The sequence below is a fragment of the Oreochromis aureus genome, linkage group 3 (assembly GCF_013358895.1).
Source record: "Oreochromis aureus strain Israel breed Guangdong linkage group 3, ZZ_aureus, whole genome shotgun sequence".
In the NCBI taxonomy this organism is placed as follows: Eukaryota; Metazoa; Chordata; class Actinopteri; order Cichliformes; family Cichlidae; genus Oreochromis; species Oreochromis aureus.
The window spans coordinates 34,808,181-35,096,538 of NC_052944.1; the positions used below are offsets into that span (position 1 = coordinate 34,808,181).

The 288,358-nt window shown below is 40.7% G+C and overlaps 1 protein-coding gene, 2 long non-coding RNA genes and 7 other non-coding genes across 10 annotated transcripts; 4 read left to right on the forward strand and 6 right to left on the reverse strand.

Annotated features, from left to right (window-relative positions):
* Positions 1 to 6,918: 6,918 nt before the first annotated feature.
* On the reverse strand, positions 6,919 to 205,534 carry htr2cl1 (5-hydroxytryptamine (serotonin) receptor 2C, G protein-coupled-like 1). The gene is made up of 11 exons (XM_031726936.2): positions 205,071 to 205,534; positions 172,680 to 172,720; positions 146,222 to 146,318; positions 103,669 to 103,791; positions 53,440 to 53,615; positions 42,864 to 43,902; positions 28,331 to 28,531; positions 17,906 to 18,069; positions 17,649 to 17,802; positions 14,947 to 15,179; positions 6,919 to 13,519 (listed from the first exon to the last, which is right to left on the reverse strand). The coding sequence occupies exons 6-11, from the start codon at positions 43,285 to 43,287 to the stop codon at positions 12,947 to 12,949; spliced, it is 1,749 nt and encodes a 582-aa protein (XP_031582796.1). The 5' UTR covers positions 43,288 to 43,902; positions 53,440 to 53,615; positions 103,669 to 103,791; positions 146,222 to 146,318; positions 172,680 to 172,720; positions 205,071 to 205,534; the 3' UTR covers positions 6,919 to 12,946.
* Positions 22,520 to 22,592, reverse strand: trnak-cuu. Its single transcript has one exon. It is a non-coding gene; the product is annotated as a tRNA-Lys (tRNA).
* trnak-cuu lies at positions 30,430 to 30,502 on the reverse strand. Its single transcript has one exon. It is a non-coding gene; the product is annotated as a tRNA-Lys (tRNA).
* On the forward strand, positions 36,136 to 36,208 carry trnak-cuu. The gene has a single exon. It is a non-coding gene; the product is annotated as a tRNA-Lys (tRNA).
* On the forward strand, positions 113,273 to 116,655 carry LOC120435394. Its single transcript, XR_005609698.1, has 3 exons — positions 113,273 to 113,342; positions 114,079 to 114,157; positions 116,317 to 116,655. It is a non-coding gene; the product is annotated as an uncharacterized LOC120435394 (long non-coding RNA).
* Positions 189,500 to 189,572, forward strand: trnak-cuu. Its single transcript has one exon. It is a non-coding gene; the product is annotated as a tRNA-Lys (tRNA).
* trnak-cuu lies at positions 201,835 to 201,907 on the reverse strand. Its single transcript has one exon. It is a non-coding gene; the product is annotated as a tRNA-Lys (tRNA).
* A 4,240-nt stretch (positions 205,535 to 209,774) lies between the features above and the next one.
* Positions 209,775 to 209,847, forward strand: trnak-cuu. The gene has a single exon. It is a non-coding gene; the product is annotated as a tRNA-Lys (tRNA).
* An 18,659-nt stretch (positions 209,848 to 228,506) lies between these two features.
* On the reverse strand, positions 228,507 to 228,579 carry trnak-cuu. The gene has a single exon. It is a non-coding gene; the product is annotated as a tRNA-Lys (tRNA).
* A 54,796-nt stretch (positions 228,580 to 283,375) lies between these two features.
* Positions 283,376 to 286,243, reverse strand: LOC120436210. The gene is made up of 3 exons (XR_005610242.1): positions 286,201 to 286,243; positions 285,976 to 286,105; positions 283,376 to 283,406 (listed from the first exon to the last, which is right to left on the reverse strand). It is a non-coding gene; the product is annotated as an uncharacterized LOC120436210 (long non-coding RNA).
* Between the last annotated feature and the right edge of the window lie 2,115 nt (positions 286,244 to 288,358).

Sequence of the window (288,358 nt, forward strand, 5' to 3'; positions counted from 1 at the left end):
GTCAAAAATGACTCCAAGGTTCCTCACAGTGTTACTGGAGGCCAATGTAATGCCATCCAGAGTAAGAATCTGGTTACATACCATATTTCTAAGATTTTCAGGGCCGAGTACAATAACCTCAGTTTTATCTGAATTAAGAAGCAGAAAGTTAGCAGCCATCCAGGTCTTTATGTCTTTAAGACATTCCTGCAGTTTAACTAATTGGTGTGTGTTACCTGGCTTCATGGATAGATAGAGCTGCGTGTCATCTGCATAGCAGTGAAAATTTATGCTATGTCTTCTAATGATGCTGCCTAAGGGAAGCATGTATAATGTAAACAGAATTGGTCCTAGCACTGAACCCTGTGGAACACCATAATTGACCTTAGTGTGTGAAGAGGACTCTCCATTTACTTGAACAAATTGGAGTCTATTAGATAGATATGATACAAACCACTGTAGTGCAGTACCTGTAATACCTACAGCATGTTCTAATCGCTCTAATAGGATATTATGATCAACAGTATCAAACGCAGCACTAAGGTCTAGCAGGACAAGCACAGAGATGAGTCCACTGTCAGAGGCCATAAGAAGATCATTTGTAACCTTCACTAAAGCTGTTTCTGTGCTGTGATGAGCTCTGAAACCTGACTGAAACTCTTCAAATAAGCCATTCTTCTGCAGATGATCTGTTAGCTGTTTGACAACTACTCTTTCAAGGATTTTTGATATAAAAGGAAGGTTGGAGATTGGCCTGTAATTAGCTAAGACAGCTGGGTCTAGAGATGGCTTTTTGAGTAAAGGTTTAACTACAGCCAGCTTGAAGGCCTGTGGTACATAGCCGATTATTAGAGATAGGTTGATCATACTTAAGATCGAAGAATTAATTAATGGCAGGACTTCTTTGAGCAGTTTTGTAGGAATGGGGTCTAAAAGACACATTGATGGTTTGGAGGAATTAATTATTGAAGTTAACTCAGAAAGATCAATTGGAGAAAAAGAGTCTAACTTAACATCGATGGTACTAAAAGTAGCTGTAGACGATATTACATCTGTGGGATGATTATTGGTAATTTTAAACTGAATTGTTTTAAATAGTGCTGTCAGCGTATCGCCCTGTGCGTGGGGCTGGACGGTGCTAACGCATTAATGAGCTAACCGCGCTAACGCATTGACACCGTGCAGCCCCATGCACGGGGCGAACCGCGTTAACTCGCTAACGGAGATTTGCCGCATTAATGCGGTTATGGCGTTAACGTCATTTTAACGAGTTTAACGCTGACAGCACTACTTTTAAATTAATTGTTATGGGGGAAACAGAAACACATACCTCAAACATGCAATATGAAAATTCTCTGAACTGTTTTGTGTTGACTGTCACGTCTATTTTATTTATAGCCTATAGCATATTTAGACCAAAGAAGTGGACCCAAAGTCCTTAGGAGACAGGCACATTCACATTCCAGGTTCCCAAAACAACCCAGTTTTATAATAAATGAAAAGTTGAAAGATATGATTTTGTTGTGTTAGCTAATTTTAGTGCAAAGCCAAAATCACAGTGATTTAGTGTTCATCTCATAAATAATGACACCCTGCTCACCCCTACATAAGCTTTTATAGGTTAAAAATATTGGTTTGGTTTTGCCAATACTGGCTCTGTATTTACTTGGAATTGGATCGATATCAAAATTTGCTGTATCAACACACCACTAACCCATAAATTAGAAAACGAAATTCAGAAATTACAACGTGAAGGCAATCTGTCTGCATTTAAAAATTACACAGCAGCTATTAGAAAACCTTTGACAATCTGTCTGAGACTGATTGCAGTCAGGACTGCAATAGTTTGGAGACAGGTTGCCTCCTGACAAGCAATCTATGCAGTTGCCTTAGTGGCCCGCTACAGTCAGACAAGACATAAAATAATGTATTTGGCCACAATGATAAGAGGTATGTGTGGAGGAGTAAAGGTGAGGCTCTCAAACTGGAGAACACTGTACCAAATGTCAAGCATGGTGGTGGTAGCATCACAAGCTGGGCTGTTTTGCTGCCAGTGATACTGGTACATTGTGCAAAGTGGATGGAACAATGAAGACGGACTCTGTCCAAATTCTTCAGTTTCACCTCCAATCAAAAGCTGAATGATTGGAACTTGGACACAGTTGGGTGTTCCATGAGGAAAATGTTCCCAAACACACATCATAATTAGCTTTGAAATATATAAGACAGCCTAACATTAAGCTTCTGGAAAAATTTTTCCAAAGCCCGATGAAAATTTGTGAAAACTATAAAACTGTTTAGACCTAAATAAATAGGTCTATTTAAATGAACTCTACCAATTTTACCAAAAAAACTGGTCACATATCCAGTCAGAATTATGTCCAAGACTTGTTGATGGAGACCAAAAACAACCCAGTCAGGGTGCAACGTGCTAAGGGACATTTAACCAAATATTAGTGAGGACTGAGGGTGTATGTATATATTTGAGCCTGTGTTGATTAGAGAAAACCCCAAATAAATTCAAACTTGTGCACCTTAGTCTCATTAAAAAAAAAATAAATAAAAATCATTAAAGATGTATGCTGTACAGCAGGGGTCGGCAACCCTAGGCACGCGTGCCAAGGGTTAACTGATGGCACGCACGACCATAGCTGGACTGGCCATCGGGCATTTGCTCGGTGGCCCGATGATTTTTTTTTTTTTTTTTTTTTGGTGGTGGATTGGCCAGACGCTGGTCGGTGTGTAAAAATAACTCAGTTGTTTGGTGTTGGCCATGGCGGAGCTTCCACAGATTCAGTAAAATTAACAAGTGGAGGAGGCCAGCAGGTGGATGAGGGAAGGGGAGGCAGGAGGAGGAGAGACCCGAGGAAGCCGCCGGTCGGAGCGTCAGGTGAACTAAACTTAAGGTAAGAAGTTATGACTGCAGTCTATCTGGGTCAGATATAAACCAAGTTTAGGTGGAGTTTATTTTCGTTGTGCTGACTTTGTACAGTCAGTTACAATAACTCGTACTGCGTGCTAGCTAGCATGACGGAGTTTATATAGTGCTGGGCGGGTGTTATGATTTTATTGATAGTGAACTTTATTTTATTCATAAGGTTAGGTAGTAGAGTTGCCAACCGTCCCGTACAAACGGAATCGTCCGGCATTCAGAGAAATTATTACGCGTTTCGTGTTGAGCTGAGAAGGAACACAGTTTGTCCCGGACTTCAGCCAGGATGGAAAAAGACACAAAGCTGGAGTTATTGTGTCTTTGCTGCACAGCTGCATCTTCTTCTCCTCTCATTCTCCCCCCTCTCTCTCCTGTTGCTACTTCAATCATGAAACTGATCAATGATCAGCTGATCAGCTTTTCTCTCTTGTTTGTTTATCGCTCACTTTGCGCCACAAAGAGGAAACCGCCGGATGTCGCGTTAAACAACAGCAGCACGTTTAAGCTTGGTCAGCTGCTGTTTAATTTATTTCATATTAATTTCTAGTATCAGCTGAGGTTTTCTGGAGCCACAGCTGTAAAGCTGCTGGTCATGATGGTTTGTATATCTGGTGAGAGGGAAACATGCAGATGAAACCAGGAGATGTCCTTACCGAGTCATCAGAGCTGAACAGGTGATGGAGAAACAGGTTTACCTTTTAGGTGACATGAATGAGTTGAAGGGAAGTTATGAACTGTTTCTGAGAGACAAATAACACCAGGATCCTTTTCTACGTAGCTGACAGCTGGTAACTGTGCAGGGGCGGATCTAGCAAAGTTTTGCCAGGGGGCCAGGTAGGGCATTAACAGGGAAAGGGGGGCACAAAGAAATACTTTCTTATTCTCATTTAAACTGTCTTGCTGTTATTAAATAATTATCTGAAGCTTACAACCAAAGTTTTTATCTGACGTAAAATGAATAGAAATCATACATTTACCAACAAGACAGCGTACATCACTGTCACAACAGCGTTTGTTTTCATTCAAAGGCTTTATGACTTTAATATCTGGGGGGGCCGGTCTTTAGTCAAAATGCATCCAGAGACTCGAGACACAATGCATTTTTGGGACTTTCAGGTGTATGGACCAATGTTTTCTTTTCTGATCAAACCAGAAATCTTTAATGAGCAGCTGGATTTGTCTCGCATTAACTGGCTGAGTTAATGCCAGTTAATGCGACATCGAAGCAGCTGGAATCCACAGCTGTGCGTGTTCATGGAGCTTGCATTTTCACAGGCCGGACATCACTACCTGACAAGTTTAATTGTCTTCAGAACATTGCAGAGGCCTTATTGACAGTACTTGGCTCTACATATCTGCGTGAGCAGATTTTCTCTCACATGAGTGTTCTCAGGTAGCCGTCTGAATGCTGGACACTCGGAGACCTGTGTCTCTGAGCGGGAGACCAGAGATCACATTAACATGTGTGTCTCTGTATTAACAAACATGCCATATTGGCCCAGTTTATTTTTCTTATCATTCTTGTGAGGAGACCATAAATAGCATTTGTATTTTCTGTTGTACAGTTCATTTGCTGTTATGGAGTTCTTGTTATGAATAAAAAGTGTCTTTTTTTTGTTTCAAAATAGCTGATAACTATTCGCTGATAGCTGCCAACATTTGCAAACAAATATAATTCTATAAAGTGGTTCTATATAATGTGTAACTGTTCATATAGAGCGTTATTAAATTTATTGCTAATGCAATCATATGGCACACTGACTTCTGAGGAAATTTTAAATGGCACTCGCCATCAGAAAGGTTGCCTACCCCTGCTGTACAGTCATCCCACCCGGAAAAAAGAACAGTTAATAGAACATTAAAAGCTCAAAATTAGCATGATATTCATGCTGAGGATGAGTAGGAATGGGTACCGGGCACTGGTTCTGACATAAACGGTAGTAACCAGACCGAAAAGCAGCGCACATTTTGGTGCTTTATTTCAGTGCTTTTTTTCCCCTGAGATGTCATACACTTTGGATTCTAGCCAATCATTTTACCTTTCCAAGGATAGTAGGCGGGCCCAGGTACGTACGTTCTTTTAGAGCTACAGATTAAAAATGCCCAAGGCGAAGCGGTCAAAAGTCTGGCTGTACTTCACAGCAAAAGATGCAAACTCAGCAGCCTGCAACAAGTGCTTTAAGCTGATACTGTGTAAAGGAGGTAACTCCTCGAATCTGATGAAACACCTGGCGACGCATAGTGTTTTTTTAAAAGCCAAGAAATGCACCATATTTGATAGCTTGCTGCAAGACCTCACACCGAGCACATCCACTACGGGTGTGGTGCCTGTTATCGGACCCGGAGTTAGCAACATCCCCCAAAAACCCGAAGAGTAGAGTCCTGGCCCCTAGCCCTGTCAGTGTAGCAGAAATGATGACGGATGATGATGGCAGCAGCAGCAGCCGTTCTCCTCTGCGTGAGTAGCTTCATGTTGTTCGTGTGTAATTTACGTTGAGTAGGCTAACCACGTTATTACATTAATGCATGTAAGGTGAACTAGCAAACACCGTCGTAGTTACATGCGGCTGTCTTCTTGTTTGATAGAGTGATACCATATATGCCCTATAGCTGCAGAAAAGGCTAACATTGTTATCTTTTTACAAAAAACAAAACAAAACAGCCAAACATGAGAGGTTTTAGGACAAAGTTTGTGTTTTCCATTGTTTAAGCACCGGTTCCAACCAAAGGAGGTATGTTGTATCAACAGAAAAGGGTAACTTGGTTATCATTTTGCAGAAAAAAAGAGACTGCTAAAAATAAAAACATGAGAGGTTTTTGGACAAAGTTTGTGTTCTCCATTCTTTAAGCACCGGTTTGAGCACCGTTTAAGCACCGGCACCATTTCAAAAGTACCGGTTTGGTACTGGTATCGGATAAAACCTAAACGCTACCCATCCCTAATGATGAGTGTACTGTATGCTGGCATGGTAACAGTGTGGACCCTTGTGTAAGTAACACTGGACCTTTATGCACCAACTATCAAAAGAATGGGAAAATTTTCAGTGGACTGTTGATTAATAGGGTCATTTTTTCACTATAGAGTCGAGCACGAGAGGCTTGAAGTCGCACTCACAGCACTGTCATCCATCACCAAACAGCTTGAAGCCTCTTTAAAATTGAATGAAGTGTGTTTTGTAAGAAATCTCAGTTGAAGTTCAGGTAATTACTGAGTATTTGATTAGCAGCATTAATACCAACCCTGCACGGACCAGGAAACTTGCCCACAATCATATTTTACCGTAGATGCACGAGATCAAGCGGTAATGCTATACTCAGGCCAGCACGAGTATAATACACATATCATGTTGGGTTTTACTACGTGGCTCGCTGCATGGAGCACAAAACTAAAATGCAGCCAAGAGTTTAATTATCTCCAGGTTCAGCTCTGTTCATGAAGCACTTTGGATAAAAGCCTCCACTGATTGGCAGAGGTTTGCAGTAGAACGAGCATAATAGTAGAGCAGAGTGAGGTGTCAGAACAGGGGGTTGGGCCCTGTACTGTTATTATCAAATTCCCCACATTACACTGCTAGGTGTTAATCATCAGAGAGGAGGGATGATTGTGGTTTGATGACAGAAAAAGAAAGAAATTCAATCGAAATTCATCTCAGCCACCACTTTCAAAGTAGTGTTATTGTCTGTTTTTTAGGCTTTTCTTGTCACTGTTGTTCCACAGTGTGTTTGTCTTGTCAATTCAACTTTATTTAAATAGCACCAAGTCACAAGAACAGATGCCTCAAGGCGCTTTATATTGTTAGATAAAGAGCCTACAATAATAGAGAAACTCCAACAATCAAACAATCAGAAGTTAAAAAGAGAACTTTCAGCTAGTTATTGACCATCAGTAAAGCACCAAAAACAGCCTGCTTTCCATTAAGTGGATGGATTCAAATGTGGCTAAATGTACAAATAACACAACTGTCCACACATTAGAATAATATTTTAATAAATAAATAGCAGCATCACACAGAAAAAAAACATCATGTGGATGGTGACATAAATTGTAAAAACTCATAAAAATGTGTCATAGACAAACATTCACAATTAAAATGGTATAAAAAAAACAACAAAAAAAATAAAATAAAACAAAAAAACATCTACTACATAACACAAAAAAGTTCAACGCATAAAAAGTTCAAACCCACAAGCGCCGGATCATACAAGAACGAGACAAACCAGATTTCTGTGTCGATGCAAACCAGCATCAAAGGGGTGTTTAAATTCAGGGCTCCAGAACGAATGTTGTCTGCAATGAAGTTGGATTTAGAGTTGCTGGGTTTGTCAGACTCTTGAACATCTCGGCTACTTTCTGAGCCGTTTAGTGACAGAGTTGCACGTTTGGGAAGATAAACCAGAGTACCTTTCAAAGAGCTCTGCTGAAAAGTCTGATCAGCATGTTTTCAAATGCATTTTTATCTGAAAACTGTAACATTTTGTGAGCTCCTGGGATTCTCTTACAGTCTTTGACATCCTTCCAAATGATCCGGAAATGGCAGGAAATATTTTGTGTTTAATTGCAGCAATTTATTGCTATTTCTGTGAGATAGAAAAGTAAAGATGATGACATTCTGGGAAATATGTCCATTTGACTTTGTTTGTTTTTTATGATTTTATATACACAATACGATGTGCTCATATGAGTTGGCGTTTCAAAAGCCTCGTCCAGCGCTATGTTTGGACTGAAATATTGAGAAGTGACGTAGAAGCGCAGAGGGTCTTTTTGCTACATGCTTACATCACACCAGAAAACTGTCAGGATGATATTTTCTGGGCCAAAGGGAATCCGAACAGAATCAGGATAATATTAAATAATCAAGGCTTGCTAAGGTTGGCTTTGGTGCGTTTTCTTCTCCTTCATGATGAACAGGGTACACTGCCAAACAGAAAAGATCTTCTGTTCTGTATTAGTTGTTGGAAAACAGAAAAAGGTTATTTTCTAACCTTTTAACAGCCACTAAATCTGGTGATGCTAGAGAGTAGGGTTAGAGATATGTTAAAGTCAATGTTTTTCTATAGATTTTTGTGTATTTGGAAGAAATGCAAACACTAATACCTGTAATGCCAAAATGAATGTATTAATTGTGTGTATATTGCAACCATAATCCCACCCTGGGGGGATACCAGGAGGATGTTAAAAGGTTAAGCTCTTGAGTATACTCCACTGTGGACACCTGATGACTGAGTAGTCTTTCCTGTTATACCTCTTTAGAGTCTGATTGAAGTCTGCCACCTGAGGCGCTTACATAGTTGGCATGCAATTTCTCCTCAGATAAGTCAAAAAGCAGGCAAGCACAGGGACATCCACGTGGACCCTTGCACTCACTGTTTGATGATGAAATTACTTGCAGACTTGCAAAGTATAATCCCGGCTTATGTGCCAGGTGTTGTTCAAATATACTATTTAATAATAATGTGTTATAAAATATGCACCTAGTGCAAAATGTAGTCTGGCATAGTGCATCATTTCATAACAAAAGGAGGAGATGCTGATGTAATCATCATAAAAATGACCCCCATTAGCACTAGCATGTCAGACCTGTCTTCAAGTACTAGCATGGAATAACTAATATTTGCTAGCTAGTTAGCTTAACCAAGGTGCTACTGAAATTTCAACACTAGAATTCACAATTTGTGGCCACAAAAGAAGTTCTTATAATACTTCTACTTGTTGGGTTTTTTAAATAAATCATAAATGACAGATTATGTATTATTCAGATGTGTTGCTGAGGCTAGCAGGCTCAGTCTGCTTCCAGTGTTTATGCTAGTCTAGCCTAACAGTGTCCTGGCTTTGCTAATGATCTAATTTAAGCAAATAAGCACATTTCTCATAATGTCAGAACATTCCTTGAGTCTCTGTATAGACACATAATTCCTTGAAAATCTAAAATGATTCATACGAGGTAAGAAAATGTGTCAGCTAACACAAGATACAGCGCATTGTCATCCCTTTTTGAGTTTCTATATATTGCTGTAGCATTTCTGGGATTTTTCCTTTAATCTTTAACATAAACCCAAAAAACTCCCGGAGAGGAAAGAATCTTTCTCTCTTTCTATGTACTGAAAGGAAAGTCTGTCAGAAAACGGCTCCTGCTATGTCTATACACACCAGGCCTGGATCGAATTATTCACTGAAATCTTTTCAGAATGATTGCTTTCAGCTGTCCGGACAGGACTGGCACCTGCAGGGACGTTCCCGGTTCAGTCCACTGTGCTGGACACAATCAATAAAACCCAGAAAAGCTTCTGAATCAATCTCAGACTGCAATTTGAGCCAAGCTCGGTACACACACAGGTACACGAGAAACATAGAGCTATTACATTGTGACATAGTGAGTTGGCTGGCCTGGCTGCGGCTCTTTCCGTGCCGGAACACGATCCTTTCAACCACGTTCAGAGAGTCCTCTCTTCTCCTTTTATTTTTTCCCTGTCTTTCCCCTTGTTTACATGTTATTGTGATAATTGGGAAGTCAATGAGGATAAAATGCCCGAATGCTGTTTGGATGGTGCGTTTTGTTGATTGCCCTGTGTTTGTTCGTTATTTCTTTCCTGTACTTCACAAGAAAACAAAAACCTAAGTGAGGCAGAGAGGACCTTTTGAACAACACTTCAAACATGCATGATATTCGTGGGTCAAACCTCATTGTTGGTTTGCCAACATTAGCTCATGTAGATCTCTCCTTGTGGAAAGAAAAGTGGTGCCAATGCCCACTGGGTAAGTCTGTAGCATACAAATAGAGGATAAATTATACAGAGGCGCATAGAATTAGAACAAAGGGAACTATTATGGTTCATTCTAATTGTATGGAGAGGTGGCTGCAGACCTCAGGCTCTAGGTTCGATTGATCACATTGCAGGCTTTGACCTTTTACTCTTTGATTTTGAAGGGCGTAGGGGAGATTATGGGTAATAAACATTCAAGTGTTTGTAAGTGTCTTAGTGTTTTTATATGCTTGAGGCGATTATTAAGAACATCAAATATTGATTTCTAGAGAAACTGCCGTCTACTATACAAAAGTAGTCATTAAATGTGAGCCAGTATGTTTTAGAAAGTATTAGTTGAGAAAAAAGAGGCAGACTGAACAAAGGCTGGTCAATAAAGTGGAAACAGTGGATGGAAAGAGATTTTCCAATAATGCAAAGTATGCATCTTTCATTTTAAGGGCCTTTTTTCTACTAAATAGCCATCTTTCTAGTATCGTTTTCTTTTATGGAGAAAGGCTGTGGTTTTGTTTTACTTTGAAAAACTCAAGTAAATTTAGCCCCGCTTTTAATTTAAGGATTTAATCTTCTTTATACATTCATATCTTATCTTCTAAGAGGCGAATTTCTTGATGAAAAACATGAACTTGACCTTCAAACTCCACATAGTATTATATCATTTGTAAGGCAGACTGTTGCAGATAGTTCGTCTTTGCTGTTTTAAAACAAGTTTTCCATCCAGCATTTTGGGTATTTAACTTTGAAAATCTCCTCTAAATCAACAGGAGACAATGGATCAATAAAAAGAAGCAGGTTTGTAAAGCTAGCAGAGTGCTATATTACCTCTCTGTATTTTTGACTGCGTCTTTGACTTTAGATTATATATCCTACATTAGGGGTGTTGTCCAGAATTGTCCCAGCAAATGGATCCCATTCTGGTTGGCCGAGTGTTTTTGCACAATGTTCAGGGTGCAGAGAAGGAATTTTTGTCTTTAACACAAAGTTTTGCAAGCTGTCATGAGAGCGACTGGACGAACTGCTGATTATTTCTTCCTGACAAAGACGTTATTAATGGTCTGTCACACCAAACCAAGTTTGTAAAACCAATGAACTGTGTTTTTTGTTTGATTTATGACCCTGGGATTTCTTTGCAGTGACGACCAGAACTAAGACATATTTTTGAAGTTCTACTTCCTGTTTCAGGCCATCTCAGGCTGTTCTTCATCGATTTTGTAAATGGATGGTTCGTTAAATGTGAATGCCTTGACAGTAAAAACTAAAAGCTGAGGTATTTCTAGCAGGAATTAGAATCGGGCCGATTAGAACTCCCTCATGATGTCCTCTGTTATCTCGGATGAGGTGAATTTGTTCATGAGAAAATGAAACTGCAGGTATTTCATCCAGAGTGGATGAAGCATGCCGTCTTGTCAGATGTCAATAAAAATGTGGGAGGAGGGAAAGTGGGAGTGAGAGAGGTGGAGTCAGAGTGACAGGGCTCTGAGGGTTGGGGACTTTGTCTCTTAGGGTATCGACTTTCTGTCCGTCTCACGGATGAAATCTAAAGCTACTGGGTCTTAACTGTGAGTTACTGTGAAGCTGTCGCAGATCAGAGAGTCCGACTCAGTGCAGGGTTGAAACACTGCCGAGCAAACCATCATCGGAGCTTCGCTTTAAGTGTAATTCTTCAATTATTATTAAAACTTATTGATTTACATATAAACAAAGCCATTAGTATTCTTTAATTTCTTCCTTTTTTGGCTTTCACTCTACCCTTCAAGCAGGTTTTCTTCTGCAGAATGACCGAAACGGGACTAAATTAATAACTGTCCTTGAATACAAATCCTAATTTTTTTCTGTTTTAAAGTAGATGACACAGAGGTTCTTTTCAATTCAAGGATGCGTCCTTCATAGATGCCCAGAATATCAAATTGTGAAGATTTGTGCTTGTAGATGATGTGAAAATCCTGATGCGTAACCTGATAATATGATATGCATGCTCATTAGTTCGGGACATATTCAAGATTAAAGTCACATATAAGTTGTGGCAAATCAATCAAAAATCAAACCTGCTTTGAATCAAAATTCTCATTTATTTGCATGAGGCTACGTTACACTGTAGTCCTATTTTAATGGGTGAATGCAAAAGATTTCCCCATTTGGCTTGTATAAAGAAAAGAGTGGGAATGAGTAATGAGTGCAAACATGAAAAGAGTTCAACTTAACATAAAGAAATTACATATAATGCTTTCCTTTTAGACTGTTTTACTTTTATTTAAGATTTCATTGGTTGCTTTGAGTTAAAAACGTGTGGAAGTAGTGAATTTAGCATTTTGCAAAGTGTTTCTGTTGGTCAACAGAAGCCAGAGCCTGAAAGCTGTGTTAAGCCAAAGGCCTGCACCTTGTTTCTTAGCTCTTGTATCCCCCTTGTTCACTCCAATAAAGGAGAAGGGGGGAGGGTAAGAGGCGACCTCTCTGAGTGATGTGACCACTAGATGGCACTGTGAGTCCACCAGAGACCAGCGGTAGTACATTCCTTCATGTTGGTCCCCTCAGACACGCTTCGACTGCAGTTTCCTTCAGAGAAACATCCCCCTCCTGTCGGCTGAATAGTTCCATTAAACATGCTGGAGAGGTTCATTCAGATGGCTCTCAGGACTGCTGTTGTTGTCAAGCTCGACCGGCACAAAAATATATTTGGTTTAGTTTGCTTGGTGTGGAGGGAATCCACGTGGACCCGAGCTCGGACTGCATTTCGACTCTGTGTGAAGGCTTGAAGGCGTAGTTTGACCCCAGTGGCCTCCCGGTTGGTGCTTAACTCTGTAACCTGTGTCTGTGGGACTCCATGAAGGGCCACTTGACTTAATGCTAGGTTGACGAGAGTTGGCTCTCCACCGACCTCTTCACTTCATCCCTTTCAGTGGATCTCAGCTGGTATTTTCAACGCCATGAGGAGCCCCACATCTTGCCACTGATGAGTGCTTAGATGTATAGGTAAAGGCCCGGTGGATGCCTTTGTTTTCTATTAATGGTATGAAAACCAACATTTAGAAAACGAGCACACTGGAAATATTGGTTTTCATTCCACCTTTCCAACCCAAAATATTAACTCTTCTGGTTTCTTTCCACATTGATGGACGTAGTGCGGAGAAAAAGGCTCGTCAGCAGAGACTAGTCCTTTTCCCAGTAAGAGTCCTCACTACAGTTGAAACCAGTAGAAAAGCTGTCGTGTCCAAGCACCAGCCCTGCTTGGAACAGCATCTGCAGGCTCAAAAAGAAGACTGAAGACACGCACAGTCACACGCTGCTTGTGTGTTCTCTCGGGGCAGGGCTGTAGCTGATGAGTGACAGCTCCGGCTCCAGCTCCGTTTCCGGCTCTGTTTCTGAAAGCATGCAAATGTTCTGGCACTCCGAAATGCTCTGCGAGGTTATTCCGATTTGCGTCCCATCGTCCGTCGTGTCCTCCGGGTCCACTGCAAGCCTCCCGTTATCCCCCCTACCGCCATTGCGACAGTTACTGTTGCGGTCCACACCTGCCTTCCCGTGACCGCCCATAAGAAGAGGAGTCACGGCATGTGAAGGGCATGGCGGCGGGACAAGGAGGGTTTTGCAACCCTGCCCGGCTGCGTTGGCCCCGACTTTGTACTGGCACCTGATGTAGCTGGAGAACGCTCTCCTGTAGGTCTTATTGAAGAGGGTGTAGACCAGAGGGTTGACTCCGGAGGAGATGTAACCCACCCAGACGAAGACGTTGAGGAGGTCGTGGAGCAGTGACTCGTTGCAGGAGTTGCTGCACAAGACGAAGGTGACGTTGGTGATAAAGAAGGGACACCACATGACGAGGAAGAGGAAGAAGACGATTCCCAGAACCTAGAAGAAGAGAGAGGTGGAAAAGGAAGAGGAGAAGGAAAGAAAGGAATAAGAAGAAGACAGTGGATAGAAAGTTTGCCAGTTTGAATTCCTTCCAACCGAAACGTTCTTTTTCTTTCAATATCCCAGCAGTTGCACCACTTCTAGTAGGATTTAAATTTATTGTACAGATATAAGAGGGCTTTGGTTTTCATCCAGAGTTAACCTGAATTTTCAGAGGCCAGTGCCAAGCCCGAGTCAAACATTCAGCGACTCCAAGTCGTTTTAGTCAAAGTGTCTGGCACAGAAACACGCCATTCATAGGAGAAATGATGATGATGCATTAAACGAGACAGACTTTGGATGCAAGTCAGAAAAAGCAAGGAAAAAAAAAATTAATGAAAACTTTTACTGAGCACTGCAACAATCAATAAACACTGGAGTCACACATACTGACAAATCGTTAGTGTCTCTAAAGATACAGTTACCACTGACTCTGCAGTTTCCTTCATCTTTAAGGGGCCTTTAAGGGGTCAGAAATTTACAGTTTTAATTCTTCTCACTGACGTCATCAGCTCAGATAATGACTTACAATTTTATAATCCTAAAAGGTTGACAAAATGACCAACAAGCTGGTAAACAGAACACATTTATTAGCTAAAGAGCTGAGGATATTTTGCTTACGTGTTGACCAAAATAAAGGGAGGTTGAAAGTCACGGGTGAACTGATTTCATTGGGTGGCAATGACTGAGTGCTGAATGTTTAAATAGGCTACAGTATGCTATAACAACTGTATACGGCAACCTTATGGCAAACACATCCAAGTTGCTGTATACACTGACCCCTGGTGGTCAAACAGTGGCACACTTTTAAGTATTTACGACTAGTCTAAGTAGTACTGAGCACTGTTTGAACGTTTTTGACTACACCGCTGATGGTGTATGCCTGAGGATTATTACTCAGGAATCACTTTTTTTTTTTTTTTTTACCAAAGGTAACTTTATTTAATTTTAACACAAGACAACAAAAGTAAGTCCAAGTGAAAAAGCCTTTTGTTTGAAAGCTTTAGAGGTTTTTCCGCCACAGCATTCCGAAATTAAAATTGTTGAGGTGTGGATTTTGCTGTCCTTGGGATCATTGTCCTGTTGCATGACCCAATTTGCATGATCTGTCCTGGGAAGATTATAGCATTAAGTTATCGCACACCTGAATGGTCTAGACCAGAAAACTGTCAAAACATCTGCTTTTACAGAGGTTGATCTCAGACTCGCAGACTCTACAGACTTCAGTTGTTGTTCATCTCAGGTTGTGTTTAAGACCAAATATATTTTTTTAATGTCCTGATTTGTAAACCATTACAACTTTAAGAGGGTGTACTTACTTTTGATCATGACTGCACATTTATCATTTACCCCCTGATTAAACCTACTAATCTTTTTATTCTCACCTTTGAGGCCCGTCTCTCATTTTTTATGGCCTGCATCATCCCCCGGCGACCGTGACTTGACGCATCGCTCCGGCCCGGTCCAGCTGCTGGCGAGCTGAGCTGGGACGCCACCTCAGAGCTGGGAATGATGCTGATGCTATCTGAGGTGGAGGCGCTGAGCAGAATGCTGGGCTCTGTGCCCTTCAGGCAGCTCAAGGTGTTTCGTCTGCTTTGAGGAGGTGGGACCTTCAACTCTGAGCAAGGGGCAAAAAAACAACCATTTAAATGTCAAACTTTTGCCTTTAAAGTTTTTTAGTGGAAAGCTGAATGGCTGGACTTGCACATGTTATCACCACGTGTCAACCAGAAAACTGCTGCCTGTACAGCCAGCCAATGAAAGAATGTCAAGTTTTCTATTAACACTGCAGCTGATATTTTGTAGGGTAGAGGCGAGATGAAAAGTTAAGGCACAAGTTGAATGTTTCATTTTCAATTTTCTGCGTCTGGGATTGGAGAGAGGATAAGATGGAAAATGGGCAGAGACTGCAGTATCATGCAATTTTATCTGAACTGGAGAAGCCAAGGCTTGGCCTGGAATGGGAAACGTCCGTGTGGCGCCCAAACTGATCAGATCAGATAGTTGCTGTTTTCTCAGCAGCACAACAGCATCTCAGGAAACAGCTGACGAAGTGTGCTTTTTTTCTGTTTCGCCTTACCCACTGTAAGTGCTCGGAGCTGGAGAAACTTTTTTGCAAAGCTTTGTCCTTCTTACTTCTCTTATACCTGTTGAGCAATGTGGCCTACACGTGGTTTACGATGACAAAAACTCTTAGGTATCGATGAATCCCTCTGGGAATCCTGTAATTATGCGTTTCAAGAACATACAGTAATTATAGAAGCATTTGTCTTGTACAGAGGTATAGACCAAGCTCATTATTTATCATAAACCTGAAAAACATCTGTTATGGGTTTTCTCAAGCATAACTAAACTTAGAGAGCAGATACATTTAATAAGGGAATACCTGATATCAAAAGTTGAAAGATAAGCAGACTTGTTACATCAGGTACACCCTGTAGGTTTAGGTCTACCCTTCCTTCGGGATAGGTTGATCTTTTGCCTTCAGCCTGGATGGCCTGCAGGCTTCTAAAGACGTGAAATGGATTGAAGATGCCAGAATTGTGATCTGAAGCTATTATAAAAGAGCTGCTTCATCACATAAGAGAGAAGGAGCTCTTTGTATCCACTCTTGTGACCAGACCAAAGTCAGGGAGACCTGCTCTAAATTCAACCCGTTTGATTGCTTAGCTGCTTAGCTTACAGCTGCACAATTAATTGAATGTCAATCATGTTTTTGACTTTCCATAATTAAATGAGCAACAATGAAATTGCTTAAAATCAAAAGCAAATTGTGCGCTCCCTAAACATTCATGTGCTAATCATTGCTGTTCCCTACACTTTGCAATGTGAGGCATCCCGAGTGGAGTCAGCTGATGCCGCCACACAACGTCTGTCTATCTCCCGCTCCGCGTCACTTGTGAACAAGTCCACGGCAAAACTCGTCAGCAGCAACTCATCCCTGACCCAGAGTGGACCCCTCCCACTTTTCCCGCTGAGGACCCTGGCCTCAAACTTGGAGCTGCAAATTTTCATTCCCATTGCTTCACACTCGGCTAAAAAACACTCCAGTGTGAGCTGGAGGCCACCACTAAGCCAACAGAACCACATCATCCACAAAAAGCAGAGATGAGATCCTGAGTTCACAGAAGGGGGAGGCTTCTGCTACTTGGTACCGCCTTGAAATTCTGTCCATAATAAATCAATTAGCGGTGTAACAATCAGAAGTAACAGGCGGATCTATAGATTTTTGTAAAGTAGGGTGATAGACCCATTGCCTTTACTGTACACCGATGAGTCATGTCACCCACCTGAGCTGGAAAATGTCCTGACAACTCTCTGATAGAGCGACGTCCAGGACAGAGTACCACAAAATAGGGAAACAATGGCTATCCTAATTTTGAAAAATTAAAAATATCCCAAACACGATTCTAGTTTCTAGGCCATGATTTGACAAACAGGGTAAGAACTTGTTGCACAGTCAGAGTTTTTTCTTTTAGCTGCTGCTTTACTTGTGATGGATCAAAATGCTTGATTTAATGGTACATTAGCTTGTGAGAGAGCACAGACACACATCACTTACAGAGGAACCTCCAGTATCATCATTTTACCTTATGCTAATTAGAAATTGATTATCTGCATTTGTACAGTCTTGTCATACCAATAACCAAAGTGTTGAAGACCCTGAAGCTAAAGACCAAGTCAAATAAGCAACCTAGGGTGTGTGTAATGAAGCGTACTGTTGGTGCTGAGCTGCTATGGAGGCCTTCTTCATTATTAAAACACAAATTGAAATATGCCATGCTTAGGCGGTATGACTCAAACATCTCAAGAGTGGCAAAATAAAAATCCATCAATTTGTTTTGTGCTTCTTCTTGGTTTAATTGCTGGAGGGTTTAATACTTATAGAGTGATTAAAATCCTTCAGAAAGTAAAACAAGCTGGGATACCAGCATAAAATACATGAAAAAAAATCAAATCACTAACAATAATTATGTGTGTGTGGTTGTGTATTATTTGCTAATACTTTCAAGAATAAATTCATGTATTTACCATAAAATAATTGGTTAGGTGAGTGGGAGATTTTCCAGTCCTGGTAGGTGTTTACCTTGTGAGTCTGGAGGAGCAAGTGTATTGATCTGAGGAAGATGGAAGGTGCTGGGTGGAGGCTGCAATGTATTTCCCATTGCTGGTGTGTGCAAAGGCTGCTGGGAAGAAGTCTTTGCCTCATACAGGAAGACTGTGGCCTGCCTCTGAAGCACCTGAAGGGGAGGGGACATAGATGAAGGCAGTAAAGTAAAGACATTACAAAAGATGCATGTTGCAAACAAGAGCAACGGCATATACACGAAAAAAAAGCCCTACCTGTATGGTGAGGCAGTATGTCACCACCATGATTACGAGCGGGATGAAAAAGGCCACAAAGGAGCCAATCAGCACGAAGCGCTCCTCGTTGAGGACACAGCTGCCGTTGACGAAGACCTTGTCCTTGTTGTGGAGGCCAATCACTGGAATGGGCATTGACACGCCTACAGAAAGAAAGAACGAGGGTAGCAGGAGAAAAGTCTGAACATCTTTCATTTGTCAAAATTTGTGGGAACATTTTGGTGTATGCCCCTCCCTTATTTCCTAGGCTATTAAAAGGAAAGGCTGCATGGCATATATTTTTAACTTATATTCTGAAAACATCCTCAGAGCAAAATCCAGATCTATCTTTGTGTCTATGTGAACTGTAGCCTCTGTTCTTAGCTGACAGAAGTGGCATCCCGTGTGGTCTTCTGCAGCTGTAGCTCATCTGCTTCAAAGCTCAAGATGCTCTTCTGCAGACCTTGGTTGTAACAAATTGTTATTAAACTTGCTGTTGCCTTTCTGTCATCTCAAAGCAGTCTTGCCATTCTCCTTTGGTATCAACAATGCATCTTCACTATTGTTGCTCATTGGATGTTTTCTCCACAAACCCTTAAGATGATTGTGGTTCTGTCTTGGGTTCAGACAGTTTTCCTTCTCTACTCTAGGTTCTGTGTGGTCTACTCAGGTCTTCTGTGAGCACAGAAGCGCCACCTATTTCGCCAGATATTTTGACTGTGAGGCACTGCCCATCAGAAGATAGATGGCTTGAAGGAAGAGGAGCTAAAACAACTTGTTTTGGACAAAGGATGTCCACAAAAAGCTACTCTGCTGCAGTCCAGTAATATAAATGTGGAGCTGGATGACCATTAAAATGTTATTAAGGTCATTTAGAGTGTTAGAAGAGTGAATGGGAACAAAATATGAACAATAACGGCAATTTTTAGGATTTGTTTTTGTAGTGTTGTTATATTACACAGGCACGGCACAAGCAAAAGATGAATACCAATGAGTTAGAATGTAAATTGAAACAGTTGTATGCTGGGAAACATTCAAGCAAATGTTAGTTTGACATGAACCTAATATACACTCCAAAAGCACCAGGCAGGAATGGCATCGCCCAGCAGGATAATATGCAGTGTTACGTTGCAAAAAACCGCCGAGGAAGAGCTCAAGGAAGACAACAAAGAGCCACATTTTTTCACTCCCAACTCCCCAGATGCCAATCCGACCAAACATACTTGGAATGCAATGAAATGAGCCTGGTTAACAGAAGCTCCGCCCTGCAACAGAACCCAGAGTATTCACTGCAAACCCCATGATGCCAGACACCACAGAAAATCCCCAGAGGTCCCACATCCACGCCCCAGCAGGTGTCAGAGACAAAGCTGAATCTACTGGTTGGAATCTCATGCAGGCGGTATTAATGTTCTGGTTCTGTATACAGCATTTTTCACTCAATGCATCGAGTAACTAAAGCTGTATCTAATGATTCCCATTGCAGTTTTTAAGGTAATGATTAATTAAACCTGAAACAACACCACTTTCCACTCAATTTTAGCATTCAGTTACTTTAAATGCTCGGAGCTGGAGTCATTACCTGGAAACACAGAGGGTCATTTTCAGAGTAATAATCATAAATCATGGCTAGAAAATGCAACATTATCTCCTCACGAGTAACTGAAAACTCATTTGGTGGTTTGTACCCCGGTCCGTGAACACGCTCCTTTTCTGATAATGAAAGTAAATAACTATAAGGTGCTGTAGAATAACACATTAAATATATTTAATGAGAGCTGGATCTGTAGAAATCTATCAGTGTGTAATGGATGTTTATAGTGGTGCTTTGGTGCTGTTAGAGGATACTGCTGATAAAAGCCTGAGGTGAGAGGCATCCTTTGAGACAATGCTGATTTTCTGACCTATGATAATAACACTGACTAATGTGCCGTTTCTGATTTCAAAGAGCGGTGGTGTTAAAAGTGTCTGCTGCCCTGGGCTCCGTTTCAGAACGGAGATACCGAGGGGAGAAGCAGCTCCATGTTTTAAAGCTCTACAGGCAACAGTACTGTTTTACAGACTGGTCGCACATCTCGGTCCCCTTTTAGCCGTGTAATGCCAGAAGTGTGGGCAGGCGTAAGTGCAAGATCTATCTTTTTCTCTCGGACTGCTGGCGACCGGGCCAACATCAAAATGCAATTTGGAGCGGTAGCGGCTCCCCTAATGCAATCGTTGCAATCGACTGCGCACACGCTGCCCAGATGGATGAATTTGTCCGCATTAAAAGTACATTTTACTTTTGTGAATGTCCACATAACTTATGAATGTAAATAGAGGTGAGTAAAGAGGCTGTCCAGCAGTTTGGGTCGAGTCACGATACACTTCCACCATCGCACCCAGTTTGTAGACCAACGGCTCCCAGCCTTTTGCTTCTGATGTCCTTCAGGTCGACTCAATGATGAACTTTATTAACACCACCTGTCAAAATCAAATATCTTCATTTGAACTTATTTTAAACTCGATCTGCACTACTTTCAGTTATGGTTAGAAAAATGTTTCCAGTATTTCCCCCTAACTATGGGCTTATTATTTTAGAAATATATCCACAAATTGATTCTACGACTCTGTTTAAGAGCTGTTGGTTATGTTTAGCTGTCCCAGTTTATCGTTTACAGTTAGCTAACAGCTGTATTTGTTATTCATGCTGTTAGATAATAATTTAAATTGAATATCTAACCTTTTAATTATTAATTATTTCAACTTTAAACCAACACATCTCAATGCTAGCTATAGTGTTAGCTACTAATATTTGACATTTTTATCATAATTTCAGCTAGCTTTAATTCAATTCAATCTTATTTATATAGCGCCAAATCACAACAAAAGTCGCCTCAAGGCGCTTTATATATTTTTATATAAATATATTAATATATTATATGTTTACCAACGTTTGATCCAGTATAGTTAGCTAGTCTACAATCAAAGCTTGCAGACCCCGGTTGGCAGTTTAGGTCAGTTGGATGAGCAGGTGACCATATGCTGCATGGTTGAGAGCGGCTGGCTCAGGTTTGAGTCCGACCCATGGCCCCAAGTCTCCCGTTCTGCTTTCTTGTTAGTCTTCACTGTATCTGTCTAATTAAGCCACTAAAAGGCTGAAAAAAATATATATAAACAATTGCAGGCCCTCTCTCCTTCATATCTCCATACCTATAGCATTTAAACAAGTGTTCTTGCACTTTTCCTTCTTTTTCTGATTCACTTCTTTCTCTCATCACTTCATTCATGAGCTTCTCAAATTACTCCTTCCACTTTTTAGATAGACTCTCTTTACTCATTAGTCGAGTTTCACCTCGGGCCTTAGGCAACCCTAACCTGCAGTACATATTTTCAAGCTTGATCTCTCTGCCAGGCCAGTTCTTCTTCCACAAAATTCAGTCTCACGTAGATCTCAGTAAAAAAAAGGACAATTCCCATATCAGGAGTTGAACCCAGGACACCTGGGTGAAAACCAGGAATCCTAACCGCTAGACCATATGGGACATGACAATAGAAAATAACATTTCAAAACAAATGGAAGAAAATGAACAGCTGGCTACATCTGCAGAGCCCTGTTCTATTGGAGGTTTCCTTGAGATCAAAGGAACAACTTCACTAAGAGTTTATTAAAGGGGACACTGAGTTGGTATAGATGCTAAAACCATCCAGAAAGTTCTCTGTAAGAGACGAACCCTGGAAATCTGGGATTAGACTTTTTGCACCACGACCGTGCAGTGACTGTTTTAAACTAGCAATCATAAATAAAATACTCACTACGTTGGAGAGCCGAAATATAACCTTTAGTATTTAGTTTTCAGTTTGCTAACAGATGCTCTCAGTCTTATAGAGATGTCTGCAGAGCATGGCGATAAACTTCAGACCAAGCGAGTAAATGTAAGTTTTAAAAAGCATCACGCAAGGAAAATAAACAATTGCCTCCATCTGGTGTTTTTTTCATTTAGAGTGAGCAATCAGGTGAATCTAAATAAAAGCTGTGATTCACTTCATTAATTTATTTCACCTTAAAACCATGTGGATCCCGAGGTAGAGCTATATAAAAACGTATGTGGGTTTTTTTCTTATTATCCTTCAATAAACTTGCTTTTATTTCAACCTTTCTCTGTGCTTGCTCTGCCAGCTGTCACTACAAGTTCATTTTTGTCATGTCAATCATGACAGCAAGAGCCAACCTCAGCCTGTGAAATCTGACCTTGCCCAGATTTTACTTCATAAAGCACTGACTGGAGACCTGACCAAAAAGCTTCTGAAGAATCATATTAGCAAAATGTCCACGTGAGGACAGATCGGCATCCGAAGGTCATAAAGATATGATTTGCATTTGCACCAATATTTATTGCCCATTGAGGAAAGACCATCTGACTCAGTTACAGATGAGTCTTTGCAGTCCTATAGAAAATCAAGCACACCTTTACACCTTCCAGATGATCACGTGCGTCTGATTGTAAGCATGTGTGAGAACGTCTATGAAGCAGAGGTTTTGGCAGCTTACATGTCTGGAATAACAAGGTCGTAAGAAAATCACCTGAATCCAGGACTTGTGAGAGTTTCTTGGTAACTTCTGTCTTAAATTAGCTCCGCCCAACGTGGGGCTCGAACCCACGACCCTGAGATTAAGAGTCTCATGCTCTACCGACTGAGCTAGCCGGGCTTGCACACCCAGCAAAACTGTACTGGACATCTGAGCCCAGTTTGAAGCTGTTTGGCCATAATGCACAGCAGCACATTTTGAGAAAACCACACCCAGCACATCACCACAAACACCTCATACCAATCTGCAGCAGTCTGACTGCAATCAATCAATGTAGCCATCGACTATTTGGGCCGAGACTCAGAGTCCCATTTAGTGGTCACTAAGCTGTCACCAGAATATGACTGCATTTCAGTAAATGTATTCCATTTTTTGGTCGCCACTCAGACTGCATGTAGCTGCTTTAACATGATGGGTCAGCACATTTAAGACTACAAAAAGAGAGCATAGAGCTCCCAGTACCACTGAACCGCTCCAGATGATATCAGTTTATAGAAATTAGCCTGAAACTTTTAAGCAGTACAAGTGCATCTAAATATGTAACAGCTGTCAGTTCGGACCAAAACAGACTGAGGTCATTTCTGCATTTTTAGTTTGTCACCATTGAGAAAACTGTTGTGTTCACACAGACACTTGAGAGGACACACATTAGCTCTAATGGACAGCAGAAAAAAAAGCCGGAAGATACACAAAAGCTCCAAAGTAAAAAGTCAACAAGAGGCAGAAAACATCTTCGGTTTGGGTGTTTCTTTGTTAATCCTTTAGCATTGATCTCTGTAAGCCCTCTCAGACCTCAATCACAGCTGAACATTGTGGTGCAGAACCTCTTGAGGGGTCAAGGAAATGCCAGCAGGAAAAGAGCAATTTCTTCTGATTTAAAGCCGGATGCGAATGAGTGCAGAGCAAGAAAGGACAGAAAAGTAAAACCCTACCTGCTATCTGGAGGCATCAATCAACTCAGTCTGTCAATGTAGCTCTCAGGAAGTAATCCCTGTCAGCAAAACAACTTTTTAACTGATGGAAAAATGTATTTCGCGGGAAACTATTAAAGGACTCATAAATACTATTTTTCCTTTTAAGATGGATCACTCAATCATCTTTGGTTAGGAGTAGATTGTTTTGCACATAAAAGGGCATAAAAGAATAAAGAACATGAAGAGAGGCACTATATAAAACTTTAATGATGTTTGATCTGCTCTTTTCTTCAACTCGGGCAAAGAAATACATCTTTTTTTTGTATCAGTGTGTGATAAGAAGAAAAAACAGCAGATAACTAAGTTGAGTTCTGGAATCGATACAGCTTGTGTTTTACCTTTCGGGGCTTTTTGACCGAGCCACTGCGAGCACATAGCTCGGCACACTTTTCTGCCTTAAGCACTTACAAACCAAGTTATTTGTCAACATGAGGTTAGCTGTTGATAGTATCAAATACCAGCTTTAATCTTTAATAAAATGTTTCATTATTAGGACACGACCGAACATTTAATCGCATCCAACCAAAAGATAACAAACCTTTGCCCTTCATTACACACGCTTTTTGATTCACTTGTTTCTTGATGAAACACGTATTAAATCCCCACACGGGAAACCGTGATAGCCTGTGGATTTTGTTCTGTGACACCGTGACTTTAAATGCAGCAACAATCGATCCCCAGGTGGAGTTTATGCATGCATGCAGTGACTTTGCATAGCTGCTTTCGCTCGGAGGTCAGAGGACGTACAGTAGCGGTACGCACTTTCACACTTGTACGTGTGTGTCAAGACTTGAAGCCCTCGTGGGTGTTAAAGGGCACAGACAACATCAACAGGAGCCGGAGGTCAGACAGAGCGAGGGAGGGCTGAGGGAAAAGTTTTAAAAGTCATTTAATCCCTCATCGCTTTCCTCACGGGGAGGTCATACTTTCCCCTGTGCAACACACACACATATATAAACACACACACAAATATGCATGCTTGATAAACTAAATTCTTCAAGGTATTACGTGCCTGAAATTGATGCTCTAACTGTTAGGATGCCTGGGTCGTTGACCCAGGGTTTTGGGGTTTATTATATTATTTATAATTTCTAGTCTTTGGTTTCTTTGAGTTCTGTCTTATGGTTTATGTCTCTGTCATCTCTAGTTGCTCTGTCTCCCCTGTCAGCTGTATCCCCTTGTCTAGTTCGCGTCTCTGTGTATCCTTAGTTGCTATATTCCCGTGTCCAGTCAGTCTGTGTCTGTAAGTTCAGTCTGTGTTGTGTTTCCTGTTTTACTTTGAAGGTCTCTGTCTTTTCTCAGTGTGTTCAGTTTATGCTTCTTTGTCTCGTTAGTCCTGATTTGCCCCAGCTGTGTTTCCCTCCTGTTGCCCGTTCCCTGATTACTCCCTCTGCGTATTTAAGCCCTGTGTTTTCCTGTGCTCTCTGTCGCGTTCTACCGTTTACCTAGCTGTGTGTTCTGTCAGTTCTCTGGTTTAAGTTTATTTTGATTTTCCCAGGTATGTTTTGTTACCCTTTTTGAGTTCAGCATTAAAGCTGTTTTGAGTTCACCTTTTTGTCTCCGGAGTCTGCACTTTGGGTCCTCTTCCTGTCTGCACACAGCCGTAACATAACACTAACAAACACTGCAGACAGGTCCATAAGTTCTTGCATCTCTGCAGCACCAATCAAAACAGTCAATGTGTGATTGAAGTGCAGACTTTCAGCTTTAATTCAAAGTGTTAAACAGAAGTACTGCATCAAGACATGGAAGCAGTTCCATGGCCAGATGAGGCACAATTCCTTAGCCAAAAAAAGATGTTGAACATTTTGGTATCTGTTCCATAAACTCTCAATATGAGGTCCAAGGAGATGAGAAAGACAAGACGATGAAAACCTCAAAAAATAAAATCAGTGAGGCAGTGGAAACTATACAAGAGGCCAAATCAAAAGTCTTTTTCATTCTTACAAAGAAGGAACTCGCGGACCAGCTCAGCCACACGAAAAGGCCTAAAAGACCACAGAAGCCAACTAATCTGCCACACTGGTTGCTTTGCATGCAAGACAGTGACATCCCGACAGCTTCGTGCCATTCATACCACTGCTGAGAGCGCAGGCACCAGAGACTAGTCTGCAACCTCCTGGCAAAGGACGATCTCTAAAGAGAAGTGAGACTGATAGTGAGCAATTCCTGGAGGAAATCGATTGCTAAAGTTTCAGTCACGCAGGCTGAAAGACTGGACAGTAATCCTCCTTTTCCCCCATCTTAAGCTGCTTTTAGAAGCAGCTCTTGTTTACTTTGAAGGCAAACAATTTCCATTTCTATCCAAACCACGGGCAACCGCAGCAAGCTGACAGTAACCAAAGCAATCTAGCTTGAGACATATTTTCCTTGCTGATAGGGACTCACTGACTGGTTTCTACACCTGTGCAATTGACCCCTTATACCTGAATTATGCTTCAGCTGGAAATCTACTCCTTAACCTACAATGTAACTGCAGAATATAAATCAGGCCTTAGCTAGTGCGTTTAAAGTTGAGAGTTGGGAGCGAGGCATGTCTTTTATATTGCCTAAACCTGTTTTGTCATGACGCAGATGGCAAAGGATGTTTTGTGCATCATTTCGAGATGCCAGTGATTTTTACAAACTGGCAGTATTTGACTCCCAGTAGGGAGACAGTGGGTTGAGAAGAAAGTGCGGTGGGAGGCTCTTGCTTGTGACAGCATGAGAAGATTTAAACACCCTTGGCTGAGCTGTAATGTTAGCCAGCTGCAGGTGCAGTTCAGCAGAGAGGAAACAGCTTCTAAATGAAAACGGGTCATGATTTCTTAAAGAGAAATTGCTGCTGTGATGATCCAAAATTTGGCAAGTGAATCATATCTACACCTATTTATGAACATTATAAAAGCAAGAGGAAACAATATGTCAAACTAGTTTTTGGTGGTGTACTGTCCCTTAAAAATAACAATGAAAAATAAAATAAAAATCATAAGATTATATGAGATGACTGCTTTTACTCCAGCGAAGCCGCAATTCCCTCTAAAATCCTTGTGGTAAAACATTAAAAATCATCTTTTAGGCATCCGCATATATATATATATATGAAGTGTCAATAACTCCACAGCATATCTTCTGGCTACCTTTAACAATTACATTTTAAGATGACAAAATTAATTTATTTGCATATTTTTGTCCTAGCTTCTAACAAAAACGAATAAGAAAAGTGCTGCGATCACCTTTGGGGAGTAAAAAGTCTGTGATGCAAATCACTTCCAACTGTAACAACACACAGCCAGACGCTTTGAGCGTCAACAAACTGAGAGGGTTCCCACTGCTTCATAAAGTCAGGAGGGGCACTGATAGGACCTTTGGAGACACTGCGAGGGGGATTCTGAAAAGTCATTAAATTTAACAACAGTCATCAGTCTGGAAACTCTCCGTGTGTACCTGTAGGGGACGGCTAAATTAACAGGGGTGTAATACAAAAATCCAGCCTTGCAGTTGACCACAAAACGACACAAAGGTAGAATGTATTTTCTTCATTGTGCTCATTTATAGATGTGTGAAGATGAAAGGCCAGTTCACTGAATTAAAGAAAAAAAGAGAAACACACCCAGCGCAAAAGCAGAACGCGTTCAGAGACTAATTAACTGACAAATAATATCCAGGAAGGTTTAGATCATGGAATCTAAACCAGGAGCTGTAACTGATGACTTGTCTGTGTTCTCAGTGCGTCAACAAAGATTTTTAGACTTTTCAGCCATTATCACCGTGCACACTTACAGATTTCTTCACACATTTACAAATCTGATTGCACAGACAAATTGTTTTGCTACGGTAACAGCCTCATATACTTTATGTTTTTCTTGATTGACAACACCAATCAACATGGTGGGATGAGTCAAAGATGTTGGTCTGTAAGAGCTTTGTCACGAGTTGTCAACAAAGTCGTAAAGTCATGAAACTCTGGCCGTCCCTTATGGCGGCACATTTAACAGTTCATTCAAATAAAAGATTTGCTCTGTCCTGTTTATATAGTTTAGCCTGAAAAAAAGGTGGAAGACTTGGTATATAGATGTCCAGTCCTTCAGAAGTCGTTGGCAAAACCACTTGCTGTCCTAGCCTCTGTAAACAGTTTGCTGCTCAGTTTATGTGCTGAGCCACAAACTTTCGGTCATAGGAAGTAAAAAATCTAAGTGTATTTTGTGAATCTGAGTTGGAGACTATGTTTCAAAAAGGAAGTGGTGCGCTCGCTGAACAGTGACTTGTGGTTTACACGACATTAACCAATGAGCAAGCTGTTTCACTCTTGTCTTCATCACTTCCATTCTTTTGAAAACCAAGATGGTGACGGTGAAAAAAACAACAGTGTTGAGGCTTCAAAACATGGCTTCACAAACTGTACGGTTACGTTGTAACCTTGGTTCTCTGAGTGAGAACTTTGTACATATGGAGTATGTAACGGAGTGGAGAGATAGTCTCGATATGACAGAGAACAATGCATGATGTCATGGTAGTTACATGTATCTTTTACACTAATTTGCTAAACCAGCTGTCTGTTAGCCAGCTATTCATTAAATCTGACCACTTCTGTGATGTTGGTGCCTTTTGGAGCAGTTGTAATGTGATAATTTGGCAAATAATATGGTTTTCTGCACGGGTAATTTAACAGTCCATCCTAAAGTCTGTACAGCAGTTTTGTTGGCTGAAATTGGAGTATTTGTGATATTCATGTTGTCAAGTGGCCTCCACCTCTTGACACCATGAATATAAACTGCACAATTATGTATAATTACGCCATCACTGACACTTCTAACTAACTGAAATATTTTTAATTAGTAATCTAACAGTGCCTGTGGAAAAAGAGCCAAATCTACCTTTATGTATTAACATGCAAATGCTGACCTATAGATATGGTCCACACTGCAGCGATCTTCATCATGGCTTTGGTTCTAGAGTTGAAGCGGCTATGCTCTATAGGGTTGCGGATGGCGACGTATCGGTCGAGGGAGATGGCGCAGAGGTGCATGATGGAGGCAGTGGAGAACAGCACATCCAGGTAGATCCAGATCGGACACAGAGCGCTGGGGAGGGGCCAGGCGTAGTCTGGAAGAATTGAGAGAGAACATGAGAGATTACCACGCTGCCAGGTGATGTAAATAATAATAAGCTGCCTGTTGATTTTTCATGGGCTGCAGTTGCTGCTCTTGACTTTAAAAGCAGTGATTCATTTTGTTCAATCGATTCTAGGAGTCTGGCTGAGTGAATGCCATCAGGGTTAGCAGACTTTGAGGGCTTAAGATGCAGCATGGAGAGGCTGACTAAATGTTAATTAATTAGAGTACATCAAAGGGAGAATGCAAATTACATGCAGCTCCAAGTTTCTGTGAAAAATCAGATAAATGTGATAGTTTGATTACAGCATTTCTCTGGTTTATTGTAACAATTATGATTAGGCTTAGGCGGAGTTATTTAGATGTCTAATTTAATGGCTGGGAATTGGATTTTAAGAGTAGATGATCAGTTTGCATATCAATGAAACCACTATGAATATAAGGTTTAGTTTAGATAGTGTTTTATGTCCCATAGCTATCATCTGTACAGGGCGATTACACCAAAATTATGTGTGAAAATCAGTATTTTTACAAGTATGTGCTTTTGTGATGCAGGTGTAGTTGTTGTTGTAGCCTGAGGTTTTTTGCATCCTTAAAAAATGAATCTAACAAAGAGGAATAAGGGATTAGCCCCGATTCTAAAGAGAATAACTGATTTAATAAAAAGTTGAACTTGTCAATAACAAATTATAATGACAATGTTTTAAACAAACAAGGATGAAAAACCAAAGATTAAAAAAAGACAATACTGGATAGAACATGTGATTATGTAAATAGCAATGAGATTCAATCATTTTAGCTTTAAATAGTCGATGAACCACCTTAAAATCTGATGCAAGGGTGCCCAAAGACTTAATCCTAAACTGACCAAATTCTTACAAACTTCAAAATTCCCCAGTTACACTTTGGGTTGTGCATGTTTGAAAAAAAAATCACTACAATCTTGTAAATCATGCCCACTGACCTTAACCTAAGTACTGATTGGCTTACAGAGCTGCTAGCATGCCTGCTACTAAACTGTTTTTCTTAATGGCTCCTTGTATCATCCACATCATACTTGTATTTTGCCACTACTTAGCAAAATGTATTGCCAGAGACTGAAAACAACAAGGCTTTGCACAAGCTAAGCACTGGCTGCAGCCTTTGAGTTTTGTATTCCCACTCTAAGCATTCGTGCTAAAGGCCACTCGAATACAAAGGCATTTTGTATAAACCATTATGATGAGGCACCTCGAAACATTTGAATGGAAAACTTTGCTAAAAATCTTCCGCACACATGACTACATAATGCCGCAAATTATTCAGAGACATGAAAGATTTATTTCATGTGTTTATTAACTCAGGTAAAATCTAAGTTGGTAAAGAAATTGCCAGACTATCAAGAATGTTCAATTTTTCCTCATGGTCAAAGTTAACTACAGGGATTAGAAAAAGAGCAGGCTCATACTTACTGGGTTAGTATGAGTCAGGGCTGCTAACAAGGTGCAATTGATTAACTGATCATTAGTAACTCCCATATGGAAAAGATATATATAAATCTTATAAAGTTTGTATCTGTCTCGTGTGAAACTTGTATGAAAAGCATACAAGAGTGAAAACAGATATAAGATCCCTTGAAAAATTATATAAATGAAACTTGTATGTTTTGGATACTTACTAAAACAATATATGAAAGTAATGAGAAAGTGGCCACTTTCATGAGTAAATCATATAAGCCTTATATGATTCACTATATGAAGCAAGCTAAAGCTGATGCAAGTCTTTTATAAGTTTTTTCTATTTCTTTTCCATATGGGATGTGAGCCCTCAGGCAGTTTTCTCAGCATATTTGTCAGATGTATGTAGTATGACAATCTTAATAGAACTTAACAAAGTCAGAAGAAACAGCTACACCTGACGTGGGGCTTGAACCCACGACCCTGAGATTAAGAGTCTCACGCTCTACCAACTGAGCTAGCCAGGACTATGTCAGTGCGTCTGCCAGTGTCATTTGGTATGCTAAATGTTAAAGTTCATGCTAGAACAATTAGAAAAAGACTGAACAACCTGGGTTACAACTGTACAAAAAAGTATTCTAGAGTCAAATGGTAGGCCATCTGTCTGACAGCTAAAGCTTGGCTGAAGCTGGGTCGTCCAAAGCAAAGCAGCAAAAAGAAAAGAATCAAGATGTTGCAATGGTCCAGTCCAGATATCATCCTGATTGAAATGCTGTGGCGGGACCTTAAGAGAGCTGTGCACAAACGAATGCCCACAAATCTCAATGAACTCAAGCAAAGCTGTAAAAAAGAGCGGGCAAGAATTCCTGACTGATAACACAGTCAATTCACAAAGAAACTAATTCAATTTATTGCTTCTAAAAGTGGCTCTACTGAATTATGGGGTGCACTTCATTTTTCACATGAGCACATAGAGGACTGTATAAGAACAAACGACATCGATTTGCTCGTCTCGCGCCAACCTCACTGGGGTGTCGACCAACAGCCCCATAGAGTGACTCTCCTGGGTGTGAAACAAGACATTAAAAGTCAAACAAAGATAAAAGAAAAGCATTCCTGACCAAAGCGGGCTCAATTTACCTCTCAGCAGGAAACAGAAGCTAGCATCCGATGCACAGTTTGTGAAACTAAAATCAGATCAGCCTTCTTTTCTTTTTCAGTGATGCTGTACGATCCCAGAGGGTGAATTCCTCTTTTATCTCTCCCTACGCGTGGAGATCAAAGGTCAAATCTAGTGCCAGTGTAATACCCTGTAGAGCTGCTAGCTAGTCAGTCTTGCCCCGCTGATTTGTCGGGTGAGCAGTTTGGGGTCGTTGGGAATAAAATCTCTCTCTGCCATCTCAGCGTTGGGCCCATGTACACCCCCTGGGATAACAATACAGCAGCTACAAACACACATGAGGGAGTCAGCAGAGACCAGCAGACACATAATTACAATCAGCAGGTCCCACACTGCTTAAACTGGGCTTAAATAATTAGCTTGACTGGCAGGCTGGCTGCTGAGTGGGCTAAAATGATATTCTGGCACTCTTTAACTCACTTGCAAGAAAGATACTATTTATTTAAAGAAATGAAACGAGTAAAACCAAACATCAACTACAATTATGCTAACTGCTCGAGGCACGAATGCTCCATTACCGTATTCAGTGTCACAGCTTGCATCCGTCTTGTCTCCTTTGTCTTTTTCAATTGCTCTGGCTCATATGTATTTCCCGTCACTTCCCTCCAAATAGCCTTCTAACTGAAATCCGTGCCATTGCTTCCAAATTTCGGGGGACTATATTGCATCACAAATCATCCAGTAAAGGCAATCTTTGATTCTGAGCGATATGTTTCACTTGAAAAGCTGTTCTGCGCAGGATAAATACAAAGTGAGCAACGCTGATGCTGTGTCATCCTCCTAAAAAGGGCATACACCGCAAAACCTGCCTCTCTGTGCCCGCGGCTATTTATATGAACTGAGGACAAGACCTGGGGCCAAACCCGCGAGCGTGTAATCTGGCTGCTTAATTTCATCTCTGATTTGTAGGACGAGCAGCACGTATGTGATGCATGTGGAATGAATCACACGCTTGTTTGTGTGCATGCTGAGTGGGAGGCAGCTTGCATAATGTTTCAGAGGTCAAACGCTTTTTTGGGGGCAGCGCATGACACACACAAACACACAAGGTGTTACTCAGCTGGCTACTGGGTGAGTTAGACTTTCTTCTAAATAGATCGAGTGAAAATAACTGAGTGCTGCAGTCAACTGTACAAAATAGCTGATAATTAAACAGCACTTTTGAATCATCGCACATTTTATCAGGCTTTGCATAATACGGAAAGGTTATGACGTATGAACAGGTCAGATGGTAGTCAAGAAGGGCGCTTGTGGTGGGAATTTGTGTTGTATTTCTGCTCACTTTAGTTTGATGTAACACTGATTTCCAAAAATTAAAAAAGAAAGAAAGCATCAGCTAGTTTGATCATGGGACGTGTGATGTCCATGAACACATTCGACCAAGTGCTGAACTGAAAAAAGAAGCCAATAACTGCAGTCCCTCCAGTGGCCACTTGAGGCTGACTGAACAAGTACATTTCTACAGACTACAATTTTAAAATGTCCATTTTTGCACCAGAAAAAAAAAGGGCATGTTTACAGTTTGTTACATGAATTAATTTGTTTTTCTAAAAGAAAATCTCCTGGTTTTCAAACTCATGGCCTTCAGCTTACATTTTATAATCTTCTGAGACACTTCTACCTGCAGACAGGGGGAGCTAAGGATTGCTCTGTCTGAGCAACAGCTTCCACAGCAAGTCAGATTTTACAGCAATTACATGCTTTTTTAGCATCTTAACTAAATTCTCCATGTTTACCTGACTGTATCCCTTGATAAGCATGGAGCTTTGCAAGTTTGATTTGGCCAATTTTAATGCCAGATGCCTTTTCTGGCGTTAGACACAAACCCAAGGGGGATTTGTGTCTCTGGCTGGAACTGAATCAGCAAACTATCACTTACCTAACAAATGTGTTAACCACTATATGTCTGAATTTGTCCTAAAACCAATGAGCTGTGAGCACAGGGCTAGAGAACTAGCCCAGAGGATGTCAGGCCCTCAGCCTACCCTCATGAACTCTGATTCTGATTGTTTGGTCACACCAACCATCGTGTTCGCCCTTGCGCAAAGCAGCAGATACTGTTCTACCTGTCCAACCTCTGTAGGGTCCAGGTATCGTGTGGCTAACCTGAGCCAAATGCAAAACTACTGAAAAAAACTGAGAAAAGATGAGGATGGAAAGATTTCAGTGGCCTCCACCTGTAAAACCATTCCTGTTTTGGGGGCCGTCTCATTGTTGTCCCTCTAGTTAATGTCATTAACATGAAAACCTCCTGTGTTACTTAACTGACCAGATCAATATCTCAGAAGTGTAACTGACTTGGTGGTATACTTGGAATAAAAATGCTCTCTATATTTTTTTGAGCACTGTACATTCATACAGTATGACACACATCTTTATAAATGCATAAGGCTCCTGGTCCCTTGCTCAAGACTTTATTCCAGCATATTGTGATTTAAAACAGCTATGCCAAACATGTGGCTGTAACCCACAGCCCTGAGATTAAGAGTCTCACGCTCTACCGAAAGGTTTGAGCGTGAGGTTGAAAGCTTTTTGTGACATCACCTGAACCACTTTATCAGATTTCATGCACTAGAACTCTTGGAAACTCACTGACATTTACCTTTCACTTCACACATGTGCACACAGTGTATGTGTACGCACTCAGCTCACCTCAGTACGTGCTTCACATAACATTTACACACCACGTTGGATAAATGGGCTTGCCGCCATCAGCTTAAGGCTGGCTCAAAAACCAGAAAAAAAGCATGTTAACAGTTGGGTACAATGGACAGTTTTGGTCTCTATAGCTACTTTTTTCTTCAAGACAAATTTAAGGGTTTATCGGACCCATTAATTTGTATTGTGTTATGGCTTAAGGTTGCGGGTTATAAAGTGTATATCCACTTAATGTCTGGGAGTGTTGTCTACTGATGGTAACTGGATCCTTGCTCCATCCAAACATCCCCAATCCCTAGTGGAGTTACTGGGCCGGACATTACATCGCCAGCACCACAACAAAGAGAGGGAAGGGGTGGTGGGCTCTGAGCTTATGTGCTTCGGGACCGGTCCCAGATCAGTAGAATAATAGACTTACAGGGCATGTCCATTCAGTGCAGGCCCACTTTATCTACTTCACGAGCTAACGGTAGCCAGCTCATGAAGGGGGCTCTCAACAGCAGAGAGAGCACCCTGGGGGCGCCCATATTGTTGCTGGGGACTTTAACAAGGCATGTTTGAAATTTGTACTCCGCAAATTCCACTACCATGTTATTCCTACCAGGGCAGATAGGACACTGGACCATGTGGACAGTAACATCACTCACCTTCATTGCCTACATCCCCCTCCAAGCACCCGGGTCAATAAAACATGGCCAGATGATGCTCTCCTCCAGCTACAGGACTGTTTTGATCTGATAGACTGGTCCATCTTTGAACAGCAGGACCTGGAGACCTTCACTCAGTCTATGTAGTGCTGTGTAAAGAATGTGACTGTGACCATCTGGATTTTTCCTAACTGAAAACCTTGTATGATGAGTGAAGTACAGACTTTGATCAGAACTTGTAACTCAGCCTTCAGGTTGAGGGACAGTTCCTTGTACAGCACTGCCAGAGCCAACCTGAGGAGGGGCATCAAACAGGCCAAAGAGGCCTACAGGAGGAGGATAGAGGGCTTCCTCACAGACAACAACCTCCACCAGGTGTGGAGAGGCATCCAAGCCCTCACCGACTAAAAAAGGCCTGAGCCTGTATGTCTGTATATGACATATGATAGATGATAATAGGCCTTCTCCGTCTGTGTACACTGGCCCTCTTTCCAGTTTCTTAAAGCACAGACTTTGATGTATTGAGTTAATTCACTGTTGGGGAAAAATCGTTTTTTTTTTAAACATGTCTTCTTCATGAATCTGTGTTTCCACTTTGGACTGTGAGCAGAGAAATAGCCTTCAATGAACACTTTGATTGAGTTGACCTTGCATGTCATGCACGTTTTTGGCTGTGTTTTCCTGTCTGTGTAATCTCCTCCTGCCTTAATTTAGTCCATGAGATATCATTTCCTTTCTGTTCCCTTTGTTCCATCTCATTTTCACCCTTACTTAACCATTCTGCCCTCCCTACATCAATAATTCATAGTTTTGTGTATTCATTTTATATTTGGCCATAAGACTTGAAGTGAGATACCTTCAAAAATGAGCCGTTTCCTCACTTCATGTATTATCAGTGTTTTATTATCACGTCTAATGTATGTTTTATCACTGAGCAAACAGAGACCCGAGGAAGGGAAGAAGCCAAATGAATCTGAATCACATACAGTTGAGATGGCACCATATCTCCCTCCCATCATAAGGTCTCAGTGTGGATGAAGGGAAAACATGGACAAATTGCTGAAAAGCAGAATGGAAATTAGATTGGGTCTGCAAAACAGAACAAATTATCCTGAAAAACAGAACCATAAGTCTTAACCCAGAAGAAGACCTCAGTGTTAATGCTGTTGTTTTTTTAAACTGTCCTACCAAGAAGAAAAGCATCACGTTTCAGTGCTCTGACCCTAAAATAAGTTAAAAGATTTTCACGTTCCTCCCCTCTAGTCACTTAATCAATTGCTGGTGCAGCTGTGAAAGTTAACTACACAGCAACAAAATTTGCATACAGGAGAGACTTCTACTGTGTATGAAAGATGGATGCTCCCACCATGATGAGCAAAGTCCTGATGTGAAGTGTTGAGCTGTGCTTTTTTGTTGCCGCTGCCTTTGTGTTTTGACAGAAACAGAAGGTAACGAGACAGGTTTGGAACCGGCGTGCAGTATCTCTCAGTGTCTCACACTGAAACTAGCAACTGACACCAAAAGAATGACCAAGAAAGGATTCATTAAGGGAAACCAAGCAAGCTGAAGGGCTGGGACTGTGTTTCGGTTTGGAGGAATGAATGTTCTCAATAACAGCTTCCACAAGTCAGACTGAGCTTTTCTTGCAAGTAAAGGCTACGCGAAAACTACCCAAGCCCGGCTAGCTCAGTCGGTAGAGCATGAGACTCTTAATCTCAGGGTCGTGGGTTCGAGCCCCACGTTGGGCGTTAGTGTTTTAGGACTTTACAGTCTAGTCCAAATAATTGATATAAAGCCTGCCTTATTGTGGAAGCTGTTACTCAGGAGGTAGAATAATCCACAGTTCCTCCAGTGTACAGATTACAAGCTGGTGGTTTAGTGGTAAATGACTGGTACTTAATAGGAGCTCTTGCAACGACTTCTTACCACTAGCCTCATTCACACACAGTAGCTTTATTAAACAAACATTCACATTCAGAGGATTCATTGACTCCCAAGAATTTATCAACATGCAGACTACAGAATCTGAGGATTCAACCAAAAACCTTCACAATTAGGAGACAATCCACACCAAGATTCAGTATGTTGCCCAAGGAAGCTTGTTTTTCAGTAGCTTACATGACTGTAAACTCACGTAAGTTCTTTCTTAAAACAACATGGAGCACAAACCCATGACCCTGAGATTAAGAGTCTCATGCTCTACAGACTGAGCTAACCGGGCTTTCTACTTGATGTCTTGAAGAATCTGTGCGCAAGGTACTCATTAGCTACAGTATTATTATTGATAATTTGCTATTATTAATCTCTGGTTGTCTTCCTCATTGTGTCTTTGTCCTGTCTTCCTCCTGTCAACCCAGCCGATCATGGCAGATGTCCCCGCCTCTCTGAGCCTGGTTTTTCTGGAGGTTTCTTCCTGTTAAAAGGAAGTTTTTCCTTCCCACTGTCGCCAAAGTGCTTGCTCACAGGGAGTCATATGATTATTGAGGTTTTCTCTGTTTTCTCTGTATTATTGTAGGGTCTTTAACTCACAATACTGATACCGATATTGAACACTGTGTTCTCCCCCCCAATGCACCTGTGTATGAATGTTAGCTTGTGTAAGTGCTTAGGCACAGAAAAGAGGCGATGTGTGAACCGGTGGTTGAGGCTTGTAGTAAGAAAGCAGTGTAGAGTGTGGAGTAGAAAAGATCTATGTAAGCTCTAGTACACTCTGCTAACGGCAATACATGTTTCATGAAGACCTTTATCCACCATTTACGCCCAACAGAAGACACAACAAGTTTGTGTCTTTGTCTAACTGGAGCCCACATGCCAACAGTTGGCATTAGCTGGGTTTCTAGAGATTTATCAGAGATGCACGATTTGATTATGATAATTAAACTCATAATTCCTGTCCAAGAACATTTATCTAATCATTTTATATTACATGACAAATTGCCTGCCGGTGTTTGTGTGTGTGTGTGTGTGTGTGTATCCTTGTTATTTTAAAAAGCGTATGCTCCATCAATTTCATTTAATTATTGGGCAATTCCAATTAAAGAAATGCAAACGCATATTCTCTAAAAGCTGTGTGTGTGTGTAAATGCCATGTAGGCCTATGCATTAGAAAGAGAGAGGGTAAAAAAACGTTGTTAAATTACCATTCCCATCATCTTTTATCATGATTGTCATCATCATTCTCATTAGCATCATCATTATTATGATAGCTGGAATAATTTATTGTCAGTCGAAAAGGTGTGAGAACATTCAGTGACGCGCGAGTGTGTGTGTGTGTGTGTGTGTGTGTGTGTGTGTGTGCGTGTGTGTGTGTGTGTGTCTGGTCGATCACTCAGCCAGCCGTGGGGATCAATCAATGCAGTCAACTACCAGTCTGATGGATAACACTGCATGTAAAGATCCAGGCTCCACTCAAGTGTGCGCGCGAGCACTGGGTGTGTTTGCAGGGACTCGTGTTCTTCTGTGTATATAACTGACAGAGAGACAAACAGCCAATCTGTCTCAGTGTGTTTGTGCATCTGAAAGAGCAAAAGGAAAGGACAGACTTGTCAGTGTTTTGTTTCAGTGTGTGTCTGTGTGAAACATTGATTACCACAGTGAGCAATCAGCGGTGGCTCGAACTAACAGACAGGCACAGAGCGGGCCAGCGAGTGTGTCCGTTGACCACGCGTGGCCCATTAAGCAGCAATCAACCTTCCCCGTCCTGCTTAGCATTCCAGCAGGATGCCTGCCTGCCACAAAGCCAACGCATGACTGTAGTGAATGTGGTCAGGTTTGGCAGGGGAAACAAAAGGGCTGCAGGGCAAAATAAAAGAGTTAGACCGAAGCATGAACATCCACACACTATGTGCAGAATCACATCTGCATTTTATAGGCTGGGAAGCAAGAATTGATACATTTAAGGTGATTTAAAGTTGGCCTCCAGCATTATCAGTATTTTATTGAACTGCCGTAAATGTAGCGGACATAAAAGAAAGATTTAGAAAGAGGCGGGTTAGAGGCTGATATATCTTTATCTGCAGTGTGAGCATGACTTCAGAAACAAAGAACCAGGAAAACAGTGGCAAAGCTTAAAACCACTTCATCTGTTCTGCTGACATCCGTCCACTTATACCAGCTCTTCTGCCGGTATAACCCTTCTTCTTCTACTTACATTATGGGTCAACAGAGTGGATTATATGCCTCCATCTCACACTATCCCTAGCATCCTCCTCTGTCACACCAACAATCTGCATGTCTTCACTGCATCCATGAATCTTCCCTGAGCTATTCCTCTTTTCCTTCCTCTTCCTCTTTGAGTGTCTCTACATACAACCAGATAACTGTGTAATACTTCTTATGTCTTCCTGGAGAAAACTGGTTTCGCCTTCTTCTTCTTCTATAGCAGCGCTGATGTAGAGATTTTGTTGTTTAGGAGAACACTGAATTGAGTATGGCGCATAAACGACGGGGGTATAAATGATTTTGACGCCAGGATATAACCAGGGTGGTGATCGTAAAGAAGGAAAAAAGCTTTTGGACAGTCCTACTGTGTTATTAGTTAACGCAAGATACATGGAGGGGTTAATGTATAAAAGTCTTTATTGTATTTGTTTATATATGGGGGATGGAAGAAATATGGCAACACGTTCTTCTCTAAATAATGTTTAGACAATACATCCTTGATTATTTTTGGTTTATATTTGAGATAGACACAAAGAATACGTCTTTCTCATTCTCCTCTATGCCTTTTGCCTGATTATAACTCATGCAGATGAATCCCACCACATGACGATGACCTCAATAAACTGTCTTTCACTGATCTCCTGTTTTCTCCTTTGCCTTCTCTTTCCTCTGGTTTGTGCTTTTTTCACCCTGTCTGCTGGTATCTCTGCCTCCAGAGCTGCGTGTTTTTAATCTGAAGCCACCGGCCTCACTAACCTGCTGAGTGTCTATCGCTGTATTGTTTGTTGCCTCTCTTCCTCGCTCTTCTTTTCGCTCTCCAATCTCACCCTTACCACAACCGTTTGAGAGAGATGGCCATCATCCTTGAGCCTGCTTCTGTTGAAGTTTTCTCTTTGTTAAAGGAGAAGAGGTTCCAGACAACCTCACTAACCCACACACCTACACAGCCCCTTCTATTCTTTTCTTTTTTCCCACCTTTTATTTTTTAAAACAGGTCTTAAAGTCTTTCACGACTCGTGTTGGAACTCCTGGTTCATGTTCAGGGTCCTTGATTCACTATTGATTAAATCCGTGCATCTGCAGCTGTGGGACGTGAGAACGTAACAAAAGCTGAGATTTTGACATTGTGTCGAGGTATGATTAACTTTCCAAGAAAAATAAAGAAAGCTATTCATCATCATGTTTTCTGAGGTAATCTGATTATTAAATCAGCTGAACTAAGGCGTATAAAATTCTTAAACTTAAAATGTAATCAAACTCAATTACTATGGTGTAATTAAATTCATGTGACTTATCCTTTGGCTTTTGACTTGTTAGTTCTACTGCTTGAAGCACTGCTCACGCAAGATGATGAAACTGAAGTTGACTGCTTAAGTTTACTTTTTCCTTTTATCCAATTAGTTTGCATACTTTGTTTGCATGCTTCATCAAATTTCATAGTGAAAACCTCAAGTTCTGACCTGTTACAAGTCCTAATCAATAATAAATTATTAATTTCATGGTAAGCCTATGCAGAAAGGGCTGCGCTGCTGTCATCACTGTTAAAAACATTGTATATTCTTCTATTCTACTAAGCTCTTAAAGCCTGAGTTACACATGCCTGGAGAATGGTTGTATTTCCTCCTAGCGTGTTGTGGAAGCACTAACCAACTACTGGTGGCGAAACTTGTGTGACACAAACCAGAAATGGAGAGCATTTGCCTTCAAGGCAAGTTGTGCCTTACTGTTGCAACCAACACCTTTCAAAAAGTGCAACTTTTACTTTGAACGCCAATGTTCTCCGTTTACATTTTGCCTCAAATCTTGACAAATCCACTTTCACTTAGCAACCAGTTTGCAAGTATTTGCAAACTGGTTGGCATCTTCCATGCAAACTACTGGAGACCAGAGCATTCTGCTATTGACCAAAGCAGTTTCCAGTGCAGCACTGCATACCTCTTTGAGACCAATTTAGTATTACCCAGCAAACTCCAGCAACCACTTGCCAATTTGTCGTGGAATACAAATCTTTCAATGGCGACTGGATGGCTGCAACCACATGCAACCAGTCTGGGAATATAAATTTTTCCATGAGGTTGCAGCCCAGTCTCTAGGCTTTTGTGACTGAGGAATAACATCCACCAGAATCCCCACTGAATGAGGGTTAGGGTTAGTTTGCGTTTTGCTAAAGAAGCCTAGTTTTGGAAACTAGAATATCTTATCAAATTTCTATAATTCCATACAAAGGGCAAATCCTACCTTAATCGTTGCCAGCAACATGGTAGCTGTAAAGAGGTTAAAGTAGCCACACTATTGGTTTCCTTAATTTCTGTCATATATTCTGTCACAGTGGGATTTTCAAAACATGGCCACAGTTTCAAATAATGAGGTCAGAGTATATATTCAAGCAATCTCCATGAGCCAAAAGCTCAAAGTCCTCTATGCACTTGGTTTCACTACAACTATTGTCTCTACTTAATTGCAGGCACGTAGCACAGAAGCCCCACCCACATGCTTTAAAAATATTTAAATTGTGAGGGGCAGCCAATCAGAACAAAGTTGTCTTAAAAGGAGATGGAAGGGAGCTCAAACACACTGCTTTAGAGTGAATGAACTGCAGAAAAGCTAAATTTTAAAACGTTTTAAAACGTAAATCACACAAAGACACTCCAGTGCAGTCGAATAATAAAAACATGGGTCTAGAAATAATGAACATTATAGCTACCCCTTAAAAAGGTATATCGTGTACAGCATCCCTGAAAATATCCCTTCATAAAACGTCCTCAGGTTTCTCAGATTACTGAACAGATTAATCAAAAAATCTTTAAAATATCGCTTCATACGATTGGAAGTATGATATTAGCCAAAAAACATAGATACATTTATCACAAAGCGCTGAGAGTTCTTGGAAGTCGGTGATGTGAGCACTGAGAAAGAATGCTGTCACTGAAACCTGTAAAGGTCACCATCTGTTTATCTACATCTCTGAAACAAATTTTCTCACTGACTATCAGCTCTGTGATCGTCTCTGTGATGGTGACATTTACAGGTATGAAGTAGGAAATGTACCTCCCTCCTGAGGCGTTCACGTCGAGAGCTGGCTGAAACGTTAGAAGAAGACAGTCTATCTTTAATCGAATGTTTTCACATGCACTTGGGGAAGAAACGCTGCGCACATCCTATTACGCTAATGTGGGCGTTCATGCAGAATCCTGGCACGGACACTGGAAGCAAGAACAGCAGTAAAAAGCTGGTATGAAATTGCAATTATTAAGCTGGCATCCTCCGGCTGCAAAATAACAGTGTGCGCCGTCTCAGAGAAGTAATAATCATTTCAATAACTGCACGGAAAAATGTTTTTTAATGATGGCAGGCACATGTCAGTGTGCTGACAACAGCTGGCAAGTGGGTGGATATTTGAGATCAGGTGCAGATTGTCTAAAGATTGAGATTTATAGGGATGAATCTGGCTTTTTATTATTAAAGGAGGGGCTGTAGTGAATACATAATTACAAGCACTTAAGGAAAGTGGATCATCTGTTTTGCTATTCTTTCAAAGTCGGTACGAGTAATTTACAAGTTCCTTTTGACTGTACTGAGCATACTGAGAATGTAGGAGGAATGTAGTTTCTCAGTTTGCAGCAATTTCTCCACCTTCTCTTTGATTTTTCAGCCTGAAGCTACAAAACTAGAAAACTGTCAATAAACGTTTAAGTGGTCAGTTTATCCTCACTACAAACACTAATTTACTCAGTTATCTTAAATGATATCAGCTAGTCTGATCACAGTTTGCATTATGTCCATGAACACATCCAATCAACTGCTGAGATCACGGCACACAAAGATGATGACTGACTCTTGAATCATTCTTAGAAAATGGCTAAAACAGAAAAAGAAAAGAAAAAGGGAACAAAAATCAAAGTTACAGAAAGTAAAATGAAAGACTTGACTTGTTTTGGGTGCTAACTGCACTAACGCATTGACGCTGTGCAGCCCTCGCACGGGGTGATACATGATAACTCGCTAACGGACATTTGCGGTTATGGCGTTAACGTCATTTTAACGAGATTAACGCTGACAGCACTAATATATATACTTACATATGAACCAAACCAACTCATCCAATTGTTCACTGATGTTTTAAAGTTGCTTAAGACTATAAATATGCTACTGACACATAAGCATTCAGCAGAGAAGAGTTGTGAATTTTACTTGTACGCAGGTGTTTCATGCTGATGTCATTTATGGGTATTGTTGACTTACCATAGAGGATGTTGATAAGAGAGATCGGCATAACCAGAATCCCTACGAGCATGTCCGCTACAGCCAGTGACCTCAGAAAGAAGTTGGTGGCATTCTGGAGCTTCTTTTCCAGCGACACCGCGAGGATGACCAGAATGTTTCCGCCGATCGTCAACGCAATGATGACGAGTATGAGCAGCGCTGGCCAGTTCTTCTCTTTGATCACCGCCCTGCTCACAGACTCCTGGGTTGTTAAATTATCCAGACCTAAACTCATGCCGGAAGCACCACCACCTCCACTGCTGCTTCCAAGTCCTATCCCCCACGGGAGGGTTTGATTGAGATCTAAGGGATTGTTGCTCGGCCAAGCCATTCGACCCCCGACCTCCAAGGAGGATGTGGTTGTCCCAAACCCGCCAAGAAGAGCCCTTGCTGGGCCGCCCATTTCAACAGGAGATTACTGGAGATTGGACAATCCGTTTCAGAAGCATACAGAAAAAGAAGCTGCACTTACAATTAAGGGACACTTCTCTGAAGGATATCACCTAAGAGTTGATCAGATGTCATCCATGGGATGGGAAGAAAGCAGGAAAGGGAGAAATCTGGGGGATTGTGAATGACAGGGAAGCTGGGGCAGGGGGATAGGGAGGAAGCAGCTGCAAGTGCTCTTGGTTTTATTATTGTGTTGTAATAAATCTTGCTAGGTCCAAACAGCCTCAAATTGTTCTGTTAGGCTTGTATCGCCCATTACTGGCCAACAAATCATTGCCAGGGAGTTCTCAAGGTATATGCTGAGCAAAACTTTCCCGAGTTGCTTTTTGGTGTTCAGCCACATCTACATCCAAGTGGAAGTGAGACTTTAAGAGTTTTTAATTTAGAGCTGCAAATTGGATGACTCATATCCATGGCTGCGGGCCACCATCGTCCTCTGTCCAGCCAATCGCTGTAGTCAGTTTGCCACAGGGTATCAGTCGGTTTCAGTATCTGCATTCAGCTTTGAACCCTGCTGTTGTGAACGGACATATCTGAGGTGTTTATCCGAGATGATGGTGAGGGCGAACTGCGGAAAGAAGCAATGGAAGAAAAAAAAAGAATCAGATCATCTAATTTGAACTTCCTGCACGCACAAGTTGTTTTCACCCAGTCATTCATGATTTGACAATAAATCAAACCTCTCTCTCTTACATTCCTTCTGGTCTGTCTTGATATATTCTTGATATATTCCCCCTTTCCGATTACTTTCCTTCCATCCATCTACTCCATTTACCCACTCCTCTCCCTCAATCTTACTCAATAAATTTCCATTTTTTCCTTCTCTAAATCTTTCGATCTTTCATCCATTTCTTCCTCCCTCTTCAGCCATCCATCAACCCGCCCACTCAAATCTTCTTCTGTCCTGCATTTTCTCCGCTTCCTTCGCCCTCCAAGTGACTAGTTTTCCAGACTAATTTAAGACTTTTTCCGCACTCCTCAAAAAAAGTTTTGAAAAGAGCATTAAACACTGTACTCATTCAAAAATATACTAAAGATAAAAATCCAACAGATGCTTTGATATTTACTCCTTCACATCACAGCGTGTGTGTGTGTGTGTGTGTGTGTGTGTGTGTGTGTGTGTGTGCTGAAGTGATGGCTATCCTCTCTATTTACCCTTACCAGTCAGGCAGCTTAGTGATTTAGCACCTCATAAATGTCTTCAAGGAGAGGTGGGGGAGTCAAAGTTTATGTGTGTGTGATAGTCAGCGCGCGCATACAGTAAGTCTTTGCCTGCGAAGAGCACAAACGACCAAAAACCATTGAGACGTGTTCTTGTTTGCGTGGGATGTTTAAGAATGAAATGCGAATAAGTGTGTGTGTGTGTGTTTACTTTTGTGCTTTCTTTCTTTCTGCGTTCCCATGTGTCCACTTGTGAGTGTGTATTTTGAGATAAAAAGCAAGCACATCTCCAGACGCAACCAAGCCTCCAGCTGAGATATTTTAGTGGGCGGCGAGTCTATGATAATATCAGGAAGGATAGAGTATGTCTGTCCATATTTTACTGAATGCTATATACACAATAATAAAAACTGTGCTTCTTTTTTTCCCCCACAGTGTGGGTATGTTAACATTTGTATTGTTTAATGTGTGTAAATGTATTCATTTGTCTCTGCTTTGCACTTATTTGTGTAAATTGCTCCGCATGCAGATGAACCGTCTAGGTGCGGTTGTGTGCAAACACAATAATTCATTCAGATTACTGTTGTGTGTGTGTGTCTGGGTGTGTGTGTTCCAACTTGTGTAGTTTATAAAAACAACCCATCTTCGTACTTAAATGACAAAATAAAACATGCTATTTGCAGGAGCTTGGAAAGAAAAGCGACTGGACTTCTTTTAGTTTCTTGAAGACAAAGTTTTTGAGATCCCTTCCCAGACACCTTAATGCCCACTCACATCTTGGGTCATTTGTTCTCACTAAGTCACATGATAGGGTGGGGCAAGGTCTCACAAAGGATTCACCTGGAAGCTTGGCTGATAGTGACCCACACCTGTTTTCACACCTTGGCTCATGTGATTAGGCAGATGATCAATATAGGGTCAGCAACCCTCTTATGGACACTCCCAAAAGGGCTTAAATAGGGCTCTCCACCTCTTAGAACTCAAGAAGCTTCTTGGATGAGAGGTGAAATGTCTTCAAGACACTTAAAGAATTCCAGAAATCCGATTTTCTTTCCAAGCTTCTTAGACTATGATGACCTGGATGACTGAGAACCTTCAAAAACCCCTGAACCAAGTCTAAAGTAGATACCTACCAGTTTACCTTGAACCACACCCTCCCCAACTGGTCTTTCATCATACTGAATTCAGTAATTGGACCTTAGTGACTTTGTTTGTTGTTTTGCTTTTGCTTATTATACTTAAACACTTCTTTTCTCATTTTCCACTAAACTGACAGGATAGCACATTCTTATTCCCAGGGTGGCTGCAATGCTGTCGATTACACCATTTGGGGTCATCCTTTAACAACCTGTCTAACCAGACCTGCTGGTATCATTTTTCAGCTTGCTGGGTTAGTGTTGGGCCGATGGGCCGATCAGGGGGCAAGTAATGTACTAACCAAAATAAGGCTTTGTGAGGGATGCACTGTTGTCTGTAAAAAACATGTATTTACTACCAGGCCACATGCCAATCAGAAGTATCCTGTGCTCACTTAGTCGCTACAGTTGCCCGCCTAAAAGTTGAGAAATGGTTACCTCAGGTCCCGCCCATTTTACATTTTACATTGTCAGGGGTTATTTGCAAGTAGTGCAGTCGCTTGAGGTTGATTTTCTGTGGTGTGTGGTTGCCAGGTCGCTGCCAATTGATTTCACTGTGGACGCAGCTTTAGGCATTAAAATCTGCTGGGTTAGGTTTAAAAAATAAACGCAACAGTTGCCATGGCTTATAAAACACTTATTTCTGGTTGCCATGGTGACACTTGCTTTTTCTACAGAACATAGGTGCTTTTGGGACAAAACATATTTCCCATTGAATTGCATTACTTACAAATTTGTGCTCACTGACGAAAGCGTAGTTCTTTCATTTGTTTTGTGACTATTTCACAAACTCCTGAGACTGAGCTGGACTGAAGTCACCTCTTTGAAAGTGACACAAATAATTTTTTGTAATTTCGTATTCCTCTATGGGAAACATGCACTTGCTCTTTCACAGGTGTTTGGATGCTGCAAAGAGCTAAAACAGGAGCCCGCGTGTCTATCAGAGCATGACTGCCTGTGAGGTTCAGTTAGGTTTTGCTGTGCTTCATCCAAACACCAGTATCACTGAGGACTCTCTAAACATTTGGAGTGAGCTATAGAGCCCAAAGCGTTGGCACAGTGCTCACTACAGTCCAGCTGCACCAGTTAGTGCTCTTTTTGTTTGAATACCTTCCTCCCTCCAGTTTGTGCTCTATAAGGAAACTTTCTGCATGCAAGTGCAATAAGGACAGCTGCAAAAATCTACATACCTTTAAGTCTCTAAATTGACATTCCACCTCTTTAATACGGGATTGCTGTTTTAGCCCTAAATGAGGGCTTAGTGCTGGGACATAAGGTTAGGTCTCAGTCAGAAAGACCCAGAGACCCACCGGTTTGCAGTTCCCTGTTTGGTAAGTGGCAGTCAGTAGATGAAATTGATAGCAAAGAGGTATTTAGTCTTGCACCAAAAACCTCCTTGGCTTGTCTGCAAACTCTTGCCAACTGCTGAGCGGTAGTGAAACTGTGAAGAGTGAAACCAGAAACAGCCAGCAACCTTCAGCAATTATTTGTCAACTAGTTGGGGAAAACAATTTTTTGGTAGCAACTGGAGGTTGCCATGGTGTTGCTGACTGGTCTCTAGGTCTATGTGACTGAAGTCTGAGAAAATCTGCCCCAAAGCGTTGGCTTTGTTGTGGTTCCAAAGAGAAACTTTATCACAAATTTTAATACTGGTGGGACAGTGAGGCATCGATGCCCAAGAACACCCTGTAACACCCATAATGGCAGTATTTGATGTCCTGGGGTTATAACACATTAGAAAGGAGCACTCTACTCTTTCCTCTCTCTCTCACAGACACACACTTTTTTATAATGGGGCTGAAAAAAAAGAAAAAAGAAAGAAAAGCACATAAAACATCAGAGTTCATGAGTCCATTTTCTTTGTGGTGTATTTGGGGTCATTTTGGAACATACTCTACTTTCACATGCCTTTGAGCAATTTAAATTATTTAACATGGTTATTTTCAGAGCTTGGGCACAGGTAGCTTTCACACCAGGTAACATATCCACTCTTTCAAGATGGCTAGGGCTCAGTATGCTGATATGCGGGAACCACACAGCTCAGGCAACTTAGACTTTTGACGGTCAAACATGCTCTAACACAGTGCACATTATGTCATTTATCCCTGTCATGTAAATGAGTTTATTAATTTTTGGTGAACTGAATGAGTTTCCAGTATAACAAAACTCTGACACATAACGTCTCACAAAACCACAAAGTGGAATCTTTGCATTTCTGCTACAGCAGATGTTTGTGTTGGCTCTCAGTCATCCGGGCCACGGTCGACTGGACCTCTTAGAACTGAAGAAGCCTCTTGGATGGGAAGTGAAACATCTTCAAGAAATTGAAAGAAGTCCAGTCGCTTTCTTGGAGATACTCCAAACTGTTATTTCAGTATTTTGCTTGGTTTTGAGACGTACTACATGCCACACTTATGTAGCTAACATATTATATGATATGCTAGCTATCAAATGGCAAAGTGTGATTAAGTGTATAAACATTCCATTAAATTGCATTTCCTTTTTTAGGCGGTTGGTGAAATGTAACAACATCATAATATGACATAATTCAGCTTTTGTGGATATGAATTAGAAAGTGCTGTTGTGATATTAAAATGATGCAAGGCTTTTATAGGGAGCATAAGTTAGCCATTTTAGCCCATTGGTAGGTGGGTGCTAGGCAACATAATGACCAGTTTCTTTGCCCAACTCCTGATTAACTTCCATGGTTCTGTGATCATAGCTAAGCTAATGAAACAACCAAACTTAGGTTTGGGATTTTGAGTTTAGAAAATGAAAAACGGTTGTTGGAAGCATAAAAAAGAAAGATGTTATTGGTTTACTGGTGAGGACAGATTTGGTATATGATACCAATATTAATGACTGCCTCTCCCCTTCAGCTCCTGGTAGGGCTTTAGCCTGGACTATGGGGCCAAATTTTATAGATTTGAAGAGCAAGACCAGGAAGACCACATTATAGAGGAATCTACTGCGATTTATTGATTATTTTTCAGGACAACATAAAGCCAGTGAAACTGTAGAGCTTGGTTTTTCTGTGTCGCCTTTTTCGTTTTCCAAGCGCACGTTATTACAATGCTGTTTACCTTCATTTGTTTATTTGGTTTAGTCAAGAAAAGACAACACAAAGAACTTTAAATCGAGTCGAGGGAAGAATTATACATGTGATTACGGATTGTGTGTGAGCGCGTTTATCACCAGCGCGCTGCTTTGTGTGTAACGGACAGGCTGCTTCCTATCGCCTCCTCTCAGGGAGAGTATCAGCATAGTTCACAGGAAACTAAACAGCACTGCAGGCAAGCCATTTAACTGGCCTGACAAAGCAGCAATATGTCACAGAGAGAGGGAGTGAGAGAGGGAGAAGACGATGAAGAGAGGGGAGGAGGAAGAGGAGAGGAGGAGGGAAGTTGGACAAAGCAGTGATTGGGGAGATAAAGGAAAAGTGATTGAAAGGAAGGGAAAGAGATAAAGGAGATGAGAAAGCGAGGGAGGAGAGACGCGCACGAAACCATGAGTCACGCCGAATGAAGCCAATTTCTCGACTCCACACGACAGTAACTTGTTATTCTACCAGTGATTATCTTTTTATCTGGAAACTCGAGTGAAAGCACAGTTCATTAGCTTCAAACCAAAGATGAGATGCGGGTCTCAGCTAACCAATCACATCACGTGTAGATTAGGCTTATAATTGGTGTTGTGACTGTAGAACGCATTCCGGCCCACATCCTGGAGAGAGTTACGCAGACACGGCTGGGGACTCGCAGAGTCGTGGCACGGACGCTGCCGCGGTCGCTGACGCCTTCCACCGTGGGGAAAATAAAACTGCCGCTGCACTTCTGTTTGTTTAAGCCATTTCTGCTCTGAGAGATAAAACAGCAGAGGGGGGAAAGCAAAATGGGATGGGGGGATTTTCTTCTTATTAGTGTGCCCTACAAAGCAAACACTAACTGCCTTTTTTGTTTGGTTTGAGGCTTAACATTTAAGGGTTTATGTTTTCCTAACAATAAACAGTGTCAGCTATGTATTTACCAGCTATATGCTGGTGAATGCCAACTTCTGTGGCACTGCTGGGCCAGCAGCAGGTGGTTCGTCTTCCCTCTTTTCTCAGCTCACAGGTCTACTTTTATTTGCTTTGCAGGATAAAAGTAAGAGCAGAGAATAGTTCCTGCTGCCTTTAAAGTACATCGGATTATTTTGGTGCTGTTGTGAAGTAACTGTAACCAAAGTTATTGTTCCTCCTACTTCCTGGCCACCTTAATCCTTTGAGGGTTAAGTTGCCATCACCGATGAGAAGTACCCTAACCTTCTTTTTAATAACTGGAAGATTCAAAATGGTCTCAAAATATGCTGACACACACAGTCTTATGTATGGTGGACTTTTACTGTAATGGGTGCTTGAATGTGGAAAGAAAACCTCAGGAACAAGCGTCATTTCTCCAGACTAATAAATGTAATAAATGAGAGACAGCACTGAGATAAAATAACTGTTTGCGGAGCTTTTTGGAGAAACTCCAGGATAAAACTGTGTTAATGTTAAAAAATGATCTCAGTTTAGCGTTGTGTGAGCTGTAGCCTTGGCAGCATAAAACTGTAATCCAGAAAAATGGAGTCTAAGATTGGAGGGATGTTTGAATGCACTTTGCAGTAGACTCTAATTAGATTGTTTTACATTTTCTTTTTTCTTTTTAAATTACGGATTTACTTTGCTGAAATTAGAAGTTAAAAAACAGATGAAAAATAGCAGATGGCAGATTAAGTGACCCCCCCCCCCCTACATCTGCTGTCTGGATGTTTGTGAGGAACCTTGAAGACATTTTTAAGTAGCGCTTTTCCTTTAACCTGCACGTTATACATATAACTGAGACTGCCTGTTTTAATGAGCGCAGTGGCTGGACTATCTGAAATTATTATAACCTGTAAGTACTTATTACTGTTTTAAAAATTCCCTGAAAAGCTTTTGGATGATCCAAAATGTGACAGGAAGAACACTGAAAACTGCCACCTTGTTAAATCCAGAATTGAAATTGAAAATTGTTTTCTTCACATTCAATGTCCTGCATGATCAGCTTACTTGAGTTTGCTTGAGTTTCTAAAAGCTGGATGGGAGGCAAAGCCTTCAGCTTTCAGGCCCCTCTACTGTTGACTCAGCTCCCAGTCTGGATTTGTGAGACAGACCTGTCTTTTAAGATTAGGTTTAAACTTTTGTTTAAGCTTATAATTCAGGCTTTAGTTATGCTGCTATAATCTCAGGATGCTGAGAGCTTCCCGCGATTAACTGAGCATTTCTTTCTCACCTCTTTTCTCTCGCCATGGATTTATAAGTTTCAAGTTTATTCATTTATACAGCACTTTTAAAAACAACAGTTGTTGACCAAAGTACTGTACAATAACACAGTCAAAGCAGAAGACATACCAAATTAAATAGAATATAGATTAAGAAAAAATTAGAATCATGGAAAGACCAATAGAAACAGACTCATCTTGATTTAAAAGCCAGAGAGTAAAAGTGGGTCTTTAGACGGGTTTTGAAAGTCTCCAGTGTTGGAGAGGTCCTGATATGCAAGGGCAAAGAGTTCCATAATTTAGGAGCAGTCACGGCAAATGCCCGGACTCCTCTGTGTTTTAACCTCGACCTTGGGTCAACCAAAAGCATTTGGTCGACAGGCCTCAAGGATCTTGGGGGAGAATACTGGGTTAGGAGATGAGCAAGATATACAGGGGCTTGGCCATGTAACGTCTTAAAAACAAGTGTTAAAATTTTAAAATCAATTCGAAAGCTGACTGGTAGCCAATGTAATGATGCAAGTATGGGAGATATGTGATCCCGCTTGCGTGTCCCAGTTAGAGCCGTGCTGCAGTGTTTTGGACTATCTGCAGTCAGCCAATTAATGTAGCCGTAACACCAGAATAGAGGCTGTTACAGAAGTCGAGACGAGATGAGATGAAGGCATGGATCGCTTTTTCAAAATCTCTGAAGCCACTACTGTATGACTTGATGCGTCAAGCTAAAGCAGAGATGAGTCACCTCAGTTCTTCAGACTGAAGAAGTCGCTTGGATAAGTGAGGAAACATTTCTCCCACTAAAACATTACATCCAGATAAACAACATCAACTTTTGGGGACTGCTGTTTGGCATTCGATTTTATCCCTACTGTTCCATAGCTTGTGTTTCACCCTTAGTCTTTGTAGTGGAATTACATTGTTGCCCCTCCCTGAGCCTTCCTATCAATAAAAGGGAGTTCTTCCTTCCCACCATTGCCAAGTGTGGCTCACAGGAAACTGATTGTGTGATTGTTGTGGTTCAATGTGTCGTGATCTGCAGGGAATGCAGATCATGTGTTGTAAACTGGAGCCAAAAGCAAAAGGCTGATGATAAAGTACAAAATAAAGATAAGAAAAGAATACAAGAGGAAACTGAAAAGCCAGTTGCTAAACTGAAACCTAAACTGGAAAAAAAACTGGGGAAAATGAACACCTGTGGACACGAGGGAAAGGTGACTAAGACACAAATGGAGACGTAGGAGAAAACCTCACAGCAGAACTGCATTAAACCAAGGAAGCAAAACAAACCACAATGCACATGAGATGAGAGATCACCAAAATAAAACAGGAAGCATGACCGCTGAGACGGAGCTAAACAAACACGAATGCACGATGGACCACACACAGGGGACGCTAGGAAGAACATACAGAGACAAGACTAAGATGAACACGGGAGGGGACTAACTAAGAGCTAGAAACATGAATAACTAAACAATTAAACACTGAAAATACTAAACTACAAGAGATGTAACAGGAGTTCTCGAATAATACATGAAAAGTAAACTTAACAACCCAAAGATATTTAAACAGAACCTGAAAAATCAAACACCACAAAGCTCGTTGCCTGAAGTTGTAGAGTCTTGTCTTCTGCTGTAAAGTGCAAGCGAAACAACTGATGGTGTGTCCTGACACTGCATAAATAAAAGTGAACAGTTAAAGAATTGCTTTTGCACGAGTGTCCCAGGACAACAGGAAGCAGCACTCATCTGCCATGTTGTTTTTAGAACCAGAGGAAACCTGTGAATGGGTCCACAGCCTTCCACAGGTGGTTCTGTGAATGCAGACTCTACACAGGGATTTACTGAAGCTTGAACCCAGGAACATCTTGCTTTAAATGGTACTAATCACTGAGCCACCGTGCGTGAAATTACAGTGCAAACAACTATGCCTTAGTTGCTACTGAGAAAACCTTCCAATGCTTTAGCACAGTTGAGCTTCATCTGGCAGACGTTACTGTTTTTAGAGTGGATCATAAACCATCACAGTTTGAGACCTGCACAACCATTAGATCAGATTCTGTGGTTTTTAATGGCTTTTTGTGTTTCGCCTACATTCCTGCTCCAAACAAATTGCCGTTCCGCCTTCATTAAACATTTTATGTGCACTTCAAGTGCAGACGGTTTTTTTTTGTTTCCCAGAAAGAGCACGGACATAGTGAGAATTTAAAACAGAAGAAGTTAAATGAGTTGACTCTTGTGCTGTAGGAACACATCTTCTTCATCCACGAATTTAAAGTCAAATCAACAAAACTGGGAGAGTTTTCGCCACAAAAGCAAGAAAGCGCCGCGCCGCAACTACAACTTTAAGGGGGTTTTATTGAGAAATATTGAGCAGTCTGAGCTGTGCAGGTGGAGGTGTGTGTGTTCAGTGTGGTAAGGGTACAGAAGAAGAAAAAAGAAGAAAGAAATGAAGCTGCAGAAACAATGGGGAGAAAAGAGAGAATGTAAAGACAGAGAGCAAGAGCAGCATCGGTAAATCCGGCCACTTACTTCTACCTCACCTCCCAATCAATGTGCTTGACCTTTTCTGTTCTCTCGGTTATCAGCAGTGGCGAGTCTCTCCGTCGTCGCCTCTCTCTTTGGCTCTCCCTCCTGCTGTACCAAAACCTCTGTCATCTGTCACTCCACACCTCCGGAGCGAGGGATCAGCAGCATCATCCATCTGCCTGCAGTGAAAGAGGGAGGAAAAGGGCAAAAAAAAGGAAGAGAAAAACGAGGTATTGACTTTTTGATGCTCATTTGTGAAACATTTCAGTTCAAAACAGAGGTAAAAGTGAGTGAAAACACAAAAGCACACTAACTCCTACACACACCCACACTCCAGCAGCAACACCACAACTGAATGTACCATTAATCTTCGGTTCTTTCATCCAGCACAAGCACAGTGGCACTGAATAAAGATTTCTATTATTTTTTTAAGTATTTTTAGGAGCTAGAAACACTTGAAAAGCAGGAAAAAGGCACTTACTAAATATGTGGTGTAGTATGTTATGTGGAATAAATTACAAACATGGTACAGAGCATTCATTTTAACTGTGTGAAATAAGGCAAATCCTATTTAGGGCTCTCTGTTTGCCTGTGTTACTAATGTTACCGTTCAGTATGTGAGGATATTAAACTCATTTTATGTCGTTAGCCTCATACGACTCCCATTGATCTCTGACTGGTGGGCTGGACCAGGGGAACTCCCCTTTCTGTCAGTAAAAGAAGTTTGTCTACACATTTAACCCCTGAGATATCTTAGTATAAGAAAAATAAGCGCAGGTTTAACAGTATATTTTAGTTTTTTCACATATTAAAGAAATACTGCTGTAGTAAATGAAGAAACTGCTGATTGCTCATTGGCCAAATGGTCCTGTAATTATAAAACTGAAAATCTCTGTTCTGTTATTTGTTTTTGTTGACCCACTGTAAAAAAAATAACAGAAATTTTGATAGTCAGAGGTAAAACTAAAGCTTCTGCTATCTGCAAATCTTCTTAAAATATATTTAAAAGTTTGGATTCTCTGTCGGGACAGTTATGGCCCTCAGGCCTTATGTTTGACACCAAAAATGCAATCGATACAGTTCAGTTTTATTTACATGGTGCCAAATCAAAACAGTGTTTATTGGAAATTATATTCCTTCAGTGGTATTTTCTGATTCATGTCATTCGTCACATATCTTTAAAAAATATGTTTGTTGTTATGAATATTTTCAGGAAAAAAAATGTTTAATGTGAAACACACGGGGCCCACAAGTTGAAGTTGAAAAAGTATGTGTTCAAGAACTTTTTATCATAGATTTCTTTTATTTTATTGATTCCTTTTCTTACTACCTTTTCTAGATGGCAAAAAATTTTATATTTATGAGTCTTTAGAGTTGGAAGAAGTTTTCTTCTTAGGGTTTCTGAGCTCAACCTTGGAGATAAGTCAAGGCTCTCAGTCAGTCAGGAGGGGTCCTCTGCACAATCAGGCACGACTGGGACACCAAGTCGGTGCCTCCTAGGTTAGGTATTTCCAGCATTTTGTACTGGGAGGAGGCCCCAAGGTAGACCCAGGGCACACTGGAGAGGTTAGATGTCTCGACAGGCTCGGGAATGCCCTGGTTCTTCCCCCAGAAGAGCTGGAGGAGGAGGGTGGTAGGTCTGGGTGTCTCTGCTTAAACTGCTGCCCCCATGATCCGAACCCAGATTAGTAACACAAATTGAATGGATGGATCAATAAAGCTGCAATTTTTAACCAACCACCCACAATATAAAGCACACTGAGGAGACTGTGGTTGTGATTCGGCGCCATATAAATAAACTGAATTAAACTGAATTAAATTGAGCACATTAAGAAGACAATGACTCACTTTGAGCAAAGTTTTTTCAAAGCTGGACAGGAAAAAGTGGCAAAAATCCAACGTCTCAAATTAAGGTAGGAAAAATTCAGATATGATACTTTCTTCTTTTTTGATGAAATTTTTGGTTGATCATTGATGACTCTGACTGATTCTTAAAACTGCCACCTAAGCCTCACTGAAACACACTGAAATAAGTGATGACTTCAAGGTGTTCAAATCACATTACTACCAATCAGCAGCCAGACCTGTGTACAGGCAGTTCCCACGTGTGTAACGGTGACACTATTTGATGCAGCTCTGGCATAAAAATCAAACGTCGTGCTCCATGTGGCATGCGCTGGATGGATATGGATTGTGTTTAAATGTCACACGGGTCATTTCCATCAGCGGGGTCACTAAGCCATGAGGCCACATAATGGACTGGACAGATGGAGCAACGTTACAACAACAAGACAGACTGGCTGGAGTCAGTCTGTCAAGTGGGTAAATAACAGAAAGAGACTCTGAAAGAGTTAGAAGCCAAAGAAACCCACTGTTAAAAGCTAACATTGAAAAGCTAGCCTGAAAGAAGGTGACTGTGTGTGGTGTTGCAGTTTAAGGAATATAAAGCCAATACATTATCTTGAAACAGGAGGTTCTGCACTGCTCGATTTCTCTTGACGAAGCACCTGGATTAGTACGTTTTCTGTCAGTAAAGAAGAGCGGCGAGGATAAGCTAAATATCGTATTTGGCAGACAAATTAATGGCACATTCAACACTCCAAACAGAAATCCTGACACTCTGCAATAATTAAACATTTAAAGAGGATCCAAAAGGCAGTTATCTCACAGCGAGCCAAGCTTATATAAAAGCCTATCCGTCACAGCTCAAAGTGTTACAGAAGGGAGGGACAAGAATGGGGAAAAAGTCATAATTAAGTCTGTAATATAATCCTGAAACACCTAAATCCCACAGAAAATTATTTTTCTTAAAGGTCTCTTTCCTTTGACTCTATTATACCATATGTACATGTACTTATAGCCTTGGGAGTCTTATTTTAAAGCAAATACATTCAAATGTATGCGGGAACAGGAAACCAACACGCTCGAGGTATGAGAACCGAAGTGGCACGAGTGACATTTGGGATGAATTCACAGAGCGCCTGCTAACCACAGCAACAGCTGGTAAAAGTGACACACAGACATCAACAGATGCCATTTTGGCAGAGCTGAACAAAATAGATTGGAAATGTGAAGGATCCAAAGCCAGCTTTATGATGGAGCTCCTCTGATGTTTGGGAAAAGGGAAGCATAGCGACCTCCAAGCAAGGAAAGTACTGACAAAACTGCTCATCCTCTCTATAATGCCTGATTTATGCTTCTATGCCGTAACTTTCAACGCCTTTCAGTCGCTGACTTGAGGCATAGCTCTGCTTCTCGGGAGGTGCACCTCAGGTTACTTGGAAGGTTATGGCGTAGGGTTAAAAGGGGTTTCCAGTTACATCATAAGTCATGACGTAGATTTCCTGCTGAAGCATAATTCACCCATAAGACTGCTTCACCACAACAGACCAGTACAGCGTCTGCGTCACAGCTTGCATGGAGAAACTAATTTTCCACTCTGAGAAAAACCTTTTGGTTCAGTTTAGGTCTCATAGAGAGAATGCACAAGTGAGTGGAAGGACGGCGCACTTAGGAGACTCTCCTATAGGTGTCTGTTTGACTTTAATGCCTTGCTTTCATTCAGTAATTACTATGGACAGCATAGTAAAAGTGCAGGATTGTATCTTCACCACCAGTCTTGAGCTGCTCGTAGATTTACCTGGTAGAAATTCAAAGAAGCTTGTGTAACGGTGTTAGGGTAATACCGGGGGTAGTTCGAGAGATAGATCGATAAAACTCAGAAACGACATGAAATTCTCAGGTGGAGTTAGCAACGAAGTGCAATGATGTTGTGAAACCTGGCACGCCCTCCTGAATGTATTCACATTACGGTGGTAAAAGTGCAATGATTCATATTTCATGTAACTGTAATTTCAGATATTCCCACAGTATGTTGTGCAGCAGCTGAGTTTAATGAAAAAAACTGGAGAGAGGTCAGAAGGGAGCGAGCAGTAAAGGGGAAGTGCTGAACCCACTTTGGCTCTTCAAATCAGATCCTCTCATTGATGGGACTTTGTAGGTGGTAATCACTCCCATTGAGATCACCAGCGGGAGACCTGCTGTACCTACTAGCAGGCAATTAATTACCCAATTCTAATCAGTGATAAACAGACTATAACCCAGATTACGTGGAAGGCCTCCAACATTTGTGTGCATGCAAAACCTCTGAATTACTTTCAGCATAGTTAGGTGCAGTTCAGACAGTTTAACGGTGTTTTCAGTGCAAACCTTCTTAGAAGCTAATGTTCGAGTTGCTATGTTGGCGGTCTTCTTTGTGCAGATTTTTGCTGCTTTTTCAACATGAAGCAACATGCAGTGTTATTTATATAGTGCTAAATCACAACAGGAAATGCCTCAAGGTGTATTATATTATAAGGTAAAGACCCTACAATAACAATCATAATATAATCTGCTCCGGAGTAACATATCTCTTACTTTAAGCTTTTCAGAAATTATTTTTTGAGCTAACCTTCATCCCCTCTTACTGGCGTTCTCTTGGCAGCATTCCTTTTCTTGTGCAGTTGTATAAGTAATATACTACTATTTTTAGCTCAAAGCTAAGCATGCTGGAAAACATTTGGTTGGTTTATATGCAGAGCTGATGATTACTGCTTCTGATTCTGGAGTAAGATCTGTATTATGTCTCTAGTGGATTGAAAGAGTGCTGTAAATCTCTTTCTTTATCCATGAACTCAAGCTGAATGCATGATGTGTAGTGTAAGGGTACACCCCCGCATAACGTTTTATTTCATTATAATACTGTATGCTGCGAGAATGTTCTGACTGTTCAAATATGTTACTTGCTTTAGTTGTTTATAATGTGTGCCCAAATCTCTGTGGCAGGAATGAAGCGTGACGCGACCACAGGTCTGCATTCTCCAGCATACTTTGCTGTTCTAACACGCTTCCATGGCCAGCAACACATACCCACAACTACAACATGACAGTCTTAACCCGGCGGGGCGTGATTGCAGATGCCCTGCAGGTGTGTTCGCCTACCCTGCAGTGGCACCGTCGACCACGCCCCGCCACAATCTCCAATGATACAAAATACTGGAAGAGTAATTATTCCGTTTTTACAAAACAAGAGCGACTATCTCCTAAAATGAGCAGCTCTGATGTACTGTGCACCGAGCAAACAGGTGTACAAAACAAGTAATGATTAGTGCTGTCAGCGTTAATCTTGTTAAAACGATGTTAACGCCATAACCACATTAACGTGGCAAACCTCCGTTAGCGAGTTAACACGGCTCGCCCCCTGCGAGGGCTGCACAGCGTCAACGCGTCAGCGCGGTTAGCTCGTTAAAGCGTTAGCATTAATGCGGTTATGGTGTTAACTTCATTACAACGAGATTAACGCTGACAGCACTAGTAACGATGTCTTTATATTTGCAGGTAAGCAAATACAAAATAGTAAATAGGTTGACCTTGATCCACAGGGCTGAAGAGAAAGTAGGAAAGTTGGCCAATAATCTCCATTATGTGTGTTTAGTCTGTAGCAGTGTAGCTTAGCCGTGAAGCTAATTATTAGCAGCTAAAGCTAATTCACTAGTCCATTTCGAGGCCTTGTGGCACTGTGGTGATTTTATACACAAACCTATCTGTAATCACAGTGAATTAAAATTTGGACTCACAGTATCTTTGGTTGATGTTGATTTCATTTATGCTACTGTAAGAAGTATGTGTTGTTTAGCATTAGACATCTAACCTCTCTAGCATTTGAAACCTAGCATGCCTAGCTAGTCTCAAGACAAAAGTGTACAAAATGATGTACTATGTCTCTATATTTACAGATCATATTGTAAAAGCGGACTCATAAAGCCACGCTGGTTAGAAATTTACTTTAATCTAAGTGTGCAACAGTCGGTCAAAATTGCCCCACCCGGTGTGTCAATGGATCGACATACTGCGCATAATGGTGAGAAGGTGAAGACAGTATCTTGTATAACCGTGACCCCAGGGGTCATCATTATATATAAAATGTCGATCTCTTGGGCAGTTTTGACCTACACACGATGCATTCAGATTGTGAAGCGGTGGGAGTCGCATAACTGAAAGCTGTCAGTTATGCGATAGAACAGTTCACATCCCACCGGGATCTTCGTTTGACCCCTGGGGATTATAATCTTTGGGTATTCCCACTGCTGAACTATCTGCTCCAAAATAAAGCGTAACATTATGCATTGCTGCATAAGCCTGTTAGTCGGCACAGGATTACTACTGACAACAACAGCTGTTCAATGAGTTAATAACAGAGGCCGGAGGCTGAAAGAGTCAAAAACAGAAAAATGTATTCTCTGCTGCTAATGACTGAAAGGCCATTAACAAAGAGTTGCACTGCTAATGTAAAACCACATAATCCTTCCATCTGTGTGTCTGTGTCAGAGATAGAAGGGATGGGGGGAGAGGGGATTTCTGAATGGGTGTGGGCATGCTGATGCGTCAAAGACATTGCGGTGCAGTGTGTAAAACCAGGCAGACAGATAACACACTGCAGCGCAGCTCACCCCGACAAACAACAGAGAGCAGAACAGAGCGCTCCTTAAATCGGTCGAGACTCTCCGATTATATGCGGCAAACAGACTCAGCTGTGTGAAAAAAGCCAGAGAGGAAAAGAAAGCTACAGAGTGCAAAAATCCAGATTCAAAGGGTAGGGAAGATAGATAATAGAAAGAAAAAAAACGATGGGACGGTACCAGCGGCTCACTATGACAAAGATTTAACTACCAACTTATTTTAAAAGAGAAGGAGATAAAGGAGAGGAAGGAGGAAATAAGTGAGGAATGAAACAGAGAGGAAAGAGGAGCTTCCTCACACTTTGGTTCTTTTAATACACTCATGAAATGCACCTGAAACAGTTTTATGGCATAATCTTTATTAGCAAATGGAGTTTTCATTACACTTGCCATAAAACTCGTAAATTCCTCTGCCCTGCGTGCTTCTTTTTCTCTTTTTTTCGGTCCAACCTTTCGACCCGGCAGCTAAGTTGAGTCGAGAGTGTTTTCCCTTGCAGTGTTTCCAAGGTTGAGACCGACCTTCGACCCTTTTAGCTTTTTAGATGAAGACTCCTCGAGGTGCTCAGTAAAAATGGATGTCTGAACAGCAGCACTCGCCTGCTGAAGAACAGCCTGTAATATGATCAAACTCTTGAGGACAGCTAGCACATTTATACCTTACTTCTTTGCTTTCGGGGCAGCTGATGTGTTCATAACAAACTGAAAATGTCCATATTACCAAATGAGCCAGTTTTTACCCTACACTGTGGGCGGATTTCCATCTGCCATCCCCGTTCAGTTATGAGAACAGCAAGCGGGAGCCTTTGTGTTATTTTTTATTACATATAAAACACAAATCCTAGAGGAGATCAGTGAAGAGAAGAAGTTAGCCTAAACATGGATTTGACTGTTAACTCCCAGTTAAAATACAACCAATGCACACGGTCAATACCCCGTACAGCGTCAACAAGCTCTTCCAAGTTTGTGTGCTTCATCCTTCTGACCAGATGGAGCTGCTGCACCATCTCGTCAACGTCCTTCTGCTTATCTGCTACACTAAAACCGATTCTGAAGTATGACTTCACTAACTTACCTACATAAGGCATTTTAGAGAGGGCTTTAATTTAAGGGCTTAATAAATAATATATTTCTTTTCTTAATGTGCATCTAATACAAATAAAAGTACAACTTGAGGCTCAATATCTGGTCCCAGAACACTTTGGCATCCAGACTGGAGGAGCCGGGATCCAAAACCACTGATTAATGGACAGCCCACAAAAGCTCCCAGGCCTCAGCTGCCCCCTGAAATAGCTCTAAAAGTTATACGCTCATTGTAGAATTTATTTTGTGCTTTCAGGGGGAACAAAAAGACAAATGTGGCACAGATGAAAGAAAATGAGGATGTGAATGAAGAAAAGGTGGGAAAAAACTGGAAAAGGGAATCCGGGGTGGGGAAAACAAGAGCTGATAAGCTGGTTAAAGAAAATATCACCATAATATTTACTTCCCCATATTGGGCAGTGTCAGCACGAACTTGTGCACTGTATTTTATGAGTGCATACTTCAACTGAAGGAGGAGAGAGTGAGGGAAAGTACAGAATACAGAGCGAACGAATCAACGGCCCACTGAAAGAGATGAATTCAGATTAAAACAGGAGGCAGAAGACTGATTACAACTGAACTTTAGAAATGTCAAGAAAGAAAATGCCATATTCATATCCACAAAAAGGTCAATAAATCAATGAAAAGACTTTCTAAATACTAGACACTTTCAATAATCTCTTCCTATAAGGATTTAAGATCATGTGATGTATTACCTGCAAAAGAGATTCTCTTTAAAACGCGGTAATCTAAGCGGTAACTGCAACAACATATATATGTAAGAAGCCAGGAGAGAAAATGCTGTAGCAGGACTTTCAGGCATCCACTTGCTTTGATCCATAGTTTAGTTGCACTTTAATTTTGATTGAATGTGTGATTTACACATATATGTCTTCTTATTGGCAAAAACCAGCTCTGCCTGAAGTGAATATAAATGCTGCTTTTACCATTTGGAGGAAATTGGACCTCATGTTGCCTCACTGCTTTTCTAAAGTGAGACGTTATGACTAATAGTGGGAATCCAGGTTAAAGACAGTTTCAAGCCTGCGTTGGTGGCAGATTTATATTCCCAAAGCATCTGATTAATAATAGAAATACTATATGTCATGTGAACACGAGCCAAATGCTTTTTGATAGTAAAAAAAGAAAAAGACGTTCATGTTTTTCCTCGCCGCCCACTTCTTGCAGTTGTGCAACAGATAATTTGCCTCCCCAGGAAAACCTGCTAACGCGGGTTAATGATCAAAATGATGGGAGTGTCCTCCTGTAAAAAAGGAGGCGGTGAACGATGCTGGCAGCAAAGTATCTGTTTCTTTAAAGAGACTTTTTTAGTGTCTGTCTTCATCTCTCTCATCATGAGGAACTGCGTTCTGTAGACAGTCACTCACCACTTTGTTAGGTACACATTCAACTGCTTGTTAACACAAACATCACATGACAGCATTTAGGTGTGTAGTTGTGTTCAAGAAGACCTGCTGAAGTTCAAACTGAGCATCAGAATGAGTAAGAAATCTGATTTAAGTGACACTGAATGTGGCATGGTTGTTGGTACCAGTGGACTGGTTTGAATATTTCACACACTGCTGGGATTTTCCCAACACAACCAACACAAACCTCGAAGCAGATTGGCCACAGCAGGAGAAGACCACACTAGAGTGGTACCTGAAACTGAGGCTATAATTAACCCAAACTGCACAACAGAGAAAATCATTTCTTGGTTGGATGATTTACTACATTCAGTTTAAAGGGTCAGAATTTGACGTAAATAACATGAAACGTGGAGCCACCCTGTCTCATATCAGTGGTTCAGGTTGTTGTTTGTGTAGGGGATATTTTATTAGCACACCTCTCAGTACCAACTAATCGCCATGTGAACCCCACGGCCTACCGGAGCATTGTTGTTGACCATCTCCATCCCTTTAAGACCACAGTGTGACATCTTCTGATGACTGCTTCCATAAGGATAACACACCATGTCTCAAAGCTCAAATAATCTCAAACTGGTTTCCTGAACATTACAGTAAGTTCACTGTACTCAAACAGCCTCCACAGTCAGCGGATCTCAGTCCAATCGAGCACCTTTGGGATGTAATTGAACAGGAGATTATCATCATGGTTGTATAGCCGACAAATCTACAGCAACTGTGTGATGCTGCCATGTCAGTGTGGAGCAAAATCGCTGAGGAATGTTTCCAGCAACCTAATGAATCTGTGTCTCAAATAATTAAAGCAGCTCTGAAGTCAAAATGGGGTCCAACCTATTACTAGTAAGGTGTAACTAATACAGTGGTTGGTGTGCTGCAAATTAGAAAACAAGCATAAAACTTATCATGAACTATTGGAAATAGTTTGAGATCATTTATGTACATAAAAGAAAAAATATATTCCCATTAACATGCACTCGCTGGTTTGTGGACTGCTCCATTTAAAATAATATTACTGGATAATGATCAGAGGTCCATCAATGCCAGTTTATGATTATTTTATATGCTGTTGGGTAGCTATGAAGATGTACTGGAGATTTATCTGTGGTTGTACATCGTATGCTATTTGCCATATTTTTTGGATGGATAAAGACCATTTCATATAAAGCTAGCAAATAAATGTACTGCAGTCAAAATTGGCTTTTTATACTTGAAGGAAGTACTAAGTAGCAGAAACTGTAAAAGAGGAATAGTAACACAAGACTGTAGTTAAGATAACTAAGTAAATGTAATTTGTCATCTTGTCAAATGTGTTGTATGATAGAAAAGTGTAGTGATTGCACAGGTGCTGAGAACTGCAGTTCATCTAAAGGCCTCTAGAGGGTGGCACCAAATTCTGCTTCCACTCTCAAGTTAGCAAGTCCAATATTACAGCATTACAAAGCATATTTGCAGCCGGGTACAGAAATGGTTTTGCTCTCCATGGAGAAGTTCCCCTTCAACTGTATAGATTAGTTTTTTATAACCCATCCATCTGGATACTGAACTCGAGGTCATGGCCAGTCTGACTGACAGGTGGTCCGACAGAGGGAGCTGAGTGGTGTCTGCTTGGCGTCACTTCTGCTATAAATGGAGCGAGTGAACTCGATCTCAGCACCCAGTGAACCGCTGGAGCACCAAGACCGAAATGATAACTGACATATATTTATCTGACAAAAAAATAGGGGCTACATATCTGGCAAAGATAAATTCTAGTATTTCTTTATTCTGTTGCTTATTAATAATTAGCAGATACTGTTCCTGTGTCTGTGTGTTGCACAGATAAATTTTATGAATGGAGATTTGCCAGTTTAGCTTGTTAGCGTTACCTGATCATTTTGCACCCAAAGCTATTATTCAAATACAGCGACTGAAGGATGCCAGAAACAAAAACGGTAGTTTAAAACAAGTTTAAAACCAGTCACGGACACTACAGAGCCTGTGCTGTGTGCACTCTCACCTTCACTGTAGCTGCCTGTGACTTTCTCTTTTCTTTTAGAATAAAGTTTCTTTTCACAACAAAACAGCTGATGTAGCCCTTTAGTATAACTCTGATTAAAAGTTATGACATTCCAGCAAAACAAAAGCCAGGTGGTTGTTTGAGCGCGTGCACGAAACTGCTTCAGCTCTAAGTCGACTCTTTAGTAAGTTTTTTGTTTGTCTTAGACTTGTGTGTGTGTGTGTGTGTGTGTGTGTGTGTGTGTGTGTGTGTGTGATGCTGTCAAAAATTCCATTAAAGTGCAGTTGATGTGTCAACAGCAACGCCATAAAGCACGACAACAATTGGTGCTCTGGGTGAGCCTTGAAATAGAAGCAATCAAAAAAGAAATTTTACCCACTCAAATAGGTTTTAGAAATGGGCTTCCTCCTTGATTTATGTCCTGCTCAGCCAATGTTCCTCTTAACTACAGAGTCTTCAAGTAAAAAGAGACCTCAAGGTTGTCCTTAAGAGCATATTGGTCTTTCTGCTGACCCGAACGTTGGCTGGCTTGCTATATTTTTCTGGTAACTGGCTGCTTGAGGCATCAGATCTTCTGTAAGTTAAAATCTGTGGCTGGCTTTCAGCGTATTCATATTACACGCAGAAATTTTCTCAAACTTATTGGACTTGTGTAATTGAAGTCTAGAATCCGTCAAAAGATTACAGAATTAAACATTTATATATATATCGGTAAAGACTCAACTGACATGCATTCCTGCCTGTTGGTGCATAGCTGTTGTAAAATGACCTTGTTGTTCAGTGACTAATAATTTATCTGATAACTTAAATGAACAGTTTTACATTTTTTGTGCGATGTGAAAAGCTGGCAAAGAATTATCCAACTCTGCAGTAACGTTAAAATGGTCAATACTGTTTCTGCTGCCTGTTACAATACAGCTCATCTTTTCCACAACGATATATGTCATCACTGAGTAACATATTTACAAAATTTGCACGAGTGGCTCCAGTGTTGCATACAAGTGACAAACTATGTAGACAGTGACTGCTTCTCTAGAAATAAAGGGGGTAAGTATGGTTGTGGCACATGGCTATACCTCCCCTTCCGCCTAAGCCTCGTTCTGCTGGAGGTTTCTTCTTGTTAAATGGGAGTTTTTCCTTCCCCCTGTTCCCAAATCATTACTCATTGGGGTCGTCTGATTTTTGGAGTTTTCCCTGTAATATTGTAGGGTCTTTACCTTACAATATATAAATCTATATAAATCAAATTTAATTCAGTTAAATGGTGCTGATAATCAAATGCAATTGATTAACTGATCATCAGCAAGTGTCACCACCTCTGTAAAAGCAGAAGTTCTGACAATGTGTTTGGTTGAAGCATTCAGATGTGTTAATAAAATGTCAAATTCAACCCGAGGTCAGACTGTGCAATGTTCAGACAAACTGCAAAAAACCCCTAAGAGCCACATCTCAGACTCTACAGGCCTTGGCATATTAAATGTTAAAGTTCATGTCAGTACAATTAAAAAGACTGAACAAGCCTCTTCTAAACAGACAGAACAGTGTCTCTGGAACAATGTCCTTTGGACAGATTAGACCAGGCACAGCAAATCACCCCTCCACCACCTTATATCAACTTGAAGCGTGGTGGTGGAGAGGTGATGATTTGGGCTTTCTTTGCAGCGACAGGACCTGGGCACCTTGGAGTCATTGAGTTGACCATGAATGCCTCTGTATACCAAAGTATTCTAGAGTCAAATGTGAGGCATCTGTCTGACAGCTAAAGCTTGGCTGAAACTGGGTCATGCAACAGGACAATGATTCCAAGCATTAAAACAGAATGGCTGAAAAAGAAAAGAATCAAAGTCCAGACCTCAACCTGACTTAAATGCTGTCGTGGGATCTTAAGAGAGCTGTGTATAAACGAATCCCTGCACATATCAATGAACTGAAGCAACACTGTAAAGAAAAGTCAGCCAAAATTCCTCCACAGCGATGTGACAGACTCATCAGGTCATACAGAAAACGATTACTTAAAGCAATTGCTGCTAAAGGTGGTTCTGCTCACTCATAGGGTGTACCTGCTTTTAACAGGAGTGTGTAAAGTCTTATATACACTTTCTTTTTCACATGGCTGCATTGTAAATGAATTCTTATTTCTGAGTGGCATTCAAAGACATCAAATAATTTGCATTAGGGCTTTGCACAACTGCAATTTGAACCCGTTTTAAGTGGGAATCAAGATATAGTGTCTTTAAAAAACCTGTGTGGCATCTTCAAGCTTCCTACTTACATTAGTTTCAAACAAAGATTTAATATTTTACTCATTCATTATTCATACATTCATGTTTTGTTGTCATTTGTTTTATTTGCAGCTATTTATCAAACTCTGTGTTCAAAATGAAATACACTGACAGATCTATCAGTACATATCCTGCTCTGGGAAAGTAATAAAGGAAGTGTTCCCTGAGGGAACTATATAGTGAGAAACAGAAAATAAAAGATGCTGTTGGACAAGTTGATTTCACACCAGAAAGATCACGAGAAATGAGAGACTGAAAGAAACAATGAAGGTGTGAGACTGAAGGTGAAATACGATGTGTGCTTTGTGTGTCTGTGTGCTCGATATCTCCAGTCAGTAAGTCTGTTATATTTGTACTGGGTCAATTGTGAACACTTTAAGGTATCTGATAGTTGACAAACAGAACCAGTAATGCTGGGGAAAAATACAAAAATCATGTTATATTTTTCGGACCATAAGGCGCACCAGATTATAAGGCGCATTAAGTGAAACTTTACTCAACTCATTCTTCTTGCCTCTTCCACTTCCGTACCATTGATTCATTAATGCTGAATTCTCTGGCAGCTGCTCTATTCCCATGTTGTTGCAGTATATTAATGACTAACCTCGTATTGTGGACGGATTATCTCAGTTGTTCTCCTGACTGAAGTTTGGTCCATTTAAACCATCGGGAACCCTCACGTTAACTTTTATCGAGTGGAAAAAAGTTAGCGTTCATCCTTCAGCTTCACTGTGTTTATGTTATGCTAACATAGCTGCTTCGCCAGTGATCACATAGCTCAACATTATATACCAGCTAGCCCAACTTCAATAACCCTACAAAAGTCACTGCTGTTTTCTGTCTTCATTTATGTTGGAAGTGAGAGCAGAGCTGTATGTTTTCATTTTTTCAGAAACCTCTCAGTCAGAACATGCTATATCATGCTTAGGTGGAAACTAGCGAGCTAACTTCCTGCTAACTTGTAACTCGGTTAAATTGATAAATTCTGTTTTCATGGATGCCTGGATGTCAAACTTAATTGTTACACCTGGAAAAGCAGCAACACTTTTTAACCAACCACAGGTTGTCAGGGAAAAATGAGTATTCTCTGACTGGCTGTGACTGGTTTGCTGCTAGTCAAAATTGATTGTTAAACCGTAATCATACAAACCTATATACGGGTCAGTGGCCACCTGGCACCCTGTGGTCACTTTGGAAAAATGCGTAGTCTCTGACTGGCTGACAAGTAGCTGTTAAAGGCTGCTGGCTGTCGCAGAGCAAAATTGATTGGAAAGAAGGCGCAGTACAGAAAATCTTCTCGTCATGGTGTCGTCACTAGCAGATTGGTACAGTGTTTTGTCATTTGCACGAATGATCCTAACCTGTCTGCTAACACTTGCCAGTGAAATAGGAGTGAAACTGAAGAGTGCAATGCGCACAGGAAATGGAGACCATTCACCTTCAAAATAAAAGTTTCATCTCAACTTTTAACATCTGCAACCAAGCTTTACTCCAGTTTCTACCTTTTATGGTGCTTTTGACTCATTTTTCACATTTCTTATGCTTAATGTTTGTTCTGTTCTCTCCTTCTTTTTTTTTAAACTTTCCATACATGCAAGGAAAGGAAAGTCCTGAAGTAGCACTTTCTACAAATTGCTGTGCAAAATCAAACAAAGATAATATGTGTGAGCAATGTAATAGTCAAACATTTGTTCCAGTGGTGCTCTCAAGTCTTATGGAGCATAGCTTTCCATCCTGGAATGTACTGAAAGTGCATCACTTTCCCGACAGGACTATGTATAGCACACCAGATGGTGACCACTTGCGTGAACACAGTGTAAACTGTATGACTGTATTTTCATCAGAGCAACTGGACTGCTCAAACAGATGTCCCAGATGGGCTTCTAATGCCCGCACTGCACAGCTAGTTGCTTCTTAATGGCTCCTCTGTCAGCTCTTCTAACAAGGGAGCTAGTTACCGACCTTTATAGTGTTTCTATTTTAAAACCATCTTTGAAGCTTGTGTTTTCTTTGTCCTCTGTATGCAATGTCATCCAGTTTGTTAAAATACACTTTTGTAATATTCTTGTTTCCTTCTTCCTCTGACTGTAGTTGTTATTGCCGATCAAAGTGTGTGTGCGACCCTCTCCAACCTCTAAATCATCCGCTTACACTTTCCAGCTAACAGTGTCAGAGGTGGTTTTGTCACAATGAGCCTTCCATTTACTGCAGAAATCCTCTTGGCCTTTACCGCCCTTCCCTCTTTTTCTTTGTGATGTTTTTTAGTTATTTTCATGAAATCGCTGAGCTTTACTGTTTTGTACTCTGTAAAATATTGGCTGTTTCGGGAGTATCATTAGTTGAACACAGCCACCGGGTGTAAAAACGGGAGAAAGGCTGCCGTTTTCTCTTCTTTAGTTGTTTCCTGCAGTAGATTATGAGTGCTCGACTTTGTAAATGATGGCTCTGCTGCTGCTGATTTAATATCTATTGAGTGGTAGCTAAGAAAGGGGAATTTTAATGACTCTGAAAATAAAGTTTGGAATTTTTGTCTGGATCAAATGACTTTTTCACAGCCTTATTGTACGCATTTGATCGCGCATGTTAATTGTCAAGACCTTAGCTCTGCAGAACCAATACCGATCCAATCATATGAGCAATTCAGCTGTGATTAAAACTTGCAGGCGTCTGAAGCTGTCACAGAACGATGTGGAGAGACTCAAATTAAATATTGAACATTTTTGTCTGAAAGCAATCCAAACTGAATTAAATTACACAGCGGCTGAGTTTTGACAACAGAGTATAAAATGAAGGGGGCGAAGTAATTATGCGACACCAAAACACAACACAGCCTTGGTTTTAATCCATACGTTACCTCATCTATTTATCAGTTTATTTGTAACGCTGTATAATTCTATTGTTAACAAACGGTGAATTATTATTTAATTAAACGTACGTTTAGACTAATCGTTACTAATGGGTTATGAAGCTTGACAAATACCATTTAGTGCATCTATGAGCACATTTTTCATGGCCAGCATAATGTTGAATGCGTAGCTTATGATATTTGCTCCAAAAAACATGAAAGAAGGCAAAACTGATAATGCAATTATTATTTTTACAGTTGCAATACAATACATAATATATCATTCATAAAGCAATTGTTTCACATTACACAAAGTAATTAGAATATAATATAAATTATAGTGTACACTCACCAGCCAATTTGCATTAGGACAGGTGGGAATTAGGTACGCCTGTTCAACTAATCATGAACACAAATATCTAATCAGCCAGTCACACATGGCTGCAACTCAATGCAATCAGGTCTACAGACGTGGCCCAGACAACCTGCTTAAGTTCAATATGAGCATGAGAATGAGGAAGAAATGTGATTGGTTGTTAGTCCCAGATGGGCTGTATTAAGTACTGTATGAATATGTAGTGTATGAGTATTTCAGCCCAGCCCGTCCTGCAGATCTGCTGGGATTTCCCCAAACAGCCTTCTCTAAGGTTTACAGAGAAGGAGAATGGTCTAACAACAACATACCCAGTGAGTTCACTGAGTAAAGATGCACTGTTGATGGGCATGGGCAGACTGCTTCGAGTTTAAAGGCAACAGTAACTCAAATAATCACTCATTACAAAAATGCAGAACAGCATCTCTGAATGCACAACACATTGAACCTAGAAGCAGACTACAGCAGCAGAAGAGCACACCTGTAAGCTAAGAAAAAGAAATGCAAGTATTTGCTAAGCTTTCATTAACTATTGGTTTACTGTTTGTTATCAAGAAGTAATAAATAATGAGATACTTGTGAAGCTGATAAATCTTCAGGCTTTATGGGATGATCGAGTCCATGTTAAGCACAAGAGTTGCTGTTAAACATAATAGAAAGAGACACACTTGAATGGTATACACATTAAAATATAGTTACGCATTTCGTGCAGCTGAACACATAAAAATTGTTTTCACCTGCATTGTTATCATCATAAGTAGGACTCAACAGAACACTCAGCCGACTGCTTGTGATTCTTGCTCTGTGTGTTGGGTTAATGGCAAAAACAAAAAAATTACAACACAAAAACTCGTGGACGGGTAAGTCGATCCAAAATGAACATCTATTGCCGATGACGCACACATTGCGGCTTTCACCACATCGACTTCGGCACAAGACTAGAGTAGAGGTCATGCATCTCATTCAGGGTTAATGTCATCAAGTCATCAGCGAGCGAATGAGAGAGAACATGTGTGTGTGTGTTTCAGTGTTTGAGCTTTTTGCCTTAAAGACTTTTATACGGTTGTGATGATGACTGTGTGTGTGTGTGTGTGTGTGTGTGTGTGTCATCTGCACTATAATAAAAAGGTGCAGAGAAAGCTTATCTGCTCAAAGCAAAGCTGCAAGGTTAACAGCTCTTTCATGATAATTCTACTGTAAAGACCTGCCAAGCACAAAATGGATTTGATGTGTGTGTGTGTGTGTGTGTGTGTGTGTTTAAATACTTGATTTATGTTTTTATTTGTAATGCCAACATTCATTACCTTTACGGTGCTTACACACACAGGAAGCTGTCATAGTGCAGCGATAAACAAAGCAGAAAAATCAGGAAAATTACAACACACACACACACACGCAGCCTTTGGGTCACACAGTAAGAGCATCAGCCACAGTAGCTGTTATTATATGTCGGCCTATAAGACGATCAGTTATCCTCGTCTATCCCACTAATCACTCCCTGAGGTATTAAGATGGATTACAGCTGTTTGTGCGTTCGAGTGTGTGTCAGAGAGAGGACGAAAAGCAGTAACATACACTGACCAGTGCATCTTTAAAACCAGTCCCAGTCGAATGAGATAGATCATCTCATTATAGTGGCACAAGCCAAAGAGTGCTACATGTTAGTGCACGAGTGTACAGCGAAAGTTGTCACGATGATTTGGGCGTTAGGTTGTGTACGAGGGCGTTAGGTTGTGTACGAGGGCGTTAGGTTGTGTACGAGGTTGGAGCGTACCGGTTGTTCATAGATTCAGGGATCATGGTGCACTCCACATACATCGGGACTCGGATATCAGAAGTCGGGAGTGATGTCAGTCCCGAGTTAGCAGAAAAATCAAGGAAAAATACGATGTGTTTTGGTTCTTAGCAACTTAGCCATTCATGTGTCACTAGCAATACAGACTAACATTGAGCTTAGAAACACAGCTGCGGGACATTAATGCACAGACCCCGGTCCCTACTCTGTGTATGGCTTATTTAGTGAGGCACAAATACACAACAGTGGCAGTACTGATGGAAATTTTAAAGTTTTACTGCTGTTTGTGGTCACCGCCATCTTGGATCATCAACTCGGATTTGCTAGGGCTGCTCAGACTTTCCAAGTTGGAAATTGAGAGTGTTCCAGATTTAATTTCCGAAAACGCGATAATTTCAACTTCGGACTTCTTTAGGAATGCATTGTTAGTACTGTTGACTTACAGCAAACCTGATTTGGAGAAGTGGAACGTTTGCTTATAAATTCGGGTTAGGTTGACACCTGTGAAACTTTCACATAGTTCGTCATGTATCATGAAGGTTGGCTGATGTGCGATACAAACCTCAGTCAACATGTCCCTGTGCAGGTGTTCCAGTGTAAGTGATGCTTTTTTTGTAGGACATCTATGTGCACAGATGGCTATTCTTCACATCTTGTTGAAGGATTATTAAGACTTGGGTTTTACAAAAAAGTGTGGGTTTTTTTTAGCATTTTGGGAGGAAAACGATAATTTCTTGGCATATTGGAAAACACGTTCACTCCTGCCAAGTGTTGATTTCCAGTACAAGGCAAATTCTGGGACTTTTATTTACACACATAACCGCACAAAAAATGAAAAAGTAAACAAAAAAACAGGAGAAGAGACCAAGCAGAAATAAGAAAATGTTGCTTTTATCGAAATGAGTGAAAACAATAATTAAATAACAGGACACATGTTTTAACTGAACACAAATGCATAAATGCTTGATGCGTTTGCGGTCGCCTCCTCAGTAGGAGTGTCAGGCTGAGCTGCTCTCAACTTCCTTTTTAAATAAAGGTTTCTGAACAAACAGTTGCGCATATTGCTCAGGTTTCCTATATGAAAGGGAAGTGAAAGCCAGCAAAGGAGAAATAAGAAATAAATTGACAGGAAAAGAAATTGTATATGAGACAGAATAACACAGAGAGAGAAGGAGAGGCTGACATGACTAGTCTTTCCTCAAGAAAGGCTGTCAAGGTGCTCTTTGCCCTTGAGTAGGCAGCGACACACTCCTCCATCTCTCGCGCTGCCTCTTCCTCTCAATCTATCCATCTCTCCCCATGCCTCCCAGTAAATTTTAAGTGGAGGAGAAAAACTGAAAAGCAGACATTTGAAGGAGGGAGGAAAGGGAGGGACGCGTCCTCCTCTCTCTGTTGCTCTAGATATTTATAACTCCACACCCCCACTCCTCTTCTTTGTTATCCTTTGATCCTTTGCCACTCCACTTTTACCTTATACAGAGCAGCTGAAGGAGAACAAAAGCGCTCCTCGGGTCTTTAAAGCTTAAACCCAGATCACATTTTGAAGCACGTTTGTTTACTTCCTGTTGACGTACTCTTACACATTGACTACATGAGTGTAGCCATAAAAGGGGCGTGCTTTGCCAATTTTCATGCCACATTTTGTCCTTCAGGAAGTGAATTTTCTCACGCAAACATTTGTAAGCTTTACAGAGAATAGCTTGAAAGTGAAAATACCCACCCAGTAGCAGTTATAGCAGAGGAGACTGGGCAGACTGCTCCGAGCGGAGAGGAAAGCAAAAGTTAGCTTAAATGACCAATTGTTACAATCAAAATATTTAAGAAGAAGAACCTACAACACATCGTCCTCGTTTGGTCTTCTGATGCTGTAGCAGCAGAACACCGGGTGGCACTGCTGTTCCTGATAAAAACAGGAAACTGAGGCAACTATTTCCATGGAGTCACCAAACTTGGAAAATGTTGACTACTCTGATGGGAACACGAGTTGAACCGGGGATCTTTTGCTTATTAAAGAAAGTGTAAACCACTACACTATCACAGAAAAAGATGGTAATTTAATCTTGGAGTTTTCCTGATATATGAAATCCATGAAAAAAGTAATGGAATAACAGATCACAGGTTTGGAACCACGAGGTTTGACGATTCCCTAAATTTAACCGAACAGCAATCATCGCTGTTATAACTCTTAATATCTGTGCCTTGTTACTGCTGCTGCTGCAGTAACAAGGGTGATACTAAGATTGATTTTTGACAAAACAAACACGGCCATCCGATTAGCTTCACATATCAGAGTCTGTGCTGACCACCCGAGTTTTAATGCTGCGGAGATCTAACACAATAACATGAAAGGAATATGCAATACAAAAACGCAAATCAATTTTAAGACACAAGACATTTCTTTCACTCTTTAAACAAAATATAAAGGTGGCGGTATGGGGCATCTTACTATGGTGATGATAGCCTATGTATGTAGGACATTCAGAACAATGACCTTTGTGTTCATTCGCTGTGTGCAGATCTTATGTACTCAGTAATCCAGTCCAACAAATCACCAATTTGTACTATGTTTGTATTCTTATTGAGGATGATCGGCTCCAGCCAGTGTTGCACTGGATCACGTACGGTACATCACTGAGGCTTTTATCTGCAAGTGCGGAAGGACACGCTATTTTGTACAAGGACTTTCTGTTCTGGAGGAGGATTTGAAAGATTTACGATGGCTCAAACACATCGAACTGCACACAAAGACACACAGGTACAGTATATCCAACCACATTGGTGTGGAGGTCAGGTCTCTGCTGATGGATGCTGACATTAATAGGTGAGGGGAATGGCAATACCTGAAAATGCTCACATTTAACCTCCATTCAGCCATAACACCATCACATACTTCTTTTGTCTCATTTTTTCCTGCTGAATTTTACCCATTTAGCTTCCTCCCAAGTGCTTATAATGTTTTTCTCTGTCAATTCAATATTCTACTGCTATCATTAATTATTAATGTGGCATTTGTTACAATTATTCTTCTCAGTACCTGTATCTGTTTGCCTTTTTTACACTAGCTTCCCCAACACACATCGTCTCCTTTCCCTTCTTTCTTTTTCTGCATTTCTGCCTTTTTCCAATTTCGTTGTATTATTGTACTAAGTATGACTATGCAATGACAATAAAGAGTTATCTTATCTTATCTTTATGCCTCATTTCAGTTGCCACCTTTCTTTTGACCCTTTAAGCATGGCATTAAGACAACACAATTCCTGTGCCTGCAAACATTTCTAGTTTTGTAAAGAGTCAGGGTCAGCTTAACGTTTTGTTTTCAGCTGTAACATCATGAACCAGTTCTTACCTTTTCTGCACCACTGATGGTAAAAATGTGTCTAAGTAAACTAAACACTTGAAGAAGTTTAATAATTAAGTAATAAATGCAGCAAACTAGAAGCAATTATTGCTGTTAGCGTTAATCTCGTTAAATTGAATTGAACTGAATTGAAAATGACGTTAACGCCATAACCGCATTAACGCGGCAAACCTCGTCAACGCGTTAGCACCGTGCAGCCCCTCACACCGGCGATCCACGTTAATGCGGTTATGGCGCTAACGCCGTTTTAACGAGAGTGACGCTAACAGCACTAGAAGCAACACTCAAATTACTTGAGATAAATTGGCCTCTTGGACCTGCTCCTCTTTCACCTTTTTCTGGCTCCTCCGTGTTTTGCCTGCTGTGCATGGAGGGGAAAGTGGATGCTTTAACGACAGATGATTCTAGATGTGAATCCTCAAGTTAACCTAAATGTTTGAACCAAAAAAAAAAGAATCATTCACTGTTTCCTCAGTTAAAAATCTCAGTGCGATTGTATCCAAACCCATGCAATTTTTAAAGCCATTAGGAATAGCCAACGAAAGTTGCTTCTTTCTATGTAATGACTCCTTGTGACTAGGAAAAATCGGGAGTTCGAGACTGACTGCAAGTACTTATAATGACCAACTGATCGCCCATAGCTTGAGTGTGCAACAACCTGAACATGCAGCAGACCCCTTTTGATCACAAGGTGACTGCACAGCCATGAAACGAGGGTCGTTTGATTGCTTGATTGTAGGGTCTTTACCTTACAATATAAAGTGCCTTGAGGAGTCTGTTGTTGTGATTTGGTGCTATATAAATAAAACTGAATTCAATTGAATATTTCATAAACATGCTGCTTGATGTGAGTACGTTTACGCCAAAGGATGCAGGGGACTCAACACAACTGGATTCCAGTTGCTTGTAATGTGGTTAAATACCAATGTAAAAGCAAGGTTGCTGAGTGCTTAGGCCATTTTGCAATTAACTTACAATACTTGCAATACTATGTCACTATTTGTGGAGGAATCTCTGGATTTAGGAGGTTTTGGATTGGACTCTGAATATAAGTAGCTAATCTGAATTTCTGTACTTGTAGACAGCAACAAATTTATTTTTGAATTTCACCAGTTTATCACAGTTCATCGGCGCATTGTGCAAACAAATTGGCTGGAATTTGTTTTTGACTCCCATCAATAACAAACTGTTAGCAGACTGGCTCTCATCTTGTTTAATCACCAAAGCATTTGACAGACCTGATCCACCATCCACAGAAGCACAACTCTGGTTGTTCCACAACCCTCAACTATTGTTTTACTTAGTTTGTTATATAGAGTTTCTGACCATATACTTACATTTAAGGCCATATTCTTAGAGAAAATAATTAAGGATATTTAGGCTATCGTGGACATAAATCTAACTTTGCCCTACACCAGAATTCCGATACAGTGCCAGAGGACTTTAAGCTCGGAAGCTCCTGAAATGGCAAATGTGAACTGCCTGTCAGTCTTCAATTTTGTCCAGACTAAAATCTAAAATATAATATAATAATTAAGCCAAGCGATGGATGACAGTGAATCCTAATGACTCAGGTGATTCCCTGAATTGTTCTCTTTTGGTTTGTAATGAACTATTACCTTAGCTGCCACCAGAGGTCAATGAAAACCATGTTCCCCTCAGGATGACTTGTAATGGTACTGGAGGTCCCTTAAAAGGGAACACCACTCACTTTACATATCAAAGTCTTGATGAGCATTACTGCTTAATGTGAACAAGGTTGTATAAATCCTTTTGTGGGTTCAGAGCTCCATGAAGTCTAATCCAGTGTCAGTAGGGATAAAGACTGGGAAAAAAGAAAATTAGGAAGAAAAAGTTACCAGAAATCTGCAGCCTGATTCTCATCTATCCTTTAGGCTCGGAGCTTTATTAGCTGACACTTGCTTAATGCAACCACACAGATGGCTATGATTTCGAAATGGGAATGAAAGGTTAGTGATTCTGGCTCCTTTAGTCCAAAGGCTCAAATGTTCTTGGGCAAATACTGGACTTCAAATTGCCTCTAACTGATGTGTGTGGTAGATAATGCATGCTGAGTTCAACAGCTTTTTCTTTTGTGGTCCTAAATTGATGCACCATGTTCAGTTCAGCGGCATGCATCAAGAGTCAGAATGATTATAAATGCTTGATTCACTTCTCCACTTTATACTCCACTCCTTTCAGTGTTCAATACTTTCAATACTAATTAGCAAATGTTAGAAGTACTAAACTCAGAGAGTGTACATGGTAAATAGTTCCTGCTAAACATCAATCTTTTAGAATTTTTATTAGCTATGTTAGCATCTGGGCATTAGCATTTACCTCAAAGCACCACTTTGCCTAATTACAGCCTCGCAGATGGCCGCCTCTTTTCTTGTGTTCCCGCTTTCTGTCATCTCATCCTTTTTCCCGCAGTTTCTTCCTGTTGCATTCATGTGTCTCTCCTATTCTATCCATCTGACGCTATACTGGACTCTTTCCTCCATCTGGCTATACCACTTCTTCCTTGCTCCCTACAATTCATCAGCCCATCCCTCCCAGCACTCTTCTTCTTCTGTCTATCCATCACTCCTCCCTCCATCCCCTTATCTAATTGGTCTCCTGGAGGTCTTTAAGCAGTAAGACCCTCCAGTCTTCTCTCATTGCCCTTGACTGTAGACCTAAAGTCCTCTTGCAGCTTCACCCCGCACTAATAAGGAAAGATGACTAACACTGCCGATGGGCCTTTATATTTGAATGTTATTAAAGCTGATTAAATTGCTAATAGACAATTAATTCTGCCCATCAAAGTTACATATTTAACAATTTTAAATGAAAATAATCACTTCATGCATTTAAAGAGCCTGGCTGTAACTCTGCACTTTTACATTCTTTATTATGCCGAAACTAAGATTATTCAAATCTGTCTTCACTGAGACCTCCACTATTCGCCTGCAGCGGACTCTGTTCAAACACTGTAAAATACACCACACTACACAATAGACAACTGTAAATTGAAGTAATTCGGCCATACCCAATTGAATCAGGAACCAGTTCTGAAGGAAAAAGACCAAATTGTCCAGGGTTGCATTGGGCTGATGTATGAGTCGGCATGTATTGCCTTCTACAGGGAAGAAATGTGATGGTAAGGATTACATTATAAATTAAAAAAAAAACAAAAAACATGAGGTACAACTTGACGTATAAGTGATGATGCGTTGGTAATGTTTGATACGCCTTGTCCACCAGCTCTGGCAAATTAGCTCCAGCCTGCAAGTTGAGGGGATTAGTTCTTGAGAGGTTGTTATGTATAAGCTGAGCTTTCCACAAGTTGGAAATGATCAGCCATGGTTTGTACTGCTTATCTTCATCATGCCAAGACCTATGAGACTGCTAGTGGGCTTAAAAACCCAAATTTCATCAAGATGTAGGGCTTAAAACCTGTCCAATATGCGTGTAAACACAGCCTGATTCATTCTATTTAGTCAAGACAACGTGAAATAGACAATATAAGAAAGACAAGGGTTTACACACACAATGAAGAAAACTACACAGATACAGACAAACATAATTAAAGCAGTGGACACACATGCACACACAGGTGGGTGGAAATCAGGTCGCAGGCTGCAATCAGCGGTGATGGAAAGTCAGGGAGTAGAAAGGAGATGGCACAAAGAGGCAGAAATGAAAGACGGAGATGACTCAGATGGGGGAAAAAAGGGAGGAGAGCAGTAAACAATGTTATTTGGAGCCACCTGAAAGAGGCAAAGGAGCAGCCGGAAAATGTTTCCTTTTCAAAGATATTTGGTCTGCCTGTCGGTTTCTGCAATGCCAACATAAGCTATGTTTAATACAGTTACACACGGTATAGAAGCAATTTTATGTCAACAATTTTGATCCAAAAGTCCGGCTTCCTTTTTTTAAGTTAAATTTTTTTTTTTTTTTGAAGGAACAGCAATTTACTCTCTAGTATATTAGTTTAGGCAATACACAAGACCATCAGCGAAGTACTGACCACTCTGAAACTCTGAGTTTTGTACTATAAACTGACATCTTCTCTGTTTTCACCAAAATAATGTGAACATGCCTTAATGTTCTGATGGCTGAATCGGAGAAATAAATCATTGCTTGTTATAGCCTTTTCAAGAGAGAGGGAGTTGATAAAGTTGATGCGCTTTAGTTAATGCTTTGGCCTTCAGTGCTGTGTGCAAACAGGGTATTGCTGGCCAAAGACAAGAGGAAAGGGGGAAGGCATGTTAGGAGGCAGTGAGAGAGTAGGAAAGGCAGGAGGGTGGAGGTGAGGCCAAGGACTTTAAAAATCCTAAAAAGGCCGATATGACAGAGAGAAGGAAGGTCTACATGGGATTATTGTTGGGTGTGACCAGTGATTAGAAATGATTACATCAGAGGAAGAGCTCAGATTGAGCAGTTTGGAGACAAAGTTGGAGAGGGAAGGCTTAGGCCAGGGGTGTCCTGCAGGTTTTAGATCTCACCCTGGGTCAACACACCTGAATCAAATGATTAGTTCATTACCAGGCCTCTGGAGAACTTCAGGACATGTTGAGGAGGTAATTTAGCCATTTAAATCAGCTGTGTTGGATCAAGGATACATCTCAAACCTGCAGGAGGCCTGGAGTTCGACACCTGCGGCTTAGGGGGAATACCCTCCTCTGCACATGTCCAAAACCATCTAAGCCTTGGACAAATATGGAGCTGCCAGGCAGGAGGAAAAGAGGATGACAACATAGAAGGTTCATGGATGTAGTGAAGGAGGATGTGCAGAGGGACAGGGTGAGATGGAGGCAGTAAAGCAAGAAGACATCAGCTACAGCATCCTGGCATTTATAAGCTACTTATGGTAAATGCACTACTAAGATTAGACAACATTTTCCAAATGACCCAATAATGCAAACATACCAATTAAATTGGTATGATCATTGATCACCTTTGCTGTATTTTCACATTTTCACGCCTTTCATTGTCTCGCTCGCACTGACTGCTTTGTCTCTCAGGCTTGCGGCGTCTCATCACTGTCTGCCTGCATCTTGTCCGATTCAATTTAATTGACCTTTATCGTCATGCAACACACAAGAAGATGCAACCAACAAAGCGTGGCGTGGGCAACACAAATACTAATAGCAAATCCAAATTGGGACCGATCCGCCGATGCTTCTGCGTGTCTCTTAATTTACGGATAGAAGATGCAGACTGTGCAAACAGGAAAACATAAGGATGAAGGCTTAGATTTAGATTCACACGCCAGGGAGTACAACAACACACAAGCGCACAGACAAGGGAAGGGGGGTAATGCACCATGAAATGAAATACCCAGCAGGGTTTTGGTGAAGACCTTTTAATCACCTGAGGAAGTGTGTATATGTGTGTATTTACTGCTGGAACATCAGTGCGAGACAACATGCTTTCTCTGCTTTAGATAGGTGTGGCGTGGGTTTGACTGCTTACACTGCTCCCCTCTTTGTTTGTGAGATCCATTTAAGCTCTGCCAAGACCGCAGTTGAGAAAATAGGAATTCCAGTTTTACAACTGCTTTTTCTCCTTTTTCAAGTTTCTTTTATTTAGGATATTCAGAAGGCTTAGTCCCTTATTCCCTATACAGGGAATAATTTGGGATTAAGAGAGAGGCAAAGTCAGCTCTGACTATTTATTATACTATAATGCAGGACAAGATGCAATGAGGCAAATAACAGGAAAACAGGGCAAAAAAGTCTTCCCTTATTACAGTTTTAATTCTAGTCAAAAGCCTCTGAAAAGATTAGTCCTGACATGTCATTTTTAAAGTACGCTGACTGTTTAAATGGTGAAAATGAGAATTAGATTGCTATTGAAAGAGGGGGACAGCTCCTCAAATACACATGATCAATGTTGTCATCTTCACAAAAGATGGCAAGTGGGGACAAAAAACAAGGGGGAGAAAGAAGAAGGAAAGGAGAGAGAGGGCGACAGTGATTAAAGGATGGAGGTAAATCAATTATGGCAGGTTTTTTTTATGCCCAGAGGTTCATCAACAGCAGGATGGCTGTGATGGATCACTGTGGCTTCTCTCTACATTATTCACCCTCAGTATGACACAAAAACACACCAATAGTATTATTTGACTGGAAACTGGGATCAAGATAATTGTCACAATGTTGTCATCCCTAATAACTGTTTATCTATTTTATTATTTACTTGCTATTTTGAGCTTTTTTTAAACTGTAGCTTTTTATTGGTAACAAATGTTCACCTTTCAATCAAATTTTTAAACTTATCAGGTTTTACATGTAAAAGATACCATGTTCCATGTAAAGATCGTAGGTTGGTGGTCCACACGTGCTACACAGAACTTTGCAGACCACCGTCTACATGTTGTAGCAGCATACTGTTGTTTGTATCGGCTTAATTCCTTTAATACAGCCATGGATGGGTCTGTGAGTCGTTCGGTAGCAGGAGTTGAGGCTTGGGTGTGAAATTGATGGTTTTTAGCGTTATTTTTATAACATTTTTATCATTAACTCGGTTTCCCCATTTTTTTCCTGTGTATTATGAATAAATCTTCTTTTTTTGGTACCGGTACTGGTTTTATTTTGTTGTATTTATCTGCGACACCTTAAAGGCCGGTCCGTGAAAATATTGTCAGACATAAACCGGTCCGTGGCGCAAAAAAGTTTGGGGACCGTTGCTTTAATAGACATGATGGAAGCATCAGAAGGCGATAGCTGTGACTGCAAAACAACTTCCAGTCCTACAGAAGTGTAGGGCAAAAACAGCTTTCTGATTTGAACTCTGTAAATGCTTTCCTGATGAGTTTGTGAGCTCAGTCGTTCACTTCGTCCATTTCGTAACGCATCTTGGTCATTCTGTGTTTTTAAAAGGAGAACTATCACTGCTGTGCTTGTTGGCATGTTAGCAGCCAATGAGAAAACCCTTTTGCAGTCACATTTTTTGAAACGAACACAGCAAAGCTGAAAACACTTTGCAACGCAGCCTATGTCCATATAAACACTCCGAAATTGTTCAAGACCACTTGAAAATGATCAGAAAGCCTGACTCCTTGGAAGCAAAATATTAAGAAACTCTTTGAGAAAGCATCGCTATATATCCCAGTACCCCACCTGAGGCCATCTAATAAATTGGTCTGTAAAGACCCTTAATTTGGATGTGTAGTGCACTTAGTATGATTAATCGTAGAGTTTGATCATAATGAAATCAGCCTCTGCTGGGTAGCTTGTATTCACATAGAAATGCAAACTCTAAATGCTAAACAGTGTTCTATATCTGGCTTTCCCTGTAGGGAAGTACTGCTGTTGTATTTCAGGTTCTTTCATTCCACCTTAAACAGCCACTTTTGCTGTTTATTAAAGGCTGAAAACAAAGGAAGCACATTTGAACACAGGACATAAGCAAGCTGATCACATCTAACAGAATATGAATCAGTGACTCTCCCTCTCTCTCTCTCTCTCACACACACACACACACACACACACACACACACACACACACACACACACACACACAGATAATTTGCAAGAGAGCTTGCACAGATAAAGTCCAGCAAACATTATTATAGAACGCAAACGATTCGGCCGGCAAATATAAACAGCACAAACTGCTCTCTCAAACCCTCATGTGCACACACACACACACACACACACACACACACACACACACACACACACACACAAGAAGACAGAGCGACTCAGACACAGAGGAGATGGATGGGGTGATGGCCAGCATACTGTTCATATCACACGGAGCGCTCACACAGGGACAACTAAGTAATATAAATGTTCATTACAGAGCAGTTTTCTGCAGCATCCATTAGCGCTGATGAGGGTCTTCCTCTCTGTCAAACAACTGATGCATTCTCTCCCCTTTATCTGCCCTCATCTTTCTTTCTGTCCATCAACACTTTCACTTCTTCTCAGGCTCATAACTTGTGTGATTTAGCTGTTTGCTCAGACTGAATGAGCAAATAAGAAATACACCTAAATGTCCACAAAAAGGAAGAGATGAATGAATCAAAGACCTAAATCGTTTTTTGCAAAAGTGAAGGCAAAATTGTTCAATTTATGTGAGACAGTTTAGTAAGATATGGCTCCTGTGGAGACATCTGAAGGGTCTCAGTTATACAGGGGGGCACTGAACAATGGCGGGACAATTTCTGTCCCATCCATCAATTTTTCAAATAATCCAACAACTAAAACATACATTTCCTGTGTTTAAGTTACGCCTCTGTCCCGAGACAAAATGTAAATACACACACAAATATGAATTAGCTCTTGAGAAACTTCCAGAAATATATATTTTTAATTTTCCCAACGTCTTGATAATCAAATTGCTTGTCAAATAAAGGAATAAAAATAAGCTATAAATGAAACTTGTTTTAATTTTGCTGATGCGTGTCTCTTACAATTGATAAAATCGTTTATTTTTAAAGAACAGTATTAATATACTGTATTTTTGGGATTATAAGGTGCATTTAGTGAAACAAAACAGTCAGATAAGTCAAACTTTACTCAACTCATCCTTCTTGCTTCCTCCACTTCCGTACCATTGATTCATTAATGCTGAATTCTCTCGCAGCTGCTCTATTCCCATGTTGTTGCAGTATATTATTGACTAACCTCGTATTGTAGATGGATTATCTCAGTTGTTCTTCTGACTGAAGTTTGGTCCGTTTACAGCATCCTGCCATGCAATTGCATTTGTCCCTAAACCATCGGGAACCCTCACGTTAACTTTTATCGAGTGGAAAAAAGTTAGCATTCATCCTCCAGCTTCACTGGGTTTATGTTATGCTAACATAGCTGTGTTGCTAGTGATCACATAGCTCATCATTATATACCAGCTAGTCCAACTTCAGTAACCCTACAAAAGTCATTGCTGTTTAGTTTTCTGTCTTCATTTATGTTGGAAGTGATAGCAGAGATGTATGTTTTCATTTTTTCAGAAATCTCTCAGTCAGAACATGATATATCATGTTTAGGTGGAAACTAGCGAGCTAACTTCCTGCTAACAACTCCGATAAATTTAAAGCAGCAACGCTGATCGTTTTATTAAAGATGAAAGAATTTAGACAGTTTTTAACACTCAGTGTGCCACAGTGTTCGTTTGACTTTGGGACCTAAAGCGGAGTTTGGACCCAGATTACTCCACAAGGCTCCAGACTACGGTAGCCGTAATGCTCTGACAATCCATCAAGCGGTGCAGCTTTGTAGCTTGCCAAAGTCGTACTAAAATATTTTTTGACAGGTTTCTGAGCGCCGTGTACGGTGTACCACATAAAATCGGTTCGAGGTCACTATGCACAACCAAAATTCATACATAAGGCAGGATTATAAGGTGCACTGTCGATTTTTAAGAAAATTAAAGGATTCTGAGTGCGCCTTATAGTCCACAAAATACCGTACTGAAAATTGTGTCCCTCAGCATACATGCACCCTTGTTACTGAAACCTGTTTATCCTGATAAAGGAAGAGCCAAAAAAGCACTAATACCATGGGCATGAGCCAGATTGGAAGTTGATTCAGGAAATTTAAATTTCTCACCTCTTTCACTTTTGTGTCTGTGATATTGTATGTGCTCAAAACATTACCCGATCTTTCATAAAATCTACTATTAACTTGGATTAGCTGCTGTTTCATGAAAACGAAGTGAAATATTTACTAGGATTCAATTTTACAATCCCAGGAACTTATCCAGACTCTCGTGTTTTTCTCAGAAGGAATGAACAATGCCTCAAGGATCTGTGAAAAATTAATGATTCTGTTTTGGTTTCATTGCTCACTAACGTCTTGAACGTAGGCCTTTTATTTTGTAATAAGTGTAAAGAACATGCCATATGATTCATATATTTCTCTTCACATGTTACACACAGTCAAATCACACATAGTATTTATTCAAGATGATGTAATTAGCACAGAGACTTCCACCTGACAGCTCTGCTTTTGTCAGATATTAAATTGGGTGTACTATATAAGTTGCGTTACAATGGCTGCACATCTGCAAGCCTCTTTGCAACCCACCTAAACCAATGGCAGTGTTGGCATTAATTCCTGCTCTGTTCTGTGCTCGGGTGATAGATACATATAATAGATTATGTTACTGCAGATGGAAACAATCTCTTGTGTCTATGGCGGTCATGTTGAGATAAATTTGTTTGGTTGTTAAAAACAAACTGTCCTCCTGTGACATGTTGGAGTTTCAACTGGCTTCTGCCAAATGAAGAGTGTAGCTGTCCATATTATTCCCAGCACACAAATGTCCACAGTGCATTAATTTCTTGCTGCCAGATTGTAGCAAATGCCCACCGGACACATGAGTGTCTCAGCTGTGACTTAAGGCTGGGACATGCTTCAACCAAATGCAAATTGGCAAACACCTACGAGGGTCACCTAGAGACAGTCACACGGCTGTTTCTTTTGTGTAATTTGTTGTGTAATGCTCTACTTGCATAACTTTGACTGCTTTGTTCATCGTCATTTCAAACCTGCCACTCAAATGTGATTCACACATTTCCATGCAGAATTTGGGGTTTAACCAATAAAACAAGACTCACTGTGAAATGGTTTTTGTCTTCTTGTTGCCTTTCCAGGAGCATAATTCCACCCTTATGACCAGTTACTTGCAAAATCCAGATTGCACCAACTTTACAGCCTGGTATTAGGAAGTGCTGAAACAACATGTTTAGCTTTTGACATGTCATTTCACACCATGGTGGGTGGCCTAACCCTCACCTATACCCAAACCATAGCATTTCCCTGTGTCATTCAATGAACAATATCTGCTGCACTGATGTTCAGTTTTTGGATTGTTGGATCTACTTCTAACCCACGCATACGGACACGTGACTGACCAGCTGCAGAAGTGACAAGCTAATAGCAAACATGTATCGACAGAATTACATGAATCGTGATTAAAACACACGCTACCTTCCATCTTTTTCTCCCTCACCATGAACCCTCAGCTTCTTTTAAGCGCCTCTCAGTGCAATCCTCGGCACGTTTTGGTTTCTGTTCATTTCTGCAGCTGTTGCCTCACAAACACTTCTGTTGTGAGTGAGGTTTTCTTTTTTTGTCCTACATTGTGTTTTATTCAGCTTCTGTTGTGTTTTGTGTGCTTTTGCAGCCAGTTTTCTTAAGTTAAAGTGCAACTTTGAGCTCTCAGGGCCATGAAATCCATTAAAGGTTGACATATTTTGAAAATGTTGCACAGTTAATAGACATTTCATTGTACAACACAAATACAGATTTTTAGACATCTTTAGATCTCTCACCTTCTCCCATTTGCTAGTGTCCTATTTGTCTTTGTCCTGGCATTTGTTTAAATTAATGTTATCTGCATGCCACAGTTTGATGAACAAGGATGGTAGCGTCTTTGCTTGAACCCTACACTCTGCCTTTTCCCTCTCTCGTTTCATCTAAAGAACACCAGGTGAGAAAAAGAGAGAAAGGCACGCGTGTAGTGGTGAGCACGACAATACTGGAGCCTTCACCTTCAATCCACGTCCTTAATACTGGTACACAGCACATGCCGCGTAGGTGGCATTTGATGAATCCACTGACGTCTGTAGTTTCATTGTGCTGAATCCTGTCACTGGTCACGTTAACAAGGAGGGAGACTGGGAGCATAATGAGAAAAGGGATAGATGAAGACAGAGAAGGAGCAGAAAGCAAAGGCAAAATAACGTTGTGGCCAGACAACAGTGGCTGGCGATTACAGCATGAGCAGAATTACTGCCACTGGGCAATGAACTGGTTGCTTTGAAGACAGGGACCAAGTCCCACTCGCAGTCAGTTGCCATCTTCAAAACGACTCTGATGTGTTAGGAAGTCAATAAAATGGCCATAAGACAAAATCAGTCTGGTATCAGTTTGTGACTGATTGGGGTCAAGTTGGCAATTAGATGCAATCTGTTGCTGCGGGACAGCAATTTAACTGCATATATAGGAATACGACCAGAATACAGCCAGTTGAGATGAGCCCTGTGTTTGTGTTTGTGAGTATCACGTTTCTGTGTTTGTAAATTAGGCAGCAATTATAAGCAAACCTATCCCAGTCTGTGTGAGGGCGTTTTTACACCTATAGCTCACTCTCTCTAAGTTTTTAAGCTTGCAGCTTTTCACGTGATTTGGTTTCTTTTCTCCCAGAGAAAACTCCAACTGAACCAAAATGCTTCACTACAAACCATGTGAGAATATTCAGTCTGCTTGTTGGCCAGGCTACTTGCTAGCCCGTACAGACCTTTGCACATCTGTAGTACCCTGTTCCATGCCAGAATACAAAGCATATGTGGCTAGGGGATGTTTTTAACATCAATATTTCAAAGTACACCTAGTAATTGGATCAAGGTCGGATTACGTTTACAACATAATTGAATTGTTCTGGAGTTAATTTGAAACGGCACAAATAGAGACCACCTCCACTGAAGTGTCTCGATCCACACCTGAGTGCGATTACTGTGTTCACATCTGCACAAACGCATCAAGAGGGAAAACAAACCAGAGTTCAATTTAAACAGACTAAACACTGCAGGTGTGAAAACACCCCAAGGATGACTGCAGTCTGTCCTTAGTGTTTGGAGACAGGCTGCCTCCCAAAGGGCAACCTTTTGATCAAAAGTAGTTGCCCGGAGGTTGAGTGTTGACTGGTCAACTTCTGGGCATCCAGTATGTTGGCACACTACTGGCAATTAGTGTATGATGGCAAAATCACCGGCTTTTTACGTAGTCACGAGGAGGTGTGATTGAGCCATCAGAGAGACTTTCTTTAGCATAGTAGTGCTCCAAAAGGAAAATGCAAATACCCTAAATCATTCGTTCACATGTTTTGTGTAATTTATTGCTTTTCCAGGATTTGTAATTTAGGTCTATCACTTCTTACTTAGTTAGGGTTGACCTTCCTGTTGCTTTTGCTGATTTCCAATTTCTTTTCTGGTAAATAGATGCCTGGAAAATATCTACAGATTTTGCCTGAAGGAAAACTTGAAGGAACAAAAGCAATCGTGGAATTTTAATGTGCATAAACTACTTAACCCTTTAAACCCTAACCTAATTTACCCTTTAAACCAGGGGTAGGCAACTCCAGGCCTTGAGGGCCGGCGTCCTGCAGGTTTTAGATGTATCCGTGATCCAACACAGCTGATTTAAATGGCTAAATTACCTCCTGAACATGTCTTGAAGTTTTCCAGAGGCCTGGTAATGAACTAATCATTTGATTCAGGTGTGTTGACCCAGGGTGAGATCTAAAACCTGCAGGACACCGGCCCTCGAGGCCTGGAGTTGCCCACCCTTGCTAAAAATGCTGACGGGTTAGGGTTTAAAGGGTTAATGCTGCATATTTGAAAAAATGCGGGAGAAACATGTACTGCCAAGAGCTGCGTGACCACCTTGGATGCTGTGAGGGAAAAAGCAAAAAAGAGAGGACAACTTTCCCAACTTAATAAGAGAAAAATATCAAGCCTGGAACTCATGTTTTCTCTGCCCATACGGTCTGTGAGCCGATTTAACTCCCCAGTTGTCTCGCTAACAGTGCAAGCCTGACACTAACAATGTCATCATAACATGTGTGGAGATTTTTCCAGTCCGAGTACAGAGAAAGACCTCGTAGTTCCAATATAAACAGTCGCAGACTTTCTCTTTCTGAGCATGGGTGCAGCTTCTGTTTCTGCTCATGGTCCGGTTTGGGTGGATTTGAGAGGGAATATTATGTGATACAGGATTATGTAAAACTGCCCTACGTTAGTAAGGGTGTGTGTAAAGCTCCTGACCCTAATCTGTAGGTTTACGACAGACTGTGTTATTACCTCTTCTTTCATTACTCTTTTGGCAATCTGTTGACAGGAACCTGCTGCACCACACTTACAGAGTCCCATAAAATTACTGGACTGCCCCGATCTGCATGAATTATTCTGAACGTGAGTTATTCCAAAGGAATAATCCATTAGGCAGGGATGATTAGGTGGCATGGAAATGACTGGATGCACTCCAGTTTTTTTTCTTTTCTTTTCTTTTTTAACAAGAACAATACACCGTCGCCTCACAATTAAAAGATGGTTTGTTTAAATCCATCAGCCAACGGGGACCCTTCTGTGTGGAAGGTGTCTGCATGTGTTCTCCGGCTTTTTCCCACAGTCCAGAAACTTTGACCACATGTGTGACTGTGTCTGTCTCTCTGTGTTAGCCCTGCAGCAGACTGACGGCCTGAGAACGTACACCACCTCTCCCCCTATAAAAGCTGGTGCAAAAAATAAATACATCTTTGCGTCTCTGGCTGTAAGACAATTTTCCTGCTGTGAGGAATGAAATGAAGATTTTTCAGGTCTATTTTTTGTTTTCAAAGTTGGTTTTTAAATATCAAATTCACTTTGTGTTTTTCTAGATTTATGCTCTGAGTGTAGCGCGTTGATCCACACCTTACTCAACATCCTCGGACTGCCTGACGTTAGCTTTGAACGTGTCCTTAAAGATTGTTTTGGCCCAAAGCATGGCGCTTCGTTTGTGAGCTGAAAGAGCAGAGTTCTTTTGAAATCTGAACTTATGTATTTGCACACAATGCCTTTGATTCTCTTTTGTTCCCAGAATAATAATAAAAAAGTAGTGTAATAATTACGGGTTACTAAATATTACCTCCTTATCCTCTTTAATGTTAGAAGAGCATACAGGGTGACACAGGGAACTGAGGCTACAGTTCACACATGCTCACTAAAGTTTGACTCTATCATCTGAATGTTGCAGCAGAAATCAAGACAGAGTTTGGTGTAAACAACACCAAAGCAAGAATCAATCCAGGCTTGAATCAACAAGGGCTGCTGGTGGTGGGGTAATGGTGTTCTTGCTTCTTGACTTGTGGCCTCTTAAAACCAACGTGTATCATTGTGCTCATTTAAACACCACAGCCAAACCTCTTATTGCTGCATCCAGCAGGAAAGCTCACCATGTCACAAAGTTCAAATCAGCTCAAACTGGTTTCTTGAACATGAAAATGATTTTACTGTCATGCAGCCAGAGATGCAAAGATGTCCTCCACCGTCACAGCTCTCAGTCCAATAGATCCAATAGTGCATCTTTGGGATGTGGTAGAACTGGAGATTTGGGAGATGTGTAACACTGCAGCCAAATGTTTGACCAGAATCTCTGAGGATTGTTTCCAGCAGCTTATTGAATCTGTGCCATGAAGAATAGAAAGACAGTGCAAATCTATCTATTACAAAAGCAAAGATTATATTTTAAAGGTTGCTGTAAACCTTACATCCCCGTATAAAGGTGACATCATAAGAAATAATTCAGTGCCAAGAGTTTTTCCTGATCATGGATTTGTAGAAACTTCATACAAACACAACCTTTATTATTTAAAGTTTTGAAAGTGTAGAACTCTCATGAATGCACGGCTCCTTTTCATGCTGCCGCCGCCCTCGCTGCTTTGTCTGCGCAGCAGATTAAGAGCTGAGCGTTTGTGTGGCTGTGCATTTCGGGCTTGTATTCCTTAGATGACTGATTTATAGACAGGCTCAACAAGCAAATTCTGTACAATCTGAGCACTTAGCAGATAGTAAAGTTAACACAGCTGCCACTAAAAACTGCACTGTGCTGTGCTCGGAGGTTGCTGCGATGACTCTACAAGGCACTGTTTCCTCTTGCCTGCGTGCATGTGTTTGCTAGACAGCAACACATCCATGGGGAGAAAAGACATGTTGCCTTATACAGACGTACAGGCAGTAATGTCAGAAACAAAGTTTTCACAGGACTCTCTGCAGTCCTTTGAAATACTAAGAACATCCTTACTGCTTCCTTGGGAATTAAGAATAGAAGTAGCAGCCAGCCAATTTATCATCAAGAAGGGTGAGCACCTCTATAAAATCAGAAGTTTTGGCAGTTTTGTGCTGTGGAGCAGTCAGGTGTGAGTTGACACAATGCTACAGTTTTCACAGGAGTGAACTCGAAGGTCAGACTGAGCAATGCTCAGAGAAACTACACAAAACCCAAGAGCTACATCTCAGCATGTACAAGCCTCAGTTAGCACGTTAAATGTCAAAGTTCATGACATTAAAAGCTTCGGTCAGCTGCTCGCACATGGGGTCGCCACGGTGGATGGATCCACACAGAGTACTGTTAGATGGTATTTGCTCTTTTTCTTATTATTTGCATATTTATCACAGGGGCATGTTCTAGATCATCAATCAAATTTCAATATTAGACAAAGACAACAGGAGATGAAACAAAATGAAGTTCTCAATAAGGATTTTGTTTATTTAGGGAAAAAAGATATCCAAACCTAGCTGACCCAATGGGAAAAATAATTCCACAGAGAAGAGGTCAAAGCTTCTCCACAGGGATGTGAAAGACGGACTGACTGCAGTTCTTTCTGCCGAGGGTGAATTTACTTTTACACAAAGTGTCTGGTAGGTTTGGATAGATAAAATGTGGTTGCAAGTACCTTAAATAACCACAGTAGCTGGCTAACAGGCAGTAAACGTTATTTAATGATCTGATCTTCCGTTTTTGTAATATGTTTATTAGACATGGATGAGCGATTATGGTGTGGAAGAACTTGGCTGGCCTGCACAGAGTCCTGACCTCAACCCGACAGAATTCGGGATGAATTAGAGCAAAAACTGTGAGCCAGGCCTTCTCGTCCAATGTGCTTCTGGAAGAATGGTCAAAAATTCCCATAAACACAATCCTAACATTCATATGTGTGTGAAGGTAGACGAGTGAAGCCTTTACCTTTATAAAAACACACATGCAGTAATAAAAGGACTACACATGAAATCCAGATGTTTAAAAGTTTCTGATGCCTACATTGCTAATTCAAAGGAAAAGCCTACCAAGTAAAAATAGAGAAAAGCAGATTGGACAAGATGGAGTCAGTTCATTTACGCCACATGTGAATCATCAAAACATCGGACTGAAGCTCTTTGATCAGCAGCCGTGCCGACTTTGTGCGTCCACGTTACATCCAAAGTACTGTGCTGTGACTTTTTCATGCTATTCAGTACAGATGAGTCTGGTGTTAGTGTTGCCGAGGAGACTAATAAGAGACATGCCAGCAATACAAACTACACAATACTCAGAGATGAACGGCATCCAATTTTCCTTCACCAAGAAAAAAAAAAAGCACACGCTCCTGAAAATTGGCTCCCTTGTTGCCTGAATTTGGTTGCAACAAGCAATGAAAGCATCACAGAGGATACAGCATATGCTGAAAGTTCATTTTTTGGCCACTTTTCACCTACATTCCCTTAACGCACACCGCGAGGGCTTCACGTTCATATTTAATGAGGGGCAGAGGGTGGATGGGCGGCAGCTTGACGGTCAACAGGGGAGATGCGTTCGATAATTTATGCTAACGACGCGGACACGGGGTGACCCTTCATCCCCCTCGTGACGGGGACCATCTCTTTTCCTTTTTCTCCCTCTTCTTTACCGCTCCCGCTCCCGTCTGAATTTTTCAGAGACCTTGTCCTTTCGCATTATTGCGAAGACTCTGAGGTGAAGAAGAAAGCAGAGTGAGTGGGAGGACCAGAGTGCACAGCTTTGTGTGTAAATGCACAAAAACTGCGAGTGGGTGTCTGTGCGCCCACACCGTGTGTGTGTGTGTGTGTGTGTGTGTAGGCAACCCTCCAGAGAGTTTTACTCAGCATTCTGACACAGCCCTTCACTCTCATACAGGAACATTATTGGAAACGAAACAAAAAGGACACACTTAACACACTCTCTCTCCTCTCATGTGCACTCGCATCCTTCCTGACGCTTTCTTGATGTGGCAGCCTCCATTATAAAAGCTACTTAAACCAAGTAGGGCTGACAAAACGCCCGGCAACCCCCCGCCTGGGGAGGAGCGGAAGAGAAGAAGGACTGAAGAGGAGGAGGAAAAAATTTTTCGGCCATTTTAATTGCAAAGCTTGTTAGGCTTTTTTTCCCTCTGTCGTTAGTGCCTTATTAGCATGTCATTAAAAAGCCAGGCGCTGTTTGATAGACAGCCTGGAGGACAGCAATTAGTTTGTGGGTATACGTGTGACTATGTGGTACTCAGACAGCCAGTACTTCATGTTTACTACGTTTTAAGATTAAGGCAAAAGCGCAGTTGAAGGCTGTTTCTAACCTGATCTTCCAGCATCAACTGCAGTGCATTGACTTATATGGATGTGCAGTTCTCAGTATTTGCCCACCGGTGAGGAATTTCACCCAAATGCAGGACGCTCACTCATATTTCTACAATTTGACACCGCTGTGGAGAATTCAGATAATGAATAATGGACTTTTTGTCACCGATAATATTCGCAGAATCTTGGCCGGCAGTCTTGGGGACATGCGTCTGCTATCGACATAAAAATTCAAGAGGGTGTGACGAGAGCTAATTTGGATTTGTGCACCCAGAGGGGGTGCGGTGATGGGCTGTCAACTGTGTTTCCCAAAGTTGAAAGGCCCATATACTCTGATTATCTTTCTTTTGGCAGCCTGTCAGGAGAGCTCGCTGTGGCTTGGGAGTCGCTAATTAATAAGTGATTGCCCACTTAAAGAAAAACACTTGATTAGAGGGAGGAACGCTTCCTAAACCAGACGCAGCAGCTGTTTTTGGTCTGCAGCCCTGTCAGGGCTGAGCTGACTAATGCTGCGTTTCCCTCACTGAAATGATTCGTAATAAGAGCACTTCCTCTGCAGTTACATTTTGGATACTTTTTCTTGGTATAGCAGCAAATAATTGCTGTTAAACTTTCTTTACAAGGAATTCAGCCAAGGGGAAAAGGAACATATATTCAGACACTTAGAAGCTGCTTTAAGCATGCATATTAGTAACACATTGGCTCTTTACACTCACCAGTGGTTTTATTAGTTACAATTTGCTGACTTAGCCTGTGGGCAAGGGGTGTAGCAGATAGCTGATATCTGAGTATAGATCAGCAGCAGACCAACTGTCTGTCACCAACAACCACAGCACGTTCAAACCACCTAAATCGCCCTTCTTCCTCATCCTGATGTCTAATTTAATCCTCAGCAAGTTGTCTTGAATTGCTGCCGTGTGATTGGTTGATTAGAGATTTGTAATAACAAGTAGGTGAAAATTTAATGACATGTATGAATAATGTAGTGGCTCTTTTAGAGCCATTATTGTGCATGACCAATCGTTTCCTGTTAATAGGCTTATATTTACTGCTCAATAAGTGGAAACTGACTGAGAAATTAGTTAAAGGGAAAACCTGACTGTTGAATATGACGTATTTTCACAAGAATAGGACAAAATAGCACAAGAAAAGTAAAATGCTGTATGCTGACTCAGAGCAAAAAAACAAAGAAAAAATCCCAATCAACCTGTCAAAACCTGATGAACACGCATGTGAAATGACGTCAAGTCCTGAAGGTATTTGCATTACATTCGCTGGCCAGAGAGTTGCAGAGCCACATGCTTGTCATCTTCTCTTCTGTACATATGCATTAAACACATCGATTATTGGCTATGAGCCCGAACATGAAGCAAACCATAAGGAACTATCATTAGCGATAAGAACAAGATTGTCACGATCTGCTGAGGCAGACCATGTGGAGTGCATGAGGAGAACCCAGGAGCAGACACAGGTGAAGAGACAGACTGAGTTCCAACAAAAGGCGAGCCTTTATTTCGGGCTGATATACGTGGAACATAAATGAAAGTGAAAATAAACCAGAGCCCAAAAAGACTGAAGAACTCTTCACAAGGAAAACTATGAATCAACTATGGTACTAAGATGACTATAAACCAACTAGGAAACTATGACGACTGTGACTACTATGACTATGAACTATGACATAGGATCTTTGAACTATGACTTGACATGGGGAAAATAGCACAGACGATCCGACGAAGACTGAACGGAAACACACAGACACACAAGGGGTGATCATGGGAAGTGGAAACATGAGGAAACAGCTGACACAAAAAATCATAATGAGACCACAGGGGAAGTGTAAACTAAGCACATAGAACATGGAAACAAGACTTTCAAAATAAACACCAAACATGACGGGATGCAGACAAGACACATACTTGACAACATGAACCACGCAGACATGAAACATGACAGCTTAAGACATGAACCAACAAGAAAGACGTAACCACAGGGGGCGAAGACACAAATGGCTCTAACAAGCAAAGAACTAAAACTAAAACAATCTCGGAACTAATATCTAAATGAACTTAACATAAACAATGATAAGGAACAGCATAAAGAATAAGGAATAAGGAAACTCAGATCCTAATAAATAATAGCAACAACCAGAACTTAACATATCTTCAATAACATAAGTCAACAATACAAACTGAACCCAAAATGCTGGATCACAGACCCAGCCCATGACAAAGATGTCCTGGGGATCCATGTCCCCAGTGCGGGTACGGGGTAATCCAAAGGCCATAAACCTGTTGTAGCACTACAATGACTGCATTATCATCATGAATAGCTTACGGTGATAATTAAGGAGATTAGCTTGTCCTGGTGGGTGCGTTAGCACCACAGATAGTGTTGGACAGCCTGATTGCACAAGGCATAAATTTAGGAACTTGGGTTACTCAGAGTTTATTCCCAAATGCCCTCAGACAGGACTGCTCATGCTCATGGTCTCAGCTGGTACTTAAACACAGTGGCAGCTGCTACAAATACGTGTCGGGGTTTGAGACAGTCCCACTCCCACTGCAGCGTCAGCTTTCTGGATGGAAAAAAAAGCTTAATAATCACTATTAATGGAAGGGTAGCGTCAAAGTACTTCGTGATGCACTTTGTACCTCGGTTGGCCGAAAAGCCACCGCAAACATAAAGGAAGATGCAGCAATTGCGATGTCAGAACTACCCTCAGCCAGAGTGTTGTGACCCGGTCATTAAAAATCAGTGCATCAGATGCAGCTCTTGAAGAAAGTAGGTACAATTTACAGAAAATGACTGTCTCAAGTGTATTAAGCCATAATTGAGCTGAGTGAGTGAGAAGTGAAGTGGCTCTGCGCTAAGCGAGTGAATTGGCTTCTTGATGATGAGCGTGATGCTGTCAAAGTGGCAGCATACGGGCAATGCAGGCGAGCACAGAGATCCAGCGTGGTGCAGGAAGGATTAGCAGAGCTTAAAAGGTCTTGCTCGTGTAAAAATAAAAGTTCCCAGTTATTCTTCTGTTCTTATTGTTTTGACAGTCACCATATGTGAAGCTAGTTAGGATATAAAGCCGCCATGTTGCATGCAGATATATCTGGAAGAGACTGTCTTGAGTAAATTAATGCACATCTGCATACACTCATTGTGATACAGCTCCGTGTTTCAGATCAATCTTTTTCCTGTGCACGTTCTTCCTTCCACCAGCGACTTTCCCCACACAGGTATACCTCATCGTCCTGCAGTATATTAAGTCCAGCTCTTCCACCCACTCTCTGTCAAATTTTTCCATTAAGTGTAGCAGTAATAACAACTACTTTTTTCTCTGTGGTTTCCAAACTCTCTGCACTCCACATTCCCGCGTGTGCCAGCCAGTCAGCTTTCTGGAAAGTCCTGCCAATCAGCTCCTCGCCTTTTTGAACCTGCCGGTCCACTCTGCACCTGCTCCTTCAGCGTCTGCCACACATCTCCTCGAACACACCACTCACACTTTATGGGTTCTTTTCATCACTCACTTCTACATGTTGCTGTTTGAAGCATGAGAATGTGATTAATTTAATGTAGAAAAACAACTAAAAGATTTAGTAAAAAAGCATTAAAACACAAAGTGAGTTAAACTTCTGAGATGATCTGCCTGCTTAGGAAACATAACCTGCGGCATATTCAGGTTGCAAAGTAGCATCCAGTGTCAAGAGTGTGGAGGAGACACCATCCTAAGGCTCAGGATCTGCTGCTTTGTGTGAGGAGGAATAGGAGGCGCGCCCCGAGAGACGTGCAAAACGAGCACCGGGGGGTTACTCACGTGCACGCTTCTGATCGACCCGTCAGGCGCAGACTCCATGAGGTCCTGACGTCCTTTAGTGGGACCTCTGCTCACATACCCAGCACCGTGTGGCTTGATTGGCATTCACCAACACAAAGGAGGACATGGCTCCCCACACCGTCACTGACCCACTGCCAAACCCGTCATGCTGGATGATGTTGCAGGCGGCTTAACAATCGCCACGGTCTCTCCAGACTCTTTCATGTCTGTCACACGTGCTCAGCGTGAACCTGCTCTCATCTGTGAAGAGAACCGAGCTCTGATGGCGGGCCTGCCACGTCTGGTGTTCTGTGGTGAAGGCATTTTGCAGAGCACAGCAGCCGTGGCAGGAATTTGGCTTGAAAGGATGACTTTAAACAGTATTTCTACTTTTTTACTCTCTAAATAGTGAGTCTAGTGCAGGGGTAGGCAACCTTTCTGATGGCGAGTGCCATTTAAAATTTCCTCAGAAGTCAGTGTGCCATATGATTGCATTAGCAATAAATTTAATAACGCTCTATATGAACAGTTACACATTATATAGAACCACTTTATAGAATTATATTTGTTTGCAAATGTTGGCAGCTATCAGCGAATAGTTATCAGCTATTTTGAAACAAAAAAAAGACACTTTTTATTCATAACAAGAACTCCATAACAGCAAATGAACTGTACAACAGAAAATACAAATGCTATTTATGGTCTCCTCACAACAATGATAAGAAAAATAAACTGGTCAATATGGCATGTCTGTTAATACAGAGACACACATGTTAATGTGATCTCTGGTCTCCCGCTCAGAGACACAGGTCTCCGAGTGTCCAGCATTCAGACGGCTACCTGAGAACACTCATGTGAGAGAAAATCTGCTCACACAGATATGTAGAGCCAAATACTGTCAATAAGGCCTCTGCAATGTTCTGAAGACAATTAAACTTGTCAGGTAGTGATGTCCGGCCTGTGAAAATGCAAGCTCCATGAACACGCACAGCTGTGGATTCCAGCTGCTTCGATGTCGCATTAACTGGCATTAACTCAGCCAGTTAATGCGAGACAAATCCAGCTGCTCATTAAAGATTTCTGGTTTAATCAGAAAATAAAACATTGGTCCATACACCTGAAAGTCCCAAAAATGCATTGTGTCTCGAGTCTCTGGATGCATTTTGACTAAAGACCGCCCCCAGATATTAAAGTCATAAAGCCTTTGAATGAAAACAACGCTGTTGTGACAGTGATGTACACTGTCTTGTTGGTAAATGTATGATTTCTATTCATTTTACGTCAGATAAAAACTTTGGTTGTAAGCCTCAGATAATTATTTAATAACAGCAAGACAGTTTAAATGAGAATAAGAAAGTATTTCTTTGTGCCCCCCTTTCCCTGTTAATGCCCTACCTGGCCCCCTGGCAAAACTTTGCTAGACCTGCCCCTGCACAGTTACCACCTGTCAGCTACATAAAAAAAGGATCCTGGTGTTATTTGTCTCTCAGAAACAGTTCATAACTTCCCTTCAACTCATTCATGTCACCTAAAAGGTAAACCTGTTTCTCCATCACCTGTTCAGCTCTGATGACTCGGTAAGGACATCTCCTGGTTTCATCTGCATGTTTCCCTCTCACCAGATATACAAACCATCATGACCAGCAGCTTTACAGCTGTGGCTCCAGAAAACCTCAGCTGATACTAGAAATTAATATGAAATAAATTAAACAGCAGCTGACCAAGCTTAAACGTGCTGCTGTTGTTTAGTGCGACATCCGCTGGATTCCTCTTTGTGGCGCAAAGTGAGCGATAAACAAACAAGAGAGAAAAGCTGATCAGCTGATCATTGATCAGTTTCATGATTGAAGTAGCAACAGAGAGAGAGGGGAGAATGAGAGGAGAAGAAGATGCAGCTGTGCAGCAAAGACACAATAACTCCAGCTTTGTGTCTTTTTCCATCCTGGCTGAAGTCCGGGACAAACTGTGTTCCTTCTCAGCTCAACACAAAACGCGTAATAATTTCTCTGAATGCCGGACGATTCCGTTTGTACGGGACGGTTGGCAACTCTACTACCTAACCTTATGAATAAAATAAAGTTCACTATCAATAAAATCATAACACCCGCCCAGCACTATATAAACTCCGTCATGCTAGCTAGCACGCAGTACGAGTTATTGTAACTGACTGTAAAAAGTCAGCACAACGAAAATAAACTCCACCTAAACTTGGTTTATATCTGACCCAGATAGACTGCAGGTCATAACTTCTTACCTGAAGTTTAGTTCACCTGACGCTCCGACCGGCGGCTTCCTCGGGTCTCTCCTCCTCCTGCCTCCCCTTCCCTCATCCACCTGCTGGCCTCCTCCACTTGTTAATTTTACTGAATCTGTGGAAGCTCCGCCATGGCCAACACCAAACAACTGAGTTATTTTTACACACCGACCAGCGTCTGGCCAATCCACCACCAAAAAAAAAAAAAAAAATCATCGGGCCACCGAGCAAATGTCCGGTATGCCCGATGGCCAGTCCAGCTATGGTCGTGCGTGCCATCAGTTAACCCTTCGCGTGCCAACGGTGGCACGCGTGCCTAGGGTTGCCGACCCCTGGTCTAGTGTAATTTCAAAATGAACAATAATATATGTTTTTTCTTAATGTGACCCTAATTCTCCTCCGTAGCGTTAAGAATAGGTGAATCCGAAATATTTTTGACACACGAAATATTTCCACAAATTTTATACGTTTGGTGTGCCTTAAGGTTGAATTTCTAACAATCAAAAAGCTGCACGTCAAACTGAAAGGAAATTAACATTAAATGAAGGGAAAGTAGCTTAACTAGACAGAGGCGCACTCTTCCAGAGGTAATCTGTGTCAAAGCAGTCTGTAAGTCCCTTGGGGAAGTTCACCGACTCACACACTTTTTTTTTATCAGATGGATTCACACTTCATTGTGGTTGATCCCTGCAGCCACACACATACACACACATGTTGCCCCTGCAGCTACAGTGAAGAGGTCATTACGCTCGGTAGCTCTGCTGCATCAACAAAACAAATCGATTCTGGCTTTAGGATCAAAGACATTGTGAAAGCACATGCGTCTTTATGCGTGTAAATACATCAGAAAGGAGAAAAACGGGAGAAAGTGGGACATGAACACATGCGGAGATCCATCATGAGAGGTAATCTGACCTTCGTGCTCTTTTGGAGAAGGTGGAGCGAAGGAAGAGAAAGAGGGGAGCGGAGTGCCAGAGAGACTAATTAACTTGAGAGACACGACCTTTTTCTCCTCCTCCTCAACAGAGAACATGCATGTGTTTAGTATATATGTGTATTTTGTACTGATATCAGGGCATAGTCATCACTGACAGATGGGCACATGACACAATGTCTCATCATCACATGAGAGCTGCAGCACGAGAGGCAGTGAGGAAGGAAAAGAGACACTCAGACTCTCTGACTTGTTCAAACACCAACTGAAAAATACTGTAAAATGTCAGGGTATGCATCTCTGACTTCTGTCTCTGTAAAAAAACAATTTTATGTGTCAGAAGAAGGTATGTTCTTTTGAGGAGGCTGGTCTCTCTAAGGTAGAAGGTGCTTTTTGGTTGGAATTTTTTTAAAGCCCAAAATTTAAATATTACAGGAAAACCAAAAGTCCTCAAGTCAGGAGAATCAGGCATAATTTAATACAGTTTACCAAGAAATGCAAAGCTTGTTTAGTCAGCAGTGGCTTTATGGATCTGTGGCACTTGCACCTGATGCATAATTAAGGCAAAATAATGTGGTGGTTAATATGTAGTCTCATTAACCCTTCAAAGCTACAAACATACATGCAAAATTACTGAAAGTTATTGAAGTTACACTCATAAAGCCAGTTATTCTTTGCACGGAAATTCAATTCAGTTTTCATTTTCAGTTATATGGCACCAAATCACAACAACAGTCACCTCAAGGCACTTTGTATTATAAGGTAAAGGCCCTGCAATAATAGAGAGAAAACCCTACAATCAGACAACCCTCTATGATCAGGATAAGAGACAAACTGTGGAAGAGAGCCAAAGATCAACATCATGACAGTCAGTAGAATCCTAAGACTCCTATTAAAGTGTACTGATTTATTGAAAAGTGCAAATATTCATCTAAAAACGTTATAAAAGGGAGAAACAGAGTTTTTACAATATAAGAAGCTTGAAAGTCAATATTTGGTGTGACCACCTTTATTCTTCAACACAGTCTGAACTCTCTTAGGCAGCTTTCTTGTCATTTCTTTAAGTAGGAATAGTTCTCCAGGCTTCTTAAAGGACATTCAAAGCTCTTCTTTGGATGTTTCTGCCTTTAGATGATCCCACACTGCTTCAATAATGTTGAGGTCCAAGATCTGGGGAGGCCGATCCATGACTGATGGTGTTCCACTCTGTGATTATCTGTCCATGTCTTTACTACACTGACAGTATGCTTGGGATCATTGTCATGCCGTAAAAACGAAACGATTAAATTTTTTTAGGATGTTATTGCATTGTGAATCAAAATCTGACTGTACTTTTCTGTTTTCATAATTCCATTCATTTTAACACGAAACTAAGCCTCAAACCATGACAGTGCCTACACCGTGTTTTACAGATGGCTGTGGACACTCACCGTTGCCCCTCTCTCCTGACCTTCTCTACAATATTGACGATGATTTGAATCAAATCTTTCACTCCGTCAGACCTTTGGTGATGGATCACCTGAAAGAACTGGCACTTTTCGATCCTTATGTCAGGTCTGTGCAGGAATATTTACCCCTTTTTTTAAAAACATTTAAAGAAATGGGAACATGTGCTTTTGCAACAGGCTGCTGGTAACAAAGTTGCTAAAGATACAATTGAAAAATTGTTCTTTTCTAAGTTTTTGTTATATGTAGACACACCACTGGTTAATCCCTGAGTTAGGATTATTCCTGAGATGATCAGGTACAAGGACTGGACTGAAAATGAGTGAAAAAGGGATAAAAAAAAAACTTTCAACAACTTTCAAAAAACCTGGAGAACTATTGCTCACTTTAAAGAGGAGAGGGGTCATCCGGCTTGTTATTAACACTTAGTTCAAAAAGCCAAGATATCTGATGGTATGAGGTCGCATTAGTGCCTATGAAATTGGCATCTTGCACATCTGGAAAGGCTCCATCAGTCCTGAAAGGTATACACAGATTTTCAAACATCTGCTCCCATCCAGATGAAATCTATTTCAGGGAAGGCCTTCCATATCCAGAAGGCAATGCTAAACTGCATCTAATACAACAGCATTTGTTGCCTCATGAAAGAAAAAAATGTTAGAAAGACCCAGGACTGTTGACCAGTTAGAAAACTATTAGACAAGAGTGGAGCAACATTCCTCTCCCAAAGGTCGAGCAACTGGTCTCCTCATGGCCAGGGAGGCATAAGTAATTAAATTCTTTTACTTCATTGTATCATGAAAGAAACTTTGCACTGATTAAAAAGCCATTCTACTATTCCTTATCTTAACCCAGGCCCTTGGTAACTAGGGGATTATGCCAGTAAGGGTCTCTCATGCCGTGGCATCAAAATGTGGGTGTGCTTTTTCCGAGTGACAGACACCAAAATGTCACCGAGAAAGTGCAGTGAACACCCACTTATCAAATATCAGCAGACACCACTTTGCTAACTAGCACACACTCCAGCAGAAGAACAAACCACTGAGCTAATTAATGTGAAGTCGTCAAAGTTGGATGAAAGCTGCAACTTTCCCAAAGTGAAAGACAGCCTGAGAGCAAGACATGCAAACAAAGAGAGAGCGGAGGGAGTGAATTTGTGTGTGTGCGTTTGTGTGTGTGCGCAGTCCCCTTAAATAGACTCTATCGGATGCAGCGAGAGACGAGAGGAGACAGGGGTGAAAAAGACGGAGGAAGAGAGGGGAAATCAGGCATTCGGAAGGGAGATAATTAGCAAAATATGAGCACATGTGAGGGGGACATGTGAGAGTATTTACTTATTGTATATCCGTCTATGTGTGTGTGTGTGTTTCTTTGTAAGTGTGTGCATGCCCTCACGTGGGAGTTTTGCTGTTCAGGGACAGATGGTGCCACATAACACTGAATGTTGATGTTCTTTGTCTGAACCCAACACTAAACACGCCTACAGCATCTCTGAGCCCTGCACAGCTTTGACTGTATGACACTGGATTGTGAGAATAGTAGTGTTTACTTGCCCGTGTGTCTCTGTGTGTGTTTGTGCGTGAGTTCTTTACACTCTAGAGATTTTGGGCTGCTTCAGATGCAAGTTGACAGTCCCTTGAAAAATGTGGCAAAACGTTGGTCCTAGATCCCACTGTGAGACGCATCCAAACGATACATAGCCTGTGGCAAAATTCAGATTGTGTCAGGTTGTTTAAGACTGAGTTCTCACACCGCTACGGCCCACATCTACAAGCAAACACTATAAAAATAACAAAAAATGTGGGCATAATGCCATTTCTGAAAAACACACACAAACACAAACAAAGCTGTGAAATCTCGTATACTTCCTGTTTAGATCACAGCATAATGACTGACCAGCCAGTCAGCGCACAATCTGACGCACTAATATGACTGATTGAGACTGAGTCTAAGTTTATTTTCCATATTTATGAATAACTGAACTGAATCCGGTCCCGTTTTGTGTTGGTATGTGTGTGTCGGTGATGTACTCACCCGTGCCGAATGCTGTTTTGATCTTCACGCGGAACGGTCTCCCACGGGTGAACAGCCTCAGCGTGCTTTCATGTGTGCTTTGGAAACACTGAAGTGTCTAACATCTGACTTGTGCTTTTCAGTCTGGAAGAGAAACAAATGGTGGATAAATTTAGAATTTGAGAATCTAATCGGTGCCGAGAGAGTTAAAGGCTCCGCGTGATTTTTAAAAAACAATTTTCATTCATTCAGTAATCCCAGATGGCTTTAAGAGCTGTCACAACGTCTTGCTGGAAACAAAACATTCTTTTTTCATTAATACAAACAAATATAGCAAAACAATTGCGATTATTGAAAAAGGGATTTGTAGCTCATTACAGGTGAGTAGTCTTGTGAGGCCAAGTTGACATGTCTGTATGGTGTGATTGCTAGTTCGATACAAGTCATGTCTCGCTTGGGATTAAATCTTTAAACCACTCAAATGTCTCTGAAGGTTCTCAATCATCTTGGTAATTGTAGTCTAAGGTCATCGTAGTCCCGTCGAGGTGGCTCTTCTACATAGAAGAGCCACCTCGACGGGACAAGAGTCGGCTGTCCATCTGCATCTAAAGGACAAAGGTCACTCCTTCGAGGACGCCAATGTTCACATTTGGGACAGAGAAGACAGATGGTTTGAAAGGGGAGTGAAAGAGGCCATTTATGTCCACTGTGAATGACCATCTTTGAACAGAGGCGGTGGTTTACAACACCAACTGTCTGCCATCTATAATCCAGTTTTGAGATCCCTTCCCAGACGCCTTAACGCCCACTCACATCCTGGGCCATCTCACCTCAGGAAATCACATGTAGGGTGGGGCCAGGTTTCACAATGAGCTCACCTGAAAGCTTGGCTGGTTGTGACCTACACCCGTTTTCACACCTTGGCTCAGGTGATTAGGTAGAGGATCATCAGGGGGTCCATGTCCCTCTTTGGGGGGAAACTCCCACAGGGCTTAAATCTGGGACTCTCCACCATTTGACGCTAGAACTGAAGAAGCTTCTCGGATGAGAGGTGAAACGTCTCCAAGAAACTTAAAGAAGTCCAGACGCTTTTCTTTCCAAGCTCTTTAAATCACTTTAATGCACAAAAAACATTTTATAACTTTTTACTTATAGCTGATTTTTTTAGTGATATTCTGTCTCTCTCTATTAATAAAATCAGAGACTGTTCCTTTGTAAGTGAGCAAACTTCATCAAGGGATTAAGTCATTATTTATGATGCAATGTGATACGTGTGGCAGCAGAATATCTCTCACCACCTGTTTATTGAAGTGACTTCCATTTCCATGTTTGACTTTATTTCATTTTCATGTGCTCTTTAGTTTAACATATGTACCGTATGGATCAATTTTCCAGGTCACCAGGGTGAAGGTCTTCAGATTTTATATGTACGAGCATTAGAGACCTCCATCATAATATGGTTTACTTTCTGTTTATTGGTCATTAGAGTGGATAATGGCTATGATAGTAACAAAAGGGCGGCAACTAGCCTCTCCATGGAAGTAATTCGAACTGATAATTGCTATTCGGTGGAACAGTAACATTCAAAGGAGCTGCTTCTTTATATGTACAGCTAATATTGACCATTTCAGAAGCCATTTACAGCCATCCATTCTTCTTCAGTATGATAAACAGCCTCCACAGACTGAGATAATCCATCACCGTAAACATAAGCACTTCATTTGGCTTTGTCAGAGTGCTGCTTTTACTGTTACTTCATTACCCTTGGACTTGATGCTTTCTTTTGTATCTGCTTCGTATTTCACACATCGCCTTCTGCCAGTCATCTGACACTCGAAGAAAGAAACAGGAAGGTAAAAAACCCCGATGTTTCTTCACCAGTGTTGGGGAGTAATGGAATATCTCCCGTTATGCATTTAAAATACAAAATATGACTAACTATATTCTGTTACAGTTACCATTTAAAAAGGTGATAATTATAATGCAGTTACTTTGTTGAAATAAACGGATTACACGGCGGTGTTTTCCTGTTCCATATGTTAGCCTATCCCCTTTCTAATTTTGATAATTCCACGGATCGCCAGAAACACAAACAAAACACACAATAAGAAGCTCTAATGTAAGAGTGCTGTTAATGTTGGTGGCATCAGTTACACTATGGACCCAAAGCCAGCACAACAGAGCCAGCAGTGTGCGGGCAGGAATGCATTTCTTACTTGGAAATTCCGACACCACTTCATCTTTAAAGAAGAAAGGAATGGGCAAAATCTGACCGTGTGATGCAAACTCTGTTTGCCAGCAACCAAGCTGCTCCCAGCGTCAAAAGACTCCAACCTAAAGAAACATCAGGAAGTAAGTTCTTTCTAAAAAACTAACGCTAGCCTACTGCAACTACCTTGTTTTAGTTGCGGTAGCTACCTGGGTTATGTGCCACTTCAGTAGTAGTAATAAATCACACAGCAATAGGATATTGAAGATACTGAAGGCTACTCACCACCGAGCTAATATTGTTAGCTGCATACATACGGATATATAAAGAAACTGTATTTACAAATCACATTAAATTTATTATGAGTAATGTCAACACTGCATTGAGTAGAGGCTGTGATCAGCTGACCTTTGCCTTCGTTATTGTGAGATTCACTGCTCTTTGTGGGTTTAGCCAATTGAATTCAACAAGATAGAAGCAGAGGTTATTTGGCTGATTTCCAACCCCCTGACACCATAATGCTTCTATAAAAAGGTAGAATTCAGTGACTCTAATCACTGTTATTGGGTTTAATATAAACTGATATCTGCTGCCTGTGATATAATTTAACGTTTACTATGAACTGCACCAGTCCAACATAGTGCATTAGCATACATGCACCACGAACACATTCCACAAATATGGACAAAAGAGATGTGTTGAAAAGTGGCTGTGGGATAATTTGTTTCCTATTGTGTCTAAGAAAGTTAAGAGTTTATAATAAGCCAAAGTATTTGCATAATGGTTTGTATAATGCTACCACTGTCCATCCATCCATCTTCCTAACTACTTATAGGCTGAAGCCTATTTCAGCTGTATTACAGTGAAAAAACACACTGTACAGTTCCCCAGTCTGTCGCAGGGCTAACAGAAAGACAGACACCATTCACACTCATGTTCACACCTATTAACCCATCACGCATGTCTTTGGACTGTGGCAGGAAGCCGGAGTACCTGAAAATAACCCATGCATGCACAGTGAGAACATGCAAAGTGCACCGAGGAGGACTCCAGCAACCCAGGGAGTCCAGGGAGGACAACGCTATCCTCTCCATCAAGGTGTCATAGAGGTGCTTACTGAAAAGACAAGAATGTGACCCGTGTACCAAATTTTGAGCCAATCGATTCAAGGGGTTTTTTAATCTTCAAAACGAAATCACAAATGTCAGTCTTGTGGCGGTAAGAGATCAGAGGATCATCAGAGTCAGTGGATTTCAATCCTTTCAGGGACTGCTGTGCAGTCACAACAGATTTACCTCATTTGCATGTCTAATGCAAAAATATTAACAGCTTCAGAAACTTAATACAAAGAAATAAACCAACCAACCAACCCTAAGGCAGAGGTGCATTCATGTGTATCTCATGTAGCTGTGGCATTTATTGATCCCTCCTCCCGCTTCACTCTTTCTTCTCTCGTTTTGTTTTTACAGTTAATTGTGACAGCAACTCGAAAATCGAACAACAGAACCCAGCCACGATCCTCCTTGTCAGCTACCTTGGACCTGCGCTATTAATGCGAGAAGCCACCATCACAAGCAGCCAATATAAGAAGCGCAAAGGTCAAAGCCGCGGTGGCGGCGGCCAGTAGGGATGAAATATATTGCTCTGTCACTCTCTCATTTATGCGCAGTGCAGAAGTTCTCAGTATATATTTCCAAGTGAACCTTTAACCTCTGTGTGTCTGAGGAAATATAAACCCTACTTAACATTCAAACACTAACATGCCTAGGTGCAAGCTGACTTGCCTTTCCAAAAGCATATGAAAAAAAAGCACTACACGAACAATAAAGTTTGCTAATTTGCTAATTAGATCCCCTGTTACCACCAGGGTTGGCAAGGCTGTGCTTTTTGGGATCGGAGCGTGCCTCCAACTACTCAAAAAGCTCAGCTGAAACCACAATAAGCAACACTTTTTGCTCTCTAGGCAACAACAGCTTATCCTCAATCTTTAACAAAGCTGTTTCTGCTGTCAGAGTTGTTAAATAAGATCTCAAAAAAGCAGCACTTAAGCTCTGATGTAACAACAGCAAGGGTAGAAAGCTCTCAGTCCGTTAATTATCTTGCTTGATTTAATTTTGTTTCTGGAAATGATGGAGATGCAATTAGCTTGAAGTATCAGCTAAACACAAGCCACAGCGGATTAGATGGTTAGCTTAAAGCCACATCTGAATGCAGGCAAGCTCTCACTTTGTAGTTGGAAACCCTAACTGCAATGACAGGGTTAACAATGGTGGTGTATTCACGGGTGTTGTCCTTGTACAGTAGGGTGTTTTAATCTTGTTTTTTAGATTCTAAAGACTTACTGATGCAAAAGTTTTTCAGTGCATTTGTCTTTGTACCTTTGTTGTTTTTCTTTAGTGATGTAAGAGGCATGACGTGTGCTACGCTAACCAAGTAGTTCTTCATTTTAAATCGCATGCAACATCTGTGTGGGACATCTCTGCAAAGTAAGTCCCAGGGACACAACTACAAGTGCTAAGGCCACACAGCAATTTTAATGTTTGCAGAGGTAATACAGTACTGTGAAAAAGTCTCGAGCCACCCATCAATTCTTTGTATTTTGCTAGAAAAATGGGAAATAGGTACAGCAACTTATTGGAACATGTGCAGACATACATGGAAAGGCAGTATATAAGGAAAAACAGAGGTTGTACAATTCTACAGTACCAAGCTTGAAAGTCAATATTTGGTATGACCACGTTTATCCTTCAACACAGCCTGAACTCTCTCAGGGAAGCTTTCTTGTAGTTTCTTTAGGTAGTCTTTAGGAATAGCTCTCCAGGCTTCTTGAAGGACATTCAAAGCTCTTCTTTAAGATGATCCGACAACATCAATAATGTTGAGGTCAGGGCTCCGGGGAGGCCAATCCATGACTAGTAGTGCTCCAGTTTTGTTTTCCTGGTATGCTTTTGCTGCACTGGTGTGCGTTTGGGATCAATGTCATGCTTGAAAATGAATCTTACGCCAATCAGATGCTTTCAGATGACAAGGTTGACAAGATCTCCAACACCAAAGGGTGAAATAGAGGCCCAAACCATGAAGAGCCTCCATCGTGCTTTACAGATGGCTGTAGACACTCACTGTTGGGCTTCTTTCTGGTCTCCTGTGTATAAACGATATGGGAATCGGGAGCTGGGCTGGAGGTGGGTTGCAGAGCAGCTTGCACAAAAACTCTGATCAGGCTACAGCAACTTAATAACATGCTCTCTATATGCCAGCTGATGTGGGCTGGCACTGAAATCAAGTAACCCGCCCAGTATCTGGTTGAGCTTGACTGTGTGATCTGCTGCTGCTATGACTGATGTCACCATATTAGTGATTACTTCATATTTTCTGATCTGACAGATCAGTTTAAGCTCACAAGTAGAACAATTTGCTCTGATGGAAAGCAGAGGGTAGCATTGCTGTTTTTTTATTTAAGTAACTATATTCAAGGGTTTTTGTTATCCCTTTCCCTTCTAGTTTTTCCTGCTTTGTTTAATTTTTTCCTCCATTCACAGGCTGCCAAGTAAAACACCATCATTGTTTTTTCCAGCTCAGTTCTGCCAGTGCCGCGTTTTGTCCCTCGCATTTCTCATCCTGCTCCCTTTACTCCTCACCTTGCAGCAGCCTTCAACTACAATGGTAACATCAGCAATGCTGGAGTTACAGCAGATTTTTGTAGATATTAAACCATCCAAGCATCACAGGGGAATGTTTTTACATAATTACATCTCCCGGTAGCACCTCTGTGACAGCAGTGGCAATTTAATGAACGATATTGTCATGCTGTGCAGCGCGGAGCCACTTAAGTGTTAGTCATTCACCATAGGTGTAATAGAAATGTTCTTCTGACAAAGCCCTGGATACACACATTCCTCAGCTCACATTTATACAAACACAAAATATTGAAAGTGTGTTTGACGCTGTAGACGTGATGAAGGTTATCTTTTTGTTTGCATTTAATAATAATAAAAAAAAACAACAGGGAGAAAAGAGTGAGAGAGGCAGACTGCTATATGGCAGGAGAGATAGTAAAAGAGGAAGCCATAAAAGTGAAATATGAAATGGGGAGAAAGAAAGAGGACGAGCACGAGAATGCAGGTTGGTAGATTTTGTGATGATTAGCTGCGGCATCAAATGGCGACGAAGATAGATTGTAGCCAAGAGCAGACAGGCTTGAGGAGATGGAGAGAGTGAGAGGGTGGAAAACAGATGGGACCAACACACACACACACACACACACACACACACACACACACATAGAAACACATAGAAACACACATGCACATGCAGGCTTTACTACCCACGTATAGGAAATAGCTTTTCACTAATCATATACTCCAAAGGGAAAGCTTTCTCACACAGCTACAGTGTAAAGTAAATAGATACTCCATATGCAGTGCGACAAACACACACACAAACCATTCAAGTAGCTTTCTGCTGATTGCAGCAGCTCTTCAAGTACAATCTCAAATAAAAGGACAGAACATGAACACACACATTAAAGAAGACTGTAATGCAAGCTCTCTATGCACTCAGAGTATGCATTAGAGTTATCATAAAATATCTTGTTAAGAAACTCACATCCTCAAATCTCAAAAAGCAGAATGAATAACTTTAAACCAACAGACTCATTTCGAAACCTTGCATGTTGTAATTTACTTCAAATCAGAGGTTGTAGTAAACTCTCACCCAATCCATTGATCATGAACGCCACGAGCCATTTACACATTAAACACGATCGAAGCAGCTTTAAGGAGACGGCAACTGAGCAAAGCCACTCGAGTTTCACAATCACGTGAACAGAAGGCACTTTGATCCGTAGCAGGGGGCTTCATCAGTGACTGAGCTCGGCCTCGCAGTTAACGACCTGCCACTTCTTGTGCCAATGCGTGTGCAATTACAGTAACAGAGGGCTGGAAAGCTGCTTCTTTCTCATCTGATCTGAAAACAACCAATCTCTGATGAGATATCATGACTTGTCTGATTAAGATCCAGTTTGTCTTTATTGCCGCTGGGATACATAACACACACCATATGGACAAAAGTATTGGGCCACAGCTCCTAATCTTTCAATTTGGACGAACAGGCCGTGGTAACATGATGCCACTGATGCAACAAGTGAATTTGTTAAGTTTCTTCCCTCATGTATTCCACAATCAAGTGGTATCATTGCAAAGCAGAAGGATTTAGGAACCACAACAACTCAGCCACAAAATGGGAGATCACATAAGTGCGCATAAGATCGGGGTCGTTGAGAGAGTCCCTAAAAGTCGCCAGCACTCTGCTGACTCAGCTGTGGGTGTAAAGTGTATGTCATGGTCCCTCAGTTCTCCCTGGCTGACGTCAGCAGGTTTTATTTTCTCTCTTCGTCCCTGCTTCAGTTTCTAGATTGTTTGTCTGTGCTCCTCCTGGGCGGGACTCATTCCAGGTTACCGTCTTTGGCTTCACACACCTGAGGAAATCAACCACCTGTCTCTGATGATCAGCATCAGCCACCACTTCGCTGGATCATTGAATTACCTAGAAAGTGAAGCCCTGGCTCTGTTGCTTGTATTGTTGCTTGTGTGTTTCCCTGTGTGCAAACCTTCCCTGGATTCCTTCTCTGGATCGTGATGAGCCTGCCTGAGTTTTCAGAGAGTGTTTTGAGCTGAAGAGAGTTGGATCTTTTCGATGCCTGTTCCCTTGAACTACCAGAGCCCCATTTCCCCTTGCACTTTTGTATGTAGCACATTGTTAGTGAAGACTTTAAATAAACGCAATAGACTTTGATTCTTCCAAGTTTCTCGATCTTTTACAGTTGATCATATCATGATAAATATTTATATAATAAACATCCTGTGCAACAAATTTTTATTTTTTTTTCCATCAGAAACAGTAAGCTTCCAACAAAAAACAACAAAAAGCAAGTCCCTGAGACAGACGGTCATAGGAAACAGTACTTCCCCCCGTTCCTTTTTGCATATTTGTCATACTTCCATGTTTCTTTGACTTTTTCACATAGGGCTTGGTACATTTGGATATTATTATATTATTAGAAATATTAATATCTAAGGTTCATCCAGGTTGCACTATGTTCAGCCTATTTATACCTATCATTCATGCCCAGTTGTAATTTGTTCTAATTGTATAGTTTCTTAAGACTGTAACTTGTATTTTACTTACTTTCAAACTTCTCGTATTTATGTTCTCCTTCTGTATAAATATGACAATTTATATATTGTCTATTTAAAAATGTTTCGTTTTGTATGAAGAGCACAGAGTGAACCGCAGTCAAACTCCTTGTTTGTGTGAACAAACCTGGCCAAGTAAAGATGATTCTGATTATTCTGTATATTTGCATGTAAATTAACTTATTTGTAAAGGGCTCTGTCCACATTCCTCATCCTACCCTTACAATGTGACAATATGAGCCTAAATGTACATAAAAATTACAGTTAATAACTGTAAAATGGCAACGGTAAATTACCATTAAATCAAAAAGAGTAAGTGATTGTAATATGTACATTACATTTCTGTAAATTGAAAAATGGTGATTTGCTTTTATCTTTACACTGCTAATATGTTGAAAATATATTAACGTACTGTAATATGGCACATTGTCTTTGAAAACAACAGGAAAAATCTGTAACATTATTTACAATTAATCACCCTACAATTTACATAATAACTGTGTATGAATGACAATCTTTCCTGCTTTTTTTACTTGAATTTACGATTTACAACTGTATATTAATTACCTAAAACATACCGTACTTTTAATTTTAACAAAATGTCAAAACATTCTTAGAATTATTGTGAAAATTACCTGTGAATTTTTTTAATAATAACAAGCTCAGGCTGTTTGATAAAACAGTATATGTTAACAGTACATACAAACAATTACTAATAATAAAAAAAAATGTATATTTCTTTAAGTTCAAGAGTCTCACCAAGTATAACACAGCTATTTACAATGAAAAAAAAAAGATTTTGTGGCATAGGGAGGTTTAAATCATGGATTTACCACTGCTCAGTCCGTGTTCAATCTGTTTGAGTGTGATACCACCTGCTGAAGTTAAAATTAATTGATCAAAATGAAATACAAAAAAATAATGAAATAATGTTAATAAATTGGTGTAGTTTGCAAGGTCAAGAGCAGTCAACGAATGTATTGTAAAAGCTGTAACAATCAGTTTCCTTAAAGTCCATGCACGTTTTGGAGACAATGCATCGCGTGTCTAAACCGTCACATATATATATCTATTTAAATATAACTTAGACGAGGAGGGTACTATGTTGTCAGAAATAGCTGTCTGACTGTGAGGTACTGCAACAGCAGAGGGCACCAATACTCCTTGGAAGCGTGTAGTCCGCTAAACCAACGAAGAAGAAAATAGCGCCACTTCTAACAGTCCAGACTGACTCCTCTCAGCAAGGGAGTGCCAGCAGCACCCTTCACTGAACAACAACCTTCTCTTTCAATGTAAGTATATCATTAGACTTGAAACGTATATCAGCTGTAACCATAGTTCGCTTGGTCAGTTTTCTGGTTGCATTGAAAGCGTTCCTCTGTCGCAGGCTTTGCCTTCAGTCCTGTTTAGTTTTCTGGAAAGTTCATGCTAATGCAGCAGGTTGAAGATTTTAGCTAGCTTTACTTTGAAACAAACACCTGTTTAATTTAACAGGAGCAGCTAAAGACAGTGTTCCTTTTTGATTTATTTAGGGTTATGTATTTCATTGCAACCTGCTTCTGCCATCCTGACCGTTGTAGAGGAAATTTAAAAAAATATATGAGTTGGGTCAGTCATATACTCTGAATAAGTTCATTACACTTCTTAAAACTGAAACAACATTATCTGATGAGGGTATTTCCAAGCTTTGTGAGGCGGTCAAGGGATCCAGATATGTGTAACAGGTGAGCAATCAGCTGAGTCTTCATCAGATGTACTGTGTGACATTAGTGATGGTAAGATATTCAAAAGTAGTACTTTTTTTTTTTTTTTACCAAAATCCATTATGTTTCAAACTACTGCTATACCTAGATGCCCTTGAAGTTGTTAATCCTTTAGGTTATGGAAATAAATAGATAAAACTGTAGTTAAAGGAACCTTGTTTTGCATGCTGGAGATAATTTGGGCTCACATTGCACTGGTGGCTTCTGCTTTAGTCGTACACAACATTTCTGTAGATACTGTTTAATGACGCAATCTGTTTTTCAGGGTGGTGATCCAAATCAGCGTGGAGCAGAATGCACCATAGAGATGTACAACTCTCCTGTTGAACACCTCAAGACTGAAGGTACACCAGATATAGAAGGAGTAAAGTTTGAGTCAGTTTTCAAGTGTTTAAAATATCTTCACATCTGTCAGCCAGGTTTGCCATTTTGATTAGGACACAAGATTTTTATGGCATTTTGTCATATGATGTTGTGCTGTTTCTTAAATTTTTTGGTGAAAAAAAAGAATGGTTCACCCACTCCATTCTGAATCGGAGCATTAAACAGTTTAAATACTCTGACTCTGATACCTCTTCAAAGCCGTGTGAGGTCAGTCCTCAACAAATTCTCAGCACAAACAAAACTGGAACTTTTTAAGGCTGTTGCCTCTCATAATTGGTGACAGAGTGGAAGATGGAACAGATGGTTTTTACCCCACTGCATCCAGACTGCAAATGAATTGCGCATGTGCGAAGCCACTGCTGGCATGTGATGTGCAACAGCAGAAGAAAAGGACCTGTGAGGCTCAGTAACAGAGATTTTATTAGAAAACTACAGACATTTTGTGCCGAAAAATATACTTTTTTTCCCAATGCATCATGATAACTTCCTTTCAGTTCGTTTCTTTTCATCAACAAATAAAGGAGGTTACATATAAGCTACTTTTTTTATTGCTCAAAACTTGTCTGAACACAGGCTGCACTTGTTGGTCGACTGTGATGTATGTGGCTGACGAAAACAAATTGCTGTTATTTTTAGGTTGTACAATCCTGATCAAAAGTTTTAGACCATTTGAAAAATGGCAAAAAATCATCTTTTGCATGGTTGGATCTTAACAAGGTTCCAAGTAGAGCTTTAACATGCAACAAGAAGAAATAGGAGTAAGGCAAAACATTTTTTGAGCATGCAATTTATTAAAAACAACGCTTAAACTGAAACAGGCTGTTTTACAGCTGATCAAAAGTTTAGGACCACACCTCCCAAAAACATGGGTAAACCCCCAAAACAAAGTTCCAAACTTGAACTCAGTAATGAATAGGTTCGCTGTTATTGTTGATCACTTCATGCAAGCATTTCCATGAGGTGAGTGGGAACATTTCTCCAAGTGGTGAAGATGGCCACACGAAGGGTGTCTACTGTCTGGAACTGTTGTCCATTCTCAGTTGGATTTAGATCAGGGAAAGACGCAGGATGGTCCAAAAGAGTGATGTTATTCTCCTGGAAGAAGTCCTTTGTCCTGTGGGCATTGGGTACTGTAGCGTTGTCCTGTTGAAAAACCCAGTCGTTACCACACAGATGAGGGCCCTCAGCCATCAGGGATGCTCTCTGCATCATCTGGACATAGCCAGCAGCCTTTTGACACTCCTGCACCTCCTGAAGCTCCATCGTTCCACTGAAGGAAAAAGCATCTCCCCAACCATTGTGGCGCCCCCTCGTCTGTAGGGCGTAGAAAACATCTCAGGTGGGATCTGCTTGTCATGCCAGTAACGTTGGAAGCCATCAGGACCATCAAGGTTGCATTTTTTTACAGGAGAAAAAAAAAGGTTATATTTTTTTCTCATCAGATAATTTTTTTTGAAGCTCTTCACCACTAATGGCCTTAATTTGGGTTGAGGATTTTTTAGGTCTTCCACTTCACGCTTTTGTTCCATAACCCCCAGGATTATTTAACAAATGACCGTCTTAACTGCATCCCACCTCAGCAGCGATGGCGCGCTGTGAGCGACCCCACTTATGCAGTTCAACAAGCCAACCATGTTCAAAAAGGAATGTTTTTTTTGCTTTTGCCATCAGAACATCCTGACAGTCTGACTACCTGACAGAAAATGACAATGAATCCACAGTTTTGCACAGATTTGGCCTTTTAAAGGCATGTGGTCCTAAACATTTGATCAGCTGTAAAACAGCCTGTCCCAGTTTAAGTTTGTGAAATGTAAGTTAAATGTTTTGTCTCACTCCCATTTCTGCTTGTTGCATGTTGTTGGAACCTTGTTAAGATCCAACCATGCAAAAGATGATTTTTTTGCCATTTTTCAAGTGGTCTTAAACTTTTAATCGGGACTGTATTTAATAATCGATTAGTTTCTTCTGAATGGATTAAGAATGCTTTATGTCCGCATTGCAATGCATCACAATTGTAAATCATTATACGATTAATTGTGTCAGCTGTATTAGATGTAAGATTGTATATTTGCTTTTGAAATGGGCAGTTTGCTTTATTGTGCTTTGTATTTGCTTTCAGACTGCAAAGAAAGAACGCTAATGTACACCGAGCATCTGAAGAACAACATTCAAGTCCTCAAACACATTGGATCCAAAACCTGTTCCAGTTCCTCAGACACCATCAGAGACTGTTTTGAAAGCCCTCTACTATCAATCTGGATAAAAAGAAACTTTGCCAACCACTGCAAGTATCAAGTGTTTTAAATTTTGTTTGACTGTTTATTATGTACTTATTTGTTTTTGGTTGTATTAAGTTTGATATTAATTAGATCAGTGCCTTTTTAGTCATTAATTTGATTATTAAATATTAACTGTTTAGGGCAGCACGGTGGCACGGTGGTTAGCACTGTTGCTGCACAGCAAGAAGGTCAAGTTCAATGAGTTCAATTCCACCATCAGGCCGGGGTCTTTCTGTGTGGAGTTTGCATGTTCTCCCTGTGTTTGCGTGGGTTCCCTCCGGGTACTCCGGCTTCCTCCCACCGTCCAAAGACATGCAGTTTGTGGGGATAGGTTAAATGATTAATCCAAATTGCCCATAGGTGTAAATGTGAGTGCGAATGGTTGTCTGCCCCTGTGTGTTAGCCCTGTGACAGACTGGCGACTTGTCCAGGGTGTACCCCGCCTCTCGCCCTATGAAAGCTGGGATAGGCTCCAGCTCCCCCCACGACCCTGAGACAGGATAAGTGGAAGCGAATGGATGGATGGATATTAACTGTTTAATTTAATCATTGTCTCTACTGGTTTTTATTAATGTTTCTAGCAAATTATGACAAAAAGTCAAAGAATGTAAGTTTTATGCCAGTTAGCCCTATTATGTTTATTACCTGATTTGTTGCTTTTACATGAGTTACCATGAACAGGTTTATGATTCTTTATTGTGAATTTTACATTTATCAACAAAGTATACCGTTATATATTCTACATTATCACTGTATTTTCCACGGTGAAATTCTGGCAACCACAGCTGCCAGTAATTTACCGTAATATTCAACTTTTTAGGTATGATACCGTATTATTTTATACAGTTTCACTATATTTAACAAAGTAAGACTGTAATCAGGTTAACGGAATTTCTGTTGTTTTCACATGAATTTATGTTTAAATTCAGTCATTTACTGTAAAAAAAATAATAATTATTTACTGTGAAATTTAAGGTTACCAAAATAGGATACCGTTTTGTGTTCTACATTTACAATTTATTTTTCACAGTGAAATTCTGGCAACAACAGCTGCCAGTAATTCACCGTAAATTCTACAATATTTTTTTTACAGTGTACCTCATTAGTGTGATGGCTTGTTAGCTAGGTGTATTAGGGTATATTATTGCCTTTCTTACTGTTTTAAATTGCTGAAATTTCCCTGGTTTGCTTGATTTGTTGTGTTCTACTTGGTAATACATCTAGTAACATATAAGCAATCTGGTAAACAGACCCCTATTGTGAGAAATTTGAGGCCAGTACAATTAGGAGACCCACAATGCAGTGTTACCTCTATTACTACCAGTTATTATACAGTTTTTACATTTTAATTATCAATTAAATGATTAAATGATTCAACTTAATTAAAATAACTTACATTCTATTATTGTGCTTTATTTCTTCTTCTTGTGCATTAATATGGTTATATACATAAAAAATCCGTCACATTTACCATGAATCACGTTCTGTCTGTCACAAACTGTACATCTTGCACATCCATTAGATATGTTATAAAATGTACATATACATGGAAAACACTTATCTTAGTACAGAAAAGGTTTCTGTGTGATATTTCATGCACACACTGCTCATTTTGAACCAATTATTAAAGAGTTACATGGAACAGGAAGTCAGCACAGATCGAAATTAGCATTTTTATAATCAAACAAACCTCTGTTACTGTTCCCTCAGGGCTCAGTATCATGCACAGTATAATACACAGTGACCCCGGTGTTGCTTCAAGGATGTTTATGGAGGCTGGAAACTCAACATCTACGAATTAAAGGAATATTCAATCAGTCGCGATCAGACTGTCAGATACTTGATTTGCAAATGTTTGAGGTGCATTTTTTCAGGGTTTAGCAATAATTAAAAGCTGCTAGAGGAATCAAATGGTAGTCCATGGTCAGTGAAAAACATCTAAAAACATTCATACATCTTAAATCACTTATGCAGCATCAGTCATTTCTCCAGCATGTATCTGTACACTGATCAAAAGCATGCTTTGCCCCTGTTTCTGCTCCACTCTAATGTCCTTTTGGAAAGGACTTACTCAATAGCATTGAGTAAGTGCCTGAATTTGCGTACCCAGTTTGGATGTTATCTTTCAGTTGAATGGTCATATCACTTGTTGGGCAGTCACCAGTAGTCACCCAGCTCTATCTTCTCACCAACTTAGCCCCAAGTGACACAGGCCTAGAGATCAGTTGGCAACCACCAGTTCTCCTCAACTGGTTGTGAGGCTGCTCCTCACTGTGAATTCAATTGCTAAAGCCCCATTCACCCTAGACAATGACCTCGTGGTAACCACTGGTCGCTAGGGAAAGAGCAAACTAAGGCTTCACTCACAAAGGCCTACAATATGGCCGGTTAGCCTCAAGCAACTTGTTTTGCTTTTGTGTGGCAAAAATGTTTATTCCCCAAATAGTTGTACAGCAGTTGCAGGAGGTAAAACTGGTTGCAAAGGGTTAAACGGCAGGTTACACACAAAAAACCTCATTGTGACAACTATGAAACAGTCACCTACCAGGTTTGGAGGGTGGTTACTTTCTCACATAGGGCCATGTAGGTTTGAGTAGCTTTTATTCCCTTAATAAATAAAATCATCATTTAAAAACGGCATTTCTGTTTACTCAAGTTATCTTTGTCTAGTATTAAAATCAGTTTGATGACCTGAAACATTTAAGTTGACAAATACAAAAAACCCTAAGAAATCAGGAAGGGGGCAATACACCACTGTATATAAGAGATGGTCAAGCTGTGTACATTCATTAGAATTAGAATTTAAGTTGGAAATCCATATTCCCAATAGTAATATTATTTCATCGTTATATGAATATGCCATGAGATTCAAATACCTTAGCAAAACCACCAAAACACAGCTAGTATAAAAACATCCTCCAAAGAGCTACTTTTTACCTTTATATGTATTTTGAGTACATTTTCACATTTCTGGCTTTACTAGAGTATTTTTAACACAAGTGTCTGTACCGTAAGTGATGAATGTGTGTACTTTGTCCACCTCTGCTAATAACAGCTGGTCACGGCCTCTGTAAAAACACTGTAGTCACTGCCTTCACATCATTCTCAGAGCTGAGAACACACAGCCTTAATATCAGGGTGTCTGCCTGATAAAATATAGGTTATAGAAAAATCATTCGTTGTTTTTACTGTAGGCTAATTTGATCCATGTCATACATACACAAATGCATGTGAATGTTTAGGATTTCACACAAACACACACAGATGCTTCTTTGTTGAGGGTTTGATAGGAATGCAGGAAAAGGAAGACAGACAGTCCACATCAGCTTAGTATTTCTCCCCGTCTTTGTCATAGTCTTTCTTTTCTTTCTGTGTCTCTACCCTCAAACCATCTCTCCCTGCAAGTCCATTATTTCTCCATTAAAATGCAGGATGACCCGTGTAATTGTCTCCTATGACTGGATCCTAATGAAAAAACACATTGCATTAGTGACGAGACGTAGCGCGTGCAAGCCGCAGGGCCTTGACCAAAGCAGATAATATTCGCTGGGAGACCTGCCTGTTGCACGCTTTTAACCAGCATCAGTGTGTGCATGCGTGTCAGTCTGCGAATGCCTTGACCAATGCAGATAATATTGTCTGAGACCCTCATTCTCCTCTTTTAACCTGGACGTCATTGTGTTTGTGTGCATGAGAGAAACCGTCTTCACAGGCATGCATAAATATGAAATCCCCAGTGTGTGCGCGCTGGTGAAAAGTGCAGTCAAGCATGGTGCATATGTATGCGTATATGTGCATATACATCAGGCAGCAGATAGCAGCAGGTAGAACTATTGGGTGTAAAAATAAATGGGCAGGAGGCATCAAGGGATGACTTAAAAATCTACATTTACATTGGCCCCACAGTCCTGCTCAGACTTTAGGATGCAGAGGAAAAGAGCATACGTGACAGGAATAGGCTCAACACTTTCATCGCAGGTTTGTCACGATGATGTTGCATTAATTTTACAGCACAAGATGGAATTCTATATGCAGTTTTATTAGTGCTTCATTCTTTTCACCAAATGAGCTCCAGCAGACTCGAGAAATGTGTCAAAACGATGCATGCAGATTGTTAGTAACACACACACAAAAAGAGACATGCCTCATGTGTGGGGGCTTTTTCTTAGGCGACTGAGTTCGACATTGGGGGGGGGGCATGCACGTTGCAATTCTGTGACAAAAACAGAGGTTTAAGCACAATGCACAATAATCTGTTAGCTAAGCCTCTGCAGCAAGGGCCAGTTTTTCAGAGCCGCCCATGCAGCATGTAATGATATCTGGTTCAACTAACGACTAATGTATGCATCAAATTGTTGCATACATTGATAAATGATACATTTTTATATTTCGAGTGTTAATTTTAAGGAGGATGACTGGGCCAGGCACCCTCGTGGGTTGTTCTAGCTCTGCAGTTGGTCAGTATCTATCAAAAGTGGTCCAAGGAAGGAACCCTGGTAAACCAGTGACAGGGCCATGGTGGTGTGATCCAACAGATGAGCTACTGTAGCTCAATTTGCTAAAAAAATTCATGTTGGTTTTGATAGAAAGCTGCAAGAATACACAGAGCATCACAGTCTATTGATTATGGGGCTGCACAGCCACAGACCAGTCAGGATGCCCATGCTGACCCCTGTCCATGGCCAAAAGCTCCAACAATGGCAATGGTGAGTATCAGAACTAGCTCACACAAAAATGGAAGAAGATGGCTTGATGATTCATGTTTTTACATCACGTGGATAGCCGTGTGTGTGTGTACGTCACTTACCCGCGGAACACCTTCAGGGGTCTAGTGGAGTCTGTACCTCAACAGGTCAGGGCTCCAAAGGGGGAGCAACCCAACATACGCAGGCCATCATAATGTTGCCTCTGATAGGTGTGTCTCCACTAATTAGCGAATTTACCTCTGCACGCTGAGTTAAAGAGTAAAAGGAATGAAAGTGACAGAGATGGATATTACATAAAGGTTATGCAAGAGATAGAGACATTAATCTTGATGAAGAGACTGAACTTAATGACTTGAGTTAGTTATTTGTTCATAAGTTCACTCAACTTGAACTTGTGGGTTTTTCATTTTTCTTTCACTACAGCGTTAATTTATTCATTTTTATCTTGGCCTCTCAACTTCATTTCCCTGCTTTGTTCTCTTAGGGGAGCAAAGGAATTCCCTCTTCTCGCCTTTTCTTCTTCAGCTACTGCTTCCAGCTTAAAGTATTCTTTTATGGTTGCATAATTTATATGTGTCTTTTATAGTGCCCGTCCATTGATCCCTCCTCTCTAATCTTCGTTTTCTGACCTTTCTTTGGTCTGTCCTCATCGAAGCTTTTAAAACAGTTTAAAGGTACTCTTTTAATTTTTCCCATCTCCACCTTTTTTCTACTCTTCTAACTTCCCGTATCTTTGTCTTCCATCCCTTAATCCCTTCATTATTTGTCCCTTTCGCTTACATTTGACACCTCTAAATTCTCAACCTTCTTCTCCTCCTTATGTTTCCCATTTCTAATTTCTGGAACTCCATTTCTGTGGCATAAATCTCTTGCAGCCCTTAAATCTCGCTCTGCCCCCATCTCCCTGTGTTTGGTCTGTTCGCTCTGTATCTTCCTGAAGGTCCCCATATTTCCATTCAGCTAAAAATTGCCTTGTCACTTCTCTGCCACATTCCCAGTCCTTTTGTGTTTATTGTCACACCTTCCCCGTGTCTCCCTCTCTGCTTCCCAGAGTGAACAAACACGCTCTGGGTTCATCTTTTGTGACCAACTAAAGCACACAAGACATTTGGTGCTTATTTCAAGAAAGGCATGAAATGTATTTTTTTTTATATATATGCTGACTCACCTCTCTTGCATCTTATCATCGAGGCACAGACTCAGCAATAAGCTCATATCACAGTTTTATTTCAACGACTTCTCCCGCAGCCATATTTCTTTTCCTTTGCACTGTTCGTCCTCAGAAAAATGAGGATGCGAAGGACCGAGCCCAGCACAGCCAAATAAAAACTGTTTTTGATTTTATATAATAAATCCAGGCAGAGCTCCACATATCGGCTCTTTGCTTGACTTAACTGTGCTTTGAATAACTTTCCTTTCCTCTTCATTTAAAAAATGGTCTGAATGACAAAGTTTAACAGGTCAAACTATGTTTTATATGACTAATAGTAATTTAAAAAAACATTATACATATATTGATTTGATGTTTTGTGTGTATGTTATGGTAGAACTAAACACCCGTGCTCATAAATGCCAGATTTTGAGGTTTCAATCATAACTTGGACCCAACTGTTCACAGAAAATAAAACTAAAGCAACATTGAACCTTGAGCACTGCAGGAAGGTGGCAATCCATTTGTGTGGAGGGTCCAATACAATAAGTGCTATTCTGAAACAAATAGTCTCAAGAGCAAGTGAGTTATATTAACCACCCTCTGTGAAGTTGCCGCACCTGTTGTGGCTGATATGGATGAAACTCCACACGTTGCCAGAAATGAGTTTCACGAGGTTATTTCAGAATTGTTTTCAGTAACAGACCAAATAAAATGGTCTTTCTGTAAATTTTGTACAAGATCTTTCTACATGTTTAAAAGGTCTTCATAACCTTTTAATCTTTGTTGTAATAAATGCCAAAACTAACCAACAAGAGAAGGAAAGAGGGAGCATTTTGGAATGAAACTGAAATGGAAAAGCTGTGTTTTCCAAAAAGTCTTGGACATGATCTTAATCCATCTATCGGTACTGTGCAAAAGTCTCAAGCCAGCCCTCTTTTCTTTTTCTTTTTAAAGGGGCCAGACTTTGTTGTAATTTCTAAAAGTGGTCTTGAGCAAGAGTTCTCGAGGCTTTCTGTTCTAAAAATGGGTGAAAAAGCAGCTTTTTCACCCATTTTTAGAACAGCCCTTTTTTGACCATTTTTAGAGGAATGCTTTTGTCGTTAAGACCCTGAACACTGACTGATGAATCATTCAGGCTTGAAAATAGTCCAGGTTCATCCAATTTTTAGCCAAATCTACATACATCTGGACCTTCAATTGAGCCATCAACTGCTCACTGAAGCCTCATCAGAAATGGTCAGCGAGTGGTGTTTAAGATCTTTGAGCTCCATCAGATCTTGATCCACCCATGCATTACCCCATCTGCAAAACATCTCATTGGCACCGGCTTCATTTTTCAGAATGACAGTAATTCAATACTTCCCATTAAGAGATGGCTCAAGACTTTTACATAGTGCTGTAATCATGTGATAGTCATCAAAGTCATGATAGTTTAAGTTTGTGAAGAGGTTTCACCTCTTATTCAAGAAGCTTCTTCATTTCTATAGAAGAACAAAATGTCTTCACAAACTTAAAGTCCAGCTCCCTGATTTTTAAAGCTGTTAAAATGAGATAGACGCTGAGTCGCAGCTTCTAAGTGAAAGGATAAGACAGGTCCATTTCACTATAGATGCCCTCCAGAGCAAGATTAGCCAGACTCTGCAGGAACTGAAAACCCTTATGTCCACTGTGAGCGACCATCTTTGAACAGAGGCGGTGGTTTACAACACCAACTGTCTGCCATCTATAATCCAGTTTTGAGATCCCTTCCCAGACGCCTTAACGCCCACTCACATCCTGGGCCATCTGACCTCAAGAAATCACATGATAGGGTGGGGCCAGGTTTCACAGTGAGCTCACCCGAAACCTTGGCTGATCATGTGATTAGGTAGAGGATCATTAGGGGGTCCTTTTGTCCCTCTTTGGAGGGACGCTCCCACAGGGTTTAAATCTGGGACGCTCCACCATTTGACGCTAGAACTGAAGAAGCTTCTCGGATGAGAGGTGAAACGTCTTCAAGCCACTTAAAGAAGTCCAGACGCTTTTCTTTCCAAGCTCCTTAGACTACGATGACCTGGATGACTGAGAACCTTCACAGACAAGTGACATCCTAAAACTTGCTGCTGGATTTCTACCTCACAACTTATTTAAGAGAACCTTCAGAGCTGTAAGTGTTACACACTTGTGAGGGTTACAAGCATCACAGACTGGGAGGAGACGGAGGTTTGGTTGGAATCAAGCTGCTCGTGATCCTTCGGGAAACCACCAGGAGAGAAAAGAGAAGAGGGCAGGTGAACTCAATCACACAATGACGAGTGCAGGAGGAGAACAAAGGCCGAGAAGCTAGAAGAAGAAAGTTACTGTCCAAATACAGACTGATGTATTTCAAAGGTGTACATCAGTTTTCAAGCCAAGAATCTTAAACCGACGCACCAAAAAAAGTTCTACAACTTCACCAGTAACATGCAAAGAAAGAAAAAAAAGTTACTTTGTCTAAATTTGCTGGTACTGCTCTCAGTGCACTTCGAAACTCCAGGCTGTTTGGTCTCTGGAAAAGCAGATGGAGACACGGGCACATGAAAGTGGGCTGGAGAAGCCTTGCATGCAGAGATTCAAACACAGCGGGATCACTGATGGTGGTGCACAAGGAGACGTCCTTAAGGCTATGGGCAGCGAGGGGTGTTGCTGAACTTTTCTGACAGCAACTCATAAGCAGACCAAATTCAGTCTCTCGAGCGCAGCCTTGAATTTAAAAAGCTGACCTCAGAAACGAAAGGCGTAAAACAGCAGGTCCGCTCGGTAGCGCGGAAGCTTTTTTCACATCACAGAAAGAACATCCGCTGTAGCATGTTTACACTATTAAATTATCTTCACAGCGTGCAAAGTCGGTATCTACTTCTTTAAGACATGTAAACTTTGAATCATGTGGTGCGGGGTCACAGAAAAAAAAAGAAAAAGAAGAGAAAGAATCCAGAGTAAAGTTAATCAGAATCAAAGGAAAGCAGAAGACGGAGAAAAGATACTCAGTGTGAAGTTGAGAGAGACTAAGATGAAAGAACATATGCAGAGAGACCAAAAAGAATGAACAAAGGAAGAAGGGTTTGATTACCATTTGGTAGATAACAGGAAGATCATAAAAAAGCTAAAATGACTGAAAATACGATCAAAGACACGAATCCTGTTGAAACACGCACCGTTCCACAGCTCAGCCACCACGTGAACGCGCATGTGTGCATTTATTTATGTTTTTATTTATTCAGTTTTCATTAAGCTCCTCATCTGAGCCTCCCCGTGGCTTCACTCATGTTTGAAGAAGCCATCTGAGACTCGGTAAGTGCAGATTTACCGACAAGGCAAATTACACTGTCGCAATTTATCAGCGCTAAAATGCGCTCAGCGTGTGCCCTCGTGTGCATACGTGCATTCATATGGAGACGCGGGGCTTTTCTTGCAACGGCATATGTCTGTGCGCATGTGTGCGCTCGCTGTGTGTGTGGTTTTTTTAGCCCTCCTCTGGGGAGACCCCACGCACCGTCTGTCTCCGACGGCTTCAGTATTCACTGCCACAGAGAGACAGGAAAGACAGAGTGAAGAAGATGAGGAGGTGGAAGAAGGAGGGAGGGGAAAATAGAAAGACAGCAAGGGGATGGAGGGAAGGGAGAGAGCATATTTAAGAGGGAAAACAAAAGAGGAAAGGGGGTAGTTTGATGCTAAGAGGCTATAATTTTCATTCAGGCTTCAACTGTCTAAATAGACGTCTCCACTCGGTTCAAACTGCCTTCTCAAACGCTGCTGTTTCACAGCCTGGGGTTAGATGTCACCTGCACTTTCAAAACGACTTTTTGCAGACATGTCTGCAGCCATTTTGTGAGAGCAGGTGCTGCAGACTTTCTGTTTTGTTTTCTGTCTTTTTTTTCTCACTCTCTTTTCCCCAAATGGTGGATTTCATTGTAAAAAAAAACAAAAAAAAGAAGAAGGACGGAGCTACGGAGGAGGTGAGAGGGGCATAAGGAGACAGGGAGAGATGAGAGGAGGCAGAAGAGGAGGCTGAAAACAAGGGGACGAGGTGAGGAAAAGAAAGAGAGGAAATCGAGGGTGGAGGAGGAGAGTGGAGGTGTTCTCCATCCTGTTTGAATTTCATTACGTTTTTCAAATTTAATGAGAGGCTAAGAGGTAGACAAGAGGGAGACAGGAGGTAAAGCAACCGAGGTAGAAGTCATACATACTGATTACAGCTAATATGCAAACACACGGTGCTTGAAGGCAGCTGTAGTAAATGTCCACAGAGAGGTGAATGAAAAGAGCAAAGAAAGGAGGGCAACACACGTTAAAAGGTTCAGGTGTGACACTCGCTGATGGCTTACAGGTTTTGCCAGACTCTGGCTTTACATTGTTTGTTGCTCATGTTTTCTCCCAAACAGCATCTCTGATTAATCTGCCCAGCAGGGTCCTATCGTGGAGTGTGAGTGAGGGATTGTACGTCAGAGACAGAGAAATAAAATGTCAAAGCAAAGGCTGAAATGGCAAAACATGACAAGCTTATGCTGCACTGCAAGATCGACCATGTTTCTTTGTTTTAGTATTTGGGGAAAGGGCAAATGAAAAAATTGAAAATTATTATATAAGAGTGACAGTTGAGTTTTATATATTCAAGTCATTTAATTAAGTGAAAAAAATCTGTTTCCCATCCATTCATCCATCCATGGGGAGTGGCTGTAGCTCGGGAGGCACAGCAGGTCATTTACTAATAAGAAAGTTGGTGGTTGGATGCCTTCAATCCTTTATTTCACATCTGTGTGTGAAATGATAGAAAGTGTTGGAAAACAGTACCTGTATGAATGGGCAAGTGAGGCAAGTTGTATAAAGTGCTTTGAGTACTTGTAACAACACCATGTAAGAACCAGTCTATTTACCTTCCAGTTCAGAATCCACTAGTTAACCAAACATGTCGTTGTACTGTCGGACAACATACAAACTCCAACTCAACCAGGTGGAGTGATGGAAATTGTCGTTAAATTGAGCAATTTCTGATCATGAAACTAGCTCGAGGTGTTTTGGTGCCTTTTGAGTTTCTCGTGCGCTTCCCAGTTCTTCTAACATCGGCTTGTAGCATTAGGTGAGGAGTCTGGGCATTCCAGTGAAGGTGCATAAATACAGACTGCACAGAGATAACTGCTTTAGTTTGACACCTAACAATTAGGGGTTGACTGCAGCGCACCTCACTGGTGGTCATACATCAACGGTTTGTTGAGCTCAGTAGTATAAATGTTTAGAATGAGAACAACATCATTCTAGCTCTCTGGATTTCTTCAACTGCACAAAATATTGTAATATCTTAAGGTTAAATTCAGTTAATAAGTCCTTTAAAGAATGAAAATTCTTCTAGGCATGCGTTTAATTCTGTTCAGGTTTAGCTTTCATGAGTTTAACAATATAGTTTACTTTTAAAATACTGGACATTAAAAATGCCAGAGAGTCAGAATAGTTTCTGCTTTGTACTGGTTTGGGCAGAGAGAAGGAAGGTCAGAGAAGGGATTAGTTATGCTAAGTTAATGAATCCAAGTAAAAGCAGCTTCGAGCTGAACCCCAAATTAATCTTAGTCTTTTTGTCTGAATCCAAATCAAAGCCAAAGAACACATAATCAGAGCAATTGAGAGAAATTTACTGTCAAAGAAAGAAAGGAAAATTAAAGTTTCTTTGCATATTTAGACACCTGTCTGTAGTCCGAACAGTCTCTGACTATGCTTTGAATCAGATTAGGATTAATTTACTCACCAGTTTCTATAGAGTCTTATCGATAGACCCTGGCCTCTTCCTTTCTCACAGCTTTTATTGTACCTCTCACTGCAATGTCTAACAAAAGGTTCAGCGGAGCCAAAGGTGAGGAGGCGGGAAATGTTTTGGGCTGTTCAGTTCTTTCTTCGTGCTGTTCTGCTGGCTTGAACAAAAGGTCATAAAACAAACATAGCCAGGGTTACGATTTAATTTCCCACTGGGCCCCTGCCATACACCACAGAAGCTCGCGGACTCTTCCGATTGTGGGGTTCAAAGAACTAAGCCACCAGCTCCCATTTACAGCATTATTACTTTTAAGTAAAAACACAATTTGACAACATCAGTTATCCTACGATTGGAAGAAATAAGTTTAGAACTAAGGAAATGATGAACACCTTTTGTTTCTTTGATCTGCTCCGAACTGCGATGAGTCAGATAACATTTGTTATGTGACAGAAACGGCAGGTAAAGGCAGAACTGCATAAAACCCTTCTCTGAAACTGAACGGAAACAAGCAGAATTACAACTACAGACGTTTTCTGAGCAGAATTACAAAACTTTACCTGTTTCACCTTTCAAGTAATTCAGTAAAGAAATCAGTCTGTAGTTGCAAGGTAAAGACTTTCAATTCTAGTTGCCATCATCTTCTAAGCTGATGTGCATGAATACATTAGTGTACAATGGAAAAATACTGTATGCCATGTTGTATGTTGACTGAAACCTTTGCTGATCACTGTGTTTAGCGGTTTCTTAACTTTGGACAAATGCTAGCGGACTGGTGGCTCAGTGCATCTTTATGAGCTGTATGGATGCACTGACATAGATCATGCGCACTGTAGAGACTCATGACAGTTTCAGCAGTGTGGTGGTGAGTGTACCTGTTCATAGAAAACATCAGTTTTCTTGTGTTACATCATTCATAACATGAATTAGGTTGATTTTTTTTGGGGTGCTCTATTGAAATGGCACTAATCAGGTCGAGGTGTCATGTGAAAGCAACTGAACTTGTGAGCAGCCTACTTTGACCTTAAGTAGGCCGGACCAATTGAAGGCTACGCCCACACTAATGTGTTTTCATTTCCCCGAAGGAAAACGCAGCGTTTTGAAAATGCTCTCGAAAACGAATACATTTGAAGACGGTGCTTTCGCGTCGCAGTGTGGACACTGAAAACGGAGACTTTCGAAAACGATGATGTATTTTAGTCATGCGATGCAGTCATGTGACCAATTAAACAAAGATAGCAGAGAGCGTTATACAACAGTTGTTTTGTTTGCTCTCAATTTTGACAGCCCTATTAAAGATTAATATCAGTTTGTACATGCTCCAGATAGCTTTTCTTCAAATTCTTTAATTCTCACTCGCTTTTGCAACTTTGTACTTTTGTGTTACTCGCAGCAACAACTCCACCAAATTTTTGGGAGATTATGTATCGGAATTTCAGGAGCAGGACCACGCCTCCAAACACACTCCTTCCAGTTGTCATCTATATAGGTTCCCCCAGTTCTGCAAGCTGATCATTCTCGTTTATGTGCCCTCCCTCCTTGTTCTCCATTCTTTAACTTCTTCACTTCTATTTAGTACACGGGGATCTGCCAGGCCCGAGAGCCATCGCCAGTCCCCTTCGAGGCCTTCACCAAACCGCAGCTCAATTCATGTCAAAGCATTCACTTTTACCTACTAAAACACTGTCAAACATAAAATGAGGACATGGGCCCAGCTAGTGAAAGTCCATTAAAAAACTCAGTGCTTTTCAAAGAGCCGGAAAGTAAATAAACGGCAGACAGAAATGAGGCAGGTCGAATCTTCTTGTGTTTCACGCATGCGCAGTACTGGAACGTAAGCATTTTTGGCCTTTTCAATGTGGACGCACAACTCTGTGAAAACGACTGAAAACGTCGTGTGGACACGGAGCGTTTTCAGACGAAAACGCCGTTTTCAAATCTATCCGGGCTTGTGTGGACCTAGCCAAAATCTCCTTTCTGTCAGTCTAAAGAAGTTTAACTACACATTTTATCTCTCAGATATCTCTTACTGAGATGGCCAAGGAGTTCCTAAAGAGTTACCGTGTTTGAAGAAGAAAGATTACCCCTGAGGATGGTGGTTAAACGCCTGTCACTATGAAGAGGGATAACAAATGATAATCCCAGCAACAGTGGAGCACACTTCCCTGCAGCCGAAGCCTACTGAAGCCTTAAAATAACACTCGTAATGTGAGGAACCCACATGAGGAACAAGTGCTGACATAATGTGTGACATGTTTGGTTTATGGCACTAATGAAGTCTAATCGACGTCGGACTGGTGTGTAATGTAGTGTATCCTCCTCTGTGAAACACTGTCCACAGTCTGTTTAAAAGGTGACAGTGCCGTCCATTTACACAGCCAATAACTCATTCAGATGAGTTAAATGGAGCGTGGGCCTGGCCGCTCCAAGAGTATTTCCACAAACTGAGTCAGCCAACACATGAATAATTTGGATACATGTGTATGAATGTGCATCTTGTCTCTTCGGGGCCCAAATGCATATCTGCATGCGTGTTTTTCTGCGTGCATTTCTGTTTGAAGCGTACGTACAAGCCCGCAGGCTGTGTATGTGTGGGCGAGAGATGTGTGTTATTGTGCGTTCGCCCTCCTTACACAAGGCCAAGTTTGGACTTGCCCCAAGCTAAAATGACTGAGTGCGTCCCCAGTCTCGACTTTTTCTTCTAGCTCCTTCTCCGTACTTAAACAAGCAATATGAAAACGCACTTAAGAAAAGGGAAAAAAAGAAGAAAGAAGGCAAAATGGATGGAGTTCAAATCAGGCTGTGGCGCTTTCCATTCCATGCGCGACTCGACTGTGAAAAAAAATGGCAGGTGGATTAAATTTACATTTGCACAGAAAGAGAGAGATCAGCCTTTAGTCTCTCCAAAGAACACTTGCTGGATATCTTTGTGTAACGCACTGCAAAGTGAAACTGTGAAGCGTGCCCACTTCTGATGCATGCCAGAAAAAATGGGATCAACCATCTGCAAAAGCGAGACACTACCCGCAGTTCTCTGACATCTGTCAATACATCAGCCCCCATGCAGAATACATTGCCTTGGTTAGATGCAAAATCAGCCCGGCTGCCTTGTTAGCTTTTCTTTTCTCGCTCTAGATGTGCTGCTTCAAAAACAGCTGCTTGCTACCTACTTATGCATCCCACATATCAATACTTCTAGCTTTTATCAGTCCTCTTATCATCAGTAGCTTCCATCCCACATACTGAAATTCTTTTTCCTTTCACTGATTTTTTTTATCCACTGATTCTAAATACATCCTATCCAGATGGACTAAGACTTGTTATCCATATTATACCTGTTCCTTTCACTGTGAGGATGGGCTTTTTCTTCTTGGTGAACATGACATCATCCTACTGTGAACACCAAAATAAAACAAGCAACATCCACTACGTGTGTCAAGTGTCTCCTTCTATGAGAGTTTTAGCCAGAATCTCCCAGCAGACAAGGCTTTTAGAGGCCCACCCGCTGTGGGATCCTGCTGCTTCTGTTGGAAAACCCCACTTAAATATCGCACCATGTGTGATATCTTTGAAGCTAAAATAAAGCTCGTTGCACTGTTAGGTTTAAAGATAAAAATAAATCACAAAAATCAAGTAAACAAAGTTTCAAGGTAAATTGATTAATGTATTCCTTTGGAAAAGACCAATTTTTGTTCTATCCAATATGACGTACAGTTCAGTGAAAAAGTCTTCAGCCACCCCTGAATTCTTTATATTTCAGTAGGAAAATGGGAAATAGGTGCAGCAATTTATTAAAAACATCTACAAACATAGACAAAAGTAGAAGAAGCTTGAAAGTCAATATTTGGTATGACCACCTTTATTCTTCAGCACAGTCTGAACTCTCTTGGGAAGGTTTCTTGTCATTTCTTTTTTCTGAAGTAGTCTTCAGGAGTAGTTCTCCAGGCTTCTTGAAGGACATTCAAAGGTCTTCTTTGGATGTTGGCTGCCTTGACATGATCCCACACTGCTTCAATAATGTTGAGGATTAGCCTGGGGAGGCCAATCCATGACTGATGGTGTTTCACTGTGTGTTTTCTTTCTAGGTTTGCTTTTTCTGCATTGGCAGTGTCTGGGATCATTATCATGCTGAAAAATGAAGCTACTGACAATCAGAGACTTTCAGACATTTTCCAAATTGTGCTCCATTGTCCCCGGGGCCTCCTCCCGGTGGGACATGCCCGGAAAACTTCGCCAGAGTAGAGCTGCTGCTCCTCCACATCGAAAGGAGCCAATTGAGGTGGTTTGGGCATCTGACAAGGATGCCCCAGGGGCGCCTCCTGGGCGAGGTTTTCCGGGTATGTCCCACCGGGAGGAGGCCCCGCGGCAGACCCAGGACACGCTGGAGAGATTATATCTCTCGGCTGGCCTGGGAACGCCTTGCTGTTCCCCCAGATAAGCTGGAGGAGGTGGCTGGGGAGAGGGAGGTCTGGGCTTCTCTGCTCAGGCTGCTGCCCACGCGACCTGGCCCCGGATAAGAGGAAGAAAATGGATGGATGGATGGATGGATGCTCCATTGTTTTGAATTGCATAGAAAATGGTCAGGTACAAGGACTGGGCCAATAATGAATGAAAAGTAGACAATGTCCAAAAACAACTTTGAAGGAGCTCCAGAAAGCCCTGAAAACTACAGCTGAAACCTAAATTTTGCACAGTACATTATGATTGAAATGACTTATGAACTAATGACCCAAAAAACTAATTTATAGTGCATAATGAGCTGTTTGCTCTACTAATCTGTTAAATTTTCTAAAGGCTGTGGCTGATTTTCCTTTGAAAAGAAAAAAGAATTTACGATTTTAAGATAAAGCAGCTCATATTCTGAGAAGTTTTTCTTTATGAGTTTCAAATTGAGAATCTATAGCGGATGATTCCAGAGGAGACAAATGGCTTCGAATGAAAAGTTAATCAAGAAGCTCTACTCATAAAGGATGTTCCAAGAATGCAGAGTTTCTAGTTATAGTTAATCAATAATGACTAAATCGTGTATTTGCATATTTGTTAGCAATGAATTTCTGCCCGCCTTCAGCACATTCTTCATCTGCACATCCTGCACATCAGCATCTGGCATATTTTGAGTGAAGAGCGCAAATTTCATGCAACAGCAAGCTTTGACGGATGCCAACTGTTTGCATGCAGTATATAGCTACTGCAGTGTTGATTGTGCTCCTGTATATAAGCAATAAGGTGCACTAAAGAAGAAGAGGGAGTCGCTCTATCTACCCAACACAGCGTCAACAAGAGTCCCAGACGTGCGACTGAGCACTGTCACATCAAACTATATACGTGCTCCTTCTTTTTCCCCCCTCCCTTCAATCACTTGAATCCTTCCAGCCATAATAATCTCCTATTCTCTTTCCCATTTCCTTTCATATACTCTGACAACATCATCGCAACCCACCAGAGACAAACAACTGTCTGGAACTGGCCACAGGTCCACACACGTCTCTGCGGTGCCATTGCCATACCTATTAGCCTCCAGCTAATTACCCTGCCATGCTCGCTGTGGGATTGGCTATAGCCCCATACAGTAAGCTAATAAGCATGTACCTGATTAAATGGGCAGCATTGGCAGTGAGACCGAAGAAATGGCAGACATGGGAAAAAGATGTAAAATTTGTAAAAATGGAAAAAAAAAACAAAACTGAGAATGAGGCGGTAAAACACCCTGCGTGGTAACAGGTAGCAATTCCAGTAATTGCGAGGGGAATCATTGTGCAGAACAGCATGCGGCGCTGGAAATCTCTTCGATGCGACATCAAGCCAAGCCTCACAGATTAGTTGACATCTTTTGGCGCCTGTAGCATTACTGTACCAACCTAATGGGAACAGGAACCAAATTGGTATAATGTGTGTGCATATGTGTGCGCTTTCGCTCCGCCTTCCTTTGTGTATCTTGTCATCTGTGTCGCACTAAACCAGGATCTTACACGGGTCATTATGCTGCAAGAGCGCCTGGGTACCACTGCAGCGCAGGAGTGCTGCAGTAGATAATAAGCACAAGATAGCTTCAGTTTTTTTTTTTTTTTTTTTGATTGCACAGGGGAACGGACGTGTCACTGAGACCACCTGCTTGTAGAAAGGTTGCAGGTAGAGAGGAGCACAGTGGTGACCTACAGACAAAGTAAAATCTGCATGACTGACTGGGAAAATTAAGAACCTAATGTTCTGTGCATGGGGTACCTCTGTGCGTGACGGTGTATGTATAAAAATGTTCTCCTACCTTCACAAATATGTGTTTGTTTGTATGCATGTAAATACAGTATGAGTTGTGGGAATGTGTGGAAATGCTATTATATTCTTTGGCTGACCTCTCCTTGAAAGCCACACATTCTTGCAACAAATATTTGTGAGTTGTTTCCGTGCACCTCAGCCTCCACATTGCAGGCGCTGTGTGGTACACACAGAAATACACACAGCATGCACAATGAGGAGGCCTCAACACACCGTTTCATTGGTGGGCACTGGAGGCTAATCAATGACTTGATGGACTAACAAATTAAAGTGACTCTACCGGTCGCTGACAAGAAAGAGGCAGAAGTGTCTGTGACAAGGAGCAGAGGGGCCGCGGTGGGGATTTATTCAGCGATGTCGAGCAGATACTATACGCTTTACATCTTTTGAAAGAGAACTTGTCAAATGAAAAGAGGAGTTTTTTCAATCACTTCTCTACGCAAGACCCCGAGGTGAGTTTGCTTGTGGGAATTTTACATGTTTTATACCTTGAAAATGGAAAGGTGATGGGAGACAGAAAAGAGACAGGAAATGTCATGCAACAAGATTCACAGGCCAGACTGAAGACCTGGAGAGTCGTAGTTCACAGTCAGTGCATTAACTCTGACAACATAATAAAAACTATGTGGTACAGGTGATAAAGTTGTGCACACTCGTAGCTATCTGATGAAAAATGGCCCGTATAAAAAAATCTATTGGTTGGATAAAACCAGCAGAAATGAGCTTCCTCCAACGGGTGGCTGGCCTCTCCCTTAGAGATAGGGTGAGAAGTTCGGCCATTCGGGAGCGGCTCAGAGTAGAGCTGCTGCTCCTCCACATCGAAAGGAGCCAGTTGAGATCTGTTCCCCCGGATAAGCTGGAGGAGGTGGCTGGGGAGAGGGAGGTCTGAGCTTCTCTGCTTAGGCTGCTGTCCCCGCAACCCGGCCCCGGATACGCAGAAGAAGATGGATAGATGGTTGGATAAAAATATCTTGAGCAAAACAGTTCAAAACTATTTTTGGATCTACACTGTAAAGAATAAAGTTGAAGGAATATGAGCTCAACATGATTCGACAGACTTTTGAGTTAGCTAGGTTCTGCCTTGGTAACTCTGGAGAACCAGCCCACATTTTGACAAAATATCACAGTGTAAATGACCTCATTAATATTTGGTAAATTGGTTCATGAGTGGTTATGATGCTGTTGCAGCTTGGACCCAGCTGATGCTTTTATTTTGAAAGTTATAGAGCGACAAGGTGCCGTAAATCAGGTGGCGTAAACCAAACAGTAGAAGCGCGAGTTTTTAATGCACAGAGAGAAGGTGTGCTCAATGGTTAGGGAACGGGAAAAAACGGCTATTAAGGTGTAATTTTAAGTAACACATGGTTTCTTAGCACCTGGTTGATGAGGGAACAAGGTTTGTCATGTAAATGTGTACTTTGTTATTTCACGGATCATAAAGCTGCTGACTGCTACTAAGTGTAACTGCTAAGTTTTCACCCTTTAGAGGGTGCCCACGTCACCCACCTCGGTAAATTTTTCATGTTTAGTAAGTGATGCAAAAGTTTACAAAATTAACTGTTGTATGCTACGTAAAGACAAAACCAAGTGTAATATAATGTATTTTATTTCATGGTATTGAAAGGGTAAAAGGTTCATGGCAAAAGGTTAAAGATAACACTAATGGTCTTTTATTTTGTATGTATTGTAGCTCTTATGGTGTGTTCACATACACAGCTGTTTAATAAAAGGATTGTGAACCATCAGTTTGAGAGACCATCTATTCAACCGGGGATGCTACAGTAAGACGTTACAGAAAGTTGGGGAAATTTCCACAGGAAGAAAATAACAGTAGAGTGGGAGAATTGGGGTGTATCTGCAAAAAATCTGTAAAGTCTTTTTTCTTTGTTAGAAGCACTTGGAGCCTGTTCTAGACTGGGCGCATGTTCATGGACTGTGCGGAAAAAAAGAAGTTTAGAAGTTGTATGAGAGGTAGAAAAATGTGCACATGTGTACACATGAAACAGTCTGATGCATATTGTAGCTGAATCTGCTTAAGAAATACTTCATCAGGATCTGAAATGGTTTGAATGAGACTGGATGACTCCAGAGAAAAGCCTTGTATATAATATTCAAGCAAATGCACATGTTCTCTGCATGCCTAGAAGATTAAATCCACTGTGGAATTTTCTCCTGAGTAACTCACGCCTTTGGAAACCCCGAACTTTAAATTATTTAATGAAGCCAACAGAGATAGCACTTTCATCAGTCCTCTGCTAGTTTCACCTCTTATGATGCACAATGAGCCTACAAAAAGGGACAAGTGCAACACTGTACTTACTTTTTTTAACAAGCCCTGTGACAGTACTTTCCTTTAACGAGCCTGTGGTGTTCCATGGTGAGAGCCCGAGCTCATTTGTGTCTCACTTTATAAAAAACATACTCAGTGCAACCATTGCAGTGCAGTGAGAAGCAAAACTGCCAAATGATGACCTCTTCATGCTGCCTCCTGTATACAACCGAACCAGTTTTTTTAGTACAGTACAGCTTGTGCACTGCATTTATCCAAGACGTCCTTTCATAACTGAGACTTGATGATACATCTTGATCTTGTTTTGCAGCCCCAAATAAATAATATCCATTTAAACATTTAGATTGCACACAAACAATTGAAAGTATACACAGTATACGGTCAATGGGCACTTTTTTAGGTACACCTTGCTAATACCGTTATTATGTTATTGCCTTTTCCCTTCAGAACTGTCTTAATTCTTCACAGAATAACTTTAACAAGCTGTTTGAAACATTCCTCAGATTTTGGTCCATATTGACATGATAGTGTCACGCAGTTGCTGCAGATTTGTTCTCCCATTCTACCACATCCCAAAGGTGCTCCATTGGATAGAGGACTGGCGACTGCACAGGAGACAGTGTCTTCTTCATGTTCAAAAAACAGTTTGAGATGATTTTATTGATGATTTCAAGTTGTTTCTCAGTAATACTCAGTTATACTATACTATACAATACTAAGGGGCTTGAAGTGTGCCGAGAAAATATCCCCCACACCATTACAGCACCACCAGCCTAAACCATTCAACCCAGTATCACGGCAAAACGTGTAATAGACGCGTTGGTCCACCGTGTCCACGTGAAATGGACAAACATGCACTATTGTTTGCGGTCTTTAATTGCCGCAAATGATTAAGCTAGGCAGCTAATATGTATCTCTGTGTAAATGTGTTAATAATGTCTTCTTAAGCACTTTCCTGTGATTATTTTCATGTTGGCTTAAAATAAAAGATCTCCCACTGCTGTTACTGCAACTTACTGTAACTTCTGCATGCCTGTCTGTTTCTTGCTTTGTAGAGGGAAAGTGTGAAATGGACACGGTGAAATGGCTACTAGTGGTTGCCAACTTTTTAACTATCAAATAAGGGACACTCTGGCATGTCAGAAGCACAATGCACAGCCAGTTGGGCATAGTGTAAATATGCACTGTATATACATATTCTTATAAAAAAAAATGCTATAAAATATTGGTATTCAGTTTAATCAATACCTCACATAAAACAATAAAGAAAAAAATATAAGATAACAGAAATCACATTTCCTTTGAAAAATAAGTTAAAAAAATTATTTAAATAAAATACTGTAACTACAGACTTCATTTACCAGTTTAATATGCTACGCATACCAAACAGCACCTTATTTTTTACAAATCACGTTTTCCTCTTTACATCTGGTATGAGTGATGGGCCGTCACTGACGACCGTAAGAGAGCCATCTGTTGGTCAGAAAGTGACACATAACGGTCAATATACGTAACATTTAAGGTAAAATAAGCAATGCACCAATTTTGCTCATTATAGAGGACGTCCCAGATAAAACAGGACAGTTGGCAACCCTATAGTGGACCAGCATGTGTATTACACACTTTGTCGTGATAACAAGTTGAATGGTTTCATGTTGTTTAGTCCAAATTCTAAATGTCACAGCAGAAACCGAAATCTCATCAGACCATTGCCCAATTTTGCTGAGTCATTGTGAACTGTAGCCTCGGTTTCCTGTCTTCACTGACAGGAGATGCACCTGGTGTGGTCTTCTGCTGCCGTGGAGTCAGAGATGCTCTTCTGCATACCTTGGTTGTAATCAGTAGTTGTTTGAGTTGCTGTTGCCTTCCTATATGCTCAAAGCAGTCTGGCCATTCTCCTCTGACCTCTGACACCAACAAGTCATTTTCACCCAGAGGACTGCCACGAACTGGATATTTTCTCTTACATCACCTTTCTTCCTCATTCTGATGCTCGGTTTTAGCAGCTTGTCTCGACTACGTCTAGATGCCTAAATGCACTGACTTGCTGCCACGTGACTGGCTAATTAGATACTTGTGTTAACAAGCAGGTAAACAGGTGCAACAAACAAAATGTGTATATTAACAAACAACTTGCTGCAGTTGCAACACACACACACTCATTCTTCACTAACAGCGAGTACACTGACAGGAGGAGAGATTTCCTCATGTTCTGAGCTGAGGATGAAAACTCTCAGACTAATTGGAAAGCATAGAAGTATAACACTCAGTTTGCAGAGACAGTCAAGGACGGTCTATCCTTGTTAAAAGTAAACTTTTAACAGTCTGTCTCGTTTTGTACCTGTATTCACAAAGAGATCCCTATAATTAAACCCAAAGCCATCATAGCAGTATACGGTAATAAATAATACAACTGGATCAAGAAAATGAAGCCGTGCAGGAGCCACTTTGAACGTCACATTTTTCCATATTTTTGACTCATGGCAGTGTGTTATGTTAAACTGCACTGCAAATATGTTGTCCCAATAGTGCCTCTATATGTTGTGGCAAACTTTTCTGCTGTAAGAAAACCGACCCCTACATTTACTTTTTATGTGGAGATATTAGACATCCACCCACAGCCACGATGGCACTTTGCACCTTGACGTTTCAGGCCTGAAGCATCAACTCCAGTTATAGTAATCATAATAAGTTATTTCATCACATTCTGTTGCTTTCTGCAAGAATGAGTTTACAAAAGTTTTTAAAAAGAATATCGTGCCTCTTTTCTTTTGAAACAAACCAGCTGTGCCAGCTGAACAGGCAGGAAAAGCCCTTTAAACTTCCTCCTTGTTAGAAACACAAAGGATATAAAGTGCTATATCAGCGCATATTAGTATTGGCAAATCTATATTGTGGCTTCACCTTATAAAAGCAATCATAAACAAAGTGACAGTGAGCGTTTTATACAATATAAGTGACGCATTCCCCTTTGGGCCAAGCTGTAAACACTGTGAACTTCTGGCTCTTTATTGGTTGAGAGCCTAAGTGAACCGGAGCAGATACTCGGTGGGCCTTTTGGAGTGAATTTATCTGGCTGACAGGTTTTAATACTTTTCACTGAAATTATATTACCAAAGGGCAGCAATGTCATCGACTGCATATTCATACTAGAGTCTCTGTTTTCTGAGAAAATTACTCCTCACAAGTGCACATATTACTCTAAAGGATACTTTGACTGAAACTTGTGGTTGGCTGTACTCCATGTGCAGACACGATGAGGAAAAATGCGCTTGCTTGTGTCTGTTATTCAGGAGACACCAACAAGATGCATTACAGCTCCCTCCTCGTCTCATTAGTACAATCACAGAGTCGATCTCATTCACAAACTTGCTTTTCTCTGAACTCCATCTCACAGCCGCCCTTCGCCACCCCAGCTCATCCTTTCACCTGATGACTCAAGACTTCCCAGATGCCTTCCTGTAAAATGCACCGCAGAGGTTCTGCTCCAGACGCACATCATGTGGGCGACTCGGTCTGAGTCAGCGTCAGAAACGTATTTAGAAAAATTATTTTGCCTCCTGTAAAGAGCGTAGTGAGGGCTTTTTTTCTCTTCTGCTTGAAAAGTTACATCGGTTTAGTTTATTTACTTCAACTTCACAACAACTCTCACCTCAAGCTACTTTATTTATTTGTAGGTTAAGATGCTGCAACATTAAAGAGGAAAATCCAATGATGAGCAAGCATTTCGACTCGATGTATCTCAAAGAGTTTAGTCATGAAAAAGATGCTGAGCGTTCCCGTGGATCATCATGTTATTAAACGACCGCTACTATCAACAGAGTAGTGACATCGATCTAATGCTTTATTCTTATTTTTTTATATTAGGAATACTAAATGCTGCTAACTGTTAACAATAAGAGCATCCATTCATCCGTCCATCTATACAAACAGTCCTCTTCCCACTATGCTGGTTGGAGACTATGCACCACTAACGTTATTGCATATTGCGTTCAATGAACAGCCAAATCACATTTCCTTCAAAGCAGGGACCAGATCTGTCACCACTCACAGTTACTACACAGTCACTCACAACTTTGGTGCATGAAGGCAGCGATAAAGAGGCAACATGACTGAGCCAGTCTGCTATCGGATTGTGATGGCTTTTTGTTTTTGCACATCAACTTAAGAATCTCAAAGACTATTAAAGAAAAAAAGCCTGAAATGTTCATTTCAGTTCATTTCAATTCAGTTGTATTTATATACGCACTAAATCACAATAAAAGTCATCTCAAGAGGCTCATACTGTAATGTAAAGACCCAACAGTAATAGAGAGAAAACCCATCTGAAAACTCCAGAACTTTCTTCCATTTGGATTAGAGTATCTACTGATATTTATGCTTTTCTGGTAACGCTTGTCCTACATTTTTTGATGTATCCGACCTAAATTACAGAACCTGTTCACTGTGATGGACCTGGGGAAATTTCGGGCTTTGAGACATCGATGTTCAAACATTGCCTCAGAATGCAGTGTGTGAAAATATATCCTGAAAGTGGGTCGAAATTTATCTTGATAAATGTTTGATGTAGGAAGCTAAAATTTCACATAACTCATTATATAAGTTAAAACTTTACAGTATGAAATATTTATGTGAATCGGAGCTGGTCAAGCTGGAAATTCTGTAAAAATTAGGATGGAATGACCCATATGGATATCTGCAAGTCAAAAAAAGTACTTGTCATCAAAATATATCAAAATAAGACAACACATGACAAATCAGAGTGGTCTGGTTTTACTTTCAACTGTGCCATGTCTAACAAAATGAAAAAAAAGTGTCATGTGGGGACCCTAAAATAATGCTCCAAAATTACAGAAAAATTATGACAAAGAACAAAGAAATTCCCCCAAAAAATAAATAAATAATGACACTGGAAAGCTGGTCTTTGGTCCACCCATTCCTGGGACATTTGAGACTTCTCTGGTGAAGGCACAGGCTCCTCGACACGCAAACAGCTGCAGGAGAAAGAAATCATGCAAATGTATTTGCTCGGGTGAAAATCACCCAGCGATAGTGTTCTAGGGTTAAGAAGGCTAAAGTTGACACTGAGATCTGAGTGGATCTCCGTGTGGTGGGCATAACCGCACTGCAGATTTTAGCATTTTAAGGTGTTTTGCTAGCTGAATCCTGTCAGTTAATAAAACTTCTCCAACAATAATGAGAACAAAACTGACAGTTAATGCAGAGCCATTAATTATTTTTCCCTGTTATGTGACACAGACTAATTCCCTCTACTTTACTGTCAGTGTGAGCAAGCCGGCAGCGATAGGTATTTATTTCTTTTGTAGTCCACCTCCACTGAACAGAAGCTCTCTGAACGGAAGTTGCTGTTATACTTGGTATCGATTGCCTTTAGGGGGGAAAAATCAAGGCAGCTTTTAAAAAAAAAAGTTAATAAAAGGGTTACATCAGCATCAGTATCCCACCACACGATATTAACGTTGTAACAAAGAGACACTTTTAACTGTGCCTTCTCTTTGCTTGTTTGTTTAGCTTGGCGTTTTTGGACTGCAGCGCTTGTGCTGAGAAATCTAATGCGCTGAAATTGACTCTCATCCACTGTCTCTGTTCTAGCACCACAAGAATATAATGTACATGCTGTTTTATCACTCAGACCTGTGAATCTTTTAATACAGGTTCAGTATCATCGCTCTAACCTTTAGTGGAGGAGGATGGATGATGAATCCAGCAGTGCCGAGAGAGCAGCACTGTGGGTGTTTCTGTCACTGATAGACTTTAATTATGCACCAGGAGCTGCTACAATAGGAGAAAACAGCATCCTTGATATAAAATAACTGTCATAATCATTCTTATACTTATCTGTGCTTATAGAAACTTTAATACAGTTAAAACAAAGCTGACTGGATTCACGCTAATGTCACAAGGTTTAAGCTTTTATAAAAAAAAAACATATTTTGGCCCTTGTCACAATATCCTAAATCAGATTCAGGCAATGCTTTCATTAGAGCATTCGCACATGAACAACTGTATAATTTATGTGTGTTTTGTGGTAACATTTACATGTGTGTACACGAGTTTACAGTCTATGTGTGGCATGTATATTGAGGAGGAAGTCTCTTTTAACAGGCCTGTATAATCAGGCCTCTGGGGCAACATTACCACATAAAAGCATACAAGCGGGTTTGAATATATGAATAAATAAGCAAACAAGATGCTGTGTGTGTGTGTTTCAGAGAAAGAAACACATTAAATAGAAGTCATCTAAGAGAGAAAATGGAAAGCAGACTGAAAGTGTCGCAATGTGTGTGTGTGAAAGAGTTCTCCCACCTGACCTGCAGGGTCAGAAGGCTAATAGCAACACGGTAGTAAGCCGTGAGTGACTCATTCTCCACCTCTGGGCTTGAGTGGCATCCCTACAGTCATTTGCAATTATATTAAAAGCTGCGTCACGGCCCGGCAGGGGCGTTTCTTGTCTCATTTGATGTGCTTTTCCAAATTCTGCTGAGAGAAACTGAGCCAGTGTTGATTTTGTGTGTTTCAGGTATCTTTTCACACAGCTTGTTTTTTTCTTTTCTATTCTTTTTGGATCCTTTCTGATGTTTTTTTTTTTTTTGCCGTTTTTTGTCTGTTTTATCATTCACTGGCTGTGATCTGTGGACTTTTCAACTGTTGGGACCAGGTTTGTGAGCCACAACATGAAATGGAGGCTGACTGAAATACAAGATTGTTCAAATACATAATGCATGCCTTGAGTCAAACTCCAGGCCTAAGGTGTGCATGATCAGACCCAGCTGCATTAACTGCTCCCATCTTGAGTGACCCCAGGCTCACCTTTGTCCACACCTTCTCATGCATGGAAAATTCAGACTGCTCTCTTTCCTGGGGCATCAGACAGCGCTGTTTCATTAGAGCTGCTAGAGTCTCACTTCTACCCACAAGGAGTGCTTTCTAGCCTGGGAGTGACACGCTGGTTTATTGTAAGAGTGAATTGGGATATGGATATGGATACCTTCAGCGTGAAGAGTTAACACTGTCAGCAGCATATTTTACTCAAAAGTTGGTGATGCCTAAAGCTAACCAGTTAGTTTTTTGTGTTGGATGTTATATCCCAACCTCTCCCAAGCTGTGCATCTTAGGTGACATAATGAACTGGATATAGAAGCAAATACATCACTTATACTCACTTCCTGATGCATCGCTAAGAAGACTATCCTCATGCACCGGAAATCCAAAAAATAGTTTACGTATTACTCAATACAGAAATTTACTTCAGTCTGGAGAGAATGTCTTCCTCCTCAAAAAACCCAACTGGATACATTTGTTTCTCTCTGGTTCCCACTGATCAGTTACATTACTTAGTGAGGGTGACCGGCTGTACTCTCGTTTGCCTGTATGCCTTGCAGGTGGATGAACCTGTTCTCTGGGACTACTGGGGTCTGGCGGCTTCCTGGGGTCTGGGGAACTGCAGTTGTCGTTTTGGAGTTACTGGGTCTCTGCCTGAGTTAGTGGTGGTGGGGACTGGGGTGGGTGCTCTCTTGGGCATTGAGGTGTGGGGCTAGGGGTGCTTGTGGTGGTGGTTCCTGTTCCCCGGTCACGAGGCTAGCCTCCTTTGAGTGGGTCCGGGGCCTGGGCTCCTGGTGCCTGGGGTCGCCTGGTCTCTGGCTTCGTTCCTCCTTTCCCAGGGTAGGTCTGCACCCCTTCGGCTGGCTTGCGGTGTAGTGTGCATTGGCCAAAGCAGGGAAGTCTTGTCTGCACGTTGGGGACTCACGTGTGCCCACAGGCCCATTAGGTGGGGTGTCCAGGTGAGAGACATCTGTTGCTGGGTACAGTTTGTCCTAGACCCAGACCACTGTGTCCATTTACTGTGTGTCTGTGCCCGTCTCACCTGGTCCTCTGGGGCTCCTAATCCTTGGTCATGGGTGCCCGATCTAGGACCTCCCTCCTTCTCCTGCTGGGACGGGTGCACAGATATCACAGAGATGTGTGACCTCAGGTCTTCAGTACTCTTGGGGGCTGCGGATGGCCCGGTTTTGCCAGACCTGCCTCTGGCTCCTAGGGGCTGTTATTGTGGCATCACCCTCATTTTAAAGTATATTTTGTGACAAAGACACATGCACTCACACTTGACACTCTCTCTCTCTTTCACACTCACACACACAGACCCCACAAGAAGGTTGTTGATTTATACACCTGTGCATTTTGGAATTTTTGTGTTCCAGGTGCTGTTTGTTTGTTTTACTTCCAGACGCAGCAGTTGGTGATATGTTTTAAATTTCTGTTTGTACTCTATCCTTTTAATACCCCCCCCTTTTCCCGCCTGTCCTGCCTTAGACATTGTCATACTGTGTACCACTATAATGTAATCACTGAAATAACACAAATAGAAATGAAGAAATAAACAGATAAACCCCGAACAAGAGGAGCCTGCAAAGAATTTATAGAGCTGGTCCTGGAAAAGCAAAATGTGTTTGGCACAACACTGCATTCAGATTGTAATTCTGATTGCAAAAGCTGCCAGACAGGACAGGATTAAAAAAAATAAATGAATAAATAAAAAAAAGAAATGTTTGGATTTTCACTGAACCAGAATATAAATGAGTACATCAGAGAAACTGCTCAGGTGTAGCAGTTTGGAGCCAAAGTTAGAGAGGCTAATATGGTTTAGACATATGTAGAGGACAGATAGTGGATATGTTGGACAAAGGATTTTGAAGATAGAGAAGAGCAGCCGAAAGAAGAAGGAAAAAAGAAAAAGGAGTCTGGAACTAGGCTTAGTCTTTGTCTGGTAAATGTATTGTAAAAGGGTTGATTTGATCCTTTATCACAGAAAGAATTGGATGCTCACTCAACTGGAAGTACAAGAGATGTGAAGCTGAATCAACAGGTTGCCGACACAGTCCAGTGTATATTTATAAAAAACAGAATGAACTCTAATTTTAACCTTATGATTTTAGTCCTTATGATCATTTGATTTTCTACTACTGCCCAGTTGGCTGCAATACATGGTGACACTGGTGACAGAAACAAACCATCAGACTAAACACACCCTGCGATCCAATACATGGATTAATGGAGCGTCACACACTCCCTTGATTTCACTTGGCTCTGGCCACAAACCTGATCAAATGCCTGTCAGAAGGGTTAATCCTGCAGCCTGTGATAACGCAGGAGGTTCACTCTTGAACGTACACACTCCAGTCCCACTGGGACATGCAAACACACAGACTGTACACTGAATTACTTCTAGTGGTTCCACTCGACTCGACACTTCTGTAGGGCCACGGCGCGATGCTAGCAAACGTCTAGGGCTTGTGAGAAATAATGTTCATTAGAGACCTCTAAAGAGAGAAACACTCAACGCACAATGCTGTTTGATTGTTTTTTTAAATACCACACACACACACACACACACACACACACACACACACACACACACACACACACACACACACACACACACACACACACACACACACACATTCATCTAGCACGTACACATATCCAGGCAGAGATCTGCCTGTCATCCAGGGACCTTTTAAAGAACCTTGAAGTATATTTACTGCACCTCAGAGTTTGGCTCTTCAGACGGGCCTGCCCTCCTTTCAACTTGCGTCAGGCGTCCTGGAAGTTGCTGGTGTGTCCTTGACACTCTCTCTCTGCATCTGCGGAAGTCAGTTTGAAGAAACGGGTGTCACTATTTGGTGCAAAAAGTAAAGCGACACACTGAAAGGGTGGAAAAAGCTGCATGCCTTTTGGGCTTCACTGACAACCAAATTTAACATGCTGAGTGTTGAGGAGACGTGTGTGTAGGTGTGTGCATTCCTGTTTTCTTGTGTAGGTGGACGTTGTGAGATGGAGCATTAAATATGTTTGTAGAGAAAACCTGTTTGCTTGTGTGCACGTAGGAGCCTGAAGATGTCCTCTGATGCGGGGAAAAGATCAAACACTTGAATTCTCTTTGTTGCACCTGCGGTCTTGAATTTTTGGGGGGGTGCACATGTGCATTTAATTGATTTGGTTACCGGTGAAGAATACCAAATATGTCTTTCACACAGAAACACAAACACACGGGTATTAGGGTTTGTTTGCGCTTCCTTTGATCGCTGAAGCAGGACAACACTTTCAAAGTGACACTTTTAAAAATGATGCCTATAATAATAAATTCAAAAAATGCAAAATTGTAGATTTTAATGTATTGCTAAATAATTTAATGTTCATGCAGAATTGACACAAGTCACATAGCAAACCTCATGGCCTACTATTAAAGGATATGCAGTTATGTGAAGGTTTTCACTGGACCCTTGTGAAAAACTTACCATACCCTTACAGTTTGCTGGACTGCAGTATTCATTGACACCACCTTCTATAGAGTGGATATTCACCACAATGGTCAGACCTTTAAACAACAATGGTTTAGCATGCAGCTCACGGCCATCGGATTAAGAGTCTCATCCTGAGCTATCTAGACTTGCTGTATGGAAACTCGAATGACTTGAATCACCAAAGAGCTACATCTCAGACTCAACAGGCCTTGTGTATACATTACCAGGCATACCTTTCCAAGAAGGTTGCCAGTTGAAAGCATCTTCTCTTTAAAAAGAACATGGCACCACAGCTTAGGTGTGCAAACATGCATCCTGAACAACCACGAGATTTCTGGAACAACGTGCACTTTGAAGCAACTGTTGCTTTGGCGCTATATTAATAAAATGGAATTTAACTGAACTGAATTGAATCAATGTGATTTGGACACCAGTGGAGATGTCTGGGGAAAACCAAACACAGCACATCAGCACTAAACCCTCATACCAACTGTCAAGCATGGTGGAGGATGGGTGATCATCCATGTTTGTGTTACAGCCACAGGACCTGGGCACCTTGTGACAATTGAATCGACCATGAACTCCTCTGTATACCAAAGTTTTCTCTTCAAACATGAAGCCTTGTGTCTGACAGACTAAGCTTGGCTGAAACTGGGTCTTGCAAAAGGACAATGATCCGAAGCATAGCAACAAATCATTATTAAGGAAATTCACTCACTTAAAGCCGAGTTTAAAACTGAGTTTGCCACGTTTAAGAAAGACATCAAACAAGAAATGAAGGACGAATTCGACAGCTTCAAGAAAGACATTAATATAAAACTGGCAGAAACGGCGAATGAGCTAGCTAGCCATGAGACCAGACTCGAAGAAGCGGAGTTGTAACACTTCCAATTTCTCCAATCAGGGCTAAGTTTCAAATGATGTGATTCATCCTGTGCATGCCCAATTCAGTTCTGCTATCACATGTGAAAAATCAGCACATTTTGTCAAACACAGACAATTTAACACGAAAAAAAGTAATTTGTATGCCAAAAAGTAAGTTTTTCTACTTTATTTCAATTTCTAATAGCATTATCTGCTTTGCAGTTAAACTCATCAAACTTAAATTATGTTATTTGTATGTCTATGGGGATATATTCTGTGTTGGTCTTTAGTGCTAATGTTTTAGCCGTTGGCTGTAATGTTAGCTAGTTCATGGCTATAGGAGTCTGGGTCAGTTGTAACAGCAACAGTCTGGGTTAGTTGTAACAATAATGCAGATGTTACAACTTACCACACTATTACTTTAACTTATATTAAACAAGTTGGGGCAACAACATCAGGAGAGAGAGGTTCACTGGTCGCCTTTGTATATGTGGTTAATGCCATTGGCAACACAACCACTGTTTGTGTTCCCACACATACATTATGCAGACCACTGTGTCAGAGATGGGCCAGTAGGAAGTATTGGTAGTGGAAATAAATCAGGATGGGTGCAAGAAACAGATTTCCTCATCTTTCTGAAGCACTTTGCAAACCACACCAAGGTAAGCCGTGATAAAAAGTAATGGAATTGTGATGCTGGTGCACAACTACATTTTTTCAGCTTCATTGTTATGTTCAAAAGTTGGTGCAAGAGTTGTAGGTTATAATGCCCACTGAGCCAATGAGGCCAAACACAAGGAAGACCAACCAAAATTAATGAAATATTCAGTTGCAGAAAATTCCATCATTTGTCTTTTTTGGGGGGGTTGGAATATGTTCAAAAGCTAGATTTCTGCATTCTGTTACACACACACATAGCTACATAAATGGCTCTAAGTGCATTCATGTGTTGAATAAAAAAGATTACATGTTAATGTTTTGTCAGTACCCTTATTTCATTGTGTTACATTTCACCCCAGGATATGTTACAACTAACCCAGACTATGGGGTTAATTGTAACATTTCACTCTTTGTGTTTGAGACCATACCATGCAATGGGTAATTGTGCTGCAGAGAAAATAGCTGCACTATTTAATAGCAGAGACATGTAAATACTTTGCATTAAATTTTGAATCCACTACCTTAAAAGAGCTCCAAGCTACAGACAGAAATGTCAAAAATGTTACAACTATCCCCGGTCTCCCCTAATACATGTCTGTTGTTTAAACTGTGACAAAACTATCAATAAAAACTACAGTGTCAAAACAAAAAGAATACTCCTAGTACTCATATTCCCATGACTCTCATATTCTCATTGCCTTTAATGTATGTGCATTACCCTTTACAGCATCTACAGCACACATGGAAAAAATGCTGTTCAAAGGATCTTAAAAAGGGCCCACAATCAATGTTGGGATGAAATGGACGAAAGGAAAACTTCGTTTGGCTTTTAATGACTTTCACAAAAAATGCTATTTATTGTATCTTAGGAGGACTGTTTCAGACTGTTCATTATTAGTGCCTTCATGTGTAAGACAAAGTGTTTGGTGTATAAATATTAGCCTAATATTCTCTTCGTTCAGTCTGCAAAGCAGTGCTGTTTAATTTTAAGACAAAGGAAAACAACATCTCTCATTTCACAGTTACAGAACAAATTTGATTTCCGTTCATTCACATTCATGAAACAGGCCATTTGTTCAGACTTGTTACTGTGGATATCAATTTCTCCTTCATTCGCTGATGGGGACAAATGTTGCATTTTGATTAATGTAGAACTGTCTTGGATCGCAAATATGCAGTCAAGGTATCATTGACCTATGGATTGGTGCACATGAGGCAATTAGCAAGATGTGTGGATCTGCATGGATTGTTTTATGCAGGGCTTTTCACTGTAACCTCACAGGAAACCAAACTGACACAGAAAGTTCAACATTTCTTAATGAAAAGTTGAGCCTAAGCCTTTGTATTATAAATACGCACTTGGGCATTATGCTTGCTGTATCTGTAAAGTTATGGTAATATACAATAAACTGTACATGTATTCAGTGGGTACACTGTAAAATGTAATATTGTGTTTAATTAAAAATATTAAATAGGCTGAACTCAATTTTTATCAATTTGTTATTAGAACTCAATTTAAATAAGTTACCAGTACTTTTTATGCAAAAACGCTGATAAACTCCATTTATTTGAGTTGTCTTAACTTAGAAAAACTAAGTAAGCTGGAAGTTTTGCTTCTCAGTGCGGAAGGATGAAAGATGTGTTTTGAAAATGCCACGTGACTACCGTCCTCCTCCCTCTCGGATCAGTCCGCATGTTCACGGTGCATTTTTTATGGAATATGTTGAGCAAACCTGGAGAAGCGTCAGCTCAAGATATTATTGTTGTCTTTGCTGTGGATCTTTACCTGATACACTGACTTGGTGAGTAAATGTTTACTCTTATTCAAACTGATTTTGTGGCTTCTCTTAGTTTAGCACCAGGTTTATAATCTTGCTAGCTAGTTAGTGTTAGCCTAGCGTTGCTGCTGCCGCTGGGCTCATGTTACTTAAAAATTAACACCACAGCCTTAAAAACCTTACATAAAACTATGTGGTGAAATTTTCTGTTGATTGTTTGAAATAAATAAGTGAGATAAGAGCCCAGACAAAATTCTTCGGGAGGTGCAGCCGTTAGGGGTGGGGTAGGTGTGGGATGTGGGGGGTGGATAACAGAGCTCCAAAAACGTGGAAGCACTTTTGCAAATATGTGATATTTTGATAAATTAAGTAGATATTTGAGCATTACACAGCTACATTGTCGCCTGAAAATATCTTAAAAGGTTATTTTGTGACCCAGAAAGGGTAGTCTGGGGAAAAGGAGGATCGCATTTGTCGGCCAGGGTTGTCGGAGCCTGTGCGTACTTGTAAGCGCGGCAATGGCGCAGGAGCGCCGCTGAAAAACTTATTACTTTTTCTGGGTCACAAAATAAACTTTTAAGATATTTTCAGGCGAGAATGTAGCTGTGTAAATTTCAAATATCTGCTCGATTTATCAAGACATCACATATTTTCATGCTTTGTGGCAGCTTTTGAACATCTGTGGCATCTATTAATGTCAAATCTAGCCTTTATTTAACAACATAAGCAAACTCTATGTTACAATGATTGCACAGCCATTAAGGATCAAATCAGTTTCTGAAAAATGTTCTGTTTTTCTCCCTCTGCTTGCTTCTTACTGTCTTTGAGGCTCGGGACCAGCACTCCTGCTGTTGGACAGAAAGACATCAGTAAGTATTTTGGTTTTCCAATATATTAGCAGCTGTCAGTGACATTTATATTAATCAGGCTGAACTTTAATCATACTTTAGATCAGCCTGTTTTACTTATTGTTTTATTTGTGCTTTGGTTTGGGGAAGTTGTTTCTTTACTGATCTTTTCCTGTCTTCTGTTATTAGACTTGAGATATGACTGCACTGTGCTGTTGCTGGTGACCACAGTTAATTCTACAAGACATGCTGTGTAGGTAAACAAACAACAACAGTTTGGTCTGCATTTCTTGAAAGATCACATCCCCCAAACTTAGTTTAGAGGGTCTACACTGTATATAGTGAAGTCTGCAAGTTTTCTAACAGCAAAATCTGTTTTGTGCCCAAATCATTTTGCACATCATTAGAATGAAAGTTATTGGCCATGTTTGCATAGCCCTTTTTTAAAATGATGCTTTCATGACATTATTGTGTGTTGGGTGGTGGTCAGGGCTATCCAGACTGACAATTTGGGACATTGAATGTCACCTCTCCGGTGGGGAGGGAGCCTGAGATCGTCTAAATTGGAGTCTGTTCTATACCAAATACAGAAAAAAATGTTTTAAGAAGGCAATTAAGTTCATGTTCCAAAAAATATGATTGTTTGCTTGCAGGACACCAGGAGAGATGAGTCCTCCGTCACAGATGGTGTGGTCAGTGAAGATGGTCGCCTGCAGGTTCAAGCTCATTGCATCTCCAACCCACATCCACTGCCACTGTACTTAAGGGAAGTTAAAGACTTTGTTCTGCACCTACATTTGGATCACCTCGATCCATGACAGTCATTCAGGCAGTAATGCCTGGACTGGAAACAAACATCCTTAAAATAATACAACATTCCAGCTCATGTGTTGGAATGGAAAACAAATGTGTTGTTTAAATTAGAGACTGCACTTGTGAGAGAATAATATATATTTTATTTTGATTATATAAGTAATGTAAGTACAAAACAAACTGTGGTAGACCTAAACTTATTTTCAGAATAATTAAATCTGAGACTTTGTTTCATTGTAAGATTATAACAGTGATGTCAATATAATTGTTTGTTGTTCAGCAGAACAGTGTCCAGTATGTTGGCTGTTATACTTTGTTGTGTTTGAAAATAAAAGTTGGGCTCATTTTAACATCATTACAAAAATTGTTGTTAATTATTTTTAATCATATTCAGGTTACCACAAATTGTTTTTTCATTTAGTTGAACTTAACATGTTTGTCAGTAGGTAAACAATTAGTATTGTACAGTCAGAAATATCAAGTTATTCTTAATACTGCATACTTGCAATGTATAAGTTGTCCTAACAGTCATCTTAAGTAAGCTTTACTTAGTTTTTTTGAGGCAACGAGTTTCCATAATTTTTTTGAGTTCTGGGAACTAACAAAGCTGTACAGTGTACTCAAAATGAGTAAGTTGCCCTAACTTGGTCATCTTACGTAAACTTGATCCAATTTTTTTGAGTTCTGGGAACAAATGAGCTTGTACAGAGTACTCAAAGTAAATAAGTTGTCCTAACTTAGTCATTTTTAGTTTTTTGAGTTCTGGGAACTAATTAGATTTTACAGTGTAGAGGGTAATGTCTACGAATTAGAAGGTTGTGGTGCGAGTACCCGCTGCAGTCTGCATGACAAAGTGTCCTCGGGAAAGACACTGAACCCCAAGCTGCCTCCGATATATCTACTGGAGTCTGAGTGTGCAAATGTTAAGTTAAATGTGCTTAGGCATAGAAAAAATGCACTGTGAGTGGGTGAATGAGGCTTGTAGTAAGAAAGCACTTTGAGTGCTCAAATAGAGTAGAAGAGCATTTTAAGGATCAGTCGGGATTTAAACTGAAGCACCTGTAGTTTCTAACTGTGAATGAAATTTTAAAGGCTCTTAAAGAGAATATATTCATTAAATGTGCTCCATGGGTTCAAACGTGCACCATGTTTGTAATGGTAAAAATGGTAAATGGCCTGTATTTGTATAGCGCTTTACTTAGTCCCTAAGGACCCCAAAGCACTTTACACTACATTCAGTCATTCACCCATTCATACACTGGTGATGGTAAGCTACATTGTAGCCACAGCTGCCCTGGGGTGCACTGACAGAGGGTTTGTACTTAAACTACACAATATTTTCATTCTTTAACTAACAAAAGGAAAATTGAGCATTGTTAACAGCTGATTCTTAAGAGAGATTTAGGAGGCCGGAGGTTAATTCACCAGTTTAACAGCTTACAGCTTCAGATTCACAGGTTGTCTATCTGTTTGTACGCCTGTTTAAGACAAACAGGCAGCTTCATCGTGAAGACCCCATCAACACTAAAGAGCTAAAGAACGAGATCTTTAACGTGAGTTTTCTTCATCTTTTCCAGAGACGGAGCTGTAGCAGAGAGGAGGCTGTGGTTAACAGTAATGGCGAATCAAACGAGACCTCCAGTTCAGATTTAATTAGTTGCCTGTCAACGCTGCAAAGGATCCCCACTCAACTTCAAAGTGGCACAGCTTACACTGAAAACCAGTGGACTTTTGAGTATTGCTGGTAATGACTGGGGCGGGCGACGAATGAGTAATAGGAGGTTCTACCAAAAGGTACAGCTCAGAGCAGCTCATTAAAAAATGTGGAAGAAATGAAGGTGAAGGTAGTTCATTTTAGTTCGGGGCTCCTTTTAAATCTGTGTAAACCGAACGTAGAGCTGTTGTGAAAGGAAGCACACGTGAAACACTCTATGTGTCTCTATGATATGTGTACGATAAGGCATAGAAAGGCTCTTATTAAGTGTCACATCCCTTCATCCTGAAGAAATTTGGCAGACAGACTCTCTGCTGCCATATTTCCATTCACAGGCTGTCATCTGTCAGACTGAGCAAGTTTCTTTTCCCCGATGCCTTTTTTCATACTGTCAGTTGATCTACCTTGTTTTCTACCTCTTTCAAACTAAAGTCCCCATCACATTCAATAAAACTGAAAGTAGGAGGATTATGTGTAATTTCAATCAGGTTACATGCAGATAAAGTGCAACAAAGACAGGCCACTGTCATGTAAGGGCAGTTTTACTCTTTGGGTTTGTTTGACATGCAGTATATTTTATAAACAACTTAAATATTTGCTGGCATAGTTGTATTTAAGAGCATATATATCCAACTAAAAAATCAGGAAAAAACCTACAATGAGACAAACAGGCGATAATTTCTGCTCCAGAGCTGCATGATTTAGTAGTAATAGAATAACAACACCATTTCTGTTAAGTGCCTAAATTCTTAAAATTGGTTTTGGCAAGTTTCGTTTCAACTAATTGTAAATAATTACTCATACAAAAAAAGACTCCTCGCTGGTTATATATGGAGTATATAAGAGTGCACTGAGTGCAGAGCAGCCAACGTTTCCAATTACAAAAACAGGGTTGATGGCCACAAAGTAGCAGTTCACAACTTTTAGGGGAAAAAGCAACAGTGTATATATCGATAACCATTACGTTGAACTGTGTTTGTCTGTGTTGGTGTGTCTTTGTGGGCACGGCTGTTACAGAGGAAGTATTGGATTCCATTTACAGTAGCTGGTCTCAGTGGAAATGTACAAGCTAATGAAGCTCAATAAGCACTTTTACTGCTGCTTTCCTGCATGCTCTCTTGCTCTGTGTCTGCCTATGTCTCATTTTGTGGTAGATGGTTATAAAGGTTCTGGGTTGACCATCATACCTTGTAACAGTGTGTTGCTGAAGTTTGCTCCCTTATGAATGGTCTTAATGGTCAATAAAGACCACTAAACCAACCTGGAACATCAATGAAACTGCTGGAGAAATCGACCATTTTACTTGTACTTTTACAGACGTCATCGAATACCTGAAAAGCAGCCTCACAGAGATCTGCAGCCCAGCGTGGAGCTTTTTGACATCCCAACTCGAAGGCAAATAATAACAAAGCCAAATCAGTGATAGAAGAAAAAGAAAAAGCACAATATCTCAAATAAAAACTGTGCAACAACTATCTCCAATATGGCTACCAGTTACATTGCTTGGTCTGATGAGTCTTGATGTCTCTCTCAACATTCAGATTTTAGGTTCAGAATTTGGCATAAACAATATGTATCCATCCTGCTTTGTATAAATGGTTCAGGCTGTTGGTGGTGTTAAAATAAAGGATTGTTAGTCTACAGGCGCTCTCACAATGTTCTTACTACAAACCTCAGCGACACAAATATTTTAACCAAGCTGGGGATTAAACCAAGAACCTTCTGATTAGGAGTCAACCTCCTCTATTCCCTGAACTACAACCCCCACTCATCAGGAGTCATTATTTTTCCCAAGGAAGGCTGGGACTAAGACTGTTAGGATCTTACCTGACTGTAAAATTCCATAACAGGTAATGTCCCTAAAGGAGCAGCACCCAACATGGACTTATGTAGCACTTTATACAACATGCCTCATTCACCCACTCACTTTTTCCCTGTACAAGTGTTTTCTATCTAACATTCACACTTCACGGTGCATCAGAAAGCAACTTGGGGTTCGTGTCTTGACCAAGGGATACAAGCAAACTGGAGCAGCCGTAAGCACACCCTTACTGCTTCCAGGAGGGATTATATGGCTTAGTAGCAGTCAGGTGCTGCTAATGAAATCCACTTGATTAACTGATCATCAGCAAGGGTGAGCATCTCAATAAGCACAGAAGTTTTTGCAACACAGGCCTCGAACCCACACCCCTGAAATTAAGAGTCTCATGCGCTACTGACTGAGCTAGCCAGGCCTGTGAGGTCGTGTGGTAAAGGGATGGAGACAGAACAATGAATGTGAACATTACAATCATCTCCACAGTCAGGAGATCTTAAGCCAACAGAGCACATTGGGGACGTAGTGACACGGCATCAATTTTTTCCATCAGAGCTGGCCTAATTGTTTGTGGCAAAGTAACTCACAAAGTGGAGGGCGAGTGTATATACACAGACATAAAGGCAGAATGGAGAAAGTGCTGCTTTCAGTGAAAATACAAGCCAAAGCCTCAAAATTTGGTCAGTAGAAGGAGTAGAAGCAGAAAGATTAATGCGTGCTCTGTTAGTCAGAAAGGCTGAGACACGCCAAGGTGAAAGGTCAATCTTGTTCCTCTCCATTGATTCTGTAATAGAGAACCTCATCATCCCCTATCAGATGTCCTCCCTAGCATCTCTCTTATCCCCTCTCAGCTGAACACACTGTACCGGAACGAATGATAAACAGTAACAAACTCAGAGAAAAGTGAGTCAGAGACATTTAAATACCAAAACGCCATGCAGGGATTGAGGTCTTCAAGTAACCTTTTCCATCTTCAGGTTTATTTTTATTAGATTATTCTGTTTTTTCCTTGTTTTCCTAATCCTTCTTCCGTCCTCTCCACTTAGCATCTTTGATCCCTTTGCCAGCTACTATTACACCATGTGTGCTCCCTCTCTCTCTGCTGGCTGCCAGCCTTTCTCAGCATCTACCATTTTACCTTCCACTTCCCTGCAATTTATTTTCTACCTGTTCTCGTGTTCTTTTTTATTCACCTTAGCTTTTATTTCTGTTTTCTGCCTGCGGTGTCAACAGCTACAAGTCTGTTTATGCTGTCTTCATGATAACATGCAGATCAGTAATAAAACAGGAAATTGGAGTTTGGCAGCGTGCGAACTGTTAAACCTTTTCCATGTTAACATGCAGATTACTGTTTGCTTTAACCAAGTTTTAAAACTGGGCGATTTGATGAATTATGAAAACAGAAAATGTGGTTTAATACGGCCAGTCCCGGAGTTTATAGTTCAGCTAAACAAAGTTGTTTTAACAAATACACCAGCCAGCATTCAGCCATTTGCCATCCTGCTGACTAGGGATGGGTACCGGTATCCGGTGCCATTATGGCACCGGTTCTGACATAAACAGTAGTAACCAGACCAAAAAGCAGCGCACATTTCGGTGCTTTATTTGGGTGCTTTTTTTTTTCTGAGATGTCATACACTTTGGATTCTAGCCAATCATTTTACCTTTCCAAGGATAGTAGGCGGGGCCAGGTACGTACATTCTTTTAGAGCAGAGCTACAGATTAAAAATGCCCAAGGCGAAGCGGTCAAAAGTCTGGCTGTACTTCACAGCAAAAGATGCAAACTCAGCAGCCTGCAACAAGTGCTTTAAGCTGATACTGTGATACTGTCAAAGGAGGTAACACCTCGAATCTGACGACGAACCTGGCGATGCATAGCGTTTTTTTAAAAGCCGAGAAATGCACCGTATTTGATAGCTTGCTGCAAGACCTCACACCGTGCACATCTACTGCGGGTGTGGTGCCTGTTATCGGACCTGGAGTTAGCAACATCCCCCAAGAACCCGAAGAGTAGAGTCCTGGCCCCTAGTCCTGTCAGTGTAGCAGAAATGATGACGGATGATGATGGCAGCAGCAGCCGTTCTTCTCTTTTGTTCGTGTGTAATTTATGTTGAGTAGGCTAACCACGTTATTAAATTAATGCACGTAAGGTGAACTAGCAAACACCGTCGTAGTTACATGCGGCTGTCTTCTTGTTTGATAGAGTGATACCATATATGCCCTATAGCTGCAGAAAAGGCTAACATTGTTATCTTTTTACAAAAAACCAGCTGAACATGAGAAGTTTTTGGACCAATTTTGTGTTCTCCATTCTTTAAGCACCGGTTCGAGCACCGTTTAAGCACCGGCACCGTTTCAAAAGTACCGGTTTGGCACCGGTATCGGATAAAACCTAAACGATACCCATCCCTACTGCTGACAGCAGTTTAGTTCAGTGCTGTGCATTTGGCTTTCCACTGCAATGTCATGATTTGTATAAGCGTTTTTTTGAGCACCACTTCAATATGGCCATTTACATTTACAACTCATTACTTTTAAACAGAATAATCAGGCCCCAAAAACCTCATAGTACTTTATTCCTGATCAGATTGCAGGTTTACTTGGTTTACACCTCTGGTGTGTTCAATCATTAACAATTATTAAACTCTGACTCTCTCCCATAGTTTGGTGTTTGTCCCGTGTCTCCCTACTCTCTTTCTTTCCCCTCACTCCAACCGGTCACGGTGGATGGCTGCACCTCCTTGAGCCTGGTTCTGCCAGAGGTTTCTTCCTGTTGAAAGGGAGTTTTTCCTTTCCACTGTCACCAAATGCTTCTTCATAGGGGATCATGTGATTTTTGGGGTTTCTTTGTAATATTGTAGAGATTTTGCCTTACAATATAAAGCAACTTGAGGTGACTTGTTTTAAATTGTTACTATATAACTGAAATGAACTAAATTAAACCTGTAATAATGACCTAACATGTGATTGTTTCCCAAAGGCTAACTAATTTTGCACCCAATGCTGACCAAACAGATTTTACTACATTTCCTGCTGCTGATAGGACAAGTTATGAAACAGTCAGTTTCAAAACCTTTTTTAAAATAAGGTGTTATTCAAGCTACATATCAAACCAGCTCAACATCTCTCGTCCCTCCACTTTTTTCATTCTTCTTGTCATTTTTCTTTGGTTTCTTTTCCTCCCTGCATACATGCATTCACTTCACACTCCTCCATCTCTGCAGTTCCATCCCCCTGCCGCCGCACTGTCCATCATTTATTACTTCATTGACTGCTGAATCGTTCTCCTCATTATTTCTATCCAAGCCCGGCCTTTTCTTCATTAATCTTCCTTCCTCCAGTGGCTGGTTCGCTCTGGTGAAGCTCAAGTATTTCTTATGGCTAGAATGAAAGATATGGGTGGTGCATTTGAAGCCTCACCTGGAGGGGAACAAGTGTTGCTTCAAACAGAAGACCTGAGGGTAAAACACAGTAAATCTAAATCTAATAATCTCTAAATGTCTACTCAACAGTGTAGAAAATCAAGGCATTAAGTAAGCAAATGTTTGAACAGAAGCCTGCGTTAAAAATATTTTCACCCACCCATACTTCATGGCTCGGCGGGCTTTACCAGATCAGCACAAAAGTCACTCTTCTCACTTTCTATAATCAATCATCGTGACACAGTGAAGGCAGAAATCTATACAGAAGGCACTGAATGCATGAACACATACCTGCAAGCTGTTTTCAGTTGTTCACTGCTCTCTAAAGAAACAGTGCTGTGCAGCCCTTCCTCTCAAAAAATTATGTTCCCGAATAACTACCACATTTTCAAGCATGTTCTTAAGCAAGTGGTGTTTAATTCTTGTTTGTGACACATCCTGGTAGAGGACAGCACTACGTAAAATGTTTTGCTGTCTGAGCCTAATCAATAAAATGCAAAGAAAATACTCCTACAGTTCCTCTGAATCATAATTCGAAATGAAGTTTAATGGAACTGGAATACAACCTTCAGTAGATGGTGCTGACTTGTGGTTTGTACAAGCAAAGTGTCTGTGCAGATACTCTGCAGAGCATGGGTGAACCTTTGCTACCTGCCCAGTCATATGCCATCTAGGCCCTAACAGGCACTACACCAGCTGTGTAAACTACTTGGCTCGCAGTCAAGCAGAGATGGGAAGCGCTTCAGTGAAGTCAGCTGGTCAACTGTGATACAAGTATGCTTGATCCTTATCTTTTTTTCCTCGATTCTAAAGTAAAAAGAGTAAAAAAAAGCCCACTCGGACCAACTCACAACAAGCAATTCTGCCAGGAAAGATGATGCATATGATGGATCTTCAATCTCAGTACAAAGGGAATGAATGAAATGACAATTCATATATACATGTTATTTATATTAAAACCCACTGTGACCCTCAATTCTATTAGTGGAAAAAAATTAAAGGATGGATGGATTTATGGACAGATTGATAATATGATGCCCAACTTTCTTTCATATGCAAATAATGTAATTTTACACTGACATTTACTTCTCTTAGGCCCCAGTCAATCAGACATATAGAGTTGCTGGCAACCCACTATATTCCCTGACCACTTGTGTGTGGCAGTTGCTGTGAAATTGAGCACTAAAGCTCCATTCATGCAGGCCTAGAAACGAATCAGAGACTGGCTGGAGAATGCACATTTTACTGGTCTTTAGGTCGTGTGACTGAGGACTTAGCTAATTCATCACATATTAATGGGTACAATTTGCTAAAAGGCTATAAATATAAGGTTCAAACTGTTTACAAACCTAAAGCATCATGGGTAGATTTGTTAGCAGACCTGGAGGCTCTAGTGGACAGCTTTTCAGTTGGATGAAATTAAACACGCTTAACGAAATCCAGGTGTTTTTTTTATATTTATACTTTATATTTTGATATTGCTAAAGTTCAGAATACCCCAGTATGTTTTGTTAAGGGTGCAAAGCTTAGCAAAGGATACGGGTTATATATATTTAGAGCTGTGAGAGTGCTCTACCCATCATTAAGTGACCATGCAAAGAGAATGTAAAACTTATAACAAACAAAAACCCAAAGCTTTGTGAAGGCATCAGATCCAGAAAAGTCCAGAGACTCCAACATTTGATCAGGCAGAGTACTCTGACACAGAAACTAGAAAATGCAGGCACCTAAAGGCAGTCTGGTCAAAGCCTGCCTGTCTTACAGTTGTTGACAGGTTGACAGGTTGGTTCAGGATAACAATTACATAAGAAAAAGGCCGGCTGTCTGCATCGGGCAGTAAAACAGGTGAGTGTTTTTCAGACAAGTAAAACTGAACTGGCCAAAGTGGAACATGACGATGGGGAGTATGCGATCACACGTGATAAAGCTTTCCTCACTGTAAACACTGACTTCTACTGTAGCAGTTATAATAAGCAAAAAGGTAAACATGCAATGGGTAGCAAAACCTTTATCTAACACGAAATACAAGTAAACTCAACAAATCCATATAAGCTGCTTCATAACAGAAGCTTAACTATCAAGTCTGATCATTCCCAGTAGAGAGAATATTGATGAACACATACACATAATGCACGCATAAGTCCTCCCATGTCTTTATCATTCATCAGAGCAGAAAGAAGCAGTTGCCACTGAAGTAGTCCTCCCTGAATTCATCCTGCACTGTCAACACTTTTTGTTGGAGATGCAGCTAAAGAGTCAAAGTAATTAAGAACCACCGCAGCGAAATGGGATCTGAGCTGCTGATTTACATTTGTTTATGCAGAAAACCTGCACAGGCAGACACAATACACCTTTACATCTCTGTGGGGGTTAGTGTAACTTCCTAAGAAAAACAGAACATCCATCATTAGCGTACACCTGCAAAAATATCTTTCTGTCAAAAAAAACATGTAATTTTTGCTATATTTATGACTAACATGGCTAATGTAACATTTAGCATACCTAAATTTGAGGTTTTTTGGAAATGTGCTCACCCTGAAATCCTTTGCCATTGCTATGGCATCCTTTGGCTAATGCTCCCAATATGTTGCTGCTTTTGGTTGCAGTAACAACTACACCTCATTGCCATGCTACTCATTCTCTTAGTTGTCCCCAAACATGGACGGAAAACACAATTTCTTTTAGTCTAGTGCCATGCTTAACGAATGTTTGGGAAATTGGCAGAGCCAAAGAGCCAAGTAGCAGCTGTTGAATTAGAACGAGGGTAAGCGGCAGAGGGTGGCCACAATACTCCCTGAGGCTTAACTATTGATGCAGCTGTATGTGAAACTGTGTGATGAGGTCGTCCTTGCTTCAGTAATTGAAGTTCACGAGGAACAATAGAGCTTTCTGTTTTGAGTGTGAGCTTATTTTATAAACATCAGCATCCTTTGAATGAAATATAATACATATGACCTTTCAAATACTTTCTGTGGGACTCTTATAATAGAAGCTGTGCAGCACACGGTGGTCTAACAGGTACAACCCCATAAAAATGACAGACAAGCTCTTCTTGTTGCTGGTGCTGTGGTATTGTTATCTTGAAATAGTTTTGAACCAAGAGGTGCTTTGACAAAGTCTATATTTGAAAAGTCTTGGACTACATTCATGCTAATGAATATTAAGGGCTTAAATGGAGAAGAACATCAGAGAAAAGCTTGGATTTTAAGTGAGCAACCGCTCTATTTCTTATATTTCGCAAGGAAAAGGGGAAATGTGTGCAACAGCTTATATGGAAATACAATATATAAGGGAAAGACAGAGCTTGTATAATTCTAACAAGCTATGACCACCTTTATTCTTCAACACTAAACTCTGTTAACAAAGTTTTCTTGCCATTTCCTTAAGTTGCAGCTCTAAACCATGACAGATCCTCCTCCGTGTTTTACAGATGCCTGTAGACACTCACCATTGGGCTTGACCACCTCCACACATATTTATGACAATTTACCAAACATTTTGGGTTCATCACTCCATCAGATCTGTTGCCACTGATCTTCAGTCCAGCTCTTGTATAGTTTGGCATACCTCAGCCCTTTCTCCCTGTTTCCTTTCCTTAAGAATGGCTTCTTGACCGCCATCATTCCACTGAGACCATTTTTGACAAGACTTCAGTGAACAGCAGATGGATCATCTGAAGGTCCACACGTATGCTGTGTCACGTTTTTGATGAATCGTTACCTCTTTCTTAAGGACACGACTGGTTCATCTGCTGTAAATATTTTATTTCTTGCTTTTATCCTCCGCTTGTCCAGTTTCCTCAATTTCTGAAGGACACATTGAACACCACGGCGAGAGCATATTATCTTTGGCATGTTTTCTTTGTCTGACTAAAGAAATAGGAACCAAGTTATGTGTTTGTAATCGGCCATTAGTAAAGGCATGCCTAAAGATACAAATGGTTCTTTGTCTTGAGATAATTGTCTTTTTAGGCTTGAATGATTTGTGAGTCAGGTGAAATTAACAAAACATTCCTGTGGTCAGGTTCAAGGACTGGACTGAAAATGAAAGAAAAGCAAAGCTTTGAAAGGCCTTCACAAAAAAGTCTGCCTTCTTGGAAGGAAAATATAAAGAAATGTGGGGCTTATATTGAATATGTTGTTATGTAGAACAAAAACAGTCCCACACCAAAATGTACACTTACCTTCTAAAGAAAACAGTCCTGGCAGTAAGTGATGGGGATAAATGGTAACTGGCATGTGTAATGATTCCAGTAACTTCATCAGCTGATAAAAAACTGGTGATGTAGTTGAATGTTCAAGCAAAGGGAGTGCTTTTTGCCTTTGGGCGGATTGTTTTATCACGCTCACTGCTCCCATGGTAGAATTTAACTTAAGTGCACAACTCATCCAAGTTTCCTATTGGGATAGTTCAGTGTATGTCTGAAGACGCATGAGGTAATTCAAGTGTCGGCGTGCGTAGCACTACAGGGGGAACGAAGTAGCTGACAAGAACAAAAATGAGTCTCATCACAAGTAAATGAGTAGATGTACAGTAGTAGCATACGAAGGACAAAAGAAGCATATGTTAACAAACAGGAGCACAATGCTGTTTTCACACAGAACTGCGGGAATTGCCAAAACAATGAGGCCCTGACAGCGTATGAAGTTATCTCACATGAAGTACGCGACGAGAGTTAGTCTGCACCAGATTCCGAATTTTAAACACTTGCCAACATGTGCCATCTGCTTAGTGCATGCAAATGGCAGGATTCATAAAGGCCACTCAATGTCTGTGAGTTCCTGGGAGATTAACTGCTATATTAAGTTGAGGGCAGCAGTGCACGTGTGAATTCAGCTCATGTCGAAACAAATTAGACAAAGGGATAACACACAGAATCAGTACATCCAATGCTGAAGTACGCTTCATACTTAAGAGGGAGCAGAGGGGAGCGACAAATGACTGAGACCTGTTAGTGTGGATTAAACCGAGGGTTGCACACGATTTGTTGTGTACTTGACTGATAAGTGTATTTTGACCCACTGCAGCAGCTATGGCAGAACACGAAAATACATTAATTAGTTAAAAAAAATCCACATTGAGCGCAAGGGAGAATACTAAGACTCCAAGTGCTTTGGATTGTTACCACAATCTGGATTATGTTGTCTTTTTGTATCCAAACCCTGGTCACAAGGGAGGCAGAACTATAGTACCATTTCTACTTTAAACTGTTAGCATTAGCATATCAGATGTAAAATTCCTTTAAAGACACAGGTCCTGTTACAAATATTTAAGATAATATTCACTTGTATTCTTTAGAGCAGGGGTGGGGAACTCCAGGCCTCAAGGGCCGATGTCCTGCAGGTTTTACATATCACCAAGGTCATCACACCTGAGTCATATGATTAGTTCATTACCAGGCCTCTGGAGAACTTCAAGACATGTTGAGGAGGTAATTTAGCCATTTAAATCAACTGTGTTGGATCAAGGACACATCTAAAACCTGCAGGACACCGGCCCTTAAGGCCTGGAGTTCCCCCACCCCTGCTTTAGAGGATTTTAAGTCTTTACCAGCAGCAACAGATTAGTTAATTTGGTGGCACAGTCCAAAAACATTTGGACAGTGGGCTCAAGAGATATTTGGACTGTGGTGACTCTAAACTGTTGTGTGTCTGTCTGTTTAACGATACAGTCACACCTTAAAAGACCAGGTCTGCAACCACTTGTGGTCAGTTGTCTTGAGTACAACTTTGCTGCATCAAGATGTAAATGAAACATGAATAATACAGAGTCAGTCTGCTTATAGTTCGAGATTGAATAGGGCTAACTTGGCATTTACTTTTGCTATATGTTGCAAATCTGTTGCCGCCTATAAACATGTAAGCTCACATTACACAGAAATTCACATTAACTACTGTTACCCTGACTGTTTTCATTATATTTGAGAGTTTTTTCTGTGAACTGTCTTTGTATGACAATGTTATGTCTCTACTTTTGAAGATCTTTACGAGGCCACTGGCGAGTCTCCTGACTGGTTCAACCCATGGGTTGGGCTGTCAGTGTGTTAGCTGCTAATTGGTCCTTATCTGGTCTAACATCTGGCCATTCTAAAAACTCTGGTTCCAGCAGCACTCCCCTGGCAGTAAGTGACAGTGGTTCTGTCCTCAGTCTCCAAACATCTGTGATAGTTCTGTGTGTTGTGTCTTATGGGGAAAACCACAGGGTTTTTGTACATAGGTTTGTAAATAGATAAACACACTAATTTGTTATCAATGAAGCACAAGGATGAACTGTGTTTTTCTTTTGTAGAGTTTTCTGTGCTTATTTACAGACTTAAGTTTAACACGTTTTTTATTTGGTTCTGTTTGTTTTTCCTTTTGGGATCAGATAGGACTGTTGCTTGAAATATAACTGGTTTTGAAACTCACAGGTTTGAAACAAAAATGATGATAGTCCTTCAAAAATTGTGATAGTAGTGGTAATTGATGCAGGATAGCCACTGAACTGCAAAATGACATTGGCACTGTAGTTGGCAATGCACCCTTGCTATAGGAATATACAGGAGCAGGAGGACTGAATTAGATTGCTTGTAATGCCTTGGCAATCTGCATTTATAAATCAGGCAACAATTATTTGCAATCCTGCAAATCTGAGAGTGATTACAGTCAGTTTGACTTGAACCGTGATTGGTTGTCGAGCGGTTGATTCCTACTAGGTGACTATCACCTTACAATCACAAGGGATTGCACACTCAACCTTTGGATGACCAGCTAGTCAGTTTCTGCATTTAAGGGTGAACAAGAAAAAACAAGATTTTCTCAAAGGTGTGTGTCATACTCTCAGTTTTTGATGTTAGACTGTGATCTATGTTACTGCATGAGGGCTTTTGATTGGCAAAAAATGTCTACATAATTAAGGTGTTAAAAGTGTTTGACAGACTTAAATGTTTCAGATCTTCAAACAAATGTGAATGTTAGACAAAGATAACACAAGCGAACACAAAAATGCAGCTTCTAAATGAAGGTGTTTATTATAGAGCTCATCCGTCATCACGATTAACGCAATTAAAATTTTTAACACAATCAACCCATCTGGAGCACAGAATGAGTCAAAATCCCTGCAAATGTCTCTGTCAATGCATTTCAGGCAGTTTGTCCAAAGTTTGCTCCAGATGTGTTGATTGCATTAAAAATGTTAATCGCGTTAATCGTGAGGACGCATTAATGTGTTAACATTGACAGCCCTTGTTTATTATTAAGAGGAAAAAAAATCCAAACTTACATGGCCCTGTGTGAAAAAGTGAGGCCCCTAAACCTGATAACTGGTTGGGACACACTTAGCAGCAACAAGCGTTTGTGATAACTGGCAATGAGTGTTTTACAGGCTGTGGAGGAAATGGAGGGTTTTCAAGCATGAACCACCTTTTTAAGGTCATGCCACAGCATCTCAATGGGATTCAGGTCAGGCCTTTGACCAGGCCACTCCAAAAGTCTTTATTTTGTTTTTCTTAAGTGATTCAGAGGTGGACTTACTGGTGGGTTTAGGATCAGTGTCCTTCTCCAGAACCCAAGCGCACTTTAGCTTGAGGTCCCGAACAGATGGCCGGATATTCTCCTTCAGGATGTTTTGGTAGACCGCAGAATTCATGGTTCCTTTTACCACAGCAAGTCTCCCAGGCCCTGAGGCAGCAAAATAGCCCGAGAGCACCACACTACCACCACCATATTTTGTATGTTGTCAGCTGTGTTGGATCAAGGACACATCTAAAACCTGCAGGACACCGGCCCTCGAGGCCTGGAGTTCGACACCTGTGCTTTAAGGTAATCCAGAGGTTGTCACTAGTTAAAAATAGATATGTTATTATCTGTTTCCATTAACAGTGCCCACTGTCACTCCCTTGCTCTATAATATTTTGAAAGTAGTTTTAGTAACTGAAAATTAGGCCTAAATTTAAAAAAATTACATAACAAACAGGAAATTAGATTACATTAGAAGTCACAGGTTGTAACATTAAATGTTACCTTTAATTTGATGAAAAGCCTTAAACCCTCAGCAGTGTACTTCTGACATGAGCTCAATACTCTGCCACAGAATGAAAACCTAAAATTTGTGATTTTCCAAGCAGTTTGTGAAGCTACAGACCTTGAAAGAGGAAATGTTGTTGAGAAAACACAACTGTTTGTTTAGTGGAACTGGAATATGAGGCAGAAGTGACATTTTCTCAAAGTCTCCTTCCCTCCTTGTGCCGTCGCCTTTCTCTCATTCATCATCGCCTCCCCTCCTTGCTCCACCTCCCAATTACTCAATTTGTTTCTCCACCCGTCCATACCTTAATCACTCGTGCCATTCACGCACTCCCATATTCATTCACTTCTCGGTGAATCATACCTTCATTGTAATTCCTTCCTTGTGCTCAGCCTTCATTTGCCGAGCTCCTCTTTGATCAGTCGTTTCTCAGCCCGTCTCTCGTTACTCACACCATTCATGAGGTTCACGCCACGTTCTCCCTCCCTCCGTCTCTGCTCTCACTGACGCTCTATAATTTTGTTTTTCGATCACCAGCAGAATTAGAGTCACTTTGCCTGCTCAGAACAATACAGGAATAGTGATTCGTCTGGGAGGCCTGATGACAAATACATGATGAAGCACATGATATATTCACTCCAAGCCAACAAGGAAGGGACAGGCTGAAAACCGACTACTTCTTTCAATTGCCTCATCATTTCCACCACCTCTCTTTCTCTCACCTTTTGTCTCTACAAATCACCGTCATCCATCTCTCTACCTCTCATGTCTTCCATCATTTTAATCCTTCATTGTTATTCCCTGTTTGTTTCATTCATTTATTTGTATTACCTTTTGTTTTTCTCCAAAGAGTATCGCTCACTTTTTTTGGCATTTCCCATTCAGGTTTTCCATGTTTTTAAAACCACAATTCCATATTTGCTCAGCCACATTTCCACATATTTTAAAGTTAGGAAAATTCCTAATTTGGAACATAAAATATAAATATATTTTAAGAATGAAGTTTGCTGTTAAGCTAGTACAGACTTTGATTGCATGCACATCACTGTCATGCAACATAAAAAGCAAATCTAAGCAGGTGAAGTTGAAGAGCAGGTGGGTGAAAACTAACAAAACTCCCCTGACATTTCAGAGAAACATCAAGTGCAGCCACCTGACAGAGCGATAACTGAAGGAAGCGTGTGTTAATTAAAATGCTTTGCCTTTTGTGTCTCAAATGTCAGCGGTGTTTGTGATCCAACCTGCAAACACAGGCTGACTTTAAGCTGACATATCTTGATATGGATCTGTTCTCTTATCAAGGTCGCGATCTGTGGGTTTCTGCTTGTTTTTGAGAATTTTTAGTTTTTCTTTTTCTTCATTGTTACTTTAGAGCTTTAGTTTTCATTATTGTAGTAGAAACAGTCTCATTCTCATTTGTTTCTGTGGTTATTATTCTGAGTTCAGTTTTAGTGACTATTTTGTTTTATGTTCATTTTTGTGTTTATTAGAGTAGCCTCAGTGTTTCTTGTATCTTGTTATGTAGTCTTAAACTTTGTTTAATTCTTTCGACTTCCTCCTTTGTCATTACCTTAATTGCTTTCAGCTTTCTTCATTCCCCAGCTGTTTCCTCTGGCCTTGATTACCCTCAGTGGGTCTCTGTGTGTATAGCCTCTCTTTCCTTTTGTCCGTTGTCAGAACATCTGTTTGTCATCTCTGTTTTTGGTGTGTGCTACATGTTTCTGTCCCAGAGTTTGGATTTAGAAGTTAAGTGCCACTTTCGATTTTGCCACTTTTGTTCGTAGACTTTCAATGTAATTAAAAGTTACTTTAAATTTAGAGTTAGCAGTGCTTCCCCAACTTACAATGTCCACCATTTCAGCTAAATAAGGCACACACCAATATTTCTTCTGGGGGAAACAAACTACTATTCATTTTCTATTGAACATATAGAATTACCCTTGCGCTCCACACCTGGTAGAAGACAAAACAAAGTAGAAGTACTCTAGTGAACCAAGTCAAAGACTTAAACGTCTGTTTAGCATGTTAGCGCTTACGGGGTTTTTCACTTCCAGCTAATGCTAGCAACCTTATTTAGACAAACATATAGGTCCATGTACACATTACACCTACAGTCATTTTGATCACATCCTATTTTAAATTGTAGCTTAGATTCTTCTGGGCAGGTTTTCTAACAGGTTTTCGAGTCTGTGGGAATATCTGCACATTATTCCAGAAGAACATTTTAGAGATCGGACCCTGATGTTTGTTGAGAGAACATGGCTCACAATCTAAGTCCTGGTTAATCCCAAAGGTATTTAATGGTGGTCTGGTCAGGTATCTGTGCAGGCCAGCAAAGTTCTTCCAGATCAAACCCATCCAACCATGTCGTTATGATCACTGCATTTTGCTTGTTATGCCAGAAAAGGAAAGGAATATCACAAACTGGTGGAAACTAAAATGAACTAAACTGTCTGAAGCAGTCAAATTTTCTTTCACTGGAACCCCAGGCCAAAGTCTAGGAAAAATAACCCCATAGCATTGTCCATCTTAGTGATTAAAAGGTGTGGACCAATACTTTTAGTGTATCTCTTAATTACATAATATAAAAATAAAATACATTTCACTTATCAAAACTAGATCAGAGATTTCTTAGACGCCTATTTACTACATTAGTCACAAAGCAAGTCAAACTGTTTGCCACATATTGAGTTAAAAATAGTACAAAATAAAAGCATGGACCCAAGGTGACTGTTGCTGCTACTTGTCTGCCATCAACTGGATAAGCGGTTAAGAACATGGATGGATGGATGGATCCAACGTGCACCCAAACATATCCAGGTCATATCCACTTTTACAGATCACAAGTCCAGCTGATAAATGGTGCTATGTGACACGTAGCCTGACCAACCTGTTCGCCATGGTGATTTGATTGCTTCAGATGAAAAAGTTTCCTTTTAAATGAACTTCCATTTTGTCCTCTGCAATGTCACTGAAGTGCCCTTCAACAAAACATGGACCTCTTCATTATGTATTCTGGTGCTGCCCTGAAGCTCACACTGACTCATCCACCAAAAGAGATTTGTTTGCATTGAAGGCAAATCTAAAAACCCAGGATCCAATTACCTTGTAAAAAATTGCTAATGAAGTTATCTGTCTGTACAGTGTAAAGGTGGGTGGTGACACAACAGATAACACTAATCCCCCCAAACAATCCAGAGAGCAGCAAAAGTGAAGGAAATGTGGATAGGAGGATTCACTTGTCCAGATAAGAGAATGGAAATTACACACATTGTTGAAATGATGTATGTGCTGCTCATCATGCATCAATACATGCCCGTTTTCAATTTTGTTTGACACTGGAAACGCAGATATAAACAACCCAGGAGGAACACGATCAAAGGTGTCCTTGTTCCAAATAAGATTTTGTGTGTGTGTGTGTGTGAGAGAGAGAGTATTAGTGTGTAGGACAGCACATCCTGTCCTGGGGTGTATTAAAGGCATCCTTGTACCAAAATTAAAGTTAGAGACAAACACCAAGGCTGACGAGTGATGCACGGTGCAGGTGTCGGTGAAACAGGCCAGCCACCTGCAGTGAGACAGCATCCACTATGACTCTTTGATGAAAGGATTGTGGGGAAAAAATCGAAATTAAACAAAGAGGGTGACTTTGAAGTAAGCAGGACCTGTCAGAAGCTTTTACGCAAAGTAATTTATTATCACGACGTTTACTTTTATCATAATTTTATGCCATAATTTCTGACAGTATCAAAGCATATTCCTGCTGCAGCAAATATTTGAACCCAAGCAAGATCAAAGGAGAACAGGTGAAAGAGGATAGGGGATTAAGTCATTACCAGAAATTATCCTCTGTCTTTGCATCTCAGGCTACAAGCACCGTATCACTTTTAAGGACAAGGCAGGCAATATTTTTTGCCAGAAAATCCCTTGAAAACACTAAAAAAAAATGAAGTTAGTCTCTTTTTTGTTATTGCTGCCGTGACTCTCACCATCAAGCTTATTTGTTCTTTTTTCTCCTAAAAGGAAGACGTAAATCTACCAGCTTATTAAGTGTTGGCTTATCAACCTTTTTGCTAATGTCGTTTCTGAATCCAAACCTCTGTGTGACAAAATCCCAAATAATTTAAACCAAGCATCAACAAACAAGGGTCAAGGTCATTCCTGATTCTCTGACTATTTTTAGTGTCTTCTTCCAGCCGAGGGAAGACACAAACAGACACACTTGACACACTCAAGTGTAGTACCCATGTGACAGCCTCCAGGGCTGAAAAATGATGTGCAATTTAAGCTGGTTGCAAAAGCAAGTCAATTCATTTATAGTGTTTAAAGCATGCTGTCAGCCTGGCTGTTGTGGGGGTTGAATGTTAGGGTTGTGGCCACTTTGGCAGGTGTCCTATATCCCAACATCCCTTTATTAGCAACTGCTAGAGCTTATTTCCAGTAAGCAGATTCAGCAACCTGGATCTTTAAACTGTGTTTGTGCTGTTGGTGCCTTTTAAAATCATTTTTAATGAAGACTTGCTGTGTGGTAGAAACCATCCAAGAAGTTTGTGCTGTAGTTTTGATGAACGACATTATAGGAATTTATTAGGCTTTTTTATTAGCAGGTATCTATGGAAGCTTTTTTCTGCCACCGCAAAACTAATTTTTGCCAAACAGACGTAAGTTGAATTTTTAACTTATCTCATATTTATGTTCTTTCAAAATTTCATACTTCTTTGAAAAAACAATTCTTTAAATGAGGTATCTCACTAGGTAGACTTGCTGATTCAAACTTCTCAGAAAGTCAACATTTTAAGTTAATAACCTGAAATTTCCAGATATTAACCTTCAGGAAATTTTGAAAAAATAACCAGAAATTTTGATTTATGGATGGATTTTTCTCTCCCCCCACCCCACCCCACTGGCAAACACAAGTTTTCATAGGTCTCATAGTTTATGAATGCAGCATGCTAACAAAGTTAGCTAGTTGTAGTTTTTGAAATAGCACTCATGTCATTCAGCTATAGTAACTTTTTGGCTTTAAAAACCAACATGGTGTTGCTAAAACACTAATGATGAGACTTCAAAATTCTAATAAAAAAAACATTAAAAAACATCTAAAACATAGATGGTGCCATAGTGGCAACATCCTTCTATCCCAATTTAACCCAATCAATCAAACTTCTGCATGTGATGCTGAGTTTATATTAACCTACTGACAGATTAGTTTTGTGTCAAACTATTTGTGTCAGCTTAGCGTTTGAAACCTCACAAGTATTTAATTTATCATCTCTGTTTACATCCAAAGTTATCATGGCAGCATGGCACTTACTTCAACAAGCTAGCAAGCACCCTACAACCTGCTTAGCTTTGTAAATCGTATTCTTCATGGATGTCTGAGTCTATGCTTGATTATAGCCCATAGGAAAACAAAATTTAGTGTTTGTTTGCAACTGAATAACCATTTGACTACTATGTTAGATTTAATCCACATGAAGTCTTACAGGTGGATAATATTTAATACTATCTCCAGTTGCAGATTTGCTCGCCTAATAATATTTGCACACCAGGATAGCATTACATCACAAAAAACTATGTTGTAATGAACAAACATGCTAGCCAGTATCACAGTGTGGCTCATTGCCATGTTTTTTATAGTCATCAGAAAACAATGCTGCTCAGTCACACAGAAGAATTAATTATTTGAGGCTTTGAACAGACTAATATTTGCTAGTCGGATCATTGTCTCTTCATGGAATTTGCTGACAATAAGAAGAAAATTTAAAAAAATATTCCTACCTTTAGTAGATACTGACCATGACAGACTCTATGCTGTGCGACTGTTGATGAGAGAGAAAGAAAGAAAGACTGTGTTGGCCACAAACCAAGACAGAGGTCACTTGGCACACTGATGACTCAATTCTTCCATATCCAACAATACACCAACATATTGTGTGTGTTTGGGTTAGTTTCATTGGCTCCAGTGAGAGAGCGGAGCAAACACATTCCTAAATCTCTCAGATTAGAGCGACAGAGTGGATTTGTCTGAGCTTATCAACAACAAAGCAGAGCAAATGGGAGTAAGTGTCTCCCACCTACAATGACGGACACACAACACACAAAAATCCACACGCCGAATATGGGAAACCTACGTTTTCCTGTTCCGTTACAACTTCATCTCAAACTCCAGCTAGATACAGATAAACACAGACTTGTAGCTCCTTCCACAAAATCCACAGCAGGAAACCAGTGTGTTGTTTATTTGCGGTTTATGCATCAGAAATTGATAAACTACATTTTTCAGTGATCATGTTAAGGATATTTGCAGATGGTGAAGTTAACACCGGAGATATTGGAAATGGTTGCTGTTGATTGCTTGGTAGTAATTTTTGCTTTTTAATACTTTTCTGTACAGAAGAGACTTCCCAAGTTTATACACATTTGATACCTGATTTGAAACTAGAGTAAATAAAATTCTGTAAAAAACTGTATGCTGAAGCTAAAGGCCCTGTAGCTTCATGCATACAGTCTTTGGTGTATTGTAGGACCTATTGCTAAAAGATGCCCAGCTATATGTCACCGTGCGAAGCATAGATTGGGTTTTGAACTCTGATAAATGAGTAGTTGCGTAGCATGTTTCCTCAGGTTTGATACAAAGCATTGCGATGCTGACAGCACTTTCACTGCCGATCAGCAAGATACAACAGAACAATTCAGTTCTATTATTTTATTTCCTGGTTTCAGAAGGAAAATATAGCAGAATCTTCAGCAATTAAAACCTTCTCATTTGACAGTAATGTCCCACCACATTGGTGTGGTCAGCTGAGCCTGCAGGCAGGAGGCTCAGGTTGCTTAAAGTAACACAATTGATTTGATGGTCAGTCAGAAATGGTGCAAATTCAGTGCAGCCAAATGAATGCCAGACATGCTAGAATCCAGACATAGAAACAGCTCCTTGTACAGCCTCAAACTTATCCTGGCGGCTTTGCAGACCTGCAAAAATGCCCCCCAAAACATTCCTACACACAGAAAAGATGCAAACATTACAATTGTAATAAAAGGCATTTAAATTATTAGTATTTTTTTTTTTTGCACATAACTCTCAGTAATTGTAATGGATTACATTACATTCAGTTGTTCAGGCCTACTGTTACTTAGCTTTGTCACATGTATCGAATGTTTTCTCAGCTGCCTGGCAACCAGTCTTGTGAAAAACATTTAAACTCCACCAGAAGAAGAAAATACATAAAAGTGAATTGTGGCCTAATAAGCTAAGGTGGCTTCTGCCATTGTGGACGATCTATTCCCTCAGTGGTGTGAGATTAAAGAAATTATTTTACTGCTACTATTCATAACTATCATCATTACCATTGCATTAATAACATAATCTACAGCATTGATATTGCATTCAGATGTTTAAACATATTGGCACCCAATTAGCCTTTATTACAGGTGCAGTTATAACCACTTTAAACTGTTGAGTTTAAATTTATAATCTTAAATGCTTATATGCTGATATATATATTATATACAGCACTCAACATTAAAAATTAAGGCGGATTCATTTCCCTTTCTGTGAGTGAATCTACTAAAATGAACAGTGAAAATTTAATGTTTTAGGCATGTAGACGTGACCAGGTGTTTAAGTTGAACTGTAGTTCAAACTGAATATTATCAGCAGATTACCAATGCTGGGGGGAAAAAACCCAAAACAGACCACCCAGGATGTTTGTAATGATGGAAAATGTCTGCACCTCAACCAGAGGTCTGTCCAGATATTGGGCTTCTTGGTGTTTAAATGTTAAAACATCTTATTTATTTTTGTGTATCTGCTCTTTCTTTTGGTACATGTGTGCACCAATGGCACCTTCAAAGTGGCAGTGGGGGGCTGGCATCTGCTCACACAGCCAGCCTGCTGAGATACCCACATGAACTGTACAGATACAACCCGCAGCTGAACCACATGGTCGTGTTTGGAAGGTGAATATAACGGACTAAGACATCACCTGCGTGTGTTGACATTGTTGGGTCTGCCTTGTGTGCGAGCTGACAGTAAGAAGAATTACACCAAAAAAGTCATGTGGTCATATTCACCTGTCTTCTGCCATTAGCTACACTGTTTGAGCCTCTGTGTGTGTGTGTGTGTGTGTGTGTGTGTGTGTGTGGTGAGGCGAAAGGAGAACCACGACTTTGAAAGCGGTGATCTCTCAAAGCTTCTTTTTTTTTTAAACTAATGTCCACAGACAGGAAGACAGATGCATCACTGTCACAAACACCCATGCACAAAATTCTCTGTGAACACCACCCAAGGGCATTGTGGGAACTTGGCACTGTGGACAGGGATTCAGAAAGAGGAAGGAGACTGCTGAGGATGTGACTTTAACTCCCATTTAAACTCGCTGATCGACTCAGACAGCATTACTTAGTAAAGCAACGTTCTGTCCCCACCGGGTCTGTCAATTCCTGGAATATTGTGGGAAGTTATTGAATTAACATTGACTGTGCCAAACACGATACCGTTCTACTTTTAAAGGTGAATAATTTCTGAGATATAAAAAAAGGACGGTTTGTTGCTCAGGTCTGCTTCAAATTATAATTCAGTTAGCTAAAATCTTTGAATTTATGCTGCTATCAACATCATGTAATTAATATAATAAAATAAGTAAGAGCAGATGTTTTCTTTTAATTAGCTGTAAAACAATTTCTTCCTTGCTACTGTTTTCTGGACATTTCCACAAATTCACATTTAGTCACTTCTCAATATGCAATTATTTACTGGGGAGCAGATATTTATAGTTTTGTTTTTTTTTACAGATATTTTAGACATTTTTTTTTTATATATTTGTAGTTATTTAGTTTACATAGTGATACTGATGTGCTTTACATAGAGTTTGTAGCTATTGCAAATTTCCCTTGATGGGCTCTTACATTCCCGTACACAAACAAGATTTACTGTACAGCAAGATTTACATAAAATCACAATACACTATAAATAGAAAACTACAGGGATTACACATATAAGAATAACGTTTCTCTCCAGAAAGAAATGCTGGAAATGTTACAGATGGTGATTCGGAAGTCTGGCTGTATGAATACGCTGACTTATTTTGGGTAATGGTCAAATTATTGATTATTTATTAGAATAGTTTAACATTGGTTCTGTACATTCAGCTACTCCTTTTGTGTAGCGGTATGTCAAAACCTGAAGAGAAAGCATCTGAAACTGATATTTTGGAAAAAATGACATAGAGTCTTAGACAGAATCAAAATTTACTGTGAAATTAAACCAGGTGTTTTCAGTCCAGCTGAGTAATTTGTAAATGTATTCTTTGCACTACATGTGGTAATGCCTTGGCATTATTCAGTTTCAGCAGCAGTGTAAGTACAAGTTTTATTAAAAACACTCTGAAATTCATTTGTTAATCATTGGCCATAAAGCATGAACCTAGTGTTGGCTCTGGCCTCTCTGAGATAAATTTATCCTTGTGATTAAATTTTGCACTCCACCAACAAAATGAAATCTATGCAATCACATGGAAAACAGTTCTTGAACAAATAACCTCAGCCTTTTATGCAGCTTTTTATGTCTTGAAACCTGTTTTGGGGCAAAGGGAACTGTGCAAAAGCCTGACAAATCAATACCAATGTTATCTAAGTTCGTTTCTAATTCTGTATTTATTTCTGATACAGTAAATCTGGATTGAATGCACTAATATTTTTATTTAAAAAGAAAAAAAGTATAAGATTGAAAAGCAATTTGGGATAAAATGACTCAATGTCTAAGCAGATTGCACTGTAGTTTTAATTACTGAGTCTTTCAGCTGTATTTGTGCGCATAAATATATATATTTTTGTAGCACTTAATTGTGCAATATGATTGAGATTTGTTGTGACATGTACAAAGTAATGACAGAGTATAAGCAATAGAGCGGAGCATTAAAGAAGCATTCTAAGCTGGTAGCATTAAACTGCTGGTGACTGGGTTGATTTGGACAAGTTAGATAGCTCAAAATATCAAGTATTTTTGTAAGAATGGCAAACAATAAATCAATCCAATTCTAAAGGCAGGAGGGATCTACTTTTTTTATAGGTATACATCTGTAGGTGTTATAAGGAAGCCATTCTATCCACTGTGCATCAGTGGGGTTTGTTGTTGATCTGTCAATTCCAAATGAATTCATCCTGCTGCAGTTTAACAGTGTCTTACACTCCTCTGCAAATCCTATTGGCATTACAATGGCAATGCAAGAGTCTCTGAGTGTTACGTGAGCTTAACTGCTAATGGTATCCCGGATAAGCCCCCATTTATGGTCTGATTCTGGTTCATAAGCTGCAAAAGAAAATAACTGCAGCATGTAGAGCATAAAAAGTACATCTTACATTTAGTAAGATGTGGTTGCCCTTCCAAGCCAAACCTTTAAATCCTCTGGCTGCTTACAGCCTTCTTTTCAGGTGTAAATAATTAACCATTACAGTCATGTAATACCCAAAGACTTGGACTGCCACTGCAAGGTGTAGGAGGAGGAGGAGGAGGAGTTGCAAAAAAGCATAGCAACTGATACACATACTTGAGCCATCCAATTCTAAGAGCAATTAGCTGCCTTTGATGACAATGCTAAAACTTTACTTTTTATGCTTACGTTTATTCACTACAAAGTGTCACCGAAGGATCCTCATATGTTTAAATTAAGCTGGTATTTGTGTAGCTCCTTTAAATCCACATGTAACTGGCATAATGTAGCAACGCATAAGCAGAAGTAGGATAAAAAGATTGAACCTGGCAGGACCAGAACGAAAGTTTCTGGGAAAAGACACACAAGTGTAAACAAGAAACTGACAAAGAGTAGATCAATTTCTTATCTCCTCCCCTTCGCCTCCTCATTCTCTTCCTCCTGAGCTGTCTGTGCCTGTGGGTGAGCTAAAGCACACAATCCCAGAGTGACAGCAATGAAAAGAGTGATTCAGCCTGCCGGCTTTCGACACCTGGTCTCTTATTCCTTTGCAGGCACTAGGTTAGGATTTAGAGACAAGAAGAGGGCAGAGGAAAGGCGAGAGAAGACCACTAAGGGCTCTATAGTGGGGGGGAAAAGGTACAGATAATAAGTGTAGAGAGAAAGGAAAGAACCTGGTTAGAAAGAGAAATGGAAAGCAACCGATGAGAGGTGCTAAAAAGAAAAGAGTCTGTGACAGAGAAAGAGAAAAAACAGGATGAGTAAAGACAATGTGAGATTTTTAAATTGCTGCTGCTGCTGAATCAGCAACAGAGGGACTGTCAGTGGAGTTATGATGAGTTGATGCCACCGCCTACAGAAATTCAAGCTGCGCTCTCAGACCGAGACACAATGCCTCTGCTTTTCAACTGATAGTTAATGTGAAGATGCAGAGTCTAAAAACCACTTCATTACTGAACCCCAAGCTTTGCAAGTGGCTCCAACATAAGCTGCATACGTTTCTTAAACGCGTCGCCTGCATGTTCATTTATTTAACCTCAAAAATACCCAGTCCTCCATTAAATCAAGTTTATGAGAAGAGCGGTGAATGGTAGCCAAACAGTCATACTAATGCACTTTATTAGATGTATGCAATTAAATAAAAAGTCTCTGTTTACATGGGTAAATGGTTCCTAAAATCTTTATACATCCACTCTTTGGCCCATAATTCAGTGTAATGCATCATAATAGTCTTACTACACTCATGAACTCACCTGAGATTGCCAAGTTCAAACTAGTTATAGCCCTCAGCAACCAACTGGCAAATGTTCACTGAGTCACTGTTTTTTGTTTTGTTTTTTCAATAAGAAAACTAGTGGGGGAAAAAATAAAAAAATATGAATGTTTTCTAACAGAGTAGCTCACAGGGCACACTACTTCAAACTGCAACGGTGAAATCAATTTTTTCAATAGACCTCTTCTTTAAAGAGTACATGTTTCTAATAGGAATGGTTACCTAACTTCAGTGTGACAGGTGGGCATATGTGCTTTTAATGCAGTATCTGTATCCGTTTGCTGTGTAAACAGATTACGGTTTTTAACAGGTTTGCCATATCAACAATATGCAATGCACCATTAGATCCACACATTTTTGAACAATGACCTTTGATTTAAATCCACTGTGGCGATGTACAGGGACAAACTATTTAAGAACAAACAATCAAAATGTGACTTTCAGCGTTAATTCAAGGTTTTTAATAAAATCACTACATTAACTGTTCAGACATTTCAGCCACTTTATAGTTCCCCATTTTAAGAGCTTTAAAAATAATTGGACATGTTTAATGTAAGGATTATGAGGATTTGAATGGTTTGTTAAAAATCCTTTGCAGAAAATGACTCCCTTTAGACTATAAACCATGGACATCACTAAATTCTGTCTTTCCTCCCTTGGGATGCTCTGCCAGGGCTTTATTGCAGCCACCTTCATGTGCTGCTTGTTTGTGGTTCTCTGTGCCTTCAGTGAACAGTATGCTCTGTCAGTTTGAGGTCAGTTGTCTGACTTGGCCACTGAAGAATATCCCATTTCTTTGCCTTGAGAAACTCTAGGGTTAGATTTTCAATGTGTTTTGCATTGTTATCCATTTACACCCAGTTTTGTAACACTGGCTGAAGCTGAGAAGAGACTGTAGCCCTGTACATCACCCCGCTGTTTCTGTCATCATGTTCCCATCATTCTGATACAAGTTAGTCTTGGTTTTATTCATCTTGGTTTTTTTTTTAAGGTTCAGGTTCGTTTTGGCGTAGTCTAATATGGACTTCCTGTTCTTGACTGTAGCCATGGTGTGCATGTTGTAAACTCTTTGTACTTATGTCCATGAAGGCATTTCTATATTTTAGATTTGGACAATGAGATACCCACTGAGAGTGTTCTCAACTTGGTTCTGTCACCATCCATTTTAGTTGCCTCCTGCAGTCTTTCAGCCCTTTTCATTACTTTAAAGAATGAACCAGATTACGGATTATTGATAAAGTTTTTACTTTCTCTGATTATTCATTCATTTATTTATTTATTTCTAGAGCGTGCATCCTCGTTGGACCTGGTGCTACAAGTACATAAAAAAGATACCATATGTACGTTCAGTCCTTGGAATCAATTCCAGATCTTTTATCTGCTTAATTTGTCATTGAATAACCCGGGAACTCGTGCTGATCTTGGCCACTGTACATAGATCATGTCATGGAAATATTTAATCTGCAAAGTTATCAGCTGCCACAGCATTTGAAGAATGTTTCAATCAAGTATTTCGGATGAACTGCTGGGTCTCAGGAGGGTATACACAGCACATCTTAAGTATTACTGTATATAATGCATACAGAGGTATGAAGTTAAGTACAGGACACAACCTGAAGCTTACAATCTGAGCTACATATTTATTTACTGTTTACATTTATCAACAACTGATTTTTTTTCTTATTTATTGCTTTGATGAAATTCATGTGCTCCAGCAAGCTGGTATTGAGGTCTCAGTTTGCTGTGGCAGATTCACTTGCTGTTAAGAGATGTTACTTTGAGAAGACCTTGAGTGATGTTTAGTTTCATCTGTCCTAATTCCCTCCTCATTTTCTGCTATTTATTTTCGATTTCTTTGATTTATTGCCCTTGGCAGTCTCTCACAAGCATTCCCCTTTCTCTCACCATCTGTTGTTTTCTTTCTCTTTCTGTGATTGTCCTTGTGTATTTGCAATTCCAAAAGATCGTATTTCACAACACTTTGATTCGCAATCGATTGCATTTACTTTGTCTTTGTGTTCTGGTATTTATATTGCTACCGTTCTTTCCACTTAATACACCAATAACATCCATAAGACAGAAATGGTACACAAGAAAAGACAATGTTAAATATTTGATTTTACATTGCACAACTTTGTGCACAACTTTGTGCATAATTCATTTTAATCCAGCATGATTTGAAATTTTTCTAAACAGTAGCAGGCCACTTTACTGTGGTGTAGCATGTATGTCTCTACTGTTTGGTGTTCGAGGAGTTCTGCAAAGCTTTGAAATTTGCAATGATTTTTCTTCCTTAGATACACAAATCAGAGGGTGGAGGAATCTCTGAGGAATCCAGTGCTGTTTTTTCTTGGTTGGATTTTAGTAGATTTTACTTGGTGCATCCTTCAGACTTGAAAATCCCCACAGTTTGCTTCTCTTCAGCATTATTCTGGTATTCATGTGCTTTGGTTTCTCCAACGGATTTTTAAGTGCCATTCACTGCAAACTTAAAAACCTTCAGTTTCACTAGAATTTGATGCAGGGAAAACTTGCACAGAACAACACTTACCGCTGATATTGCCTTCTCACTTTCACATTGCTACTTAGTTAGAAGTGGTTTGCTGGAGCCTTAAAGGGCATCAATATTCAGTATCTGAATATTCAGAGGGTTTTAAGTGTGACACACTGGGTTTATTGCAGGAGCGAGAAGGACTCCTCACTCCCATCTTGTCACATATGAACACTTGTAAAGGACACTTTGGGGTCACATTTTAATTCGACAAATTTATTATTTACCGTCCCACAACTCCTCCAACCTTCAAAAGCTGACCTTGTTATCTGCTGCCATCCAAAAATGGCCACTACCAGTGTGTCAAGACACCACTGGCAATGTTTCTCTGTGATAAGAACACCCTAATGCAAATAGGGATAAGAATTGAGAACCGGTTCCCAGTAGTTCAGTTTACTGGATTTGTTAGGCTGCCTGCCTCGATCATGCCTATCGGTTCCATTTGCACTTTCGCTACAATCAATGATTCCAATAGGAGGAAAATAGGAGGAAAATAATCCATAGCATGCTTTTTAATTGCACAAAAGGATGAGAGCCCTGCATCCAGGACAGAAACAGCTGTGTTATGCTGCTAACACAACTTCGGGTCTTTGCAAATACCTGCACAGCCAGCAAGCTAATGCTAAGCTAACCAAGAACCAAGGGTGATGTTAACTGAGTGAGTGCTGACCCCATCCCAGCAGCCAGACCCTGAACTTGTAAGCAGTCAGCCTTGAAGCCTCCATTTCTACCTCTTCATATTTCTAAAGTAGAATCACTGTGGCAATCAGTTCATCTCTGCTTTGTGTTCATACTTACTAGGAGAAAGATTGCATATTTGTTTCTTCATTAGAATAGGGCTCGTGTTTGTGTGTGGGGCTGTAGCCATTAGGTTTATATTGTTAACTGGTAATGAGACAGTGCATTTCAGGACATTGTACAAAGAAGTACGAAAGTATTACCTTATGGATTACTTTAACCCTTTCACGCATAGTGGTCACTACAGTGGACAGCTATTCAAAGGCTGTTTTCTTGTATTTGTGTCACTGTTCATGGTATACTTATGGCACATAAACCACTACATTGGACACTGATGTGTCACTCCATGCCCTGCCACTCACTGGTCGTTTAATGTTACCATAGATGTATGACATGTTTCATTGTAATTATTGTTATTTAACCCTGTCATGCATGAATTATGACAACCTCAATCAGAACTTTTTCTTAAGTACTTTTATTCATCTTTTCATGCTTAAAGATGATTAAAAATACTTAAGAAAAAAATCCTGATTGAGGCTGTCAAAAAAAAAGACCTGGTATGACTCTAAGCACACAGCATGCAGTCAATTTGCATGAATGTCATATCTTTGATATGCTGGCTAGTAATGTTGGTGACTGTCAAAGCAGAGCCAATGAGAACCCATTAAAGAATCAATAAGGAATCAAACTGGTAAGTGATATTGATAATCGAATCTGAATCGCTAAATTCCTATCAATTCCCATCCCTAAGTAGTAATCAATTAAATAATGTTTTGTACAATTGTCTAAACATTGCAAAGAATTGCTTAATTTATTTGCAAACCTTGAAATCACACCGAATCAGTAATATTTGACTTGACTTAGACACACACACATACAGACACACAAACAAACACACAAATGAAGAAGGACTCATCAGGATGTAATGGTTAGGAAAAAGCAGCGAGTAATTCAGCACGTTAATAACAATGACACTTATTTAAACAATTTGTTACACAAGATAATTTATTTCACTAACATACTGCATCACAAACAGAACAGGACAAATAACAGGACATTTATTACTACTCTGTTACTACTACTGGTGGTATACTGTATGTATACTGCTCTTTGTGAGAATGTGTGTGTACTGTTTATGTACTTCAGAAGTGCAAAATGTGTGGAAAACTACAAAAGTATCCCTAATGCCTATTAGCGGTTGATTAATATTTGCAGACTGTGGACTTCTATGAATAATTAATGAAGTAAAAGTGTTAAAAGGAAACTGAATTTTGTGTTTTCATTTGAAGCTTGGAATCCTTGCCAGAAGCCTAACTCCGACGGCGGTAAGAGGATGTCCCTTTTGTCTTCACGCTTCACAAACGAAAGGGCATAAACCTGTGTAGCAGATTGCCAAAGATCTAAAGCAAGAGCTGAAATCTTCCTAAGCCTTTCCAGATACTGTCTGAGCATTTGCTTTGGTCTGGTTGGGACCCAGATATAACGGGGATTTGACTTAAGGGAATTTTAGCCATGTCTGCTGTGCAAGAAACACTTCATCAATATTGGGGGGGGGGAGGAAAATTTAGAAATCTAACCCCATAGACAGCAAGTTAAACCCCTTAATCCAGCATTCAAGCTGAACAACATTTTTTTTCATTTTAGCCTTTATGGATATTAAATCATTAACATCACTTAGATCTGCTGTCAGGTAGGCCCACAGGTTGCTGTTGTAGTTGTTTTTTAATCCAGAAAATATTAGTAAAGAAATCTTTGACACAAGAACGAATTAGCTGTCTTTCAATCCTTCATCACCGGAATTAAACCATGAGGAAAATTATAATCTGGCTCTCCCACAATCCAAAGACATACACTTAGTACAGTGTTTCCAACCTTTTGGAGCCACGGCACACCACCCCAAAAAATGTCCCAAAAAGCATTTTGATAATTATAGCGGAATTGGCTTGGTTTGTCCCCAGTATACCTTTTTTGCTTTCTTCTGACCACTACTCATCCTAGGTCCTTCATCTGGGTCGGAATTTTCTCCAGGACCCAGGTCAGAATGACTACTTTTTATTTTCAAATATTTATCTGTATTAGGCAGCGCTGCCTTGTCTCACAGCATGACTATCATATAATTTCTTCTTCGTCTTCTTTTGTTTTACTGGCAGTTGACGGCGGTTTTTCCCGAAGTTGCAAAAGTATGACGTCACAACATTCTGATTGGTCACTTGCAATGTTGATCCTGGAACAACATTTACTATGTTGATCTGGGAACAACACCAACACGACGATATCAGATCGTGCCGGACTCTTAGCCTTTCAGCTGCACATGACTGCCTCCCCAGTGTTTTTATTCTCTCTTTTAACACTGCTGCAAGAAAGAAAAAAAAACACAAACAATGTTTCCTTCATTAGTGCTTTTCTGCTGCGCACATTCAGCTGCGAGAAGAAAATTAATGAAAAAGCTAATTACGCTCTACTGTGCAGCGAGGCCATGACCATTAAATCTGTGAGTTTGAGCGTGTGCGTGTCAGTGACATCATCAAAGGTTAAGTATCTGTGATTAATGGACTCACCTAAGCTGGCTTAATGAAGCTTTAATATCACAGTTTAATGTTCCTAGAGACGGTGTTTCAAGCTGTCCGCCCGGTGACTTTGAGTAGCGAATAAAGGCCCTCTGTCCCTCGCAGACTTAGCGGCATCCTTGGCACGCTGAGCTAGACGCACTTTAATGAGTGCGCGGATGAAAGAATGAAAAATAAACAGCAGAGCAGAGGGCTGAAGGAGTTGTGAAGTTGATAAACTGACAAGTGAGAGAGTATTTTAGCAGGTAAACTGCGCTTAGCAGCATGTATGGTAGTTGAAGTGTATATGTGTGTGTGTCAAACTGTCAAACAGCAGTGGAACAAACAAATCCCCAAAGCGCATCACCTTGAAGTGAAGACTAACCAGAGACTCTGTGTGTGTGTGTGTGTGTGTGTGTGTGTGTGTGTGTGTGTGTGTGTGTGTGTAGGAACTGTATCAGACACAGTCACACTGCAGGACTGTTCCTTAAGGTTTCAGAGAGAAAAGAGGTGGGGGGAATACAAAAGAGGTGGAAAAAAATGAAAGGCAGAAGGGGACGAAGGGGGAAGGAAAGAAAAGTGGCACAGGGAGAGGCAGTGAAGGAAGAAAAGTCAGAAGAAGAAATAATAAGAAAGGGAAGATAAGAAGATTAAGTGCGTATGAAAGAAGGACGACACCAGCGATAAAGAGTGGAAAGAAAGGACAGTTTTAAGAGAAGAAACGAGACAGGAGGATGGGTAAAGCAACGGTTTGTATGACAGACAAAGCCAAGGAGTGGAAAACCCAGGGGAGTGTGAGAGGAACAAAGCAGGAACAAAAAGACAGAAGGCGAATGAAGGAGAGGAGCAACAAACAGATTAGAAACACTAGGAAGTGGGGAGAGAGGAAAATGAGGTATGCTTGTAAGTATAGAAGGAGGTAAAATAAGACAAGGAGGCAAACAAGAGACTAGACTGACCATGAAGAAAAAAGATGAAGGGAGTAAAAAGGATCAGAGACAGAAGAAAGGCGGGAGGATAAAGACAGAACGACATGACAGCGGAGGCTAAGAAGCACGCAGCCCAGGGTGCGCGCTGTAGGGAAGGAATTCACTTCGATAAAAGGGAAGGAACGGATGGAGGAGAGTGAGGAGAGATCCAAACAGAATGATGGCTTAAAGCAAAGAAAGCATAATTTAGAGAAAAAACAGCAGGAATAAGAAACATAATATAAGGAGGAAAAGACTAATGGAAGGAACGGAAAGTGGCAGGAAGCAAATAAAATAGAAGAAATGAGGCAGACGTGGAAGTTAAGGTGAGAAGGGAAGTCCAAATATGAGGTAACAAGTAAGGATTGAGAGTGATGTGCTACGATATGATGACAGAATTTAAAAAAAAGAGGAAACTGGTAAAAGAAAAGAATCCAAACAAAGGCGTCTACTCCACGAGAGACAAACTATTCAGACCCCTTCATGCAGATTTCTTTTTAAAACTGAAGAAATCAGCGTTGCATCAATGCATAATCAAAAAATTCACAACAAACTGACAAAATGTGTTCAGATTTTTTTAAACTGCATTTTTAAATTTAGAATAGTCTTTAAACCCTTTACTTTGGGTTTAACTACCCTTGAGATGTGTCTAGAACTCCAGTGGACCACCTGTGATAAACTCAACGTACTGGATGCAGTTTAGAGGGTTTCACTCCTGTGTACATATATATCCACACTACACAGCAGGGAGGAAAAAGCTATGAAATCCAAGCAACTCTCTGTAGACCGCTGTGATTAAATTGTGGAGTGCCATAGATCAGGGCTCAGACCTATGTCTGGAGCTCTGAGCATTTCCAGCAGCACAGCGGTCTCATAGCCATTAAATGGAAAAAGTTTGGAACCACCAGGACTCTTGTGAGATTTGTCTCTCCAGCCAAATTGAGTAACCAGTCCTCCCACCGGGAAGTCTAACAAGGCTACATTGGTTCTCTGCGGCCATCAGCACTCTCAGTCGATCGGTCTTGGGGCTAGACACAAGAGGAAGTTGACTCCTGAGTAAAAGACACATGGATCCTACTTGAAGTTTCCCAAACATCATTTAAAGAACGTTGATGGCACAAGAAAAAAACAAAAAGATCTTTTGTCTTACGAGACAGCAATATTTGCCATAGGTCCACCCTGAACACCACAAACTACTCATCATTCGCTTAGAACCTTCCATAACGCTGAAAGGTGGGGGTGGCAGATTCAAACTACAGGGGATTTTCGACAGCAGGGACAATGCCCATCCATTTTCTCAGCCCCGGGTTTTATCCAGATTAGGGTACCTGTTGTCATGGAGCATCACAGGTTTAACAAAGACGACCACACACGTGCAGCCGCTTTAGATTGACCATAAACAATGTGGACCATAAACACAACCCACAGGCCACCCATGCATTACACCAACAGCCTGCTCAGCTGTGGAAATCCATACCCTGAAATTCTTGTCTTGATGTTAATGTCAGAGGAGGTTTGGAGCTCTGTGGCTTTGACTGACTTTGTGTTTCCTTAACGCCTCCACTTTGCGGTAACACCACTTCCAGTTGATGGCGGAATATCTAGGAGGGAAGAGATTTTATGCACTGACTTGTTGCACTGGCAGCATCCAATTACAGCAGCGTGTTCGAATCAGTGACATCTTTAGAATGATGCATTTTCTCATTAATGTTTGTAAAGGCAGATGGCTGGGTTGTCCTTACACACCTGTTACAATGGGACTGAAAACACCTGGATTCAATGATTAAGAGACTGCATGGATCTTTGTATCTTTCGACTGTATGACTGTGTTGGAGGACGGAAAGCGAATGCAGATTCAAATGAAGCATAAAGGGAAAAGAAATAAAATGAAAGACAAAAATCAAGGAATGAGGAAGGGAGAAAGGAAAGGATTACAAAGGGTAAAGCGGACAAAAAGACTGAGTGCTGATGGAGCAAGAGGAAGCGAATGAACAATAGCGATGATGAACAAAGGTGAAACTGAAGAAGAGTAAAGGACGATTGCAAGAGAGAGGCAGAGGAATTATGGGAAAATACAAGACGAGAGAGAAAGACAAACCGCCTGCGGGGAGGCTTTCATAGCTGGAAGAATTTATTCAGCACTCAAATGAACACATAAATAAATAAATAAACAAAAATCTCAGTTTTACATGATTGTTTCCCAGAGCCTGGAGGTGCTCCCACCACACAGGCTCTGTCTCTCTTTTATGTCCATCACATCAAAACAAACTGTAATCAGAGAGGGATGGATATATGGGGGACAAAAAAAGGTAGAGGGTGAGGATGCGATTTACATTTTTCCAACATGCCATTTTATTCCCTTATTTAATTGAATTCCTGCAGCAGGCTTACGGTCTCTGTGTGTGCTCACTCATTTATATTTTAAGCTCCTCCACCACTTGGCAAATGACATCAGGGAGTTTTATGTAGTCTCAGTGCTGCTTAGCCATGGCGCACACATATGCAAAGACACAAACGCACACTGACAGGTGTGAAGCTAATTCTTTCCCCTGATGGAAACTTTGCAGGTACCTGTGGGACATACTTGGAATATGGCATGTGGCGAGGGGTAAAAACTGTGCGTGTGTGTGTGTGGTACTTTTCATCAATCCAAAACTCAAAAGTTAACAGCAAGAATAGCATTTACGTGTTCGTTTGACTGCATGTGCACAGGTGCGTGAACGCTGCTGTCGTGGCTGCCTTATTAAATGACAATCTTGCAACTTTGCTTCAAGTGTGTGTTCGTGTGTTAATGCGTACAGGTGCGATGTGCGCTGATTTTTTACAGCTGCACTCGCTCGCGCTGTCTGATAACTTGGAGAGTGCAGATTAACGAACATCTGAGGGGAGCATGTTTGTCGTCACGACCACTGTACTGTACAGATAAGCTCGAGCCACCTGGGTTTTATACAGCTGCACGTCTACAGAAGCCACGTGTCATATACTGTACCTTTCTGAAGGTACGGTCTGTTCTCAAGCACCCGTCCTTGATACCTGGAGACACAAACCTGTCGTGACAACAGGGAGAGACTCTTGCCAATACCATTTATTTCTGATTTCAGTGACGTTTTATTTACAGCAACAGTCACTGGGCCCTCAAAATTCCTCTTTCCTTGAATTTCTCAGTGAAAAGTGATGACTGCTACTTTTCTTTGTCAAGCTGACTTTACTGAATGAAAGGTCCATATGATCTTATTCTGTCTCCACGTAACCTTTCAGATATACCAACTTATGTTTTTCAGACAATACTCTTCATGTATTCTTTGACTATGGACGATCTCTATAACTGTATCCTTAAGTCTAATCTAGGCTTACAATATTTGTCAAGAAACATGCAGAATGCTGTCATGCTGTCTGTACTTTTATTTGTCTCCTTTGCAAAAGTAAATAAAACTCATAAAGAAAACCGGGTTGTGTGTACAATCAGTTTACATCAGATTTTCACAATCCTCCACATTCATTCAGATACGTGATTTTACACAACTGCCTGGAGGCATCGCAACATGGCACGTGAGTAAAGAACTTGCTTCGAGAAAGACTTTGATTCAGCCCGCTTTGTCATGAAAAGCCAAACCAAGACAACAACATTTGAAGAACATAAGGCAAATAAATAAATGGGACAACTGTGCAAAGGTACAGGTACATCAGATTATCAATAGAATGCAGAGTCGCAGCTTATGTAGAGCCTATCTAAGCAGTAATAGGGTAAGAGGCGGGGTACACCACTTAACATAGAGAAACAAACAACCATTCATGCTCACGTTCACTCCTTGTTGCTGTGTCGTTATCTTACAAAGTTATCACACAAATAAATGAGGCACAGATACAAATAACAGGTAGTAAATACCAAACTTGAATCCAAGAATAACTCGCGTCTGTCAATTTATATTCTGTGGGTGTTATACAAAGCACAAGGAGGTTTTTGTTGTTAGTACCAGTGTTTTTAATTTCATATAGACACTGAAACCACGTCATTTGGTTTAGCAAATCATTGCAAGGGCGGTTAAAATGTGCATGTTTACTGAATGTAACCATGCAAACTTTATGCATCAAGCCTGGTTAGCTCAGTCGGTAGCGCATGAGACTCTTAATCTCAGGGTCGTGGGTTCAACCCCCACACTGGGCAATAGTGATTTAGAACAGAACTCTGCAGTCTTTCAACAAGCTTGAAAAAAGCGACTCCACACACAAGTGGTACCTGCTTGGCCAGGGTCCCAAGCGAGCTGAGCAAGTACTAAAATGTGACTTCGTCAGACTCCACGCCACTGAATGGCTGGTCAGGGGCTTTACTTGATGAGTCATGAGGGTCTGATTCACAAAAACCAGAACTGCCACTCTTGAAATGCAGCAATGAGAGAAATGGCTACAAAATATGCCATTTTCCGCGAGTCTGACAAAAAGCCGCCTCGCCTCGATGTCCACCTTTGTTATTGCGTCCGTGACGCATACCAATTACATCAAAATTGCTATGAAGACAACCACACACATCAGGTGGTTGGGAAACCAGTCGATCCATGGCCAGTCGATTCGAGTAGGTACTTATGGAAAAGGAGCTATTAAGGAAACAAATTGAAACCGCAAATTGAAACAGAAGTTCTCAGACCTTGCTAGCTCAGTTCAGTTCCAGTTAACTCAGTTCATTTATAAAGAAAAAAGAGAAATCCACTCCAGATTTTACGAACTCTCCTGTCAATTCTAGTTTAGTTCATGGAACGAAAAATACTCCAAGTAATTCACGAGGGGTAAAGAAACAATGAAATTAGAAGTTCAACAACAGAAACCATGCGAAGCCCAGCTGTCTAGCAGAACTTGATTGTTTGCACGTCAATCAATAAATGGTCGTACCTGTGACCTGACGGCGTGCTTCCCCAGCTGATCAATGCGACATGAAATTAGCAACATGCAAACATACTATGACCCAAGGTCCTGAAATAATCTGAGGTAGGCAGAAAAACAGATGTAGACGACAACTTCATGCTTTTCCCAACCATCATAAAACAACACACTGCCTGCTAGACCTCATGAGAAAGGGGTTAATCAGCTGAACACTCGTACTGCAACAAATCAGAGTGATTGATCAGAATGATCCATTTTGACTGAGGCATTCAGTCACAGTGGAGAACTTACTAACAATGCAAATAAAACTGCATGTAATTACTACAAAGTCTGGCTCGCTTAAGAAGTTACTCAAAAGGCAAAGCAATCCACAAAGTAGAACTTTGGGGGGCTTCACATGATGAAATATTTTGATTCGACACGGAACGCCAACTTTCCACTGATCCATCAGATTTGTTAGAAACAGAACTGTATGAATCTGTGGGTGAATAAGACTTGTATTAGGAGGCACTTTGAGTGCTCAACTTGAGTAGAAAATGTCATATCTATTTCAAATACCGTCAAGTCTAGCTACCTCAGTTGGCAGACTCTTAACCTCAGGGTCAAGGATTCAAGTCCCATGCTGGATGCAGCTGATTTAGGACAGAACTGAACTCTTAAGGGAGTTTACAGTGAGGAAAATCTTGCAAGGAAAAACCAAGTCTCACCATAGCTATGACCTAAGTGTTAAGTGACAGGCTACTGTTTGGCACTAGATGCCAACAGCTTTAACAAAATGGCTGTTTGACAGCTTGAGAAAGAGGACGGGTGTGAACATGAAGCAAGTATACAGCTGACTCTCACCCATCTCCATCTACTTTTCACCTGCTTCCCATGTCAATCTTACTCTCTCACCTGTCCCTCTTGATTCCACATACTCTCTTTCCCCCAGCTCTCGTTGTCTTTTTTAACTCCCTCTCCCTGTGCACATCCCTCTAGAGTGACAGTCCCAGAGTGGAGAGCTGGAAGGAGATCAAACAGTAAGGAAATTGTAAAATAACTCTGCAGTCAGAGTGGTGCATATGAATGAGAACAGATAGCAGTGGCCACAGCACGTACCAAGTGAAATCTACAAGGAGCCACATGGGATGTAATTCTCACTTTACCTCACACTTACATATAATTTCAAAGGATGCTACAGGGAGCAGAAGCAACACAGCTTGATACGAGAGTATCACCTAGGATTTGGTACAACTGAGCATCCTGGCGAGGATACCGAATCAGTTGACTCTACATATATATTCAGACTGGAGTATGACTGGGCAACATTCATTATTAATGACCACACATTATAACCAAGGTATGCATAAGAGCATCTCTGAATGCACAGCAGCAGAAGACCACAGCAGGTGTCACAACTGTCAGCTACGAACAGGAAGTTGAAGCTGCAGTTTATACAGGCTAACCAAAGTTGGACAACCGAAGATTGGAAAAACATTGCCTGATCTGATGAGTCTTGAATCCTGATGCATTCAGATAGTGGGTTTAGAATTTGTTGTAAACAACTCGAAAGCGTGGATCCATCCTGCCTTGTATCAACAGATAAAGCTGGTGATTTAAGTGACTTTGATTAAGGCATGATTTTTTGTGCCAAGTGATCTGGTCAGAATATTTTAGAAACTGCTAAACTGCCTGGATTTTCCCACACAAACATCTCTAGGGTTTACGGAGAATGGCTAAAATAGAGGGAATAACTCAAATAACCACTCATATGAAGAAGAACATCTCAGAATGCAAAGCACAGTCAAACATTGAAGCAGAAGTGCTACAGCAGCGTGGCACAACACTAGGTGTGACTCCTGTCTGGTATGATGAGTCTCAAGTTCTGCTGCAACAATCAGATGGTAGGGTCAAAATTTGGCACAAACACTATGAAAGGATAGATCCATCCTGTGAGGATGCAGCACCTTTGTAACTAAACGGTAAGAGCAGTCGACACGCACTACTGAAGGTAAAAAGTGGTCCAACCCAGAATTACCAAGATGTATCTAATAAAGTGGTTGTTTAATGTAAATGTAGGGCTGCCACAAACGATTATTTTGATAGTCGACTAGTCACCGATTATTTTTGCGATTAGTCGACTAATCAGATCATGCATCCACTGGACGTAAAACGTACAGCTTATTGCACCAGCATGCATCTGCTCTTATATAACTATCATTAGCTTACAGCTTTAAGTGTTTAAGGTATGTGCTAACTAAAAATAAAGACAAGATGATAGTTTATTAAATTTTAATGAAATCTGCAGATTGTTTCGGTGAAGTTTAATAAAGTCAGCCGTCTGCTCCTTGCTATCTAAAATATAACAGGACACTGGAGTATATACTCGAGCATCTCACACTTCTAATCAGTCGTCTGCTTGACGTTTATTCAGCTGTGTAAAAACTATAACTTTCATCTCAGCCAAACCGATTTACTCAGGAACACATAAAACAAACAAAAAAAAAAAAAAAAAAAGCCAAACAATATCATTTTTAAGTTATCTAAGTGACTTATATATCATGTTTAACCTGAGTAGCAAAAGACGGCGGTGGGTTTGAAAGCGATTTGCCCGGAGTCCGGTGTTCTCACCGGCTCTAGTGAGCCTTGAACCCCGGCTAGCTATCGAGCTAGCCGAGGTGGGTAACAGACGTCTCTGAAAACGTCGGAGCGGTTTTGAAAATATGTGGTGTCTTGATAAACTGAGCAGATATTTGAAGTTTACACAGCTACATTCCCGCCTGAAAATATGTTAAACGTTTATTTTGTGACCCAGAAAGAATAATAAGAGGAATATTAAAACTAATTAGCTGCCGCCATTGTTGGAAACTGAGCAGGGCCGCGCTATGAATTCTGGGACACAGCTTCTTCTTCTTCAGGGTTTAACAGCAGCTGGCATCCTTGTACATGCAGTGCTGCCATCTTCTGTTTCAGTCCGTTATTACACTCTAACATCCTACTACTTATTCCTGCGTCTTTTGGGATCTTACTAAGCTTCAAACGACGCGTCGACTATTAAATCAGTCGTCGACGATTTTGATAGTCGATGTAATCGTGACTAGTCGACTAATCGTGGCAGCCGTATGTAAATGTAAACATATTTAAGGACATTATTCCAGTAAGGCTGGAACATATTGAGGGATGCTGCAGAAGTATCTGTTCTAGCTTGAATGTTGGATAACACATGTTTTTGCAGTGTATTGGTGTTAGGTCTAGATATTTTGCTTAAAAAAAATTCAACCTGAAGAGCGGTGTCCATTTAATTATATCCAAATCCTTATTTTAATATAGTTTTCATTTTACATTGTTCAAACCTTTCCATTGCTCTGAGAACATGAGTCTTACATTTTCTTTTTTATTGAACTGCTTTCACTGTGGCATTATACCCAAGGACAAAATAAAAGTTTAAAATGCCCAGCAAAGGCTTTAAGCAGAATTCAAAATGAGCCAATCTTGTTTATGGAATCATTTCAGATAATTGAGTTATTCCACAGCTGAGTAATTCCTCCAGCTGAGGATACAAGCATGAAGCTTTATTTTCAGTTTGTCTTTGAACTGAATGTTGAATGTGCGTGCAGTTTGACACTCTGGAGCTTCTGGCAAGAGAATCATTCAAATCAGCTTGGCTTTTACTTTGTGTTGGCCATTTGAAATTGGACTTGCATTTTTTTTCACCATCCTATGAAATCTAACCATTTACAGTAGTGGATCTAAAAGCTGATCATGATTTTCTCATCATGTGATACATGTACAAACTGACTGAAGCCCACTGTGTAACAGACAGTTTCAACTGTTGCCTCACCATAGCACTTCTGTATAAGTGCTACAAAAAAACTGTGGTTGCCGAGGATCCTCTTTCATCATATTTACTGTAATATGTGAGTCATATAATACAAAGAAACCTTAAATGAGGTTAAATGACACAGTGGGCCACACATCTTTACAGATAACAAAGCCGTTGGGATTTTCACAACCATACATTGAGGTTGGCAACTGGAATTAGAGCGGATTATTTCTGCCCCTGATGACCTGGTGAATTTAACTACCAGACTGGGAGGCAGTTCCATTTAATTTGATCCACACAGCAAAGGACAGAAAAGGTCAAAAACCATGAAAGGCCAGCATCTTGTTTGCCTTCTCTGATTTGTTCTTTTTTTCCCTTTAGTCCTCCTTTTTTATGTTTTCAAATCCTCTAAGCTCACTGCAGCATGTTTACTTGTCTCTCAGAGAAAAACCTCTATACACAAGACATATGAAGCCTCTCAAGGTCTCTGTGATAATAGTAAACTAAGACTGTATAGTTGTATAGTTGGCTCTGTATTCCTGTCTCCTCACCTTTAAAGCTGTAATATGCTATTTTATTTAAGTTCTCAAAAAATGCAAGTAAAAATAACAATCAAGTGACATGTAAGTTTACTTGTAAAACATTCAAAAATTAGGAGCACACTTGAACAAATAAAATCTATTTCAAAGCTAATGCAGTGATGTGAAATATGTTTGTTTTTTTTTGCAACCCGTTCCTCTATTGTCTAACGTAAGGTTGTTTAAGATGGGACCCTGATTCCATGTAAAAAAAATAAAATGTCGAGAAAACAGAATTTATTGATTTAAACCTATCCTAATTACCTTTACTCACCATTTTAGACATTTGTCTTTTTAAATAAAAGCACATGATTTCATATTTCATGACATTTCCTGAAACGGGTTCATTAATCATGTCATGAATTGGGGTGCGTCGGATGAAAAGGAAAACAAAAATATGGCCATTTATACGTAGAAGTTTTAAGTCATTTTGACCTGCATAGATATGAATGTAAAAAACTGCGCTCAATGGTTGTTGCACGCCAGGTTGCCTAGTAACATCTATTGAAGTAATATATTTTGAAGGCTGCTCTATCATGAGGCAGGACTAGCTTGATGAGATTGATGGGGGACTTTAGTTAGATAAAAGCTGAACAGTTATTTTCGGGCAGAGTAGGTTGGAGACACATGGAGAACCTGGCACACTGCTGGCTGTGCAGAGCAGTGGGGTAACCCTGGCTTAACCGAGAAAAATCCACAGTGTGGGGAACTAATCTGAGCAAATAATGGGTTAAGTCCCAGGCACAGAAGCTTAATCAGACAGCTTTCAGGTCTGGAGCACAGCTGACAAGGTCAAGGGTTGCAGAAAAGAGAGAAAGAAAAGAGAAAAAGAAACGGTCTGGTGGAAGAGCAGGCAGATGTGCACAAGATGGCAAACTTTCACTGTTGCACAATAACTCATTCATTACATTGTTTTTCTTTTTTTTTCTTGTAGCAAACGTGAGGTCAGTTTAAAAATTTGGGCCATGAGCTGTTGAATAAATGGTAAATGGTAAATGGCCTGTATTTGTATAGCGCTTTTACTAGACCCGCCTAAGGACCCCAAAGCGCTTTACATACCCAGTCATCCACCCATTCACACACTGGTGGAGGCAAGCTACAGTTGTGGCCAAGTAATACAAGCGGTTACTGACAATCCAATGTAACTTATATACGATATACTTTAAAATCTGTAATAAAATAATTTGTGAAACTTATAAAACCCCTAAAACTAAACCTGAAACACTTATTTTCTTAGATCTTACTTTTAATTACAAAATTTAGATAAAAATGAAAACTTCAAGAATGACTTCTTCGCTGTTGTTGTTACAGGATGAGTCGCACTGCTGATTTGGATCTTAAAGTGTTAAGGCTATACAATCCAGTAACACATGACGGTGTCCAAATACTTTAAGATCAAACTGTAAAACAATTACTGGATAATAGGTTACTGTCTAAGGAAACAGGCTTCCAAGATACAGATATAGTGCATTGTTTCTTCAGTGAAAGCCATTAAAGCCTTTCTCTGGAATAGTGTTTGGTGATTTAACCAGACTGAAATAGTGTCCTTTGTCACTATTTGGGGCGACCGTGGCTCAGGGGGTTGGGAAACGTATCTGCAACCGGAAGGTCGCCGGTTCGATCCCCGGCCTCTCTGTCCTGGTCGTTGTGTCCTTGGGCAAGACACTTTACCCTACCGCCTACTGGTGTTGGCCAGAGGTGCTGATGGTGCGATATGGAAGCCTCGCCTCTGTCAGTCTGCCCCAGGGCACCTGTGGCTACAACTAGTGCTGGGCGATATGGAAAAAATATTTATCACGATATGAATTATTGTATATCACGATAACGATATATATCACGATATACCACCTGACCTGTGGTCATCTGGAAAGTATGCAGTCTTTAAACAGCGAGTGGAGAGGGTGCAGTCTTTGTTTTGAGTTACTGTAAAGCATGTCGCAAATCCGGGTGCATGTAAAGCAGCACCATGTTGCAAAACAACAAGACAGAGTTTCTTTGTGAAAAATGTCATTTTTTTATACTTTATTTTCTCTTGCATAAAGTTAAGAGTATGTAAAGTGAGAAGACAACACTAATATATTTGCACAGGCTATTTAACCCTTTAAGACCTACCATAGAACCAAGTCCACCAGAGCTTATCTTAAAATTGATTTATTTTGAGTGTCTTCATAGTTTTATTTTTGAGATACACAAATTTTTATATACTACAGGAAAAATGAAAATAAATAAATGCAAATTTGCAAAAACACAGCATGTGCATCAAAATAAACGATTTACAGCAGTGTAATTTGACTTCTAAGCATCCCAGAAACGATACAGAAGAACATAAAGTCAAACATGACTTTTAAAAACACCAACATAGACTTTGAAGCTTAAAAAACTACATTTTCCATGAAAATGACATCACTTCGGTTTCGGACATGTAATGGCGGACATGCGATAGTTCGCGCTGAGTTATATTCCAACGTAGGAAGTGTTATGAACAGCTGATCGGATCGGCAAAGCCTGTTTCTGGAATATTATGTTTTTGTTGCTGCAAGTCTGGAATATTATGTTTTTGTTGCTGGAAGTGCTTTTTATGCAATTTTTGCAAAGCTATGTGTGGAAGGAAACCGTGACCTAGGGCAAGCTAATGGAATAAGATGTAAGTACAACTCCTACCGTTTCATATGCAAAAAAACCCATTATTGCGCTACCTTACGTGGTTACAGTTCTACAGGGATTTAAAAATAGTTAGGCAAAACGGAGTTTGCCTGCTCCGACCGGTTTTAAAGGGTTAATGATATATTTTATGTAATAATTTGTAAAATTCGGGTTAGAAACGATAGAAACGATAGAAGACAAATGGCACGATAGAAACTTTTCTATCGTCCACACGATATATATCGTCATATCGCCCAGCACTAGCTACAACAGTAGCTTGCCTCCACCAGTGAGTGAATGAATAGTGGCATTGTAAAGTGCTTTGGGTGCCTTGAAAAGCGCTATATGAAATCCAATCCATTATTATATCTTCAGCCATGTAAATCCTTAATTATTGCGCTATCCATCCATAACTAAATCTCCCCTCTATTTAAGTCCTTGTTGATGCAATAAAGACACAGAACTAAATCCTCATTTGGATTTTTTGATACTACTTCAAACCTTTTTTAATAATAACTTTATACACCTTTTTTGTTTCAACTCCCTATCCTAACCTCACAAGTAATTGGTTTCAGTATGAAGCACTGCAGGCAGTTTTGATGTCCAGAAAGAAAGACTATCATTCTCATAAGTGTTCAGTGATCAATATTTAAAGATCAAAAGATGATTGCAGCTCATAAAAAAGTATTTTTCCTACAGTTAAGAGCCTTACAGTTTCTTTAAATTAGTAAAAGATGGGATCTCATTTTTCTTTGTGATCTCTTTTTAAAAAGTCTGTATTAGAACTGCTTTCACAGCTGGCAATCACTCCTTTTTACTGACTCACAAAAGCATACCGCTAATTCAGAATGTCTTGCAAAAAACATACAGAAAAAGAAGACATTTTGACAGCTATATTTTCAGTTTTTAACATGCTTTTTAAAAAACAAATCTGATACCATTTGACCTTTTTGAAGCAACCACAGCAGGCCTATAATTAAAGGAACACTTTTTAATCAGAGTATAGCATCTTAAACTTCTGGGATATTGACCTGGTCCGCTAATTATTTTCAGCTGCTTTGATGTTAATGAAATTAACAACAGGTGCAGTAGACGGGCAAGACTGAGAAAACCCCCAAAACAGGAATGGTTTTACAGGTGGAGGCCACTGACAGACAATTATTGTAGGAGAGCTGGACAGGACCATAGACGGTCCTTAACCCATCAGCAGGACTGGTATCTGCTCCTTTGTGCAAGGCAGAACAGGATTAGCACCGGCAGAGCACTACAAAACCTTTAGTGGATCCTGTGCACAATGATTGGCACTGAGGAATCTGATTGGTGTTTGCCATAGAACACCAGAATTGGCAGGTCCATCACTCTGTCCTGTGCTTTTCACAAAGACAGCAGGTTCACCCTGAGCACATGTGACAGACATTAAAAGAGTCTGGAGAAGCCGTGGAGAACGTTATTCTGCCTGTAACATCGTTCAGCATGACTGGTTTGGTGGTGGGTCAGTGATGGTCTGGGGAAGTGTATCCATTGAGGCAGCGGTCCCCAACCTTTTTTGCGCCACGGATCGTTTATGTCCGACAATATTTTTACGGACCAGCCTTTAAGGTGTTGCGGATAAATACAACAAAATAAAACGAGTACTGGTACCAAAAAAAAAAGATTTATTCGTATCACACAGGAAAAGACTCTGGGAAACCGAGTTAACGATGAAAACGATAAAAAAAATAACGCAAAGAACCGATAAAAACCCTGAAAAACATGAATTTCACACCCAAGCCTCAACCCTTGCGGCATGGTATCCAAACGACTCATGGACAGGTACCGGTCCGTGGCCCGGGGGTTGGAGACTGCTGCACTGAGGGACACACAGACCTCTACAGTCTATGCAACGACATTGTGACTGCCATTAGGTAGCAGGATGAAATCCTTGAACCCACTGTCAGACCCTACGCTGGTGCTGGTCCTGGATTCCTCCTGGTGCACAACAATGCGCATCATGTGGTGAGAATATACTTTCCTGTATGTATTGTGACAATTCTTGGAAGATAAAGAAACTGATACCACTGGACTCCACGCTTGTCTGACATAAATCCAATAGAACGGCTCTGGGATGTTACGTTTCGGTCCATGCGACGCCCCCAGGTTGCACCTCAGACTGTGCAGGAATTCAGTGCACATTGGGAGAAACCCCCAGCACGTTTCAGCATTGTCAGGTATGCACACTGCTGAGAACCATTTTGAGCTGCTGCATTACAATTCTGCAAAATGAAGCAGTCTGACGGATCATTTTATCACTTTGATTTTCAGGTTGTCTTTGAATTCAGCTCTCTGTATGTCAGTGATTTTCATTTCTATGAAACGATGTGACATCCTTTTATTCCTAACACATTACCCAGTCTATATCAGTATAAAAACGATAAAAGTATGTTTATTGAGATCTGATGTGTTTTCAAAGCGTTCTTTTAATTTTTTTGAGCAATAAAGCTGTTGTCATTTAACCTGGCTGATTTTCACTTTAATCTTGTGAATCTTAGCCAGCAACTGAGCAAAATTAAATCCTCTTTTCCACTCAACGGCTAAATCAATCACTGCAATTGTGCCTGAGCTTGCGACCATGCATGACTCGCAGGGAATACATGGAGGAGAACTAAAGCTAAATGAAACATATTTGTATGTGAACTGCGCAAGAGTGCTGTTCTGCAATCAGGATTCAAATCCACAAGATTGATTCTGTCCCTCATGCAGTAACATGAAGCAACCTAGTCCAGCCTCAGCTAGCTGTGGACCTAAAAATACAGGTAACTGGAGGAAACCACAAAGCAACTAGAGCTGGGCGATATAAGATTTTTTCATATCACGATATGTTTTTTTCATTTCAGGCGATAACGATATATATCACGATATAGGCCAAATAACTATATTTGTAAGATTTAAATGTGCCGTTGCTCAAGAGTAAAATGTGAAATAATCAGCAGCTTGTTTTGATTTAAATATTTATTTCCCATAATAAGTTCAACAGGGTAGATGTACTTAAGGAACGTAAGACTTCAGTTTCAGATAAATAAAGGCAAATATTGCAAACTACACAAAAGGCAGCCGCTAAAGCGTTTAAGTTTCAAAATAGAACAAACAAAACAGACTAAATTGTCAATTCCACTTAGAAACAAAATATTAATTCTAAAAATAAATCTTAGGTCGTTTTACAGAAGAACAGACAAAATTGACTAACTTTTGTCAATATCAAATAAACTGAGAACTAAAAGGAAATTCTCAATCTCTCCTTGTTGTATAGCTTAGCTTTTCAAACAGTTTTAACAGTTACTTTAGTCTGACAAAAGCCGAATGACGAATTAGCGCTTTCAGTCAGAGATTGAGCATGCACCGGTTTATTGTATTTCCAGACTTGCTTTCGGCACAATTTACAGTGCGCGCTACTCTGTTTTTTGTCAGACTTGAAATAGCCGAAATACCTTCACACTACGGAACTTCTGTGTCCCTTCCGTTCGACAATCTCTTCGGCATTGGAACCATCATCTGTTTTTTCTTCGGTAACCTTCGCTCGCGCTCTCGGTTGATTTTTCTCTAGTCGGCAAACTAATTTCCTTCATTACCCGGGCTGCACGGCTGCAAAAACAAATACACGTGCGCCTTGGCGCTTGTGCTGTACGTAACAAGTCACGTGACGTGACGCTGCGGCTGTGATTGGTTCAGCTCTGCGCTACTTAATTTGGATTGGCTGTTCTTTTTTTTTTTTAAGAGGACAAGAGAGATGAGGCCTATCGCAACAGTTTAATTTTTCTATCGAGAAAAAGTTATTTCGCAATACATATCGTTATCGTTTTATCGCCCAGCTCTAAAAGCAACTGTGGTCAAATTCTGAAGCCTCAATAGAAAAACTAATGTTTAAGTCACCAACAAGCATTAGACAGAACCAACTATGTCCAACTAATTCTCTGATATATTTTCTCTGATATAAATTCCACGTGATAACAGGGTAGAAGACAAACAGTGCTCTTCTTTTTCTTTTTCCTTTCAGGGCTCATCTGCCTCCATCTCACCTCTCACTTGCATCCTCACACCGACCCTCTGCATGTCCTCCTTCACTACATCCATGAATCTTTTCTGTGGCCTTTACTTTTTCCTCCTGCCTGGCAGCTCCACATTCAACAGTAGTCTATTGCAAATAATGACGGGAATCGAGTTCCAGGTGAGACCTGTGTCCAGTTCATCTGAATCATATGCCTCCAAGCGTATCAGTCCCTTTCATCAATGCTGGCATGTTTTTCTGACAAAACACTGACTCAAACTAATAACAGTAGACTTTTTGGACACCTGAGACACACTTTTTCTCAGCTCTTTTTCTCATATTGTTCTGCTTTCATTCTACACTGTGATATGATTAAGAGAGACTTGTCCTGGAAGGGCTGTGAAGGTCTACTTTTGTCCACAGAAAAAACAGATAAAGAATCAAAACTGCAAATGATGAAGTGGGCCTACGTCTGTGAAGGCTGGCAGTCATCATAGTGAAATGAATTCGCCCAACGTGGGGCTCGAACCCACGACCCTGAGATTAAGAGTCTCATGCTCTACCGACTGAGCTAGCCGGGCTGATATTGGGCCTACAAAAAAAGTCCATTACAATGTTGGTATCAATAAAGGATTATTCAAAAATGCAAGTACCTGCACATACCTCAGACCCGTGCAGTAAAACAGGACTGTCCACAGTCTACCTTTGTGTAATTTGGAACTAGACTGACTTGCATTCTAGGTTAGGCCTCGACTATCCAGAACCCTCTGAATCCATCCTTTAATGCATTATCTACTGCTTAACAACTTCTGGGAGGTGGTTCCTCTGTCCAGCCTGTTCTTCCTGGGGAATACCAAGATGCCCCTTCTCCAGAAAGTCAGCTAAGAGATGTGATCTTTGCAGCATTTGTCTGCCTTTGGGGTCTTCGCTTGGTTGGACGTGGCCATAACACCTTTCCCACGATCTATCCAGGAGACTTTCGACCCAGATAGATGAAGCTCTTCTGTGGATACCTCTCCAAAATTGTTGTGGCAAAATTATAATGCTATTGTACCATGTTCTAAACAATACATGGTGCAAATCGTATTCTTTTTTATTACCTAACACATCTGTATGGACAGACAATAGTATATATGATGCTTTGTTATGGCAGTCCTGATGCTGAAACCGATGGTCACGAAGAAGCCAGTGTCCAGACAGTTACAGTTAGGGCTTTAGCTGAAGGAAAAGCAGTGCAGAACTTTTGCCTGAAAGTCATGACAACTTACTTTTTTATAACTTTTTCTTGCCTTTTATTTAGTATACATATGAGACCGGACAGATAGAAATTTGTATTCTTGGACATGAAAAATGTAAATATGTTGTTGAAATGAAGAAAATTCACATCCACTGACACAAATCAACAGATTAGAAGTCGTGTCTTTACCACAAACTGCCACGAGAAGTTAACAAAGGCAGCTTGAGACAGAAGGCCTAACGTTGCCTGTCTCTCGACGAGGATTTAAATGCTGCTGAATGCTGTGAAAAGCATTTTTGAAGCTTTGAGAAGCTCAGCTATTTAATCTTAATGGATTTTTACCTTAACCCTGACAAAACAATACTCAGAAGTCAATGTCCGAAAGTCAAAGTGCTCCTCAGGGATACAACAGCAGAAAACTCAGCCTGCAGAGAGCTGCGCACAAACAGAAAGATAATTGTATGCAGCACACAGACAATGGACGATTTGCTGTGTTCTGTCCATACATGTCTGCAGAGATGTTCCCCCCCCCCACGAGTCCACCACACAATCAAATTCCATTTCATTCCATTCCCAAATCTATTTTCCAGCACTCTAATCTCCTCCTCTATAGTTACTGCTCTTTTCTATCATCCAGTCATTCAGAGGTCTTTTCCTGTAGATTTAAAAAAAAAAGGTATTAATCAAAAGAGAGGTGTGTGGGGGGATAGGTGTGGCATTTTCAAAAGGGAATATCCTGAGGCAGAACAAAGTAAGTCTGAGTGTGCGATACAGAGAGAGATATTCATGCATCAATGCCTGTGGCTGGTCTGACGTGCCCAGTCCCTCGGCTAATGAGCCATTTTGAGTCAAACTGTATTTCTAACCATTAGTCAATCACCATCTCCTCACTTGTCCACTCCGACAAACTCAGCATGAAAAACGAAAAGAGACCGAGATGGCTGTTTTGCATATCTGGTGGCAGGCACGGCAGAAGCAGAAGATGAATGAAATCGTGTGCTACGCAGAGTCCTACCTCCGAAAAAACAAAAGAAAAAAAACTTGAAAATTTAGTTTTTGGCAGGTGGGGGTGTTGAGAAAGCCAATTACTGAGCATCGGAGCATGTTTGTCGATAATTGGAAACTGCAGTATTTGATCACCAGTGGGAATCAAACCCTCACTTTTAACACTGGGAGAGCCACACTAAAGCAGCCAAATGAAGCAAGCCTTAGGAATTATGGCACTGCAGAGGAAGAGAGGGAGAGAGAGAAACAGACACAAACATGCAGACCGAGAGAGGACCAACCCTTTGCCAATATCGCCTTCCATTTTCATGCCAGTAAAGCCAGCAGGTGCTCGAGCATTCAGGGTATGAGAAATGACTTTGAAACTGAATAAATATCTGTCTGTGTCGTGAGCCGTGTTAAATACGAGTATCCTGATGAGTTCATTTTATAGCTACAATTCCTCCGTGCTGACACGGGTCAGAGTTTCACATCCCATCAGTGGAACACAAACCCATTTTGGGTTCCCAAAATTATTTGCACTCAAGCCACAGCCGCAGCAGCAGCCAGGCGCTTCCACCAAATACTGCGTGTTTAATGACACTTGTGGCTCCTTCTCGGGGGGGGGGGTTCAGCTGGAGGAATTATGTTGTTGAAAGGCGAGTGTAAAAAAAGAAAAACAGGTTCCAAAATGTCCCAAAGCGCTCTAATCCTCCCTGGAGACAGGTGGATTAACGGACGTTCAATGAATAAACACGTGCGCACGCGCCACAGTGTGTGTACCGTGTGTGTGTGTGTGTGTGTGTGCGCGCGCGGTGCTGGATTATTTCATTCCGAGTTTGGTGCAGGTATTTGCTGCTGAGCGGAGCAGGGATGGACACGCGGACGGCCACACCCTCTCTGACTGAGAGCCAGCGGCGCGCGAGGACAGACCTGAGCACACCCTTTTTGAATGTCATCTTTCCGCCCTCATGTAAAGGAAAGGAAAGGAAGGAAAACAAAACAAAAAAACGTGGAAAGCAACAGAATCCCACTTTGTTTCAACGAAAAAAATAAATAAAAACAAAATAAAAACTGGACATAATGTTTCAGTAAGTGTCGGCTCGGAAAATACCAGAAATAGTATAGTCCCGTTTAGATTACATTTTGTAACCGTGACGTTTTAAAACAATGCGACGCGTTAACACAGCAGTAACTCGGCTCCATTTACCTGCAAAGTTTCCTCATTTCTTCACGTTTTTTTCTTTTTTTATGTGCGAACAGCGATGCTTCTGTGCGGTTGTGACCGCCGTGAGGGTCGCGGTCTCTAACTGAGATTAAAATGACTTTGAAAAGTTGACTAATAACGCCTTCAGCATGCCGTCTTTACTGCGTCCTCCAACTTTCTCCGTCTATTCCTCTTCAAATACCTCCAGCAGCACAGATGACCTCTGCTGTTGGTGTCAAGGATGCAAGGGCGCGCTTGAACATCCCCTTCAGCGCATTTAGGTAATTAAAAGTAAGAAAAAAACAGGTGTACTCACCAGTGAAGACTGTTTGTTTTTCTGCCTCCCTGCAGTTTGAGCTCTATGTCTAATAATAGCTGGGCAACATCCTCCTTATATTCTTATTGCTGGCTACAGTACGTCCATGTCCTCTCTCTCGGGGTTTACGACTCAGTCTCCGTGTCTGTTTTATCTTCTGAGTGGGGGCACGCAAATCCTCCAGCCCGGGATGTGCCTCTGCCTCCTGGGCAGGGTTTTGTCAGTTTGTCCCGGAGACAAAAGCAGCAGCAGTAGCAGCAAAGGAGGAGGACCGGGGCGGACGCACCGGACGCGTTCTCCTTTCCATTGTGCGCGCACCGAGACGCGTCCTGCAGCCACGCACGAGGGGAAAGTGACAATAAATCCTGGCTCAAGTTCAAGGCAAAGACAGGGTTTAATAACTGTAGTACAGGATGCTGGGAGGTAAGTCTCTTTCAAGGAAAGTTTAAACACTGAAGAGCAAAGCGCTGAGGGGATGAGAGAGGCGGCAATAAACTGGCAACTGACTGAAGCTGAAGGGAGGGAGGGACAAAGAGAGAGAGAGAGAAAGAGCACTGCAGACTCGGATTCGCTTCAGCGACCACGAGTTGATTCCTGGTCCCGCACATTTTCATACCTCTACCGTCACTAGAGACGAGCTCATGCTAATTTTGAGGTCCTGTCACGGTTTGTGAATTCCGTGAAGCTGCACAACGAGTGTTTTATATTTCTATGTTTATCTGTGCTGTTTAGATAAACATAGTGTTTATCTAAACAGAGAGAGAGACAACTTACTTATATATAAAAATAGAATATGGTTGAGTTCATCCTATTTTTACTTGGACAAAAGTTTTTTCTTTCCTGGTGAGGCAGGATTTGTCACCATTTGAGGTGGCGGCCTATTAAGTAAAGCATTGATTCTTGCGGAAAAAATATTCTTCAACTCAATAAACATGAAGCAAAGATTTTAAGTAAAATGCAATTGAATATATAAATAAAAATAAAATGTTTATTTATTCAGATATTTAACCATTAAGGAAAACATGCTTGGTATAAAGTGATTATACCCCAATCATCCATCGTCCATTATACGTCCATCCATCCATCTTCTTTCACTTATCTGGGGCCGGGTCGCAGGGACAGCAGCCCAAGCGGAGAAGCCCAGATTTCCCTCTCCCCAGCCACCTCCTCCAGCTTATCTAGAGGAAGACCAAGGTGCTCCCAGACCAGCCGAGAGATATAATCTCTCCAGCGTGTCCTGGGTCTCCCCATGGCCTCCTCCCGGTGGGACATGCCCAGAACACCTCACCCAGGAGGCCCCCAGGGGCATCCTTGTCAGATGCCCAAACCACCTCAACTGGCTCCTTTCGATGTGGAGGAGCAGCGGCTCTACTCTGAGCCCCTCCTGGATGGCCCAATTTCTCACCCTCTCTCTAAGGGAGAGGCCAGCCACTGTTCAGAGAAAGTTAATTTCCACCACTTGTGTCTGCGATCTCATTCTTTCCGTCGCTGCCACAGCTCGTGACCTTAGGTTGAGGTTGGGTACATAGATCGACCGGTAAATTGAGAGCTTCTCTTTTACACTTAGCTCTCTCTTCACCATGACAGACAAGTGCAGCTAATATGATATGCTGGGTGGTGCATTCGGACCAAACATCATCTCCAGTTTGTTTGTCTCCTCTGTTCAGATCCAGTTCTGCTGTCATTGTCCTTTAAGCGAGAAGAGCCCTTCTCCTGTAAACCAGTAGAGTCTGAGATAATAATAATAATAATAACTTTATTTATAAAGCGCTTTCAAACAAAGTGCTGTACAACTATTTAAAACTAAAAAGATAAGTAAAATAAAAGCGATACATAGCAATACAGGTAAAAGACACAATACAAGTTAAAAACACTAAAAATTGAAACACTAAAAGCAATAGAATTAAGATGTGTAACATAGGGTGAACAAATGTGTCTTCAGCTTAGTTTTAAAAACCTCCACAGAGCATGCCTGCCGAATATCTTGAGGGAGGTTGTTCCACAGAAACGGGGCACGAAAAGAAAAAGCACGCTCTCCAATTGTCTTTTTTCTGGCTCTAGGAACCTTTAGAAGGCCAGAGTCCTGGGATCGGAGAGCACGGGATGGAACATAAAGATGTAAAAGGTCGGAGAGGTATGTAGGTGCCAATCCGTTTAAAGCCTTGTAGGTGAGCAGCAGGACCTTAAAATCTGCTCGAACCTGACAAGGTAGCCAATGCAGAGAGTTCAGTACAGGGGTAATGTGATTAAATTTCCCAGTCCTTGTTAAAATGCGAGTAGCTGCATTTTGCACCATCTGTAAACCTCTAAAACTTTTCTTTGGTAGCCCAGAAAGAAAAGCGTTACAATAATCAATACATGAAGACACAAATGCATGGATAAGAACCTCTGCAGTGTCGCTTGACAAAACTTGTCTGATTCTGGCTATGTTCCTCAAATGATAAAAGGCGGTCTTTGTTATCTCTTTTACATGAGACTCGAAAGAGAGCACCATGTCGAACCACACGCCCAAGTTTTTTACCTTATCCCTGCAATTTATGACACTGTCATCAATTCTCAAGATGAAATTTTGGGACAAGTGCTGAAATCTGTGTGGCCCAATGACCATCAACTCTGTTTTATCAGTATTTAAGAGCAAGAAATTATCCGATAACCAGCCCTTAATTGCAGATAGACAAGATTCTAGTTTAGAGACTTCAGCACAATTTCCAGTGGTTAAAGGAACATAAAGCTGCAGGTCATCAGCTTAACAATGAAAGGTTACATTAAAAGAACGTAAAAGAACACCAAGAGGCAGCAGGTACATAGAAAACAGCAATGGTCCAAGTACAGAGCCCTGAGGGACCCCGTGCCTCACTGCACAGGTCTCGGAGAGATCATTTTTAAAACTAACAGTCTGAGACCTCCCAGACAGGTAAGATCTCAGCCACGATAAAACATTTCCTGTAATTCCAATAAAATGTTCAAGCCTATCCAATAAAATGCAGTGATCCACAGTGTCAAACGCAGCACTTAGATCCAGCAGTAATAAAACTGAAGTACGATCGTTGTCTGCATTTACCAGCAGATCATTTAGCACTTTTACTAAAGCTGTTTCTGTGGAGTGATTTGGTCTAAAAGCAGACTGAAATGGTTCAAACAGATTGCTTGTTGACAAATGCTCAGTGAGCTGCTTAAAAACCACTTTTTCAAAGACTTTAGGTAAAAAAGACAGATGTGAGATGGGTCTGTAGTTTGCGACCATGTCAACATCCAGTCCAGGCTTTTTCAAGATCGGCACTACCACAGCTGATTTAAAACATTCAGGGAAGACTCCGGTCATCAATGAAGTATTTAAAAGAAACAGAATGTAGGATCCTAATACTGACCACAGTTCCTTTATAGCCCAGGCTGGTAGAGGATCCAAAGAACAGGTTGTACATCGAGCTGCTTTTACAACCTTAGTTAATCCAGACAGAGAAATAACCTTGAAGTCAGAGAACAGTTTATCAGCTCCAGCAGGCAAAGCAGCCGAGTAGTCTAATGAACAGCTTGAGGAGGGAGTAATCTGATTCCTAAGTGTTTCAGCCCTGTCTCTGAAAAACGTAAGAAAGTCATGGGCTATCAAATTAGAACAGCAGAGAGTTGACTTACTCTCTGTAAGTTGCGACACTGTGTTGAATAAGAGTTTTGAGTTATGTTTATGACTCATGATGAAATTTGAAAAATAATTTGCTTTCGCTGTCGACATTGCTGATTGAAGAGAAGATAACGAGTCCTTCCAAGCCTGGAGAAATACTTCTAGTCTGGAAGATCTCCAGTGACACTCTGCTTTTCTACAAATTCTTCTCAAGTTCAAGAGCTCCTCATTTAACCAAGGCATAGCGTTCCTTTTTTGACATTTTAACTTCTTTACGGGAGCAACAGAGTCCAGTAATTCAAGAAGTGTATTATTAAGGTTCGCAGTCAAGGTGTCCACACATAACTCCTTGGTAAAAATAGGGTCCAGCACATCAGGTAGATGTAATTTAACTCCAAGCAATGCTTCGGGGCTAATATAACGAGATGATCTGAGGGGCAATTTTCCCCTCTCATAAACTGGAGATTTAGGGATTAAAATATCAAATAAAATTGCTGAGTGGTCTAAGATAGGTAAAACACAATTTTCAGTCATTGATACATTCAGTCCGTAACCCAAGACAAGGTCTAGGGTGTGGCCCTTACGTGTTGGCCCAGACACAAATTGTGTGAAGTTTAAGGAATCAATTACATTTAAGAAATCTTTGACCAGGGGTTTATCCTCACAACACAGATGAATATTAAAGTCCCCCACTATAAGAATCCTTTCATAGTGAGCGATAAAACATGTCAAGAAGTCTGAAAATTCCGAAATAAACAAGTCATTATATTTAGGTGGATGATAGATGACTGTAATTAGAACCACGGGACAGCTTAAAGTCAGGAGTTGGGACTCAAATGAGGTAAAAACACCAGGACTTTGTATCTGTTTACATTTAAAACAGTCTTTGATGATAGAGGCTACCCCGCCTCCCCTCCCAGACAACCTGGGGGAGCTGAAGAAGCTGGCATCGGAGGGGAAAAGTTCCAGCAAGGGTGCCACTTCACCAACGCGCAGCCATGTCTCAGTTAAGAACATGTAGCTCTTGGGTTTTTGACAGCTTCAGCTTAACATATCTTATGATATTTCCTACTTCAGCAGCACAAGCCCAGCTAGCTCAGTCGGTAGAGCATGAGACTCTTAATCTCAGGGTCGTGGGTTCAAGCCCCACGTTGGGCGTAGCTTCTTTAAGACAGGCCTTGGCAGGTAAAAGCCTGATTGTTTGACCTCTGCCTGGTTTGTTCTAAGCATCACATCTGATGGCCTGAAAATAGGTCCACTGAAATTTGAACTAGAACGATTGATTACACTTGGAATTTCTGTGATTGTAGTATGAATGAGCTCATAGTATTGCATGTTAAATGAAAACATTTTTCATCTGGTGTAGTTGTCCGCTTGAGCTAGGAGGACATGCAGTGATGCTACTAATACCCAAACATGAAGCATCTAAATCAAGCTTTATTACTTAGACCTGGCTTATACATTTGTTTTGTTTCTTTGTTTTTTTCAGTTCAGTCCTTGTAAAACACTTAGACAGGAGAAGCCCTTTCCTGGACAGCTGTATATAGTGGGGGTGGAGGGCTGCTTACTTCATCTGGGGGTGTAGTCAGGTGGAGAAAGTCCTGGAGGAGGAACTTCTGATAGCACAGACTGACATTAATTAATCTGGCAACTTTCTTGATATTCTGATATTCTCGATATTTCCTGGAGGGACTTTGATACGTTTAGACACTTTTTCTGAGAACTCTGAATTTCAACATTTAGAAAGATCCATTTGGAAACAGGAGATTGTTGAAAAGTTTTGCATATCATCCTTATCCACGATCCTCTGCCTCAACCACCACCCTTACTACTTGCCAAGTCCTCCCACCTGGTCTATTTTGCTAGTTCTAGCACCACTACAGCTAATAGTCAATATCCGAGATTGCTAGCAGCAAGTTAGCCTTCTACCATTGCTTTGCCTGACACGTAGTTGGCCAACTGAGGAGCAGTTTAGGTAGAAAAATGTTCTTTGAATTGGCTGATAACCTGATTGGCAGTCCAGTCCTCGGACTGCCAGTGATCAGCTGTCGTCTGGTTCATGGCAGGTTTCTTGAAGCTCTGGTCTCCAGGACTCTGCTCACCCCACAACCTGCACTTAACTGAAGTATTCAGCTCACCCAGCTTTCCCCAAAGAGGATCCAGCCTCACTACACCCCGCTGGCCAGGAGAGGTATTCCACATTCAATGGCTGCCCTGCCTTTAGGCCATCTGGCTGAAGTCTCTGTTTCTCCTGCTCACCAACCACAAAACCATCCACTGGATCTGTGCATCTGCTCACCAGCCCTTGGGCTGTCTGCCTAAGATATTTGGCTCTTCTCTCAGTTGACCAGTCATCAGACCTGCCTTTCAGCATTTTCTTTCTTTCAATGCCCAGATTTTCTTTGCCTGCTACTATTATGGTGTTTGCCTGCCCTGACTGCTTGTAATCTTGTACTCCTCCACCTGCCTTGAAGCATTTAATCTCTGTACAACATGACTGTAGGTCTAATCAGCCAGAATAACTAAAAACTCCTGTGTGGTTGTGCAGATTCACAAACAGATTATGGAAAAGTGAATACTGTTCAAAAAGATAAGAGATTTTCAGATGCATACTAACATAGATGCACGTATACACACAGGCTTGTACTACAGGTACCCATTTCTTTAGCAGAGATTACACTGAGATTAATTTCCTGTAGATTTACATAACTGTTTGTCAAATCTTACCATTATTGTTACTTTTACAGCTCAATCTGTGTTACAAACAGAGCTGAAACTAAATGTAGTTTAGTCTGCTACATACAAAGCATTGTTTCACATGTCTCAGGAAATGTCTCCTTAAGGATTTTCCTCATTTTGTCAATGTGTAAACAAATTTATGCCTCAACAACACACAATAAGCTGTAGCACTGTAAATCAGAGCAGGAATTAACCTCCCGTCTCTATAGCTTTAAAATTAATTATCCTTTATGAACCCCTTCATTTACATTGTACACAAGACACACATCCATGACAGAGAAAGAGGATTTACTTTCTTAACCCTCTCAACGCTCAGCCACCTTCTTCTTCACGTCTCCCTCTGTGCACTGATGCATTTTACTCTCTTCCCACTGCAATGGATCAAATCCTACATCTCAAACTCTCCGTCACGCTGCTTTGGTCCAACTGTTTATCCTGTTACCTTACAATATGCTACACACACACACACACACACACACACACACACACACACACACACACACACACACACACACACACACACACACACACACACACACACACACACAGTATATTAAAATTCCCTTTATTACTCTGTGTCAAAAGGGTTAGGCAGTCACAGCAGTTTGTCACTTTGCACTGAGGCTTTTCACACTTCAGCATCCATCATTAGCTTATAGACATGAATAGAGTACATATAATTCATAACTTTGCTTTAAAAAAATCTAGCTACTGTGCTGGATTGCATTTGGCTGTAAACTAAAAGTTTTGCAAGTGGCTTGTAATCCTTTCAGAAATTGATTTTTTTTTCACACACACAGCAAAAAGACACAAGCCATTTGTAAGAAAGCGCTTTGTTTTTCTTTTCAGTGACTGAATCTGCGCATTTATGAAGAAACTTAAATATTTATTAAACATAGAAACTTTAATTTAACGTCAGAATGATAAAGCACTGTAATAAATTCAGCAAAATTTGCAGGCATACTTTGTAAGATAATGCAGACCAGATATTTCTGTCTTACAGTAAAGAAGTGAAGCAGCAGGACAGCTTGATCTCTATTCCTCTTCCATGCTGTGTTATGCATCATGCTACACTTGTTTCTTGTCAGAGGATAAGGGCTGCCTGCCTCTTTTCACATCTTCAGCTCATATTGTTTATTTCTATACGCTATACAGATCACACAAAGCCCACAAAACCTCCATGACAACTAATGTAGTGGTCAGCACCATCATGACCTGCACCGGAGGAAAAAGAAGACAAATGGATGTGCGGCTTAGCAGCAGTCAACCACAACAAAAACTGCCACAAAGTGTTTATATTTATATTTATTCATTTGGTAGATATAGTAGATGTTCACTCAGTAAAACATGCATTTATATTATATGCAAAAATGCATGTTGGTATTTTTGTTATTTAGATAAGGCTGGTCTGTGATGTTTCACTGTGTGACACCGATGACATAATAACCATCATGGTGAAAAACAACCTGAGAATTTACATTTTTTTAAAAACTCATTTAATTCAGTTTTATTTATACAGTATCAAATCACAACTTCAGTCGCCTCAATGTGCTTTATATTGTAAGGTAAAGACTACAATAATAGATACAATCAAGCTACCACCTACGACCGGCAGGCACTTAGCAACAGCATAAAATGAAGTCACTATACAGTCGTGTACATAGACCTCCTTACACAGAGAGTAGAAAGTGCATGGATGAATAGTTTTAGACACAATCTATATGACACGAGTAAGAGAATCAGGCCATATGCATTCACTGGACACTTCTTTAGTTACACCCTAATAGAATCAGGCTGGACCCCTTTTGCTTTCACTGTTGCTTTAATTCTTAATGGCACAGATTCAACAAGGTGCTGGAAACAGAGATTTTGGTCCATATTGACACGACAGCTTCACATCCATGATGAGAATCTCCTGTTCCAACGCATCACAAAGGAGCTCTATTGGACAGGGTGATGGTGGAGGCCAGTTTGAGATGATTTAAGCTTTGTGACTCTGTGTGTTACCCTGCTGGGATCAGCCATTAGAAGATGACATGATAGGTAACAATACTCAAATAGGTGGTGTTGTTTAAATGAGGCTCAGTTCGTTCTAAGTGGTTCAATGTGGCTTCACCATTACACCCCCACCATCCTGAACTGTTGAGGCAGAATGGTTCCATGCTTTCATGTTGTCTATGCCAAATTTTGACCCTGCCATCTGAATGTTGCAGCAGAAATGGAGAGTCAGCACACCAATCTCCTGTTGTCAGATTTTGGTGAGGTTCTGTGAACTGTAGCCCGAGTTTCTGACAGGAGTGACACTTAGTGCGGCGCAGTGCCGCTGTTTTCTGCGTCAAGGTTTGACATGTCGTGCATTCAGAGATGCTCTTCACCATACTTTGGTGCTAAGAAGTGGTAATTTGAGTTATTTTCTCTTTTTTTGAACCATTCCCTGTCAACGATGGTTGTTTTGGAAAATCCCAGCAGATCAGCAGTTTGGAAAACACTCAGACCAGCTCACCTGGCACCACCATTCATGCCACATTCACTTAAGCCACTTAAATCACATTTCTTCATCACTCTTATGCTTAGTGTGAACTTCATTGGGTCTTCTTTACCAGGCCTAAATATAATGATTTGCTTCCATACGATTGGCTGATTAGATATTTGCATTATCAAACGGCTGAACAGATGTATCTTAAAAAGTAAATCATACCCTGTCATCAATTTCAGAGGTCAGTTATTCAGCACAATGGTTTGCAGGATCACATTAGACAAAACTAGAAGAGACTCAAATATCAATTTCTCAGAAATTCTCAATAATTGAGTTCAAAACTCCAACAGAACTTCTTGGCTCATATATTTTACTGACTCCAGTTAAATAAACACTGTTTTCATTTCGAATCACTGCTTGCTGAGAAGTCGCAGTCTTATTTATTTAACCTCAGTGAGCGCAGCCAGAACACATGTTTTCCAAGCACAAGTTGGCAAAAAAATATTGTTTTCTATTTATGAATATGGACTTCATCAAAAGTATAGCTGGCCATCGAGCTCGCGTTTGTAGCAAGATGGCTCAGCTTCACAGATTTTCCCTGTCCTTGTATTTTCCTTATCGCTCTGCGTCAGGCTCATACCGCTAAACCATAAAATTTGCACTTCTCTCGCTTTTTACATTAAGGTTTAAGTAAGCCGGGCTCTACAGCAGCTCTGCCCTCAAGAAATGTTTGCATATCTAAAACTATAATCTGCACTGCTTTAACTTCCCTCAGATAAATAGGTTTATTGATAACGTTGCCTGCGGAGTAGCTGGTTTCATTTTCACCAGGCTGGGATGAGATTGAATTAAATATTTATTTGTGTGACATCACAACTGATGCAAATAGAATTAGCGGTATCAGAGTCTTCCAAAGAAGTTATTTCTGTGTACTTAGCTCCAAATATTTTAAATACTAATAAGCACTTTATTACTCCTCAACATCAGATTCCCCATTTTGCTTTGTTTAAAAATGTTGGATGTTGATTCCAGCTTTGCAAAGTCTTTCAGACATATGAAACAGAATCATTTCCATGTTCAAATCATCACTTTAATGTTGCAGTGGTGACTGGTTGGATGTCTGATCGATCAGATTTACCTCCAACATGTTAAAGCTTGAAGTCATTTCATAATCCTGAACGCACCCTGGGCAGCCCTATCCCTCCATGTCTGTTTTGGCTTTCTGCTTTTACATGACAGGAGGTTGCTAGTGGTAGCTGTATTTCTGCAGTTGAAGCTTTTACACTTCTCTAGCACCCAATTACGCTATTTTACAGCTTCCCCCAAAATTACATCTACCTGAGGTTGAAAAATACCACTGAAGTGCAATTTAGATTATGTGATAGATAAAGCTCCCCTTATAGGTTAGAGTAATGAAATTATTCAAAGGTTAAATGCTCCTAAAGCTCTATATAGTCCTGGATTGATATGGAATAATTAGGGATGTTTGGTTGTTTTTAAAAGATGAAGCAATTGTATGAACAATGAAAGATACAAAAATAAAGGGTAATAAGTAGTAATAAATGGATAATAAAGATACATTTGCTAACCTGTACCCATGCTGGGACCTCCATCATGACTGACTGACAGTTAAAAAAGACACAGTATCAACATGGAAGATTTAAAACATCACATGGGCATATGAATATTCCTGCTTGGAAGTGTCAAATGCATGGTAACTGTAAAGGGATTGGACTAAAACAGAGAGAGAGAGCACTTAATAAAGTATATCTCATTCACCCAGCCACACATTCAAACACCCTCACCAGTGCTAGTGGAGCTTGTTTACCTTTGCTTGGCCTTCCTACAGCAGAAAATCGAGCGGCATGGAAGATGCTGGAATGTTTGAGAACAGAGCCATGTAAAGTATTGTTGCTAATGACTGAACTTGGGGTTCAGAGTCTTGCTTAAAGCCAGTAAAACACATTGACAGAAGAAGTTGGGGATCAAACCATCAGCTCCAGTCAGAGTCGACTCTGACCCTTTTATTGGGAGTCCCGGATGTTTTCCAAACTCTGTAGACTTGAATTTTGAAAAGTTATAATTCAAGTTAAATAAAGGAAAATTAGCTAAAAAAAAAGTGTAACTCATAATTGCAATAGTTTACATATAGGCAAGCTGAAAAACACCTGAACCGTATGGCTCAGCACTGCAAAGACAGAATTTGATGATTAAATGATGAGGAGTAGCTGCTTATATCCACAGGGTTCAGCACAAAGCTGCTTCTGAAAGCCTGGCTGTGGATAACATCTATGTTTGTCTTCCACACAGTGAATTACAGAGTCACAAAGGGTAGGCAGATATTATGAGTGATTGGCCTGGCCTTCAGCTGATTTTAATTGTGGGAAGGGTATTATATGGCTCATGACTTTCATCAGTGGACTTCCAAAATACTCAGAAGTAACATCATCAGGTTTTGACACATTAAACACCGGCATATGACACAACTTGTGGTTTTCACAATATTTCTTTTTACACGGTGGTGAAAATACCAGCATGTCGCTACAGTGGATTACTGAGAACAACACTGGAAGGCACTAAAGCACATGAGAAACCACAGCTGCATCCATTTTTGGAATAAGCTTCTCTTAACACAGAACCACATATGGATATAAATTCCAAACTTTAGGCAAGTCTCCAACTCTGCATCTGCAATTCTGTGCAGACACACCTTATGAGATTTTATGTCCTTTCATTCATCATTCTATTGATTTAAATAATCCAAGCTGATGTAGTTCATCCAAGAAGCAGCCTTCGGAAAATCACAATATATGCAGTTTTCAAATCATTCCTTATTTTAAAAGAAGAGCTTGCAGTAGGCAACCTGATTCTTCTTCTATGACACCTTATTAGGAGCTTATCCATAGGCAGAGCGGAGTACATAGGGGCAGAGTAGATGGAAAAAGAAGTTCAGCTACAGACAGAGGTTGGTAGACACACAGAGGGAGGTATGTCTGACAACCTGGTGTGAGTCATTTTTGAACCTGTAGGGTTCAAACACAAAGCCTGCTACCACATATATTAGTCCACCTCCTGCGACAACACCATGTGGTCTTTCTCAGAACCTGGCAGAATCAAGTCATCTTGTCTTTGCCTTATAAAAGTCAGCCCACCCCTTTTTTCTTCAGGATGAATGACAGATTCAGTTTAGTCTTTTTGTTTTAACTTGCTCAAGCTTTTATGATTATCTATCTGTGCATACAGTGTAAGCAGCTCTACAAACTGATTTGAAAGACACTTATTTTGTCTCTCACTTACATATTAGTTTTTTCATTTGTTTCTGTTCTTTTTCCATCACTTTATTCATGTTCTCTGACTGAGTCCTTGGTTTCTGTTTCTCAGGAAAGCAATAATTGCAGCCTTGATGCCACTCCTTACACAAACCTTAATAACTGTTTCACCTTGACCTTGAAGGCTGAGGATTAGCCACAGTACTTGTTCATGAGACCTGTAATAAGGCTTAATTTGACTCCATTATACTGCTTTTCTTTCTCTAAGTATACAGCAGATGTCTTTAGGAAAAGAGAAATGGCCGTGTCAAGCTAGAGGCAGACAACCTCAAGGCCAGAGTCAGTTTTTAAATCGTATTCTTTTCATGGGACTAGGAATCTTTAAAGTTACTGGGCTTTTGAATGATGCACAGTTATCACAATGTTAAGAATTCAACGCACCCTTTTTCTAGTTAGCTGTTAGAAAGCTAATACTAGCTAAGTGTTAGCAAGCTGTCAAAGCTAGCTTACGCACTCATAGCTTGCTAAACAATTGTCATTTCAATATAACACAACGTACTGATTGCTTTGACTTGAATAGCCTAAGTTAACATTTGAACATTTTATTTAGGTAAGAAAATGACAAAATGACAGGACAATAAAGGTATATTAAGTGTATGTGTCCTATAGCTGCCAGTGTCTCACATAGTTTTTGTGTCGTAACCAGACCGAAAAGCAGCGCACATTTCGGTGCTTTATTTCGGTGCTTTTTTTTTTTGAGATGTCATACACTTTGGATTCTAGCCAATCATTTTACCTTTGCAAGTATAGTAGGCGGGCCCAGGTACGTATGTTCTTTTAGAGCAGAGCTACAGATTAAAAACGCCCAAGGCGAAGCGGTCAAAAGTCTGGCTGTACTTCACAGCAAAAGATGCAAACTCAGCAGCCTGCAACAAGTGCTTTAAGGTGATACTGTGAAAAGGAGGTAACTCCTCGAATCTGATGAAACACCTGGTGACGCATAGCGTTTTTTTTTAAAGCCGAGAAATGCGCCGTATTTGATAGCTTGCTGCGAGACCTCACACCGAGCACATCTACTGCGGGTGTGGTGCCTGTTATCGGACCCGGAGTTAGCAACATCCCCCAAGAACCTGAAGAGTAGAGTCCTGGCCCCTAGCCCTGTCAGTGTAGCAGAAATGATGACGGATGATGATGGCAGCAGCAGCCGTTCTTCTCTGCGTGAGTAGCTTCATGTTGTTCGTGTGTAATTTACGTTGAGTACGCTAACCACATTATTACATTAATGCACGTAAGGTGAACTAGCAAACACCGTCGTAGTTACATGCGGCTGTCTTCTTGTTTGATAGAGTGATACCATATATGCCCTATAGCTGCAGAAAAGGCTAACATTGTTATCTTTTTACAAAAGAAAAACAGCTAAACATGAGAGGTTTTAGGACAAAGTATGTGTTCTCCATTCTTTAAGCACCGGTTCGAGCACCGTTTAAGCATCGGCACCGTTTCAAAAGTATTGGTTTGGCACCGGTATCGGATAAAACTTAAACGATACCCATCCCTACCTATAATGAGCCTTTTTTAAAAAGTACATTGTATCGGGGGGGGGAAGTATTGGTCTGGACCTCTTAATCTTTGAATTCAGGTGTTTTCAGTCCCACTGCCACAAGTGCCTTCTTGTAAAATTCAGTTTGTGAAATTTAGTAGTATTATTGCAAAATGGTAGCATTTAGGAACATCAGCAACACAGGCACACACTGAAAATGTCGCCAACGCTCTGCTTACAGTAACTGCGGAGTTCAAAAGCTCCTCTGGTATTAACATCAGCACAATAACTGGGAGCTGGGAGCTTTCTTGCTATGGATTTCCATGACTGAGCAGCTCCTGTAAGTGTAATGTGCTCCTGGCCCTCAGTTTGTTGCTGGCAGACAGAGCTGATAAGCAAAAAATTTCGCAGAATACAAAGTCGGTGGAGGAATGTATTGTTCTCCACTTTGGTGTGGGTTTAAACAATTCATGAAGTGTCACAAAAATGGTGTTAAAAAGAAAAATTGATGCTGCACTTTTACTATAACACACTGCCAATAGCAAAACCTTGTTATAAGCCCAGAGGTATAAGTGAGCTTAAAAAAATGTACAAGTAGAAACTACAAGCACCTGAATAAATATATCTGAAAAACGGAAGCAAAATGTGTCGAAACAAAGGTCAGCATCGAAGTGATCTAAGGAAAAATGATCACCAAAGACTCGATAAGAGCACAAGAAGCACAAAAGACTTTCTCATCCAGTCGCAAAAAGGTTATATAAACACCATTCACCTTTGGGTTGCTGTAGAGTTCTTGCCTCTTGTTGATGATGAACATAATGCACGCTTCTTGTTGTAAGAGTCATTTGTTCTGCTTGTTTACATCAGGATTTATGTCCTTTGCTGCCCTGTGACCTGCCTGTCACATTAAAAGCATTTACTTTTAAGCATTAGTAGCAGCAACAGTAGTAAAAGCTCTGTGTAAGTAAATATGACTTAATAGGAGATGGAGAATGAAAGCTACAAAGCTGGAGGTCTGTATCAAGCTAATGCAAGGACTGAAGCTCCTTTTGTTGCTGTGGACAAATGAAACATTTGAGATGAAATGAAAGAAGGGCTCAGTCGCCACAATTTGGAACCATGTTTTTTACCCCATTAATAAAAAGATTTCCAAAAGATTATTTCATGGCCCAGTGCATAATGAACCTGCTTTAAATATCACACTAGAGAGCGTTTCTGGTTTCGAAAACAGAAAGGAAAAGTGAATACTGTAAACAGCAATCGGGATTTGTTCTGTTCTTTCCAAATGTTGTCAGTTCCTCTTTCTGCTCTGTCTGTATCTTCAACCCAACACGGCAATGCATCTCATGGTTTATCTGTGCTTTGTTCAAAATCTACTTACACCTTTGGATTAATCCACGATGGAAAGCAAACACTTGGCATTGGCTATTGAATCAAAACTAAATTAAAAATCTTGCTTAGCTGGAGAACATGCATGCCCCATGACGACCTGATAAGGATAAGCGAAAGAGAATGGATGCACTGAATAATGCTACTTTAAGTGTTTGAGGGAGATGCTGTACGTGTTCTCATCTTATCTGCTTTGCCACAAATGGTTCTTTAAAACTTTCCTCGGGTTTGATAACTAACGGCTCCACACTAGAGCTGGTGGATTAGATTCAAATTTCTGATTATTCACTCTGAATTGTTCTTAGACACTACAATAGGTCATCCTACTAATTAGGTTGCTTTTGAAGGTAGCAATGTGATGTGCATCGAACTGAATTGAGGTGAATTGCAAATGTGAAAAGGGTTGATTACATTTGCAACCAGCATATTCCATTAATATTAATTACAAGGCAGTGCATGCATGATGTTATGACTGGAAGCTGAGCCCCCTTAAAAGTTTGAACCTAGGATCACCCCTGCTCTATCTGCAGTACTTGCAGCGAATCCTCCATTGGCAGCAGAGCACTATTTTACCTTGGCATGCAGAGAATTTATCAGCCTTCTTAATGCTTAATTCTTCATTTCTCCCATCTTTCATGTCTGAGAAGAGCTGGCAGCACTTCATTAGAGAATATCTGATGCAACATCAAACATCAGTGAATTCTTATTCACTCTTAGCAAGGTTGACTTGATTTAATACAAAGGATCTCGAATACTGGCAGCCAAGTAACAACGTAAAGTATCTCTAAATCCTTTATAAAAATTTAGAGCTGCAGGTGGAACCGTGTGAATTAAAATACTGGTTTAACGCACTGAAAAATGACTTTCGGTATTTTAACATTAAAAATAAAGTTTAATGTTTACGTTGTATGAAATTAAAGCTTCAAGGTATCTGAATGTTCATTGTCTTTTCAATCGAATTTGCTTTTCTCACTGTGTGTCAGGCACAGATTAATCCTCTAAACATTTCAAGAAGCATCCAAAAAAAAGTTGGCTAGAAGGAAGGAGATGCCTCCCACAGCAACAAAAGGTACATCAGCTGGAAATCCGAAAGGTCACAGAGTGCGCAAGTTTGCATTCAGCAAAATAAAACCCTTTCTTATCACTCTGACCCGAGCTTTGGAGAAATGTAAAAGTAAATCTATGAAAGCTATGTTTTGAAAAGTGTTGCTTTTTTTTTTAATATAATGCATAAATGACTTAAAAGGAAAAAAACACTGCTGCACTGACCTAAACGCTTTTGGAAATATGAGGCAACTGCAAACATATTTTTTATCTTGACAAAGAATTGCAAACGTTATGTGATTAAACTCACTGGACGGGTGATGGCACCAAACAAAACGGTAAAAGCACACTGGCTTTGGGATTGGTGCTGGAGTGTGCTTTGGGGAAAAATTGTCTTAGAGAACAACCAGCCCTTTGCGCACCATCAAACATGGCACAGGTGCACAGGAGATGAAACCGCACAGGTCAGCGGAGGCTGAGAGAGGCTCCGTCATGCATCGCTTGTCTAATTGACAAAACAAACCTCCTGATGTGGATGTTTGACTTTGGCGGAGTATGAGCTCAGACTGTCGCCATCACTCATCCTCTGTGACCTTACAGCAGGTTCACGTAAGGGTCTGTGTCCTTTTAACAAGAGCTAAAATAACTCCGTGTGACCGCAGGAGAGTCAGGATTAAAAATTAAAGAGACTCGCAGATGCCACATCATATGGCAGCATTAAAACATCACCCTCATCACACAGACTTCACCTCCTGCCTCTTTTTCCTCTGTGTTTTTCTCTCTGTAGTGACAGGGTGCTCTATGATCATGTATAGGCACACGAGGCTACTTTTGATGTTGCTGAGTGAAATCTGTCATTTAAAAACTACAAGTTAGCCTCATGAATCCACCACACAGCATAAAGGTAAATCACTGCATTAAAAAAAGTTGATGTCGTTACTTAAGAATATAAAAGAATGATTATACTACATTTAATAAATTGGATAACAGTCCCCATGAATCATTCTTGAGCTCATAGCCTTGGATATCTGCAGATTCTGTCTTTCAGTCAGTTCGGTCTATTAAAATCAATCTGAAATATCTCAACAGCTCCTGTCGGTTCTTTTAAAGCACAGTCTAACTAGACAAAGAGTATTTTTCTGTTTAATATGAGATGCAGAAATAATTTGTGTGTTTTCTATTCATTCAGCCCACATTTACAGTCTGCAACGCCATGCTGCATAAAATGCTGTTGACCAGATCTCCAAGCTCCCCGTACCCCACAGGACCCACTGCAGTCTTCCAGGACCAAAACTCCACAGGACACACCCACCCTGAAAACCCAAATATGAAAGAGTTGGGACACTGTGAAAAATGTAAATAAATCTCAGAAATACACATTTTATTCACAGCAGAACACAGAAAGTACATCAAATATTTAAGCAGCATATGTGCTGTTTAAATATTTGATATTTAAATGTGGAGACAGGGTCATTTTGCCACTGTGTAGCATGACCTCTTCTTTTAACAACAGTCTGCAAACATCTGGGAACTGACGAGAACAGCTGCTGGATTTTTCAGAGAGGAAAGTTGTCCCATTCTGGTCTGTTGTAGGATTCCAGCTGCTCATCACTTCTTGTCTTGTCTGGTCTTCTTGGTCAGATTTTGTTGTTTCATGATGCTCTAGATGTTACTAACAGAAGTGTTTATTGCCTGGACTCTTCTACTATGAAACATTGCTGTTGTAAACTGCAGTATGCATTTTAGCATTGACTTGTCTTACTTGTCTTAATCAGCGGTCCCCAACCTTTTTTGCACAACAGACTGGTTTAATATCAGATAATATTTTCACGCCCTTTAAGGTGTCGCGGATAAATACAACAAAATAAAATGATACGACCAAGACATAAACTGTGGTATTTTGTAAATATAATAATAAACGCAAATTCACTGTGTAATTGTGTAACTTTATTAGCAGCGTCCTCCTGAAATGTGCCAACAACATTGAGAATAACATCCTCCTCTCTGCCCCTTAATGCTCTCTGGTCGCTATGGTAACGCGTAAATATTTCTTTCAAAATAAGACTCACAACTACAACACAGGAAAAGACCCAAGTTAACGATAAAAACCCTGAAAACCGGGTGCTTCCTCCCCCCAGTCCAAAGACATGCAGTTAGTGGGGTTAGGTTAACTGATGATTCTAAATTGCCCATCGGTGGGAATGGTTGCCCCTCCCTCTGTGCTAGCCCTGCAACAGACTGGCGACCTGTCCAGGATGTACCCCACCTCTTGCCCTTTGCAATTATTTATCTGAAATTGTTCCACATTTTGTAGACAAAGTTTTTGCAGAGCAGAATGAACCTAACTAGTTTCAAGTTTACTTTCTAGCATTTCGTTGACTCTGTCACAACATTTTTGGAGACGTCCACATATGCGTAAGTTCTAGAAACACCAGTTGTATAAACAGCAAACCAGCACCATATAAAGCACAACATCAGGTGATAAGGGATGGACGAATCTATGTGGATGCCCTCTACTAGAAGTTTGGCTGAATCCCTTCAGCGTCAGCCTGAGAGTTAATGTTAATGGTGAAATGAAGAGAAACTCATCTTTAAAAAAATGAAATGTCATCTTGTTTTCTCTTTACCTCTCATCTTTGTGTCACTTCTTTGTGCGGGGCTTTTAATGAGCACCCAACTTTTCTTTTCCTCAGAATAAAGGCCAAATGTTTCTTGTTTGTGAGATCTTGAAAGCTGAACTTACTTCTAAACAAAGTCTCTCATTATTGCCTGGATGGCTGCATCTTCTCAGACAGTTCATAACCTGTCCCATTAGCCACTTCGTGCGGTGTCTTGTTCTCCCCCTTTTCTGTCTACAGCTAAAGAAACCGATAAAGAGATGAGAAGCGAATGTGTGACTCAGCTGCCATTGAGTCATAGATGCCACAGACGATAGCTGACTTTGAAAACAAGGAAAACAAAGAAATTTCAGCACACCTATCCAACAATGTGATTCATGTTTTCATATCAGCTGTGGATGAAAACTGGACTTTTATCTTCACTGATTTTTTTCTCCTTTTAATTCCAAAATTAATCTAATTTATCCTGAAGAAACAGCTGGAAGTATATTGCTGCAGAAATTAAACAGATATGCCCACTGGCTATATCATTCTGTCATCCCCGGCGGCACTAGCCTGCTGATATATTAGTCTGATAAAGAGCTTTAATTAAAAATCAGATTCTGGAGCATCACTGTTGGCTGCATGATGAATCTGAGGTCATTTATTTTGATAGCTGATCAATATTTTGAATGAGTCTCCTCCTGATTTTATGATCAAACTATGAAATTCATTTCATGGCAATTTTGCACATGAAGTACGGTTAACCAAAGTAAAGAATAGACACGGTTATGTTTTACTTCTGCTTCATGTTGAAACTGATATATTACAGATAAACCAGGATGTTCAAGTCATAAGGACTGGAACATCACCAGTGCTGATTGTCAGTTTCACGGAGGTTTCTTCCCGTTAAAAGGAAGCCTTTTCTTCCTGCTGTCGGTAAGTTCTTGATAATATGGGATCATCTGATTGTTGTGGTTTTCTCGTATTATTGTCTTTACCTTACAATATAAATGGTATTGAGGCGACTGTTGTTGTGATTTGATGCTATATAAATAAAACTGAACTGAAATTGAATTGAATTGAACTAAATTCAGTGCGGCTATTAGAAGAAAATAAAAAACAGTGATTCGAAAAATGATCAACAATGATCTCATAACAACAAAAATGGAATTAAAAAGTTTCAGTTTTTCATTAAAATTTCATTAAAATTACAAATTGGATTATTGTTTATTTGGCAAAAGCCAAACTGAATTCATGTTCTGTGGGAGTTTTTGTAAAACTGTAAATCTGACAATTAAGGGATAACAAGAATAATTTTATTTAAAGAATATTTCGAATGAAGAACTTTCACCACCATTCTGTTGTGTGTGTGTGTGTGTGTGTGTGTGTGTGTGTGTGTGTGTGTGTGTGTGTGTGTGTGTGTGTGTGTGTGTGTGTGTGTGTGTGTGTGCGTGCATGGGGTTAGGGTCAAATGTTGGATGTATTTTGGTGTATTATTGTTCTGTGAAATGTTTACATTGTTTATTTGTTGTTTATTTATTTGTTCATCCTTGTACTAATACAACTTATTATAGAATAACTTGGCATTTTACTACCCTTGTCGCACAGTGTTGCCTTGAAGCAACAAACCAATATCTGTTTGGGAGGGGGGTCAGGGTGTCAAATTTTATGACTGATATATACTAGGTGTGAATGTGTGAGTGAATGTGAGCGTGAATGGTTGTCTGTCCCTGTGTGTTGGCCCTGCGACAGACTGGCGACCTGTCCAGGGTGTACCCCGCCTCTCGCCCTATGACAGCTGGGATAGGCTCCAGCGCCCCCCGCGACCCTGGAAAGGATAAGCGGAAGCGAATGGATGGATGGATATTATTAGTGACCCTAAAGCTCCCCCAAAATAGGGAGAAATATTTTTTTCCCCAAAAATTTAAAAGTCATGCAGTAGAGGGTTAATTTGTGGCATAACTTATTGGGAGGTGGTTTAATAAATTCATTAAGTACTCTAATTTTAAAAAACTGTTTTAATAAGATGTTTATCTGGCTTAAATGCATCTTATAGAAGTTAAATGTAGTCTTTTAATGCTTTCATTGTAACTGCAGTATAGATCTAAACACACTTGTAAAAGAGTGCCAGCACTTCTTGCATATGATTTATTCTTGGTTACCTTCACTTCATCTAAAACCAAAGTACTTCCAAACAGTTGGTGATGATCTGCTTCAAGGGACAAGCTCTTCACCTTGATGTTTTTCTTGTATATCTGTCTTTCAGTGTAATATTACTGGTGTAGATTAGTCTGGGAACCTGAATCTAATGCAAGCAAGATGCAGAGAATAGAAGGTACTGATTTACGCTGTACTCAATTTGCTTTGGGAAATTTGGTATGAGCAACATGGGAAAAAATGTCTGCCACCCTCAAAAACATTTCTGAGTAAAATGCAACTGAACTATATAAAATCAAAGGTTAATATATTCAAATAATTAATTATTAAGGAAAATGTGCTTGGTGTAAACTGAACGTTCTACCAATCAAGAAGATCTCATTTGACCATTTGACATTGTGCTTTATGTGATAAAGCGACATGAAAAAAAAAATCACATGTAATTAGATTAGGTAAAATTGGGAATTTGGGCAGAAGGTGTTTTTTTGTGTTTCGTTTTTTTCACTGTAGAAGAAAAATAAATTCATGCAATCCAGCACCTTGAATCAACAGTCTACATCACAAACAGCTGTGAGTTCAGGATGGTTAGAAAGGAATGTGGACCAACACCTTACGAATAACAGTGTGTCTGAAATCCTTTTGGAGTTAAGGCCACGATTGTTGGAAAATGTGAACATTGGAGAAAAAGGTCTCAAGAGAGGTTCAAGGAAAACTGTGAGTGTTGACTCTGGCAGACTCTCAGAGCCACCATATACAATGAAGGTACTTTTTAAAAGCTCTGGGGGTGTCTGAACTGTGCTGTTTCCACAGAGAATTGAACTTTAAACAAACTCTCTTGGTAATGTTAGTGCCCTTCTTTACTTTATGGCAAAAGTCTGATGTTCTAGTTTTGAACTTTTCCATGGCCAACACTTTGGAAAAAGTGGGTAATGTTTTTTTCTTCTTCTGGAAATCAATGGCTCAAAGAGATCAATGAAGCAGCAGTCTTTGCACATTTAAACCCACACCTACACCATAGTCAGCCTTACACAACAAGCAGGTTTCGCTGTTTATAACAAGGACCATTTTTTCCAAAATCAGCTTGTGAATAACTGTTCATCCAGTATTTTTTTGATGTCTGTAAAGAAGCCCAGCAATAGCATGCCCAGTTCACTGATTTTGCCAGCAGTCAGAGCGAGTTTTATCAAACGCAGATTTTCAGAAAGGATAGATCCAAAGAGATGGGCTTATTTTCAAAGTTAGAAAAACTGTTTGATTTTCCATGGGTCCATCAATTTGCACAGCAGTCTTCGGAGCAGTGAAATGGGCTGTCCATGCATCGCTGCACTTTCACATGTATTTGTGAAGGACACGTAGAGTTTTCAAAATTAAGAGAGGAAATTCGACTGGCTGCTGTGCCAGTTAAATCTATTGTAAACAGCAGATTTGATTAGAAAGGCCACAGTTTTGAGATAATAATCGCCAAAGGCCACAGTGGAAAAAACATGTGGTTTCTCTGGAAATATAGAGTATGAGGTTAAGAAACCAAGTGTCTTCAGACTGCTATTTCTTTCTTCTTCTTTTTTTTATCCAATCTGCTGCTCTATGTTTACCCATAGAGAATAGCACAGGATTTTTCCCTCCTGGAACTCTACAGAGCCCAATACTGGAAAAATCTGTTATTTTAAACATGACAGGGAGCAATATATACACAGGCACACGCACAAACGCAAACACCAAAGATCAAGTCCATGAAAGCACAGAGCAAATAAAGATGACAACTGAGTGGCAGTCCACTTTTTTCTGGAGGTTTTACTGGGTTTGTATCTGAAAACAACCAGAGGTATAAGTAAGCTAACTATAGGCAGTTTTTATTTACATATTTTAATGTTGCTTCTCACTGACTAGATGTACAGCCTGAGAATGCATCTCATAAAAAAGTTACAGATTCTCAATCTCTGTCTGCACATAGGATTTTATCATAAAGTACCATAAACGTAGCCCTGGCAAGGGCCAGCTTCAGACCCACATCTACTGCTTCATATTACTGAGGACAACTGGAAAGTTGCTTTTTGCTAAAGTATATAGTTAGGCCTGGATCAGGTGACCCTCAATCACCTGATCCATGGTTGTTGTTCTCAGAAACTGCTGAATGACTGAGCTTTTCTCTAAGATTTAAAGAGGATGGTCTAAAAAAGAGAAAATATCCAGCGAGTAGAAGTTCTCTATAGTTAAAATGCCTTGATAATTATAGAGGTCAAAGGGTGATTGCCAGAATAACTCAAATGACCATTTGTTAGAACTGATGTGTACAGATGAGCTTTCACCAATACACAACATGTCAAATCTTGAAGCAGATGGGCTCCAGCAGCAGAAGACCGCACCAGGTGCCACTCCCGAAGAACAGGAAACTGAGGCTCCCAACAATGGGACAATAGAAGATTGTAAAAACTTTCAATTTCAACTACAACTGCTAGGATCAGAAATTCACATGAATGCATGGCTCCATCCTGCCTTGTATCGACAGTTCAAGTTGTTGTTGGTGTAATGGTAAAGGCCTGGTATTCTATGGAGCATATAAATTGCTATCTACCACAAAGTCACATTCTATCATAAAGCAGCAACACCCAACATGGGGCTCGAACCCATGACCCTGAAATTAAGAGTCCCATGCTCTACCAGCTGAGCTAGCCAGGTGCCCCAATAATTCGTTGATGTGAGCACCGATTTCATGGCGCATTTTAAGCCTCTTAAACATGAGTATTAGCTAAACTGCACAGCCTACCTTAATATTGTCACTGACCACGTCTATGCCTCTGTAATCACAGTGTACCATCTTCTTGTGGCTGCTTCTAGCAGGATAACACACCATGTCACAAAACTCAACTCAACTCAAACTGGTTTCTTGAACATGACAGCGAGTTCACTGTACTCAGGTGGTCTCCACAGAGCCAGATCTCAATTCAGGAGAGCACATATAGGGTGTGGTGAAATGGGAGATTCACATCATGCATGTGGAGCCAACAAAGCAGAAACTGTGTAACGCTTTTATGTCACCATGGACCTGAGCAGTTCTGAATGCAGTGGGTCTGAACTCAGTGCTGTCAAAATGTAATTGTGTCTAGTCACTGTTGGTCTCTCAGTCAGTGTACACCTTCCATGACATACAGTAGGAAAAATAATTCAACATGACAATGTGTGAAGTCTTATTACTGCATGCTAACTGCAATTTGCTTGACCACTCTATTTCAGTACATCACTGTTACTATATTGAATGCAGAAAAGCCTAACTTGAAGTCATGGGGCATTTTAGAAACTTTAAGCAAATTGTTTTGTTATTGTTATTTCCAGATTCAGCAGACAGTCCTGCACAGCAAACACTCTGAGAGATTCCCTGTATGCCACAAGCTTATCACCAAACATCAAAGTTAACAAATTACTGCTGAACAGAATGCAGCATAATTGGTTAAAAAGCCAAATGTCTTCTCAGGAGTAAATGGATACAAAAGAAAAAGAGGAGTAAATACTGAATTTGTCATGTGGATAAAAGCACAGCTCAAGGGACTGCTACATGCTTAAATAAGCAGTTCTTTGCTTATTTAGCTCATATGAACGGATGACTCAGATTTGTCGCAAGTGGCCAAATTTGCACTATGTGTAAGTCTCCTTAAATCAGACATGTCAAACCACAAAACACCCTATTTTAATCGTAAGTGGGTCAGACCAGAGACACTAAAGAAAGAAATGCTTCATTGGGCTTAAATTGTAAGAAACAAATATGTAAATTAACATAAAAAGTTCTGTTAGATCTTTGCACAGACTGTCCTGTAATTATATAATGGAAAATGTCCTCCCTTTTTTTATGGTGAACCCACTGTAAAAATAGTTAATTTCTACAGTAGATGTAGTGGGAAAATAGGAACTTTCTGTCATTTAATTTTTCATCAGTTACAACTCTTTTACTTTTACTGCAGTGTTGTATGAGTAGCTATTGGGGAGGTAGAAAATACTAAAAGTCTAAAATTGATATCTTCCTTTACAACTTCCAAAACCATCCAGTGGACATGATTGGAGTTTTTGGTATATTCTGGCTCCCGGGCCTTATGTTTGACACCACTGTCTTAAATTACATGTGCACACCTTCATTTTAATCTTTGTCATTTGCTCTGAAGCATTAGTTCTTACTGTTCACAGACACACACTACACAAACGTATTAGGAATCTGTTGTAATTTAATCTGGTGACATTTACATAATACACAAATTCTCTTGTAACCCACCTGAATGTAAAAAAAATGAAAACGCACACTCCGATGCTTATCCCATGGAAAGACAAGAAACGTACCCAGATTAGGGATGCAGATGTGTCCAACTTGAGTGTGACAGTGAAAGCGGTGACATTCACACATACACAGTCCTACATGGAAAGTGTGAAAAGGCTGATTAATAGCTTAATAGGATTTTATACCAGCGCTGTGAGCCGGGTAACAGGTTTCACTGTATCACAGGGAAATATGATAATAATGTGAGGATGGAGCGGATGAGGCCAGACATAAATTCATACCCCTGAAATGACGACAAATTCTGCCACGCGGGACCGTTATGAATGACGTACAGCGGCATGTGTGGAAAAAGGTTTGTATGTATCACAAGTAACTTATGTGCCTATGGACTGCTGACGAACTTTATTACACCTGGGTGATTCTAGTCTGGTTTATGAACCTCAGCATTAGTCAAAGGTGAGCAGTCTTTCAAAGAACTTTTCAGACATTTATCACTTCCCCCTGTAGATTGACCTCGACATTTAATCAGCGATTTGAGAAACATGGAAGAACTCTGCTGAGGATTAACTGTGGTAATTTGATCAGTATCAGTTTCTGGAAAGGAATGACATTTTCTAAGTGACAACTGAGCAAGCAGCTGTAAAACGCAGAGCTCTCAGGTGTAATACCCCATCAAATGCTTCTTCTGAAGTCGGTCGAGACTTAATATTCAAGTTAAGCCTGAAATACGACAAAAAGTAATTCTTCATTCCGTTAAATTAGCTGGAAACCAATATTTGTTCTATAATGTAGGTATTAAAGTCTATGAGTTCAAAAAGACTTGGGGAGCTTTAACATAGAAACATCTATGTGAGCAAATTTAAAGATAACAAATAATCTATTTAAAGAATTATAACCAAAGTAACCCAAACAAAAACAACTCATCTCCCTACCTAACAAACAGAAAAACACCAGGGGAAAATATGCTAGCAACACGGCCACATATAGTTGGAAGCAAGTGCAGCTGGTTGGAATGGGAGGAAGATGGATGAAGCCTCTTGCCAAGAGAATCTGTCATCCTGGCTACTTATCAACCTGCAGCAAATCATCTGCAATCATGGTGCAAGTTGATGTAGCATTCATACGGAGGGCACATTATGCAGCACCCAAAAGAAAAAGGCACCATTTTATCCTTCGATATTGGTCGCTTTGCACCCTGCCGCAACATGCTAGCCCAGTCACTTCTATTTATGCCCGCAGTTAAGAAGCAGCTGCAGTAAAGGGAGTGCAGAATTATTAGGCAAGTTGTATTTTTGAGGAATAATTTTATTATTGAACAACAACCATGTTCTCAATGAACCCAAAAAACTCATTAATATCAAAGCTGAATGTTTTTGGAAGTAGTTTTTAGTTTGTTTTTAGTTTTAGCTATTTTAGGGGGATATCTGTGTGTGCAGGTGACTATTACTGTGCATAATTATTAGGCAACTTAACAAAAAACAAATATATACCCATTTCAATTATTTATTTTTACCAGTGAAACCAATATAACATCTCCACATTCACAAATATACATTTCTGACATTCAAAAACAAAAACAAATCAGCGACCAATATAGCCACCTTTCTTTGCAAGGACACTCAAAAGCCTGCCATCCATGGATTCTGTCAGTGTTTTGATCTGTTCACCATCAACATTGCGTGCAGCAGCAACCACAGCCTCCCAGACACTGTTCAGAGAGGTGTACTGTTTTCCTCCTTGTAAATCTCACATTTGATGATGGACCACAGGTTCTCAATGGGGTTCAGATCAGGTGAACAAGGAGGCCATGTCATTAGTTTTTCTTCTTTTATACCCTTTCTTGCCAGCCACGCTGTGGAGTACTTGGACGCGTGTGATGGAGCATTGTCCTGCATGAAAATCATGTTTTTCTTGAAGGATGCAGACTTCTTCCTGTACCACTGCTTGAAGAAGGTGTCTTCCAGAAACTGGCAGTAGGACTGGGAGTTGAGCTTGACTCCATCCTCAACCCGAAAAGGCCCCACAAGCTCATCTTTGATGATACCAGCCCAAACCAGTACTCCACCTCCACCTTGCTGGCGTCTGAGTCGGACTGGAGCTCTCTGCCCTTTACCAATCCAGCCACGGGCCCATCCATCTGGCCCATCAAGACTCACTCTCATTTCATCAGTCCATAAAACCTTAGAAAAATCAGTCTTGAGATATTTCTTGGCCCAGTCTTGACGTTTCAGCTTGTGTGTCTTGTTCAGTGGTGGTCGTCTTTCAGCCTTTCTTACCTTGGCCATGTCTCTGAGTATTGCACACCTTGTGCTTTTGGGCACTCCAGTGATGTTGCAGCTCTGAAATATGGCCAAACTGGTGGCAAGTGGCATCTTGGCAGCTGCACGCTTGACTTTTCTCAGTTCATGGGCAGTTATTTTGCGCCTTGTTTTTTTCCACACGCTTCTTGCGACCCTGTTGACTATTTTGAATGAAACGCTTGATTGTTCGATGATCACGCTTCAGAAGCTTTGCAATTTTAAGACTGCTGCATCCCTCTGCAAGATATCTCACTATTTTTGACTTTTCTGAGCCTGTCAAGTCCTTCTTTTGACCCATTTTGCCAAAGGAAAGGAAGTTGCCTAATAATTATGCACACCTGATATAGGGTGTTGATGTCATTAGACCACACCCCTTCTCATTACAGAGATGCACATCACCTAATATGCTTAATTGGTAGTAGGCTTTCGAGCCTATACAGCTTGGAGTAAGACAACATGCATGAAGAGGATGATGTGGACAAAATACTCATTTGCCTAATAATTCTGCACTCCCTGTATTATCCTGAACCATAGGTGTCACCACTCAGACCATACCGCCACATCAGGAGCAAAAGAGGTCAAAACGGGAAGCAAAAATCTTTTACCAAATCTCAAGTTATCAAACTGTAATACAACACAATCACACGCTCATGTCTTCAACCCGCCTGTCAATGCACCACGTTAAAAAAACTGACCGGCCGAAGCGACCCCAAAAAAGTAGTGCCTGCCAACAGTTATGATGTCATTTTTGGTGGGAACACCTGTGACTTCAACTACTTACTAAGAAATTCAGACAGGAATCCCTGCACTCATGTTTTGAAGTGCAGTTTCTATTCTTTTGACCTTAAACGACTTTTCAGTGGATAAAGCACTTATTGTATCTCTCTATAGACCCTTCTTCTTGAGAGTATGAGTTATGCATGTTGGAGAATATGTGAATGCTCATCTTTATCTTGAAGGTTTAATGAGTGGCGATATCTGGTGACTTGGCCCAGAATTCTAGGCTTTTCTATTTTATCTAAAGTTAAATAACAATGTCTGAACCATTAGGTGGACAACAGTCTTTTGCAAACAGCCAGTCATTTGTCCAATAGAACGAGACAGGCTCAATTTTTCTGTGTGAATTTTTTGCACAGTTTTGGAGCTTGAGGGCTTTTAGTACATTTACTCTGGTCTGACTCATTTGATGAGTTTGTAAACTTGCGGCTTTTCCCCTGCGGTTTGGTTTCTTTTCAGTCAAAGAGCGAACCAAAACCCGTCACTACAAACTGTGTGAGGACTTTCAGACCAATTATCGACTAGATGTATTTGTCTTCATCTGGGCAACATTTCACAGTGTATGTGCTCTGTATGTGTATGGTTCTCTGCTGGATCCCAGAATGCAAAACACAGCTGGGTCTGTGATTGTGTTTAGCTCAAACTAGCAGTGTTCACCTGGTAGTTGGGTTGGCTCAAGGTGTGACCACCTCCCCTAAAGGGTCTTGGCGTGGTTGTTTTGCTCTGTTCATATCTGCACCAACAAACCCCAGCACTAATTACAGAAGGCAAAGCAGAATGAAGCACAAATCATGAACTGGAAAAACAGGTAGAATAATCTGTCAGAGGGTGATAGTAAGAGAGGTAAAGTGAGGACTGGAGAGCAATGGAAACCCAAAGACAAAAGAGAATCTGGCAATAGTGTATATTGAAAATCAACAAAACAATTTGCTAATTTTTCTCTATTCATCAACCTAAATAAATTGCTCAATACATTTCTAAGCATTAAATAACAAAAAAGCCACGTTTAATACAACTCATTTATGCAAATAATTATTTATTTGCATATATCTCGGCATGTTGCACAGGCGGCCCACTTTAAGGAAACACCTTGTTGCTGTAAAGATAATATTTTAACCTGGCAAACTGTGTTATCTGTGGTATTTTTCATAGATTTAACTAAATAAATGGAAACAAATCTGCAAAGTTTTGTCATGTGCAGACACAACACTGATTTATCCCCTGACTTACTGTAGTTGCCTTTCTTATACTTGAAATATTCATGAGTCAGTGTTAAGTGGCTTAAAACACAAAACAAACAAACAAAAACATTGTTCTGAAAATGGTCAGGTACAAGTCCGGGAAATGGATAATGAAAAGACAGCCAATGTCCAAAAGAAAGACACTGTAAATCCTTCAGAAAAGATTAAGGGAGTGACCACACACAGTAACTCTCCCTGTGGCTGGCTAGCTTCCACTATCCCAAGTAACACTTCCTGGCTTTGATTGTGCCGATTTAATTTAGGCCAGCTCTGACACTTTTTTTTGGTTCAGTGGCGGGGAGGGGAGTGACAGGACAACAAATGAAATATGGCTCTGAACCAGCGCTTAATAATACCACTTCTCTCCCCTTCGCTGGCCTGCATGGAGCTTTGGCTACTGTCACGGTATGGGATGCTGTTTGAATTTTTAAATCAAAACCTCACAAAAAAAAAAAAAAGATTTCACTCTTAGTTAGGCGTCCTTTTTAATTCTGCAGATGATTAATCGAGGCTGGTCAGGAAAAGCTCAAACTGTGGTAACAACAAAGGCAATTACTGAGAGCTGATTCAATATTGAAAAAGTATAAAAGTCAGGCATGAAAGTCATTTGCACGTAGTGAGTTTAAAATATCTGAAAAAAAGAAAGAGTACTTCAGTGCATATCACAGAGGCTAAAAACTTATCAGAACCGGCTTTTAAGTGGCTGTCAGTACAAAATAACACAGTTTAGTTAGAGTGGAGTTTGAACCCCAGACCTTTAGGGTGGGAGACAATGAACTTGACAGCTCTCTGTTTTGCCTCATTCTCCTTCAGCTCTACTGAAGTGGTCATTTTACACACCAATGCAGTACTCCAAATTCAGAAGAGGGGGTTGCACTCCTAAAGGGGTGAAGAACCACAGTCCTAATGGATTTATGGGAATTTCGAGCTGTGATCTTTGGCATAAAAGGACAGCTGGCAGTCGACGGCATTCCATCAGTTTATAGCTCACATCTGGCAAACCTCTAAAATATTGTTCTGGAAGCATCTGGAGCGGTTGATACGCCCCAAGAGAAATCATCAGTTGAGTGTCAATGGATTTAAACTTGGCCAGTGCCGAAAGGAAAGTTTCCGTTCCTAAAAAGGAAATGTTACATGTGACTAACATTTTATGGTTCCTGTAACACGTATCTATTAAGTCATCAAAACACGTAACACACATATTCCACCCACTGAGTAGTGTCATCCAATGCTGTCCTCATCCTCGTATTGTTGTGCACGCTAATTTCCTGCCAAAACAATTCTGTCAGTGCCATTTCTGTCAGCCATATAATTTCTTTGCATTTGCACCTGTTTGTCATTTTAATGATTCCTGAGGGTGTTGTGTTTAATTAGTGAAATTGCGACGCTCCTTTTTGCATATAGTTGCAGCTGCTTTTGCAGCTGCTTTGACCACATATCAAAGCAAATAGATGGCAGAGATGCTACAGAGCGCTGTAGCTTTCTATCTGCTAGTGCTGATGTTCTAACCTTCCGGGAACATTGTTTCCAGGTTCAAGCCTCTACTTTGTCTTTTCAGCACATAGCAGTGCTCTCTGAATGAGTCTGACATCAGAGGGGGTAAAAAAAATCAGTTGTCATGGTGTCCGTATCTGCATTTTTGGTGCACTGCTGATAAAGTGCATTCTGGTTCCACTAAAGTGAAGAGAATGCAGACATTTATATAATACCTCAAAAACTGGACAACTGAAATGAAAACAATCTATGTGAATAAATGTGACCCAAATATGATCTCGGAGCTAATCTGCTAAAATCTTAGAAATGCAACGTCTTCTTTAGATGTCAACAAGGATGCTAGCATACTGCTAGCCCTCGTTCAGGGCTGCTTGGGTAATGCTAAAGACCCACACAAGAAAACAGGAGTTGGTGTCCGCAGCTGAGACACCAGCTGAACAGATCGTGTTCCCTGTCAGATGGTTGTTTCAAAGACAGAACTGACCTGTGACCAAAGGCAGTCAGCTGCAGTCTTCAGGTGCCTCACATTTTACTTTTGTGAAATTAATTAACATTTGGACCATATGAATGTTTTTGAAGTTTCTTTTACCTTGTCAATGTTAGATGTTTTCAGATGTTCATACAAGCAAAGGAAAAAGGTAAAAAAGGTAGCTTCAGGTTAATATCTTACGCAACACCTCCCACAATTATGAAGAGTGTCAAGAGTCAAGTGTGGATATCATTTAAATAGAAAATGTAAAGTATGTACAGACTCTACAAGGAAATGGGCCTCCTACTATCTTCCACCTGATTATGTCATCTTGATTTATTCTGTTTATCTGATGTCTGTTCATCTACTAAAAATCGACCAGCACGAAATATAAAATATGTTAGGCTCTTCGAGGTCAACTTCACTAGGATAGAGTGCATAAAGTAAAGGTTATACCAACTCCCCCGGTTAATATTTTTCATATTTCTTGGTAAGTAAACTCACTAAAAAAAAAAATTAATAAAATGTCGGTGGCTGATAATAAAGTCTAAAAATATATATCTCTTACAATGCGTAATATCCACCTCCCTGTTTTCCCCCTACTTAATTAAAAGAAGCCACGTTGGTCAGAGAAAGAAGTTACTTTGAAAGCATTCTTTCATATTTGCTCCCATTATTTTTAGAAATAGCAAATGAAAGTTGTGAGAATGGGGGATGAAAAATGAATCTGAATACATCATATGGTGTAGAGCAGGGGTTGGCAACCGTGGGCACGCGTGCCACAGCTGGCACGCGAAGGGTTAACTGATGGCACAACCATAGCTGGACTGGCCATCGGGCATATGCCAGTGGGGATTTTTCGTTTTTATGGGCCGATGATTTTTTTTTGATTTTTTTTTTTGTAACAGTATAAACAGTATAAGGTGGTGGATTGGCCAGATGCTGGCCGATGTGTAAAAATAAGTCAGTTGTTTGGTGGTGGCTACGGCGGAGCTTCCACAGAGGCCAGCAGGTGGATGACGGAAGGGGGAGGCAGGAGGAGGAGAGACCTGAGGCGGCCGCCGGTCCGAGTGTCAGGTGAACTGAACTTCAGGTAAGAAGTTATGACCTGCAGTCTATCTGGGTCAGATATAAACCAAGTTTAGGTGTAGTTTATTTTCATTGTGCTGACTTTTTACAGTCAGTTACAATAACTCGTACTGCGTGCTAGCTAGCATGACGGAGTTGCTATACAGCTGGGTGGGTGCTATGATGTTACTGAACTTTATTTTAGTCATAAGGTTAGTTTGTAGAATTGCCAACCGTCCTGTAAAAAAACGGAATCGTCCCGTATTCAGAGAAAGTATTACGTTTCGTATTGAGCTGAAAAGGAACAGAGTTTGTCCCGGACTTCAGTTAGAATAAAAAAAAGACACAAAGCTGGAGTTATTCTGCGTCTTTACGCTGCAGCTGCCTCTTCTTCTCTCACTCTCTCCCCCTCCCTCTCCTATTGCTACTTCAATCATGAAACTGATCAACGATCAGCTGATCGGCTTTTCTCTCTTGTTTGTTTATCGCCCACTTTGCGCCAGGAAGAGGAAACCAGCGGATGTCGCGCTAAACAACAGCAGCACGTTTAAGATTGATCAGCTCAAGTTCAAGTTCAAGTTCAAATTTTATTCGCCACATGCAGGTTGCCCTGCAGTGGAATGGACCCGCCCCTGACCTTACACACACAACACAGACATCACATGGGGATACAAGTCGGAGAACGGTTACATTAGAAAACCACTGAAATGTACACTACAATGGGAAAGTACAAGAGGAAAAAAAGAGACCTCTACTCATGCTGGGCTCCTATGGGAGGACAGCACGAGAACAGGAAACAAAAAAACTCCTCTGCACAGAAAGCCCATAAATGTCCACAGTACAACATTATGGAGCACGTGACCAGCAGCAGGGTTGGGTAGGGGGTGAGTAGTAATCCTAGGCAAACACAACAGCCATCCTGCCACTGCGCCGTCTCTCCAGCACGGGCCCAGACCCGCCGTGTTCTCCAGGAGGGAACAAGCATCGAAGGCGTTTGGAAGGGGAGGGGGGGATGAGTGAGTGCTTATCAGTGTAAGTGTATGTGTGTGCGTGTCCAGAGTTCAGCTGAGACAGTGTCCTTCGCCCTGCCAGGCTAAGTAAACGGTCCGCCAGCCAACCCAGGTGGCCTTGCATGGAATGGGAAGAACAGTCTAAACACAGTCGTTATCAGGGTGTTTTTGTTCGGCTCCAGCCTTGAGCCCACAGCTGGCGCCGAAGGGATAGCCGCATTATGATGGTGGTTTTCCTTTTGTGCGAACAACTCATGAGAATTTCAAAGCTGTTCTTAACAGTCCAACACTGGTCTCTCAATCTCCTGTTGGAGAGCCACGAGCTTCTCCATGATGTTATCAAACTTACGCTCCGTGGTCTTGTCATTCTTGTGCTCAAAGAGCCGATTCTGAGAACTCACGACTGCAGTGAGCTGCTCCAAGATGTGATCCAACTTTCGCTCCAAGATCTTATTCTGAGTATTCACGGCAGCCGTAAGCTTCTCCAAGATCTTATCCATGCTGCACTTAGTGAGCCCGTTCTGAGAAGTCGCGCCTCGTCCCATCGTTTCAATCCCAGCAGGCAGCCTTTGGGGGGTTTGAATAGCCGGTTCCACTTTCTTAATTCTTCGATAAGCCAGGGCCAGGCCAGCTCCGATCAGCAAGAACCCTGTTATCATGGTTCCGAATAGGTAGATATCTTCAGCGTCCTCGATCGACAGTCCCGCCAGGCACACGATCCTCCATTTCTGCTACCTGTCCATCGTGTATCCGGCAGGGAAAGTACCTCCAGGGCACTCGGGCTCTCCCGAGCCCAGACTTCTCGTTGAGAAAAGGGTGTCAATAGGATTCAGAGACCAGTTGATCAAATCCATAATTCTCTTTTAGGTTTTAGAGAACAGACTGTGAGAGAGTGTTCCAGGGAAAGTAATACAAAAAACACAAGACTAGACAAGGACATAAGAAGCTAAGCAGGGAAGCTAAAGGAGAGGAGGAGGAGAAAAGTGCGACCGCCTTCGCCGAGAGCAAAAGAAGAGTGTTGTTAGAATTTATTTAATATTAATTTCTAGTATCAGCTGATGTTTGCTGGAGCCACAGCTGTAAAAGCTGCTGGTCATGATGTCGGTTTGGATATGTGGTGAGAGGGAAACTTGAAGATGAAACCAGGAGATGTCCTTACTGAATCATCAGAGCTGAACAGGTGATGGAGAAACAGGTTTACCTTTTAGGTGACATGAATGAGTTGCAGGGAAGTTATGAACTGTTTCTGAGAGACAAATAAAACCAGGATCCTTTTCTAAGTAGCTGACAGCTGGTAACTGTGCAGGGGTGGGTCTAGCAAATTTTTGCCAGGGGGCCAGGTAGGGCATTAACAGGGAAAGGGGGGCACAAAGAAATACTTTTCTTTCTTATTCTCATTTAAAATGTCTCGCTTTTAATAAATAATTATCTGAATCTTACAATCAAAGTTTTTATCTGATGTAAAATGTATAGAAATCATACATATACCAACAAGACAGTGTACATCACTGTCACAACAGCATTTTCATTCAAAGGCTTTATGGCTTTTCCTATAATACCTGGTGGGCCGGTCTCTAGTGTAAATGCCGATTTTTTGTCCCAGTCCAGCCCTGGGCACGACACGCAGTGAATTAATCTGAGAAGGTGCATTTAAAAATAAATGGCCGGGCCAGCGGTGCACATCGCAAATTAGCTCGCATAGACACATTAGTTGTGCCGCTTTTTAATGACAGTATCTTAGCTAACAACCCCAACTACCAGATTCAACTTGTAATTGGCTAAAAATAACCGGTGAGAGGGACATTGCTAGCTGGCAGTTTTTTCAAGCGATGAAATTTCCACATTCCAACACTTCAAATGCTTCAGGAGCTGTCTGCTCAGCGCTGCATCAGCACCACGGAAATACATGGATACATCCGTAGACTCGAGACAGAATTCACAATGCGTTTTCAGGACTTTCAGGTGTATGGACCAATGTTTGTCAATAAGATGCCACACAAATTATTTGTGCCACTCCAAAAAAAATAATTTCTGTCCACTATAAAGGAGAACATCACAGCCTGATACCTGCAGGTCTGACAGCAGCAGGTGTATCACTCCTGTTTCTACCTGGAGACAGCAGTCGCCTCATTGTTCTGACACACAACACAAAACTATCCACAACACTACACACTAACTACACAAGACAACACATTAACTACACACTCCAAACACGCTAAACGTCACAAATCTCTCACATCTCAAAACTCTCTCTCTCTCTTTTTCTGCTGTCTTTCTCTCTCTCTCTCTCTCTCTCTCTCTCTCTCTGTCACTCCTAAAACTTCCCCCTCTTCCTAAACAACCGAATGTCATGTTGCCATATCATTTTTTGATTGGTCGACATGGTGCATTTTTCCACCAAAACGAAAGGGCTGTTTGTTTTTTTTTGCTTTTTTCTTTTTGGTCATAAGCAGAGAGTGCTTGCTAGCGCTGTCCTTAGACGTTAAACGTGACGAAACTATTGAGGAAAAAAAACGCGTATATATTGTTTATCATGACTCTGGTTTTACGTGGCCTATCAACACAATTTAAAAACTGGTATATATCACCTTCTTGCTTTGTCATCTTGAAGTGGTCATGTGATTGGCTTACCATGACTACTTTGTTCTTCCTCAGTCAAACAGCAGCACTCATGTGATTGTTTTGCCCCATAGCTCCAGGTGTTGTGCCAAAAAGTGATTGCCGTCCGCGGGAGCGTGCGCAGCTGCTTAAAGCTGTAGCGTCCAGATTACTTACGTAGTCAGCTACTTCCGTGCAACTGATATAAGGTGCGGTAAGCTGAAGACAGCCTCAACCATCTGTTTGTTGAAAAATAGTAATGCGACCGCACCGCATTATCTACTTAGTAACGGTAACGGCGTTGTAACGATAGAAATAGTAATTAATTAGATTAATCGTTACTGAAAAAAGTAACGCCGTAAGTAACGCCGTTACTTGTAACGCCGTTATTCCCGTCACTGGCTATTGTCTACCTGAAGGTTTTCTTTTCAGGCCATTGGTTTCTGAAGAACCATTTAGAAACCTCTAATGTAGCTTTATGTTGATTGCCACGTCAGTTTTAAGTGACCACACCTGGATGAGAGACTTGAGAGATGGTTAAGTTATCAGGTAACGCTAACAAGCTAGATTAGTAGGACACACCCATAAACGGTAGGAGTGCATTGGCATACCTGCCAGTTAATAGCACACAAATAAAAGACCAGACCCATTAAACACAGAGCACAGACTGCAAGTTCTGTTAGCTGCATACTTACCTAACGTTTGATCATTTAAGCTAACAGACATGAATTAGCCGAGACAAAGTTTAGCAGACAGCTACAGTAAAGGGTTGATATCCAAACAATTGAAAGTTGACATGCCCCTAATAATACATTCAAGGTTAAACTATACAGCTTGTTTAAACAACAAACAAACAAACAAAAAAAAAACTTCAGTTGGTTTATGTTGCTTAAACTTCAGGAGATCTATACCGAAGTCCTCACAGATGAAGATATCTGACATCAGATGAAGAAATTTGACAAGTTTGTGTACATTTTCTCCATAAATTCTTTGAAGATTTCCATATCTATCTTTATATATGCAACCTACAATCCTATTCTTTCTTCCATTATAATTTAGATTATACATGCCTTACCATCTCATTTTTTAAGTTTCTGTCAACATACAATGCTACTCTACCACAATTTTTACACTTTTTGTTCTGACCGTACATTTCATTCCCATGTGAATCAAAACTAGCATCTGTATTGTATTAATCCAGGTTTCCGAGATGGCTCTAATTATATATAATTATAATGGGGTCTTAAATTGTTTTAAAAAGTCTTTAATATGATTAAAATTGAATTAAAACATCTGGTCTGTATTTGTAACACTGACTAAGAAAAGAAAGCTTTACTGTCAGTAACATGTACAGTGTGATTTTACAGACTCCATAAAGACTTCTGAACCTGCCACATCATAAAAAATTAAATGCTATTACTGAGAGTTGCTAATATCATTGATAAGCCACACATGACATAAGAATCAGTTTTCCAACATTAATTGTCTGTCTGCCCAGAACATTCTTTGATAGTTTATATTTTTCTGCACTGTGTTTTTACATATAGGTACGCATTAAATTTGAATGCCCTGTTGCAGTTATCACAATGAAAAGGAAAGAAAAAGTATGAAAAACTACATATAAAACCAAGAGCAGCAGCAACGCCTGTCCCAGGATGTGTGTGTTGCTTAATGAGGAGTAATTCATTTTCAGCCTCTGTGTTTAGTGCGTCTGTTTCAGCACCCGACGTGCCAACCCGTGTCCTCGAGACACAAGGTGAATCCCTAGCAAGGTGGCTCCGTCATTAAAAGTTACACCGGATATTAGTTTGAGGGTTTTCACGACACGGTGTGCACAGAATTGAACAAACCAGCCGTGCTAATAATAGCCACTACTCTATCTGAGCACAATGACAAATTAGCTCCATTCAGGGAGTGCAGATTGTCAGTGTAACCAACCGTTATTGGAAATTTTCATGAATTACACCCAGTTTCCTTTTATGAATCATTCAGAGTTGGTTTAATCTATGACCAATGTAATAATTTAATTCAGATTTGTCCCTTCTAACCTATTAATGCTCTCAACTTAAAATATTCAGCAGCAGTTACTTTGAAGCAGACTTTACTGAGAGAACACTGGACTTCCTGAAAGGCTGACGTTAAAGCCACAGCAACACAACTTTTAATGCTAACAGTTAGAGTGAAACAGCATAAAGGTGGATGATAATTTAATAAAGCAAATCATTAGAAGGACTTGAACCTGATTTATTGATATGCAGAATTAAATTAAGCTATTTAGTGATTAGACCCATCACAGCAAAGGCGGAGATGGGGAGGAGGTAGGTTGCACAAAGGTGTTGGCAAGGAGAATGACAAATCGGCAATGACATTTAAAGTACACAGAGTGGAGGCTGATTGGCCAGAAGAAGGCAGGCAGAAAGATGATTGGACTAGACCAGTGATGTCAGCAATGAGCTTCACAGGATGGGAAAGTGGAAGTGATGTAAAGCGTAAGTTAGCCACCAAACACCTGGGAAGTAGACTGATGTGTGATTACAGATCTTCCTTACTGAATCTATGCATAAACTTCATTATGACAATAAAGCGACTCACTAAAGCACAATACAGGCATAACAAATAAACTTTGTTCATTATTCATCAGGTGAGAGTTATTATAAAGTTAAAAACATTGAGTTAAACAGCGCAAAAGACTATCCTTGGATTTGCTTTCGTGCAGTATTTGCAAAGGGGCAGGAAAACTCTGCCCTCAAAATGGCTAAATCCCCACAAAAGGAGGAAACACCACATGAAGTCTGAAGACTGTGTCTTTATTATCATTAAAAGCTGTTTCACAAACAGTATCCAAGAGGTGAGGTCTGCCTGCAATTTTCTCTCACATTGGATTCATTAGAACCACAATTTGCTAACCTCAGGTTGTTTTTGCAGGCATTTATCAAATCGATATCACAGAGGCTGGAAGTGAAATAAGTTGGTACATCGCTCATGACAGTGTCACTGACCTACGCCACTGAGTAAAAGGATACAAACTTCCTTCAACACTTGCCATTTTCCAGCTCAGAGGATGGTGATTTCTGTAGTGGACATGGAAGACGATGTCAAATAAAAACACAGGGCCATTTGAAGCCTTATAGCTAAAGTTAACATCCGGTGTGCCAGACTACACTGAGGTTACAGTTTGAAGCTGAATAACAGCAGACAAACCTGCTTATAATGCAAAGACAGTTTGAAGTATTTGTGTATTACTGGTACACATTCCATGTTTGAGACAACAGAGGAGTCAGAAGGAGATCAGGAGATATTAGTGGACTAGTCGGAGTGGATAAGCAAGAATAAGAGTTTTTTTTAATGGGCAATAAAGAAATTGTGCAACATCAATGATATCATGAATCTTTTGACACGAACATCCAGTTTTATAACAAAATTTTAACAACATGAAGCAAAATCTACACTTTAGGTTCTGTGGAAACTAAACTGGCACATTTTTTGCTGTAATTTGAAATCATTGTATTTCAATGAAATGTGTATTTCATGTCAGAAGCACATACAGTGAGAAGTTTATTGAAACAACACATTTAAAACTAAAAGTTATTTAGCAATTTATTAGGCAAATAACCTGAATTCACATTTTTAAACCGAGCCAGCAAACTGGATTTCTTTGAGAAGTCAATCAGGCATAACACTTCAAAGTCTTCTGTTTAGTAATGCGAGTAAACACCTGCAATTTGGCATCTTAGTCAAAATATAATAACGTTCTTTGACGATTTATTCTGCTTTTCTGTAATCTAGTAAAGATTTGAAAATTCAGCGATAACAATAATAATTATATTTTAGCATTAAAAATGTAATTTCGATCAAAGATTTTGTGCATACTGATGAATATAACATTACAGAAACATACAAAATGTAATAATATAAAAGTAATATGTAAATAAGTAAATGTAAGTGATCACCAAGATAATTCAAGGCACCTGTGGCATCACCCTTAGATTAGGTGTGATGGTGTAAAAATTTTTAAGCACTGTATTTTGTCCAGAGTGAGCCAGGAGACATCACCATGGCAACAAAAATCCCAAAGCTTTAAAAGACATGGCACACATAGTATTTTAGCCCATTTAAAACCTGAATCTGTAGTTTTTAAAAAATAAACATAACCAAGTTGCCTAAACTCAACCAATAATATGTTTGAAAATTATACAAATCAGGGGTAAATGCGTGACCTCTACAAGTCAAACTGACGTCTCCGGCATGAACAACATAATGATTTTGCTCACACTTCTCCAAACTTTAAGTTTAAAAGTGGATTGTACTGACTGAGTGCGCACAGACCTGAATCACAGAGCAGACAGATGAAAAATCGTGCTCCAGGACACAAAATAAGGTTGGAAAATTGTGATCCGGAACACCAACAAACCATAAAATCCATAACTCGATGGCTAAAATGTTGTATTTATTCACAAACACACCTGAGGCTGATCAGGACGGGAGAAATGAGCATTTTGGTTTAAGAGGCTCGTTTGAGAAAGTAAACAATTACTATTATTATTGTAACCATTATTAGTAGCAGTTAACGCTCATGTAAGCAACGCCAGGAAAGAACAGCTGAAAATAATGTGATTTATTACTTACAAAAACTAGAGAAAGCAAGCATTTGGATTATCTGATCTGGACATTTAAACTGACCTTTAAAGGGCAAATCTATCATAAAGAATTGTTGGGGACCCTCTTGGTAGTTAGGCCATTAATCTCACATCTTTGCAAGGAAACTAAGATCAGACTCAGAATCCACAGTAAAAATCTCTTCCAAGCACTTGGCACAGCCAGGACATTTATCAGAGTTTTCATTGGTGGAGCTTGACATTAAAATAATCGAAAATCCACGATATTACATTTACAGTGCTGGAGAAACTGAATCTGAATGCTAATTTTCTGCATCAGTATTCATGTTTCCTTCCTTTGAGAGCTTTTTAGAGTATATGTTTTACTTCCAAAATGGTTTTTGGCTCGGTTTGTTTGACTCAATTCTGCTTGTTTTGGGGCAATTTATGAAAAAAAAGATCCTCGGAGGAAAGAGCTCTAATGGCTTGTTATCTAATAAGTCACGTAAAGAAGTTAACAAGTTTTTACTGTTTGTTTCTAGAAATGTGATCAGAGACCTCAGAGGAGAAATGCTAATGCAGCTTACCTACACTACATGACTCATCACAGGATTACATCAAAGAAAGACACAGAGAATACACCGGTATTAAAAACACACACAAACAGGAATGTATATGTATTTGTTTAAATTTGGGTCTGACTAGAGGAACTCTCTGGAATTGTATACCCTATAAAACCCACAGCATTGAAATTAAACCAGATTTCTGTACATTTTCTCTCAGCAGTGCAGTTTAGGAGACAGTGACTAAATGCATCTGGTATTCTGCCACACAGTGGATCAGATTAGATAAAAAAAAGAAAAAAAAAATCTGATTACATGTACGTGTGTGTCTAATCCAACATTGAGGTCAAGTGAGAAAGCAATTTGGGGGAATATGCCGTTTCATTTCATCTTATGCTCCCTTGATTTGAAAGTGTTTGTTTGTTACGTTATCTCCGTGCTGAGTGGATTAGACAGTAACCTGGTTCGACACTGAATAAAAAAACCTAGCCTCTTGTTTCCCTCTGCCATGTCTCCTCAGTTACTTTAGATCCATCTTCTTCTCTCTTGGCTTCTTCTTTCTCTTTCTCTCTGTCGAGTCCACGCAAGAAAGCAGCAGTCACTAATCCACCAGAGCCTTAGTGGGCGGTGAATAGAGGAGTACCGTGGATTCGAGGGAAAACTGTTCAAGACTCTGCAGAACGAAACCTCTGCCGGGGTCAGACTGCCAGACGCAATCCTTGACCGGAAGCAACTGGCCTAGTTTCCCTACGAGTAATCTTTCCCGACAGCCTGCATTCAGAGAAAGACTGTGTCTGTGTGTCTCTGTGTGCTTTTGGTTGTTTCAAACGGCCATGCAGCAGCACAGAAGCTGCTGTAGCTTTGTCATAATGGCACTGCAGTAGGTGAAGGGTTCCTCTAAAGCAGCGGTCCCCAACCTTTTTTGCACCACGGACCGGTTTATGCCCGACAATATTTTCACGGACCGGCCTTTAAGGTGTCGCGGATAAATACAACAAAATAAAACTAGTGCCGGTACCGAAAAAAAGAAGATTTATTCATAACACACGTGAAAAGACCCAGGAAAACCGAGTTAACGATAAAAACGATAACAAAATAATGCTGAAAACCGATTTAAAAACCCCGAAAACCACACATTTCACACCTGAGCCTCAACTCTCGTGGCCCGGTACCAAATGACTCACGGACCGGTACCGGTCCGAGGCCCGGGGGTTGGGGACCGCTGCTCTAAAGGACACAGGTAACACTAGAGCTCTTTGGATGAGGACAAGAAAACAAGAGTCTGTGAAAGGCAAAGTATAAAACAACATCTGATCAAAAAGTAAATCTTCAATTGTTGTAAACTTTGTTTTTTAAAATGTGAAAAATGGCATAAATAATGCACGATTTTAGCCCTATCTCAGTTTTGCTTTTACGTACCCTAGTTTTTAAATACTACATATACTACATTTCCCATTTTGCAGCCCGCTCATCAGTCTCATTGGTGCACTTCGTCCCATGCAGGAAAAAGCTGTTCTTAAAAATGTTTTAGCACCAAACTGCAGATAACATCATAGACCAGCAGGCGAACAGAAGGTCACTTAATAATAAAATACCAAATCATTGCTTTGTTGCTCCCACTCTGCCGGGTGTCAAAAAGAGACAGATTGCAGACACATCTACTTGTTATGCAGTTAAAATTAAGCTGGAGGTATGGAGATGCCTGGGAGAGAGAGCTGGACTTTTTACACAGTTTTGGAGAGATATTATCTCAGGAACTGAGAAGAAGTGCGCTTCTTTTAAAGAATAAGAGTGATGGGCAGAGATGGAGTCCTGGAAAATACAGCCTTTCTACATATGGAAAAAATATTGTTACGACTGCTGTCGTAATGTTGTCTCATATGCAGGTAGTGGGCAGGTGCCTCTCTGTGATTGGTGGATCCAGAGGACGGATCATAGGGATTGGCTAACCAGCTGGAGACGACATTTATGATGACACCGTCATGGACAGCCAGTCATTTATCCTCAGCTCATCCCAACCAGCAGACCTTTTGCAACATGCCCAATGCTGTTCGCCTTATACAGGAGTATGTAGGGGGGACTGCCTTTGTGTTTGATTATAGTTTTCTCCTGTTTTTCTTAGTTAGGGAGGCAAGTTGCTGTCATTTGGTTAGATTCTTTTGGTTAGATAAGTTTGGTAAATCCTTGAGATAGGCTCCTTTTGTTTGTTGTTTTGGCATTAGGTCCACCCCGAAGCTTTAACCAGCTCATTTCTTGTGTCAACTAACCTAACAAATCAACATCTTAATGTTTAAGATGGACATAACTACTGTTCATTTTCCTGTTGCTCAAGCCTTATTCTGAAAGCAGATGTCACGAGTGCAGGCTGGGTCTGACTGAGGAACCAAAAGCAAAGCACGCTCATACGGTGGGAACAAATCAGTCACAACGTAAGCCCACAATTATTGCTTATTTTACTGTCATTATTCAAAATATCAAAATATTTTTCTACTAAAGAGCTGAAACTAACAGCTGAGGCCATAAACCCATCAGCAAAGTGATCTTAGTGGCCTGAGATCAACTGAGCAAGCTGGTCAGTATCTCAGACTTTTTCACCCGCTGCTTTATTTTTGCATTAGCTTCACTTTCTAGAAGCATCTTTGATACGCAGCCCAGTCTCTGACCTTTGTATCTGCTCAGAACTGTTTCTTATTATAAGTAATCTTGTTTAAAATCCTGCTGCCACGTTGTGCCTGTGTGGTCTTAAGCCCAATAAATCTGAGGTTTGCATGTCAGGAAGAGTATGCAAAGTAAAATCTCTGAATAAAGTCAGATATGTTTGCAGTGGCGACGCCTGGGGAAGTAAGGGAGCAGTGAAACTTCCCTTTTTTGGGAAGCTGGAGATGCAAGTGGGTTTATCCATTAGTAAAAACACAAGCCAACACAGCTCTGACCATTTACACTGCTTTACTCACAAGAGTTAGCCCACAGTACATAAACATGAGTCATCGTACTCCCCTGACACACATTGTTGAGGTTGGGCTGAACAAATAAAAATTCATACCACATTTTATTCAATCCATATGTCAGACGGCGCACGAGTGCCTGCCCCTTCACTTCAGACCTTTTTCCCCTCTCTTCTCTGAGACTTGACAAAGTGATCAAAGGTTCTTCGTGCCTGTAAGTTCGACAGAGTTATTACATATTCATTCTCACCAACTCCATCCCGACGTTTCATTAAGTTACACTGATCCATCTCCATGCCCATAGAAGCTAATAAAATATGAATGAAAAGCACTTTTTCAAGTTTTAAGGTGTGTTTAAATCGTGACATCGCCCTACAACACCATTCTGTTCACTTGCGACGGACTCCTTTGAAATGGAAAAGAGCACTGCAGTGATCTTTAAGTCTGCGTTATGAATAAAAATGAGCTATGAATAAAAAAGAATGGATAAAGGGATGCTCGTAGTTGCTGTACTATGCTCAGATTACACAAAAACCATGCTGAATGTGCTCAAATTCAACAACGTGCTGTTTATGAGCCATGTGTAAGTGTGGACAATCACTAAACTGGAAGGCAAAAATAAACTTGGAGAATTATAAGAAACTAGGAGAGATGTGGCGGCATTAGTGTCCGACACCATGTCGGATTTTACGGATTTAGACTTCTGATGAAAACTTATTAGTAGTGCAGCCATAGGTGCACCGGGCTCGACCCCATGTGGAGGTAAACAAAGACTGCAGGTGAGCCGAGGCTTTTCTTACCCAGCAGGTCCAACAAATAAGCACCAAACAGACCAAGCAGGCCCTGTGCTTAAAATATGCCCCCTTTGGAAAAATCATCCTGCATGTTAAAAAGGTTACGCTTACCCATCTGTGAGTTGATATCCTGGGAATGACAGTGGTACTAAAATGAAACAGCTGGAAGATCATTTTAGCAACTATTTATATTAATTATGTTTTTTCATGTTGTGGTGTATTTTCTAGCATGTCACATTTTATTGCATTTATTTCACTGACGTATGGGTTTATCTTCTTTGGTCAATCTTATTGCTTTTAAATGTGTTATAGAAATAAAATTGACACTGACATTAAGAATTACTAACAGGTCACTAACAACGTTGGGTATAAGAGAAACTCAGAGACCTGCCTGCAAAGAACTTGGATAAATTGTGGATAAATCTTTGACTGTTCTTCGACGTAAGATTGTGACAACTTTGAATCTGTCATCATCTACAGCACCTAAGATCATGAAAACCTTGGAGAAATCTCTGTGTGCGAAAGACAAGTCGGAAAATCAATATTGGGTCCCCGTGATCTTCGTGGTCTTGGGCAGCACTGCGTTAAAAACAGACACAATTCTGTCTTTGAAATGAAAACTGCACTGGCTCAGGAACCCCCACACCACCCGCAAAAGAAAAAAAAAATCACTATCTGTGTACACAGTTCACTGTACCATCCACAAAATCAGGTTAAAGCTCTGTCGTGCGAAGAACATGATCCAGATGTGTTACAATTAGGCTAAAGCTCTTTTAAAATGCACTGAGGCAAAATGGTAAACTGACAAATAGAAATTCAAATTTGTCCAGACAAACGAGGAGCAACCCAGCTTGTTATCAGCTCCTAAACTGAGAAGCTTGCATCTCTGATTGTACGGGCGTGCATCGGGGCTTACAGAATTACCAGTTTGCACAACCGGAAAGCCCCCAGCATGAAAGCTATATACAGGTTTCAGATCAGCACATGCTCCCATCCAAATGGCATCTTCTTCAGGGAAGCTAAACCACATACTGCAGCTATCAGAATGACTTTGTGGTAGAACAGTCATTTTTCTGTTTTCTATTGTCAGTAAAATATGTTTTTATTGGATTCACCGCATTCTGTTCTTTTTTCCACATTTTAAACTGCATCCCAGCTTTCTTCGAATTGGGGTTGCAGCTGTTTTGGGAGTTACCGGCAGCCCTGTTTCTGGTATTGGTTTCATTAGTTTAGTTTGAGAGAGGAGCCTGAATCTCAGAGGCCATATGATGTGTAGTTTAAGGCATTGTCTCTTTTCTGTATTATTGAAGGGTTTTTACCTAACAATATAAAGCGCCTTGAGGCAGCTGTTGTGATCCAGCTCTATATACTGTAAATAAAAGTGAATTCAGATTAAAAATGTAATCTTCAGAGTTTTAGGATTTAATTTATTTATTTGGTTTTTGCAAGGGGTTCTGTTTTATTTGTGAGCAATTATTTTTTCACTATTACAAAATTCACAGAATTGCAGCAACATTGCGGAATCTCATATGCTGGTTTCCTTTGAGCTTCTTGTGTTTCTCTTCATTATTAACAAAAGCGGTTTGCATTGGGTCTTATCGTCACACCCTGTGTACTGATATCAAAGCACACAAGATTAGAAAAAAAAACATATTCGATTCATTTCTTTTCTGATACATTTCTTTAATGTATCAAAATGATCCATGATGCAGTTCAAAATGTAGAAAAAGGTTTTTAAGATCTTAAATCCTGTTTACTCCAAATTTAAAAACATATTTTGGGTAAAGGCAATTTTAGCAAATCAGATGCTAATGGCAATGTCACGTTTAGTACAGAAATGTGCAATTATGTAAATGAGCTAGAGCTGGCGCAAAAGATAAAAGCGGCATTGTAAAGTCATTTCCTTTTTATCAAACATGGTATACACAGGAGAGGAGTGAGAAATGGAAAGTAAGTAAGGTTTTTTTCTTTAGAAAATCTGCAAATGTACTATATGGAAGTGTAAGAAAAGTACATTTCATGCTGTTTTCTAATGTGTTGTCTGACTGTGTGTATTTCTTTTTGGGTTCACCAATCTCACAGGGTCGACTGCTGTCAGGTTCTGGCTGAAAAAAACACTTAGATTAGGTAGAGATCCACACCCAGGGACAGTGAAAGAGATGTAAAAGGGGGAAAAAAAGCAACATGTGGAGGGGAAATGAGTTTAAGAGACAGAGAAGGACAGAGAATTAGAACGAAAGTGAACCAAATACACACAGTGAGATGAGTCTGCCAACTACGCTGAGAGCGAATTAAGTAAAAACCAGAATGGAAGCTGAGACAGAGAAATTGTGCCTGGCATACACAGGAATGAGCATGATGCAGGGAACAAGCTATGAGGTAAAACAGGAGATGAGAACAAAGCAGCTCTGATATCTACGGGCACAGAAAAGAGACCGATTACTCCTTCAGTTTAGTAATCCTGAGACTACTTTTCAAGGTATGTGCTCTATTTTGTGTGTTCTATCCGTCAAGCAGCTTTTCTTCTGCTTATCCATTTCAGTGCGACAGAGTTGCTGTCGCACTGCTGTCACTGGGCGAAAGGCAGGTACAACCTGGAGAATATCGTGTGACTTCCTCAAAAAGAAAACAAAGCAAAAACACAGCTTCAACAACCAGCTCCTTGATCACACCCTGTAAAGACTGTATATAAAAGATGATTATCCACTGAAGTCTAGGGCAGGGCAACCTTTCTGATGGCGAGTGCCATCTAAAATTTCCTCAGAAGTCAGTGTGCCATATGATTGCATTAGCAATAAATTTAATAACGCTCTATATTAACAGTTACACACTATATAGAACCACTTTCTAGAATTATATTTGTTCGCAGATGTTGGCAGCTATCAGCGAATAGTTATCAGCTGTTTTGAAACAAAAAAAAAAGACACTTTTTATCCATAACAGCAAATGAACTGTACAACAGAAAATACAAATGCTATTTATGGTCTCCTCACAACAATGATAAGAAAAATAAACTGGGCCAATATGGCATGTTTGTTAATACAGAGACACACATGTTAATGTGATCTCTGGTCTCCCGCTCAGAGACACAGGTCTCCGAATGTCCAGCATTCAGACGGCTACCTGAGGACACTCATGTGAGAGAAAATCTGCTCACACAGATATGTAGAGCCAAATGCTGTCAATAAGGCCTCTGCAATGTTCTGAAGACAATTAAACTTGTCAGGTAGTGATGTCCAGCAGGTGAAAACGCAAGCTCCATGAACACGCACAGCTATGGATTCCAGCTGCTCGATGTTGCATTAACTGGTATCAACTCAGCCAGTTAATGTGAGACAAATCTAGCTGCTCATTAAAGATTTCTGGTTTGATCAGAAAAGAAAACATTGGTCCATACACCTGAAAGTCCCCAAAATGCATTGTGTCTCGAGCCTACGGATGTATCCGTGTATCTCCGTGGTGCTGATGCTGTGCTGAGCGGACAGCTCCTGAAGCTTTTGAAGTGTTGGAAAGCTAACAACGTCCCTCTCACCAGTAGGCTAAGTTATTTTTTAGCCAATTACAAGTTGAATCTGGTACTTGGGGTTGTTAGCTAAGATACCGTCATTAAGAAGAGGCACAACTAATGTGTCTATGCGAGCTGATTTGCGATGTGCACCGCTGGCACGGCCATTTATTTTTTAATGCACCTTCTCAGATTAATTCACTGCGTGTCGTGCCCAGGGCTGGACTGGGACAAAAAAACAAAACAGCCTGGGCATTTTGACTAAAGACCGGCCCACCAGGTATTAAAGCCATAAAGCCTTTGAATGAAAATGAACACTGTCGTGACAGTGATGTACGCTGTCTTGTTGGTATATGTATGATTTCTATACATTTTACATCACATAAAAACTTTGGTTGTAAGCTTCAGATAATTATTTAATAAAAGCCAGACATTTTAAATGAGAATAAGAAAGTATTTCTTTGTGCCCCCCTTTCCCTGTTAATGCCCTACTTGGCCCCCTGGCAAAACTTTCCTAGATCCGCCCCTGCACAGTTACCAGCTGTCAGCTACATAAAAAAAGGATCCTGGTGTTATTTGTCTCTCAGAAACAGTTCATAACTTCCCTTCAACTCATTCATGTCACCTAAAAGGTAAACCTGTTTCTCCATCACCTGTTCAGCTCTGATGATTCAGTAAGGACATCTCCTGGTTTCATCTTCATGTTTCCCTCTCACCACATATCTAAACCGACATCATGACCAGCAGCTTTTACAGCTGTGGCTCCAGCAAACATCAGCTGATACTAGAAATTAATATTAAATAAATTCTATCAACAGCTGATCAAGGTTAAACGTGCTGCTGTTGTTTAGTGCGACATCCGGCGGTTTCCTCTTTCTGGCGCAAAGTGAGCGATAAACAAACAAGAGAGAAAAGCCGATCAGCTGATCATTGATCAGTTTCATGATAGAAGTAGCAACAGGAGAGAGAATGAGAGAAGAAGAAACAGCTGCATAACGACAGAATAACTCCACCTTTGTGTCTTTTTCCATTCTAGCTGAAGTCCGGGACAAACTGCGTCCCCTCTCAGCTCAATACGAAACGCATAATAATTTCTCTGAATGCGGGAGGATTCCGTCTTTTTACGGGACGGTTGGCAACTCTACTAACTAACCTTATGAATAAAGTAAAGTTCACTATCAGTAACATCACAGCACCCGCCCAGCTGTATATAAACTCCGTCATGTTAGCTAGTGCGCCGTACGAGTTATTGTAACTGACTGTACAAAGTCAGCACAACGAAAATAAACTACACCTAAACTTGGTTTATATCTGACCCAGATAGACTGCAGGTCATAACTTCTTACCTGAAGTTCAGTTCACCTGACACTCGCACTGGCGGCCGCCTCGGGTCTCTCCTCGTCCTGCCTCCGATCTCCCTCATCCACGTGCTGGCCTCCACCACTTGTTAATTTTACTGAATCTGTGGAAGCTCCGCCATAGCCACCACCAAACAACTGAGTTCTTTTTACACACCGGCCAGCATCTGGACAAACCACCACCTTTCATTGTTTATACCGTTACCCCCCAAAAAAAAAATAAAAAAAATCATTGGGCCACCGAGCAAATGCCCGGTATGCCCGATGGCCAGTCCAGCTATGGCCGTGCCATCAGTTAACCCTTCACGTACCAACTGTGGCACGCGTGCCTAGGGTTGCCGACTCCTGGTCTAGGGGGTGGATCTGAGAAAATGAGGACGCTACATGCTTACAGTCACAATCACAATGAGACTTGGCAGTAGCTCAGGAGGTAGACCAGGTCATCTGCTAATTTGAAAGTTGGTGGTTCATCCCCAGCTGCTCCAGTCTGCATGACAAATATCCTTGGACCAGATACTAAATCTGTCTTTCTCCAATGCATCCATTGGACCCTGAATGCTAGATAGAACGTTCTTACCTGGAAAAAGCATAGAAAAAAGTGCTTGCATGAAAGGACGAGTGAGGGACGTTTGAGCGCTCAGGTAGAGTAGGAAAGCACTATATAAGAACCCATGCATTTACTTGACACTAGCTCCCCTACAAGCTATAGCAAAATGTTTACTGAGGTCGTTAAGAACGAAGCAACTGTACAGTCATCTTTCAAACAGACTTCTATACAACTGGACTTTTCGGACCCAGATGCTTTGCTACTTGCTGAAAATGAGAAAGAATGAATGAAGCATTTCCCGGACGAGTGTCAAGGTTGATTTATAAAAGAAGGACAGCAGCAAGAGTGAAAGGGAAGGTCTACAAGATGGTAGTGAGACCTGCTATGATAACAAACAAAACAAAAAGACAGGAGGCCAAGCTGGAGATGGCAGTGTTGAAGATGTTAAGTTTGGGAGGGACCAGAATGGATGAGATTAGAAATGTGTACATGAGGGACAGCTCAGGTTGACTGGTTTGAAGACAGAGTTACATAGGCAAGGCTGAGATGGGCAGTGGACATATTGGACAAAGGATTTTGAATATGGAGTTCCTAGGCAGGATGAAATGAGAACCACAGAGAAGATTCATGGATGTTGTGAACAAGGACATGCAGAGGGTTGGTGTGATAGAAGAGGATGGTAGGGATGCCATAGGGTGACCCCCTAAAGCAGGGGTGTCGAACTCCAGGCCTCAAAGGCCGGTGCCCTGCAGGTTTTTGATATCACCCTGGGTCAACACACCTGAATCAAATGATTAGTTCATTACCAGGCCTCTGGAGAACTTCAAGACATGTTGAGGAGGTAAATTAGCCATTCAAATCAGCTGTGTTGGATCAAGGACACATCTAAAACCTGCAGGACACCGGCCCTCGAGGCCTGGAGTTTGACACCTGTGCCCTAAAGGGTGCAGCTGAAGAAAGAAACTAGAGGTTTGAAAAAGTCCTAAAATAACTACAGTTTAATTTGTCTCGCTGGTCATTCAGCCTAACACTAAATTATCCCATTAATCCAAAAGTGTTCTAAGCTCCACTCCAAATGCCTTAGCAGTTCACCTCTCTGACAGGCTTGGTTAGTAGATCAAACATATAATAGCATATCCCAGAATATATTATTTAATCCCACAACACAACTACATGAAGGATCCTGTTAAAACTATCACCAGGCTCTCCTTTGTTGAAAGTAATACTGACAGAACATAATGGCTGTAATGAAATATTCTCATTGTTCTCTGGGGTTCCTCAAACAGTGTCTTGGCACTTCTGATCTTGGCAGTTTCAATTTGAGAAATAAAAGAAGAGCGTGGGGCTTCCCTGAAGTTGTGATCCTGGGCTCGTTTTAGAGCGCAGCGGCTGCCTTCTTCACAGTCTGCTTCACCTTCCTATCAGCGGGAGTGACAGAGGGGAAAAGAGAAGGGGGGTGGGGGTGGGAATGACAGAGAGGGGCCCGCGAAACGAGACTGAAGACATTAGCAGGAGACAACAGATGGAGGCTGAAGGAGGAAAAGACTAAGAAGGGGAGACAAGGTGAGAGATGTAGACACAAGGAGATCTAGGAAATGGAGGGGAAGGCGAAAGAGCAGGAGTTCATCATTTCAGCTGACAGGCATACTAATCTCCCTTCTCTTTGTCAGACAAGGTTTCTATCTGTTGGATTCCCTTCTCCTCGTCCTCCTCCATCCAAACCTTTTTTCTGTCCTCTGCCATTGATTCCATTTGAACTTGTCTCTTCTGCTTTCCACTACATTTTCTGTCTTTCTTCTCCTGCTCCTTTGCTCATTTTCCTCCTGTTTCACCTTGATTCCTCTCCCCTCCCACCCCGTTCCCCTTTGTTCTCTCCTTTTTCATTGATCCTACCCCCCTCTGTTTCTCCTCCCTTCATGCTGCCACTCTCTGTCTCTCCTCTGAGTCATTCAGAATAATTGCTCTGCGGTGCTCTCCTTCACTTTCGGTGCTTATCAAGCTTTGGCTGCTATCTGCACACACAGCGTGCCCTAACAATTCTAAAAATGTTTGCAACCACACATGGAGGCATGTTCACACACACACACACACACACACACACACACACACACACACACACACACACTACTGTCAAGGTAAATGGGGTACTACTCACACAGCAGGACCAATCACATGCCAAGAGCCACTTACGGCGCACCAATCAATGGCCCTGCTGATGTGCATGTGGGTGTGCAGAGGCTTCCGTGTTCACCTAGCAGGTCACAGTTTCTCTTTCGCGTTAATCCATTCAATCATCTATTGATCACTATTACATAAAAAGGGTGAATGGGTTCTTCATCTTCTTTGCTTTTTTTAAACTCTTGATTCCTTCCACCCTTGTTTCTCCCTGAATCATTATAGCTTTATCTATGACACGTACGCATGTGTCTCCTCTACAATCAGCTGATTGTAGAGCAAATGTGGGGAGAGGAGGAAAATGGAAGAGCTGTCTAACTATGGAAATTACTTAATTTTATTGCACAAGGACAAAATTTTGGTTCTTTGTGAGCATCTGCATGCTAGCACAAAGCTAGCCAAGAACCCAGAGTGGTACTAAAGCGGAGTGTATGCAGACCCAAGTCCAGCAGCCAGAGCCTGAACTGCAACTTCTATTCTTTTTTATCAATTACACATGATTTATTATTTATTATAGTTTTTTTTAAGGGTGAGAGGCCTGGACACCTTATAGTATTAGGGAGGGTTTGGTGACATGAGATTACCCATGTGACCTATGATGACCTATCCTGGGAGAGGCCCACGAATCGGGCGTCTCCCAGGAAATGCTGTTAAATGCCTCGCTCTTTCCTGACCCCCAGTAGCGTGTATCCCTCTGAAGAAGCGGAAACTCCGCGAAACGTCAGGGACGCGAGACCAGACTTTTTTGGAAGAAAGGCGATTTTTTTAGCCCTTCCAGAGACGGGCGATAAATGACAAAGTTTTAGCCCGGACATATCAAAGACTAGTATTTTAATTGACGGACTTTTTTTCACGATAACTGCAAAGTGGGGAGTTTTATCCACCTGTTGTAAATTACCCGTGAACTCTAAACGGAAATTGAGAGGTGGCGTTGGAACGGAGCGAGGCATAGGTGTGCGACCTAACCCTCTTGTTTTTGAGTTTTTGCCGACCAACAGACACCGGCACGGGGACGCCCGTGATCGGTGGAATTACTATCTGTAAAAGGAGTGTTCGGGTACAGGATGGAAACACACCGATTGGAAACGCTGCGGGTGCAAGGAGAAGATATGCAGGACGGCGGATGGACATTTCCACGCCATCAGAGGAGAGCTCGGAGGAGACAGAGATCACTAAGCATGAATCGAGTGGTCCAACAAGCACAAAGAAACCCAGGTGAGCTCCCCACTGACAGACACAAGGTGCAAAGAGATGATTCTGAAACCTTAGGTGAAAATTCGGTTAGTGGTGGTCTGGTTATGCACGCTGGGGGTCGGGAGGAGACGAGGCATAGGGAGGGATGGGGTCGCCCGAGTGTGAGACGTTTTGGGAAACCGGGAGGACAAGTTGCCCCTGGGCCAAATCGTGCACTTGATGTCGAGACGAGAAAGAATGCGAAGGACATCTTTAAGCTGATACAGACAGTACATCATAAAGGTGTGATTGAAGAAGCACGCGACACGGGCCTATATCCCAGGGGTATGGTAAAACAGGTGTCCAGGCTTTCTAATTTCATAAAGCCGGCTGCACCTACAGAAAAGGTTAGGATGCAGCTTGAGCGAAACACAGATTCTTGGATGTCCAAGAATATGGATATACTCTATGATCATTATGTCACTGTTATTCAATCTTTAAATGGGATTAGAAAGAATGAAGTGTCATTTCAGGTGGCAAAGGCGTGGGCTTTTAAAAGATACGGGGCCCGCTTACGAGCTTCCACAATGTCAATGGTTGAGACTCTGCTTAACTCATCAGGGGAAGAGGGCGGAGGGTTGGCCCGTTCGGAGGCCGGGCGCACGGAGGAACAGAATAGAGCGAAGAGGGGGGAGGGATCGGAGCCAGTAACGATTAACTGGAGGGATGACAATGAATTTCCGCCCTTACCTACAGTTGTGAAGGGCCAGGTTGCTAGCAGCAATAGTAAACAAAATGTGTCCTATCACAAAAATTTATCATTAGGAAAAAGGAAAACAATTTCGGAGGAGCTAAACGAGCTTCAGACTGTCAATGCCCGTGCGCCGGCCACCTCGGGTGCCCTCCAGGAAGTAAATATTGAAGGGGGAAAAGGTGTAGGTGGGGGGAAGACAGGGGAGGGTGAGAATGTGGTGGATGTAACAGGAAGGGTCAGATCCAACGTTGTGGTGGATTTGGATGTAATTAATGACATTGTGCCTGCCTCTTTGTGTTCCCCCCCTGCATGTCCCGGGACTGCTGTGAGCCGTGATTCGTCCTTAACTGCCCCGGACAGTTTGCCGTCTCGGCCCGCCGCCCCTCCAGCTTCTTGCCCCTTGTCTCGCGCAGGAGACCGGACGAATGGTCCGGATCCTATAGCGAACCAACAAAAACGATTAAAAATCAAGACCTCTGCTGAACAGGTGACAAGGAAGTGGGTGCAGCAGCAGGAGCCAGCGGGTGCCTTGAGTAGTGACTCATTGGACTGCGCCGATCCCCACTATTTTAATTTTAAAAGCAATTTTCACCTGAGCGAGGAAGATAACGAGAGCAATGGCTCTGTGAAAGAATTTAAAACCGTGGGGTCAAAAAAGCAAACGGAGGATCGCGGCAGGCGCGAGCCCACAGGGGTGGGAGAGTCGATCGGGGCAAGGGCCGAGACGAAGAGCGCGGGGCGGGTGTGGCATACGCCAACTTACCATCGGGCGTGGGTTAGTCGTAAATTGCAGGATTGGAGAATTAAGGTTAATAAACCTATAGTTTTCCTGGGAGACTCTAATCTAAGCAGGATACCCCCCTTCAATAACGATCAGATTCAAGTGGAGAGCTATCTGGGTGCGAATTTCTATCATTTCTTCAACTTGTTGGAGACAGCACCGGTATGTGAGAATACGGGACTGGTGGTGCTATCTATAGGCCTAAATAATAAGGATCAGGACCCTCAAAAGACTTCGATCAAGCAATTGTGTAGGGTGGTGAATGGTGCGAAAATCGCGTTTCCAAATGGGGATATTTTTGTAGCTCACATCCATTTCTTCAAGTCGTTGTCCAAAATTCAGCAGTATAATCTCACGATGATTAATAATTTCATCAGCACGCATTACAATTATTTGCCATGCATATCACAACAACATTTTCACACTACAGCAGATGGTATTCACTGGACCAGGGAGACTGCTGGAAAAATCTTCGAGAGTTGGTGCGAAAGCCTGCGGCTTAGTGCGGGTTTAGAGGGGTGATAGAACCGCGAGTGGAGCAGCGGATTGAGGAGATGAATCCTGTTCCTCTGCTAGATTTAAGTTGGTCCTCTTCCTCTAACGTGTTAAACCTTTCCAGGCTTTTTGTTCCATCATCAGCACAACTAAGCCTATTAGAGAAGGGCCTTACTTTCAGCCCAAAGCCGCATAGTTTCTCCCGAGAGCTACTCCGACGGGATTTACATTATTATCATAGACGATTAAAGTTGAGGGACTACTTTGATAATGATGATTTTTGTAGAGAGCCCTTTATTCAGCCATCCGTTTGGGAGCCGGAGTGGGGAACCTTGAGCGAACCGCTCAGAGATCTAATAAAGAGGGATATCCATTTATTTCATTCATTCTGGCCGCAGGTGGGTGGGGAGGGCGGTCTCTTGAGGGAAGAACGGCAGGCTCTGAGGGAACTGAAGGAGAATGAAAACATTGTGATAAAACCGGCGGATAAAGGATCAAAAATAGTCATCATGGATAAACAACAGTATAGATTGGAGGCCCAAAGACAGCTGGGTAATACAAAGTATTATAAATGTATTTCACATTCGATCCAATCTGAAGTGCAGCGGAGAATCAGGAAGATCATTTATTCATTGTATTACAATAAACACATTTCCGCTAAACAACGTGACTATTTATTGGGCCCGGATGATCCCCGCCCGCGTTTGTTTTACCTTTTGCCTAAAATCCATAAGAGCCCCGATACTTGGACCGTTAAATTTGAAATTCCACCCGGGAGGCCGATTGTCTCGGACTGTAGTAGTGCTACATATAATGTTTCGCAATATATTGATTCTTTTCTCGGGCCGTTATCTAATAGGCACCCGCGCTATCTTAAGGATACGTATCATTTTTTAAATATCATTCGCTCTATGTCAGTGCCCATCAATGCATTTTTATTCACAATAGATATTGATAGTTTATATACGAACATCAATACCCAAATGGGTCTGAGGGCAGTCAGCAACATCTTCCGCCGTTATCCGGATGCTGCGCGTCCGGACGCGGAGATTTTGAAGCTGCTAGAAATCTGCCTGGTTAATAATGACTTTCAATTTGAGAATAAAGTCTATTTACAGATGGAGGGCACGACGATGGGCCAAAGATACGCTCCTTCATACGCGAACATTTATATGAGCGAATGGGAGAGAGAGGCGCTAGCCAAGTGCCCGTTACAGCCAGTATTTTATTTGCGGTTCTTGGATGACATTGTGGGCGCACGGGGAAGACGCTTTCCATCAGTTTGTACATATATTAAATACACACCACCCATCAATAAAGTTGAAGTATGAGTATAGCCATAATGAGATTAATTTCTTAGATACTACTGTTCTTTTTGAGGAGGGGAAGGAGGAGAAGAGGCTACACACGAGAGTATACTTTAAGCCCACCGATACGCATGCGCTCTTATATAAATCCAGTTACCATCCACCTCACACGTTCCGAGGGATTGTGAAATCACAGATACTAAGGTTTCACAGGATATGCAGTAAAAGAGAGGATTTCAATAATGCAACGCGTATATTGTTTAAAAGTTTGAGAAGGAGGGGCTATTCACGTTCCTTTTTGAGGAGAGTATACAGAGATACACTCTCGAACCTCTGCACTCCAAGCGCGCGTGAGGAGGATGATAAGGGCACTCCTCTCGATCCAAGCGCCATCGAGGATGAAGTTGAAGGGGATAGTCTTTTACCTTTTGTCAGTACGTTCCATGAGAATTACAAACCTTTTCTTGCCGGTGTCCAACAGAACCTTGGTGACATGAAAACTCGGGGTCGTGTATTTGAGGTACGTTTGATTAAGGCCTTTAGGAAAAATCCTAGCTTGGGTGACCTTTTGGTTAGGGCCAAACTGGGGGGGAGGGAAAGAGAACCACCTGATGCACTCAAGCGCTGTATGACATATAGCCACATGATTAATAATCCACACAGCGGGGCCTCTTGGGTGGTCTCTGGAAGATTTTCCTTGGAGGTAAAAAATGTGGTTTATGCAATACAGTGTAGGTGTTGTGGGTTAATGTATGTGGGGGAAACTGGGGCCTGCCTGAGAGCGCGCTTGCAGCAATACCTGTATGCCGTACGGGCAGGGGAGCCGCGTTCCACAGTGGCCATCCACTTTAGGGAACACCAGTGTTGGGACTAACGCGTTATTAAGTAACGCGTTACAGTAACTACGTTATTATTGTGGTAACGAGCACGGTAACTAGTTATTATGCCAAAATCAGGAACGCGTTACTCGTTACTGGGATTTAGATAGGCTCGTTATTCGTTACTTCGTGTGGTGGATATCGCGGAGCTTCCACAGATTCAGTAACATTAGCAAGTGGTGGAAGCCAGCAGGTGGATGAAGGAAAAGGGAGGCAAGAGGAGAGACCCGAAGCGGCTGCCCGTCCGAGTGTCAGGTGAACTGAACTTCAGGTAAGAAGTTATGACCTGCAGTCTATCTGAGTCAGATATAAACCAAGTTTAGGTGGAGTTTATTTTCGGTATGCTGACATTTTCGTACTGCGTGCTAGCTAGCATGACGGAGTTTATATACAGCTGGGTGGGTGCTATGTTACTGATGTTGAACTTTATTTTGTTCATACGCTTAATTATTAGAGTTGCCAACCGTCCCGTAAAAAACGGAATCGTCTGGTATTCAGAGAAAATATTATGCGTTTCGTACTGAGGTGAAAAGGAACACAGTTTGTCCCGGACTTCAGCTACAATGAAAAACACACAAAGCTGAAGCTGCACAGCTGCCTCTTCTTCTCTCATTCTCTCCCCCCTCCCTCTCCTGTTTCTACTTCAATCATGAAACTGATCAATGATCAGCTGATCGGCTTTTGTCTCTTGTTTGTTTATCGCCCACTTTGCGCCAGAAAGAAGAAACCAGCGGATGTCGCGTTAAACAACAGCAGCACGTTTAAGCTTGATCAGCTGTTGTTAGAATTTATGTAATATTAATTTCTAGTATCAGCTGATGTTTGCTGGAGCCACAGCTGTAAAGCTGCTGGTCATGATATCGGTTTGGATATGTGGTGAGAGGGAAACATGCAGATGAAACCAGGAGATGTCCTTACTGAATCATCAGAGCTGAACAGGTGATGGAGAAACAGATTTACCTTTTAGGTCACATGAATGAGTTGACGTTATGAACTGTTTCTGAGAGACAAATAACACCAGGATCCTTTTCTAAGTAGCTGACAGCTGGTAACTGTGCAGGGGCGGGTCTAGCAAAGTGATGCCAGGGGGGCAGGTAGGGCATTAACAGGGAAAGGGGGGCACAAAGAAATACTTTTCATTGTTATTCTCATTTCAAATGTCTAGCTTTTAATAAATAATTATCTGAGTCTTACAACAAACAATTGATAGATTGATACATATATACCATCAAGACAGTGTACATCACTGTCACAACAGTGTTCGTTTTCATTCAAAGGCTTTTTGATTTTTCCTATAATGGCGGGCCGGTCTGTAGTGAAAATGCCCGGGTCGATTTTTTTGTCCCAGTCCAGCTTTGTATGCACCTCATCTGCAGTCTGGTGTTACCTACATCTTCCTATTCAGAAGGCAGAATTTCTGAGTTCTGAGTACAATCAAAAGCACCACGACTGCAGTTTTTGTGTTGGATGTAAAAAGCAGGCTAGAATCATGGCGGCAGTCGACGACGGTCCAGGCGTGGGATTTCTCTCGTGGAAATGTGCACATTATTTTTTCCTTTCTATTGGCAGGTGGCACAGTGCACGTGTGGCAAGTAAGCAAGCTAGAAGACTGGCAGTCTTGCTGGGTATCCAGTTACGGAAGCAACACATTAACAAGAGAATTCTGAGTAAAACCAAAGTTACTTTCCCTAGTAACTAGTTACTTTTAAAGTAACGAGTAACTTGAAGTAACTGAGTTACTTTTGATGGAAGTAACTAGTAATGTAACTAAGTTACTAATTTAAAGTAACTTACCCAACACTGGGGAACACACAGAGGAGGCCCTGAGCATCATGGGCCTGCAGGCCAATCCGGGTTGGTCGGTCGGTCAGCGGAGGAGGATGGAGAGGATCTGGATAGACAGATTGAAAACTTATATGCCAACGGGTCTGAATGTGCCTGCCTGAGAAACGGTTGTGAGAAATAAGTTTCTCTGGTTCAACAGATAACAGAGGCAGTCAGGCTTGCAGCCTCCATTTTGGCCTGTTCAATTTTCTAAAGTCAAAGTTTCTTTTGGCTGGTTTTCAGCTTTGCTGTAATTTACCAGTGGATGCTTGGGACTGCGGGTGTACCGTAATTGAGATTTCTCATTTAATAGCTTGGGTGGCAAAAGAGTTAGCCAGGAAGTCAAGAATAACACCAGCATTAAACTAGACAAGCAGCAGCAGATTGGTTCACAATAGTGTTGCCTGTGTAAAGTACAGCTAATGCAAAGTGTTGTGTTGAGCAACATGTGCCAGGTTCCCAGACATGGAATAAACCAGTGCTGCTATAAGCAACCAAGGTACTGTATGTCCTCTAGCTCACACAAAAACTAAGTCTCTAGCACAGCGTAATTTTACTTGCTTGATACTGTAAAAACTGTAGCATGAGTACAAAGAAGAAATAGAAAGAGTGATCATGTTTAATGATATTAGCCTCTTTTTGTTGGCTCCCTATACAGAAAAGGGAGCCTGGTCAGTGATTCTAGGTCTCCCCTAACCTCAAACAGTAACAGCAAATTGACACCATGGTTCTGTTCGGAGGTTCTTCCTGTTAAAATGGAGGTCTTCCTTTCTACTTTTCTCTTTAATGTTTGGTATAGAGAAAAGTTTTATAGAGAAAAACCCATCCAAGCACTTAGTGACAGTGGAAGGTTTAACTAAGCTTTGAACTGACTGAAAATAGTCAAATGTTTTGTTGAAGCAATTAATATGGGCCCATTGATCATTCAAGAATGAAAAGGGCACATAACTTGCAAAAATATATCATTCATTCCCATTTTTTTTGTTAAATCTTTGAAAAATGCCAAAGATAACTCAGTTTAACAAGCATAAAATAGTATTTTGAATAAACAATTTAATTTCCAAAGAGCTACTAAAGCCCCTTTTCCATTAGGTCCTACTTGGATCGACTCGACTTCAAAAATGGTGGTTTTGATTTTTGTGAACAAGACGCTCTAATGATTAATTGAGTAACTCTACTGACCAGCCGATCGGTGGCAAGCAGTCTGACGACGTCATATTTTAGTACCTGCTCAGATCACTTGGAACCCCAGACGAGCAGGTACTAAAAAATACCTGCTACCAGGTAATATGACCTAATGGAAAACCCTGAAAGCTGTGGCAAACCATGCCGAATCGATCCAAGTAAGTACTAATGGAAAAAAAAGTGGCTCAACAAAACTTTACATGTCTCAGCATGGAGTGCAGTGTGTCTTTTAAAAAAAAAAATCGAGGATTCTGGACAAGTGGGGGACAAAATAAGAAGTGACAGGCTGAAGAAATTTCTATAGCATCTGAAATTCAGAGAAGAAAAAATTCCGGCAAAGACCTGACACAGGAACTGGGAGATGCATGTGGACTTTTAGGTGATCTATCTGCTGTTCACTGAAACCTCATCAAAAATGATCTAAACTGAAGGTTGGTTGTCAAGGTATGGTTGAAGTATGCCAAATTACATACGAAGTGGCCAAAAACTCAGCGACCAACGGTCTTATGGAGTGATGACTCCATGACTGATGACTGTGGAATTCTTGGTTCAAATGTTCATCAGTATCAATGGAGGAAATCAGGAGAGAGTCACAGTAGTGAGTGTCTACAGCCTTTTTACAGGTTTTGGGCTGATTTCAGCCAAAAACTTGATGGAAAAAATCGTGTCAGAATTGATGGAACACAGAAAAGTACCATGATATTTGATCCACCATGCTGAAAACATCCGATTGCCACACATTCGTTTTACAATGATCCCAAACACACTGCCAATGCAGTAAAAAAGTAAATTCTAATCTCCGCTTCAGTCACCTCACTAACTAAACAGCTTGTTTACCACACACAGTTTCAGGCACAGATGCAGGCAGGGCATCTGTAGCATCGCCCTGTTGAGGGTTAAACTAGTTTATTTCATCTTAATATTATGGTAGTTGCTTAGTTTAGGGCTTCTGGCAATTATTGTCTGCGCCCTCTTTCACCTGATAGTTTACTCTGGGCTTTATACTGATGTGTGGAATAATGTTAATGCCAGCAAAGGGATGTGTTTAAAGCCCACAGTTTCACAATTTTTTGCATTCTCTCCACACATGACCCTTATGCTCTATCAACAACAAGTTTTCAGCAAAGACAGAGTGCTCATCATTGTGTTTTAGCCATCACTAAAGTCCACCTCAAGCTCTCGGCTGTGATTGTTGTGCAACGCTCCGAGTAGCACTGAGCACTCAGTCATCCCGAGCCCGGTTTATTCTCAGCTCTTTCATCTCGAAAGCATCAGAAACCAGATCAAGTGCTTCAGAGACAACATTTACCCTGAGGTGGTCAGAAACGAATTGTACAGTCTACCCACTCATACACTGAACGCAGCAGAACTGTCCTGTTACAGCTGCTCGTTTTTATCATTTCAATCATCTCTTTAATGCAACAGTTGTTTTTATTGTTGTTTTTATTGCCTTTAAATGCCCCCGGTCTCTTATGCAATTACTGTTATGTCAGTTTTAATTGCGCTTTTAAAGCCAGAGTAATGAAATTGGTTATATTTGCTGCTTATGTGCAGTAATGTTAATGAGAGGGGGGGGGGGGGCAAGGAACAAGCTTGTCGTGTACTAAAAATATATATATAGTTATATATTTTCTCCATTTGAACTACTGAAAATTATTGACATTTATTTACCTGCATTTAATCTACACTCTGTTACTATTCATCTTTAAAGATGACTGATTGGTCAGTTAATTTACTTTAATTTCAATGTCATTTATTCATTAGATTAAAGTCATTTGGGAGATGCTTCATTCTAATCAACTTATGTTTTCCCCCAAGTTCATACACATGTATAAAGAATAATCTGTGCCTTCTTAATGGACACTTTGACATGACAGAGTATTGAGGTGCTGGACATTTTTGGAAATGCTTATTGGCTTTTTTGTTAAGAGTTAAAATTGGTGCTCGTAACTGAAGCGGTGATCGAAGCAGCAATTCTACTCTTCAGCATCTCTAAAGCTGAAAAAGACAAATAAATAAAATGATAAAATTCATCAGTTGGATATACTTTTCTTGCCTATGACAGTTATAATGAGGTTAGCTTAGTTTTCTGTATGTAACTATGTTAATGTTCAATTTTTATAAAGATTGTGGAAAAAACTCCCCCCAATATACAGTCCTGTGAAAAAGTAAGTAGTTCCTTATTGCTTCCATAATAATTAAAATCATAAGTATCAACCAGGTACTGTTAAATAAATGCACTTCTTTATTTATATTTATTGATCATCAGCACCAACAGCACTCACGAGTTGATTTCCCAGCAAATTCCCCCCGAGGTCTCCTTGGCTATCCCAAATTTGTCTTTCCTAACCATTTCCTTTGAATGCTTTCCTGTACTTCCTCACTCTGTCACCAAGTCTCCTTGTCTTTTTTTCTCTGACCAAAGGACACATCAAACACCTGTACTGTCCCAGTCATCTGGTAATTCTTCCTCGAACCCAGAACCTGTCTCAACTCCTTTGCCTCGACCTCGTCTTTTTGAAGTAAAAATGGTGAAAATCCATCACTATTTAACCTTCTGCATCCCCGCCTAACACCACACCTACTCAAAACTCATCACTTCTGTTCCCTTTTCATCTATATATCCATTGAAGTCTTCTCCAAACACCACTCACCCCCCTAGGGACACTCTCCACCACCTCATCCAGCTTACTCCAGAATTCCTCTCTCTCCTCTGACATCCAACCTGTGGGGCATGCACACTGGAATCGCATTCAACAACCCTCCCCCCCTTTGATTTCCAGCTTCTGTCTGAAACTCTATTTCATCTCCACAACACTATTCACATACTCTTCCTCTTCAAGATTACCCTTACTCCATTACTCTTCCAAGCTACACCATGATTGAAGAGCTTAAATCTAACTCTGCTCTTCTTTTTCACCTGGTCTCCTGCGCACACAGTACATCTAACTTTCTTCTCTCTATCATATCAGCCAGCTCTCTCCTTATACATGATTTAAAGCCCCCACCTTTGCCTCAACATCCCCTTCTTTCCTCCTGCTGCCGCCTAACATGCTTTCCTCTTCTCTGCTTCCTCTGTCTTCAGCCAACAGTAGCAACTGCACTTTGTTGCACATTGGCTACGACCCCCACCCCAGCCTTTTTTAAAGCAGGTCCAACCTAATCCTGTAAAGGACAATCATTACCACCAGACTTGTGTCTGAGCCATACATACACACCCTTAAATGCAAGTCAGGCTTTATAGAAGCAATTAGTCTATTGTTTTCAGGGTTCAAATTGACACAGAGCATCATTGTTCAGATAAATTACCTAAATGATTTCATTTGTCCTCCGGTTGTGCTAAAACTACCCTCATTTTTTTCCTGCTTGCCTGGTTCCTTTGTTGTTTTTGTGTCAGTTTTCAGCCTCTCTTGCTCCCTATCTTACTTTCTTCTACAAAACTGTGAGCCCCAGGTCACTGAAGCTTTTTCAGGTTTCTATCAAGGACAACACCTAACTCATTAAAGCCAATAATGACCCTTTCATTGACTCACAAATGAATTGTTGGGCTAATTGTTTTTCATCGGCTCTCTTAATACCGTAATGATTTCTGCCCTCATGAAAACATCAGATTTTAATTATACTGTTCAGCCCAAGAATGAAAAAGCCAGCCAGCCTGTTAGTTAGCACACTGACTCACCTGCTCACACACTGGGGCACAGATATACACTTCTGCTAAAGCATGCACAAATACACATTGTGTTACACAAGTGGATACTCTCTTCTTTCTGTCTTTCTTGTACGGCACCTCGATGTAATGAAGAAGAAAATGTCTTTTCACTGCAGTAAATCTTGGCGGTGTCCTGGGAGGATTTCTTTTCAAGTCTTTGTGTTCAGGTTGTTAACAGCGAGTTCATTGTTTTCCAATAGCTGAATTTAACATGCTTGATTGGTAGTAACACCTATGGGGACACAGTAATTGAGTGATCTTCACTCAGCAATCCTTTCACAACAGTAAAGTGCAAGAATTGATTCGAGTTGAAGCTAAATCAATTCTGATCATAATCAGGATTTCTGAAAACAGGAAACAAAAAATTCTTAAATTATATAAATACAGTTAAGGTCTCTTTACCCTAAACTTATGGTTGGTTAAGTGTAGATTTCTTTTCTAGTGTGTATGTGTTGCATCATACGTCCCAGATTGACATATAATAACCACAATTTGCAGCTCACAAGAGAATGAACCACTTGTGATGAGAATACAGATGCTGCAGCATTTCACCTTTCAGCTGTGTGCAGCCTGGGGAAAGGGTTAAGGCTGATATAGCGCTTAGGGAACCAGAAAAGGGTTGTCTTTGTAAATCTGTGCAGTTTAGCTCAGAGCACGAGTGCAATTCATCACACACTATGCACTGCAAGCTCCTCTCTATGTTTGTGACAGTCAATCCGGTGTCTTGAGAATATGGGAACTGTGTTTGTTTTAGTACAATGGCTGTGTTCGCTACAAGAAGCAGTCTAACTCCTGTTCAGCATAGCTCAGCACAAAAGTCCTGAGGAAACTGATGGCTTCCACCAAATGTAAAGAATAGATATTGAAACAACTCCAGAATCATTATACGCATTTGAAAGTGCAGATTCAAAGAGTTAAGAATTTTCTGTGGTGGCCTTGAATAAGCCCGCCCCCCCAAAAAACTTACTGAAACTGTAAAAGAAAACATGTTACATTTTGGAATTTATTAGATGGACAGAACAGTCAGTTTTTTTTAGTCAGGGTGTTGGATGTGGGAGAAATGTGCAGGTTTAAACACCCAAGTAACTGTGAAAATGGCCTAAAGTATTGGTTTAAAGTTGCAGCTAGCTTAGACTTGGTCACTGCTCACAGCTGACATGTAGCCTAATCCTGAACTCAGCTGCCAGATGATTGTAAGTGCAATTGTGTGGAACAAAATGCAGCTAGTTTAAATACTAAGGGTTTATGTATCAGGATATATTTAAACTATTATTTGGTCATAATCAGGACTTAAAATACAACCTGAGATGAACAACAGCACATGACATATTACTTGACTTGGCACCAAAGGAATTAAGAGGGTAAGTAGCAGCTAGGTGCTGCTAATCAAACACACTTAATTAACTGACAATGAGCATCTCTATAAAAGCAGAGCTTTTGTTGCTTTCTGTTCTTGAGCAAGGTGTGGCTGTAACCCGGACGTAGAGCATGTACTAATCATAAGGTTGGAGGTTTAATCCCTGGCTGCTCCAGACTGCATGCCAAATACCCTTGGGCAAGGTACTAACCTGAAGTTGCTCTCCAATGTATCTATAAAGCGCTTTGAGTGCCCAGATAGATGAACAAACCATATGACTTTCAGTGCAAATGTGGTGCTGTGCACTTTGGGTTAGTATCTTCGGGTGCACAGCACCACATTTGGTAAATGGACTGATTTTTACATAACTATTTCTACTCTGAGGACTTTAAGCAGCTTGTTTTTAACTATCATGCACACATATTCAATGAACCTTCTGATTGGTGGCTGTACTTCCTGAGCTACAGCTCTGCCCATACTCTTTCTACTGAACTAGTCAGGCTTCATGTGATAAAAGCCAAACACAACATGTTTTCTACATTCAAACGTGAGGCCATCTGTCTGACGGCTGAAGCGTGGATGAAACTGGCTCATGCAACTGAACAACGATCTCAAGCAATCTTCAATACACTGAAGCACTGTCGTAAATAATAGTGGCTCACAGTGGATTATCTACCTCCATTTCACCCAATCAGTGCCATCCTCTTCTATAACACCAACTCTCTGCATGTCCTCCTTCACTACATCCAGGAATCTCTCTCGTAGTCTCCATCTTTTCCTCCTGCCTAGCAGCTCCATCTCCAACATCATTTCTCCAGTATATCCACTGTCCCTCTGCATGTGCAGATCTCTCTACTGCCTTGTAAAACTTCCCTTTCACTGACTTGTATCCTTCTGTCACAAATCACCCTTCTACTTTCATGTCATTATCTTTAAATTTTGAGTTTGTGCTGCTAATATGTGGAAAAGCAATGTGTTTAATATGCAAACAAAGTTATTTATTATACAGAATTGATTAATTTAATTTGATTTCATTTAATAAATCTAAAGGATGGAATAATCATCTGATTATTTTATTTAAGGGAGTCAGCAGGATCAGCTGGTAGAAATATTATATGCTCAAGTTTCTTGCAGGTTGTAATGCTTAAGCTCTATGGACATTTTATGATAAAAACCTGGAGAACTTTCTGAGTTTTTATGTGTCACTGAACAACTTTTGTTCCAACAGTTCCAGCACTGGAGTTAGGCTTTCACTCTCACAGGAATGATAAAAGGAAACCCAACAAAGCCCTGCTTCGTAATGATAGGACTGAAAACCACTACTAACCAGTAAATTCGTCACTGCCGATGGTGACCAGCTTTAAGTAATGAGGAAATGAGACAATCATCAATCAAAATCAGCCTTCCAGAGGCCAACTCTGAATGTGAATGACTCGAGTCCTGTGTTGGCGAAGCATGTCGTCTCATCTCTTGTAATTTACCACCATGATTATCTGAGCGAGACGCGGGGCCATTCAGAGCCAGACTCAATCATCTTCAGAATATGAATGAGAACTACAATGACAATTACCTTCATTAGTCAGAGTGCCAGGACTTGTACACACTGTGTGATATCTCGGCGTAAAACAGTATCCAAGTGATAGTAATCTACAGTAAATGAGTTATGGGAGCAGTGCAGAGCTCACGTTCTTCCAGTCTGCTGAAGGATGATTACAGTGTTTGTGATCAAAGTCGGACTCGGTGTAGGAGAAAATTACAGATGCTGAGTGAAGCTGTCTGCAAAACAGTTATTCATGGTTATTTGTGATGACTTACATTCGTGTAAATCAGAGGGCGTGTCTATAAGTTTATACTTTGCAGAATACCGATGTGAATTTTAATGTCTAACTTGGCTTTAAATAAGCTATTGTGTGTAATGATAAAGGTTCAGCATTTAAATAATGAAATTTCGCCTCTCTGTGAGGGAATCCTGAAAAATGACAAAAAAAAATTAATATCAGAGCTATCTGATCATATTCCGGTTTTCTGCAATGGCTTAAAGCTGTATTGTAGATTTTTTTTTTCATCTTCTGTGCTGCACATTATCTAACAGTGGAATCAATGCATGATAAAAAAAAAAAAAAAAAATCACATTTTGTTCATTTGTGCACCTATTTTAATATAAACCCGTCACAGACACATCTAACACCCACAGCACTTTGGAATAATTAAAATATGCATCACCATTTACCTGCAGTTTTACGCAAGTGCAATCTTTGTTCCCTTTAATGGCACCAATTTGTTTTTTTTGTCAATGATGATATATTTTTGTCACGGCTCGGGGCAGCGGCCGTGTGAGGTGTGGAAGGAGGACTCAAATGCAGCGCGTATTAAGACGTGAGGGTGATTTATTACGAATACCAAACATAAAGTGGAGATGGTAAAACAGAACCAAGGGTGAACTAAACTGGGAGAAACTAAACCAAAGAGCAGCAAACCTGAACATGGAGGGAAGACAGCAGGGAGAGCAGGCAGGGTGACACAGGGGATGAACACAGACGACGCGACGAGGAACTGAGGGAAACACACACTATAAATACACAGAGGGACACTGGGCAATCACATACAGATGGGAGACACAGCTGGACCTGATTAACCTGACGAGACAGGGGAACACTAACACCAGAGACCAACAGAGGGAGCACAAACCCAGAAACCCAGTATCTAAAATCCCAAAACACAAACCATCCCAAAACAGCCCGCAACTAATAACAATAAATACCCCAAACACAAAATCCCTGAGTCATGGACTCAGGACCATGACAATTTTCTTTTGGTCTTAAGAACTTGTGTTTTGCTTCTGACATTCACTTGGATCAAGAGAAAAACGAGAGAATCATTTATTTTAACATTGTTTGTTAGGCTGCTACAAAGTAATTTCAATTTAGTTTTATATATACAGCGCCAAATCACAGCAACAGTCACCTCAAGGCGCTTTATATTGTAAGGTAGACCCTACAATAATACATACAGAGAAAAACCCAACAATCATATGGCCCCCTATGAGCAAGCACTTTGGCAACAGTGGGAAGGAAAAACTCCCTTTTAACAGGAAGAAACCTCCGGCAGAACCAGGCTCAGGGAGGGGCGGGGCCATCTGCCAGGACCAGTTGCTGTGAGAGAAGGAAGACAGGATAAAGACCTGCTGTGGAAGAGCAGTTATAATCTTATCCATTCTCACTTCTTTCTGTCAGTGCCACCGTTACCAAATCATGCATCATATCAGGTCCTTTCATTCCTGCTGCTATCCTTCTGTCACTCATCTACACCTGCTCCACCCTGTCAACACTCTGTTGTTCACGTCTCTCTTGTGTCTGTGGTAGGAGTGGCCTATACCCTGCAACTGGTTAAGGTGTGAGAGGTATGGGGACAGAAAAGGGGCACAAAAGTGAATAAACTAAACAAGTCTACAGGAGAATGCAGATATTTCATGATATGCAATAGTAGCATTTAAACACATGGGGGTGAAAGAAAGGGCAGAAGTGATGTTGACTCATGAGTGGTCACCCGGCAGTCTGAGTATATCGCAGCATAGATAAGGCATTTTTCAGGGTCACCTGTTCTAGACCAAACTATAAACTAATAGACTACTAAACTACTACTAAGCTACTATAGCTTGAGGGTGGGTGTGGCCATCAGTGGAAAACAAACAGACAAACTGATCCAACCACATAATATCATTGGGTGAGGTAAAAATGAGGTGGTCCTAGTGGGTGACAGAGTATGAGGCACATACCAGGAGGCTGCATCTCAAGATCAACTACAGGCCAACTACAGGAGTAATGGGGTAGCTGTCAACTAACCAGCATCTACTGCAGAAGGAGATCAGGTGAGATCACCTCCATCATCATCTACAGACACCTTGTTAGGACTTTTACTTCCTCCTTGCTGCAAACCAAATTTGTAACTGAAAATAGAATAAAATGAATCACCCGGAGACACAAAGCCACATCAGAGTTCTCTGTCTTAATTGAAATAAACATGTATATAAATAAACAGGAGTGTAAATGTGTTTAAGCCTCTAGCCAAGCCAGAGGCAGATGGAGAGAGCAAACAAGGGTTAGGGACAGATGTGTGTGTGTGTGTGTGTGTGTGTGTGTGTGTGTGTGTGTGTGTGTGTGTGTGTGTGTGTGTGTGTGTGTAGCAGGGTGGGGAAAGGAAGAACATCTTTATAAATAATAGACAACACACTCATGGAAGAAGAAGGTAATTAGAAGAATGAAAAGAGAAAGAGACAGAACACAGAAAAAGTAGAAATAGTAGAAAAAAGGAGCGAAACAATACAGATTTCTGTTTGATCGTCCTGGTGCTGAGTCTAAACAGACTCAGGGGAAACATACAAAAGTCTCACATCATACCTAAAGTTGTGTATTAGGGTTTTGAACAGTTTAACAAATGTATAAGATCAGCTGAGCTAAAAAAATGTCCCCTGAATGTGCACACAGCCAGAGTAAGTCATGTTCACATACAGCACATTGAGGTGTTTGGAAAAAGCCACTTTTTCACTTGGTATTTGATGATCCCAAACTTAAGCCAGAAGCCAAGCCAGTTTAGAAGTTCAAACACATTTAGACATGCCTTCAGAACTAGACTTTTTCCATTCTTTGTACTGGAAGTGGAACTGAAGCAGCAGACTCACTTTCCAAGCAGATCTGTTAACCACTACACTGTTGGCACGACTTGTAGACAATCTGCATAACGCTCCCAATTTGCAAATCCTAGAGTCAGCAAGATGTAGTGCAAACGCTTAATGATGTCTTTAAAATGTGTTTAATTTCATGCTGAAGCATGAAAAACAGCCAGTCCAAACGCCCGAGCTGCGGTCTCTGAAAATGGGAGCGGCAATCTCTCCTTATATACAAAGTGAGAAACAAAGAAACACATTCCACATTCCACCACTATCCCAGCCTCCTCCCCCCAGAGAGAGTTACAACCTTGTTTTTCACTTAACAGTCACATGAAGATATACCTCCTGAATCCCCACCCAGGGCCTCCCTCCTCCTTAAGGGCCAGAGAGGGGTCTCACTATCACTATACCTACTCTACAATATCTAACTGTGTGTGGAATAAAGTATAAAACACATATATGTTGCTATCTTTTATATCTAATACCTCATACGTACTATTGTCAGAACACATGATCAGTTGTTTTTGTAGATGTTAAATGACCTGAAATGACAGTAGATTATATTCTGTGTGCTGAGGGGACTGACCTTCAGAGTTCACGTACATTTTTGGATTTCACAGTTCATCCCTGTTGGTGGCTGAGGTCAGCGTGGACCACAACCCGTTGTGCTTATTATTTTGTATTATACACCAGATACCATGCCAGCAACTTATGTATTAAGTCTGGTTCTCTGCTGCAAGTTTTACATTTATGGAAGGGGTGTCACGCAGTTATGAATTTGTTTGGGAAGCGATGAGCGCTCATATTAAAAAGATGCAAATATGTATTTCCGGATGACTAAATTTACAGTCTGAGCATGTGCAGCAGTCACGGAGCAGTCAGTGAAATGTAAAATAGAAGGAATCAGTACAAATAAGTAGAGGATTCATAAGCAGACACAAGTACCTCACTATATGAGTATATGAAAGCATGACACATCGAGATTCAAAAGACTAATAGATTTCACTTGATGTGAAATGCATGTTTGCTAACTGGTATCAATTTTAAACATCTCTTTTAGACTTTTACTGACATGTAAAGTAGATTTACTATATTAGTGTGCTGTATTAGGGTGTCTTATACAGCTCTATGTTTCTAGTCATATGTATCAGGTGGTACAGGTAAAATTGTCACATTTCTTAAAGCATTTTTAAAATTATAATTGAATAACCTTTATGCGTAAAAAATCATTATAGCTGACCTGCAAAGTCTGTCAGGAGTTAAAGTGAAATTCCTCATTGGCACCAAATTGTCTTGACTGACTTGAATTTTTAATAGTTATTCGAAAGTCTTTCCATTTCTTTTTTATACACAATACAGTAGATATAGGGAAAAAGTACACATTGTATTACAAGCAAGCATAAGCCTAGTAGTGTATGTTTACTAGCACACAAGAGTGACAAATATTAATTTAAAGTGTTGAATGCTGAATCACTACTCATCCTGCCACTCCTGTTTATTTGGCCACAGACTCTCATCAACCTCCAACCTTTCAGTTTAACAGGGACGGAACCGCTGCGCATCCCCAGCCATCTGCTGTTATGCCATCACAAGCAGCGAGCACGGCAGCAAGCAGAGACAAAGAGGTTTTATTGGCTATATACTATGTACCTCCACAGAGAAAAGGTTTTCTCAGGTCGGTTTCAAAAAGTGGTAAACCAGATTTCACCAAACCTCATTCTCAGGTGTCAGATCTGATCAGATCATTGTACTGGCTTGGAGTCAGCCTCACACTGTAGGATACAAAAATACTGTATGATGAAATGGTGTGCATGTGTATTCATACAAATCTTTGTGATTTCCTTCTATGTTAGGCAACAGCAGTTTTCAATTTCGACTTTAAAATCCATTGTGTTGCAGTGGAGTTGCTTGCAGTGTGTAATAAATCTCTGTGGTTTTGAGAGAGTGACCAGTATGGTGCACATGCATTATGGTCAGTGCCAAACTTGGTGTAAAGGTTATTACATTTCCTGTGGCTGTTTCAAAATATATGCCATCCATTTTGCTGGTTCAGTGCTTGTACATTGAGCAGAAGGAGTATGTTTGCAAAAGAAATCCCATAATACAACTCTGGCAGTAAATCTGTTATTGATGAGATAAAGCGCCTCAGGAATACATGTGCATATGGTTTTACTGTGAATCCTGCATGCATGCAAAAGCTGCCAAAACTGGGCAAAAATCAAATGTTTATTTGATCAAAAAACCACATACCAAATCTTACCTATTTGTATATTTCATTACATCCAGAGCATGGCAAACCAAGTATAGGTAAGAAGTATATTTGTTTCAACACAAATACATCTATTAAAAGATCTTAATACCGATACATTACAAAATAAAACAATAAATTAAATATTTTATGGTAGTAGAAATGATACGTATGTACTGAGTCAGCTCTCCTGTGAAAAATATAGTACAATGACTGTTTCTTCAGCATGAACAAGAAATAATCAAACCATCAGAGACACTGAAGACATGAAGATTTTAACACCAACTTATTTATCATTCAGTCAGCATAGTTAGAATTACATATGTGTTTTGCTGTCTACTATCCAAAATCCACAGTACTGCCAGTCTGAGTGTAAACATATACAGTATTGATGTAGTTGTGATGTTACCCACAGGTCAGTGCAGTACATTTATGGAGTCTTGAGATAAGCAATTTTGCTGTGACTAATGCTTCGAAACCCAGAGTAATGAGTGAGCAGTCGAGCTGAAATTGTATGGCTAACGCCTGTGATTGACACGTTTGAAAGGGCAGCCAAGTGTCGTTTTCCCGCGGTCTGTCGGGAGGGTTTCCGCAACTAAAGGAGTGGCTTCACTTTTCAGGACCTAAAGCTGCATCCATCTATGCAGAGAATTTAGTTTCTCTGTAGCCAGTCTGTTAGCAAAGATGAAAACTGGCACAAAGAGACTTCAAAGTGATTCTAGAAACATGAACAGGTGGAAACGGAGGCTACAAGCCTGACTGCTAATCTCTACTTTTGTTACTTGTTGAAGATCAGGCTCTGGCTGCTGGGCTGGGGTCTGCATGCACTCATTAAAATCACTCTGGGTTCTTTGCTAGCTTTGTGTTAGCAAGCTGTCTAAGCTGATGTTTGCAAAGATGTTTTCTTAGCAGTATAATGCAGTGTTTTCTGTCCTTAATGGAGTTTCCACCCTACCATTGTTGTCCTTTTGTGGACTAAAAATAAAAGGAATTTCCATATCTCCACTCTTGAAACGCTGTATCGCTGTACATCTGTATGAAATAAAACTAGCTGACTTTAGCACTCTCTGACTTCTTTTGTTCCCTAATTAGGCAAAATCATTCACAATCTCTTCACATTAGCAGCAGTCTAACAGAATTGTAAAGAGGCCACGTCATCAGTATGGTACATAGCTTTTTGAATTTGCCGTTCAATATAAGCAGGCGCAAGCAGATAATGCGCTTTGCTTTGCATCGTGTGCAGTGCAGGAGAAAGACAACAGCCAGCTTTCTTTTGTTTGTTTTTCAAAACTGAAAAGTAATTGTCAAATTTCCTCAATTACCATATATTTCATCAAAATTTGAATGCTTATAGATAGATGGATAGACAGACAGGCTTCTTGGGGCAGTTGGGTTTTTGAAAGACTGTGACTATGGGGAGGCTTGTCAGTTTTCATTGAATTTTGGAACACTGTCCTTTCCTTTCACATCATCCCAGTGTGCAACAGCATGCCTGTCACTGCCCACACACACTTTTCACTCTGCGTATATGTGTGTGTTCGGAGAAGGACTGCCATATTCAGTTTTCTATCTCCATTTGAATATGAGTGGGCATGGAGAGGACTGTGTGTGCGCGTGTTTGTGCGCATGTGTGTGTGTTTTCTGTTGTCTGCGACTGATATAGCAAATGTGTAAAGAAGGACTGCGTGCTTCAGGTTGTGTGTTGCGTGCGAGGCACATCAGCACAGTAACGTGCAGTGAATGAATGGTACACAAGTGCGTTTGTGTGCCTTTTAATGCTCTGCAGCCATTGATCAGTCTGTGCTCTTCCACCTTCTGTCCTCATTCTCTTCAGTGACCACAGCAAATTTCCAAAGACTTGCTTTTCAGCCATATACAGGGGTCTGTGTTGGGTAAAGCAGCACAAAATGCATATGACAAGATTTGGGACATGCATTCATAAAGCTGGAAAACACAGTGTAAGCAGATATTGAATTCTTTCATGTTTTTGACACAGTATTGCACTGCCTGACTGCCGTAATGGAGTCCTTTGATTTTGGTAACTGTGACTGTGGAAACCTGTTTAATAAACATATAGTTTGTGCATCTCATCAAGGTTATATTCAAAGGTGCTTTTCATATGTATATGGAGCCAACCAGCTCACCAGCTTTGAGTTTTCCAGAAAGTCTGTTTTGGTGTTATTTTTGTTTTCTCATTGCGAATAATTTTACAATTGTTAACGTGTGTAAAGGTCACTGCAGAGCTACATAAAATAATTAGCAACCCAATAGTTTTGAATATAGCAAACATACAGAAATAAAGACTAGTTTTTTAAAGAAGAAAAGGCCTAGCCACAGGTCAAGCATGACAATAAGTCAGCAGCATTGGTGGTGAAAGCAAACAAGCACTGTGAAATTCTTCATTTGCCTCTGTGACTTTTATTTCTTTGGATTTGGAACCCATAGCTAGAAGGAACTAATGATAGGACACTCCTGAGGTTTAGCAACATTAAAAGTATAATTTTGATATTCATGCATTTTTTGTCAAAGCCAAAGAGAACCACTGGAGATTAGCAAAAGAGCCTCAGGTTTGAGACCCTTGAGCTAGAGCATAATAATCTAGTTGACTGTTACACACGTCCCTGACTTAACGCCACCCTCCCTTTAATTGGCTGTCTCTTGCAGGCAGAAGGTTCGAGACTTTTGAAAAGCAATTTCAGGCTTCATTTACTTCAGTTACAAAATCCTGACATTACAAACAGCAGTCATTTCAACATCACCTACATTACATGGACAAAAGTATTGGCTCACCTACACATTACATTACCATTATAAATCTATAGGCATTAAGATTCAGTTTCATTTTATTTATATAGAACCAACAATAGTAATAACAATAATACAGAGAAAACCCCAACTATCCTCATGAGCAAGCATTTGGTGACAGTGGGAAGGAAAAACTCCCTTTTAACAGGAACAAACCTCTGGCAGAACCAGGCTCAGGGAGGGGTGGCCATCTGCCACGAATATGAGGAGCTTCCTGCAGTATTTTGGAGTGGCTCTGTATCTGTGGGACCTCAAGGCTCTATATGGACAAGTCAAGTTCCTCCACACCAAACTCATTCAGCCATGTCTGTATGGGCCTTGTTCAAAGACACAACACATTTCTACTGCTCCAGAGTCCAATGGTGACATGCTTCACACCACTCCCTACAAGACTTATGTTTATATAAGGCTTGTATGCAACTGCTCAGCCATAGAAACCCATGCCATGAACCTCCTAGTGCACAGTTTTTGTGGTCATGTCAATGCAAGAGGAGATTTGGAACTCTGCAGATATTGAGCGTTGATGGCTTTCATGAACTGTACACTTCAGTGACCTGTCTCTTTATCTTAGGAACCACATCAGCTTCATGAGTTGCTTGGATTCCTAAATGCTTCCACTTTGTTGACTGTGGAATATCTAGGAGGGATACTGACTTTCACCATCCTGACTCAAATTCAGTGAGCTCTTTAGAACAACCCATTCTTGATATTTGTAAAGGCAGACTGGATGGCTAGATGCTTGAGTTTTCATCCAGCTGTCGCAGTGGGATCGAACACAAATTACTGGCCCAAAACGGTTGTCCACACAATGTATAATATGAGCATCTGTTCTGGTCGATTTCTACCTCTAAGTCAGTTTGCTCTGACAGTCTTGACACAAGTTGCAATTGCTTGTACTACTTATTAAAGTTGGCATTCTTTCATTTTCTACACTGTTCTGTATGCTTTAGTTTTGATTGTCCCATTTCCCTTGGAAGGTTTTGTGTAATGACTTTAGGGTCGTTGCACTCAAACCCTTTACATAAGCTTGCTTTGGTGAAAATTGTATTCAGGTGGATTTTTGAGGTCTGGTATACAGTTTCCTTTTTAAATGGACCACCACGTTATGCATTTTTATTCAATTCCTGCAACTGCATATGCCATATAGCCTAGTCGAGTTTCTGTGACTGGGATGAAACAGGCTCGGGAGTGTTTGTGTAGAAAAGCCATTTTTCAGCCACCAACTTATTGCAAGTATCTATTGATGTTTTAGAGAGCACTATTTTACTTATTTTTTATTTATTTTGCTTTCTGCTTTAGTTTTGTAACTAAGCATGTTCACCTTGACCCACATGAATTTTAACATGTTGTATTCTTTCATTTATTTCCACTGCATAATGGGATAAGGACTAATCAGTGTACTGAATAGCCTCGCCTCTTTTCAGTCATTAGAATCCTAAAATTACTGAAAGATTCACTGAACAGTTTTTTCTTTAATACAATCCGATTTGTCACAATCTGATGTTGAGGTTTAAGGTCAAAGTTTGTGTCTTGGTGTGAGCATTTTTATATGCATGAGAAAAAATGCAATGTTTAATTTGATTTTCCTTTATTATATGCGATGGAAACTAACAGAAACATGCTTTCATGGTTTTAGTCTTCACTTTGATGTGAAACTAATAATGATGTTAATGATTAAGAGAGAGAAGCTGAAGGTGTAAAAGGAGGAGAAAGGCTGAGGAACTGAAGCCTTGAGCGCTTTAGTGTTTATTCAATATGACTTTGAGCCCTCACTTCAGCTTAATACCTGAGTTGTATGTAACTATAATTGGTCTGCAAACAATTTAAATTCAAGCTCAGGCTTCTAGTGTCACCCAGAGTGAAAGGAGTTACACATGAGAGAGAAATGAGTGAGAAGAGCAGAGCAGAAGAAACAATACAGAGAAATCTTGTTGAGAATATCAACAAAGCTCGTGTTTGTGTGTGGGCTGGGAAATAGCTGGAGAGGAGGCAAAAAAGTGCAGAGGGACAAGAGGAGGAGAGAGGAGGGGAACGGGCAGGAGAGTAGAGACGTCTTTTCCAAAGTTAGAAAACCTTGTTCACACACATCTTTGTTTCCCGGCTTGGATTCATTCATAGTTTTCATCCTTTAATCCTTGTTTACACACAGCGCAGTTCGTGGTTGGAACTGCTGCCTCACAGATTCGACCGCAGAAGCCCTGCAGAGATACAGTCATGTGAAAAAGTAAGTTCACTTTTATTTGAGGAAAAAAATGTTCATGAGTTTTGAACTTTTACTAGTGTATTTGTAAAAAAATATATTTGTACTTCTAGTGCACAGAAACTCAGCATATCAGGACAAACAGCTCATACCAACTGCCAAGCACGGTGGTGAAGAGGTGATAATTTGGGCTTCTTTTTCAGCCACAACGTGGGGCTCGAAAGCACGACCCTGAGACCCTTAGGAGTCCCATACTCTACTGACTGAGTGAGCCGGACTTCATGTGGTGGAAGCCAAACACAACGTGTCAGCACAAACATCGCATACCAACTGTCAAGCACGGTGGTGGAGGGATGATGATTTGGGCTTGCTTTGCAGCCACAGGACCTGGGCACCTTGCAGTCACTGAGTCAACTGTGAACTTTAGACACAAAGTATTTTAGAGACAAATGTGAGGCCATCAGTTTGACAGATAACACTTAGCCAAAACTGGGTCATGCAATGGGTCAATGATCCCAAAGAAACTACAGAAAAATGTCTGTAAAAGAAAAATTAATTCAAGGTTTTGCAATTGCTGGTTCAAAGCCCAGACCTTAAACTGACTGAAATGCTGTGGCTGCACCTTAAGTGAGCATTGCATGAACAAATATCCGCAAACCTCAATGAACTGAAACAACTGTGAGAGGATGATAAAGTCACACACAAAAATGATTACTTCAAGTTATTGCTGCTAAAGATGGTTCAACAAGTTGTTGAATGATGGGAAGTACTTTTTCACAGGACTGCATGCAAGTTAGTAAACTGTAAGTTCAATTACTTTAGATCAGGGATGCCAAACTCAATAAAAAAAATACATGATAAATGTGTAAAGTTACAGGAAAGATAATGCATTGGTAGTCATGGATCACTTCCACTTCCCCACACTGCAGGCTCATCGTGACATCTCTGGTCTACTCCAATCATCATTCTACCCTCCTTTTTCAGGCCAATCAGCCTCTACTCTGTGAACTTTAAATGGAACTGCTCATCTGTCATTCTTCCTTGCAAACCACCTCCTCCCCATGTCCACCTCTCCTATGTTACTCTGGCTCCATCCAAGCCTCCATCTTCATCTGTACCACCAGCATCTTCGGGGGTTCCTGCAATTTGCCTTTAATTTAATTTACTGGAGACTCTCTACTGGCCATGGATGGATAACAAAGAAAAAACTATAGCAAACAGTGTGCTTCCTAAAATCCGCATATTGTGACATACAGAGATACATACAGACTCTCTGTATGTATCTCTGTATCTCTGTTGTGACATACAGAGAGTCATACAGAGCCATAAACAATATTAAAAGACCAAATTGGTATTCAGTACACTGAACCCACTGTTAAGCAATCAAACGTAACACAGTATAATGGTATCACTGTCATTATAACCCACCTGAATTTTCATATAATCCTGATGCAGGTTTTTAGGTGATAAAAAAAAAAAAAATATTCAAACATTAATTACAGCTTGCACCAATATTCAACCACAATATTAACCACATATCCAAATCAGGGTTCAGGGAGGGCTGGAGCCTATCCCAGCCGACAGAGTGAAAGGCACAGTACACCCTGGACTTACTGCAAGAAAGAGAGAAAACAACTCTCACAGTCACACCGATTACCAATTTAGAACCACTAATAAACTTAATATGAATGTCTTCAGTTGGTGGGAGTAAATCAAAGTGTCCAGATTTTGATTTAATTAATACATTTTTTTAAATCTCTTGTTGTATTAGGACCGTGACTAACCTGTACCTTCTGAATATGTGCTTTTTGGGTAGCTGTGTTTCTCAAATGCACCGCTGAGCTCGCACAACTGTGACTCCAACTCTTCCAACATATGTCAGGTCTAAGCAATGTGCTCCCTGCAATTCCTCAGCCAAGTACACACACATCTTATCTCTCTCTGTGGATGTGCCCTCCTGCAGAGCTGTGCTGACACCTCTTGAATCAGGTACCTAAATCTAGAGACAGCATGAGGTGGCAAAGTGCAGCCTTCTTTACCCTCTCATTACTAACATACACGTCAGTTCCTCTTAGACTTTAAAAATCGTGTATTATTCTCTACATGCCAAACACCCATCCACCCCCACAAACACAACACTGACTGTAGCTGTGACACTGTAGATGTGTTTCCATTTGTCAAGTGAATTTTATGCAAATTTTGACATGCAAAAAATGAAATCTATCAGGTGGGTGGAAGTATACAAAACCCATTTTTGGATGTAAAAACATCATCTGTAGGTGTATTATAGTAATTTGGGTTTTTATAAAGTTTTTAGACATTATCATTATCAAGAGCATTTTTAATGTAAAAGGTTAATTTTGTTACCTTTACTTGTTTTAGTGAGTTGATGACTTATTTTAAGAAGTTAGTCAAAATTAAAATAAGCCGAAACGTTTTAACTTAATTATATATCAACTATGCATAAATATTTTTTTCTTTAAGTTGGTCGAACTTATATATTTTATGAGCATCTTTCAAAAGGAGGGGGGAAGAAGGTCAAGTTTTCCCGGACTTGCAGACTGACTGAGACTGTTACAAGAGAAAGGAGCCTGAGAAAAGCTTCTATGGAATATAATTAAAGACTATGTTAGTTGGTGAGTGACTATTTTTGATTTGTTTAACTTGCAGAAACTACTAACTAGATCAACAATACAGTTAATCTTTGTCCAAAGCAAAATTGAGCGACTACAAATTTGGTAGACTTTCAGCTAGCTAGTATGTTCAAACTCTTTTTGTATACAGTGGAAGCTGAAGATGATAACTGGCACCGAACTAGTGCAGGATTAGTTGTAACACTGCAAAGGTAAGAGAATATTTGTTCAGTGTTAGCACTGTGTTGATGAAGATTTAGTAAGCAACAGGTTTGTCAGTGAGGACTGTGTTCACCTGTGTCTTGTTTTGCCCAGCTGAGTCCCCTCTCCCTAATCACCTTGTGTGTTTGTACTTACGCGCTTAGTTTTCCTCAGCTCTTTGTTGGGCTGCAGTGTTTGTATTATTCTCCTGCTGTGTTGCTTCCCTTGTTTGGATCAATGGACTTTGGCTTCTTGCTGGATTTTTCCAGCCTCACCTGAATAAAAGCTAATTTATTTATTAAGTTTGGCATTAACTCTGCAATTTAGGTCCAAATTATCCACCAAACATGACAAAAAATCTGTTTCTGTTTTGTAGCTTACTAGAAATTGGATTCCAGCCGACTTCCTCACAGTTCCTCCTTCTGACCTTCTCTATTAAAACTCTCAAAGCAAGCACCACATCTATAGTGTGCTCGCTCAGCATGAAGCCATACTACTGCTTGCTGATCATCATCATCACCCCTGATTCAACTACTCTTTCCCATACCATCATAGTATGGCTCATCATCTCTACAGTCTCTTCAGCCGTTAGTGCAGTAGAGATTGAATACGGATGAGGCTTTGTTTGGCTTGAAAGTGGGTCTTTGTACGGTCGTTACATGAGGGTGTTTTTAAACTCGAATCCTGATATTTTCCCAAGTACTTTTTATCCATACACGCCCTGTTCCTGATGCACACTTTCACTCTTTTCAAGTGCTTCTACGCCACTTCACAGACTCTGTTTCATGCAGAAACTATTGACCAGTTTGATCATCTACTTATCACTTCTCAAAGACACAAGCTTTCATAGTCACTGCTTCCTACTTTTGTGTTTCTGACTGGACCAGTCACCGCCTTTTTCTCTTCAACATTTCAGACATTTGGTCTCAGCTGGTGGAAAAGTATCTCATTCACAAACCACATCCAAATGTCCTCGAGAGCCCATTATCTATCATTCCCCTTGTGTGACTCCTGCTATGCACCTCCTCCCAGCCATCATTAAACTTGATGCATAGCTAGCTTTGAGTGGCTCGCCTCCGTTAACCCCTCCCCTCCACACCACCAGCCATCACATTATTACTGTCTCCTTGTCTCTCATAATGTTTTTCACCATTTTCTTCTCACTGGCTCGCTCTCTTTTTTGCCCTTGACGTCTCCTTTATGACTTCAGGTGTCATGATTAGTGGCACCATATGGCACCCGGCTTCCGAATGCAAAATGTGTGTCAAGCTTGTGAGCACACACGCAGTGACATGCTATGTTAGCTGACATGGCCTTTTCGGGTGGTTTGTGTGTCAGTGCGCAGATCTCTGCCCCTCCTCTGTGTGTACATAAGCTTATTAGACACTCGGTGCCTGAAACGCTTGTCCTGTTTGCTGTCAGTCGATCGCTAAAGTGAACGCGTCAGCTCAAGAACACATCCTTGCCATTTAATGCCCTTCCTGTGACATCTTGGCTCCAGGAGCATCCCACCCAAAGGAATATGGTGTGTAGTCTAGTACACTTTAAAATGAAGCTACACAAGTAACAATGGAGAGCAAATGTAGTATATTATAATCTTATTAAATGACTTGGTCTCTAATTTGTTTCTCTGTCAGCACATTTGTGTAAACAAATAAACATTAACCACAAAATATAAGATTCAAGTTTTTATACGCAATAAGAGTCAAACCTGAGGATTTGCCTCTGCTGCGTGTAGCTATTTTGGCTAAATGTCAAATTTACCATATTGCCCTTCATTATGGGGCACCACCTCATTTCCACTGTGCAAAAGTTCCTTCCCAGTAGGGCAAGGAAAGTTCTTCTGTGTTTGTCCCAGATGACAAGAATTTGCTGTAGATGCTGAGTTTAATGCTTAGTATTCATCTCATGTGTAAGAGGTGGAATTTAGGTTTTGAGGGTTTGTTGAGAGCGGCAATGGTTTACACATTCGCTTGACAAACGAAATATCCCCAGTTTGAGGCACAAATCCCTTTGGGGTTGCATCAGGAAGGGCATCTAGTATAAATCAAACATGCAGAGGTACCTGCTGGGGCGACTCCTTGTCAATACTAGAGCAGCGGAAAGTAAAGAGCAGAAATTTTATTTAATTTTTTTTACTTTGCTGATTCTTTGCTAAGTTTAGAGACCTTCTCCAAATAAAGATTTAACGTGTAATTAGGAACATTAATTATGTGCACTTCTGACATCAATGAGATTACTTGTCTTTGTATAGTACTTTTTTGTGTTAACTTTAGTCTTTCATTCCCTCTTATCCATTATATACAGTTTTGCCTTCGCAGACTGTCATCAGACTCCAACCGTCCTCCTGCCTTTTTAAAAAAAATCTTCATCTTGTCGCCGCTGCCTCTGTCAAATGGCCCTTTTTCTCCGCGTGCATCTTGCCATCATATCTCTGATCCCTTAATAGTTTCACAGCAGTGCATTTTACAGCCTTTCCTCTTGCTATTGTTGTAATGATGCTGCTGTCGTACGTGGTGACTCAGGAATCAACATACTC

What these genes read in the sequence shown, in the direction of transcription:
- htr2cl1 (XM_031726936.2), bottom strand. Translation starts at nt 43,287, where the DNA reads ATGGGCGGCCCAGCAAGGGCTCTTCTTGGCGGGTTTGGGACAACCACA. An exon ending in AGTGTGGACCATATCTATAG is followed by an intron (nt 18,070 to 28,330) that starts GTCAGCATTTGC and finishes TTCTTTCTGTAG; the next exon opens with GCGTGTCAATGCCCATTCCA. An exon ending in TGCTCCTCCAGACTCACAAG is followed by an intron (nt 15,180 to 17,648) that starts GTAAACACCTAC and finishes CCCCTTGCTCAG; the next exon opens with AGTTGAAGGTCCCACCTCCT.